Source organism: Pieris napi, chromosome 8, assembly GCF_905475465.1.
Source record: "Pieris napi chromosome 8, ilPieNapi1.2, whole genome shotgun sequence".
Taxonomy (NCBI): Eukaryota; Metazoa; Arthropoda; class Insecta; order Lepidoptera; family Pieridae; genus Pieris; species Pieris napi.
Window position 1 is genome coordinate 3,123,387 of NC_062241.1, and position 261,245 is coordinate 3,384,631.

The following is a 261,245-nucleotide window of genomic DNA, read 5'->3' on the forward strand; positions in this document are numbered from 1 at the left end:
TTAGTAGCTCAGCCACTGTATTCCTAAATCCTAAGCAATTCGATAAGACTATCTTTAATATCCTTTCTAGCTTCTTAAGTAGCAAAACAGACTTAGCTTGCTTATTATATTAGTATCAATGTTTCCAGGAGTTTTATCAGTTTCATCTCGTGCAAATGTTCTTGCTCGTTCGATCAACTCGATTAAAAAAGCAATGTCATACCTCATTAGAGCTTGAAACTGCGACAAATCCGTTGGAATTGAGACGTCTGCAGTGCTACAGTGACGGCCGCTAATCCGCAACACGAGGCGACACGTGGCGCCACTGTCGCCCGACACACGGCCGCTGACTGCGCCCGACAGTTCCTCGTTAATTATTGAATGAGTTGATGTTTTTTGATTTTGGATTTTCCAAAGCGAAAAGAATGTATGACAAATTGCTGAGACACCGGTGTGAGTGATGACTATCTGCTTTCACTGTTAAAGACCATAGTGAAAGCCTTTGATTATAACCAACATAGTTTTATGTTGATTATAATCATCAGCTTGAAGTTCATTTTTGTTACTTAATAAACAAATACCTAAGTTAGCTTTCCTTCTTCTATATTTAACCGACTTCAGAAAACTCGATAGAGACGAAAAAATATTATTTTACCTTTTTATATATTTTTTTTAGTCTTAATGCATTTCGAGATTATATTTTGTCAATCTTTAACTAATGTATAAAACTCGCGTAAAATAATTGTACGGCTTTTATGGTGATATTACAGAAATATAAATGTTATTATGTTATTTATATTATGTTGTCGGAGGTATTAAGTGATTTATTTGCATTTATATATTATCATTTGTAACTAAATGGTATGATTAAGTAGGTATTACTTATTTCTGTTAACAAGTTTTTTTATTATATTTATAGATTTTTTTAAAGTGTCTCTTACGCTTTTGTTCAATATTATTTCTTTGAAGTTTGTCTCTGTTATGTTCATTCACTCAGTCACTCAGGACATGTAATACCGTCTTCATTCATTTTGCTTAACTCTGAGAACATAAGATGAGAATTCACCGTGACACTTCAACACTTGTGTGATCAGTCCCGTTTATTTTATTTCTTTATCTATTGAATACTAACTACATTAAAAACAAGCATACCTAAAGTGTGCATCCTTTTTTATAGCAAACTATTTAAATTGAAACGTAAACTATATGGAGTTAAAAAAGCAATTGTAGTGGAACAGGCGATTACGCCGTCATATCGTACGCATGGCCAGAGACGCAAATTGTTTGCTAACCTGATTACAAACTACTCCACATTGTCTTTACCCCACTCCAATATACGAACAGAAATTGAGTTTTTAAAGTGGGTACCGCTTTGGTTATATATATGTTACATTGTCCATATATCTCGTTAATAAATGCAACTAAGCTGGGTAAATGATGCTCGATTAATTAATTAATTTAAAGCAATATATTTAATTTTCCTGCAATATAAACCTTTAGGTTCAAGATGGACAGTTAGTGTTACGTAAAGTTAAATGTTGTCTCGTTTTATTAACTATTATAGAACAAGCTGGAAGAGGCCTATGAGTCACAAACACGCTGATTACCAAAAATGGGTGATGATGTATTAGATTAAGTTAGGTTATGTAACTTCAATAAGTGCTAATATATTAAACTGGGTGTCAACTAAGGCTTAGTATTTATATAATTGTTCTATTATTATAATTAATGATAATAACAGAACAATTACTATAGATAATAGCTCCCTAGATATCAATATAAATAAGGATTTAATTACAACACACAGTCTTAATTATTTTAGACTGAATTAATCTTAATTAATTTTGACTTAGATTTCTTTTTTAATTTTATCTAATTTCGTTTGATAGAACATATTATGCGAGTACTACTAATTTTAACAGTACATACCTAGACCATTTCCTTCAAGGAAATAAATTATATAGATTATAATAAATTTATTGCCACCTAAATAAATGCAATATTCAATAAAGATTATAATTATGAGGGAGTTCCCTCTCCACAAGGGACGCAATTCTCTCTAATTTGATTTAGTTTTGATCTCGTTTGTCTGTTCGTTTGTTCCCACTTTATTTACTAGGGAGACATAGGAAATTCTGTAACGTTTAGTTGCTAAATAATGTTTGAATTGTATATGTGTAAATTTACTATGATTATTATAGAAGCTAGTTCAATATTGTTGCATTGAAGTTAAAATTTTAAACTTACTCGAAACCTTTAATGGTACTAGTTTTTTTTTCAATACACTACATTCATAGCACTTAAGACTAACGTGCACTGACACTAATTCACTAATTCAAATCGTTTTGTCCTTTTCCACCTTCTCACTAGGCCTGTGGTGTCAATATGAATAACTGTTTTATAGAAATAAAGGGGAAAGAATTCTATTTTTGTACGTTTGTAGCTAATTAACTTAAAAATTGCTGGACCGATTACAATTAAAATTCTACATTATCCTTCAGTAAGGTAGGCTATATTTATTTTTATAAAATATTTTAAATAAAGACAAGTGAAGAGACCGGCCATAATGTTGAAATAAATAATCATACAAGGCAAAGTGGCAGGTAGAAGGAGACCTGGCCGCAGACGCACGTCCTGGTTGAAAAACTTGAGACAATAGTTTGGTCAAAGCACCAAGTCATTGTTTAGAAGCGCGGCATCCAAAATTAAAATAGCCATGATGATCGCCAACCTTCGCAAGGAGATGGCACTATAAGAAGAAGTGTACATAATATAACGTCTATGATGCAGAGATGTGAAGACCATGAGTAAAAAATACGTAATATTATAATATAAATTGTTTTTATTATTATATTGATTCATACAACTGGTTACGTTCCAGTTTTATGAATCAATTCTTTTGTAATTACTACAAGTAGTTGTTTTAATAGTACAAAACAAGAACCAGACTACAAGTTTTTACCAATATCATCAGTGAAGTTCAAAATGTATTGCAATTTAAAATATAAAAGGTTTAAGATATTACTTCTCCGTCTATCAGCATGAAATCGAATTCAAGAATCAATTTGTCTACGGCTCTACAGAACAAACATTCAGGTAGAACGTCATAGAATATTCTATTCGCGGAAAATATTTGGTTTTCCTTATATTTTCTAGACTAACTTTTAATAGTTTAGTTTAGTAGTTCTTTAATGTGGTCCCTAAAGGATTTGATTCTAGTTATCTCATTATATTGTATCATATATATCAAAATTCGATAGATGTGAGTAAAGTTTTTATTACTCAAAAAAATGTATTAGTGATATGATGGGCGTTGGACCTCTTATAAGCTGTAGACCAATTTTTCACGAACTCGGTAGTCTGACAGTACCAAGTTTGTATATCTTTGACGCAGTTATGACAGTAAAGAATCCAAAATTATTTAAAAAATATAAAGAAACTTGCTTGTATATACCGAGGGATCAACAAGGTGCTTTTATAGCGTGAGCGAGTATTTAGACCATAAGTTTAACAATTATAAATGACTTAACTTCTTATTATGACATTGCAAATAATTTCTATGGCATTTGCATGCTATTTATTTATAAATGGCTGATTGTGCGGACTTTTCTTGTTGATCGATCTAATTGTACCACTATCTTGGCAAATAAACGATATATATTTTTTTTTATTATTATATTTTTTCTGTTCGAAAGGTGACCTGAAGTAATCGTAAGTAAGGTAATCAGGCCAGTAACCTACTGGATTTAAGAAAGCAATGAAACATATAACCTAACGAAAAACATATATTTGCATAGTAAATATGTACAGTACAATAAAATCTTTTGATATGGTAATGCACGAACAAGTATGGGTGTGTCTCCGAAACTTTTCTGTGACAAGCGACGTCTGCAGCCAACGTGAAATCAGTTGAAGCCTAGGTTTAGTAAATTTGCTAAATTTAAGTCGCCGCCGGTTTCTTGGGGAGTTATGCAAATTGTATTCCATGCGTACTGACTCTATGAAAAACGCAAAATTACTTTACATTTTTAAGCTAAAATGAAGAGGTAATTATTTAGGATTATTGCTAATACCATAAACAACACAGTTATACAACTGTTTTTTTTTTAATTTTAATTCCATATTTAAATATTGATTCAAAACTTTTAATTATTATAAACACTTGACAACATCACAAAACAGGAAAAAGTAATAAAGGCTGTATGGGCAAGTCTGCCCATAGGTGCTGCCAATCACGATGAGCTTCTCTGGGTTTTCGTCACACCTTCGCATTGTGTGACCAAAGTACGTAATAATCTAAAAAACAAAAAAGTGTGTGTACTTATGTACACGCGTTAGAAGTTATACGTTGGCGTTACAAGATAAAAAATATCTCTTCAAAAATTTTATTCTACGTTTGTAGAAAGAACGACACTAACAATAGCAAAAACTAAAATGTTGACTCTAGCTAACTTGAGGGTGTCGGTTTTTTGTGACAAAAATTTACTCTCATAATTTTTCCCTAACGCGCCAAAAGTAGTATAACTTCAATAAAAAACTGTACTTCAGGATCCATTTCTGTTAATAATTTCTATTTATATTGATGGTTAACAGTAACCACTAGTAAACCTGGAAGACGCCACGGTTTATTGCACAGTGGGTAATTGCGAGCAAAGTTGAATAATCTGGCAGGCAAGGGTTGTGACATGGCCGTGGCAGATTGTTTGCACGCGAGGGTTTTTTGGTGCCGAGGGAAAATCTCTTGAGTTTGTTTCGATCAGATGCTCGCTGAATAGATTATCAGATTTGAATAGAATAAATTCTGTATTGTTTGGAAATCCATACGAAATAAACTATGTTTTATTTCACGTTTTCGAAATGAATACTAGATCCTGTGTGGAAAGAGAACTAGCGTGACAGTTATGCGAACATATAAAATCCTATACTGCATAAAAAAATGTTACTGTGTAAAGAAACTGTCACTTTTTTTAAATGTAACAGGCGGTAAACGGGCAGGAGGCTCATCTGATGTTAAGTGTTACCTCCGCCAAAGACACTCACATAGCCAGAGGGCTCGCAAGTGCGTTGCCGGCCTTTTAAGAATTGGTACGCTCTTTTCTTAAACTCCCACGACAGTTCTCTTTGCGCGAAGGTCTATACTAGATGTTTTTATAAATCGCCTGATTTTGCGTAAACGTTGCTTTGAAATGGTAAAACGATTTGTAAAAGTAATGACATAATATTTGACATCATAGCCATATTATTGTACATATTATTAAACACATACTAATAGTAACACAAGTAAATTTATATGTGGAAAAAATCATTATAAAAATATACTACGTTTGGCAGAAAATGTGCCGTTGACACATGTGTGACTGTGTTTATTTTAGCTTTTTCCCAAAAAAGTATTCGCAAATTACATGTCTGATAGGAATTTTGTCAACCTATAGCAAATTCAATACGATTATCATACAGATAATAAACGCATTGTCCGCGGCGATATCAAAGCTATATTAAAAGGTTTTATTTATTAGCTTTTAAGTGTTCTCCAAGAGCTTGATGGTTTATTTGAATGTTAAAATGTCAATTAGAATGTCATTGAATATTAACGATATTTTGATTGATTTAATTTACCTGTCAAGATATTGAGGGTTATCATCAGCATCCCAATTTAAAGTCTTGATTGAAAACGGATTGCTTTGTGGTGCTGTTTTGGCATTTCAATCAACTTTCCCTGATTACTGGCCTGATTTTTGGATCAGCCTTTGTGTCGTGTTTTGATCATGATTGTAGAAATTATAGTAATCATGATGGGTAATAGTACTTGTAATTACTTAGAAAATAATTCTGAGGATGTGTAACAAACCCTTTTGTGAAAATGCTTCTTTTTCACCCCCATATAGTTCAAGTTTTTAAGGTCTAAGCTACCTTATCCTATACTATATAAATTACGGACATAAGCTTTTATATTGATTAATTTTTTCACCCTAAATATAATTCCATAACGCGTACAATTTAGGTTCCATAATTTCATATTCAGTCGCAATCACACCGAATGTCGATTGCGTAAATACACAGCCCGATATTATTTCCACAACGCATTTAAATTGGCAATTGTTGAACACGTAACAATGAAGGGCACGGCTTTATTCCGTGAATTAAAAACGCGATTCGCATTGAAATTGTCGCGGATTCCGCTCGAGTGCTCGACCAAAATGGAAACTTAACAACCGCAGTAAATAACCACAAATCACTGGCTCCTAACGCCCAGGGCGAGATTTAAATTTACGCGCGAATGTAGCCATTAGTTGCGGTTGAGTTTCCATTGTATTCATATTTGAATTTCTTTCGAGGGAGCTTGGCCAAGGAAATAAAAGAATTTGAGAGCCAGAGCTACAAATCCATAGTTGATATCTCATATCTAAACCAATAGCTTTGACATTTTAATATCAGTGATAGAAATGCAGACAAATTTGATGTATTATTCAAGACTACTTGAAAGGTGACCTCGGCAGAACAAACTATTGACTAGATGAACTGACGTCAAGACATCGTCAAGGAGGTGCTGGAGGAACATGGAGGAGGCCTACGTCCAGATATAGACAAAACAAGAAGCTGACTATAATGACTGCTACAAAAAGCGTTATCTTTGTATTATCTTACTTACACATGAAGCCCGTACATTTGCCGTGTCAAAATGGACACAATACAAAATGCTCACGCGTCAAAATCAACATAAGATACGCTACAACGAATCAAAAAGACAGGGAGAGTGATGACGTATTATTATTTTAAAATTCATACAACGTATTACAATAGACCTTATATTATTGGTATTAGGATATAAAATCCTGATATAAGCGATTACGTCAACGTGTGGAAGAAAACGCGGTCGGTGCGTGTCGAATTAGCGGTTTTTACAATTTGAATTACGGATCGTATTATCGAGAAGTGCGAATAGCTGTTACAAAGGAACGTCAAAGAGCCATGAACAATTCGTCAATAATGAAACTGAACATTCCGATATTTTGTGCCTAATTGGCATCATCATTTATTGCATTTATCAAAAACTCGAAATTAATGTTTATAATATTTTGGGATTTGATTTCGTCATGCTTATTTAGTCTTATTTAAAAAAAAACTATTATCAATCTTTTAGGTTCGGGCCTCAGATTTCTGTCTCGTGATTAACTTTTGTCTAGGCAAACACGCCGTCGACTTTGTGGGTATAAGGTACTCCGATTTCCTCATGATAAGACCTTCACGGTACGTTCAAGTGTTAAATGCGTTCATAGCAAGTCGATTGGTGCCCAGCCAGGGTTTGAACGACGATCTCAGGAATGAGAGCACGCTGGAGCCACTAGGACAACACTGCAGTCTTAACAATTATAAATATTTCAGTTCAGACTGTTCAGACTGGAATATATCAATTATATTGTAATTAAATACAATATACCGTTTATAGTCATAAAACCAACGCAGAAATTGTTGCGTTATTATAGCGAGGGATTTGAGGTAGACGCATATAATCCCTTATAAGCTTTGCGTTCGCGGCTTCTGCGCCATTTCTCACAGGAAGTGATGTCACAGACAATGGATGGTGCACGTATCCGGCGCCTGCGCAGCTAACTAATGTTGCGAGTACATCCGAATGCAATTTACGCAACCTACAGACTGCGGTTAATGATAAACTTAATGACTCTTTAGTGGTATTTAAGTGTTATTTAAATGGGGATTACACAATGAGGGAGGAGTATTTTTTACTTATTATCTGGTAGAGTAAGTGAAGTTATGTCTCACAAACTTGTTCCTTGGTTTTATCCTAAGACTTGATACTGAAACTTCTTATAATCAGATCGAGTTTATTGGACAATTAATAGTTATGTAGAAAAAATTTAACACAAAAACAAGGTGTCGCCTCGCCATCGCCATCGCATTAATAGAGACTGTAAATAGTGGGTTTGAATACTTTCTTATGTTAAATATCAAGTTATGGTTAGCTTGTAATTTCCGCATATGATTGGATATCCAAGTGAAGAAACAAATTAGACATCGCGTATGTAGACAGTAGAGCAGTGTTGGCCTAGTGGCTTCAGCGTGCGACTCTCATACCTGAGGTCGTAGGTTCAATCCCCGGCCGTGCACCAGTGGACTTTCTTTCTATGTGCGCATTTAACATTTGCTCGAACGGTGAAGGAAAACATCATGCCTTAGACCGGCTTGTGTCAGGCACTGGAGGCTGATCACCTACTTGCCTATTAGATTGACAAATAATTATGTAACAAATCTGAGGCCCAGACCTAAAAAGGTTGAAGCATCACTAATTTATTTTTATTATTTAAACGGGATTAAATATGCTACACAGTTTGTATAATTGGATAAACATGTCAACAAATAGTCAGAACGTAATCTTGTCGAAGTTCATTAACTAACAGTTTTAGATGTTAAATAAACATTGAAATATTTATTGAATAACTGGATGGTATTATGCAATACTAAATCATAGGGGCCGAAAGTGGCTTCAGCAAGATAAAACTTCGAAATAAAGAAGGAATAATAAGTATATAGAAAGAAAGAAAAATCTTTATTATACAAAGAAAAAATGATGTTTACTTAAAAGAGCAAGTGCACTAGCCCACACTAGGATTCCCTGTGTGGTGGGCCGCTAGTCCATTTGACATATTTATGATTTTAGATACTTGACGTAATAAATAGCCATAACACTTACACAAACACAAACTGTCCGTTACATAATAGGACAGGTTAAACAGAGCTAATTTAAAGATCTTAAGGAACTTAAGGACATCCTTACACTTAATTTGTCTTTCACTATCTTCAAAATCTACCTATTAATTTAACTAAAAATTTATTTTAACTGTTAAAAGTTGCATAAAACTAACCCAGGACCCCCATAGATTAAGAACGCTAATCACCAAGGGTGAAAACTACCCCTCGCGACACAAGTGTTAAAAACACAATAAGAAACATAATTCGTTACAAAATAACATCGAAACACAATCTATCTATACATTTAACCTTATAACAACGTCATAAAGTCTACTATTTAAAAAATATATGCATTGGATGTTTGTATGTATGATTCGTAACGCCTATAAAGTGTCATATCATTGAAATATAAATACATATTTTTCAATTGCATCATTCAAAATAAAAAAGGGTGAACAGTTTCATTATACCATGATAGCATTTTGAGATGAGTGTTATGAATTTTTAGTGGGAATATTTAAATGTTTATTTTATTTGAATTTAAAGTATTGAAAAGTATAATTAGTATGAGATTCCCCTGAGACTAGACTTAGGGTCTGTACTCTGTATTAATTCTTTGTATACAGATAGATTATTATTATTCCTCAATGCAGACTAGATGTCTGATTGCACCGTTATAAACATATTCTATAAAACTGTCTCGATACTTTAAATGATGAAGATTACAAAAAAGATACTTTCAGTAACCATGCTTCCTGCAAAGTACTCCTGGACATTTTTGAATTTAAATATTTGAGTTAATTAAATTTAGGTTATAATAGATTTGATTATTTATGTAATATCATTGATGTGATTGGTAAGACAAGTATAAAGTAATCTTATAAATAACAAAATAATTTCATTTTTCTTTTGTAATGTATATTAAAATATTGCGGTAATAAAGCTAACTTAACTTAAATTATATTTTTCGCATATTTATTTTATAGACACATTACTATAAAATATTGAACGTTCCGACGTATATTATACAAAAATCTGATTATATTTTTAAACAGTTTTGTCTATGGTCTTTCAAAACGAAACATATCTATTAATGAGTACACAAACATTTCCTTTGTACATTCGTATACATATGTACAATATACGTATAAACATACGTACTCAACGAATATTCTTAGCTTAGTGCCTTAAGCGGACTACTCTCACTGTTTGAGCCAAGGCTGTAGATTTTGCTCACACAAGATTTCTTAGTTTTATAAGCGGGGATTCAGTAAATCGTGGGAGTTACGCCCCGAGAGTAAAGCCAGATTCAGGTTCTCTCTTCAACAGTTACATTGCAGTCATTCGATTCATAGCAATTAACGTTTCATTATTTCACTTATATTTCGCTATTGTACGCGAGTGGGTAATACAGACTAAACAAAAATCTTCTGTTATTTAAAGCAGCTTCGTGAGGAACACGATTTAGAAATTGATGGCAAATGTCAAAGATACAAGGTTGATCGTATACCTGCCGAAGAAAATTAATGAAACAGGCTACTGTGTGTATAATTTAGAATATGTTTAATAATACCCCTTTACCCGTGAAGGGGTTCCGATCGACGGTACTGAAGGAAGCTAGGATATAGGTGGCAAGCAAAAGTTTTTTTTTAAATAAAAATGTAAAATAAGCCAAGCTGTGTATGATTTGTTTTTGTCATTATTTGAAATAAAACGGCCTTTATTATTACTATAAATATCCTAAACCCGACAACTAACTTTAAAGTCACACAAATGCAAAATATTCTGAGCAAAAAGTAATTTAACAGGGGTCGGGTAAAGTAATATTTTAAAGACACGTGCCGGAAGCGGACATAACGGACGTCATCTATTACACGCTGTTATCTCGATTCAGCCTCTGATATTGTATAACGTATTTCTTTAATGATCCGGTATGCATATTTAAAATCTTATTGTGGATTTTTTTTTTAATATGGTACTCTTTTAACAAATGTCCTTTTTCCATCAACTGCTGATTACGCAGCGATTAAAATAGATACTTTAGTTAACGATGTAATGATGCATGTATGCATTTTTATGCATAAAATCGAATAGGCAATTATAGGAGGAAAACGGGCAGGAGACTCATCTGATGTTAAGTGATGCCGCCGCCCATGGACACTTACATAGCCAGGAGGCTCGCAAGTGCGTTGCCGGCCGATTTTTTGTATTTAATATACAAAAATTTTGGCCCGAATTTGAAGATATTATCTAACTTATTTCTTTTATTTATCTTGATGTTTTCTTTCACCGTTCGAGCGAATTTTAAATGCGCTCATAGGAAAAAAGTCTATTACTACAGCTGGGGATCAAACCTACGACCTCAGGCATGAGAGTCACACGCTGAGGCCACTAGGCTAATACTGCTCATTTAAAACCTTTTTTTTTAAACCTACGACTACTATTAATAAATGACAATCCTCGAATAGAAATTAATTCAAAATGAATGCATACAAAGCTCTGGTTAAACAATCCAGTCTTTTATGATTGAATTACTCACCGCTTGCTCAATGAAATATGAAGAAAAATAATTAATCGAAGGGAAGCCTGCGCCATAAATTGCATGTTACATATCTAACGAAGTGTTAACGGTAATCGCATCACAGTATTGCACATCTGTTCTCTGGCTTACGAACTTAATACATAGATTTTGTAATCCTGTATAGTGTTTGAACTACAGCTACAGCTTTGTTTGTTTATCTATCTGGTTATGAGATACTCCATACACTATACTCCAAACTGTTATACTGTATTTTAACAACAGCTACTTGTTAGCTTTTTGAAGTTCGAATATCGAAAATTCGAATTTGAATATTGTAATCGGTTTATTTTTTTAAACAATTACTCGTGAACCCGACAGACAATGTCCGGTACACATATCTTAAATTAAAATATTTCAAACTGAAAATCATATATTTGTAAATCTCGAATCCATTTGAACACACACAAAAAAAGTCATCAAGTTGGTCCACCCATTTGGTAGGTTACATTGCAAATAAACACGAAATATATACATACAGATTAAATTATATAAGTAGTAAAACTATACTGTTGAGAAATAATATATATGGTTCAAACGTTGTTTTTACATATTTAAACTATAATGTAGTCTCATCCTGGAGGTGGTAGGTTCGATCCCCGGCTGTGTATCTATGGAATTTCTGTCTGTGTGCGCAATTAACATTCGCTCGAACGGTGAAGGAAAATATCGTGAGGAAAACGGCTTGTCATAGACCCAAAATGTAGACGGCGTGTGTCAGGCAGACTACGCTGATCACCTACTTGCCTATTAGATTGACTATGATCATGAAACAGATACAAAAATCCCAGATCTAAAAAGATTGTATCGCCACTGGTTTTTTTGTTTTTTTAGTTTGGTACATTAATTACTTTTACGGCATGCGATCAGCCAGTATTAACTAAACCGAAACAAATATTTGTCGGCAATCGATGCCAAGCTAGAGTCAGGTTTCATTAGCAGACGTACAATAATAAAATATTAAATAAACTCGTATTTACAGTTTGCAAAATATTCATCTTCAATATATAAATATTGTCATAAAACCTAATTGGGTTCATGGATACGCAATTGTACTCGTTATCAAAATATATAATGATGAGATATCTCCATCACTTGTTTTGATCTGGTAAAACTCAATAATAATCAGATCCAAAAACATGCCACTTACACAACTGGACTTTACACAAAATACTAATTACAAAAAGCAAAAGTTTCATATAAATTATTATGAATTAATTACTTGTGTTAAGTTCAATAAGTAACAAGATACCAGACTTCAAATTGAAATATCAAAAACCCCACATTTCATGATGAGCACTCATAATATAGCCATTTTAATAACAATGCGCCATAGTACAATACCGCGGCGTGTCTCGCTCCACTGGTTTTCAATCCATTCGCATTTTTACTCCATTCTGTTTCCACTCGCCGTGCATTATTATAGGAAATGAAAAGATCTGTATTTTTTCCTTGGGATTAGTCCGAGATAATGTTTTTGCTTTTATTTTTGACAGACTGATGAGTAGTTCAGTGAACTTTGGGAACGGTGTTCGACCTGGTTTTTTGCGTAAGTTACAAGAACAGATACTAAATATAAACAAGTGTAGGTTAATTGTCCACTTTTTTTTTGTAGAACTTTCGTATGGGTCGGTATGATGTAGGCGTTTTAGACTTTAGTTAGACTTGAGAGAGGAAGCGTTTCAAAGGAACAATATTTTGATGTTTTGGGGTTTTATAACTGGTAGTAAACGTAAATTTAAAATTAATTTAACTTCTTTCTGACAATTCAAAAGTGTACTTATTTACCTACATGAATAAAGATATTTTGAGTTTGAGATTATGATAATAATTGAATTATATTAATACCAACATAATAATATTATTTTTATAAAGTGGGTGTTTTTGTTTTTTTTTCAGCACTTCCAAGTATACAAACAGCCTTTTGTTTCAGAAACTATAAGACTTCCGAAGTCAAAGCCACATTAAGAGCCAAATGTTATATCTTAAAAGTTCATCTCACTTTGTAGCCAAAGTCGATAAAATCCGTATAAAAAGCTAATATTAAAAGTTATATAGAAATATTCCAACTCCAGCCCGCCAGCTGCCATTAACCTAAAACCTTTCGAGAATTTTCTATACGCCAAATCCTTGGGAAAACTTTTAGCATTCCTATCCAGGAGGATCTGCATCGCAATCTTAGTAATGCATTTCCAAATGGGCGTGGTCTATAACAGCCAATGTGCACTCAGGCGATATGTAGTACATCCATTTTTCTAGACCCCTCCCTGCCCCCTCAACACTATAGGAAATAGATACACCCGGTATAACAACGCGAATTTTCTAGGCTCAACTTATAATGGCTAGTCTCGAGGCTCCGCCCATCGGCACGCTTCGCTGAACTCGCCGTGCGTTGGACTGAGATGGACCGATGAATTAGAAAGAGATAAAACTGAATTTTCTTAAAGATAGTTTGTCAGACAATGTTAGTATATAAGAACGGTTGACAATGTGTTGGTATGTAAATGAGATGGTTATTTACGATTGGATGGCCCGAGTTCTCTGTAAATTGGTGTCACGACTGAAATATGTGAAAACTTAGCTGGCTTAAGAATATTGCTGGAATCTTTTTAATTGAACAATACGTTTACCAGACTACCATGCACTAGACGTTAATAATTGGGCTTAAGTATACAATCATTAACTGAAAATTCGATCAGTCTTCCGAATCGTAAAGCTTTAAAGCTTTGCAGTGTGTTATCAGTCTTGATATACGCAGATAGTAATTTAATAGGTAATTAGATACGACGGCTCATTGGTCTAGTGGTCAGTACCCCTGACTGCGAATCCATGGGTCCCAGGTTCGATCCCCGGCTGAGACAAACATTGATGTGATGAGCATTTGGTGTTGTGCTGAGGTCTTGGGTGTTTAAATATGTATTTATGTGTTTATCTATACATATATAATATGTATGTATATCCGTTGCCTAGTACCCATAACACAAGCTTCACCAACTTAGCATGGGACTAGGTCAATTGGTGTGAATTGTCCAATCAAAAAAAAAATAGAATTTTTTATAAATAAGATAATTGACCTAATAAGTATGAATAACATTTTATTTATATTTTCAAGTCTCTAAGTACGTTACGATGTATAATTGACAACCAAAACATATGTAAATAATGTTTTTTCGAACCCAGTAATCTCGGGCCTTATCAACTACGCCAAAGGGGCTGTGTAAATAAAATATTCAAACCGACAACCTCTTAGTGTATAACACAATGTTTTTATTAAGTATGTCTTAATAATAGGCCTTCCGTACCTTGAGAAATTAATTCGTCGGCTACTGAGTACACAGACTTAAAATTTATCTACTAATTTACAAGTGCAATCAACACGTATGCATATAAAATATACAAGAAAATATGATTTCAAAAGTTCCACACATACAACAATTATATTAGAACATAAAAATTTAAAACTAACAAGCAAAAGATTGTGAGCACAAAATTATGGTAAGTAAAAAGATTGTAAATAAACATTTTTTTACTTTTTGTACAATATTTATCTTATTGACACAAACAATTAATTACAGAGTTATAAAACCAAATCGGGGTAGTTGAAGTACGATTCCTTTTAAGCCCTGTATTATTAGCGATGCAGGAGTTCAAGGTACAATAAAATGTATTAATATCTTCATTTCCATCGGTTGAAACGAGAATCAATCGACGTTACTTATTTCTTCTATACAAAATAAACAGGCGCTACAACCTTTTTAGGTCTGGGCCTCAGATTTCTGTATCTATTGATGATAATTTATCAATCTAATAGGCAAGTAGGCCACCTTTGGCTGACACACGCCGTCGACTTTTTGAGTCTAAGACAAGCCGGTTTCCTCCCGATGTTTTCCTTCACCGTTCGAGCGAATGTTAAATGTGCACATAGACAGAAATTCCACAGCCGGGGATCGAACCTACGACCTCAGGGATGAGAGTCGCACGCTGAAGCCACTAGGCCCTACTCTTATTACCTCTATACACTTGCTAGTATCGCGTTCTGAAATTAAAAATTGTTACACATGCAAAGATCTACTAATGATGCATATTCAATTTGAAAATATAGCGATCTAAGCTGTTACGAACTCAAACGAAGTATAGTTCGATAAAAAAACAGGAAACTTTAAAGTCATATAAATCTTAGAGCGCAGTTAAGAAAGTCTTATTATAATACTTTTGCGGCACAATGTTTCTTAGTTTTTACGACGTGGGTAAAATATTGTTATGGCTGTAGTTACCCCACGGTTGGGGTTTGGGGCGCACTCCCGACCCTCTTAAATTGTAATATTTTGGCTGTAAAATGTTTAAGAGAAATCGAAGTTTGAAACGAGCTTAAAACACTATTAACATATAAGTATATATGTACTGGGCATATGAGATATAGCATAAATATCCTTCCATAAATCATAACAGTTTAACACATTTTTTTATCAAATGTGCATTCAACACATTTACATGAAATTTTATAATGATAATAAATAAATGGAAAGTTTTTAATTTTACAAAAACTTATATTATTGTATTAACATACACAAATACTAAGTAAAACTATCATAAAGTTTATGCAATACACTTTTAGTTAATAATAAACTAGCATATTCCCACGCGACTTCAAAACAATGGAAAAATTGTTTTAATATCGGTTCAATACATTACTTTATATGTACAAACAAAGTATACTAATAAACCCATTTAGATAGTCCAATATGTAGGAGAATCTGTTCTAAACTAGTGCTTTACTAAACTGTACTAAATTTCTCAAAGTACCACACACATACAACACGTATTGTTAGATGAACAAATATCTATGTATTTGATTATTAACTAAATACTAACAACCTTTTAAAACACATATAGAATTGCCTATTTTCAAGCCATTCTCTGTTATTAATATAATATTCAACATAATTTCGTTATAACATGGCACTTGTCGCCTTAATAATAGATCTTTTAATAAAATCAACAAAACAACGTGACACACTTGGTCGGTGTATGATATACATCTCTTAATTTATCCACCATTATATATCATAGAAATTAATGACGCTAATGCGTTCATGGAATTCAAAGCATTATGGAGCTGCATACGAGCGAAAGTGCACTCAATGGGCAGGTACTATTCTTTGCATATAAGTGCATGTAATGGTATATGGATAAACCGCACTAAATCTGTCGGCGCGGCATCGGCCATTACTGCTAATGACTTCGGTACGGTACCTGCGTCCTTAGGGCTGTGCGATCTATTCTAAATTTTGAATTTGGAATTAAAAATAAGATAAGATATGGGATATCACGTGCTTGATTTGTTTTATCACGAAACACTCTGCAGGTGACGTAAATATAATCAAACATCACTTATGGTACAATCAACTGTATAGATTATCAAGAATTACCTTCAAGTCACATCAAGTTTTCATATAATGTTTATTTATTTATTTATTTGCTCAACGGTATTCCTACAGCTACTTACTAAACAATATTCAAACAATTACACTGTACACAAAAGCCAAAAACGGAATTCACATTTAAACATACACAAAGCACATTTTCACCTATACAAATACAAAAAATATACAAAGAATATATGTATTTATAATAAATTCTAAGTTCGAAGATTCATTGTTCATTATAATATAAATTTAATACAAAGGAAAAAAAATTAAATTATTTAAGATTTTTTTAAACATTTTTAGTTACATGAAATATATCTATTTGCTGGTAATTTGTGTTATAATCTGAAGGTATACGATACATGACTGAGTTGCATAAATAGTTTGTATTAGACCGAGGAATTTTAAAAAGTTGGGTTTGAGTTGTATTATAAGAAGAAGGGAAGATGTTAACCGTATATTTAACCCAGAGGTATTCGATTAGTATTCTACCGAAACAACGATACGAGTATAAATGTAGCCTTTTTTATTAGAATCATCAAATATTTCATCTAGTTAAATATATCTTCAAATAAATTATTTGTTGTAAATATTATAAGTATTCACAACCCTATCCAGCACTAGTTCGATGCATCAATGCATCCAGCATATTGCGAGCACATACAGCATAGTATCGCTACTGCCTCTTGCCTCTGATTGGATTTGTGCTGACGTTGATTTCAGCCGTATTCATTTTATAATTGATTAATACCAAGAAGCAAGTGTTATTTAAATTAAATGAATGTTTATTAGTACTTGATACTTTGCATGGAGAATTTCTGTATTATTTAATGAGAAAAATGAATAAAAATGCGCTAATTACAACGCAACTATGAAGCTACGCCCGTAGCACGGCATAGCGGCGAAGCTTGGCTAACGTAGCATTGATTATTAGGATAATTAGTTTCATAATCATAACTTTTCATAATGCTACACCGCGTAGCATATTGTAGACCATTCCGTAGCACAGCATCTACAAATCGTAGCGATGAGCATCATTATGAAACTTATGAAATGTTTTATGATGTTATTAATAAACATAATTATTAAGTAAGTCGGTTCATAATGTAATTTACAAGTTTAATCGTCACTTGAAGAGTAGTAGTAATTGAAGTACACTATCCTATTTTCCTAATTCAGTAAAACTCTCTTAAATGGTTATTTTTATATAAAGTAATAATAATTGTAGTAATAATATAGTGATTTATAATTAACAATAAAATGTAAAAATACATTTCATACCTAAGTCGAAACAAAAACGATTTTTAAATTTGGAATATTGACGTAAAAACAAAGTGAACATTTTCAAAAATGGAAATTCAAAGTGAAACAAAAATATTTCCGCGGTACCAATTAATTATAACGAGTAAGACACCTGAGTGACTAAAGAACCTTTATTTTTTTATTAAAGTCAACGCCCCTACAAAGGGTGTGAACAGGATAGGCCTAACAGGCGTAAAGTGTAAAATTCTAAAGCTGAGTGGTCACGGCCTGTGTGTACCTAGCGTGTAATGTGGCCAATGTGTGGAAATTATTATCAGGAAAACGGTTTATTTTCTCTTCTTGTGTACTATTATTGATGTCATGTAAACATTGAGTGACTATTACTACTTTAGTTCAAGGTAATAAAATTGTACTATGCCATACTTTAAATCCTATTTTATTGAGTAAACTGATCCTACCAATATATATTTTTTAGTAATACTGGCAGAATACTGGTGAAGCAAAACATCGTAATACTTTGGACTACAATTAGCTTTGTACTTAAATAAAAATGCGCTTAAATGTTTTGATGTTAGAAATTTCAATGCTAATTAAAAAAAATCTGAAAATATTCTACCGTCCGACGACTCCAAGTAGTTTATTCAAGAGAAATATTCTCAAAAACGCCTATACTTGTAAATGCTCACTAAAGTATGACTTCTACACTAATCTAATTTAGATATAAATTAAAATGTAGTCAGATAAATGTTTCTTCATGTGATTTATTTTATATATACTCTGTTCATTTGTTTTAATTATTTGTATATTATTACTATGTAGGTAAAGAAAAATTATAATTACTGTACATTTGATTTTTATATTAAATCCTTCATTTGTGTTAATAATCATAATAAATATTACATGCACGTTTAGGACATCAAATTATCATCAAATTACACCTGGTTTCAGAGAACACATTGCTAATAAAGCCTTCTTTGCCAATGCATAACCATCGGTGCGTACAGACATGCATAACACAACATACTTAATACACTATTTTTGTATACAAGCAAAAAACGCCTATATTATCCATTTCTAAGGTGTAAATTCCCGTGTAAGGAAACATGTAGTTATGCCCATTGTTCGTGGTGATATTTTATTACTGCTCTTGACAATAATGCATGGCTGAGCTAATGTTTGCTTTGTATCAAGCTGCACTAGCTAGTGACCACGGTATGCTCGAGGCGTGAATGAATAATTTCACATTTCGCTACAGAATGACCAATTAAGTGGTCTCATCTATTATGTATGAGGTAAAGGTATCTTGCTTTATGATTTTGGTCAGAATCGATTAATTGGCAATGAACTAGTATATTGGCGAGTTTATTAGGCCGAAATATTCATTGTATTATAAGCCAGGTTTATTAATATAAAATATAATACTGTGTTAAACAATAAGCTATAGAGGCAAAAACAATTTGTATAGCAAAGATTTTTCATTGGTAAATGCACTTTATATGGAATCATTTTCGTCTCGAAGCCTAATAAAGCCGTAATATAGCTTTTATCACGAACTTACCATTGGAAAAATATATTATTTATTGATAACTGACAAATCTAATGGAGTTTTCAAAGTTCTGTGATAATGTATATTGTCTGCAAGATTGTACTTTTTTATCTAATTAATAAATTAAACAACACTTTATTAATAATTTTAATTTATATGTTCAGAATACGGTTATGAAGTAAAGAGCAATATTAGCATACGAGTTTCCCATTAACATCACGCGCAGATGTCTGCTTCACAATGTCTGCCCTTGTGAGCGCAGAACAGCATTAAATACGTGTCCTGCGGTCAACAGATTGGTTGTAGACATACCAAGATTTAGACCGAAATTTTGGCTTGACTTGTCCTATCCTTCCAAGATTTATTGTTAAAAAATTTGTGTCTTTATTAGATTATATCTAATAGTTAATGAACCTGTTATAAGTGACAAAAGAAGATCGTACTTTAACGCCCAATAACTCATGACATGAAGAAGTATCGGACAACACAAGTGGAAAGTTTTTCGTTTAACTAGATAATGAGTTTTATTGGGTGTTGTTACGTTTCAAAAAAGGTTATCATCTTAATATGATACCCAATTTACCTCTTCCAATTAGTAGTGTCATTATCGCCAATGTGAGTTACTATCACTCAAAATTAGGTTTAAAGGTTCTCAAAAAGGCAAAAAAAATCACTTACATGAGAATAAAACTTTAGATTAACGTTGTAGTTGTTCTTAAAATAATCACAATAAAAAGATAGCCGTACATGCAACAAAAGTAAAAGTAACCAAAGAAATATGAATTAAAAGTAATTATAAGAAATGAATTTAAAAGTAATTTTGTCATTTAAAATTAAAGACATAATCAATATCAAAATTACGTAAGCCGTAAGTTAGGTTCATGCGAGATAAGATCTTGATGAACGCACGAAACGAATCACAAAATACTTCTAAACCTGCTTTAGTCTATATTTAGGAGTTGATTCATTCGACAGCCACTGCACGTTGCACTGCGGACAGACGTCAAACCCTCGTGTAAACCGAATTGAAATCGAGCCGTATATAGAACTGCTGTGGAATTAGTACTTAATACTGTGCACGAAATCTGAGAGCCTTTACGTTAAAACATAGAATCTAGAACGTTCTAGAACCACCTATAACTTTTGTGTGAATATTTGTAATTATATGGTACCAGTATTTTATTTTCTCTTATATATGTCACCGTAAAACTGTAAACACCGTTAGATTGTAATCTATCTCGCGAGATTGTAATCTGTCGAATAATTGTGAACTCAACGTACTACTACTACAAGTAAATTTAGGATCCAAATTTAATTACTAACAAAACTAATAATTGTAAGTAAACTTACTTAATCTAATCCAACTTAAGGATTTTATATTTTTATTTATATACAAAATTGTAGGTAAATCGTACAATATACCGTTTGAGGTGTCGCTTTTTTCACTAAGCGTAAAGAAATACTTCTAACTATTGCGAGCATTAAAAACCACCCAGTAGGTGAAAGTAAAATAGTTTCTTTAAAAAGAACATATTTTACGGACATTTTGGTTAAAATAATCGCGTTTACAAGACTTATTAATAATTATCTATTTTTTCGTCTTCTCCAATTTCGTTTTATAGAACAAACATACTTAACCAAAACAGGAACTTGAAAACTATTCATATATATATGTATGTGTATCTATATGGAATAGTGGAAGCACGTAACGCGAACATGATTTTCACGCTATGCACTCAGGCTGGGGTAGAATTTTATACGATTTTTCCCTTCCTACGTGAATATTTTAAGTGTTGAGTGATTTTTGTACTAGTAGGTTATTTAGAGATTTTGAGCGTATATTTTAATACTAGTAAGCTTTGTATCGTGAAGTTCTCGGAGGATAAAAAAAACAAAATTTTGAAACTACAATTTTAATTTATTATGAGAGTAACATAACTTGCTTTAATTCTTTTATACCCTACCGCAGAAGACGGCAACTAACTACAGATCCTACCTTCATCATCCGTCGGCGTCTATTTACCTCCGTGAACTTTTTACACATAAAACACTTTTGTTCTGTGTTTAAAAAAATACATAAAATAAGAAATAGCTTCTATAAACAAACCCAACATTGCATTGCTATAACATAGGTACATACGTGTTACATTCAAATAAACATAACTGATATTAACGCCATGTATCGTGTAAACACGGATAGTGATGAGAGCAAATTATTACTCGTGTCTTTGATCAAACTTGCCAAATTGGCGGTTTTGGGTGACTGCGGTTTCGGCATCACGTATGGTACGTTCAAACGTATCAGTTTTACATATATCATAATCTATACTAATGTTATTAGTAATTTGACTATATATCTAACATTTATCATTGCAGGAGTTTAGTTCGCATTGGTAAAACAAAGAAACGCGAACGAACAGCCGGTATATGCTAAACTTATATAGTTTTATAAAGCTTTATGTTATTTTAAATGCTGTAATAAAATAAAACTATACTAATAATATAAAGAGCAATGTCTTAAGAGAGCAGTGTTGGCCTAGTTAAGCATGCGACTCCCATCTCTGAGGTCGTAGGTTCAATCCCCGGCACCAATGGACTTTCTTTCTATGTGCGCATTTTACATTCGCTCGAGCGGTGAAGGAAAAGATCGTGAGGATTCCGACGTCTTAGACATAAAAGGTCGACGTTGTGTCAGGCACAGGAGAGTGATCACCTACTGGCCTATTAGATTGAAAAATTATCATAAAATAGATTCAGATAATTGAGGCCCAGACCTAAAAGAGTCTTAAGGATGTAACGTTTACAGTAGAAAACTACTAGTCCTATTTAAAAATTTATCAAGTCCTAATCATTTTAAAACAGCCCATTACAAAAATATATAAAGCGTTTATAATGGACTTTACATACAATTCTACATATAATTAGGCTAATCTGAATGCGAAATTAACATCTTGATAGATCAACCATAGTGTTTAATTCATAATTGAGAAAATTAATCATGTTTAAAGAAACCAAAATAGTTTTATAGAATTTCCATTTGTGGTATGGTACAGATCAAAGAGTCAAAAGTGTTTTTCGGATTCTAACTTGCTCTTGCCTTGACGCCATTTTAAATATATACACAGATCATAGCATTGCTAGTATCAAATAATAGCAGTACTAGTGTGTAGTGTGATTTGTCTACACAGAGTAATATATTTAAAAAAAAACCAGTGGCGCTACAACCCATAAATTCTGAACCTGAGATTACTGTATCTGTTTCGAGATCATTTGTTTTATCTAATACTCCATACCTGGTGATCAGCCTTCTGTGCCTGACACACTCCGTCGGTTTCCTCATGATATTCCTTCAACGTATGAGCGAGTGTTAAATGCACACATAGGCGGAAAGTCTCTTAACTCGGCAAAATATATTGGCATTTTTCTAAAAACCATTTTTAACGTAAAAAACTAACAAGTTTGTTAGCAAATTGTAGTTTTGCCATCTGACATGATAGGTTCGCTTTTGACGCGATATCCGAGTTATAACCGAATTTATACATGAGTAAATTTGTTTTTTACGATATAAATTCATTCTAATAAAAATGATATAACTAAGGCTGGTGTCTGCCGCCGGTAACTTCCAATAGGACGATGCCAGTTTTACGTTTTTGTAGGTAATTTCGATACAGTTCTCCCAAGATTCGTAGCGCAGCCTTGCGAAAACCACTGTGAGAGTTCGAAAAGTGAGCTACAGAATCGCATGGCCGATGTGACCTTGGTAGGCACAAAAACTCGACTTTAAGGACATATGTACTTTAAAATCAATTTTCTTATAGTATTATAAATTGTAAATATTTTTATTAGTTCCATAGCAAATTATCGATTCGATCGATCGATAGCAAACACGAAAAAAATATCCTATTATAAACTTATAATTTTACATAATTTTAAATTTTTCCCGGCGTTTCGCGTGCTTTACTGCGTGCGTGGTCACGGTGACTAATTTAGTTTATAATAATACATAGCTTCAATCCGTTAAAAAAGTGTTTTATTTAAATGTGTACAATTCTAAACTTCTTGATTAGACGTAACAGTAAGACAAAATTAACTTCTGTTTTCAGAACAAATTAATTTTCAGACAAAATAAGTTTTCTGGTGTAATACCTATGATTAAATACAGTGAATTTATATTATTTAGAAGTGAGACAAATGTGACTCCGATTGTATTATTATCTAGCGAAATAGTATAAAAAATAGTTTTAAATCAATTTACATTACACTGAAAAACCTATATATTTAATGAAAAGACGATTATATACAAAAGTATTTTATGTACCATTTTAACATAGTAAATTAGCGTTGTCGGGTCCGTCCGTTGCAATCAATAGCCGATTAATCAGTAGCGCCCGCGCAGCCGCGCATGAAATCTTACAAAAAATCCTCGCAGGCTCACGCACTACTGGACTTGATTTAGGATTAGACTACGGAGGGCGTGGAGTAGTTACGCAATGTACTTTAACAAAACGATGTTTTTTATAGCAATAACTAGATTATTAGAAAAGTCTCAATACATCAAAATTAAAATATAATTTAGTCTTGAGGTTATTTAATAATTAAGGCTAATAAACGACGGACAGGAAACGGACAGGAAAACAATAAATAATCCCTCACTCTTTTATAAAATGTGCAACTATAGTTATAAGAAATAATAGTTTAAATCTGTCATTATAATAGTTTACTGTTTACCCATTTACAGTTGGTACTGCCATATTCCTTCAATGATAGATGGTTGTATTGAATTTGTAATTATTAATAGATAAAAAATCATAGGTGTTTTGTTTAAGTGGTGTGTTTATTTCTTCAACTGTATTTTGGTGATGCTGAACAAAAATCGTTAATTTAGTAAATTCTTTTGTTTTTAAACAACATTATTGTTAGCGCAACCAACCTATACTCTGTGGCTGATAATTCTATAGTAAAGAATTTAAAGTGATTGTCACCATCCAGAGTAATAAATAAATATTTTTCTATTATTTTTATCAAATGTATCCATAAATTTTTGATGAAAAGGATACATCATCTGAATCTCATATAATATGACCTTTGTTCTATTTTAATTTCGGATCATTTATGAGAAATAAAGTAGTTTAAAAAAAAACTTTCGAAATTTTTTGTCACAGACCTGTGTAATCATTGTTCAACAACATGGTTCTGTCTGGTCACAATAGGTTAGTTCGAAAAACTGTGAGATAATCTTTATAAGTTTAGATTAGGCCAAATATTAACAGATATAAAGAAATCGTACTAGACAGCTCCATAGATTTGTAGCATGTCGAGAAGGGTAGGCTGCGGGATGTCGATAACAGAGGTACATAAATCATTGCCTCGCAAATGTCTTGTCGTTGCCTGCACTCGATTTGCCTGCCCCGCCTATAATCCTACGCACAAATTGATAATTGTGACGATGCGTTTTCTGTACGCTATGGACCGTGGAGGTTTTGCATGTGTAGCCTTTTTGCGGCTCTTTGGTTAAAGACAAGTAATTATTGTATAGAATCCATGAATTTCTCTGTTCTAGTCCATAAGTAATTGTACATTAACAAACGTGGTCCAAATCAGAGACTCTAATAGGAACTAGATCTAAAAATAGTTTTCATATACAAATGATTACCAAATATTGATAAATGTCAAAATCATTTTCTTCGAAAATTACACATGATAATTGGCAATTGATTGTTTTTTATTTGAAATATTCAAAACACAGTTCTTTATTAAAACAACAGTCTGTTATTTATTATAAAACAAAAAATACTTTTTAAGATAACCGCTTTAATATGTTTTTTTTTAATTTCAACCAGCCGGCCATTAAAAAGTTATCATGACGTCATCGAAGACAATATCTGCATGTAAATATTTTACATTATTTTCTCTTTAAAATTATTAACACAGATTTTGATTTCTGATATATGTAATGCGTGTGTAACAGTAATTATAATCAGTATTACAGAAAATAACATAACACGTCTAACAAATGTGATGTTATCGCTGTAATTCAATTTTTGGAACACTAAGAAACTACCTCCAATATTACGAAATCAATTAAAGCGACTTCTTAAGGCGGTATGTGCCTTGGAAGCCCTAAATAATTTAATATGTTACAAGCGTGTGACGTCACGCGTGTCGGCATGTCTGTTACAGCGGGAATACACGCCCCGTTGGGCCGTTTAATTAATTCTCAAATAGCTGAATATATTCGCTACGAATTTTATTTTACCTGACTTATTGTCTATATATTAAAAGCTTGAAGAAAAATTTAATTATTGAGCTTTATATAAGTGTATGTATGAATTATAATTGAATGGGACTAGACACGTTTTTGTATCGATCATGATTGACAAGGTATTTTCGTTGTATACCAAATAATTTATTTTATCGGAATCTAAGTTATATAAAGTATTGCATTCAATTTTACCTTTGGTATTATTTTTTATTTAATTAAACATATAGCCAAAACGGATAACACCATATACGTTGCAAGCATTTTTGCGAGATCTCTAAAATCCATTCGTTGGAATCTCCTTCGAAAACGCAGGTATGAAGATAATATGGAATAAGTCGACGGTCGCATACACCTCAGTATGACTAGCCCTATGGTTGGGTAAATTTAAGTTAAATATTTTAGTCGGGTCAGTCAATATAGTTGTTCCTTAAATCATGCAGAAACATTCTCTGCTCTTTTATTTAATATATAATGAAATGAAGGAGGCATTATTATATTTCAAAAATGTCATGTTATTTTTACTTACTCAATAGGTCGTTCAATGTGCCATATAAATAGGTATGAAGTTTGTGTAGTTATGTTTAAAAAAAATTGAAATAACAAAAACAATTTACATTACTATGAATAAAACAATAAACCGAGGTTATTTTGAAGTTAATATCATATATTCTAACAATGTCTCACAATCTAAATTTTTTACTGTTTATAAATTTCTTTTTGATTCATAGACTTTGTTAATATAAAATTTTACACTCCAACGATAGTGTTTTTCGCATTTCCTATTTCACAGACAAATCGAATCTAGTCATGTGTCAACCTCATAACATAGGTACATTTGCAGTATTTCAGAATATAATTCTATCATATAATAAATCTGTATTACTCCAGCCTTGCGATTCTGTAACTTTTTAACTTAAAAAAAAAAAAAAAAAAAACTCACTTTTCGAACTCACACAGCGGTTTTTGCATCGGCGGTCGCTCTCAAATCAGTCGTGAAGCAGTCATTTTATGATTTGGCATTCTGATAAACAATAAACTACAAGCTCCCACCTTTTCAGAATGCCAAATCATAAAATGACAGCTTCACGACTGATTTCAGAGCGACCGCCGATGCAAAAACCGTTGTGTGAGTTCGAAAAGTGAGTTACAGAATCGCAGGGCTGTACTTGTAGACGCGGACTAAAAGCTCCACAAATTAAGGGTCAATCAATTTGCGTTTGGGAGCAAATTGTCTTATGGGTCGATTCAATTATTTCAAATTAATTTGTAAGAGTCGATTTACGGTTCATTTGTCTAGTTGGTCTAGTGGCTTAATCGTGTGCCTCTTAAACCTGAGTGCGTGCATTCTTACGAACGCATCCTTTACTAAGAGAGATAGATATATGATTGACTTCAAGAGAAAAGTTATAGAGAGAGATAATCTTTACAGTCAAGTGACGTGTTTATTGTTCGTTGTATTATATAAATTATATATAAATAAGTCCTCTAGCGCGTCTATTGCGATAAACTCAAAAACTACTGCATCTGCATTTTCACCAATATGTAGGTGCTTCATGAGGAAGGTTTAGATATATATTTTGCAAGGTTTACGAAGCCATGCGGATCCGGGCGAGTCGCTAGTAATTTTATGAGCTGTTTGAATTTTGTGATAAGCAGTGTTGCCCTAGTGGCTTCAGCGTGCGACTCTCATACTTGAGGTCGTAGGTCCGATCCCCGGCTGTGCACCAATGGACTTTCTTTCTAAGTAAAGGAAAACATCGCGAGGAAATCAGCTTGCCTTAGAACCAAAAAGTCAGTGTGTGTCAAGAACAGGATGCTGATCACCTACTTGCCTATTAGATTGACAAATGATCATGAAATAGATTCAGTAATCTGAGGCCCCAATCTAAAAAGGTTGTAGCGCCACTGATTTTTTTTGTTTTAATTTTCTATCCAACGAGGAAATACATCTGCTAAAAATCTACAGTTATTTTAATTAACTATGGCACGAGAATAAAGAGTTATACTTAAGATTGTCTTCATAAAAACCTTTGTTTTATAAATATTACAAGTTTTAATTATTTTCTTGAATGAAGTTCATTAAGAAGTCTTATTTAGGGCAAATGTAAATAAAAATATTTTAAAACTCGGAATGTTTCTTGTCTCTAGTTATTTTCAGTCATTACTATAGTGGTTTCACATTTTTTGCCTTTTTCCGGTGAAAGAGATAAAAAATGAAGATGAAATGGCGAGGTACGAGTAAATATGGGGCTAATAGTGACGTACCTAATTATTGTCGGTATATTAATGGATTTAATATCCTCACGAATGTTTCGTTTTTAAAAGTTTAAGAAAATCCTTGTTTGAAAATCGCTCAAATACTTATTAGTTCAAGTACAAATGTATTTACTATAATTTTCAGATATTATATTTTCCTGACATTTTAGGCAATCAAAATATATGAACATTTCATTTATCTTTTTTTTTTATTCGTGCTTATATTTTGGGTTATAAGTAAAATACCTGCTTGCTAGACTAAATTCCTTGAAAAATTTACTCTAGATTCTTCTGAATATTGAAATACACCTTCCGTAGTGCTGATTATCACTAATTTTTTAATTCAATTTACACTAACGTGCAATACCGACCGCCCACATACCCTTCAGTACAAGGACCTACGCGAGCTCCAAGTGGCCGATTGGAATGCGGCCTACACGGCGTTTTCTAGCTTTACTAGGCTCACTGGGTCACTGCGCTCCTCTGGCGCAGGAATATACTACAAAAATATAATACAAGGTTATATAATTTTTCGAATAAATTAAACGTCGTTAATAATAGATTTATTTTTATATCGAAAGATCGATATACTCTTGCCATCCCTATCACCGGCCGCAGACCGCACGGGCCGATAAGCACGAAAAGTCGTTCCCAGCAAATATATTAGAATATACATTACCCTACGTGACTTTAGTAAAATGAATAGCGTAGTCCTGCCATTTGATATACCATACACATAGTATATAATGAAAACCTGTCCTATTTACGAAATCGTGAAGTATCATGTATTGAAAGAGTTTTTGAATGGTTTAAGTTGGATTTTATACAATTATTATTGTAATTGACATCCGTATTTTTTTTAATTAGTTGATATTTGTATGAAAAGGATTGACAAAATTGTTTGCTAAATAAACAATTCGTAGATTTGGTTTTGTGTGAGAAGAATGAAGATGTACTTTGGTTCTAGTATTTTTTCTTACCTACTATTCCTGTCTTTACTCGCCTGATGTTAAGTGATACCGCCGCCCATGGACACTCACATCGCCAGGAGGCTCGCAAGTGTGTTGCCGGCCTATTAAGAAATGGTTCGGTCTTTTCTTGTAGGACTCTAATTCGAATTGGTTCGGAAATACTTCAGTGGACAGCCGGTTCCATATAGTAGTGGATTATGCTGTGATTATCAAAGTCTAACGTTTTAAAAACAATATTTGATAGATGTAGCCAACCAATGAATGTTTGCGCCAATTTTAAATATTAATAATCAACTACTTCACAGATCAAAAAAAAAAATACTAAAACAAATCAAAAACGTTTTTTTTTTATGATAACTATATAATTTTACATATCCCTAAATAACATATTTTAAACAGAATTATAACACTTTAAAATATATCGTTAAATATTCATACTAAATATATCTATTAATTTAAAAATATACAATTCTCACCTGAAAAGACAATCCATAAATCTCAGAAATTTCCCAAAGATGAACTTGTAATTGATTATTGTTAAATTATATTATAGACAATTATAGTATACACAAATTATTAAGGGTTTCAAATTTTAAGAAAAAAATATATAAAACAAAAATTGATATTTTTGTTACATTAATCAAGTGATACGGGCTAAATTAATTTTCCAATTCTTTAATACCAAAATTCATCGAACTTTTGGACTTTTCGAACACTATAAAACCACCAAAACCCAAATCAAGACTGATAGACATTTTCTTCGGGAAAGCCTTATATTGGGATCGTACCAGTCAGGCTGAAACTTGCACTCATCCGAATAAATTTTTCTTTACTTGCAAAGGTAATATATGGTTCTAAAGATTTCATTTCATTTTCATTCTAGATTTTTCTTTAGCATACAGCCTATTCTCTAAATAATATCTGCGTTTCCTTTCACCCAAAATATCTCTCTATCCGCAAGAGTATCAGTCTTTTTAAAAATTGTCCCTTTGAACTAAAAATCTACGATTTATAAAATATCTTCTTCTTATATTTCTATCTCCTTTCGAAGGTTGGCGATCATCATGGCTACTTTAATTTTGGATACCGCGCTTCTGAACAATGACTTGGGGCTTTCATCAAACCGTTGTCTAAGATTATTCAACCATGACAATGCGCCCTCTAAATTGTAAAAGTAGGCGCATCATTTTCTGAATGAAATATGTATATGCAAAACAAATGCAATTGTAAAAAATCTGAGACGAGCAGGCTAAAGAAATCGATTACATCTATGTTGAATAGAAAAATTATACGCCGTCGGAACGGAAAAACGTAGTTCGAAATATCTCGCTATCTCATTACAAATCTTTACAATCTCGTAAGAAGTAAGAACTAAGAACTGTATAGGTGATGTATAATTGATTTTTTAGATTTGTAATCGATTTACATCTTCCTTTCATCAAAATGCTTTTAGAGGCAAAACGAACATAAGTGCGTAATATTTTTTATAATGGCTCACCTGATGATATGATTTCGCCGGCCATTGACGTCATAGTAGGTACCAATTCTCAAAAGCCTCGTAAGTACGTTGCCGACCTTTTAAGAATTTGTATAAAGTGGTGAAGTACCCTAAGTAATTACGGAAATACTTCAGTGGATGGTTCCAAACAATGGTGGTAAAAACGGCCTTAAAAAACACTCAGTTGGAATGACGTCTTCTCTGAACACTGCGTAGTAAATGCGGTAGAAGATGCCCACATACCTACGCAACGCCAACGGATCAAGTTGCAAAGTGACTGGTCGTTGATGATTCACTCTACGTGGAAAAACCAAAAGGCTGTATTATGGTTTTATTCTAATTCTATTTACCATCTAAAATGTGACCAACGTATACTTCCCCATTTTTAAAATCAGTTGTCAGAATCGATAATTATTAAAAAATGTATATTCTTCTAACGTATAATAAAATACGCTGAACTTAAACAAAAAAGCTCAGATAAGAGACGATTACAAGCCTCGAATGTTTAGTACGACGAAACTTTAAACCTCTCCAGACAAACTAGATACTGCCAAATTGTATTAATAGTTGGCCAAGACAAGGGTGTTTTGAGCGTAAGTTACTTTGGAGAGTGTAGAGCTTTTGAATAAATAAATTAACACAAGGTATTTCTAGTGAGATGTTGCCTAACTTGCCTAAGCTGAACTAACAAGAAGCTATATATGAAAAGCATGGTTTTGACAAAAACTATCATATAATGAATAGTAGCTAAGAACGGATTAGATAATCATTTGTAAGCAAAACAGTAATAACATGGAAAGCGAAAGTTTAAAAAACTGGTTATTTCTGGTATCCTATAAAGCCTCCGTCATCATTAGAAAGCATTCATCACCTACTTGCCTGAATAAAAAAATGTACAGTAACAAATGTTCTTTATTTGATATAATGGATCTTTCGTGTTTATCCATGGCCTATTCTTATTCACAAATTAAATTTTCACCTTCAGCTAACTGAAAAAATCCATTATTTCCGCCAGATGTCACCAAAATCAAATGTCGTTAGAACAATGAAACCGAAGAGGCTTTTTCCGTCCCTCCTAAAAAATGTTTTATATATTGTTTGATACTTATTTATATTAGATGATAAATTAAAATTGTATAAAGCTTATTTAAGTCTATCTAATAAATATAGTCAAGCGCTATAAAACAGCGAGATATTAAAAAAAAACGTATGTATACTTATGTACACGCATTAGAAGTTATACTTCTTTGGCGTAACAAGATAAAAATCTTTTCAAAAATTTTATTCTATGTATCTTTTTCCACAAAAAAAAAACTAAAATGTTGCCTATAGCTGTTTGTTTAGTCGTAGTAGTTTAGTTGTTTTTGTGACGGTGTACGCACGCATCGTAAAAATTTACTCACATAATTTTTCCCTAACGCGCCAAAAGAAGTATAACTTCAAAAATATATTAGTTTTAATCTATATTTAATATTTTAGTTAAACAAACCTTTTTTGCAAAATTATGTTTGTATACTTATTACCCACTGCCTCATAAAATAATAGAATAACTACTCTAGCGCACTTTGTGTTCGTAAGCCGTATCAGAAACAGAAGTTTTTTTAATCTGTCCATACTGACATTAATCAACGTCGATCAACATCAGACTTCTCCGGAAAATTTAAATTTGTTCTTTAGTTTTTCTATATACGTGAAATATACAATAAAAGACCAATTAAAGTAAATAAAAATACAGTATTTCTCGTGTTTACAAAGGTAGAAAGAAATAATGAAAATTGTGTGCAGCGAGTATAATTTTTTGATTGATACATGCAACAATACATTGTAATATTTTATTTCGATTGTTCCGTTTTTATAATAGCTATTCAAAATACGGTCTTACTATATGGGTTTTGGTAATGATTTTTATTATAAAAATTGCGTTAATATTTTTAATGAAAGGTATATCTCATTTTATTTTCCTTATATCTTACAATAACCGCTGCAATAAAAGTGGAGCACATAACCTCGATTTAGAAAAATTTACGCAAAGTATTTAAACTTCATAGTTTACAGAAGATTTGTACATATGCCCTAAAATAGAAGTGGCAATGGGCGCGGCATATAGCAAGATACACAGATAAAAGGTGCTCGTTAAAGATAACTGTATGGAAAGGACCAAGGGGAAGAAAGAGAAGAAGGTGCCCCAAAAAAAGGTGGACAGAAGAAATAGAAGCAGCAGCAGGAAGCGAATGGAGAAAGAAAGCCATAGACGTTTTTGCCGCGCACCACCACTATGTGGAACCAGCTGCCCACAGAAGTATTTCCGAACCAACTCGACTTAGGGTCCTTCAAGAAAAGAGAGTACCAATTCTTGAAAGGCCGGCAACGCACTTGCGAGCCTTCTGGCATTGTGAGTGTCCATGGGTGGCGGTATCACTTAACATCAGGTGAGCCTCCTGCCCGTTTGCCTCCTATTACATAAAAAAAAAAAAAAAAAAAGTTTGAAAAAGGTGGAGGAGGCCTTTACCCGTGAAGGGGTTCTGATCGACGGTACTGAAGATAGCTAGAATATAGGATAACAAAATTAAAATAATGTATAAAATGTAAAAGAACTACGTAATAATTTTTTGTCATGATTTGGAAATTAATCGGGCTTTATTAGTTTACAGAAAAACCTACTATTTATCTTATATTGTGTCATTCACTTATCATTCTTTGATGTGTGATCAAGCCTTACAATTATTATTCCGCTGAAAACGATCCAGAAATACAATTACTGAATAATGACCAAGCTGCATTAATTTCCGAACAAAAAGTTTATAGTTGTAATCGCTTTAAATTTTCTAAGTGTTCAAGATTTCTTAATATTTTACATTTGGTAGCGATAAGTCTTTAGTATAAACAAATATTTTACAATACTAAAATCTTATTCTTTACTTAATAAATGCTTTTATAAAAACGTCTCCGTAAAATATTTGTATAGTGACAGACTAATCTCCTTTTAAAATTAATGTAGTCTTTCTTCCAATTTTGTTCCCTTTGGAGTAGACTTGGGCCGTGGGGTTCAAGTGCACAGGCGCTAATTAATTTAAGTTAGCGCCTGGTACCGGTGACCTCAGACCAGACCAGACCCCGGGACCAAAGCTTTCAAATTTGTTTTTATTTTATATTTATCCATTTTTAATTATCGTTATTACTATGTAGGTTAAGAATATTGTTAATACTGTACATTTGTGTGTTGGAAATACATCGATTTCACATTGTACCACCTTTTTATTAACCCTTGCATCAGAAAATAATTAAAAAATAATTGCAATATTTCAACTAAATTACTCCTTTATCAATTTCCATCATCATTTTACAAAAAGAAAAGTACTATTTGTACTTAAGTTAAAATGTAATTAGACTGCTATAGTCTTTATGTATAGGTTATATTTCTCACATATTGTCTCAAAAAAACAAAGAACCTCAATTCATAATATCAAAAGACGCGGGCGTATATAATATAAAACATCCCTTTATTTCACCCTAGTTTAAGCCATGTGGTGTATGTAGATTATAGAAGATATACAAAATAAATGAAATGGCGCGCGTGCTCCGTCAGACGGCGGAAGTCGACACGTCCGCGCCGTGCGCTTTGCCGATTTGATTTCAGATTATATCACTCAGAGCTGACACAACTTGTTATTCAAATTATCTTTATGTTCAATTAATCTTAAGGCCGATTTACATTATCTTAGTGTTTAGGAGAGTGCTTTAGGATAGTACTTTAGTTGAAACATGTAAACGCTACTTGCTTTAGTAAACGCTACGCTAAAGAACTTGCCTTTCAAGTTGTACTAAAGCACTCTCCTAAACACTAAGATAATGTAAATCGGCCTTTAGAGTTAATTATTCGCGTAATTGATTGGAATTGCACAATACAATTTCAAAGTAGCTGTAAATTCTTTGAACACTCCGACCATACACCCAAACTCATTAATTTCTCCATCAACTATCCTATTTATAATTTTATTATCCCTATGAGATGTTTCAAGACGTACGATTTGCAAGACCCGTTGTAGATTGGTTCGCATTGCTTATTAGTGAAAAAATATGTTTGTTTCTCTTCAGACATATGTCGCTCTGAAAGTTAAATGGTTAGTATTGAGGCAGGACGTGACTAGTGAGGACTGACAATCTAGCTAACCCATATAAAAAACAGTATCAGCTCTTACAGATATTTAATAAAATTCCAAGTACGTGCAAAGTTTCAAGTGCGTGTCAGTCGGGATCAGTTCTTAACTCCTTTACACGCCCATGCACATCGCGTTGGCGGTTACCTCCCGATGAATACTTTATATGTACCACGTCGTATTTACACTGCCTTATCCGCACCTACCTCTTAAATTGTAGATCTTGTCTGCAAAACTACTATTTATAAACATACTATTTTCGTAACAGATTATTGAAGTCAATGTATCGAGTAGTTGCAATATTGAAGAAAACCGTATGAGTACCGCGCAAGTCAAGTTGGGGCAGTCTGCTGCGGCCATATGTTTAAGATGGTTTTAGAAGCAGGGTTGTTCAAGTACTATCAAGTAATATCTTCACTGCGTACGCGCACTGAAGCGTGAACTCCAAGTCGCGATTATTCAACCGGGACATTCCAAATACGCAGGGTCTTTGCTAAGCGATTCACATTTTGAAGATTCCTTAGTGAATATATATTCCTAGTATTATTATCATTAAGATATATTATCTAAAGTAAACCTACTGCTTTATTTACCTAGCATTTACTTACTATACTTACGTATACAAGCTTTTAATGAATAAATTAATATTCCACTACGAGGAACCTGCCAATAAAGTGTTTCCGATTAGACGAAAATAGCGTACCAATTCTTAAAAAACCGGCTACGCACTTGCGAGCCTACTGATGTCCATGGGCGGCAGTATCACATAACAGAAGGTGAGGCTCTTGCCTGTTTGAAAGTTCTATACAAAAAGCTATTATTTTCTAAAAAGTTAAACTAAACGTGATAAAAACATATTTTTGTAATTATAGTTGGTGGAATATTTAATATAATAAACCTTTAGTAAAACATGTGTAAATGTTCCGCTACAATGATTTAGTTGCGAGTAATTTCTTAACAGACTGCATATTAGATACATCATACATGTAAAGTACACTTTTAAATTCTTAAAGAATCTACTTAAAGAAATATTAGTTTTTCCTTAAATTTTATATGAAACTACCTTGATAAATTCCTACGCCTCGAAGACCCTAACTCGACTTAAAACAATAAAACCCTACTTCTTAGCTTCAGTTTATGGTTCGAAGGATCGACTCAAATCGTATTTTGTACGGTATAGCGAATTTCTAATTATTAATAACGAAATATGCAAAGTTTGTTGTCTCTTTATTTTGATTAAATCGGGACGCTCCCGAATTCAGTTTTAAATCTACATCTGGTATAATTAGAATTTTAGATTGAGATGCCATATTCGTTAACGCGCCAAATGTAATTCTTATGGTAATTTTATTTAACAAAATTAATGCTAAGATCGAAATACCAAAGACAATGGAATTATCTATAAGTGTATAAGATAATGAATGCTTTCGTTAATTAATGGACTGTATTTTTTAGCAGATGATAAGAACATGACATCGTTATATAGACATTTGTAAGTCCACCACTAGGTGGCGCTATATACTTGATAAATCGCGCTATCAAAGTGTTTTTCTTGGATCATATAGCCATTATGTATTTTTGTTTCAGTATCGCTTCTCGGCCTTTTGGCTAAGATCAAAGTGTAGTATCTGTTCTTTTCAGCTTAATATCTGAAAGTTCCCGCATAGCGGGACCAGTATATTAAACTGATTTTTGGAAATTGACGGGATGTTCGGGGCTCGCTCCACTCCTGTCACGGGTCGGCCCGGCATTGCAGTGCCGCCGGGATCGGCCCACATAATTAATAAGACATCAATCATGGTTAAACAATTCACAATGATTTTCCCTTATTACCGACTGACCATTATTTTGACTCTTGTCAAAACTCCTGTTCTTACCCTCTTTTAAATATAGGTATATCTAAATTTGATAGCTAATATAAATTCTATATGTAGTTATAGACATTTATATGAAATTGTCGATTTAGTGAAAGCAGTGAGCGTTAAGAAGCTTCAGCCCCCGATTGTCGATAGCGTAAAGATTTTAGATCACGGTTTTGTATTCAGTCGAGTCGCTAGACCTCGCGTATACATTGACTTGTAAATTCTAGATGATAATGAATTTTTTGCTTTCTTATATTTTTTGTCCAAAAAACCTAAGAATATATGGTTGTCTATGTTTATAGTATTTCATACGTACAATATACATGAGGTGTGTTAAATATTTGTAGTAAATATCCACTATTAATTTATATTACTACGGCATTTTAGCGAAGCAGAAAGATATCACGCATCCTCTTGCTACGGTCATGACATACCTTTCATGACATTCACCATGCATGCTCATCGGTTATTGGTACTTTTAACTTGTCCCTTCGCTAATACCCAACTCGATTTCACCATCCACGGTTGCCTTGTATATCCTACTTGCTAATCGCTTCTTAATCATATTTTTTCAAATTCGTGTGTATGAATTACACATAAACATGAATAATTTGCAAATGCAACAAAACACGGGTGTTTTTTATATTACATTTTTGAATTATTAGTTAATACTTACGATTCAAATTGATTATTCATATTTTAAAAACTCCAATTCCTAATAATTTCTAAAATTATTTTATCATAACTTACCTTTAAAAGCTATACTGCTATAGACATTACATATTATAGCTAAATATAATATATATAGTTTAGAATTTGATTTTGATTTAATTTTATGTGGGCCGATCCCGGCGGCACTGCAATGCCGGGCCGACCCGTGACAGGAGTGGAGCGAGCCCCGAACATCCCGTCAGTTTCCAAAAATCAGATTAATATACTGGTCCCGCTATGCGGGAACTTTCAGATATTAAGCTGAAAAGAACAGATACTACACTTTGATCTTAGCCAAAAGGCCGAGAAGCGATACTGAATTCCGTTCTTTGCTTTTGTTACACACTCCCTCTAGAGGGGTGTGTTTAAGCCCGTTCGGGGCTATGCCCCCTTCGGGTGGTGTGACTTCTCGCGCCCTGCTAATACAGGGCGGTACGGGGTCGAGGTTTCTCCTCTTGGTGGGGGCTGCAGCGCGCAAGGAGACGTTGGCCTCAACTCGCTGCGCGCAGCCGATGGGGTCTATTCCGGGGTGTCAATCCGGTGGTTTGGGGCCAAGGAGTATTCTCGACTTGGCCCTGGTGTCTCAATGGTTGGTATCGGGCAGCTACGCGGCTCGCGGTCAAGCTCCGCCGGGTGAGACCCCCGGTGGCCCCGGGGGAGGCCCAGCGAGGCGACCAGCGGTCGTAGCCGCGGTTGCTGCCCTGGTGTCACGTCCGGTGGTTGAGGTATCCGCGGAGAATAGCTCACGCGGATACCTGTATTTGTCTGGTGGCCTGGAGTGCCACGGCGCGATGTCCTTGAGGTGGGGATGTTGAGAGGCGTCCGCTCGATCAAACATCCCCTTGGCGAGCCGTGCGACGAACTCGTCGATTGACTCCATCCTCAAGTCCCGCGCTATGGTGGTGTTCCTAACGTAGCGGGGGGCCCCCACTGCGCGTCGTAGGTTGATGTTTTGTACGGCGCGCAGTCTCTGGCGGTGGGTCTCCTTTGTGTAGGAGTACCACGCCGGTGCCGCGTACGTTAGGTGTGGGCGCACGTACAGTTTGTAGAGCGCGAGCTTGATTCGGAGGGGTAAGTTGCCGTAGAGTAGGGGGTAGAGCGCGTACGTCGCACCCTTGGCTCTCCCTACTGCCCTGTTGACATGGTGCCGCATTGTGAGTCGCCGGTCTATGGTGACCCCTAAATATGTGACCGGCGTCTTCCACGGCACGTCCTGATCCAGGAATCTCAGGGGCGGCGGCAACTTACTCTGGCCAAAGGCAATCGCCTGTGTCTTGTTAGGGTTGGCGGCTAATCTCCACTTTTCTAGCCACTCTGGCAGGAGGTCCAGAGCGCGTTGGAGCTTAACCGCAGCGTGCTTTATTTTTAGGGATGTGGCCACGTACGCCGTATCGTCTGCGTAGAGGGCCAAGGTGCACCCTTCTGGGCACGGGACGTCGTCAGTATACGTGGCATACAAGATTGGAGACAGCACGCTGCCTTGTGGTACACCCGCCGTGATAGGTCGCGGTCTCGACGCAGCCTCTCCCGTCGCTACGAAAAACGTGCGATCAGTGAGAAAGGCGCGGAGCACGGCGACTATGCGGCGGGGCAGTGGAGACTCGGCGAGCTTCAACACGAGGCCATCGTGCCAGACACGGTCGAAGGCCTTTTCCATGTCCAGCATGACGGCTGCGGCCGCGTTCTTCTTGTTCAGGGCCGTGGCTGCAGTGAAGAGCACCTTCGTCAGCTGCAACGTCGTGCTGTGCTCGCCGCGGAAGCCAAACTGTTCGGGCCTTGGCTGCAGGTAAAGTTGGATCCTCTGCAGCAGCAGCCTCTCGAACAGCTTCGACTGCGTCGAGAGCAGAGTGATGGGCCGGTAGCTCTCAGGTCGGGTAGAGTCCTTCCCGGGCTTCGGTATTAGGATCACCTTGCCCTCTTTCCAGGTCTTCGGGAAGTGGAGGGTCCGGAGGATTCCCGTGAAAAGGCGCGCCAGCGCGACAATCCACCTCATCGGTAGATGGCGCAGCGCCTGGTGGGTGATGCCATCCGGTCCTGGGGCCTTCTTCAGCGGCAGTCTTCGGATCGTCTTCCGCACTTGCGATGGCGAGAAGAAGATCCCGGCTTCGTCAGGTGGGATCGGGCTCGACAACCGGGCCTCGACAGCGCTCTCTACCTCAGCCACACGCGCAGGGGATGTCGCGGTGTTCGGCGAGAATTGGCGCTGGAGGTGTTCGGCGAAGATTTCGGCCCGATCGGTGTCATTGTAGGTGATGACGCCGTTGCTGTCATACAGTGGACGCTTCGGCTCTGGAGTCCGGTAGAGACGGCGGCATAATTGGAAGAGGCGAGTAGGCTCTGTAGTGGCCTCTCCCAGAGAGTGCTCCCACGTGCGCCGCGCGTGTGTCGCCAGTTCGGCCTTGACACGCTCGGCGAGGCGGTTCAGCTGCGTCTTCAGCACTGGGCAGCGATTGCGCTGCCACTGCCTCCTGAGTGCGCGCTTCTGTTTTATCAGTCTTTGCACGTGGGGAGCGAGGTCTGGGCGTATGACCTCCGGCGGACGCGTCGTGGTAGCTTCCGCCAGAGCCGCCTGGAGTTGCCGCGTCATGGACTCCGCCGTGTCGTCAACGGCGCCTGGTGTCATGTCCGGTGGGCCGGGTGCAGGGGTGTCTCCAATGATGGACTCGAAGGCGTTCCAGTCGGTGACCCTGCAGGTGCGCGCAGGCGGGGATGGTGCCCCCGCGACGATGCACAGCACTGGCTGGTGGTCCGACTGGAATTCGTCCATCAGTACCTCCTGCGCCAGGTGGAGGCCAGGCCGGTTGTGTACCACCAAGTCTATGATGTCCGGCCTGTGGGTGTCTATCCTTGGGTAGTGTGTCGCGTCTTCTGGCCCGCACACGGTGTAACCTCGGGTCTCGGCGTATTGTAGAAGTCGAATCCCCCGCGGGCTGTTGGAGTGCGAGTGCCAGCTGATGTGCTTGGCATTCCAGTCGCCCGCGAGGATTGTTGGCCTCTGTTTGAGCGTGGCCTCCAATTCGGCCGGGATGAAGTTAGAGCCAGGGGGAGCGTAGATGGCCAACACTTCTGTGGGCTGGCCACCCAGTTCCAGCTCTACCCCTAGCGTCAGGATGCCAGTGTGATTTGTGGCCTGGATGGCACGATGAGGAATCCTCCTTCTAATCAGTACCGCCAGGCCACGTATGGGCGCCCCGGTGATCGCCTGGTGCTCTTCGCGGTAGACGAAGTAGCCCGCAGCACTCAGGCGGTCGGTGGAGCGCAAGTGTGTTTCGGAGATGAGCGCCACATCCACGTCTTGGGTACGCAAGATGTGACGCAGGTGGTGGCCTTTTCCCCGAAGGCCTGCGGCGTTCCAGTGCAGGAGGCGTAAGTTCATCTTCTTTGTTTTCTTACGCCTCTACTGCGCCCTCGGCGTCCTGCACGATGATCGGACGGGGGCGGGTATAGGGCGCCCATCAATTCGTTGACCGCCCTGTCAACCGCTTCAACGATCGCCGCCTCAATGGAAGGCGTCAGGCCCCCCAATGGGCCCCCACTGTGGGGGCGTGCGGCTCGCTGTCCGGCGGCTCTGGTGGCTCCATCGGCTGGAGCGGAGTCGGCGGCGGCCCTACTGGGGCCAGCCTCGGCTTGCGCAGAAAACTCCGCGCGCGGGGGGGCGGGGGGTTGCAACCCCCCCCGACCTCTCCTACCTCTGGGGCGCCTGCGCTGACCTCGCAGGGGCTCCGTAGGGTAGGAGATGATGTCTACATCTCGATGGTACGAAACGTGCTGCCCATGGGCGCGCGGCTCAGCCTGCGCATGTGTGCGCGGCTCGTCTCCATGCTTTGCGGGTGCACGGGCAGAAGCGCCAGGTGCGCCATGCGCGCCATGTGCGTCACGCGCGCTCTGCGCGCCATGCGCACCACGCGCGCCCCGCGCGCCACTTGCGCCAGGTGCGCCAGGCGCGCCAGGCGCGCCATGTGCGCCACGCGCCTTCGAGGCGCCCATGCCCCGTGTGGTGTGTGCCACTGTGCCTGCGCGCTTATTGCGCGCCTCCTCCTTTAGCACAGGGCACGTGCTATGGTTCGCCGGGTGCGCCCCCTTGCAGTTGACGCACTTCGGCGTTGCCCCCTTTGGCAGGGGGCAGTCTGTGGCGTGGTGTCCCTCCCCGCACCTCACACAGGCTAAGGCCCGGTGGCATTGGTGCGAAGAGTGTCTAAATCCTTGGCACCGGTGACATTGGGCGGGGCCCCTTTTGCCCCGCCAGGACTCGATCGTGACCCCCGGTATACACAGCAACTCCTTGATGTCATATATAGCGGGGGTGAGGTCGGGGGTGCGGCGCAGAATAACTAGGAAGATACACCCCGGTCTACCCTTCCTGGCGCGTATGGGCTGAGCGTGTTCCGGCTCAAACCCGAGGTCGCGCAGCTCTGTCATGATGGCCTCGGGCTCCGTGTCCGCCGGAACGCCCCGCACTGCCACCTTCAGCTGCCTGTCAGCTGGTAGGGAGTAGGAGAAGTAAACGACGTTGACGCCGCTACTCTCCAACTCCCCAAGGTACCGTTGTACCACACGGTACTCCTCTTCGTCTTCGGGGATGATTTTCAACCCCTGCCCAAAAGCGCGCGCGTTGACCGTGCGCCCGAGCCTTTTTTTCATCTCCCTGACATGTACCGTCCAGTCAGGGAGGGACTCGATCACAAACGGCGGATATTTCGGCTTCGATGCGGCGGGGGGCAGGGGTGCGAGGGGGGGCCGGCGGGCTACTGCCGGCGATGCAGTCGTCGCGGCGTACGAATTCGCCGCGTCTTGAGGCGCTGATTGAGCCGTCGCTTGTGGGGGTGCGGGAGGCACCGTGGTGGGCGTCGTGCCCATGGGCGGGGCGGTCGTCGATAAATCCGTGTCCGCCGTGACCTGCGGCTCCGTTTGAGCCGCCACTTGATGGGGTGCGGGGGGCGCCATGGTGGGCGTCATGCCCATGGGCGCATCCGCCAGGCGACGACGGCGCGGGTCTCTCTGAGACAACGGCGCCTGCGGTTGCGGCGGCATCCGATGGCGGCATATGGCGGGAGATGGCGGCGTCGTCTGTGCGCACATGCGCTTGGGCGCCGTCCCGGCGGCGTCCTCGTAAAAGTCCTGCGGCGGCGGGCGGCGTAAGGAGAAATTATGCGCTCGCCTCGCTTCGGCGAGCGCATTGTGTTCGTCGCTTGATAGCGGCGATGTCATGACACCCTGCTCCAGTAGGCGCCTGCGGGTCTGTGAGAGGTACTCGCACATGGCACGTGCGAGCCCGTCCGTTGCGTACCGGCCTATGATTGTCTGCGCAACAAAAAACGCATCCAACTCATATCCGGCCCGCGCGGATACGGGCTGCAAAGGCCGCAGGTCGCCCTCTAGGTACGCGATCAGCTCTTCAGGATCGCGCCCATGGGCAGGGTTGTCGCCTTGATAAGATAGGTCTGATAAATCTTTACTTACAGGATTTATTATTTGATGAGGTTGAGGTCGGTGCGGGGTGGCGACAAGGGCGCTCTCGTCGTCCGTATACCGCGACGAGAGCTGCGGCCTAAAATCGCCACCGTGGGCACTTACACTTTCACTTTCACTTAAGTTTATATTTAAATTTGCATTTAAATTTACATCCGAGGTCGTACGCGATATTCCGCGTTGGTCACTAATTTCCTCCGCGGGGGAGGGGTTGTGGGGGGCCGCTGCGTCGGGGTATACGCCAGCCGTATACCGCGACGAGAGCTGTTCGTAGGAAATGTTTTTATTTACACTGTCTTCGGCTCCCGGTCCCAGGGCTCGATCGCTACGCGAGCGAGAGTCAAACCTGGGCCGGTCTGCCATACGCGACGCGGGTGTAATTGTGGTTGACGACGGCGGCGGCGGCGCGGCTCCACCGCGCGAGCGGGAGCGTTCTTTGGCGCGCGGGCCAGACTCGTCGCGACGGGATCTTCGCTCCATAACGGGAGCTGGAGTCTGCCAGGCACAGCCTGGACACCTTAGTTTGGTCCGCGCATGCGCATCCCCCGGTGAGACCCGCTGGTGGGAAGCCGGGATAGGCGCAGCACTTTCCTTACCTTGGTGCCGGCGTAGTATTTAGTGCAGGCGGCTCCCTCGTTCGGTGTTTGTTATTATCTTTACTTAATAAAGATTTTAAACAAAACGCGATAGAAGAAAAGGCTCGTGTGCTCAACAGGGTGGCAGACAGCTGTACGATACTGAATTAAAAATACATAATGGCTATATGATCCAAGAAAAACACTTCGATAGCGCGATTTATCAAGCATATAGCGCCATCTAGCGGTGGATTATAAACACAGCTACAGTATTTCTTCATACGCCTGAAATAAACTAAATCAATATGTAAAATGTCAATAGGTTATAAAGATAAGTTATGATTAAATAGTTATAGAAATTAGTAGGTGTTGTGCTGTTTTGGCCACCTATAGATAATCAATTTGTATTGTAAATAACAATTTAAAAATATAATTTTCTTTGCTTTTTACCCGCAAAAACACCAGTGTTTTCCTGTATGCGCAATTTTAATATGGCTTTTCCACACAAATTAAAAACAAATATTATTCAGGAATTGAGTGTCAGAATTCAACAGGTAATTGTCAAATTGTGATTCGTTTCACCCCCATGCACCAAGTAATCTGTCCAATATTCCAACTTCAAATTGCAGAATATATTTATTACATATATAAATAGAAATTTATCCCGTCCTAACGTAAATTAGCCGCTTAAAACAAGGACAAAATGGTAAGGATTCGGCATGAAAGCAGTTTTGTCCTGCTACAACTAAGTTCGGAAACACCACGATGTCACGCAAAATGAGGCATTTTATTACAAAATATCCAGACCACATAGTTCTGTGTCCCGCTGAAAGAATGTGTACGTGTGGTTGTCACGCGGCTTCGGTCACGTTAGGCTCTATTATATACGCCCAAATAATAAGCCTCTATATAATGTGACTTCGTCTTTTGTTCGCTAACAATAGAAGATTATATTTTTATTAAGATTCGGAATCCATTTTTCTATTGAAAGCAAGCATATTGTTACGTGATTCGGTTTCGGTAATATTTATACGAAAGGTATGTATATACTTGATCTCTTTTTTCTAATGTTTTTACAAATAATTTAAAAATTTATTATATATACATTTACCATTAAGGCTTAATTCAAACTACGGAAATGCCCCAAAAGATTTTTGTATATATTCACACTGACTATACGAAATGATAAAGGAAAACCTTGTGAGGTAACTGTTTTAAAAGCAAGATTTTAATCAGTGTTTCAGACAATATGACAAAGTCTGAGGCCAAATACATTTGAAAGGAATTAGGCGCTACTGAATGTATGTCTGGATACATTAATTGTGAAGAATCAAATTTTCTATTCCTATTTAACATCGCAAGCAAAGGAAACATAAAACTAAATGAGTTAAGTCCCGCGATTGAGCCTTTCAACCAAGTTTCGTTCCAAAACCAAAGATTTAAAAATAGAACGAAAAATTTAAATTGTAAAGCAATGCACGTGAAATACGCGACGTAATTAGTTGCTAATTAAGTACTTGACGTTCGCAGCTCGCGTCAAGTAACCGGTGTTTGTGAGATCGCAATATACAGTAATTACGTTTCATTAGTTTGTAATTGAGAATTAAATTAATTTATATAGGATTGGCATAGTAGCCATTTGAATTTAGCGTTTTGTCATAAGAAAATGCTTAAAAACGCTCCTGTTTCCTTAATGAAATTTTCTTTTATTAATGTAGAATAAAACTTCTACCTTATCCTACAAAGTTCGCGTTCAATTATTAACGAAATAAAGTTCATTACAATACAGTTTCAGTAACAAAAATACATAATTAGTTCAAAAAAACATGGCAGAATTAATTCATTATGTTTTAAACAGGCTCAGTAGCTAAGAGATATTGCAGATCGAACCTTGATTCTAATAATAGCAAAACAGAGGACTTCTCACCTTCATTTAAATAAATGATAAGTGAACTAATAATTATACATTACTAACTAATAAGTGATATAATATGTATGTAGGGAACACAAATATAGTAGTTTTGTGAATATATATACCTACATGCTGACCCGTCAAACGTTGCTTTGCCATGTATATTATTTCTAGAAAACATTTTTATAGTTCAATAAAAATAACTATCTGTAATAATAAAAATAGTGGTTGATCGTAGAGGGGTGAAAATTAGGGGTTGTATGTATTTTTGTATGCTGTTACATAAGAAAGATTTTTTGTTTTAAACAAAAAAAAATTCTAAAAAATAAAAAATATTTTTTAAACTTTCACACCCTTATTACTGGGGTTTGAAAGATAGATAGTAGCCGATTCGGAGGAGTATGGGAACGAACATTGTGTCACGAGAATTTAATATAATAAACTAGCAGACCGGCCAAGCGTTGCTGTGGCTAAGGTTTTAGTTATATTACATAGTAGTAAACTATTCAAGAGAAACGGTAGGAGAACACCAGTCATGTGGACCACCTTGCTTTCTTGGTGGTAATGCCATTAAATTGTAGCTTATTTGAAACGTTGATACTTTCAACACAGCGCCATCTGTTAGAATTGTGACTGGCATTGATATACAAAAAACAGTGGGTTTTTTGTATATCAATGTATTGCGGGTATAAATTGAGATGTAAGCTATCCTATCTTTTAAGTTAGATCAAACAGCACACGGTGTGCAAATTTGATTGAAATCGGTTAAGTTGTTTAGGAGTCCATAGCGGACAAACAACGTGACACGTAATTTATATATATTAAGATTTTATATTAATTGTATCTGTAAAGAAAACACCATTTTCAAATTTAAAACGAATAGCAATCTAATATTTAATGTCGCTAAAATCGAGGAATCGATTCTCGCCCGAACGATCATTCGATGTCCAATATGAGTAGCTCGTGGTGCGGCAAATTGTTCATCAGTCGCTAACAGCTGATGGGAATCGATATCCGATTTTAGTTATCGTATCGATATTAATATTGATATTTTAATGGGTATTTCTCGATACACCTACTGTATTGTTTGAACATGGAACTTTTGATACATTTTATATGTAACAAAATTTTACTCAATCACAAAATATGTAATCAAAAAAGCTATGAATTCAACGTAGAAATGTGTTCGAAATATAAAATGGGTTCTTAGAATAATACCTTAATTAATTATGTGGTGTCAGAGTGACGGGGTGTGTCGATACCACGCCTCATTACACACAACCTAAGGCGAGCGAACCGGTTAATCTAAAACATCGTTTTTTACTTTACCTACATAATATAAAGGAGTATTTTCGAATTCCATATCAATTTTTTAAAGGTTTTTAAACTTGCGAACTTTGGTTCCCGTATGTCAAAATGCAATGTTTCTGGCTGATTCTGAGAATTACACGTTCGCTTTTGGTTAATCGTTGTTGAACATGGCGCTAAGCACGAAGATAATATAGAATAGTTTAGGGTAACTCAGAGAGACAGCGCTAACTATCAGTCCCGTATACGTAGTTGGTCCCAAAGTTCTCACTGGCACATTATTTTTAAATTTCGAACATGATTTTATCCCTTATTAATAATTATATATAAAAAAATGGTCTTCGTTTGAGGCTCCTTCACGCCTAAAGATCATATCGACATGAAACTATTGCTGCCATTCGATGCGAAAATTTTCCTAGATGGTTTATGGCTATTTATTTTTTAAATTCCAACGTTCCTTCATTTTTTTATTGCTGTTTTACTTTTATGAAAATTTATGCATACGGACTTCACCGCGGAAACATTCGGGGAGGCTTCCTAGAACCTCAAAACGTCAACATCTGTTAAAAACTCGATTTCCGAAAATTTTCAATTTTCTTAGCGGGAAGTTAAAAAGAATAATAATAATACTGAAACAAAATTTTATTTATTTCCTATTTGAATAAATTGATATAACACTCATTACAAAACTGATCAGAACTTTTGTTTTTATCATTATTTCCATTTATGACAGAACTTTGAGACCGACGACGTATACCATTAGGTACTAGACTGCGTGTCGACACTTCGACGAACAAAAGACAATCGCGAAATGCTAAACTCTTTGAGTCTATTTACCTAGCAATAAACTAACTAAAGCTTATCTCGTACTTAATTTTAAACGACTAATCGCCCGTAATAGGGCGAGATTAATAAATGATGCTTAAAATCAACCTTTTTTCGGCTAAGCTAATGGGGCACGAGTAAATAGCCGTTTTTATAGCAGACTGTTTGAGATTTATTACCGTATTTGTTTGTGAATGTTTTGAATAAAATTAAAATTTCTATTTGAACAAAGAATTACCGCAATTTCTAAATCTTTACATACACAATCTTTACCGGGAATATATATATATATACCATACTTTATACCTACGGCTTATCTTCATCATCGAGGCCCTGGTCGAGCAATCTTCAACCGGTATTTTCTTCTGTGCTTTTGCTTCCAGTTCGAGGTACCCGTGGTATGAAGGTCCTGCTTAATGGTCTGGACATTTATGGCTTGTACATTAATAATTAAATTATTTCTTTAGTATAATCTATTGGAGTTGTAAAACAAATTTCCATATGTTAACGAAAAATAAAGCAGTGTTGGCCTAGTGGCTGCAGAGTGCGATTATCCCTGAGGTCGTAGGTTCGATCACCGGCTGTGCACCTATGGACTTTCTTCTTATGTGCGCATTTAACATTCGCTCGGACGGGGAAGGAGAATATCGTGTGGAAACCGGCTTGCGTTAGACCTAAAAAGTCTACGGCGTGTGTCAGGCACAAGAGGCTTATAACCAACCTTATTGCCTATAAGAGTGACAAATGACCATGAAACAGATACAGAAATCTGAGGTCCAGAACATAAAAGGTGGTAGCGCCACTGGTGTTTTTACGAAACATACTATCGTTCGTTAAACGGCCTTTCTGTTGAATCTCTATATTATCTCATAATTACTCGAACAACATCCACTAGATTGTTGCCTATATAACCAGTTCAACTATAATATAGTATGTAAATTAACAAACAACACAAACACAAAATATTGTGCAGAATAATTCAAATCGTAGTTTAAAACGGACTTAAATTTTGCTATCGATAATTTAATCATGAAAGTCAAAAACTTATTTAATTGTCTTTATTTTATTATGAATATGCTCAGTCGAAATTCATCCACGAATGCCTTGATGTGCTAAAAAGTAAATTGTTCTACCATCGCAATAACTTACCGTTTGCCCAATAGATGTCGCCACTTGTATGGTTAAGCATATAAAACTTTCAAATACGTTGAGCGCGTTTAAGAGCTGTTATGATTGGTTTATTTAAAATAAATCTATATATTATCACTTAAATCGCACGGCCCTTTCATCTTTAAACACTTTCTATCTAAATTTTTACACTCGATTCAAAACATTTACTTTCGCTAAGCAACATCTTCTAAACCCGTCTTATGCTCAAACAGAAAGTAATCTTCTTGTGCAACAGTATTTTAAATATAAAATTGTAAGTGTTATGTAGAATTTACTACGTCAAGTATCTAAAATCATTAATGTGTCAAATGGAAGGGACTAGCTAGACAACACTATTGCAGGGTACTTTCTCGTTTTACTGTACATCTTTTATGTAATGATGTATTTGTTATTAATATACACAAGTTAATTCGAGCAGAATTCGTTAATTTATTATAGAAACCGTGTCAAACAATAACGCTTTTAAAATGTTCGTTTTCCACACCATTTGATTACTTCAATTATAGAATATAAATTAGGTACATATAGTAGACGAGAGTTACATTAGTAAAATCGTAGTTTGTTTCTTTACGACGTATTATATATATTTAAGTTCCAGTCAATAGGCTATCTCGCTCTTACAACTTGATTACTAAGATTGATGAAAATATTGATATATGTCACAAGTCTTTCAACTTACCGTAACTTTGTTTATTATGCTCTTAATGAGGTTTAAGTTTTCTTATAGTATATATTATTATTTTATTTTTCTGTTTTTATTTCTTTTTTGGTTATAATTTTATTTTCTGGTTGCTTTTTTAATTTTTTCCCTTGTTGATATGTTCTATGAGCCTGCTTATGTTCTAATATAATTGATGTGTATGTGTGTAAAATTTGTGATGTCATATTTTCTTGTATAATTTTATGCATGGTTGCTTTAGAACTTATAAATAAATAAATAAGTATTGTTTATGACGTATTTTCCTAACAATTCTTCAAACGAAGACTGCTCATCTGCAAATAATTAGAGAACATGTCATCATTTTGCTTTAATGTGGTGAAATATGTATGAAATAATCCCTTTGTAATTATATCACGTAGCAATGTATGAATCCAATATTTTTTTTCTTTTGTTTTTTCACTTCTTACTCGAGACATACACAAGCACTGCAATTTGTTCAACGTCCATTTTAAAGCGCGCTGTATGTGCACCAGTGCTAATGCGCTATTGCCCCTAATACGTATATTTCAAACAATAAATTAAATATGAAACATTTGCCTCGATATAATATTAGTCTAAATTGTTAAAACGTTTTCTCAATTGGGGAATTTTGTTTGGATTGTATTTGTGTGTTACTTCGATTATTCCTTTCCTTCCCAGTCTCAGATTAAGACTTTTTTTTAAATATTTGTAGAAATGCGATATTAGGGAATATATTCCAGTTATATTATAAAGATGTCGTAGTGGCAGGATTCCGTTGGATCAGGTGTATCTAAAACGAATAAATACCCAAATATACTTTGAATATTTTATTGAATTCAAATTTATGATTAATATGTATTTACATTGGTATTTTGATATCTACGTTCATATATATTTAAACTCTATAAATAAATGATAGGATAGATGTTGCATATATTTTATTTATACTTAGGTACTTGAAAGCGAGTTTTCGAAGATTTAAAGCAATTAAGCAAGAAATATGAATAAATTATACATAATTATACATATAAACATACAAAAGCTTTTCGTTTTGTCGGCAGTGACATTTCTCGAATAAAATTACAATAAAGAACTTGAATCTACTTCATATACAGTATATCTATATATCTTTGGTATACATCAGATTTAAAAATATATTATACTACTGTTAAACTACAATCATAAGTTTTGCGCTTGGTGATTCAATTCGTGCAACTTTAACACACCGCTATAAACCTTAAAAATTGTAAAGATATTAAAACGCATCAAAAAACTTATTCAAATATTGAGAAATTTTAAGTCACCGATGACTGGTTGTGTCACTTGTGACAGACGGATTGACACATCGTGAGCATTTGTATGGGGTTTCAAAAGAGCATAAAATTATTGCATTTTTGGCACACTCTGTTATCACTAAAACTACTTTAAATGTCTACTATTCTCTACATATTTCAACATCAATAATACATTTCATAAATTTTATTATAGTGATAATCAACATTTTATAAGCTGTGCTACATATATTCCAAGCATATAAAGCAGGCTAAACAATTTTAATAAAAAACACAATGTTTTTAAATATTTTTACTTTATATCACATTACATGAACGTCGAAATCTTAAGACATTATTTGTTTTGAATGTACTCCTAACATGTTTTTACCATAGGTTTTGGTTTGAAAAACTTAACAATAAAATGGTTATGGCGTAAGATATATAGGCTTACGTTTGAGAGTTGTATATTTCAAATAATAAGTGAGCACGAAAAGATCGGAAATGTCGAATACTGCATTAAGATGTATGCCTTAGTAACGCTGCAGTAAACTGAATAGATAGATAGACATACTGTTACGTAACGAAACGTATATCTCTATCTATCTATAACGGTACCAATTGACATTTCCAATAAGTGTACCAGTATACTTGTTTCACAATAAACATTTTTTTACATCGAATAGCACATCATATAAGTAAAGAACATCCAATATCCGTTACTATGGTAACGCCTCATTATTAAAATAGGAAATACGACTATGTCAATGTTGAGCAATTTCAATGAAACGGAACAATTTTTGTCGTTTTAACTATTGTATAATTTATATTGCGTACTGAACTTTATTCTCAATACTTCCAATAAATCTTTGTATATATCGCTATTCGTATAACTGCGAAAGCAAAACCAAAAATTCGATTCCTATTTTATCATAAATCAACATTGATTTGATATGTTTGATTTCACTAAACGAGTATCATAAGATGATCAACAAATTCTATACTTATGTTACATTGAATTGGTAACAATATGCTTTGAGATTATTAGGCCTAAACTTTAATATGAAGCCATAATTACATCTAACATTACATCTAAGCACTGTTTCAATTATAACTAAAGAAACAAAAATATACAGTCAAAAGTATTATAAATATAACAGCCTATAACTTTACTATTCAATAGTAAAATAACCACGATTGATATACTGTTAACATTCGTTTTAAAACGAAGCCTCTTGTTGGGGCTTAAAATGTGTGAGGTGATCCGCCTCAGGCAAATGAAAACTTAAATAATTTCCGTTTACAACCTTATACTAAGACACCGAATTATAAAACAGTTTATTGATACATGCACAATATCATTATTCGAGTTAATTTAGGCTAATAAACGTTTATTAATTGCGTCCAAATCAGAGTATACATAACGACGTAAACACAAGAGAAATGAGCACTTTAATAAGATTTAGGGTTTATTAATAAAACATAATTTGTTCTTTAAAAACACCTATAAATGATACTTGAATGAAATACAATTTATAACTGAATTAAAATTTTTTTCGTTAGTTAAAAGTGAGAGGGATTGAACCGCTGATTGTATTTTATTCAAATATGCCCATGTGGCCCTTTGGAACATAGACGGAACATATAGGCCTTCGTGCGAGATCCTGTATAGAAATATATACCCTCATATGTGTTTTTTAATATATGCTAGATGATTGCGAACTGCCTAACTCAATCAACAATAGATGGACCCTATGGGTTCAGCAACCTTTTAATTATTACAATAATTAATAAATGAACATATGTACTACCACTTGTTTCTTGTAAATATAGAATACTACCAGTATAGATAAAAAATAAAAAGTGGTTTTTAAGGAATTGGGTTTCTTCTAATGAGATATTCATACAATATATCAATAAAAGTTATATTTTTTGAATTTGTTTAATTTTATTGGTAATACTTCAACCCTATATGGTCATAGACAAGTAGATCAGCCTTCTGTCTGACACATGTCGTCGATTTGATTTGAGATCTTACGAGCGAGTGTTCGTAGACAGTCCATTAGTGCACTGCCGGGGATTGAACCTACGACCTCAGGGATGAAAGTCGGACGCTAAAACCACTCGGCCAATATTGCTTTTTAATTGTTAATTTATTGTATTTAGTATATATTCCTTATATCATAGGTCAAAAACCGAACAATTCACGCTAATTCGCGATAACTAAGATGCGACCCAAACCTCACACAAAAACTAAAATTGGTATAGTCTGACGGGTTAGTACTTTCACAATTCTTCGGTAGACGCTATGGGCGCTTTCAGTAGCGGAGTCCTAGGGCTCTTTGATCCATCCTTCTGGAAGTCTTCGTTAGATAGTGAAGCAGCAATAGGTGCGATTTTCAGTTGATGACCATTCAACTTTATCTCTGTTATGGAATGTGATCTGCCATGATATGGCTTTTCTTTTACCTCATGCTGTGGTGTTTTAGTTATTGATTGGGTGACTTTACTCTTGATTGCTTGTTCTCGAAGGGCCATTTGGTAGGCAACTTCAAATGCTTCACCGAGAGTTAAGATAACTTCAGTCGCTTGATCCTGGAATATATTAAACAATTTCAGAAATTTATTACTTATTATTAGAGAACTGATAGGGAAGTGAAGTAAGCGATTCCTTAGTCATTTGAACCCTGGCTGTGTTAGGGAGCGTGCATTACGTCACGCAATTTTTAGAGATTATTGACCCCCCCCCATGTAACTCGCCGTTACGTTTTCTGTACCCAAGTGTAGTAAAACGTTTCGTGACCACCTAGTGACTCTTTATACCTAAAAGTTACCATTATGTGGAGTAAAGTACTGGAAAGTCGAAAATAATATTAACAATAACGCGTAATTCAATCCCCGCCCCGCATCGTAACGTTTTACAGAAGGACCCCCCCAAAATTCGTTACGTAATACTTGAACGCTCACTATAGGATATTGGCATGTCTTAGGGCAAGATTTACAATAACCTATAACAGAAATGTGTAATAAAGTATTTCTTTCCGTCTTCAGAGTCGAGTTTGAGCGCTAAGTATGACTCCTATGTGTAGTGGCGTAACAAACGGGTGACAGGGCGGGCAAAATGCCACGGGCCCCCGACCCAAGAGGGCTCCTGTCCAAGAGATATTATGTTCTATGGATGAATGTGAAGTCTCCAATACGCATAGCGCTAGCGTGGGGACTACAGACCATTCCCTCTCTCCTAAGAGAGGAGGCCTATTGATGGTATAGTTACGCCACTACCAATGTAAAAGAAAAGGTTTTGTGTTTTGGACAAATATTTCGCGCTTAGTTTCGACTCTGAATCATAATCAAAGATCCTAAACTCGTCATGATATATAGATAATTGATGAAACTTAACATACTAGTCTAGAGTTTAAAGAAACAAAATTTAAAGATAAGGAAAGAAAATAACTTGTCTAAAGTGCGTAGTAGTGTGTTGGATATTTATTGGTTAAATAAGCCTAAAATTTGAACGACTGTGTGCCCATCTTATATAACATTTTTAGATATGCAAACACGAAAGAGTTGCTAACATTTGCTTTATAATTCAGCTAGGCGTTACTAAAGACATTATATTTAAAATAAATATTTTTTTCGCACTTACCATAGTAGCAACTCTAAAGACATGACAATAGTGGCTCTTGGTGGTGTGGTCTTTAGTGATGTAAGCAAAATGCGTCAGATCATCGGCGTCTTGACAGGCGCAGTGAATGTTTCGGATTTCGTGTTCACACACCAACTCCTGAACAGAAAGGTTAAGTGTTAAAATGTTGCATGTAGCAAAACAAACAAACTATTACATACAACACTTTATTCTAAATCATTAAATTAATGTGACACAATAAAATAAAAAGAAACACGTCAGTTGGAGAATGATATGTATTGGTATTTGTATAAAATTATTGCATAAAATAGAAAAATAATATAAAATAGATTTTTTGGTCCTGTTTGCGACGACGGTGTTTGGCGTATTCGCTACAATGAAGAACTTTATAACATCCTTGACGACGTCCAATTCATAAAATTCAACAGGCTCAAGTTGTTGGGAGATATGCACCGAATGGCGGGTGACAGAACCCCAACTACCCCACTAAATAGAATTGTCAAAGTCCTCGAAACAATAGGTATTAAAAATTGGACGCAAGTAACACGCAATAGAATATGATGGCGAAATATGAGGAGGCCCACGAGGGGCTGTATTGATGATGATGAATATAAAATAGATATATCGTCATAGAAAGTCTTTGTCAAAATAACTGTTTCAAGATACCCCTGTAACATTTTGTAGAAATAAACAACAAAAAAATCAATTAACCCATGTAACTAAGCGTGAACATCAAAAACAAAATAAAAACAATCCTTTTTCTGAGAAACAAAGGCAAGATTAGAGCTTCGATGAAGTGAAAAGTTATCCATAATTAAAAATCAAGCGAGCAAAGTCAGGTCCTTTGTTTAGTTGACCCTTCGAAGCAACTTAGGGATATTTACCCTTCCAACGCTTCGTTGGGTAACATTATTTAAGAAAATTTAAATAACGATCTAGTTGGCAGGATGACCGAGGGAAATCTCTAATCGATACTATATTTATTCTTGTATCTCGTGTACCAAATATATGTAATATTTAAACAGTGTTTAGCAAATTATAATTATTTATATTGTAGAAAACATATTACTAGTTGACCTCACCTCGTACCACCTAACAATAAATGAATCAGCAGATTTTAAAATTAATTCGAAATTATTAAGTTTAAATTATAATTTTTAAGTTTAATAAATAAATATAAATTTTAAATTATTTTAATGACGCGAACAAGACATTGCATTATTGAAGGTGTATTGTGGTGCTGTTTTATGAATATCATATTTTTTAGTAGATAATTATCATATTCCGGACGAAGACAAAACCAAACACGAAATTTGATCCTGAATTTCTTGTGTTATAAATTAGTTGAACTTAATGTATGATTTTATGAAAGTAATACAACATTTTGTTTGTCAAATATGTATGCGTGTGTTGTGCAGACGCATATTGTCTTAATTTCTTAATAAAGTAGTCATTTTTTTATTTATTGTATTACTTTAAGAAAATCATAAATCAGCTAGTCTTTATATAAAACAAAGACGTGTTAGATACACAATTCAGAACCAAATTTTGTGTTTGGATTTGTCTTCGTCCCGATTAGCAGAATAACTATTAGCAACATTGGAAAATTTCAGGAAAAAAATACCATACAAAGTTTTGGGTTTCGTAACCGTCATATATTTAATGTTTATCCCATCGAAACGGTAATCTCTTCCCTCAAATTAAGGCGAGTATTGAATCGAGGTAAAGAAAAAACTAAATTTGAATATAATCGATTTATAAGCAACAAAAAGTTAAAGGATGATTTATAAAGACAGTTCTAAGCACAATCTAGGTCATATCTTTAGTATCTCTTTTTAATATCATATTAACTTACCCTAGTTATAGTGTTTAGGAACTTGACACCTCGATAACTGATAGACAGAATGATATCGGGCGAATCCCGCGGCTCTTTGGTAGTTTTCTTCAGTTTTTGTATTGATTTCTTTGTCGATTCCGTCCCTCGTAATTCTTTCACAACCGTCGATCCTAAGTACTGTACAATAATATTACATTAAAATCGTAGACATTAAATACAAATAAAACACAAAGAAAGTTAAAAAAATATGAAGTCATAAATATAAGCTGTTTTATAAAAAAAGCCGTAAACATGATAGACAAGAAAATACTTTTCCTCAAAAAACTGTTCTCAACACGTAGCACTGACTAATTGTTATCCATCACTGAATAATTAGTTACCCACAATATAGGGACTCCCTACTAGCGATATATGAATTTTGTCACAACCTATTTGCCATGAATAAATTTTTTGTATTAAAATTTATCCCCAAATCTGGGGAATGATTGCAGTCCACGAAACTTCGTTCCAGTTGAAACAGGTAGACATAAATAATAAATCCCAATAAAATAATAAGTAAAAGAAAAAAATTGCTTTCTATTGGACATTTTTTTGTTTTTTTTAAATTATTAATTTTGTGTACCACTTACATTAGCTACATATGTAACAGCACCAGTCACAAGTACGAATGGCTGATGTTTCCACTGCGTCTTCAATGCCCCCGGTACTCCGACTAGCAGTTCCGAAGGCGCCCTGATCTCCAGATCAGAGGGTCTAGGAGGTTGAGGAGCAGGTCTGTTCTTTTTACTACGTTTTAAAGTCTCGCCTCCAGGTGGCGCTAGCGTGGGAACGACAGGCGGTGGTACAGGCTTCAAATTTTCCGAAGGCGGCAATTTTTCTTTGATTTCGTCTTTTAGCTGTTGAATATTGTTTTTCTAAAACAAATGTATGGTAACGAAAATTCAACTAATTTCGACGACTCATTGGTCTAGTGGTTAGTACTTCTGACTGCGAATCCATGGGTCCCGGGTTCGATCCCCGGCTGAGACGAACATCGATGTGATGAGCATTTGGTGTTGTGCTTAGGTCTTGGGTGTTTAAATATGTATTTATATGTATGTATATTGTATATCCGTTGCCTAGTACCCATAACACAAGCTTCACCAGCTTAGCATGGGACTTGGTCAATTGGTGTGAATTGTCTTTAAAAAAAAAACTATTGGTCTATTTAAAATGCTGTTCATTTTTAATGCACCAGGAGGCAAACGGGCAGGAGACTCACCAGATGTTAAGTGATACCGCCCCCTATGGACACTCAAAATTGCAGGAGAAGGCTCGCAAGTGCGTTGCCGGCCTTTTAAGAATTGGTACGCTCTTTTCTTGAGGGAACCTAAGTTGAATTGGTCCGGAAATACTTTATTTGTGTAAACAAAAAGATAAATCTTAATTCGTGAGTCCCATTGGATATGTAGATAGATCTTACATAATGAAAACGCAATATTTTACGCCCTAAGCTGTAATATAATTAGAACCCAGCTCGAACAACATCCCATTCACCGATATCAATGAATAAAACATACGCTAATTAATGAAAACGACAAAGGAACAAATACAAAAATGCCACTCAAAACAGTTCACACTTCAGAGGTGTAAAACAAAAGTAATGCAATGCAAAAATGAAATGTACATGAATACACGAGCGTGAAATTTTAATTAAGCCTCTAAGGTGAGGCACAAAGAGGCATCTAACTTCACGAGTGTCATTTTGTAGGCAATAAAAATGATGGGGTAAGTGAATTGGAGTTCTTTGAATGGGAATGAATGCGGAGAGATAGTGTTGTGCGAGTCTATATTTGTCAGATAACAAGTGACGATCTGGGGAGTAGGAACGAATGGTTTCGTTTGTGATTGGTCAAATGGATGCGTATCTGTGATGATACTAGATAAGTTTAATGACAATTTAAAATGATTGCTTTACTACTAAAATCAAAGTATTTATTTTTATTAATTTATAAGAAAATAAAATTCTGCTTAAAATATACAAGAAAATATAGCTTCACAAATTTTACATACATACTCATCTCATATTAGAACACAAAAATGTCAAACTAGCAAGGACAAAATAAAACACAAGCAGTCAGCAAAAAAAACTAAACAGAAAGTTAACCCTCATTAAGAGCGTGATACACAAAATTAGGATAAACGTAAATTTAAATTTTTCTGCAACACGCTATGTTTTTCTAAATTCAGCACTTTTTAGGCAACGTTGCAATTCTAATCCTAACTCTACAGAGATCGAGGTTAAGAAATCTAACGACTATCTATCTATCCTAAAATAGAAAATCTAACTATCTATTCAACTGTAGTTTCTACTCTGTATTAAAAAAATATTTTGGCGTATTTTAAAAGTAAATAATTCAGAACAATCGATTTGTTCAATGATTTTAGGTTTTATTCTAAATCCTACCTTTTCAATTCCACATATCCAATAGGTTTTCCTCTTGGCATTTCTGTATATCACAGCCCGTGAATGAATAGCCGGGTTGAATAGAACGCGAATTGAACACTAATTAACCATACCGACCCAACGATGTGTGAAATTAAAAAAAAGAGCTGTACAAACCAACTACTAACATATACCTATAGCACTATTGGACAGCCATCGTTATTTATGTGGTCAAAGAAATATATAACTTTTTACTTAAGATACTTATGAACTTGGAAATCATAAACACTGCTACTAATTTCCATCTATATATCTCCGGTAACTTAATTTTTCTTCCTGTATTTGTTCAGTTTAGATGTACTAAATAGCAATAACCATTTCATATTTTTCCCTACGTAGTTGTGCTTACTAACCAAGAATGGATCTTTTAGTCGTTAATAAATGATTTTTTTTCATAATTATTTGAATTTTAAAAAGGTTAGAGTTAACTCTCACGTGAATTATGTTTTTTTTTAATATAATAAACTACTAACTAAATAGGCAAACGAGCCTGCAGGAATGCCCAAAAATGCCCATCGCAGCACTTAGACACCCATTTTAGTGGGTGCGTTGCCGGCCTTTGAGAGAGGAGTATACTCGAATTTTGAACATTCAGGGAAGACCCACCGGGAGTTGATTCCACAGTTCGCTAGTTCGCAAAAGAAAATGCCTTGTGAAACATACTGTGGAAGACATCCAGCCATGTTTTGTGGTAAATGGAACCTGGACTTCTCTCACTTGTGCGTTACTCCAGCAATTAATAAAAAATACCACTTAATAGAAATGTCTGTTATTTAAATCGAAAGTTCTTTGATAAAAATGTGAACCCTTCTTGGCTTAATATGCCCGTCACTTTAGATATTATGGCACCTGGGAGGGGGTTGCCAAGATACACCCCGACGTGTGTAATTACCAGCGAGATGAGCAATTTAATGAGGATTAGCCCTTTTAACCGATGTGGTGATTGGCTTTTAATATATTTTGAACTATCGGGGTGTTGCCAGGTGATTAAAAATTATTTAAGTGGGGTAACTTTAATCTGCTGGATGGGGATGTGCTGTGAGGTAAATATTGCTCAAAAACACAGATTAATTTAAGAATATAAGTATAGATGATTTTTGTTAAGGTCAGGCATAAATATTATCTATATTCATTGGTTAGATTTTGAAGTTGTTTGATACCTACCATCGCTATGTATAAAACAAACATTCTATGTCATATTAATTAAAAACGGGGTCTTTTTGTTTATAGGGCACTTGTTGATGAATGGTAAGGCTAAGGTAAGTCACGCCTTAAAGACTTATATTTATCGAAAATGTTCATCATCATCAAATCTTTATAATTTTTAAGACACATTTTCAATCAAAAGTTAAAAAATCATGTTCAACTTTTAAACAGTCTTAGTTTTTGCAAGAAATCAATTTTTCACCGATTCATGAAATTTAATAAAACAACCGGACCTGCATCAACAATCATTATTTGAAGTATAATAGATGCATGGTCACTTCATTTATATGCAGTATCGCAGTGATGAATATTAATCAAATCAATAAAATTATATTACTGATTGTCTGGGAGGATGTCCTCATATTGTTTGTATATTATATAGGTATGTATAGTCATGTAATTAAATTTATTTTATTTATTGTATACATAATTAAAAACGAACTTTCCAATAGTGTGGTGGAAACTGATGTTGTTAATGTCTTCATATTATTTAATTTAAACAATATATTAATTTTGTTGTTGAATTGAATAATGAGAAGTTATGTTTTAATAAAAAATTTGCCATATCTATCCCATATATCTATTATATCCCCATTTTGCTTTATTGTAATCAACATTCCATTTCATATGAAACCCTTTATCGTAAGTTATTACGTATCTCAATTAAATGACATTATCCATTGACAAGAAAATTTACTAAAAATGATCAGGCAAAGTAATTAAAAAACCAATTCTCTTTAAATAATCTATAACGATCAGACATAAGTATTCAAGTGACGTTACTATTGTCTGTAACGGCTATACCATGAGTAGAATATTGGACGTAGTTCGTTACGTCAATCGGTTAAGGAAAATTTGCTTAATAATTCTTTGAAATTGGTGACGAAATTTTTCGTTTACGATACCTGATACTATTATCTGTTTACTACGAATTCAAAACGAGTACATCATTTTAATTCGAATTTAAAATGAAAAATAAGGAATAAACTTGTATTGAGTATGTAACCCTTAGTGACACCATTTAGGAAAACGTATCTTTAGCTGTTTATCTTAAGGAAAAAATCTTGGATATCATCAACATAAACATGGAAATTTATATATGTACAGATACGACATTAATATCATTGTCATTGTTATTAATAACATAATTGGTTGGTGTCATTATAATTAATCGCATAAGATTGCACGTCCATATATTGTAAGTCATAATTTGTCTCATCACACTTTCAGTTCATCATAGCGTAAGCACAATTCAGCAGAAAGGCACACATTTAGTAGAAACCATGAATTATTGTTATAAATAAGTTCAAGTTAGTAGCAAGCTTTCTTTATAATTGTTATTTTTAATACATTATAACCAAATTATAACTTACCAAATTATTGAGATCAGCATTAATATCCTCGATGTTATTCGCCGGACCATTATGCTCTCCTGACACAGAACAGAGGATTCGTTTCCTGTGCCCCGGCTTGTTTATCTCCAATACCGCAGTCAGTTCCACTTCCCATATTCTCCTAACTCGATCCATATCTACATACAAATGCTTTCTAAAAGTCTCACTATATTGTTCTAAGTTAATGTTCCGTAACCATTCGTCCACGGAGCCATATTGATTTTTTATTACGTTATTGTTATGATTATTGCTTATTTCTGTAATCTTAAGAGGTAACTGTTTCGATGATTCTAGAATTTTTTGTCTATCGTTCTCTTCTATTCCCATTTCTCGTAGGTCGTTCTCGTCCAGGATTCCGTTCTGGAAATTATATCGTGTTAGTACGCTGTAAATAGTGATAAAATTAATGTTTATTTATTGGTATGATATAAAGATGAAAATAATATGATATTAAACTGATCTCGTAGCTGACGCTTCTTTACAACCAGGAGTAGCTTAGCTACCAGAAATAATGTTTTTTCGGGAACACTAATCAACAATCTGCTTCAAATTATTGTTGTAAGAGACACAGAAAGCTGGCTATATAATTTCCTGTATACAAATTCGACGACTCATTGGTCTAGTGGTTAGTACCCCTGACTGCGTATCCATGGGTCCCGGGTTCGATCCCCGGCTGAGGCGAACATCGATGTGATGAGCATTTGGTGTTGTTCTTAGGTCTTGGGTGTTTAAATATGTATTTATATGTATATCTATCTATTATATGTATGTATATCCGTTGCCTAGTACCCATAACACAAGCTTCACCAGCTTAGCATGGGACTAGGTCAATTAGTGTGAATTGTCTTAAAAAAAAAAAATACAAATCTCTTTCCTTTGGGTATGCAAATAAAAAGACTGTCTTTAGGTACAATACTTACGACAAACTCAATATCATCATATCCGCTATCTATGAATAAGGGTTCATAGTCATGTAGACCCAAACCAGACAGCCAAAGACCCAGGCTGGACGCCACCGACGGACTAAGACTGGACTCGGAACAACTGAGGCCGAGGCGGTTCGTAAACTCCTGTTCAAGTTCTGAGACGAAGACGGATTCGCGAACAAGCTTGCTCCCAAATGAGGCCATTATCTCGGAGATTTTCGCCCATTCCTCCTGCGGGAATATAAAAAAATAAATAAAAACAAGTAAAGGCATGGAGTAGTTAACGCCAAGAGTGACGCACGGTCGGTATTTTTATTGTACGCTTTTTCTTGTTCTCGTTTCGTTTTTTGTATTAATTGTATTTGTTTGAACTCTTTAGTTTATAAGGAATTTAAAATTTGTACCGTGTCTATATTTTGTCTTTTTAGTTAGACGTGGATTTTACACTGTAATTGTTGCTCAACTTGGGTAACTTGCAGGTAAATTATATTTATCTTTTCATCTGTTATTGAATATATTATGTTCATAATGATTATATGAATTCACAGGCACTACAGTAAGCGTAAGGATTATCATGCAAAAAGTAATGACAAGCTTGCACCTGCAGACACCACCTGACAGTTTATAAACACCTGCCTACCTGCACGCAAAGGGGAATGAACTATTACTATTTAAAAATCCATCTTTGTATTTTGCAACACTCCGGTAGACACAATTAAAAGTATTTCAAACGTTTTTAAAATAAATTAGTTTTAGCAAACACATCACTAAACCACAGTAGTACGTAGAGTTTAAACACAACATTTCACCCCAAAACAACGGTGCAAATTAAGTATGTATTAAATACACTTTAGAAGTATGTCAGGGTAGCATTATCTATACCCTTGAATTTTCAGTTTTACACGACTATATTATCACATATAGGTCAATGCGCCATTATTTGATGTAATGTAAGTACGTAAAATTCCAATCTCATTAATATTAATATATATTATTTAACGAGATTTTTAATAAAATAAATTAAATAGCATTAAATAATATAATACGACGTTATTTAAAGTTTTTTTTTCTCTTTCAGTCATTCCACATAAAGCAAATTTTTAAAAACTTTTATAAAATAGTTGTTTATAAACTTTGGATTATTTATATATAAAAACTAATAATAACTTTAATTTAAGTTTTAATTCTACTTAACTTTGCTTATTAATATGAGAGGTTTGGACTAGATTTGGTTTTTTATTTATTAATGAACCAAATTAGGGGCCTCATAGCCTAGCGGTCTTATTAAGTGGCAGCTAGGTGAGGGGTACCGGGTTCGATTCCCGGTTCGAGGGCAAGTTTTAATTTAATTTAAATTTGTTCTCGGCCTTTGGGAGGGTTGTGCGGTACCGGGCGAGTGCCTAAACCGTACATGGAGGACATGGTCGAATTTATAAGGTAAAAAGCACGAATTATAAAAATCTCATACTTGACGCTGGCTAATGCACAAACCGTGCCAGAGCCATAAAAAAAAATTAACCAAATTTAAAATTAAATATAAAGGGTTACATTTTAAATTTGTCCCTGAAGATATCTTAATATATATATTTCTTGTGTGCGTGTGTATGTGACTGAACTCCTCCTAAACGACTGGACCAATTTTGATGAAATTTTTTGTGTGTCTTCAAGGGGATCTGGGAATGGTTTAGATTCACAAATCAGCCCGTCAGATGTTAAGGGTAGTCCACCCCTAAATTTTTATTTTTATACTTTAGACAAAATTTTTAATTTCAATTTTTTTATGGTACATTATTAAAAAATACATACATCCCCTAACTTTCACCCCTCTACGATCAACCCCTATTTTTTTATTATAAATGATATACATGGCGAAACGACGTTTGCCGGATCAGCTAGTATAATATACTATATATCCCCACAGATACAGTCTTTAATACAATGTGTCATCATGGAATAAATATATAAACTAAATAGCTAATTTCAGTCTGTTCGGTACAGTGGCATTTAAGATTGTGCATGCATAGCTTGTTAAGCCAAATAATGAAATAGACTCCGCCCCATTATGCATATATCTTTAAAACCGCAGGTGTTCAGACCGTTGAGCACTAATTCCAGCATTTCCGCTCTTTGTCATTTCATGGTATGAACATAAATTGCATTAGTATTCAACTGTGAAGACCTCCTCTTTAATAACGTTAGACACAGCTCAAGGCCATGCGAAATTACTTAAACACATTTAGTAAACGTGACAATCGCCATTCTGCAGTAACGTTATAAAATGTTAAACTATTTTTTTTAGTTTATTTTTACGAAATGATAATAGATATGTCAAAATGTAATAAATTTTGGATATAAGGGAATCATAACTAAGTCTCTAACTGAGTGGCCAGTGGCCTCAAGACATGTGGCCTGACGATGTTTAGCTTCATCGTAGAAAGTTTTAATTGCGTATAGAAATACACAGGGCATATAGCAAGATACACAGATGGTGGACCTTAAAGACAACTGTATGGAAAGGACCAAGAGGAAGAAGAAGAAGAGGTCGCCCAAAAAAAGGAGGAAAGAAGAAATAGAAGCGGTAGCGGGAAACGAATGGAGAAAGAGAGCCATAGACAGAGTCAGTTGGAAAAAGCTGGAGGAGGCCTTTACCCGTGAAGGGGTTGTGATCGAAGGTACTGAAGGAAGCTAGGATAAAGCAAAATAATCTAAGCTGTTTATTAAAATTTGTTTTTGTCATGATTGGAAATAAAACGGGCTTTATTATTAACTAAGTCTTGATTCTGAATTTTACCTCAAGACATGTGGTCTGACGATGTTTACCTTCATCATAGAAAGTTTTAATTGCGTATAGAACAAAATATAAAAATCAATTGGCGCACAAGTGACGTACTGTCTTCAGGAATAACATATGCTCGTGAGTGAAGTTGGATTTGAACCAAGCTGTGTTCAAGTGCAAAGACTACAAAACCTAAATATTCCCAACCCTACTGAAAGTTGTTCCTAATTTGAAAATCTGATCTCACCTGCTCATCAAATGGGCTGAGTATTGAGAGAGATTTGTCGCCACTATGACTCGAGCTTGTCGTATTACTCCTTCTTCTGACTTCATCCTCCGTACCATTGAAGCTTCTGTCCACCTGAATAATAGATAACTGTTATTACAAGTTTATAAGGTTTAAAAAGTTGGTAGATTTTTTTAATTTTGAACGTGGTACCGTCAACATACAAATTCCTAACTATGAGTTACAATTAACATAATAAAATTGCTGTGTGCTAGATCTGTGAGAGATGTGAATAAACTTGTTGAGTCCGACCACAATTGCTCTAAAGAATTCGTACGTATAAATAATACAAGAAAATATGACATTACAAGTTTTACACATATACACATACACATCAATTATATTAGAACATAAGCAAGCTAGTAAAGGAAAAAATTCAACAAGCAACCACAAAATAATAACCAAAGTTAAAAAAAAACAACTAAAACTAAATTAAAATTTAATCCTCATTAAGAGCTTGATAAACAAAGTTACGGTAAGTTGAAAGACTGTTGTCATCATATTTTCATCAAAGTTGTAAGAGCGAGATAGCCTATTAACTGGACCATTAAAAGTAGAGACCAAATAAGCGAGCTGTAGGTACGTAAAGAAGACTTTTAGTTCTAGTAACTCTAGGGTAACAAAGAAAGGAAAATGTTGATACCTTATATATCATTTACGGAACTTTAATTTAGTCGCGTTAACCAAAAACATTGAAAAATTTCTATACCATAGACAAAAGTCTTCAAGTAACTTGTGCACAGACTATAGTAATAGTTACCTGTCCATTGCTGCTGTTGGTGTTGACATTAGTAGGCTCTGTGGGTGACGCGTCGTACACTGACTTGAGTTTCCGTAATGTCTTCGGCCGTTCCGCGGGCATCGGTCGTAGGCCTATTCCGTCGAGGGTGGTGGTGGAGCCTTTGAAGAGGCCTGTGGATATTGGTTCATATAAGTCACATAGCATTGGAAGGGATTTATATAAAAATACTTATAAATGTTACCACTTAGTTGAGATAAGTTATACCAAATTCGCTAAACCGAAAGCGCCTGTAATAATATAACGAACAACAATAAACAGCAAAAAATTAGTTAGTTTCTGTAAGAAATACATATTATAAAGCAATATTTTCTTTATATTTCTTACATTTTTTTTTTTAATATTTTTTTATATTTTTGCCTATTAATGTGCTTACTTTTGTTTTCAGTTTCATATACGTATTGTTTATCTATGTAATGTGTTTGTCTTTTTGTAAATATTTCAATCTTTTGCTGTTAAGTGTTGGGTTGATTTTTTCTATGTGTATGTATTGTTTTGTTTTTGATGAATATGTAAATAGTTCCGCAGTAACAAATAAATGATTACAACTCATCGAAACCGTAATCTAATCAATTATAAAAACATACAACATTTGAATGTAAATTAAAACTATCTAAGTACAAACCAAAGCCAATAAATGAATTCTCTAAAGTCAGATAAGTTTTCAGATTTTTAGACACTGTAGGTTAATCACATTGATTTGCAAGGTTATGTTTTTATGACCAATTAGACAAAAAATAGAAATCGCTTTAAGGTCGTAACTAACTTTCACAACAATAATATAATATTTATTTTATTAATGTGAATAAATTATTTATTTTATAACCGATAAAAACTCCAGGAAAAATAAACGTGGGAAGACCACAAAAGCGATGGGCTGGACATCTTAAAGGGGAGAAATGGATGGAGGAAACAAAGAACAGATCCAAATGGAATGTTCAAGAGGAGGCCTTCAACCAAAAGGGATCCATACTGCAGAACACAAAGAAACGGAAATAACAATAACTAACGTAAAGTGTATAATAACAAAATGAACACCCATCTAATTTGTATTTTTAAAGTATGGAATTAAGTGGGTTTATTATTATCATTATAAATCACTAATTAGAGAAGTTGGCGCAAGCGCAGTGTTGGCCTAGTGGCTTCAGCGTGTGACTATCATCCCTTAGGTCGTAAGTTCAATCCCTGGCTGTGCACCAAAAGACTTTCTTCATATGTGCGCATTTAACATTCGCTCGAACGGTAAAGGAAAACATCGTAAAAAAAGCGGCATGCTTTAGACCCAAAAAGTCAACGGCGTGTGTCAGGCAGGCTGATCGCCTACTAGATATACAAATGATCATGAAACATATACAGAAATCTGAGGCCCAGACCTAAAAAGGTTGTACCGCCATTGATTTATTGTCTTTAATTAGAGAAGTTATGATAATATGCAGTACACAATTGTTTAGTATTTTTGTTTAAGTTACAAAATATTCACGATAGTAAGGTAACATATGATTCTTTAGACCAAATATTCTCACAGTCAGTTGATATCAACAAGTTCCTTTGTTCAACACTCAGCCGGATACAGATACAATTTGAATCAATTTGAGCTTAATAAACATTGACTCCCTGTCTTCTATGGTGATTAATATCCTATACATATGACCTCAAATCACTGTTTCCCAGCCTTTTTGATGTCCCCACCGTAGCCTATCTAAAATTCTTAAAAGAGTACCGAGAGTTTTTTATGCCGGCTTTTTCTCTCGGCCTACACCCTCTGTCTTCTTTGCCGATGAGTAGGGATGCCTACAAATTCAAATTTAATGACCTGGAATAAGTGATACATGTATCTTATGTTCCATAATAAACATATTTTATTTTTTATGCAGATATGTACATACATATATATTTTTTTAGTATGTAACAGATATTGCATGACCAGCACTCGCATTCTACCAGCCCTAAAAGACGTAGTTGGAGACGGTCAAATCATCTATCCCCTGACCTTCTAAGACGACATCTTTTATTATTTCGTTGTAAGCATTGTCATAAGCATCTTTTTTATGTGACCATGTAAAGTGTTAACCGCATACCATGGGCACCTGCAAGCGCCGGGAGCTAGTGGAGGTATTTCCGATTCTTTAGTAAATGCAACGCTTTTTTCTTGATAATGCTGGACTATTTGAAAGAAAGCTCATATAGACAATGGGAATATAAATATCATAACAGTATGTTATAGTTAACAATGTACCATTGTGTTACACAATCGTTGAACTACTGAATTTACACACTATGTTACAAGCACACGTATTGAGTAGGTGATGAGGTGGATGATATAGTACAGTATGAAACAATAGAGCAGTGTTTGCTTCAGCGACTCTCATCCCTGAGGTCGTAGGTTTGGTCCCCGGTTGTGCACCAATGGACTTTCTATGTGCGCGATTAACAGTCACGCGTCAGGTGTAAGAAAACGTTGTGAGTAAGAGTAGGCACAGAAGGCTACTGGCCTATTAGAAAAACAAATGATCACGAAAGATACAGATAGCTAAGGCCCACCCCTAACAATTAAAGCACCACTGGTTTTATTTTAAACAGAATAGATGCTTTAATATATAAAATATCATTCATAAAAATTGAGAAATTTACAATATTAACATATTACCAAAAAAGTTGAGATACTTTGCGGCTTTTGTAAGACTGACATATTCAAAAATTGTGATTACAGTAAATCAACTGAAAAAAATGTCAAAAAACCCCTTAAATTTGTCAAGATTAAATAAAATCGGTATCAAATACAAATAAGATAAACCTATCGATAGATAACTAAGCCAATGTCACTATCATATATTTTTATACATTATAAATATTTAACGATGTCTAAGTAGGTTGAGTGAGTCATTATTATGCTTCAAGTAAACGTGAAATTGATTATAATATGATGTCATAAATTTGCCTCTTTTAAAAGACCAAAGGAGCACCAAACAAAACAGCTTAAATTTAAAAAAAATGCGATTTTACTTCCGAAAAAATATTTTTCACTTTCTATAGCTTTGTTGAGATATAGTTAATATAAGTTCCCTTTGATTTTTTAATAAGTTACACCATATTAACTAAACAAGCTGTTCTATATTAACGTATGTATTTATAATACTATATATATAAATAATAAACAGTCAAAAACCGTTTACGACGACATCCTTTAGAACAACATACCGGTTATATTGACAAAAATCAATGAACCTGGTGAATTCTATTGTATTAGGTACTTAATAACAACGTCATCGGCTATTACGACTATCGGTTTTTACGACCAAATATGAGCAGTCCCTTCGATGTCATTAGAACAGATTTTGACTGAATATATGTGATAGTATTGCATTGTAAATTGTAATTCATGAACCGAAATAAAAGCTTTTATATTTTATTTTATTTTATTTTTGATTGAGTACTTTTATAATTTAATTAGATTTTTTCCTTTCAGGGGTTGCGTAAAAAAGATCTCTTGTTAGCGGTAGCCGTCCATGCATCCTATCCCATCCCAAATAATTTATGTTACTTGTTTTCATTTGCAACTTTTAATAAATAATCGAACGGTAATTTGAACTCTACAGAAATGTTGAATCAACTGAGGTTAATGTAAATCATATATATATTAAACAATCTACAAATACCGAAATTTTAATAAAAGTACTCGTGTTGATGAATATTACTCACAATTTCCCATCGGTATAATCATTAAGAGCTCCTGAATTGTTTAAAGCCATCGTTTTTTGAACTTCACGTCACTCATCACAACGCCCATAACACATGACACAATAGACATATGAGTTTATAAGTTCTAGAATTTAAGACGCTCGCCCGATTAGAGGCGCGCAAAGCAACTGGGCAATACGAACCGCAAGTGTTTGTTTGATAAAACACATCAGGGCTTGTAGATTGCGAAAATGAAATTGCAGGCAGCGAAAAGCAGTAGATTTGAAACAAACTGTAGATATAAAAAGTATTAACCTCTTTTATATTTCTAGTATAGAATTTAACGGATTTAAAATTTTACTCTGTAATATCACATTTCTATAGTTTTTTTTTTTTAATTTTTAGTTTTTTTTTAAATGAAAAATACGTATAACTAACGTAATAACAATTTCTAAAATTTTACATGACAGATTTCTAGTACTGAAGATATGTATACTTAAATTGATTTAAAATTTTATTCTGTGATTTCCAGTTTACACATTTTAATATTTTTTTTAACAAGTATATTTTTATATTATAATAATACAGTAAGTCTACTACAATCACAGTACATCGCACACTACAAGTTTAATCAGCATCAATTTATTCAAATTTAACAAGACGATTGACCTGTGTGAACGACAGTCGCGAACTAATTTCTTTTGAAAACAAAGTAAAGATAAGAAACCTTTTAAAAGGCTCTTAGTTTAAAGGAAACTACTTATTTTTGTCTTGAGCTTTTAACAATCAACAAACAAATTAGTAAAAAAGATAGTTCAGTATTCAAATTGAGAAGGGTTTCATAATAGTTGTTTTGCTATAGATATACCATAACGATACTTAAGGCTGAATTTAGTCTCACGCTCACCGTCAGCGCTCATAGATCAGCGCGTAGTTCGTCAGCGCTGACGCTCAGCGTGGTTCGTTTTAGTATGTACTGACCGCCTTACTCGACCTGTATCCACTTCGCGATTTGCCATGTCTGTACACGCTGACGACGTCCGTTCGACACTACAACGCTCACTGAAAGCAGAGGCGCTCTAGCGATCGTCAGCGCTGACAGCTACGCTGCGCCGACGCGCGACGCGTACGGCCGCGCAGCCATCGGCGCTGACCACCGTGCGCGCTGATAGCTACGCGTGATTCAAAAACGCTTCCTAGAAGTTCATATATCTCTACCATCAGCGCTCACTGTGCGCGTGCGGTCGGCGTGACACTAAATTCAGCCATAATTCAGCCTAAAGTAGGTATGACTCCTGTCAAAGTACAATGTTTTTCACTAATAGGAGTTAGACTTAGCGCTAAGCCCCGTTTCTAAAAGGTATAAACCGGTTTTGCATTTTATATTTATATTAGTAATAATAGGTCTTACACTCCGAAAAGATTCCAAGTATGTGCCAAGCAGACGCTTGATGGGACCGTATAATTTCAAATGATGCAAAGAGAACCGGAAAGACTTTAAACGGGGTGAAATACGACGATCAAGACCGAACGCGATGGAGACTCATTCTGCCTCATCTACGGGTTATAGGCATTGAGTCAAAGTAACATTTGTTACCAAAATATTTATAGAATGCCTAAAGAAGTATCAAAAATCCAATCCATAAAAGCTTTATTTTGTTAAATTACACCACATCCTATATAATTTTAATAGTATAAGTCTATCTATCATATCTTTAGACAATTACGGTGAACATAAATTTAGGAAAAAAAATATTTCGCTTCCAATTTCAGTTCTTACTAGTAATTTTATTCATCATCATCGGACGTCGAGGCAGAATACGAAATCCCACCCGTATTACAGACACGTCCTCCGTTCTTTAAGCGCTTTTAAAGCAGTTTTTGCCGCGCACCACCACTATGTGGAAGCAGCTGCCCACCGGTGTATTTTCGAACCAATTCTACTTAAGGTCCTTCAAGGAAAGAGCGTACCAATTCTTAAAAGGCCGGCAACGAACTTGCGAGCCCTCTGGCAATGTGCCTGGCAATGTTTATCAAATGTCTATCACTTAACATCACGTGCCTCATAATTAGGTGCCCATTTGCCCCCTGTTCTATGAAAAAAATCCTTATTTTCTTTACAATGCCGATTAGGTATCAGAGAGGCTGTATCTTTTATCTGTAGTATCAATACTGGATTATAAAGACATCGTTCTACGCGTGTAAGTTCAATATAAAATATTTTAAACAGTTTCTTGTGTGCCATTCATCACCTCTACGTAATGGCGTGAGAACTAAAAGAAAACCATGATTAACGAGGCATAATTCTAACTACATTAACGTATGTAAATTTTGTACTAGATAATGTTGTATCGTATTTTAAGCTCTATCTACATAGAAATAAGGCTTTCGCTAAAGGCTAACACCTGTCGGTTTGAAAAGCGATTTTCTCGCGTTTGCTTCAAGATTAATGAGCAGATTTGTCTAACTTTAAATATTTCAACTTTTCCAAGTATATATATACATACTGTGTATAATTATTAATTATATATCAGCATTTGTGCCTCCGTGGATAAAATACATGAAGTTTAGTCCTAGGTTGGATTTCGAATGAAATACTAATTGGTTTGCCTTAAAAATGCCCAACGGACTTGCCATAAAGACAAGCAATGTTAAGATGTTTTATTGTTTAAGTTTCATGTTCTTATTTTTATCTAAACAACTGCGGTTCACATTTGTATGCGATACAGAAGCATATGGTGGCGATTATCTACCAGCTATTTAAGGATTTAATCCACTAGAAAATATATAGAAACTCATGGAGTGCATTTAAAGGAGAACGAATCTTAAATGACAATAAGTTGGTACTTTGTAATACATGTTTAATCACTACTAGTATTTAAAATAGTAAACACAACATTGACTGTCATTTGTCAAGTTTGACGTTGATATTTGACAGATGTCACTCGTTGCTATCTAGTATAAGCTCTTTACGTGCAGTATTTATACATGATAGATATAATTTTATAAAATCAATGCCGTGTGAAATAGTAAATCGTAGGATCATACATTGAAATATATAAAAAATATCATATAAATGGCATAGCTTTTAGTAATAAGCAGTCTTTAATCGAAGCATGTGTCTCGCTGCCAAGGCCAGTGTTATTCGGTATTTGAGAGATAAGATCCTTCCTCGAATACACTTCAACCCTTTAACTATACAAGCTTACTTAATAGATTTGTGGATCAAGTATTTTTTAACTACCCCCGAACTTTAAATGATTTTTTAACTACCCTATATTATCAATAAACTTTAGAGCTTATTTAAGATCTATCTCTAGCAAAATTTATTTGTATAACTTCAATTATACTTTGTCTTCAAAATTTTTATACAAAACTTCAATGGAAATTAATATTATACCAAGGTTAAAGAAAATATGTACTTAAATTGATATCGTAAAAAGTAAAAAACGCATAAAAACAAGATAACGCAACCCCAAACGTAACCCTATACGACAAAGTTTTTTTAACACCAAACTTTGTTACAGATAAAGTTCAACCAACAAACAATAAGGCATCTTAAGTCGCGTGCATAAAGCTCAAAGCTCCATAATTTTATAAGGAAATTAAGCTATCAGAACGGAATGAAACCTAATAGTTCCCGTGTGGTTTTAAATACTTTTATTTGGGTAAAAACTGTAACATGTGGCTTGGATGTTATTTTTGTTATAGACTTTAATTATTCTGTATTAATGAAAAGGGCGTACAGGCTATACAGACTTCTTGATACAACAGGAATAAGACGCATAAGAGAACTAAACCTTTTAAGTAAATAACCATAGTGTAATGAATATAAGTGCAAGTGCGGTATCTCGGGCACACGAACATAGTGTCAAAACATTATAGAACACTAAGACTGTTAATGAACATTACCTTAGTTTAAGCACTTCACTAGTATTGTAGAAAATGAGGTCAACATAATAATAATAATTAGCCATAATTGGCTTGATTGTAGTTCAGTCGCACTCTCTTATGTGTACCTACTTTATTGTAGGAGAAAAATGAAAAGGGAGCTAAAGAATACAATTACTTCAAAAGAACTTCTTTTTCTATCTTATCTCAGATAGAAAAAGAAGCACGGTGTCTCCTCATTACTCTGGTGCTCATCTGTCTCTTTTCAACTCAGTGTAAACACTTTTGGATAGAAAGAAGCGAAACAGTACTTTAGTTGAAATACTGAATTAGTGTTAATGAATCAGTGGGTTAAAATTTAAATAATAGTACACGAAACAAATCTTGAGCTTAGGAAACAAACCAAAAGCAGGAAATTTTTAAAAATGTACAAGATTCAGATAAGATTATTGTGTACTTCTTTTGCTGCTACTTTTTCCACTTCTGCTCTCTACATCTATGTAACATTACACTGTATGATAAACTCCTTGGAAAATCTATCAAATCTTTGGTCATACACAAATACAGTCCAAATATCGCCTTCATAATATAGTTTGTCAACACTTGTTTTATATTTAATATTTTTTCTTTGAATATTTGTGGTAGGTAGCGTAGCCATACAATATATACAGACTGAGTACATTGCGGAAGTGAACCCGAGGGCTTCTTTAATACGGTCGTATTGGTAGTTTTAGTGAATACCTAAGTCAGTTCTTTGAGTAGCAAAGTGCCTGGAGTGAGTCGAGTACCGCCTGTTGCTTTTATTGCGCATGCGTAAACCTTTGTTAAAAAAGTGTTATAATTAGATGAAAAAAAATAATAAGACGGGTTTAGTGTTTATGATGATAAGACAAAGTGAATTGTTACAATGGTCGGAACAATGACAAGGAAAAATTTCCCGTCGTGATGATTAATACGAAATTGCAACACAGCCTTGATAACGGTGCAATGTTATTGATATTTTTTTTTATATCTCGAAATAACTTTATGTACGGAATGATGTAGCATTCTTATTATAAAAGAGGTTGAAATCAACGCAGTAAGAGGAAATATTTGTGATTATTAAAAAATTATGAATGAAATAGTTGTTGTTTTTTCCAAGGATGAGTAATCTATGACACATAGTATACGTCATTCACAGGTAAATAATATACAGCATTACTGCTGTATATATAGCCAAGTACATTGAGGGTGCGACTCTCCTCCATGAGGTCGTAAGTTCGATCCCCGGCTGTGCACCAATTGACTTTTCTTGTGCGTATAGACTCGCTCGTACGTTGAAGGAAACTTAGTCGCAAATAGTCGACGGCGTGTGTCGGGCACAGTAGAGGCGATCACCTACTTTATATACAGAAAGTTTAGTAAATATAAAACTATGTACTCAAAAAATTGATAAAAATCTTTCTCCATTAGAATGTTTCCTTATATATATACATATGTATTTCCAACATAAAAAAGAAAATATGCGAAGGCAGTAGAGAATAGTAGAAAATTGTTATTTTTTGACATGTACCAGGAAACGTTTATTTACATTAATGTAATAAATAAATAAATACCAATGGCGCTACAAACTTTAAATATGCCTCATCTGATCTCTTATCTCTGTATTTGTTCTTTGAACATTTCTAATAGGCAAGTAGGTGATCAGCCTTCTTTGCCTGTTACACACCGTCGACTTTTTGGGTCTAAGAAATGCTATTTATATTAATATGGTATTAATTTTAATAATAATTTTATTTTAATACATATAATCGATTTCTACTAAACCACTCCTAGCGTTCATACTAATGTCGTATGCAAAGAAAAGTTCGAGTTTGTGGTTATGTCAAAAACAAGAGCAACCTCAACCTGTCTAAACATTTTAATGTGAACAAATTCATCTGTTAACCGCGTAATTAATACTTAAGGAGTGGTCGTGATTATAACGTGATTACTATGGACATATATACACAAATATGTACTGGCGGAGTTTCTTTCCTGTCCGTTCTACGACCTTGATTTGGGAACTGAAAGTTAGAATTTTAATTAAATTTTTTATTTGAATATTGACCCTATTTCATTTTAAAAAATCTTTTGGGGTTGGTCCTCCGACTAGGTGACTGGCACTTAGACATACCGGTTTCCTCACAATGTTTACCTTCACCGTATGAGTCTTAAATGCGCACATAGAAAATTGATTGGTGTAGAGTTGGTGATCGAACCTACTACCTCAAGGATGAGAGTAACTCGCCGACACCACTAGGTCGACAATAACGTTCATAACTGTACCAATATGAATAAATGAATTTTGATCTGATTTGACATTATATACAGTTAGTTTTGATATTTAATTTTGTGTCATTACTTAATACATTTTTGTTTTTAAATCTACTCTTTCAATTGAAATCTTTTGCTTTGTAATATAATTATTTTCATTATTTTGTCACTATTGTGTAATAATTGGACATTTTTAAGTATTTTAATTTTTATTATTTATATAGACAATGGTAGTCTAAGAAAAAATTATATTCGAGACTTATGCTCAGAGCTCAGTATGACGATGTCAAAAACTAATTGGACTTGACAATTGGAAGTCATACTTAGCGATAAAGTGTTAGTGCCCAAGTACTGTCAACCCCGAGGTCGCCTGTTTGAACCCGGCTGTGAATTTTTCAATGAAATTAAATATGCAAAAGCACATCGTAAATAGTATTTTTATTATTTACGCATAATACGAAAATGTGTATTTGTTACTACGTTTGTTTATAATATCGATTTAAGGCTGGACTTAAATTATAGTTGCCATAAATGGTGTACAAAGAAGGTTCGATGACATAGGCTTACGTTTCCGTTGTTGTCCGATACGTGATTTCGATACGATTTGACACAAATGTACCATTGATTTGGATATTCATTCAGGTCTCCATTAGCTAAATATAATAAGGAGACACTGCCTCTTCGGCACCAACTTCTCTGGTATGGCTTATTCGTAATATGAAGAAGACACAGATAAAGAACTTCGTAATTCAATCAATAATACAGTTATAGAAAGATTTTTACATATATAGATAAAAATACAAAAGCGAACGGAATAGAAAAGCAATATTTCATATATCTGAATACAAAATAAAATACGATACGATACGATAGAAATCGTATTAAACAACAATGGAAACACTCAATAAAGTCGTTGCACCAGGCCTGCGCCTGCGCCACCTGCTAACCTTGCACCGACGTCTTCGGCCCCGCTTTCCATATACGGCAGCTTTTAAATGATATAATCTATTTATATGTCTTTTACGTCAACCGGTGTCTAAGGAAAAAATCTGACACTGGCGGACACGGGAAATAGTAGTATGGGACGGATGTCCGATACAACGTATAGAGCTCGAACAGCATCGGTACTACGTAACTTCCAGTGATAATAGCAACGGTATGGAATTTCTATGTTCTCTTAACTTCCGAAATGATGTCACTGAACGTTGATGTCGGGATCGCAATCGCTATCGCTTTTGGGTGTCTCACCGGAGCAGGACCTCTACGAAAAATCGCATAAAATTTTCAAAAAATTTATAACAAATTTTGATTAAATTTGGTTTTGTGGTACCTACTGCCCAAAGTAACTATACTGCATGAGTGAAGTCACAACGAAAAGGGGTTTTTCAAAAACTTTTTGTCAATACGACTCATGGGAGCTTTGCAACAGAGCTAATAAATACATTGTTTTTTGGCTCTTTATAACAAAATTGCCGACCACTGCGCTAGAAGCCAACAACGCACTTAAGCCCTCTGGCAATGTGAGTGTCTATGGGCGGGTTCACTTAACATCAGATGGGCCTCGTGCCCGATTTCCTCCTGTTACATAAAAGTTAGTATAGTTCTATCTAAACGCCAATTATTCAAGAAAAGCCGTCAATAAGTCTACTTATCCAATCATTTTTTATTGAAAATATTTAAATAAACATATTATAATTTTTACATAGCAAAAGAATATTAAAAACAAAATTACCGTGAGAATTCATCCAGTCGTGATCACTGAATGTCGTGTAAAGGCACAGCTATCTTTCATCTATTGTTAAATACTGAACATAACAATCACCTAAGTGCCTTTCATTTCTATAATTAGATTATATATTATAAAGTATATAACTAATATACCAACATATTTGTAAGGAGATTATATATATGTGACATTTGTTATTCAGAGATCCGATATATATATATATTTTAATAGAACAGCAGGCAAACGGGCAGGAGGCTAACCTGATGTTAAGTCATACCGCCGCCAATGGATACTCTTAATGCCACGCTCGCGAGTGCGATGCCGGCATTTTAAGAATTGTTACGCTCTTTTCTTTTAGGACCCTAAGTCGAATTGGTTCCGAAATCCTTAAGTGGGCAGCTGGTTCCAGGTAGTGGTAGTGCGCAACAAAAAACTGCCTTAAAATCACATAGATGTGGAACGACGGACGTCGAGGCGATACGGGTGGAATTTATCTGCCTCAATGTCGGATGATAAAACTCAGCTGCAAGTATTAAACTGTACAAATCCTCTAAACTCTATGGTAAATGCGGTAGATGCAGAGTGACCCCACATCTCTTATTGACTGAGGACATTGTTATAACGGGTGAAGCGCGAAAGCCTATCTTTACTTTAAAGTTCACATCATACAATGTCTTTTCTTTTCTAACTAAAAATAACTTATAACATACCTTTATATTTAAGGTACTCTTTTACACACCTTTACTATCTCTTACCCGACCAACTACAATTCAAACTCTAATCATACACAGATACACTTTCTTTTTTAAATAAGGAAGGTCTGGCCGTCGTGGGCTCTTTTGGGCTACTAGAACAATGTCTAGAGCAGTGTTTCCCAACGTGGATCCCACGCCCCACAGCAATCGAAATCAGCTGTAGGTATATAATACAACTTGGAGACTTGACTGAAGCTACCCAATTGGAACCTAAATAAAATCTCCGTGCAACAAGCATCAAGCAAATCTTTATTAAAATTATTTGCATTTCAGTTTTTCATTATGTTTTGAAAATTTACTTATTGTTTCGTTAACAATTTCCTAGTGATATCTTAAGTTAACAATTCAATTTTTTATATATAAATTGGGGCATAAAAAAATTAGTTTGCTAAGGTGAGGCATAGCACGAAAAAGGTTGGGAAACACTGGTCTAGAGTGTATTATTAAATGTTGACTAATATATATATATGTATATGGGTGATTCTCTTATAAGAGGTAACTATGGTGGCAATCTATTTAAAAGTGGTTTTTTAATCTATATGTTGCTATTTTGTGCAATGAATCACTTCTCTTAAATGTCCTTTATTAAATAACATTATAATTAAATGTCTCATTAAAGCATATTTTTGTAAAACTCGTTATATAGTCTAAAAAAGTCTCTACCCTGGCCTGTCCCCTTACCGGTTTCAGCTTAACTAGCATACAATACATACAATATTTGTATTATTTGCTAAAACAAACTATGTTTACCACAAACGTAATTAAATATACTTTAATATTATTAAAGAAAAATTGAAAAATATTAGCTTATTTTCAATAATTTTTAAAACTTGATTGTTGTCCCGCTTTTTTTGTGTATCTACCCTGGCAATATTCGCACGCTGCTACAATATAAAATATAAGACGGCCACATTACCGAACTCGCTCATTGACAATTAACAACGTGAAGTTCGCAATACTAAGCACAGAAGCGGTTAGATCGACGCAATTTGCCAGTTTTTGTGTCACGTCCGTGCGATGTAACGGTTTCGCAAGGTCATTGTGTCTCTCCACTGGTAAGTAATAAAAGTTATAATAATCATTTTATTTATTTGCAATTCCTGTCGTAATTTAGTAATACTGTAATAGTCAAAGCTTGCTTTATTATTCATTGAAAACTTTCTTGGATAAACCAAAATAATGTATTATGTTATGAAAACGTCTTTCCCCTGGCGTCTTTCCCCTGGTAAGATTACTATCAGGGGAGATACTTACTGACCAGGGGAGATATGTATCATAGTAATTGTGCCACCTATTTAATGTCTGTGTGTTGCACACGCCAATGTGGATCTGATTCTTACGGCACTATTCCAAGCCAAAGTTACATCAATATCAAACCATCAAAATCTTCAAATTTGTTGCAATAGGTGTAACGAACAGTGTCTATCGCGAGATTGCATTGTAAAAATAATTATCTACGTGTTTTGATTATACAGTTAGAAGACAACTTGGAGTATTTTCTTCACCATGAACTGAATATAGTCCACCAACATTCTGCTTTTAAAATTAATAAGACAAATTTGACAGTAAGAGAAGCTGTGATTCACGTGAACCTTAGTGACTTTAAACAAAATACGCAGAAGAAATTCCATTTTGGAGGTGCACGTCAACAGATAAGTCTGTACACAGTTGTAACTTACACGAAAGAAGAGGCATCAGGTGAAGTAAAGACAACATGCTATTGTTCGATGTCACAGATTTTGTTACATACGCCTCCAGCTATATGGGCACACTTACAGCCAATTTTGAACAGCTTGCCACCAGAAGTAGAGATCCTCCATTTTTGGAGCGATGGACACAATATCGCACTCATTTAATAGAAGTTTACCCAGCTCTTACAGACTTTACCTGGAATTACCATGAAGCTGGACACGGTAAGGGAGCTTCAGATGGTGTTGATGCTGTTTGCAAAAGATCAGCCGACCTATTGGTAGCTAGTGGCAAAGATATAGCATGTCTGAGCGATTTGTCAGATGCTATTCAGAAAAACTGTCCTGGCATTAATGTTTTCGTTATGACAAAGATATTTTAGACAAAGACGCTTTGCTTGCTAGTGCTAAAACACTCATAAAGACTTTTGCTGGTACTTTGCGCGTCCATCAGGTGTCATGGAACATTGAAGATCCGACAACATTGAAAATGAAGTCTTTAAGCTGCTTTTGCAATGAAGATATACTTGCGATCATTCTAAGCTTAGTGTCATGACATACTCGTCTAATAAAAAATCTCGTCTCCGAGTCAAAGATGTTTACGTCCCTGATTCAGAGTCCGAAAACGAGACTCCTTTTGACATTGAACAAATAATAACTTCAAAAGATCGCAAGCACCAAATAAAAAATATTCAACAACCGTTGACATCCAAAGGAACGCTTAAAAACGGCGCATTTAGTCTGATTAATAATAAATATGATAAAAAAATGTTGCCTGATTATAAATTTCAAGAACAATCTTTGATAAAAGTTGATTATTTCAATTGTATTCTTTGTTTTATTGCTTCTAATTATCTCCCCTGGTCAAATACGTATCTACCCTTATCTTCATGTCTCTACCCTGCCCGATGTATTTACCCTGGCCCTCTAAAAAGTGACAAAATATGTTTTAAGTAACTTGCCCTTACATGAGTAGATACACAAACGAGCCAAAAATCATAATATATATGTATAATGGATAAACTCCAACTTTTCTCCTTGGCCGTCTCCTCCATACACGAAAAACCTCTTATATAAGAACTACCCATATAATAATATAGAAAAGGCCTTAATTAAACGCGATATAAACTTATTTCCTTTCAAATAAATGGGTTATTCGTTTCTTCCATGAATTCAACGTTATGACATCACTGACCGTCACAACAATTAGTGAATCGCTAACGCGTTGACCACGCCTTAGTTAACATTGGTTTTAAATAATGGTATATACTGTAGCTTTGGAAATAATTCTCTTAGTACTGAGTCTTTATATAAGTATATAATAATTATAACCGTGACCATGCTATAGGTACATATTCGATTTAATACTTGGAAAATTCAGATAGGTACTTACATGAAACTTAGCGCGATAAAAGTTAGTTTACTTTACTACAAGTTCATTTAGCTGATTATTACATTTAGTTCTTAACAAACTGCTTTCGTATTAGTATAATTATAGATTTCCTCTCGTATTAATCTAGTTGTTCTAAGTATATTCATTTTTTTATTAATATGATAATTTTTCGACCATTATACAGCTGTTATTATTAATCGGTCATATTACCTATTTAAATTCAAATTAATTCGAATGTAAAAACCGGAAAAGGTGCGATAGTAATCATTCACTTCCGCTGCACCCATAGAGTACTTTATATACTAAGGGCCGTATACGTGAAACAATATCAAATTCAATTATATTTATTACTGTAAATAATTAGTTACTAAAAGCAATTATGGAAAATTTCATAAAATTCTTTAATTACCGCTATCACAGATTTGATAAAAGTTTGTTACATCACTTTTAATAATTAACCCAATCAGACCCCAATACTAGCAGTATCTAATAAATAAATTAAATAATTATGTAATTTTAAAAATAGGCAACAACCAAGTTTTTTTTTATTTTAGTAGGAAAACACTACCTCAAACCCTGACCTATTAGTGTTTTCTACCGCAATATATAATATGCAATTGTTCAACATTTAATATGTACTTCAATTCGCGAGGAAGAGAGGACATTTAGTACTGCTTTCACATATAATTTAAGCTAGAAGCTTAAATTTAAATAAACAAATCGCGGAAGGCACATATGCCATAAACATTGACACAGTTTGAAGCCTTTATGACGTTGAACAATACACTGGAGACCTCAAAACCATAAAGTAAAAGGTACAAGTCCAAAGTGAATAATATGGCATTGTAAAAACTTCCCAAGATGGCGTTAATCTTGTATATCTGGTCCTGCAGTGTCATTGTTCGTGAACTTACAAATTATTTACGCCAGAGGACAATAAAGCTAAAAATTTAAAATTAATTGAGTAATTTAAAGTCTTTATTATATACTTGTCACATAAACTCCAAATAATATGTTGAGAAAATTTAGCTTGAATTTTTTGTACAAGTCAATCAATAAACAAGGGTTATTTACGCGATTAAATCCTTTACATATTTTGCTAAAAATACTTGCGAAAATAAACGATAATTTAAATAAGCGTATTTGATAATTGGGTTTCAAATAATAGTTATATACTAATTAAATTAGTATCTTAGGGAGCGTTCAAGTATTACGTAACGAATTGGGGGGGGGGGGTCTTTTTGTAAAACGTTACGATACGGGGTAGGGATTGAAATAAGCCGTTATTGTTAATATTATTTTCGACTTTCCAGTACTTTACACGTCACTAGAGAGTCACTAGGTGGTCACGAACCGTTTTACTTTACTTGGGTAAAGAAAAACGTTACGGCGCGTTACATGGGGGGGGGGTCAATAATCTCCAAGAATTGCGTGACGTAATACTTGAATGCTCCCTTAGCCGTAAAAGCGTGACATAGTGTCCTATTTAATATAGCCAAATTATTACAACTACACAAATCGCTTTATTAAACTAACAGCATTGTTAACCAATTCACTCAACTGATTACAATGAAGTTTTGTTGCGACAAAAATAATGTACCTACCTTCAAAAGAATGTAATTATCATTGAAGTGTCACTTTATAAGGCAATATTTATACTTAACTTGAAAAGGTACTTGAAAGTGAGAAACACATGAATTTAATAGTTTTACGAAATAACGCGCTTTGGACTTTCAACAGCATTATATAGCTATTTATTTTACAAAAATTCGGTTGAAATTAAACGCGACAATGTCATGTTATAACACACAACTCGTTATAAAATATGGACAGTATCGTGTTGTTACCATGGTAACAATATTGACAAAACATTGTAACCATGGCAACAATTATACTTTATAAGAAGGTCGTATAGAACTGTTCAGTGCCTAGTATTGGTACATTCTACAGTGTACACCTAGTATGCCTTTCGAATTTAATTATGTATTGATAAGATACCGTAATAACTTCAGTGTATAATAAATCAGTAAAATACTTTTGATATTTTCTATTCAGATTTATAATTTGTTTCAGTATACTAGCTGGCTTATTCGTTATTATTCTTTTACAAATACAGCTTATAAAAGAATTTTTATTATATTTAATTTGTATTTCTTAATACACAAAAAATGTTGGCGCCATTTCGCGTATGATATATATAAGTAACAATATAAAGACGGTAGTGCTTGGCCGCGTGTCTGAATCTTTTTTTTTTAAATAAACAGGCAGGAGGCTCACCTGAAGTTAAGTAATACCGCCGCCCACGGACACTCAATGCCAGAGGGCTTGCGAGTGCGTTGCCGGCCTTTTTTTCCTTCAAGAAAAGAGCGTACCAATTCTTACCTTACATATATTTACATCCTAAATATAAGGGATATTTGGTATTTTCAAAACAATGCATACCCATTTGCCCCTCCTTACTCTCGTAGTCTGGAATGTTTAAGCCGGATTACAACACTATTTTTCACTAACAATCACTAGTCATCACTTATCACTTGCTTTCGTTTCCAATCATTATCACTTTGCTAGAAAAAATATTAAAATTAAAAAATATGAAAAATATGGGTTTGTTCCAAGTTTGAGGTGTAAGAAAAATACAAACTATTTTATCAATGTCAACATTATACGCGTTAATTTTGTTTTGACTTGTGTTCTTCTAATCAGATAAAGTCGGTTCCTATGCTTTACTATAAGGCCTTACATAGTAAAGCAAAACCAATAAAAAGCTATCGACCGCGGGTTCACCGCTCGAGAATAGAACTCGTTCTAAATTTAAACACGATGTTCGTTAGTGATGTGCCGCGCGGGAAACTGAAATCGAATTTATTTTTAAATTTCGAATACACACGTTCAAGGTCGGATTTGTCAACAACCTATGTTTTTTACTTGTAGACGTCACAGTTGACAATTGACATTTACAACATCTGTGGCAGGAAGTATTTATATCAACTAAATGTCTATAGGACGTGTTTTTGAGGGGAGGTGTATTTAGGTCAGATCGAGGTAAAAAAAAGTCAACATTCAACATCGTTACTGTAATTTAATGTTTTATTTATGGCAAAAGAAACATCTGGCTTTTAATTCATTGTAACGATTTGTTGATAATAAACCCAAAATGGATCCATTGTGTCGTTACAATGCCAGAAAAGGCCATTCTATTTAATTTGTAGACATCAGCAACGATCTGTTTTCAGGTAGTAAAATGTTTTTATTAAAAGATTTTATCGTAAATCTAACGTTTTTTAGGACTTTAAAATTTCTTAATTTTTTGTAATATAATAATTGACTTGTACGAAATATTGTGAATAAATTGAGGATTTCAAAATTGGAACACATTTCCGCAGTGATGTTGATCAAGTTTATCGCGAATTCTTATCTTACATATTTTAAACGATAAAAGCTCAATATCCTATACATCTTAATTTCAGACATTCCAATAATTTCTGCGCAAGAATATGAATTTGTACCATATGTTACAAGCATTAAGGTCCAGTATTCATAATCTTGATACCGAGTTTAATATAGTTGACGTAATATTGATGGGCAATAGAACAAATATGATTGAACTGTTTCATTTTCAGTAACAAATACTTAATGGACATAATATTCAACTTAAAATTTGCATCCTTTCTCAGCTTGTCCTGTAATAAAGACTAAACCAGTGTAATTGAGCAGTGTTGGCCTAGTGGCTTCAGCGTGCGACTCTCATACCGTTGGTTCGACTTTCTCTCTATGTGCGCATTTAACATTTGCTCGATTGGTGAAGGAAAACATCGTGTGGAAGCCGACATGTCTTAGACCCAAAAATTCGACGGGGTGTGTCAGGCACTGGAGGCTGATCACCTACTTGACTATTAGATTTAAAAATGACCATGAAACAGCTTCAGAAATCTGAGGCCAAGACTAAAGAGGTTGTAGCACCACTGTTTTTTTTAAACCAGTGTAATTACAAAACTAATTTGTCTTTTTTCGTCACAGCATACAAATTCAAAAACAAAAACAAATGAGGACGGTAATTACTGTAAGTGTGATTTTTATTATTAAGAGGAAATATCAACAAATAGTTGTGCGCGTCATTATACGCAAAATCTGTCATAAAGTAGAGATTATGATAATGTTAAAATACGATAACATAGAGTATAAAAAAATTAATATAAACTTGTGGGAAGTTGACTTAGCGAGTTGAGGTAAAATCTTGTTGACGGATAGACAAATTACTTTCTTACGCACAGACGCAACCAATTGAACTTGATCTACAATATCAGCTGTTCCTTACAATAATAGGGGTCTCATAAACTGGTCGTGTTAACTCGGGGACATAAATTATAGAACGACAGTTATCTATGCCCCTAAACTATTCTGTGCCTATTTTTAAACTAACTTACTATGTGAAACGTGCTATAGGTACATTTCTTGAGTTTTAGAAATAGTTTTTCACCCACGGAATGTTATTTAATGCTATGTGTGACAATTGATTTTACGAAAATAAATTTTTCGTGTATTTGTGGGATCCACGACAATGTAAGTGCATGCTCCTTTTTCACGATGCCCCCTGCTGATAGAGGACAAATCTTTGTTTTTAATTTATTTTATTATTATTAATTACTTAAGATGTCATGTGGTAAATAGTGTAATGCAGCTCCTTACACACGTTGTGTAAAACAAAAAACTTGGCGATTAAAAAGAGTGGCGGAGAGTTTATTGCCAGTTCTTCTTTTCCGTTCTACGCCCTTGATTAGAGAACTGGCAGTAACTGTAAAATTAGAAGCATTTACTGTATATTTCTTAAATAAATATACACATTACTATATCAATAAATGATTTTCATTGATTGATTGATTTATGCGATTTCGGCTAACATTTATTTTTGGTTTATTCGGGTGTCAGGAACCAGCTAAAGAATGCGATATTTAAATAAACGATCTATTAACAAACCAATAAGCTGATTTTCTCAATGAGTATATATGAAACATGTAACAACTATGTATGATGAATATCTACATAACTGTAAATCTTAATCTAATTGCGCCGTTTTCACACCGCGTAAAGCGTAAACCGAGAACAGAGTATGTTTGTCCGGGAAATTCTGTCGTAACGCAATATTTTAAAGAAAGGTAAGTCGTAAGTCGATTTCTTAACACGTTTGTTTATTAGCAAAGTGACATATCACTCTCATGTCACTTAGAGCAAAACATTCTATACCAAAGTATACCAGTCGACCACCTTTTACGATCTCAGATGTCTATGGTCAGTCAGTCAGTCGGGATTGCCCATCCGATTACAGGAAGCGAAATCTGTTATCATTTTCATACGTTAATTTGCTATATTTTGTAATCTTTTATTGTAATTCTTTCGTAAAAATTGTGGCCGCAACACGACGGCTGCTCCAGGCCACACATAAGTTCTATTTGGTATAATTTGTTTTTCACTTATGTGTTGCAATAAATAAATCAGCCTTCTTTGCCTGACACACGCTGACTTTCTGGTTCTAAGTGCCGGTTTCCTCACGATATTCCTTCACCGTACGAGTGTTACATCAGTGATTAATTCAAGATTGACATACATGAAAATCCACTTAAAACGTTAATACATGACAAACTATATTTGAGTAGTACAATGTCGTGCCTAAATACCGTTGCTTATGGGACGTCGTCCGAAACGTGACATAAACAAATAAAACGGCGTGTCGGGGACACGTGCTCTTGACCTTTATTCAATAAATCAACTTTCAAAACCTATCTATTGACAATATGACCTTTAATCACTGATGAAAGACAACATTTTTTATTGTATCGATTTATAAAATCAAAATATTTTGATACTTGATTATTGTATTGTCTTTTATTGACATAACTTTCACACATTTGATAATAAAACAATTTTTTACCGGATTAAAGTTATGTATTTACAATTATTTTTCATATTTTAAATTAAACCGACGTTTCGCGTGCTTTACAGCGTGCGTGGTCACGGTGACTGAAGACAAAAGGTGTTGGATGTCAAAAAGTATCACAGCGGTAGAAAAAGTTGTATTATCTGTATTTGTTTCCCCGGAGTTGGTATCGACTAAAAGATGGAGGGTTTTGGCAGAAATGGCTCACGGTGTCCTCTATTGTCGACCCTCCATCTTTTAGTCGTACAAAAACAGTAATACATAAAATAGTAAATGTTTTTTGTTTACGAAAATGATAAGGATAGAACAATGTAAGCCATTTGAATATTTAATTATTCATAAAAACTTTTTAAGCAAACCTCTCTCGAATATAGAAATCGTTCATAGAGTCGATCATTGTTAGATAAATATTTACTCTGGTAACAGTACTTAAGTGCCACTTAAGAAGACATCTGCTCTACTATTACAGTTTGAGAAAACAACGCCGAAATTGGTCAAACATTTCACAAATACTTCCTACTTCCGTTAAACACTTTCGGATTTTTTATGGAAATAACTACGAAAATTACATAATTTATCAGTTAATATGTCATACAATGGTAAGGCGCAGACGCATTTAATCTCCTATGTGATATTAAGCCACTAGCTCTAACAAAAACAATTACTCTTTTGTCTATTATATAACTTACTATGGTGCCATGTTACCAACAAAGCCACGAAACAAAAAAATATTAAAATTCATTTGCAGTTTCAGTTTCATATGACGTTTTATATGTATTTAAAACATTAATACAAACAATCTCACGACAATAAAATGAAGTTAATTGTTAAATCTCTAACAGCTTAACCATATATAATTGCTACTGGATTTTATCTTTTAAATGTTATTTGAAGAATCGACTATTATCTGTACTGGTTATTTAATTATACGCAACACAAGAAACAAAACACTGTATGATTGCCAAAGCTTATAGCATAACAAAACTAGGTAAATGTTAGGAAGGAAACTAACAAATGATATTGGTCAAAGAGTTGTGCCTATGGATACACCATTATATATTAAGCGAAAAACATAGTCGTAAATCAGCGTTCACACGGACGGTGTCCCAATTCACCACGCGTACACAACGTACAAAGCAAAAAGACCACGTGCAGGCGCCGAGTCGGGCGCCACTTGTTCTTTTATTTCATGTGATGACTCTTTGTTCATATAAAGATAGCATAGACAGGAACTGAAAGCTCAACGCAATTCGATGAAAGGTAAAATTTAAATTAAATTATTTTACACATGTTGCTACTGTCTGAATTCTATTGAAGATTTTTTTTAATGACTATTAATTGTCTCCTACGGTGACTGCTATTTTAAAAGAGTACCGAGAGTTTTTTACGCCGGCTTTTTCTCTCGGCCTACACCATCTGTCTTCTTTGCCGATGAGTAGGGATGCCTACAAATTCAAATTTAATGACGTGGAATAAGTGATACATGTATCTTATGTTCCATAATAAACATATTTTATTTTATTTTTATTTTATTCTACTACTCAATTTACTTCCTACCAAGAAATCGAAATGAGAGAGCCTGGAAGGAGTCGAGTTTAACATTACTGGAAATCCACGAATACATTACCGCTTCGGCAAGATTAAATAACAAATCAATTCATTTAATTTATATATAAGTTAAGTTAAGTGAAGAACATAAAAATATTAAATTATGTTATAAAAAAAAATCAGTGGCGCTACAACCTCTTTAGGTCTGGGCCTCAGATATCTGAATCTGTTTCATGATCATTTGTCAATCTAATAGGCAAGTCACGCCGTCGACTTTTTGGTTCTAAGACATGTCGGTTTCCTCACGATGTTTTTCTTCACCGTTCGAGCGAATGTTAAATGCGCACATAGAAAGAAAGTCCATTGGTGCACAGCCGGGGAACGAACCTACGACCTCAGGGATGAGAGTCGCAGGCTGAAGCCACTAGGCTAATACTGCGGCAAATATTCTGTTACATATTCGAATATATCCATCGAATTTTTTGACGACGATATTAATACAAATATTAAAATACCAAAAGGAAAACAAAAAGTTTTAACAGCTGTATTTTAAAGAGATACTCTTAACATAATTGAGCGAGTAATTAAAATATTTTAAAAGTTTGTTGAACGTAGAGTTTGACCTTTTTAACTAAATAATTTTGACTTCAAACGGGCTTAATATCTATTTTTTCAATCGAGCATTACGCGAACCCAAAAGGGCAGTTATCGCAGCCCATTTTACCCATTTTAGTGGGTGTGATGCCGGCCTTTGATGGAGGAGTATTATTTTTTTTAAATTGGAGGTCGTATCCAGGGATGACACCCGGAGTCGATTCCACAGTTCGTTAGTTTGCAAAAGATAGTGTCTTTAGGTAGACCGGCGGACCGTGGACGACTTCCAGCCATCAAGGTGATGCTGATGAAATATAAAATAATACGGCTCGTGCGGTGTTCAAACGAGGCAAGAGGATACAACACAAACAACTCTTCACTCTCCAGAGTACACTTTGAAGAATACGCAAAGAGACGCATAATTTATATATAGCAAAGTTTTATCAGTCAGGTCTAACTGTATGAATGAAAAAGCTTTTGTGTATTGCAAGCACAACAGTATGATTTCAGTGATAGTATATTTTGCCACTCTGAGGTTCTGTGTTAAAATTTAAAAATAAAATATATCATCATTTGAAAAGTGAGTGTGTATATGAGTAAGAAACTCGTAAGAGTTCTTCAAACTTGTAAATGATTTTTTGAATAACGGGTCAATCGGGCAGCTGATCTGATGTTAAGTGACACCGACACTAACATTGCAAACTCGCAAGTGCGTCGCCGGCCTTTATTAAATAAGACTATGAACGAATTGGTAAAATCCAGAGTAAACGGCGTGTTGGTAGGAGGAAGAAATCATGGCTTCGCAACGTTAGGGAGTGGAGGGATATTGCAACTGCGGAAGAGTTGCTGCATCTAGCACAGGACAAGACACGCTTTAAGAGAGTGGAGGCCAACCTCCAGTAATGAAGAGGCACTAGAACAACCTCCAGTAAGGAAGAAGAAGATGACCGAATAAAGTCAGGCGGACACACAGATGTGACTGAACTTATATGCTGTAATAGACGTCCTATTCACAAATTTATTTTATTTTTAGATCTAAAGATATATTGGAGTGTTTCTTGGCTGCCGAGGCGAAATTCCACCGTAATTAGCAGTAGCACGTGATACCGACTCACACGTTAATGAGCGTGAGTGTACTTCCTGTTCACTTTTTAGTATCATGGCATAATCTTCACGACTGTACGTGCAAACTGCATTGTCTTTTATATTCTACATCAGTGTTTCCCAACGGCACAAGCCCCAATTGTAGCAATTTGATTGTTTTAGCTGTTCGAATTTATTTTTTGTTTTTGGAATTTGAATTTCAGTTTTGATCGTTTAATTACTGTGTTTCGTTAACAATTTCCCAGTAATTTCTTCCTAAAACCTATCATAATTTTCTTAAATTACCATTTCAATTTTTTAATATTAAAAATTATGTATATAACATAGGGGTGGCATAAGAATTTGTGAAAGGCTAATGTGGGACATGGCACAAAAAACGTTGGGAAACACTGTTCTAGATATTTATAGCTAGTACTTGTTATATTTATTTTGAAGCTCTAGTTTTATTAACCGAAAGCATTGGTTGTGAGATATGCGAAAATTATAAGGATTAATTCATACAAAATTATTGACAGTATAACTTAATTTAATTTACAAGTGCTATGTATGTTTTGTTCGTTCATAAGTGTTGATTAAAAAAAGGAGGCTTAATTGTCATTCCCATTAATCCCTTACATACATTACTCAGTTACAACTTCTACTATTTGTTTAATAGCCGGAAATGGAACAATTTTAAAAATAGAACATAGATGAGGAAAATTATAAAGAAAACAAATGAATACTTTAATGAACGATTAGCATTTGTATTTCGATTTTTGGTAAGGTTATATCATATCAAATTAATAGATAATTCACGTCCTCGCGATCGCTTATCAACACACAAGGTGCATTCAAATAGAGACCCGATTACGTGTCTATACGGAAGGTAGGGGCTGATTCATCGCTTGCACTCATTTCTGTTCTTGTGAACTATTAAATTACGTTAACATATTATTTGGCACATTTATTTCCGACCCAAAAATATACATTTACAATATCCTTAACCTACATAGTAATAATAGTAATAAAAAAATGTTAAATAGAAAATTAAAACAAAAGTGGCAGTGTACCTTTAATGCTGACAGCATTTCCTATCTATCTACCAGGTGCCAACTCAAATCTTTATATAATAGCCGTGCATTTGAACCCCTCGGCCCAAGAGACGAGTCTTCAAAGGGAATAATATCAAAGTAAGGAATTTTTCAAATTAGTTCAGAACATCAAAAAAATTTAATTGAAAATGTATACTAATAAAACGCAGCTTTTAATCATATTATCCAATATACTATCCATTGTATCCAAGTAAAGACCAAAACAGTTTTTAAAGATTATAAAGCATCTTGGTCAGTGGCCGCAATGATGATTTTTAATCGATATAATCAACGAATGCATTGAATAATTTCCAATAATTGAATTGCATTGACCGATTCGAATCCATTTCATTTTATTGCCTTAATGTATTCCACATTATAAATTGTGCAAGGAATTTTAATTGTCTTGCAAAAATACTTTCAATTTAAGAAACATTTTATTGTAAAACTTTCAATAAATTTATATTAAGAGACATAATAGTCAAATAAAATGCATATTTGTTTGAATTTATTGGGTTATTATATTCACAGGAGCAATGTTTAAGTACGATGTGTAGTTATATAATATAGAATAGGTAAATAAAATCACTGCGAGAGGTTTCAATCTACTCAAAGCTTTGTTTGGGTGAATTACTGGTGGTGAATTCTTGGAATTGCTTTAATGATTGGAAATATATGAGGGTTATAGTATTGTGTTAAAAACGTAGATTAAGGTATTCCATTATATTTGTACCAAGTAAAAATGCTACTAAAATGTGGTAACCATGGCAACGAACATTCTATTGTATCCATATATGTTTTAACTAAAGTACAAAGCAGTTACACGCCTATTGTAGGAAGTCTAACAAATTCCTCTCAATTGCCATTAATTGTTGTAATCAAGCAATTGTTACCATTATGTGGCTGAAATTGAACTTAATAGAAGTATATTATTTAACGTAAAACACACCCTATTTCCTCACAATAGGATATTGTTTTCAATGACTTTATAATATGGAAAAAAAGTCGACGTTTTGAGTCAGCAAAATGCATTTATTTATATGACGATGAAAAATTTATGTCTAAACCCAAATAGTTTATAGTTTATATTAATTTACCTCGCACTAAGATTTAGTCAGTCAGTTAGTTAGTAATTTTTAAGGTTAGTTATTGTTTTTTGGTATTTTTTAAAGTTTAATAAAATATATGTGTTTGTATATTTAAATATATCAAACTAATATTGGTATTTTATAATTCATTATTTTTATTATTTTTTATACTTTCGTGTTTCTTATGTGCTAGCCACATTTAATATTGTATTTTATTTTTCTTAAGTACCTACCAATGAATCTGTGTGCCGAGCGTTGGCAAGCATTTGTAAGTTAATAAATAATGGGGTTAAATATAATGATCACCATAAAATGCTTTGATACCCTTAGTTCTTTTACCAAAAATATATACTTAACACCAGATAAATAACGTCTAAAATTACAATAGTACTAGCTATTTTAGTCACGACTGCACTTCAAATTGTATTCGAACACCAAATGTAGTAAATGATCACCAAATCTTAGCGAGCAAATTAATGCGCTATTTCTGCCTAAATAAACCACTATGATTGACATAAAATGTAGGCTTATTACCAAATGAAGCATTATGATGCCATATTAAGTTATGTCTGCGGCTTACGATCCTCTCCCACCACACTGGGACATCTCGTTGGATTGGCGATTCGGCTTAAGCACGTCCAGCCACCTTCAGAGGCCAGAGCTATTCCGATTGGCATGAAGCGCAAAAGAGGACGACCAGCCAAAGCTAAGAAAGCATTAATTGTGCAGTGAATTAATACAGAAGACTGATTCTTCTTAAGATTTTTTAAATGCTTATTATTAGTTTAGTTTTAAGATCTTTGAACTGTTTATTATTAGTTTTAAGAGGACTATCTTTTTAATGATTGTTTCAATAATTAAAAAAGGGATTATTGAAATTGTAAGAGTTTTATTTTTTATTTTAGGTATAGCATTTGGTTGTAAACGAAACGCTCAAGATAATTTTTTTTTGTAGTGGTTAATCAATTTGGAGACAAAAAGGTTAGGAGTAAATTTACTTTACTGTGTTTGGCAAAATATTTTTTTTGCCGAGGGTAATTTACTTTAATCGGATAACGAGATTTTATTTTTTTGCATTTCATTTTAAATTAAAATATGGTTAATAATTTGGTTTTCATTAACTATTTTTGGGCTAACAATGAGTTTTTTGGAGCCAGTTTGCTTAAATAGGATAGCGAGATGTTAAAACTTAGGTTGTAATTTTACATTAAAATGCGGGTTTAATTTTGGTAATCATTTACTATTTTTGTCTGTTATATGTTACTATACCTGGTGGTAAGTTAAACATAAGCCATAAATAATTTTATCGACAGTTTCTTGTTAGCTCCGTTTTGTGTTTATATTTTGATAATTACAGAAACTACGCTATTATTTTTTTTCTAGAACCATGTGTTTTACATTTTGTTTTGGAAACGAAACTGACGAGTTCATACTTTTTCAAAAATATTTCCATGTCTCAATTATGTCTATACACTGTACAGTGTATGCCAACGTCACAGACTTGAATTTAAATAATGTCAAATGATACAACTGTGTAAATAAAACCATTAAGGTCATAAAAAATGCTTAAAAAGCAGTGGATACTAAGATTTTCTCTCAACACTGATTTGGTGATAACTCTCCCCATAAAACTGATCAATAAAAATTAATCAACGCCAATGAAATCACAATGGCACGTGTCGAATACAATTTCACGGCCCTAATACACGAATACATTAACGATTACAATTACGAAGTGTACGACCTAGATTCGTAATATTACAAAGAAATTAATCAAACATTAATTTATCTTTTTCATTAAAATTCAGTTGAAACTCTAAATAAATTAATATATTACTATCTATTCTTTAACAGCAGTTTTGACCTAGTGGCTTCAGCGTGCGACTATCATCAATGAGGTCGTAGATTCGATCCCCGGCTGTGCACCAATGGACTTTCTTTCTATGAGCGCATTACTTTCGCTCGCACGGTGAAGGAAAACATCGTGAGGATGAGGAAAAGTCAACGGCGTGTGGCACAGGAAGCTGATCACCTACTTGCCTATTAGATTAACAAATGATAATGAAACAGATACAGATCTGAGGCCCAGACCTAAAAAGGTTGTAACGCCACTGACTTATTTTTATTTATCTATTCTTTAATCTATTTAATTTATTATCTATGGGATATTTATGGACTGTGTTACCATGTGAAAACATTCTGACAAATAGATGAATGCAATAAAGCGTTTAAAAGAGTTTGAATTAAGTAAAAAAATAACCTAATAATTGCGATATCTTTGTATGCATAGGTCCGTATACTACATATTTCCTTTCACCTCATCAAGACGGATGTTTGCTACCAGGTAGTGTGATAAGGCTTGCCTCATCCTAGACATTGTAAATATGGTGCAACGCCTTTATCAATCTGGTTGGGAAACTAGAGGCATTCGCGATATGTTGTTACGAAACTATTTCCATTCATATGGTAATACTATTTTAAATAACATATGAGAAGTATTTATAAAGATTTTGTTCGCCGTTTTCATGTGTCTATCGTCATCTGTCAATGTCAACTGCCAGCAGTCAAAGTATGGCAGCTATGGTCGTATGAGATAATCAGTTATCGCAGTTGTCTGTGGTACCTTTTGAGTTATCTGTACTGTTTTATTAATAAAACTTTTCGTATACGCAAAATTTATAAAAAAACAATTTAATTTTTATTGTATAACCGTTTTCAAATATGACTTGAAACTCTACAGTCAAGTTTTAGGGGAAATATCTTAAATCTTATTATCAAAAAATAGTCATAAAAGTGTTTATTATTTAGTTTATTTATCTATATACATTTATATATATAAATCTTCTGGGCCAGTGCTTGTAATTAAACTCTTACTGGACCCGATTAATAAATTAATAATTAATCGGCTGGCCCTATTTTAATGAAATTTTTTGTGTCCAAATGGATTCGAGAATGGTTTAGATTTACAATTTTTTTTTTATTTAAGACGTGTGTACAGGATAATGTCTGTCGGGTTCGCCAGTATTATATATTAAAGTATTATTGAGTTTTGGTATTTTTTGTAACATATTTTATTGAGCTCTACGTAAAAATACATACATTCATATCCATATTTTGTTACAAACGGTATCATGTTTTATATTGATATAAAATAACCAACCTATATTATTTAAATTTTACGTTCTAATTAAAACAAAGCATTGACAATGAAAACAATTGATAACACTGCACAGTAGTACACTCATAGATAATACAATAATAATGCGCCATCACCTTTGATAAGAGATTCATATTTTTGTTTTGAAATGTTTGTCTGTCTGTTTCAGGCATCAAGTTTATATATTTAAAAAATGGCTATTTAATTGTATATAAGCCCCTTCCTTTATAATAAAATTTCCCAATCTATGAATTCATACAAACTCACAAATCACATATAAATTACGCAAACCGAATTGGATTTCGAATCTACAGAGGTCTACGTATCTTGGCATGAGTCTGAGGTTTAAAAAATTAACACTGACACAGCGTACGCTTATAACAAAACTCAGCGATTTCAGAGTGTAAATACACGCGCACACACACCCATTCACACACTCACACATTCACGCTGAATTTCTTACAACATTTAAACTACTTTTTCTCAAAAATCTGTTTTAAACATGTACCACGGAATAATTGTTATCTAATTACACACAGCACAGGGACTAGTGATAGATGATTTGTCACTACCTATTTGTCCTGAATAAAGTATTGATTATGATTATTTATTTATTTATTTGATCAACTGTTAACTATTATATTTAAGCACCAGCCCTGGTGACAGTACGTGTATAATAAAGAAGAAATAGACACATTTCTGTGTCTGTCCCACGCTCTACTAAAACATAACCAGTGATCCTAGACAGGAAAGAGCTAACAAAACTTAATTATACAGACAAGCCTACATAAAAACTTTCACAATCAAAATATTTAAATGTAAATTTTGAATACAATCATAGGCCTATTCTCTGTGATTTATGTACCCAAAACAATACTTCGTAAATGACATTCAAAAACCGAGTTCAAAAATAAAATTCAACTGTTACTGAACGCATGAGTGGAAGCCTCCATAGTTTATAGAAATAACAGTTGTGAAGAAGGATATAACGTTCTAGACTTTTGACACTGTGTAAAGTGTATATGTGTGTGTTTACGGTTTTAAAAATATGAAGTTCGATGTATTTAGCAAAGAACAGAGATACATGGAAAGTTCAGGAGGAGGTCTTTACCCAAAAGGGATCCATACAACACGCAGTAATGGAAATAACAAAAACAAAGTTGACTAAGTATAAAAAAACTAACATCCATTTGATTTTTAATTTTTATTGTATGGAATTCATGTTGCCATATTATTATTTTTAATATTTTTAGATATTAATATATTTAACTTAATCTTTGGGCTTAGAGTCTAGACTATCGGGCAGCAATATGTATGCATTCGTAACGTCAGAAATATTAGCTCATGTGAACCCCTTTTTCTAAAGTTCCTTGATACATTAGAGGCACAAACTAGATTTAAATATGGAAACGCACAGAAACAAAAACTGATCATGACTTCAAAGACAAGAAGAAAGAAAAAGGCCAATACAAACAATTTTCAGTTCACCACTGTAACTATTCAATAGGCTATATAATACGTCATAAAGCGACGGACAGACGCCCGAGAGGATGCTAATAAGGCGTTGACAAAGAGAGACCACATGGGTGGATCTTTTGTTTAGTGTGGTATTACTTGGGACAATGACAGTCCTTTTTTATTCTGCTTCATCGACATAGAATTAATATGAAAAAATGTGCCAGTCTTATTTTATTTAAAATCGACTTTTAACAGCAAATTAAGCTTTTAGTGTTACCAGAAATATTTATTGTATTTGTGAACACACACACATCGATGCATATGCATTGCCTTTTTAACAGCCATAATGTAAATGTATTTTTAAATACATTTTTAGGAACATTATTTTGATAATACATATGTTAGCAGTGTTGGCCTAGTGGATTCAGCGTGCGACCTGCATTTCTAAGGTCGTGGTTAGATCCCCGGCTGTGCACCAAATTTTACTTTCTGTCTATGTGCGCAACACTCGCTCAAACGGTGAAATAAAAAAAGGGAAACATCGTGAGGAAACCGGCATAAACCTAAAAAGTCAAAGAACTTACCTATTAGCAAAAAAAAATCATAAAACTCTGAGGCCCAGACGGTTGTATCGTCACTGTTGTTGTTATACGTATGTGATAAATAGTAATATATTATAAAAAATAAATGACGACTCATTGGTCTAGTGGTTAGTACCCCTGACTGAGAATCCATGGGTCCCGGGTTCGATCCCCGGCTGAGACGAACATCGATGTGACGAGCATTTGGTGTTGTGCTTAGGTCTTGGGTGTTTAAATATGTATTTATATGTCTATCTATCTATAATATGTATGTATATCCGTTGCCTAGTACCCATAACACAAGCTTCACCAGCTTAGCATGGGACTAGGTCAATTGGTGTGAATTGTCTTAAAAAAAAAAAGAATATAAATGCAATTAGATAAAAATCCATAATTGTAAAAAGAAATTATGTGCAATGCACTAAAATATCAGTGTCTGAATATTTAATAAGTTACAAATCAAATAATCTTGCGACTGTCTTCACTCGCCATATCGGTAAAGATAATGAATTATAGTACAATCAATAATATTATATAAGTTATTAACTTGTCAAGATTATCAACATGTCATGTTGCCCAATAATGAAACTTATAAAGCTTTCGTGTCAATCGAACACACGATGACCGATATTAATATGATTAAAGGATTAATCATGAATTATTTAATTAAATAATAGTCGTAATGAAAGTGGTTATGTACAAACAGTTCAATTTCTCCAGGCTATGTAAAAGTTTATTACATTAGCTACAGGAGCTCGGCCAGTTAATTATTGAAGTTATACTTCTTTAGGCGCGTTATAAAAAATTGATGAGAGTGAAATTTTACGATGCGCGCGCACCGTGACACAAAATTATCAGAATGAAGTTGCCCACGGAAGATGCTACGGCATTGGACATAATTTAAAAACAACATTCGAATAATTATAGAATTTTTTACGCTTAATGTAAGAAAATAATAATTTAAAAAAAAAATTACTTAATTTTTCAAATGTAAACTGAACTTTATTGACTATAATGACTCCTTTACCTTGATTATTTAATTGTAATTAATTATTTGCAAGCAATCAAAAACTATTTTTAATAATGCCAAAGAAGTATAACTTATTTGCCTTACTTAACTATACGCGCGTACATAAGTACACGCACCCTTTTTTTTAAATTAATCTTTCTATTATTATTTTTAAAAAACACTGAATAAATTTTAGTTCATATTTATGCCTGAGATGAAAGCACTGTCTTGAAATTGTATTGTGATATATTTATTATCTATTTTTTTAGGTGTTCGTCAAAACCCGTGAAATAGGCGACCATAAAAAAAATATATTTAAAGTGAAATATGTGATATTTACAGTTACTAAATTTCATTATTGTTTGAGGTGATTTGATTGAGGTGCATTTATAAAGACAGTCTAGGTACATAGGTATTAGGGAATAAATAAGATTATTTGTATGCTCAATTCGCATTGCAGCAAGGTATATAAACAAAGCGAATAAAATATACAGAAAACACAATACGCTGATTTAACGACTTCTCGGTCTTGCAATATTTGATTGTTTATTATGTACATACATCGTAAAGGTAGAGGGAAAGTAGTTGACTGCTTGCACGTTAGGTCTTAGGTCGTTTGCGGACGTTACCTCACGATTTAACGATAGATTACTTAAATAGCTGAAAACAGCAGTAGACAAAACATCAAAGTGCTATAAATACACGAGTACGAACCGTTGACTAATTTTTTAGTGTCTACGATGTTATCAATCTGGATTTAGTAATTGTAATACGTAATAATTAAAGAAAACATACACATTTAATCTACCAAAAGAAACAATTTATAACTCAAAAGCCTCCAATACATGGCTATCCCGTGTCTATCTTTCGCTTCCCTCAATCTATTAGAAATAATACATGGACATTATGAGAGTTTTGTTTAGATCAAAAAGTCTCAAAAATATTATCTACATCCAAAACTTACCGATGTTTAGTAGAAATTTAAAGAGCAAAAACTAAGGAACTACGAAAAATTATATCTCGTGAGAGCGATTTGAACGGTATATTTTTTGCCAGCGGAACTGGGGTGGTTCTAATTAATCGTTACCATCCGGCGAGGTGAACTCAAGTACCGGATACCACTCGAAACTGAAGACGCAGTAGGAAATTTATGGATTGAAAACATCGCGAAATCACGTACGCATTAGTATGTTCTATTTAAGAAATTATAAACAGTGTTAAAATTGCTTCACTAACGCCGTGCGTAGAATCACAATTAGACAAATATAGTAATAGATTCACTATAATGTATACTGCGGGGGTTTGGTTGGATTATATAAAAGAAGTAATCGATGCCAATGCATTATATAAAACAATGGCTATAACGTTAGGTCTGGGCCTCAGATTTCTGTACCTGTTTCATGATCATTTGTCAATCTAATCAAGTAGGTGATCCCTCCTGCGCTTGAAACACGCTGTTGATTTTTTGGTGTCTTAGGCAAATCAGTCTCCTCACGATGTTTTCCGTCACTGTTCTAACGAAAGTTAAAAGTGCAAATAAAAAGAAAGTCCAGGGATGAGAGTTGTACGCTGAAGCCACTAGACCAATGCATTATATACGCTGGCAAAATGTATGAAAGGCCGATTACAAAAAAGTATTTAAGGGACTCCAAGTTTGACAGTCACAAACTACAGTCAAGTTACATAATACTACGAATTGGAGTGATGTCTCACAGACATAGTGCATAGACATATGCACAAAAATTTTCGGTAGTATGTCAGTTTTACTTTGTCTTTGTAACCTTCTAGGTAGTTCACAAAACGTTTAAATTATTGTAATTAAAACTAATTTAGAACTGGTATATTAAACGCGTCTGAAGTAGAGCCAAAAAACTTAACCAGATTCCGGATTTCACGGTTAACTTAATATGTCTTTGTGTACTCTACACAGATATAATTCATTTCTAAAACGTATTTATACTTATTAAGATTTAAGGCTTTTAATCACATTTTTTCGTAGAATTTAAAGATATATTTGCGTCACACTAATAATAAGTAGCATTAAATTTACGAGAATGTAAGTGCGTGCTCTTATTTCACCAAGCCTGCTGATAGACTGCTACTTTCTTTGTTTTTTATTTTTATTATAAATTAACTATTAATTACTTAAAGATGTCATGTCGAACATGGTGTAATGGTTGCAGCTCTTTACAAACGTTATGTAAAACAAAAAACTTGGCGTTTAAAAAGAGTGGCGGAGAGTTTATTGCCAGTTCTTCTCTACCGTTTTACTTCCTTGACTTGGTAGTAAATGTAAAATTAGAACCATTTCATATATATTTATTTTTTGACGTTCATAAGTGTAAATTTTATTATATGAACAAATGATTTTCGAATTCTATATAAATTAAATCAATAAGTAAAATTACGAGAAATTGGTACAGAAACTTAATATTTTGGTCACGAAGAGCCACAACTGTGTATCTGGTAAATATTTGTTGAAAAACAAACGTCAGACGTTGCCTTAAATCAACAGTGATTCATTGACGTTGCTCCAGTGAGCATCAATACATTAGCAAATACATCGAATGGCCAAAACTAGAATAATGATTTAATTTATTGAGTATTAGTTACTCATGGCATTTTAGCCTAGTCGCTTCAGCGTGTGACTATCATCCCTGAGGTCGTAGGTTCGATCCCCTGCTGTTCACCAATTGACTTTCTTACTAGGAGCGCATTTAACATTCGCTCGAACGATGGAATGAGGAAATCGGCTTGCCTTAGACCCAAAAAGTCGACGGCGTGTGTCAGGCACAGAAGGCTGATCACCTACTTGCCTAGTAGATTGAGACATAATCATGAAACAAATACAGAAATCTGAGGCTCAGACCTAAACAGATTTTTTTATTTAACTGAATGAAAGAAAAACAATTATTATACACAATAACAGGATAATTAAGTACTTTCGTAGACTTTTTGACATGTTAACTATTCTTACCTAATAACTTTAACAAGATTATTTTTCCGACCCAAATATCGGCCAATAGAATTGCACCTTTCGACGTCACGTGGTACAACCTACATGGTATTATACTGATAATTTTTTGTGAAAATTTTCTCTGGTCGTTGCTTCAAGAAAAGTATTAAGTAGTTGTTTTATTCATTATGAAATTCTTATTTGTTAACTGTACATTTCGTCTCATGGTGCAATTCTATTGGCCGACATTTGGGTCGGAAAAATAATCCCCCGAATACCACACGAGCTTCAAAATTATCGGGCATTTCCCGATAATTTTGAAGCTCTTGTGGTATTATAACTGAATATTTTCTGTATCAGTAAAGGATAGTTTGACAAGATGTTGTTTGATATTTTTAGTGAATGTATGTTATATGAGTTTTGAAATGTTAGTGAAAATTTTGTTTTTAAGAAAGTGGTTAATGATGAAAGGGCCTCGGAAGATGAAAAAGCGTTGGGCGAAGAAAGTGCCAACTAATGCCATGGTACTATTATTTAAAGTACAAATTTTGAGCTTATAATTACAAAAAGGACTTGAGTCAGAAGAAGTAGAGTACGATGCAATTGTACAGATGAGAATGACAATTAAAATAGGTTTAATATATGCAACAACACATTTTATTTAATAGCTATGAATTTGGGAGAGTTCGATATAAAATTGCAAGTATTGAAAATGCGGCTGCGTTTATTTATTTGTTATTCTACAAGAACACTTAATCAATGTTGATTATCGTGTCTCGTAAAAATAGTTAGAATTTTAATGTCAATGACGAAAAAATAAATTTAAGATCAAACCTGTAATTTTAAACAGGCAAGATTATAATAATCCAACGAAGTAACATCAATACGTTAACAGATTATCACGATATAAGTTGACTCATTATCAAATATTAATTACATAAGTAAACACTATCTCAAACTTGATAAACAAACCACAATCAACAACTGATAACCTAATACACTGTGCATTCACCTAAATCACAATTCAAATTTCGAAGCACAAAACTATTAACGCGTTAACATCGATCGATGCGCGAGAGCAACTGACACGGCGAATCATCGGAACGTGCGCCTGCGCATGTTTTATCCGGACAAATGAAACGAACCTAATTTGTATGGGTTTTGCTTCGTGGAACTACATTTTAATTCTGCCGGATTTTAGTATTTATACAACGTGTATTTTTAATAAATACAGGTAGGTTTAGGGCCAAGGGCTTCAATTGTAAGCAGGGCTTTAGAATTTGGGTAATAAATAGGTCGGTAGGTAAACCCCATTTAAGATTTTTATTGAAACGATTTGAGTAGTTCGGAGAAGTCTTCTTTTATAGAAATGCGTCAATAATAATGCGTCATAAACGTTTTGACGGGTTATTCAAGTAATATTTGACGTACACTTTTTATTTTGATGTTGTATAGATTAATCAATACGTTTTTTTAAAGAAACAAACACTATTCCTTACAACATTATTAAACCTTATATTTAAATTTATCTACGAAACAAGTCTACGATATGAAAATTCATATTTAAAAAATGTCTTTGTATAATGTTAGTACTTCTGGAATGCACTTGAACAATCAGACATCCTCAATTATAATCAAATCATCTCGAATTAGGTTAACGATTAATGACAGTTGCAACAACCGCTAGCTAAGCATTAATGCGTTAAAATACACGTTTTAAATATGATTTTACTCTGAACTAACAAATTTTGCAGTTGAAAATCTCAATATAAAAACATCAATTTATTTAGTTACAATACTCAATTATGAAACATAATATATTCCTCTATGCCAGTAAACGAATTAATATAAATGGCATTTAATTTAATATTCAAATACCTCACCTTGAATGGCATTTAATTAATTTCAAATCATTTAAATGCACAACATTTGAAAACTTGATGTTACGAAACTTTTAAGCTTCTTTATTGAAACTAAAGTATTACAAATATTTAAAAATGCAAATAAAACTGAATTTTAATAGCAGATTAAATATCTATTCAGTATAACAAAAAAATAGTAGGTATACATGTTAATGGTACCTATATTTAATAGCCTTAACCCTGCCGTAATTAAGTTGTGATGTTAGTTTTTCTTGATAAATTCACAAACGAACAGAACAATAATTTTTCATTTCAAACCTGTTGTTTCCGAGATTAACGCGCTCAATTGAACAGACATACTTTATAATATGAAGTCTTATTTCTTCATTAAGTTATCTTAATTAAGTATTAATATTTTTTGTGAACAATTAACACGTGCTAGTACGGTGTAAAAAAAACATCGTGAAACGACCAAAAACAATCATAGCCTAAAGATATATTATCTATAAATACAGTTGTCTATGGGGCTCATTCTGAGGTTACAGAATACTATTATCTGTTTATAATCTATGTTCACATATATCCTTTTACAATTAAATAGTCAAATATTCCAAATTTAAATGTTAAACATTTATTGAAAAATAAATTTACCGCCCACATTTTCATACCAAAATAGCGTTATTAAAAATGTGGTCCGGATTAACATTCGCTCTAAATACGTCAATTGTTCTAAATCTGGATCGATTTGGATCAATAACACGGAACAGCTTGGGCGGAATTAAGGCCAGTTGTATGGAAACAGTTTCGATTTTTTTATAACATCCTTTATCTGTATGTCAATTTCTTTCCACCTAACATTACGTAAGCATTCCGTTTCATTTATTCAGTACATACATCAATTGCGAGTCGTGAGTGTCTAGCTTCCTTCTTTAATCTTTAATGTTATCCTTGCATTATTTCACCGTATAAGTTTGCAACTTTTAATTCCTAGGTCTCCCGTTTATTTCCCAGCTGATCACCTATGGATTTTTCTATGTACATAGGTGGATGAAAATATAGCGAGGTCATTACATGTATGATGCAAAAATCGGTGTGTGTCAGGCACAGAAGGCTAATCTATAACGTCAAACGATCTATCTTTTTAGACACATTATGACCATGTGTCGAAATTCCGCAGACAGCTCAGGTGGCTACCTATTCGACTCAATTCTTTTCAATCCCAAAACTCCCTCTAATCTTAAAAATTCAAATTCTCGGGTCCTTATAACTATATATTACGCTGCTCTAATAGATGCTTTTAGGAAATTCCATCTCACAGCTCATCCTTTTTAGGCAATTCGTTTAGGACCTCCGCCATTACGTTGTGGAATAGGCTGCCGGATTCCATACGATTGGCTTCATCCCTCGCATCTTTCTACATAAACATTTCTTAACCATATCCTATCCTGCTCAATCGTGACTTTTGTACTTCTTGTATTTCTTATTCTTTTGTATTGCATCTCAATTCATGAATCCGTGAGATTTGCTTTTTAGTTTTTAGTTTATATTATTATGTATTATTTTAGGTTAAGGTTGGTTTTTATAAGATTTGGTCTTGCACTTTATCCATCATATTTCTAGGATACAAATTTCTCAGGCTAAGACCGAGGCTAACAGTGCCATAGGTTTTTACAAACTAGAAATTAACATAGTTTTAGTCCCACCTACACAGCACCTTAAATTGTTAATGACCTATTTAACAAAGTATGGATTAATGATATGAAACTACTTACTATTATTATTTTCGGAAATAATTTCTGTTATGATACAACTTATGCATTGCTTTTTAATAACGAACACAGCGTGTGGTTTTTTCAATAAATTAAGGGTTATGTAAACGCTTTTTGTCTCAATAATTACTCAACATAATGATTAATTACTTTAATTAATTTGCTCACGACAATAAGGAACTTTAAGTTATGTAATATTAAAAACATTGACAATATTTATTATCATAGTGAAGGTGAATCCGAAAATGTAATTTCATTTGCAATTGTGGAACGTCGAAGTGATATGGTTTTTTTTTTTTAGCAATTTATAAAGGTGTTCTGAAGAGTTTCCCGGAACTTTTACGAAGTTGAAGAAACTGTGCACTGGAATTAGGTTTGTATAAAGTAATTAAATGTATTCATCCATATACATGATACACCGAAAAAGGCATCAATACATGACCAATTAGCACCGTTGGAAGTCAGGCGGACTAATGATTATTTCTCAATAACTCACTAATTATTTACAATCAATTAAAATCACAAATTAAGTGTCAATTAAAAAGTGCACGGCGAGTCAATAAATAAATTTTATGGTAAAAGCTTTTGTGTATTCGCTTTATCAAGTGAACAAAATCGTAATAAAATTTCGATTTCACTTATGATTATGGAATTGCAAACTAAAATTAATTTTATTGATTTCAAGTGGAGGCTTTTAGGCATTATCTTTAATGATATTAAACAATCGTTATTGTACGTAAAAGTTAAATACTTAAATAAGTATTCGTCCATTTTATTTTTATATATGGCAGATTTTTTAATAGCTCTACTTTCAAGGTGGTCCCATCATGAAGTATTTGATGATGAATAAATAATAAAAGGAATTCTTTTAATTTTTGATGAGTGACATTCGGTTTCAGAAAACACAATTACGCAAAATCGTACTGATTATGAAAATTAATAATACATATTTCTCCTTCGAAACGGATCGACCGATTCTTATGAATTTTTTAATGCATATTCAGTAAGTCTGAGAATCAGCTAGTATTTTTTTTGATACAAATTTTTTTATGATACAGCATACAAAAATTCATACAACCCTTAATTTTCACCCCTGTACATTCAACCCCAATTTTTTATTATAGTAGATAGTTATTTTTATTGAACTAAAAAAATGTACATGGCAAAACAAAGTTTGCCGGGTCAGCTAGTATTTTATAAGAAGATTAAATATTCCTATAAATTCAGTCTTTTTTGAAGTAAGTTAAATGACGTGTCCTTCCTGCCATGTCTAGAAGCATGAGGCGTGGCGCCAGTATCACTAATTACGCGTGTCGTAAGCTAACTTGCGATCATGACCTAACTTAACTTCGACGTCTGCCGCCTAAAGGGCAACTTGAATTCAACACGAAGGTTTCAGAAACTTATTTTTGCCTTTCTTGTAATACAATGTCCGTGTTCGTGTGCTTAATAGGGAGAAATTCTTGTACGTAAACGTAATAGTAGTAATGATATAAATAACTAAAGAAACTGCTTGAAAACGATGGTTTTATATATTATTTTAATATATTAATAATTGTTTGCTTCCTGCGAGCAACTAGGAACAAAAAAACAGGAACGCGTAATTTACGTTTGGCCTAAATTCGGTCGGAACATAGGTAATATGATAAATTTTACTCCTGTTCATAAAGGAGAATTCTCTGCACATCATAAATACGCGCATTATTTTGTTGCGGAGATATTTTAAACCTATGGTATATATAAAAGTTTTATTAAATCCAAAGACTTTCATAGTTCAAAATTTAATACTAATAAGTATTGTTTAAGTTGTTTTAACTTCGAAAATAATTATTTATCACAACAAATTTACGAAAAGCAACTTGTAATGATGATACATGTTATAGCGGACATTTCTTTAAAACTTTTAAAAAGGATCAAGGGGAGTTTTCTGTAAAACATATATTTAAAAATAAAGGAATATTTTGCAACATTTTTCATTCGTTTCCCGATAAACAGTTCCTACGATTGCAATGTTAATCCTAACAAAAAAACTCTATTTATAATACTAGTATATGGCGCAATAAAAACTATTAAATTATAATTTTCACGCACAGGTATTGCCAACAAAAATACAAATAGTTGTAAATTACATGAATGTTGAAAGATAAGCATTCCGTTAGAATTGCATTTGTAACCACAACTCTAATGGAACTCTCTCACGCAATACCACAAAATACAGGTAGGTACACGAATTAAATAAAGATGCCGCTAGAAAACATGACTATGGCCTATTAATTACGCAAATTAAGTTGAAAATGGCAAGGCGTGCCCTTGTGACTTGTAAATGTTGGGTTATTCGTAATACTATGATTGAAATAACCAACAAACAGGCTAAGAAGGGAACAGTATAACCAAGATAAAAACAATATTTCATACAAAACATTGGTGACTGTTCAATACCAATGTTACCAGTATATTTAAATTTATCACGGCTAAGTCATTGCGGGACAATAAAATAAAAAGTGTCAAGTGCCGGCGCCATGATATTATTTGCTTTTCTTTGAACACGTCTAGCCATAGAAAAAAATGATCTACTAGTTAAATAAGGTAATGGCGGCAAAACTAGAAACGCTGTACGTTCAAGTATTTAACAATAATATGCAGTTATTAAAAAAAGCACAGAGAAATGTACAAAGCCGATAATAATATATGAACGTTATAATTTCTCACGTCGACCCCAAACCGCAAACTTCCTCATAACTTTAATATGCTCACCTTAACTTTGGGTCACCGCACCCGTTAGATCCTCTCATTACACTGGTATAATGTAAGATATTTTATACCGTAATTAAGGAAATGATAGTACATTATTTTTAGAATTGCTTACATAATTTTCCAATTTTAAACACTAATAATCTTATAAGTGTTAAAATATTGTTTGAACTCAGTCAAGCCATTGCAGCAAGCTCATTGATCACCAAGGACTCACAGGACTGGCATAGGAATTACTAAGGCGCAAATCTTTGGTCTTCAACGTGATATCTCTGACCTAACAAACAATTTTCACCAAACTAGCCATGTGAGCCATCGAATTGTAATTCCCAGAAGAGGTGTTACAATTAATTTTATGGTCCTTGGTACTTATTAATACCCTAGTAATATTATTTAGTAAAAAATCTCACTTTTATTAATTGTTTATAATATAAAAAGTAGTTATTAAAGATTTCCCTTTTCTCTGAGGCAGTAATGATATAATTATAATGTTTCCATCAATCATTATCAAGATGGCGTTGAGTTAACCTATAATCATATTAATTAATCAAAATGTTATTAAGGTATAAATTAACTGCGTTGAATCTTCGATAATCTATATATATTGTATAGTAGTTTATTATTATGTATTTGCGTGTTGTTCCCACAAGAATGTAAGTGCGTGTTCCTATTTCACCATGCCTCCTGCTGATGAAAGGCCAATGTTTTTAATTTATTTTATTTTTATTAATTACTTAAGATGTGATGTGGAACATGGTGTAATGGTTGCAGTTTCTTACAAACATTGTGTAAAACAAAAAACTTGGCGATTAAAAAGAGTGGCGGAGAGTTTATTGCCAGTTCTTCTCTTCCGTTCTACGCCCTTGATTTGAGAACTGGCAGTAAATGTAAAATTAGAAGAATTTCATATATATATTTATTTTTTGACGTTCGTTAGTGTACATTTTGGTGCCGATATGAATAAATTATTTTTGAATTGAATTGATTTACTTTCTTATAAGATAATATGAGTTTTGATCAAGTTATAATAGATAGCAGGGTAATTTGTTTAATATAATAATTGCAGTAACTATGGATTTATCTATGTGTGCATGTACAGTGAAATTACAGTTGTAAAACAGCATCGTAGACCTAAAAAAATGCTGATAGAGATTGCATTATGCATACAAATAAATAATGTAATGAAGTACTGTTAGTGAATACTTAAGCCCTCCAGATGCCACGAGGCTAGTATGCCGGCCCATGTCCCGTTGGATAAGATGGAGGACCTAAGCTCTTACTCTGTAACTTCCAATAGCAATACCGACAGCCATCGCGATCCCAATCACGACTTTTTTACCGTGTGATACCAAGGTTGAGATATCAGCCGGTATCGAGTATCGGTATTTTGAAGGCCAAGGCACATTTTGGGTCGCAGAACCAGCGGAGTGTAATGTATATGTTAGATATATATTTAGGTCATTAACCACGCATCGAATTTTATCACATACAAATATTTCACGCGTGAAACCGCGCGAACCGAAATCAGATGAGTCTACAATATTGACTGAATATTTTCGAGGCCCACTGTTTGCAGTCTGGCAGCCAGTTGACGTGATGTTTGCTAACGTCGTATCGAAAAATTTCAATTCGATGGACTGAAATTCATTGTATCAAAAGTCTGTCAACAAGATGTGTTTGGGGAATTTTAACTGAAATTTAAGGATATAATTGTAAAGTTATTATTTAGTACTGTACATTTCTATGTGAATTAAAGAGATTTGTTTATTCAAAATATAATAATTTATTTTACAGCACTGGATCTCCGACACGAAAAGAGGGGTACTAAAAGTTTGTTGTATCTGTGTGTCTGTGTCTCTGTGGCATCTGCCTTTAAACAATTAGACCAATAATAAGACTGCTTCTTAACAATCAAGTTATGAAGGTCTGTCCTGGCGCTTTAAAACGTATAGCGGGTAGGTATTTACTTTATTAACATATGGGACATCCATGTATTCTGCTAACCCTAAGCCGTTCAGTTGCTGAAGCGTGAAGTTGTCTGGACTTATTTGTATTATGTATCTATGCTGAGCAAACACAGAACTTAGAATGCAGGTCGGTCTTCATTTTCCAATGTTTTTTTTTTTTTTTTTTATATAATAGGGGGGCAAACGAGCTTGCGGGACGACCAAAAAGGGCAGTCTGCGCAGCCCATAGACACCCATGTTTAAAAGTTAAATGTTCAAGTTTCAAAGTTTTGTGGACTACTTTCAGGGTAATAACACGGTCGGTAATAACACGAAACACATTGGTTCCAAATACAATATAAGCTACGTTTAATATATTATTCTTACGCAGTACGTATGTATCGCAGAACAACTAAAAAGCACTTCAACCATTCTTCCGATTTGCTTTTACCGTTAGTAAAACAATACCCATCGAAAGCCTTAAAACAAAACTTACCTGCAAACGGTACATCGCAGACGTATTCTTCAACACAATTGTCCGTATTACCACTCCTATCAGTAGCGCCACTAGCCACGGAGACCGCTGAAGCTGCTCTCAGCAGACTGATGTCGGTCTCTGTCTGACTGTCTCGTAACGTTGATCTTCTCTTGTATTCCTGGTAAATAATGTTTCATTACTCTCCTATACACGGGGTAACGAGATATTTTTTATGTCTTAGTTTAATTGTTTACACAAAAATTCAGGTTATTCAGAGACTACGTCAGTCAATAGGTCAATCTTTCTGCTGCATTAATTGCATTTTTAAATTCTAACAATGATGTAACATATATTAACGTCACTTGATTGAAACAAATTTGTATATTTGTAAAGCTTTCTACAAATTTGACGAATATCTAAATAATAAATCGCCAGTACAAATAATTTGTATGACTCAAAACTTGGCGATTGAAAAGAGTGGCGGAGAGTTTCTTGCCAGTTCTTCTTGCCCGCTCTACGGCCTTGACTTGCAAACTGGTAGTAAATGTAAATTTATAATCAAATTAAGATCTTTTCTGTAGACGTTCATAAGAGTACTTGTTCACCTATAGGAATAAAGTTATTTTGACTTTAAATTTGTAGTTTTCCAATTTCATTAGAAATTAGAATGTCTTTATTGAGAAAATATGGTATAGAAATTTTTAATAATATCCACGGTGATAAAATATTTAGTTATAATGACGAAGATCATAGCGGATGTAATTGGCATTACTTCGGATGTTACGTTTCCTAAATTTTAATTAAAATAGCAATCAATCAAACATGGGAAATTTTATTTTTAAGGTCAAGGTGGAAAATCAATATCATCATGGATTATGTTAAATTAGAGACATAAAACTATTTTAAAACTAACTATTTATAAAAAGTGTAGTTTTAAGTTTTTACATCTGCGTTATATGGAAGAAATTGCAACAGTAAGATACTTTTATTTTGACCTGTTCTGTGATATTATTTGTGATGTAAATAAGGTGCTTATTTATTATAAGATATACCCAATAAGTTACGCTATGTACCTAGGAATGTTTTAGACAATACTGGATTTATTACGGATATTTTTCTTACAAAGAAAACTTAGGATGAGTACATATTTTACATAATTAATATTGAAATGTTTTAACACCGTTATGAACTCCTTATCAATCCTATCCTATCCTTAGCTATTAACCTTTGATAAAAACGAATCTGTTAAAAATCTCCTACCAGAATATTTATAGCAATACCTATAGTTACACGTACTCACCTCCGTCTAAGCGGGATAACATTCATTCTAAGTTGCTCATTTCACTCGACTAACACACTCAGAGATATTTATTAAGAGTTAACGGTTACTTCAACCAAGGCAAGGATACAACAACACATTATAATTAAATGTTTAAAATATAATTAAAATATTTAATCATCGATGTTTATGTACGGCTATGATTCATAATTTTAACTAGATTGTTTCCTGTTTCTTCCTTGAACCAGCCAAATCATGCCCCAAGCAAAAATTGAAAAAGATACTTGTGAGCGTTTGATGGATGATTACGGCAGATGTCTTTATTCAGCAACTGCAAACCACGATGGAAAAGCTAGCTACTAACCAACCAAGACTGGTCAATCGCTCTAGGCCACTGCTGCTTCACGACATCGCTGGACCGAACACTGCACAGCAGCACAACAGACTGCTACCAAATTATAGGAGCTTCAATTAGAATGTCTAAGACATCCACCTTACTCCCAGGACCTTGCTCCAACAGATAACCATTTTTTTTCGAAATTTGGATAACTTCTTGCAAGGTAAAAATTCAACTTTGATGAGGCAGTCATAATCAAAGATTTCTTCGATTCCTTTCAGATTGAATTTTTAGTAACGGGATCAATGAACTACCTATAAGAAGGCAAAAGCGCGTAGATAGCAATGGCACATACCGTAATTATGAAATTTATTCTATTTAAAAAAATCGTTCTTTCTATTCTTTTAATTCCTTCCATAGAAAAGGCCAATTTCCTCTATAAGGAATTAATATTTTAACCATTGGTGAGTTTAAAAAGCAACATCAACACTTTTGAGAAAATCAAAAAAATTATTACGACACTCCTATAGTATATCAACAACTCTTTATTATATGTATGTACGCATCTTCATCGCCCAAGGTATACATATTCATACTTGCTTGGTTTGTCTATAACAAGCGATTTGAAAAACATTGTCTCCACTTATATTTTATTTTACTTACCAAAAACATCTTGAAGACATTTGAGAAGGCATGATTGCTTTAAAATAATTGCAGGCGCCTTATTTAAAACAAAATACAAATACGGTGAGTGCATAAAAACAAAGAAAACAAAATTAAGAAATAATAAAAATTTATTCACGTAAAATATGTAAATAATCGGAAATAATACATGAATGCCTTAAATAGGTAACAGAAAGAAACTTAAAACTTAACATAAATATAAAGTTGCATACGCCTTACATCTACTTATCATCACTTCTATAATACTAATTGTCAGTTCCTAAATTGATTTAACGGATCGTTTTTATTTTAAACAGAAATCATATAAAATGCATATAACATTTTGTAAAATAATTTGGAGCAACACTTTCTTTTACTTTAAACGTGTATATTTTATAAAAAAACAAAATAAATGCTATAAGAAAATGTATGTTTTTGATTTAATTACTAAATAGCACCTTAAGGAATACTTGTAAAATATAAAATCTATTTACAATACTTTTTTATCTCAGCACCTATTACACACAATATTTGAAGATGGATACAGTGTAAACATAATTTAATTGGTTTCAAAAGAATTTGGCAAACCTTTGATCCCATTCAAATACCAAAAACTACTAAAAAATAGCGAATAATATTTTTTTAACGGCCTGATATTAAAATATATCTCTAACTCTGCTTTGACAGCAAGAGGAACAGAAATCTTTTTTTTTTTAATGGAATCTCGCAGTTGGCCTTAAGGGCCTTTACAGCTCAGCTGGGGCTGTTTTGGCGTTAAAATTAGTTTAAATTGTAATATTAATATATCCGGCCTTGGTTTTATCAATTTTACTTCATCGTAGTGTAAATTCATTGCGCACATATAATGATACATAGCTGAGGTGTTAGACACGACATGAAATCGAGAATCGCACGCTAGTTCATATATATATGGTATAAAAATACATAGCGATATCTCCGATATTTAGCTGACGACTGGCCAACTATTTGCCTGTAACTATGTTTACACTGTAAATAAATGCACAAATGGCGAATTTTACCACTTAAACTAAATATCACGGTATCGTAACATCGCCTTGCGATTTCTTTCTAATTCTTATTTCTTCTACAACCTCCATTATAAGCTGAAATATTTTAAATAATTAATTTGTGCTGTGGTCACATGCAAGTGCGAGAAAAGACATGATTATGTAAGCCCAAATATCGTTCAAGACTAGAATCAAATTATAGCCATTAACGCAACAAATATTACTTAATAGTTTATATTTTTACTATCGATTTAAATACACTTTTAACAAATTGAAGGCTTTTGAATATAACCATATCTAATTATAAGATTATTGTTTAGACAAAGTTTTATGTTGGAAATATGGTAAAATATGATTAGTTCAAACTGATAAAAGTTTACTTAAACTAATTGTGAATGAATAGTCAAACGCATGCAAAATAATATAAAGCTTCCAAAATAATAAGAACTAAAAGTGCCCTGCTATAGTTTTTAATCAAAAAAGATAATAGGCGTACATTATTTACATAAATGTATATCCAAATACGTTTTGACGTGTTCCATCTGTACTACCCACATCCAAAACTTATAAAATTAAATGTTTCTTAATGATCGACAAATAACAGGATTTTACGCTAGTGTTAAAATTTACAAGACCCGATTAATAGGAACTTGATTAATATCATAATCTGTCATACGTGCTATGCAACATTTAAAGTTATTAAACTCCTAGAACAAGCTTTAATCGGATAAAAGTCTTTAGCTTTGATAAGTCAAGTATTTCAAAGCTTAATGACCTATTTATTAAGACATCATGCATCAACAAGCATGCATCCGTATTAACTGCATAAATTTACGACTACCCACACTAACAACAATCTAGCCAGTCAAGAAATCATTAACCAACAAGTCCTGTATTCCAGAACTTGAAACTGGTTTCAAGTTCTGGAATACAGGACTTAATAATGACACTGGTGGACACTGGTGTCATTATCCCTTTCTACCTTTATATTTTTGATAGCAGCGAAACAAGAACGTTTTAAATAGGAAAAAGAAATAGAAATATATACATATATAATTAGAATATTACATCATATCGAAGGAGATAAATGTCTACCCACACAAACTTATAAAAGAAAGCAGAATCAGCTTAAGAAAACCTTCTAGAACTGACCTGACTTAAAGGTCGTATCCTTTCATGAATGCTTCTCTCCGCTTGCTTGGCCGATGGTGGCGGATGGTCAGGCGTAGGTGGCTGTTCATAATGGCTTGGAGACAAAGGAATATCAATCTTCGGCCCATCACAATACCGCTCACAATCACTTGGACTGTTCATTGACTGATCGTCCAACAAACTCTCTAGGGAAGACCTTTCTTGGTTCGAATACTTTTTGACCCTCTCGATCGTATCCTCGCTTTGGGGTCCAAAATTGTTTCTTCTCAATTTCCGTCTTGGATTCTGCTCTTTTATCACCACGTTTTCGTACATTGCAGTGATTGCGACCGGCTGCGTGCGAGTTTTGAGGCTGGGTCGTGGGTTTGGGACCGGAATCGCCCGAGGCGAATTGTGATTCTCCTCATAGTCCATGTAGGAAAGTTTACCGTCAACGTATTGATCGACTGATCGACCGTGCTTGAGGTAGTGCTTTGAACCCTGGAACAAAGAAAGTATAGTATAGCATTATTCAAAGCTAAACCAACATAAATATAATATACAGGTGATATTCATCATAGTACGCCATATTTTATATGTTTTTGACATACGGGAGTCATACTTAGCGCTAAGTTTAGACCAGTGTTTCCCAACCTTTTTTGTGCCATACCCACCTTTATAAAATTCCCCCCTCTCCCCATATAACATACATAATTTTTAATGTTAAGAAATTAAATTGTTCACATAAGACTTAAGTTAATTTTCGAATAGCCCCTCATAACAACCAAATTGCCACATGTGGGGCGTGGGCTCCACGATGGAAAACACTGGTCTATCATCTTTCATGAGCTGTTTTCTGTATGTTAATTCTGTAGAAAATCTGCAGCTCAAGACTTCAGTTACGAATTAGAATACCTCCATCTCACCTTAATGTTTACTAACTACTATAACTCAACTACAAATATATCTTACAATTTGCAATCATTGGCACTACATTTGTAAACAGTTGAAACATTTCTTGCTAATAAGAACACAAGAGGAAAATTTTATTTACAAACAAAGGAACTAATTCAAAGCCAAACCTAGTGCAACTAAATCTAAATCACAACATACTCGTATGTAGTACTCAGAGTCGACTATTAAATAACTTACTAAGAATCACAATGCCTGCGCAAGTACTCTAACTACCAATACCGATAACGACTTTACGAACTTCAAGATAGTTTAATTAAATTTAAAAATTTACTTATTTTAGACTTTGTATCGGTATTGAGAGTTCCAGAGTACGGACGCTGTTGTGGTTGCTGATTGCTTTCTGAAAATGACTTTAATGAACAACTCTGAGTGTGGCTATACTACGTGAGTAGGTTATATATGTAACGTCTCCACTCCTTGCTAAATTCTACCGTTAATAACGACGCGTACTTACTACTAGATGTTAGGTTACTTAAACCGTAACCACAGAACAATATATATAATAAATAAATACAGACTACATGGTTAGGGGAGCCCAAGAGGGGATTTCGGGATTTACTCAAGCGCGGCAGATATAGGGGGATACCTTGTACCCGGTTAAGTACCTCCACAAAATATGAGGCCCATATATAAAGCCGCACGTGAAGGAGACAGAATCAGTTTAGTAAAAAAAAATTGACCATCAGAAATTCCCGAGCGCGTCAGATTAAGGTAGGGTGAGTTAATTACATCCTAAAAAGTGTATATTCCACTAATCTGACAATTTGAGAGTGACGGAAAAAAAGGGGAGGGCAACAAAGTTGTAAAAAAAAAACGTCATCTCGACATTCTCGAGCGTAGCTAATTTTTTTTTTATTTTGAAGGAAATAATTCAAGAATAATGAAAAATATATAATCTGACGATTTCCGCAAGCCGAAATAACAAAAATTCGTCGATAAAGTTAAATGCGTGCAGCTGCGTGATGCCTACATTTCCTTAAACCGATCGGAATCTACTAAACGGCGTTCTAAACATTTCCCTCAAAATTACATTTCCTGTGAATTTGAACCGATTCGGACCGATAGATTTTGAGAAATTTTGAAAAATCTTAAAAAAATAAGAAATATTTTTTTTTAAAGTGGTTTCTTTATCGATCAACTTCAAAAACTAATCCGCCTTTGAGCTTGAAAAACCACGTCGATCGCCACCAAGCTGGTCAAAAGCGGTTGATTCGTTCGAGAGATATCGTACACGAAAGAAACCCGAAAAAGTGTTTTTTCGGGATTACTCCGAAATTTGTGGTTCGATCAATTAAAATTGCAAAATTATTTATGAGGATGATAAAACTGCGTCGAATGCCGCCAACCGCGTGAAAATTGCTTGATCCATTCAAAAGTTATTGCGGTTTGAAAATTCCAAAAATAGTGTTCTATGAAACTTCTATCAGACTTTCGAGCTCAAATGCATAGAAATGTTATTTCTTTGAACTCAGCGAGCTCAAAATATCAATATTAAGCGCCCAGAAATGGAATTAGCGGGAAGTTGCAGGGATGGCCCTTTAGGTGAACCGTTTTTCTATTTTTTTTTTGTCAGATCAGGCGAATCCCTCTAGATAATCGTCAGATTATGAGACAGTACGTTTAGAACATAAAGATGAACCACATATATCTTAATCTGACGCGCTTGAGTATTTCAAAATTGCGATTTTTTTTTGCAAATTAAGAAAATGGCTGTGGGTTTGCGTCCCATCGAAATCGTCAGATTAGTGAATGAGAGCTTTTTTTTGGTGCACTTAACACTGCCTTAGAAAATCTGACGCGCTCGATAATTTTTTTTTTTTAAATTTTCAACCCTTAAATACAACCACCCGCATCATGCAAACGATCAGATTAACATACGTACATTATTAAAAATACGTAGGGCATAGATGCTATCAATATCTGACGCGCTCGAGGATGTCCATGCAACAGTTTTTTTTTACATATTTAACAATCTATAGCCGCTTCCCCCACCGATGAAAAGGAATTTATCATATAACATTTTTTTCTTCTTTTTATCTAAGCTTTGCATCCCAATAGGTCTCTACGACGCTCGAGTAAATCCCCATTTAGCATCGTGGGCTCCCCTACCATAAAATATGATTCTCGCATCCAGGTTTCATGGTGCTAAGTAAACTACGGTGATTCAGAAGTCCCCAACATGACGACTCACCTGTATTTCGTCCAAGTCATCTTGACTTCTGGCATGAGATCTTAGCTCATAGCTGTAGCCAGATGACGGAGAGTTGGCATGGGTGGGGGAGACTGATAAATTCCTCCGGGGAGGCTTCTTGGGAGGGGTAGGCTGTTGAAATAGATCTATCTTAGGTACTATTCTTGGGGTGTTTAGGACATATTATAGCGCTTAAATAAGTACATGCTAAAGTAGATAATTATAATTGTGTCTTATACCATGACCCGCTAAAATAGATATATAATATAGAGAAAAAAATGCCGCCAGTTGCCCGACTTTTAATTTAATTATGTCAATTGTATTATAATTATGTATGCGACGAAGTGTTAATAAATAAATAAAATAGTTTTATCACTATTTATTCTAGAAATGTTATTATTCGTTCACAAAAACATATTTTTAAGTCAACGGGAATGAACAACTGCCGAAGTAGACGAAAAATAATATTATTATAATAATGTTTATTTGAGTGAAACATAATAATTAATATTAATTTTGACAATGTACTAATATATTTTAATATTTTAGTGATAAAATAACATAATAATTGACTATGATGATATGATTGATAATGTGATATTTAACTACTATGTAAAATTCTACCTTTTAATTATGTAAGACAAATTTGCACGCAAGTGGCATAATATGTTTGTATTACATTCCCAAATAAATAAATAATAATAAAAGCATATAAAAGTACTATATTTCTTTGTTATAGATATAGTCAATCAAGCCTACACATCTCCAGTTACAGGAAAACTCGCTACATTAAAGTAATAGTGAAATCGTTGGCAATTTACGAGAATGTCATCGTCTATATGGGCACTGTCTTCGCATGCAGATAAGTGGATACAATTGCGTAATTGTGAATGATCATGGACCGTCCGATTGTGGCTTAAAGTGAGCAAATTATTTCCTACCCTTATGGCCTATTACAGGAGCAAAGAAATTACTGCACCTAGTATGCATTTTTAAATAATTATTTATTTCATACAAAAAGTTATAGTATCATCAGTCCATGTTTAAGAATAAAGCCGTCATAGGCACTATTTCTTATATTCTTTATGGTTGCGATGTTGCCAAGAAGGCTAAACACCTAAACGTTTCTTAAGGCAGTTTTTGCAGCGCACAAACCCTATGTGGAACTGCCCTGCCCACTATAGTATTGCGAACCAATTTGACTTAGGGTCCTTGAAGAAAAGAGCGTGCCAATTCTTAAAAGGCCAGCAACGCCTTCTAGCGATGTGAGTGTCCATGGGCGGTGGTATCACTTAACATCAGGTGAGCCTCCTGCCCGTTAGCCGCCTTTTATATAAAAAAAACAGCTTTCATACATTCTTTTCTACATTTGACTCTTAAAAGGTACAAAATATTTTACGTTTAAAATATATAAGAAATGATCCATTGTCTCGAAACATATAATATTGATAGCATATAGTAGCAGAGTTAATATACGTTTATAAATGTTGTATCGATAAACCTATTAGATTTTTTCTGGGTTGATCTGGTGATTTTATGTTTTAGTTGTCTGGAAGCTGCTTTTATTAGAAACACCTCCAATTCACATCCTGTATTTTTTTTAATTTTAACCTGTTGTGTTATGATATAAATAGTGTTATTATATTTATAACCTAAGCTGAAATAATAGGTACAATTCACAGTCAATCCAGAACGAGAACGATCATTTTCCGAGAATTAAAGCGCTTAAACTCCTAACTTAACCCAATCTATCAAGCGACAAGCGGGGCGAGTAATTCGATCTCAAGCCGCGGATGAGGTCTAAATTGGCAGCAGGCGGACGTTGAATGGACAATTTTCTCCATAAAAGCCTATTAGACATAGATATCCTTTCACGATAATGCTTATTGCGTGTAATTGTGCGGCTGATTTGAGTATTATGTTAATTTTCGCAATTACAAGGCATTTTCTTCCACTGCGCGTTTAGTAACAATTTCTTAAATTGTTTCTATCTAAGTTCATGTTTATTAGGTACATATGATCACTAAGCATAAAGATTAATAAAAAGAAAAATCGGTTCCGGAATTGTTCAGACAACGAACTCAAACATCAAACGCGTAGCGCTTTTTATTTTTGTTATATTAATGGTCCAAGATCCCAGGGCCGCCAGACGTCACGTATTTTCTGACGGATGAAATGTGGACGATTGGGTAGTGTTAGTATGTACTATGATCGTATGCCTACCTGCTAGCTTGGTCAAACGGCCAATTTCCAGGTATCAGTAAGTAATTTTCATGGCTTTAACAGCGCAGTCGGTCTCACTCAGTCTCATGCGCGTAGATAATGCTCTCCCACTCATAGAGATATTAAAATTTAGTTTAGGGGATGATTGGCCCCTTGGATCGGTCTGTCTTCTTGTCAAAGCTTTTAAAATAGTTGTCGGATGAACATATATAAAAATGGAGCGTCAGAATTTACGTGAAGTTGACTAATTATTTTGAGACCCTTAAAGCGTCTGTTAAGCAATATGGCCGACGGAAAGTGTCTGGGAGTATTGACAATTTATTTCTAACTATACACTTGAAAACATATATAAAAATCAGCCATGAGAATTTACGTGAAGTAAGTAATGTTTTTGTGTTCCTTGATTACCTGATACCTGGAAATTGGCCGTTTGACCAAGCTAGCAGGTAGGCATACGATCATAGTACATACTAACACTACCCAATCGTCCACATTTCATCCGTCAGAAAATACGTGACGTCTGGCGGCCCTGGGATCTTGCTCTATAATAATTATTTCTTAAAACGCCCGATTTGTCTAAAGATTTTTTTAAGCTTTGAATAAGGAATATTTTTAATTAAGATAATATGTTCGAAATAGACAATTTTGTTAGGGGTGACCCATAATTTTTTGACACAGATTTAGTTTAGATTCTCGTTAGCTGTCAATAATATATTGTTTGGTGAGAGTTTGTTCGTATTGTAAACTATTTGTGGCAATTTTATTTGAAGGCAAAGCTATCTGTCTAACCTATCTCATTGTTCCTATACTAATTATTTCCTTCCTACGACAACTGTGTGCCTTTGTTTGTTGTTAAGTTCGAGTCAAGGATATCGAGGTATGTGCTCAGTGATTTCTATTTATTGTTAAAAGACTAACAACAGCCACCGAGCCGCTCTTTGTGGTACAGAATAAATATATATATGTGTTCTTTACGGAGGAATTGTGGTTAATTATAGCAGAAAAAGCTTATATTCTATACAACAAGACGAGCATAAAAGCGGCACGATTTTTCTCGAATCAGTTTAGGCCATTTCCGATCCCATATAACTTCGTTGTGGATAAAATTATAAGCCTGAATTGCCAAGTCAATCTATATCCATGAGATTTGTAATATTGATATGGTCCCTATAAGATGTTGTTAGGTTAGCTAATTACGTGATAAGTGAAGACATAAGGTCCCTTTAGTAGGAATTTAATAAATTAACCGACTTGGTATTACATGGATCTCACAACTTTTTACGGTAGAACTGCGCTGCGAAACTTGTTTTTTTTTACATGATGTTTTTTTGATGGCATTGGATTAATATATAAACTTATTACATATTGTTAATAAATTCAGTCTTTGGAGACGTGTTAATCACATTACTGAACACTTGCCTAAGCTATACCGTAAATTATTTTTAAGTACTCGGAATAAATCTAAACAAGCAACACCATTGGCGCCGTATTAATGCGCTCATCAGTAGCGTGACGGCGCGTGCGCACCCAATTTATATTGAGTCCTTTGATGTACTTTGTATATTCAGTTATTTTCCCGGAACAAGAGCGCACTTATGAATATTTAGTTCATGTGAAATACTACTTTCCTTTTTTAATAATAGATGCATTTATATATTGGTAATTAGAAAATTCTACGAATTATAAAGTTCTCTTGAGAAAGACTCGATTCGTAACATTTACGCCCCGAATTTTGAATACACCGGACATACATTATGTTAAGTTTAATTTATGTAGTTACTTTTACAAAACAATTTTTTATCACATAGAAGTTTTATGTTTGTTTATGGACACTGGACAGCTATGCTTTCTAGTGGATAAGGCACAATGCGTATAATTTATAGAGGCTTTAAATCTAGGTATACTGTACAAAAAAGTTTTTGGGGAAGTACCAGTTGCTTTTAATGAGTTTATAAATACCTAAACTTCTGTATATTATAGTCTAAAAGTGCGACGCGCGCGACGCTTATCCCAGAGGTCGTAGTTTCGATCCCCGGCTGTGCACCGATGGACTTTCTGTCAATGCGCATTTAACTCTCCCTCGAACGGTGAACGAATACATCGTGTGGAAACCGGCTTGACTTACACCCAAAAAGTCGACGGTGTGTCAGGCACAGGAGGCTGATCACCTGTCTTTTAGATTGACAAATGATCATGAAACAGATACAGAAATATGTGACTTAAAAAGGTAGCGCCACTGACTTTTATATTTTTTTAATATTATAGTCGATTTCCTATAAAAACTCTTTGTTATAACAACACCTATTGTATACGCATAACAAAACAATAACGTCCGTTACGACCGCATCGCCACATGTCGGTGATGCAATACCCTATCAATTTATAATTAATTCACGATGCTACAGATTTAGAACTGTTAAAACAAGTACTCCCGCCTCGTGAATCTTAACAAGATTACAAAGTAAAAATCAACTCCTTAGAGTTTCAATCAACTCCGCGAGATTCAGAGTCGAGACCTCGCTTGTATGTCAAAAAGTTGATTTTAAAGTTCAGGAGGTATTACTTGCGCTATTCCTGTGATTCAGAGACGTCACTGTAAGATGATCGAAGGCCGGGCGAGTCTCCATAAGTATTCACATTATTCTTGTGTTCACTAAATATATTTTTATTACAGATACAAATTTTACTAATCTGTAAATCAATATAAAAACATGATAATATCATCTGATATTGCAAGAAACATCAATTTAAGTAATAGAAGTGTAAGGTGAAAATAATTTCGAGAAAATAATAACAGCTTTGAATTCTCGTTACTCAATTTTTATTAGATACATAGAACAGGCAAACGGGCACCTGATGTTAAGTGATATTATCACACTCTTAATGCCATGCGCGTGCGTTGCCGGCCTTTGAAGACTTGGTCCTTTCTTTTCTTGAAGGAGCCTAAGTATGAACGTGAGTGGTGGCTTTGACATACGGGAGTAATAATTCTAAGTTTCTGAGTCGATGAACGAATGAACCAAAGACAATATTACTTATAGGTCGTTACGGTCGAAACTGGGTCAGTTTCTTTATTGACGTCGAATTAAGTAGTAATTAGAACAATGCCGTATTACCGAAGTAATCTCATTGTCTTGTTATTGGTATGCATTCCACTAAGTCTTATTCGTATAATATTAGGTTTAAAGACATTTATTCTCATAAGACAATAGTCACTTACATGAGAATTTATATACTAAAGATACAATTTATCACGTCATGGGTCATTGAAGAGCTTCTTTCGAGACATTATATATATTAATGTAAAATCAGTGGCGCTACAACCCCTTTTAGGTCTGGGCCTCAGATTTTTGAATCTGTTTCATGATCATTTTTCAATCTAATAGGCAAGTAATCATCTTCCAGTGCCTGACACACGCCGTCGACTTTTTGGTTCTAAGACATGTCGGTTTCCTCACGATGTTTTCATTCACCGTTCAAGCGAATGTTAAATGCGCACATACAAAGTCCATTGGTGCTCAACCGGGGATCGAACCTACGATTCAGGGATGAGAGTCGCACGCTGAAGCCACTAGGCCAACACTGCTCTTTATAATCGTACTCACTGATTTAATAAACGCTCAAACACATAAAAATACAATAGTTTCAATTTAATTGAAATTATATATCCCGTAACTTAGGGTTAAAAATCATTCTCGACGTACAACCGTCATGTACCGGTTTCGGCCCTGTATAATGGATTATTTTACAATTAACGGTTGCTTCTTCTACGGTGAAAGAAAGAGAAATTATAGTGCCACCGGTTTGATAATAACCTTTATGTTTCTTCGTCTATTTCATTAGTGATTTAAAAAAATTCGCCAGTAACGAGACGCCACGACTCGGGAAACCATTAAGAACAATATTTTAAACGCAAATACATATGATTTCGTAAAATTACGTAATTATTGTGTACACACTTTCTGGCGTTACTCCAAAATTCATGAAATCCTATTTCCGTTTCAACATTCGACATTTTCCACGATCAACAGATGCCACGTTTTCTCAGTATTTAAATTATATAAGTTTTTCTATATTCCGCGTTCAATATAAGTCAAGTTTGAGTTAACTGGGCTGAGACATTACGTCATGTATAAAATATATATTTTATGTTGTTTTCTAGCATATTCTATGTATTACATGTGTATATTAATACACAGAGATATGGCATATGAAAGTATACAAATCTTAATTGATTCTCTGAATTTTATCTTATAAAATTCTCGTGTCACAATGGCAATTTTTATATGCATATTCAGTAGGTCTGAGAATCGGCTACTATCTATTTTTCATACCCCTAAGTGATAAGGTGGGTGGGGGGGGTGGACACCCCCAAAATATTTAATTTTTATTTTTTGGAAAAAAAAATTGTTTTTATCTTTGTATGATACAGCATACAAAAATACATACAACCCCTAATTTTCTAGAAATAATATACATGGCAAAACGACGTTTGCCAGGTCAGCCAGTTAATATATAATTTTCGTCGTTAATTTAGAGTTAATAATAACAAATTTAATATAAAATAATCCAATAGGAAACTAGTGTTTCACCGGCACAAAAGAAAACCAGGGGCCTCCTAATCTTTATTGTATTAGTCTAATTTATTATTGTAGTTTTTTAATTACAAATAATGGTATCATATAAAATCTTGCTATTTTAAATTTGTCAATGTATACGAAATGAAAAATGTTTACGATTAATAAAATTAGGTTATGGAAACCTTGGCACATTCCCGATATACTCGCGAATCGCGTTGCTTATTTGTTCACTATACAGTATACATACTATAAATTAGCTTTAAAAAAAAACTTAAAAGAACATACAAATAATAACAAGATATTTTCTACTATAACTTCAAATTTTTTTTTATGAAAATTAAAGTAAGAAATTACTTACTAAAGTTGATCTAGATCAAACTTCATACACACACAAACATTTTTCACACAACACAACACAACGAATTGAACGCACAACTCGTACGCATACCGCGAGCGACTGATCCACGCTCGCGGCTCCTATCACGTGGGTAATCTTGTTAAATTTGTTATGTTTTTACATCGGTGTAATACTAAAAAGGTATATTCTTATTGTACGAAAATATAGTAACAGTCAATTCTGAACTAATAATATTTTCAAAATTATTCAAGCCTTTTTTTAGATACAATATACATACAGTCAAAATCTGTTATAACGACATCGAAGGAACAACTCATATATGGTCGTAAAAACCGATAGTCGTAACAGCCGATGACGTTGTTTTTAAGTACCTAATACAATATAATTCAGCCGGGACCTTTGATTTTGGTCAATATAGCCTGTATGTTGTTTTAAACGATGTCGTCGTAAACGGTTTTGACTGTATATATTTTTGTAAATTTCTCATGTAACTAAAAAACCTTCAATATGAATTAAAAGACTTAAGCGATTATAAACCTATTGTGAAGTACATAATAAGTAGGCGCGTATGCACAATTTGACGAATTAGTGACAACAATCACACAATTCATGCATTCATATTACGACATCCTGTCGAATGATAGGCCATGTGTGCCGCCTGAGCATTTCTCACGACGTCTTTAATCATTCCCTATTAGTGGCATGTTTCCATCCAATTCAACGCCTTAATCAACATTTACATTCGTTTCGTGTCTGCGGACATTAATCCAATTACGTATCGCGTGACAATCGCGGGCGGGTCATGGTATTGTAGGAAATGTTGCTCAATTTATATAGTATAATTAAATTAGGAAAATTAAGGTATCAAGGTCATTTGGTAATTGGGGCAATGCTAATAAAAACCGATGTCACTAAAGAGCGTGAAGCGCCAATCGAGATACTGTTCTCATTTAACGCGTCACGCTCTCCCTATCACCTGAAATAGTAAGACCATAAAAGTTTCAACTCACCGAGACTTTACTGTGTTCGTAGTGATGTGCGAGGTGCATTGGTGCGCAGCTGGATGCAGCGCTGGACACGCTTAACGCATCACCTTCGCTTGTTCCCTCAGCCTCGTCCCAGCGCCGGCGAGACCCACTGTGAACACCCACCAACCCCGAACCATGCTCAAGCGAAGCAAGCGACCCAGACCCCGGAACACCACTATCCCCGCAATCGGATGAAGAATCAGAATCGATCAAAACCCCACTCTCTGACTTGGAGGATGACGTATCCAGTTTACTGGACTCTTCCTCGATCACATCGATAGCCTCATCGCTCCTTTTGACCAGAGCATTACCAAACCTAAACGAGTTACTATGCTTCCACGGCCTTTTGGTCGTGCTCACGTCAGACTTTATTGTCTCTGCATCAGAACTTTCTTCATCCGATTGCAAAGTACCATCGGAACCATCGTCCGATGATGATTCGTCCAAGCATGTTTTGTATGATGCATCCGACTTAATTGTGATATTTGAATTACATGATTGCAATGACCAATGACCAGAGTGTTCCGAGGTTGATTTTGTTAGCGGTAAACGGTCTGAAGCAGACAGAGATTTAGAATCGATAGATGATCTAGTAGATTTTAAAGAAATTACATCAGATATGTCTTTGATGGAATATGGTCTATCAGTGGAAGAGAGGGATGTATGCGGTGACATTTCAACATAAGTGAAACTTTCACGTGTTTTTGATTTATTTCTATCTATAATATCTTGTAAAGTGACTACAGCATAGGGTTCTTCTAAATTCATTGGTACTGATTTGTTTTTTGTTAAACCACCTGATTGTCGTGTCAAAGAAAGAGTACCTAGCGTGATATCTGGTGTTGATAAACTTCTTTTGATAGCAGAAAACTTAACGATTAAATCAATGGGCGATTCACGTTTACTTGCATGTAAAGAGCACTGTTCCGAATCGCAGAAACATCTAAATGAAGAATTCACAATCTCAATTTTATCTTTTAATGCAGCCGTGTCAATTGTAACTATATCCTCGCTTTTTGGTGAAATATCTAATAAATCTTCTGCACTGCTGTGAAACTTGGGAGGTTTAGGCCTACAAAAGCATATTGCTGTTTCAAAATAACTATCCCTTTTCTTATTCGAACCAGTAGAAACTGTGCCAGTCTCTAAAGTGTCTTTATTAAAAATCGAAATAAATTCTTGAACAGTAGGTGCGTTGTAAATGCAGTGTCCCGTTCCCCTAATATGGTAGTGAGCTAATGTTTCTTTTAGGAATTCATTGGACCATTTTGGTAGATCTTTGACGTTTACTGAATTTCTATCCACTTCAATATTTGTGAAGGTCTTATGTCTAAATAAAACCTTTTTCTTAATAGTTTTATCTGTTTTCTTTGAGGGTAATGTACCAGTCATGGATAAATATAATGCTCTGTCATCTGCATCACCACTACAATCGACATTTTCAATGGCACTTGCCTCAGTGATGTCGGAATAATCTGAAGCATTTGATTGAGTTCTATTAATACTAGACCTTGATTCTTTACGGATTAAAACTTTCTGACCATGACGAAAAGATTTAGATTTTTCTGAAAGTAAAATATCTTCCAAATTTGTTTCATCTATCATAGAATCAGATGATGATGACAGTGTGGACGACCTACTAACACTGGGTGATGATTCAGTGGATTTCTGGGGAAAATATGTTCTTTTTGGGGGTTCGGGGGCTTTTCTAACTGGAATGATTATGTTTTCGTACAAAGTGGGTTTATTAGAAGAAACATGAAATTCTTTATTCGGGATATGAGTCCTTTGTGCAGGTTTTGGCGGAAGAGTGTTATTTTTTTCTAAATAAACATTTTCATAAATAGTTTCAGTGGTGACCGTTTCAGAGACATTTCTCGGCGGGGGTTTGGGTTTTGATAATGAATTTATTTGTTTTGTTTCTTTTGATTCAACAACGGCAGAATGGGTAGAAAATTCGTAGGACTCATAACATTCGTTTACTAAATGAGCCGACTCTACAGACGTGTTTGAAATCACTGACTTTCTATTACTTTGAGGTCGAGGTTCAAAAATATCTTGTTTAGCAACCGGATTTACAGCTTCTACCACTTTTACTTTATCGGAACTATTATCCGCAGCAACTTTGACCTCGGGAATGGATTCTCTTGAATCGCTTAGTTCATTATTTTCCGATATATTTGGTAAAGAGGTTTTAAATCCTGGACAACTTCTATTACTTCGATTTACAGTTGAATCTCTATTTAAAATACCAACTCTATCTAAGGATATAGTGTCAAATTCGTCGTTGCAATTTATTTCACCAGACTCCTCTTTCTTTGACAATTTCTTAAAAAACTTGCTATTGCCAATATGCAAAGCATTCGATGATTTTACTTCAGACTTTTTAATATCTACATTCGATTCAGAGATGTTAGTGATATTAGGCGCAGAGTTAAACTTTGCTTTAAAGCTTAAGCATTTAGAAGCAAGCTTTTTGACGAAACTCTGGGATGGATTACGGGTTACAAGTGATGAAGATGAAGTTGTTAAGCTAGTATTTATATCTTTCTGGGTCTCTGGGGCTGTCCTGTAAAACATAAAAGCAACAAAAAAATAAATTTGGGATAAAACAACACTAAAAAAAATAAAACTAAATATCTACCGCCACCACGGTATAAATAATTAATATACAATTATATTAACAATAATTGTCCGAATTGAGATTTGACGAAACATTTTAATTTCCTCTAACTTTCTAAAGCCTTTGTTAGATCAGAAATTCTTTTAATGGTATCATTTTCAAAGTAAAAGTGTACGTTTCGTTTATATTAATTTTGTTTGAATGTACTATCTCAGTCGGTCCTTTGCCCGCCATCAAAGGACGGCACTCTTTATCTGGTGTACAAACTCGTACCTGACCGTTTTCTAGGCAAAATCAAAGGGATGGAAGATTTTAATGAGACGCGCATTGAGTTTTTGTTTTGCATCCTTTTAAGAAGTGCTATATACAATTTTAACGATTGTTCGCTCGTTTTTAACAAATATGAATAGCGAACAATGTGTATTTTGTTATTTAAAATAATGATACAGTTGAATAATGAAGTTCCAGAAGCTATTAAAATGTGGGTCATGATTTTGAATCCGTCGTTAAAAACACATCCCTAAGACAGCAATCAGAGGTTCAAAGGTGACACGTAGTATGTTATAATTGAGACGCCTCACTCCAATTAAAACTGAATATTTAGACTCTAAAGAGCTTCAAGTAATTAGAGGGAAGGATTCCTTTGCCGTTGATAAAACGCATTTAATTTAAACGGATAACTTTATATGTCAAATGTTATACATGTAATGTTAGTGGGTTAACAAGCAAAACAAAAATATATTTTACAGCCGCCCCAAGATGCTTAAGAGGTATTTTAACGAGAAATTAAATTTCATACAAAAATCTTTCTTTCAAAAGATAATTCTTATATAACATAAATATATTTCCGATGTAGTTTTGTATATTAAGATATTTAGGGTAATAATATATTCTATTTCTTTGTATCTTTCTACATACTTAAGTAAAATGTTCGGCTGTTAACAAAATACTTTCTAATATACACCTTAATAACAATTTGGTTAGAAAATTTTTAACTATCATGTATTGTCTAATTACAAAATTATTAATACTTACATGACGAGGTGCTGGGGATAGCTTGTGGGACTATTGTCTTGCACCGGAAATGGTGGAAAATCATCTTCACTCTCGTAGTTATTTCGAGCCATACTCTCGTATTCTACAAATAATATTGATTAAGTACATCAAAGGAATTAACTAGCAGGTATAATGTGACAATAATTTCAAAGAACCTCTATACCAAATTTATTCACTTAGACCTGCAAAACCTATTTTACAAATTAGGTAATAATAATAAAGTGTTGGCTTAGTAGCTTGAGCGTGCGACTCTCATATTTGAGGGCGTAGCTTCGATCCCCAGCTGTGCACCAATGGACTTTCTTTCTATTCATTTAACATTCGCTCAAACTCAGGAAAACATCGTGAGGAAACTGGCTTGCCTTAGACTCAAAAAGTCGACAGCGTCTGTCAGGCACAGGAGGCTTATCAACTACTTGCCTATTAGATTGAAAGATCATGAAACAAATACAGAAATTTTAGGTTAAGACCTAAAAGGTTGTAGCACACGAGTGATTATAACAAAATACACTTCAGATACGTACTTAATCAGTTGAAAAATTGTAAGAAACACCTTGTACCTCGTATAACCCTTCTGACTCTTCTCGTGGCTTCCTCCGAATAGTCCGCCAGAAGATCTTCTACTGTCTTCCCTCGGCCGTCTAACGCTCTGAGATCAGCGCCCTTGGCTAACAGTATTCTTACTACAGATGCCTTCCCGAAACAGGCAGCGTCATGGAGCGGTGTACCAGAGTTTGTGCGTATGTTCGGGTCTATGCCCGCTGCCAGCAAGACTTGGACTACCTCCCTGGAGAAAAATGATAAGTCAGACATAACAGCTTAGTAACTAACTTTAACTAAGTCCCATAACATCCTAAAGGGGCAGGAATCTCCCTGGATAATCAGATTTCCTTAATATCCTGTTCCTGTAGTCCTGACATATATCGCCGAATGTTAGGTCTAAGGATCAGATTCTGAGTCAAGGCTAAGCGCTAATGTTATCCCGTATATCAGGACGCTTACCCTAAGACATGCCGATTTCCATACAAAATACGGATTTTCTTCAACGTAAAAAAAAATTAATGCGCACGCTCAATCATATAGACGTTAGTATGAATTGTTATAACACAAGCTGGCTTCGCTCATCATTTCGTTCAACGTAACGAAGCTGAAAAAAGAAAAAATGCGTAATTATCTCCGCGTGGTAATTGTTTTTGAGCATGTAAATGACACCAGAATTGGCACCCTTACTTATGCCTTTTATCTCGTGCTTTTAATTAAGATATGTGAAGATAAACACTTCTTAAATATATACACACAATATTACAAATATAAAATAGTTGAGTACAATATCAGAATGTACTACAAATATTAATTACCAGAATTTAATAAATTAACCAACAAAACACATAAAAACTTTGAATAAACAATTCCAACATTGACAATTGACATATCGATGACAATGCATATTTATGAACTCTGCTAACGAATTCATGTCATTGTAAATTTTAAAACGCCTGTTGGAAAACAGTTCTATATCGTGATGTGGATATAGAGATAGATATGATGAAGATCATTTATCGTTATTAAATGCCTTGATTTTACGCAAATTGCGTTTTTAATAAAGATCAATGATTCAATTATTTCGCTTCAGCCAGGCCGCTTAAAGGTCGGAAACGCACTCGTGAGCCCACTGGCAATGAGTGCCCATAGGCGGCGGTATCACATAACATCGGGTGAGCCTCTTGCTCTATAATAAAAAGGCAAATAAACCTAATTAATAAGTAATTTCTCGACTTGCTTTGACAACCTGTTAGTAATTAATTGGTCGTTGCCATAACGAAATTTTAAACCCAAACTTTTTAAACGACATGAAATTATAAAACTTTTACTTATCATTTCATTATTCCCAGCGGAAAACAGCTATTAAAGCCACCCAAAAAAGAATATTTCGATTGTTTTATATCCAGTGATAATATTTATACCCCAAATTCATACAAAAAAAATCATTCCAATTATCTTTTGAATATATCTTTCATCTCTTTCTATCCAATTGCGTTTACACTATGATGAAAAGAGTTAGGCACTTTAGTTAATCTGTGCAAATAGTAGATTTATTTGTTATATTTAATTAGTTAACGGTACTGTATTTAATGTATTAAATAGTGTGCGATAAGATAAAAAAACATAATATTTGCTAACTATAATGTATATACAGGGTGGTTAAAAAGTCGTGGATCAAACATAGCTAGGGGATAGATGAGGTCATCAGCTGCAAAAAATTGTTCTACGGGAGGTCCCTAAGCTCAAACACTGCAGAGTTATAATTTATTTTTCGTTTTTATAAGAAAATTTACTTTCTTACTAATTCTTATTAAAATTCGAAAAAATCTACATCCTGTATCTTTTTCATTATATCCTCTAGATTGGTACTGATGAGTGCTTGTGTTAGACATACTATTTATAGTTGTTTATTGAGTGTATTGAAGATATAATGAAGATATTAAGTTATATGATATAATTTTTTTTGAACTAACTTAAAAGATAGGATAGCTTACATCTTAATTTATACCAGCAATATTATTTTATTGCAAATTATTTGTTTACTATTTGACAGTCACAATTCTAATTGATGTCGCGAAAGTACTAACGTTTCACATAAGCTACAATTTAATGGAATTACCACCAAAAAAGCATGGTGGTCCCCATGACTAGTGTTCTACTGTTTCCCTTGAATAGTTTACTACTATGTAATACAACAAAAACCTTAGCCACTGCAACGCTTGGCCGAGCCTGCTAGTATACTATAAATATCTAGTATATTTATACTGTATATTATATGTAATTATGTGTTAGGCCGAGGTAATCTCTTAGGCGTCTACTACGTCCCTTTATTGGTCGACAATGTGGAAAATTGACAGCCAACGATGTACGAAATGGCCAATATTGCTGGTGTATGACCCGACACCTTAAAATTCGACCAGGTTCTTTATAGACCATTACAATTATTATTACGTGTTAATTAAGCTGCGGGTCATATCAATAGCTATGTTTTCACCATATTTCATTATAAAATATCAACCTTGTTCGTAAGCTCTCACATAATTATTAAATATTATTTTACTGATTTCATAACTATTCATTTGTTTCTATTAAACACAAGCGAAACAATAGACAATAGGATTTTAAAAACCATTTCAGATTATTTATTAGTGACTGAAGAACCAAACAAAACAAATTGTTATATAAAATGTTGTTAAGAATTTTAATACGAAATTCTTTTTCAATTATTTTACGTGTGTTGATTCTTAAATTAGACATATATTATATTTAGATAAAAAATAGTCTCCGGCGAAATTAAACTCCAAGACAGTATTAAGCTTAGCTAGGTTGAGAAATTATTTACAAGCATGCTACGTCATCGTCAATTCAAGTAATCCGTGAACGTCACGTGACTGATAAAAATAAATTGAATATTTTGATAAATTAATAAATATTTTAAAGTTATTTTAAAGCTTAATAAAGTCATGTACAGATACCTCACAATAACTTTTTTACTATTTAAGTTTAAACACTTTCAACAAAGATTAACATTCAAAGTCATTTAGGTAACACAATGTACACTTATTTAACGTCAAAAAAGGAATATACATTAAATGCTTCTTATTTTACATTTACTGCCAGTTCTTATATTAAGGGCGTAAAACGTAAGAAAAGAACTGGTAATTAACTCTCAGCCACTCTTTTTATCACTCATTACATCGACGAACAATATATAACAAATATATTTCCTATAACTTCTCCTACATTCAATGACAAAACAAATGCAACAAAAATCTATGTACACGACAGGGGTACGGACACGTCCTTATGTATTTGGAGATTTGAACAACGATGCCGCATCCAAATTTCATCTACCGTTCGAACCAAATTCGTAGAGAAACCGATTGGAGCGCGATAACGAACGAATGAATATGAATATGCGACACTGTGTACCCGACTTTACATTAGCATGCATTAATATTCAACTGTAAATAGACGCTCAAATTTACAGCCACAATAGTGTCGTTTACGAAACTGAATTCATTGTAATCTTTAAAGAACTATTTGTATTGTTAAATGTATTTATATAATCTCATTCCGTAATATTGTAATTATGAAATGAAATGGTTCCGAGCCAATAGATCAATAACACACTTTTTCCTTTGGCGCTATTTCGTACATACGAATTTGAGTAATACATATTTTGTTGGATAAAACTTTAGTAGCAAAAGTGTCAAGCAACACCGACGATAGCGATGAAAATTTAACTCGACGAATAGTCTTTTGCCAGAAAAATCAAGAAAAGCGTACGACAAATGTTTCCAAGACTTTATGACCTATAGCCATGAGATTAAATAAAGTAGTGTATGCAACTGCATATAATTAGGTATTAAAAACACTCGTGTAATCTTATTTTGAAACTACACTCATGTTTTAATACCCTTAATATATACGCCGTCCTAATTTTAGTCAACTAGGCTCATTTTGATATGTATCTTTCTGCTCTTTCTGATCTTGCTCCATCTAAATTAAGTACGTGAATATTTTTTTACAAAATACTTACTTGTGTCCATTCTTGCTAGCTCTGTGCAAGGGTGTGGAAGAAAAGGACCTGACCTTCCAATTCGGGTACTTGTAAGGTTGAACCAGCATAGGCTGGACTCGCAACAGGTGCTGGACGGTTTCCAACCTGTTACACAATCCACACATTTAACATTTATTTTTGTGTGTAATTATTTTCAGTACTCTCTAGGTCTTGCGTAGTAAAGGACGATAATCAAAAACGCAGTTCTAACCAGCAACCATCCGAAATGTGAAAAACCTATCTTGATTATTAGATTGGAATAATGCCATCAAAAACATAAACAATAAATCAGTGGCGCTACAACTTCTTTAGGTTTGGGCTTCAGATTTCTGAATCTGTTTCATCATTATTTTTTTCTGTGTCTAACGTTTCACTATGTTTTCCTTCACCGTTCGAGCGAATGTTAAATGCGCACATAGAAAGAAAGTCCATTTGTGCACAGCCGGGGATCGAACCTACGACCTCAGGGATGACAGTCGCACGCTAAAGCCACTAGGCCAACACTGCTCAATCATCAAAAACATAACTTGTAAAAAACAAGTCTCGCAGTTCTACCGCAAAAAGTTGTGAGATCCACATACGAAGTCGATAAATTTATTCAGTTCCTAATTACGACGTTATCTTAAGTTATTACGTAATCAGCTAACCTAACAACATTTTATACTGACCATTTTAATATTAAAAATCTCTTATGTTATATAAATACATTTGACTTGGGGCATGCTTTTAATTTTATCCACAACAAAGTTATAGAATGGATAGACTTGGCTGTCGTGCCCCTAGCATATAGACATACATATTTTTAAACTATCCAACACAAAACAATCAATTAAACCAGAAGTTTCTTAAATTAGTGGTTTTTTAGTTCTAGTTTTATTAAAAAAATAAGTGAATTAAAACATGTAGAAAACAATTTTTACCTTTAATATAAATAACAATTAAAACTTACGGCAGCCAATTGAAGACTTCTATTTATTATTTAGAGATTTTATCACGCGACGCGAACGTAACGAAACATGAAAACACACTGACGCAATAACCATTGAAGATAAAACAAATCTAGGTATATGTTTGCATAATTTAAAATTAGATACTGTTGCCAGCGATAAGTATGACTGACATTGTCCTATTCATTCTTATAGAAATACTAGCTGTCCCAGCGAACTTCGTTTCTCCTTAATGTAATTTTACTTAGCTTCCCTTTTTAGTACATACCAACATGGAACATTTTGCTATGCTACCTCAGAGATTTTTTTAGGTTTTTCTGTGAATTTTGCTCTATATAAACCTCAGAATTCAAGTCATTTTTTTTAAATTAACGAATAAATAATAGGGATTGATCGTAGATGGGTGAAAATTAAGGGTTGTATGTATTTTTGTATGCTTTATCATAAAAAATAAAAACATTTTTTTTTTCTAAACAAAAAAATTTAACCCTTAACATTTAGGGGAATGAAAAATAGATGATGTCGGATTCGCAGACCTAACCAATATGCACATAAAATTTCACAAATAGACATTTCGGAGGAGTTTTATTACAAACTCCGTGACACGAGAATTTTATATATTAGATAAACTATTTTTTTACTATTTCATTATTATAGTGTTTAGTGGGTTGAGTGAGCGACTGTGATGGCTGAGGCTCGAACCCCGGATTTGTAACAAATTTTTCTATGTCCACTCGCTCGTACGGTGAAGGATAACATCGTGAGAAAACCATGACTAACAGCGTGGGTTATTAAAAAACTATCATAAAACGTAAGTAGTCTATCAAAACATTTTTTTTAACTTTTACTATTTGACACTTTTCCTAGACATTTCTAAGCTTATATTTGTACGTTTAATAACTATTTCAAACAAAGTAGGTAATTCAAGCAACCATAAGTTACACACAAACTCACTCCTATATCAAAGCCGAGAATCTCATTACCCAACGCTGAAAGGTATAAACTTATAACCGCATCTCAAACTAATTTCTAAGGTAAAATATTTGATAGTTAAAACACTGTAAGCTCCAATGAATATGAATACCTAATTTAGAGGAGTTTTAGATGAAATTTGCGTTTAATAATTACGATCCATTCAAACCAAATTTTAAGATACCCAGAACGTCGAAAGTTAAATCTTGTTTCAAGAGCTACTATAGTATATACTTATAAGTGAATAGTAGGAAAGATTAGACAATCACTTGAGATACGAATGATATAGGCCCATGTTCCAGGGCGTAAACAAACTTATGTACACTTTCGCCTGCGTAGCCGAGTTTTTCCTTAATTAATGCAAATAAAACTCTTGAAAGGGCTTGAAAATAAAACTCTTAAAAGGGCTTGAAAATAATATTGATCACTTTATCACTAAAAATTATGAATAGTGAACGACGTATATTAATATTATGTAGTTTCTTTGTTTGGTTAAACTACTGGTTAAACATAATTCAATACACAAGAACATTAAATTTACTGTTGAACAAGAAAACAACAACTGTCTGCCCTTTTTAGACATTTTAATTATACGCAAAGCAGATGGCACACTAGGTCACACAATACACAGGAAGGCAACCCACACAGATAGGTACCTCAATGGTGAATCCCACCACCACCCTTCACAACTGCTTTCTGTCGGTAAATGTTTGTTTCAGAGAGCCCAGCGTCTTTGTGATGATGCCCACCTCGAGGAGGAACTACAGCATGTCAAACAGGTGCTACACCGAAACAAGCTGCGCATCCCCCGGCTACATCACAAAAACAAAAACAAGACACAAACAGTTCCCCGCCAGCCAGCCTACTTGCCATATGTAAAGGGAGTTACAGATAGAATTAGCCGGATCCTAAAACGAGCTTCTATTCATACAATTTTCAAGCCGCACAAGAAGATTCAGCAATTCCTAAGACCAATCAAAAGTAACACCCCATTGCAAGATGCAGGTATATACAAACTGGATTGCGACTGTGGCCTGTCTTACATAGGGCAAACTAAACGCAATATGTCCAGCAGACTCAAAGAACACATTGCAGACATAAGACATAGACGACACACAAAATCAGCAGTCTGTGAACACATACTAGATAGGCCTAATCACTACATACGCTTTGACCAACCGAAAGTACTTGCGAAAGAGAAAAGATTCTTCCCAAGATTGGTACGCGAAGCCATTGAAATCAAAAAACACCCCAATTTCAATAGAGAAGACGGCCTAAAATTGTCAAACACCTGGGATCCAATAATATCCAAATTAAAATCTCAAAAAGAAAAACAATCCGCGAAAATAGAGGACACCGTGAGCCATTTTTGCCAAAACCCTCCATCTTTTAGTCGATACCAACTCCGGGGAAACAAATACAGATAAGGCAACTTTCTCTGCAGCTGTGATACCTTTTGACATTCAACATCTTTTGTCTTCAGTCACCGTGACCACGCACGCTGTAAAGCACGCGAAACGTCGGATAAATTTAAAATTATGTCAAATAGTTGTAAATTTATAATAATAATACATAACTTTAATCCGGTAAAAAGCGTTTTTCTTTAAATGTGTAAAGGTTATGTAAATCAAAGACAATACTAAACATAACGCTTACAATCTAAAAACAAATATACTATAGTTTTATACTATATTCTAGCTTAAACTGCCAAGAACGTCTTTAGTCCAATCTTAGGGGATAAAATTATGCCATACCGTCCATACTGCGCTGCCAAGTCCAAGGCACTCTCTTGCTTGATATTCCGAATGTTGACGTCAGCTCCATGAGCTATGAGCTGAGCCACTACGTTCACGAAACCGAATTGTGCTGCCATCAACAGCGCCGTCTCTTGGTCCAGGGTCTAGGGAAGAGAACTCACCTTAAGAAATTATCCTTGAATACCCGACAAATTTAACAGCTATGCAGACCGTCACTATTTATTATGTATTATTGTATTCAATATCTTTTAGAGTTTTAACTACACAGTCGAGAGCTTCAGTAGAGTCTCAAATTAATACTGAATCTGACGCATACTATTATCAGTATATCACTAAGCTGTGTAAAAAAATATGTGTTAACAGCGATTAAAAGGTCAAATCATTTTTTCTACGAATGACAAATTGTTACTTCAGTTTTAATAAAATAGAATACAAAGCAAAAATGAAGTGTTCAAGCGTGAACTAAGAAAATTTTAATTAATAAAAAGATTCAGCAGATTGCGTGTCTTGAAGATGTCCTACTTTTAAATGTAACCTATCTAGCCTAGGTTCTTACTAGAACCTTACTTACGTACTTTACCTAGGTTCAAAGTGATCGTGATACAGAAAGACACACATATTTTACAAATTATGTATACATTCTGAACATTGATAGACTGAACCTGTAGACATCTTGGATGATTAACAAGTACGACAAAACAGAACTAAATATCAATTACATACAATTTCGTACATTGTTAAATACTGTGGAATCTCGATAACTCGAACCTCGTTAACTCGAACCTCGAATGCCTCAGTAAGTCGAAAAAAATTGACATTCCCTTCCGCTGAACCCTACATACGCGATATCTCGAATTTGTTAGACAACTCTAACTCGAACAAAATGTTATTTCCCTACGAAGTATTGATTATACATATTTATACTCTATACCTCGAATTTCATCTGTGTCGTAGTAAAGTATAAACAAATATACTCACCACGTGATTGACATTGACAGGTGGATTGTTGTGGTTGAGGAGCATGGCTACAATATCGACATCTCCCTTCCACGCTGCCAAATGAAGGGGCGTAGCACCCTTCTTGTCCACGACGCATGGTGACGCATCCACTGATAGTAGCAACCGTACTATCTCTCTGAACAAATATTGTATGTAAATAATTTCTGATATAGAATACGAAAATAAAATGCTGTCAGATCAATTTTTGAATCAAACATTTTATTTAATCTATATTTCATGTATAGGCAACCAATTTTTTTTCAGTTTGCACACACAAATTTTTTCGTCCACAGACAGTGAGGTATGGTACACGCATCTTTAAGACTTAATGCTATAATTAACAAAAACTAATGCATTGATAAAACGTTCAGAAATTCATAAAGTATACTTAATTTGATAATTAATAGAGGTTAGTTCGTTGACAATAATTTCAGCAAATCAGCGCCCGGAAAAATGACGCCATCAAGCCAGATTAGACTATAAATTTGTTATACTACTCTATAATCTCTTATTATCACTTATAAATAATTGTAACAGCATACAAACATTTATATCATAGGGACTTATCATTTATAAAATTATATAGCACTATCATTTAAATTTACGACTATTTTAATATAACATCCAAGTAACACTTAAATGTTAGCTTTATTATCATAAAAAATAGTGTTTAAGAAATTTCCATAGTTACTTACTTGTGGCCACGTAAACAGGCATGATGGAGGGGAGTATATCCATTATCGTCTTGAACATTTACACCGGCGCCTCGCCTTAAACTGTAAACAAAAAAAATATCAAAAGAAATTCGCAGTCGGTAGGATTCGAACCTACGCTCCCAGAGGGAATCTGATTTCTAGTCAGACGCCTTAACCGCTCGGCCACGACTGCTGTTACAAATTGAGAGTAAATAAGAGAACGCTTTCAAATGAATCGATTAAACAAGTTTGAAGTGTAAACCAGGTCACGACTGATAAACGAAATTAGCTGAAGATTTATTTATATCTCATTTCCTTCGTACGATATTTCCTGTATTATGGAATACTCATTCATACTACTTGTTGCCAAAAAAGTGTTGATTCTGAATTCAAAAATTTGCATTCAAGGTTTAAAACACCTGCCTTCTTGCTTGAGTGCGCAAAGTTCATTTAAATTTAACTGTTACTTTTGTCACTATTTTAAGCGCACTTTTTAAGAAAATAATTGTTTCTTTTTGATTAGTCTTAGTATTAATTATGTAGATGTTGAAGGTTCTATGAGGCTACTTTGTGGATGGTCCGGCCTCATGTTAATTAAACATACACGAAATAATTCGTCGAATTGTAATCGTCTTGCAAGTAAAGTTAGATGAAGATTTTCTAAGTATGTAATGGGTCCCAAAGCCAGCGAAATCAATGAGTATAAGTATTAGACTCCATCGTTAGATTTAATCGATAATTCTACCATACAATCGGCACACGTTAAATATTTTTTAAAACCTCTACATTTTTAGTAGTAAACAATTATTAACAATTATGATTACTTTGGTAATGAAAACGGGCGATTTGATAGTTTAAATGACACACATTGTAGTACCGTTACGACACACATAGAGCTAAAGACAGAGAACTCTCAGCCGGCCTTGACACCACGAACAATTCATTACGGCAGGTCATAGACCCAAGACCCGATTCAGACAATGGTCAACCCGCATTAGTTCCTTTCTTAACCGTTAGTACTTAGAACTAAAAACACTTGAATATTTTGATGAAGATTACGTAAAGTTAGTGATGCACAAATTTAGGAATCACCTGCCCAAGGACACTCAAAAAATTGCACCCACAGTGGTCTTTGGGTAGATTTATAGCTTGTTATATCCTTGGTTTATTGATTTATTAAAAGGCAAACTGATAAGCAGCCTACTGTGTGATGTGTCCTTCCAATGATAACGTTATTGTTTGATATAACAAAGAAACTCCAGGATAATGCTAAACAAACCATTCTTTCTACGAGTCAAATATCCTTGAAGACAACCAATTGTATTTCACACAAACACTACACCATCACCACGATTAGCAATATTGTTTTATTACTATAATTTTTTGTAAATAATTGCGTCTTTACCTTGTGATAAGATATAGTTTACAATGCATAAAGTCTTGCTTTTACGATCGTGGTACTGTAGCTAATTATGAAGCGATATTGAAAAAGTTCATGGATTTTTATTCTTTAATAACTATTAATGTTTGTAATTTGAGTTACTAAAACCCGTCTTTTAATTAGTAATTGATACTCTATTCCTTTGAATAATTTTGTCTATTGAATCAATTATGAATCACTGCAGGAAGCCTCCCAGACAAAAAGACAAGTGTATCATGGCATAGGTAATATTTTAATATGTAAAACATAAACAATAAGGTAGAATGTAGAGCAAATTTATGATTACTAAGATTTATTAACCAATAGTAGGAACTGACAATATTTACAAGAAACCATTCTATATACAGCTTGCGACCAAATATTTATATAATTTTTTAAACATAAAAATTCTCATTTCAATTGGAAACTATATAAAAACTTTATTTGTAACGACTCTACCATTCTGATATATCTTCACAAATAACCCACTAATTAACTCACCTATCAAAATCGAAAAGTTTCGAGCGTAACTTCTTTTTAGCTTTCACACATTTCCTATACAAATGGCACTTCGCATCACACACATTAGCACATATATCTAGCGAGCCAAAACACTGCACTTTTTTGTCATCCATCTCTTGAGTCACCTCCGAATGTATGTATCCATATTTCTATACTGACTCATAGGAATTCACTGGCCCAAAACAGGTTAGACCGACCAGGGAGGGACAAGGCGTTTGACTAAATTAATATCGTCTAGATAACTCCGATAAGATAAATATGTAGTCCAAGGAATTACCATATTGCGAATGTATTATCTAATTATAATCGCCAAAACAAAAATACTTAATTGATAATTTCTTAATTTCACAATTAATGTTTAATTATGGAATACTTAGTGTTAATCGATTGGGTTAAATACAATAATTAAATAACACATAACTACAGTCAAAATCTGTTATAACGACATCGAAAGGTCTACTCATAGTCAAAAACCGATAGTCGTAACTTTACGACGACATCGTTTAGAATCAACGATGTCGTCGTAAACAGTTTTCACTGTATTTCTAATTTTATTTTTTACCACATCAATATTACTTCCGTTCATCGAAAGAACTTTTCCGTTCACCGCTTCATCCGAAAGAAAACAAAGATACGCTTTGATATGAATTCCGGTTTCTACATATTTAACAGATAAAATTATTTATCAAGAATTACCTAAGTCTAAGAACAATGTTTATTAACTAAACAACAAAACACCTACAGAAGTAGGCATAGACAAAGCTAGTATCTATAGGCAGCAGGAGGTCAAGCCAGTTCCCCACAGGCATTAGTCATAAAGTAGGCGAAAGGTATTTTCCTTATGACTTACTATATCATATGCAAATTCGATGGTTTTTCCGAATAGTTATTACGATGATGGTTTCGAAATACAAACACACGACATTACACTTAAATGACAGACTCAGAATCAAGACTTAGCTCGATATGAGACTCTTATTATTCAGGACATAATTAAGTCTATTGCACGTATTATAGTATCCGACTATATCTTTTATTTATATTACCTAAGAGACCCCAAAAATGGGCTACGATCTCTTTATCAAAGCATGTCCTAAAATCTAAAGGTATTGTATGAAAACCTGTCATAGATACAAATTGCTTGATACATATAAAGATTAAAGATATATAGATCTCTTTCTCTAAGCAACGTATTAATAGAGAAAGACGATTATAGGCAGTTATCCTTGAACTAATTTATATATTATTTTAATTGTGTTATATAAAGAGATCATATAATATATAATTACGGTAGGCCTGCGTTGTGCTGTGGGTAATTCAGATTTGCATCTGCGCTTGGGCATTAATTTGACCGGTTTCAAGGCTAGCAACTGGACTGGAACGGCGAAGCAAAATAAAGTGAGGATTAATGTTGGAAATTTTACTTTTTCAACTGGATTTGGTTTTTAGCAATTGTATGAAAATATCATGTATTTATTAAAGCTTTAGAACAATCGAATACTTTCAATTAATTTTAGAGTTATAAAAGAGTATTCATTATAGAAGAGAAAAGACATACTTATTAGCTTTTAGCCAGTATTCCCTGTTATTATTTAACAAACAGGAAAGAAAGTTACAAAAGTCTTAACAATACTTAAAAAATCAAGGTATTAATTTCACTTTAATATTTGATCCTGAATACACAATCTCCTAATAGGAATTATCGTAGATAAAAGAGAAAGATTGGTTGTTTATATATAGATAATATTTCATTAAATTTAAATCTAAAGTAGCAAATGGAGGTTGGGAAAGCAGTTAAAAGACGAAGTCCTTCAACATAAAAACTATTTATCAGTCTAAAATATCTAAGTTCGATTAACCCTATAAAACCTACCTGAACCTTCTCCGCAATATCCGAAACATATCCTTTCTACTGAAAAACGGTATCCAAAACTTCATTTTAACACTTCACTGAGAGTAGTTAGAGGCCGTTAAAAATCGATTACACGCCATTTCTTATCTAAACGCTCTATAATAATATTGATTTTAAATATTTAAAGAGCACCATATCGTGAAGACCGCCGTAAGTGACTGACCATCACACCGTAGCGTGAATCATCGGCCGGGCAACAGGTTGCTTCAGTTAGACCTTTTTATTGCGGTAGTTTTGCGGTGTAACTGTTGTTTTGGAGCTCGGGCTCTAATTATTTGAGTTGGCTGTTTGCTTAACTCTTAGCATAAACCCATTTCTTATAATCATGCATACAATCTTAGAAATTCTAGCAAGAAATGGCGTCAATATGATTTTTTTCTAATAAGCATGTATTTTGAGAAAACCGAAACCTGGATAGATTTCATTACACGATTAGAATACTACATTATCTCTGAGTAGGTTCATATATATTTATAAAAGCCGGGACAGATCGCTAGTGTTCAATATAATTATTGCAAAATACCAAATCATCAATACACGTAGTTAGCAAAAATTTTCTAAATGTCATAGAAAACCTGTTTCATCGTTTAATTTAATGGTTTCCTCTTCTATTGCGAAAACCAAGTACATGTACAATAATCTCTAACGTAGTATCTATGCTTTTTATGCAAAAGTATCAATTAGGTACTTTAATCTTAGCTTACAAACATTCTGGGACGCGATTTAAAGTATCATATATCCTCTGATATTTATTGTTAACTTGGCTTAAAACCTCACCAGAGAAGCTACACGAGTAAGTCCTGAAGTCCATAAATTTATACAGTTATAACAGAATTACAAAATATCCCTTAAAAATGTGTTATAACTATCTTTATATATATATACATATAATTCTTCTGTGAGTGTGTATGTCACTGAACTTCTCTCAAACGACTGGACCGATTTTGATGAAATTTTTTGTGTGTGTTCAAGGGGATCTGGGAATGGTTTAGATTCACAAATCAGCCCGCCAGATGGCGCTGCAGTCGGTACTTTCATACTTTGCTTAACTAATTGCTTGAAATATCATGCAGGACAACGTCTGTCGGGTCCACTAGTCATATATAAATTTTAACTTAACCATTTCTAGGACGTTTTAACTATCAATTTACGCATGTAATTTAATTAGTTGAACAATACGTGTTGAGTTGCATTTGTTTTAATATCCACGTGATCAACTCGTCACGTTGATCAGATTTATTTCTTGGTATATATAGTACTTACTAGACGTGTTCTCCTTCGCGTTTACTCACTAAGGTCACATAGTTACATACATAAGAGAATTTTCACATAATTTCAAGAAATATCTGTGTAATAAATTAAGACAATAGCTGATGAAACTAACAAGTAACAGCTTCTGTAGGAAAATGGACTTTGAAATTTAGTTTAATGGACTTTAAGGAAACTTTCATGCAAGTGAAATTTATAGTTTATTAATTTCAATATGTATATCCTTATATTCCCAACAGCAGATATTCCCTTCAGGCAAATCATTATAAATGTACAACAGTACATCAATATTATACCGTTTCTCATTGTCTAAACTACACTTTATCTAGGTTCCTGGGATTAGATAACTGCTATAGATAAGATAACTACTACTTTAACCAAAATAGGAAGGAAGCACGAAATTTTAAGAAATGCCATCTTGCTTGTTTTTATTAATAAAATATCAGTGTGCCACGTGTTGGCCAGCTTTTATTAATAATACCATTCTTAAATGTTTGTTTGTACTGATAAAAAATCAATACATAGACATGTTTTCATATTATTAATCACCTACTACACAATTCTGGAACATTAAATATGTATAGAAATATCATTTGCAACTATGTAAAAAATTGTCTCAAAGCCTCTTGGGCTTTGGCCTACATACGCAGAAACCTCATTTTATTTGTTGCTTAGTTTACCAAGCCTTTTAGAATATATACTCAACAATCATGCCATCAGAGATAAATCATAAATTTAAAATCCCACATCCATATCTGATATAAAGATGTTACAATAACACAACTTTTGTAGTAAAGATTCTCAGTTAATCAGGCGACAGGCTTGGTAATGATAAGGTTATAGGTATTAGGCCTCAGATTATACTCTCCATATTTACGTGTATGTGTTTCTGATTCTGTTTAAATAAATTATAAAATATTTTAAACAAACTGCATTTTTCTTTAAGAAACATATTCAAATAATCGGACAAGGAATTATTCTCATTCTTAGTGATTAGAAAACTTATACAAATGCATTTACTTTATTCAGTGGGTTATAGCAAATGTTTCAACATCTATTTTACAAATCATTTTCATGTAGGCAATCAGCCTTTATGAATTCATACACACCTATTGTCTTATACCTAGAAATGTTATTTAAACAACATTCAATAAATAACTGAAGGAGTCTGAAGTTAAGCTAAACATACCAATATTATTAATCAGATAATCCAAATATAAAATTATGGAAAGAAATTTAGAGAGGCCATAAAATTCATGAAACCATCTTGCATACATAAATATGTAGGTGAATGGGATGTGATGGGTAAGTTCAATGTACCACCTTAACAGTCTGGCACAGAGCCAAACACTTAAACAGTATTAGCTACTTACTTCCTTAAATAGATAATGTTTTACCACCTCACTAACTTTTATTGATCATTTTTCTATTGTATTTTTTATTAGTGCGTAATTAAAGATATCATTGTCTATGAAAAATACATCAATTAGTAACAATGACATTATATAAGTCTTCAATAGTGGGAAAACTTCCAAGTGAAGTTGCTACCTAGCAGTATTTGTACCTATTAAGAAGACCAAAGGCTTAGACCATAAGTAAAATAGTGTATGTTTAATATTTTTTAAAGTTTTATAATGCTTTACTTCCAAAATCATGCTGTAGTTCTATAATTTAAGGCTCCTAACATGATGTTTGCTATCAAGTTTATAGATCTCTCACAGTACATTTTAACTTGTTTTATTTATTTTGTATTATAAAACAATTTTAGCTGTCAATTATTTTAGTAATATAGAGTTATCCTCTATAATTCAATTATAAACATTAACTTAACGTATTTATATTCTTCATATTTATGTAAAATAATATACAAAAGTTTATCACCTATCCTACTACTACTACTGTCCTAGGTACCTTCACTTAAAGTACTAATATTTCATTTTTAGAATAATGCATCTAAATTAGACTGTGGCCTAATATTTTCTATGATTCTACAATTCCAAGGCAAAATAAATCAAGAAATTCAGTGACCAGCCTTGTGTCAGTTTTCCTAATTGGTAATAGGTCTATATTAAAAAGAACTTCTTAAATATTGGACAATGGTCCTAATTATATGAAACCGCATTCTTATTCACATGCACAAGATTAATTTATTCTATTCTTGGAAGAACAGAGTCGTAAACATTGAAAAACCCTCACGTACAATACAATGTTTTGGTTTTGACCAGATTTTCGCGGAACTAAGACTTAGTTTTAACAACTGGCCATGTGGAATAATTAGTTCTTGGACTTATGGATTTTAATTTATATGTGACATATATGTAGCGAGAAACATGAATTTACCTTGTAAAAGGACCACTCCTTTTAGTTATTTGTGCTAATATTTTCTCAACACTCCGCTCATCACCTTTGCGCGCCGCATCTAACAAATCCTGGCCTCTTCCCATGGCCCATTTATTTCTTAAATCAGAGTACGATCACAATGTATCACCATTTCAATTTTTACACTAGAATAAAGAATTCACTACACACTACAACAAGTACAACTTCATTGATCGAGCCGCCATGTTTAAATTAGACGTGAGTGCGCTCTAGCGGCCACGGTGGGAATCGATATTGCGATTGAATGACCGACAAAGTACAGAATGAATGGACATGACATTACATAAAAATATTTTTTTTTAACGGATTAAGAATCTTTACTATTTTATTATTATGTATGCCTTATAATACTTGATTCATATATTTTCAACAAAGCCGTTACTTTTAAAAAATATAGGAAAGCCCTTTGTGGTTTAAGTATTGTATTTAATTAACTTCAAGTAGGTACCTACTTACTGGTCATAATTTTAAAAATCTTAAATTTAAAATCCAGCTACCTAAAATATTCTTAGAATATACATAATAGGTTTGCACATAGTTTTGTAAATATGTAGGATATAAATTGGTAAGTACATTTGTGGAATATAAATTGTTTGAAAATAATTAATGTAAAATAAAATAATTACATCAAGGAATTATTAGGTATTTTTGGTGTAATTAGACTTTACTTGTCTTATTGACTCATTCACTTTTATTCACAAAACTTAAAGAATCTTACAATGTATTTCAGAAAGAAGAAATGTAATATTATAAATTAACCCTGCTGAACTGTGAATGAGGTGTTACGTTCTATTTTACATTGGTAAATAAAATTTGTTTTACCTTAGGTCTTCACAGTTCACAGATCTTTTGACAATTGACAATGATAGTTGAGTCACACATGACAGTTTACAACACAATAACAAAAGTTGAGAAAAAAGTGAGACACGCAAAGTTTTCACTAAATGAACTCGGTTTAAAATGATATAATGTTGTGATTTATAAGAAGTTCAGTGATCCTAAATATCGATTAAACTTTCTAATTATGCTATTGCTTTATTAATTCAATTTAATAATTGCTACGTCGGCTGTTCTATAATGTCAACATCAACAGCTGATTGCCGACAAATTTAATTAAGATTACAGAATTAATAGTTTTACTCTGGCTAGAAAGAAATTTTGTGTTAGTGAGTAAAATGTCTTCAAAAAGTGTGGTGAAGTGTGGTATTTGTCTCCTTACGTTAATGTTAATAAATAATGTATGTGCTCAAAGTAAGTAAATAACGATAAAACCCAATTCAAAACGAACTAGTACCACCCCCTAAAATAAATCAATTAATACTACTTCAAAATAATCAATTAATTATCCTACAAACTTTGTACTACTTCTATATTAGTGAACACTTGCTTATTAAATTGTTTAAAACATTATTATTTTCTAATATAATTAAATAATCAAGCTATAATATACATGTCATTATAATTTAGTTGTCAATAAAGGAAAACACAACTATTTATCAAAGTTTACAAATACAGTAAAATTATGATATACATATACACATATATAGAATTTTATGTGAAGCTGTGCCTATTTGTTAAGTATTGTTATTCTAAAAAAATATCTCTAATTTCCATCTCAACGGTTTGCAATCGCTATCACTACTGTGTATTTTTTTCTTGCAGATTTAACACTCATACTAAACAACACACTATCATGGGGAAATAAAGAGTTATATGGTGGTTTTATAAATATAAAGGCAAATTCCACTCTCCAAGTTGACTGTATCAATGAAAACAAGAATGTATCTTATATAATATTTCAAGTCCATAGTCATTTATATAATATAACATTGTATAATACTACAAATGTTCTTGGATCATCTTTATATGGTACCAATTTAGGATTATATAGTAATGTTTTACCTACTATTGATACATTTTTTATAATAAACCAAAATATGGTTAGTCTGTTGCTTTATGTATCTGTTCATGGATATAGTCTTGATGGTATGTATTTTAATTGTTTTTACTGCCTACTTTTATAACCTTGCATATAGCTTCTCTAGAACAATTAATTCTGAACCTAGTTGTCTAAGGTTCAGAATATATTCTGACTTTTAAAGCAAAACAAAAATTAATTATGATTTCTTCTGACATAATATTATGTATGCTCATATTTTTTCCATTGATTATTTTGCTTAATATAGGCTATAACTAGCCAGTATCACAATTTGTTTAGTATTTGTTATTGGCCCTATCAGTAGTGTCACATATTATCTGTGACTCATTTATATTGCTGTTTAGTAAATCATATTAATAGATTTTCATTTAATTTTACAATATGTATGATTAAGAAACTTTTTGCAATGCAATAAACAAAGCAACTTAAGTATTGTTGTTTCATATCATCAAAGGGAAGAAAATAAACAAGGAAGAGTAATCTATTGCATTTTCTCTATTATTTTTGGGAAATCTATGCTATTTTGTGTGCCTACACTAATAAAATTTAAAAAATGTGTAATATTCATTAAATTCCCTAACAAATTCCGCTTTCAGACCCAATACCTGGTGGATGCAACATGGAGTTTCCCGTGCCCATATCCCCATATCTACAAACTAAATATAATAATGAATATATTCTGGTTGATGCACCACCACCTAAAGATCAATTAGATGATAAATGCAACACTATTGGTAATGTAGTGTTGCTATTTTATAAAATGTACTTGCCTGAACGAAACTTCGAGGCTGATGTTTATTTTGAAGGTATTCAGAAAATGTTGACAGTTGACAATATTGAAGAAAATGGGGAGTTTGTAAGTGTGATTTTATTAAATTGAATCTGAATTTAAAAAAAATAAGTTTGACAGTAAAAGGTGTATTTTTGTTTGTCTTCTTTCACCCTGTTTAAGCAATGCAGCAAAATTGTCTCATAATTATAAATTTTGGTTGTATTCAGGGTCATATGTGTTTTCTTTATCAATACAATATCCCTTTTTCTACCCAAGACATACTTCCTACTTGGTTTCTGAATTATGTTTATTTGCTGATTATAATACTATAGGTCCCAGATAATGGTCTCCACAATCGACGCATGCTCAGTGCGTACCAAGGTGTAGGATCTATCTACGTGGCAGTAGCAATTAGTGTAGAGAACGCAAGCGCGTATTCAGTGTACGTGCCAACGTATACGTACGCATGCGCGCCTTTAGTCGAAGGAGATTGTGATATTTTTGGTACGTATATTCATAAATCTAGAATATTTATTACGATTATTGTATAATCATAACAAATAAAGTGTTTCAAATTTCGTTTGTTTGTTGTTTTTGTTTCAGATGATGTATTATCACAATTATTACTCGCGTCCATATTGTTTATTGGTTTGTTTGTGTGTTACTACGGACACAGGTTCTTTAAGACTGAGATGTTTTTAATAGGATTGATAAGTGGCGGCATTGTTACCTATATACTTATTTCTTTGATGGCTGATTTGGATAGACCTGGTAATTTATGTTTTTTTTGTATTAACGCAAAAGGCATTTTATGTATGTTGGTTTGATTTTTTTTCTTATTAAATTTTTTTTTAATTGCGTAAATACATAAAAACAAGAATCAAGAAAAAATTTATATGTATGAAGCCAAAAATTAAATAACATTTTGGAAAACTATAATTTGTTTTTTATTACAGCACTTCTTGGTGCGTCTATACTTTCTGGAATATGTTTTGGGGCAATATGGTTACTGTTCTGGTGGTTTTACGGTATACCTGTTCTCGCTGTGTTTCTAGCGACACTAGATGTGGGGTTTCTATTCTCAGCTATAATTTACTACGGCCTACCAGGTAATATTTACATATTAATAATAAGCAGTTTTTATCGAATTATAAGGATTTTTTAAGATTAGATTTTATCGCGGGCTTTAAGCGCGGCGACCGAATCAAGAAATTCCGTAACGAAAATAAAACCTAACACACGATGACGTAATATAGGTGCGGCAAATACCCGTTAGAGTGGGACAGAACGCATACTGCGTATTCACATCTCTGTAACGAGATCGTTGACGTAGCGTAAGCGCGGCCGGTGCAGCCGGTACGCGTTAGAGTGAGACAGACTATATAGGCGTGTTAGTCTGAGTCTAGAGTGGTAGATTGAATTAATATCAAATAAAAAAATACTGCATAAATAAATAAATAATTATAATTGCCTAAGTAAATAAAAAATTATATGCAATAGCTTTACCGCGGCAGTCCCCGAGTGCAACATGTTTTTTTAATTTAAATATTAATTTATCTACAAATACTAAAAATTATATTAATATCACCTAGTTCTGTGTGTTCCAAGTATAATTTTTATTGACATTGATTTGATAATATCACTATTATGGCCCTAACTTAATAATTAATTTTAATATTAGGTCCTTACATATGAAATTGGCGTTTTGTATGGGAGGAACAAAAAGTCGAATATTTTTAAATATAATATATTTAATTAATCAAAGTATGAACCATTGTTTTCTATGCACTTTTGCCATCTCATAGGTAGTGCATTGATCCCTTTACTAAAAAAAACAGTCGGACGGGAATCAATAAAATCTGTGAAGGCGATTTGGACTGCCCCATCAGAGTTAAATTTTTTCCCTTGCAAGAAGTTGTCCAAATTTCGAAAAAAATGGTAATCTGTTGGAGCAAGGTCCGGGGAGTACGGAGGATGTCTTAGACATTCCAATTGAAGCTCGTCTAATTTGGTAGCCGTCTGTTGTGCAGTGTGTGGTCTAGCGTTGTCGTGAAGTAGCAGTGGCGTGGAGCGATTGACCAGAATAGGTTGTTTAGCCGCTAGCTTTTCCATCATGGTTTGCAATTGCTGACAATAGACATCAGCCGTAATAGTCTGGCCAGATTTGAGAAACTGCAATGAACAATACCGGCACTAGTCCACCAAACTTACAAGTAATTTTTTTGGGGTTAATTTTCGCTTGGGGCAGGATTTGGCTGGCTGGCCAGGATCCAACCATTGCGCTGAGCGCTTCCGATTATCGTAAAGAATCCATTTTTCATCACAGGTAATGATTCGGTTTAAAATACCTTCATTATTGTGCCGGTTCAGTAATGTAACGCAGCAGTCGACGCGCGTTTGCCGGTTTGCTTCAGTCAATTCGTGAGGTACCCATCTTTCAAGCTTTTTAATCTTTCCAACTAGCTTCAAGTTAATTAAAACAGTTTTATCACTAACACCGCAGCCTGCAGCTAACTCGGACGTGGTTTGCGATGGATCCGCTTCCTCAATAGCTAGACCAGTGCAGATAGCCCTTAAAATAAATAAAAAGTGAAAAAAATTACAGTAGGATGAAACCCATTAGAAAAGCAGGGGAATATGATCAAAATGATAGGAAAAATAAATTACGGTCGATCTGAGGTCGGGAAGGGGTAGGGGGGAGAGTTTTAAGGGTAAAAAACGGTTTATCTCGATTTCCGGCAAAACTACAAGTCCTATCGAAGAAAGTTAAATGGTAAAATTGGAGGTAATAAAAAGATCTAAAACTTTTGTATTCACACATTTTTCACATAACCTCAAAATTTATGTGAAAAATTCAAAAAACCAAGTTTTTGGTTTTTTATTTTTATCTTTAACAAAAATATTTTTTTTTTTAACGAAATTCGGTGAAAACTTACCTTTCTACGTCCCAAATACACTGTAATTTATTTGATTAAAAATATTTATTTGTTCACCTTATTTTGAATTAATATCGAAAAAACACCCTAATTTTCAATCGAAAATTCTGACGTCAAAATTTCAGCTTTTTTCAAAAAGTTGGTGTGCTTTCAGTTTGTTGAAATCTCTACTTTCTTATGGTAAAAAAATATATATATTACCATAGTAAATCTTCTCAGAAAACGTAAAAAATCGTATGCAGTAACGCCCAGACCTGTCATCCCCTTCCCTACTTCTCTATGAATCTTCTTTAAATTATAATCAGATGTCTATTTATTACTATTTTAAGATAACTTATATATACCTGAGTGACCTAAAAAAAAATTTAGCCTTTAGATGGGCTAAAATTTTCGTATTTCATAGAGAAGTAAGGAAGGGGATGACAGGTCTGGTCGTTACTGCATACGATTTTTTGCGTTTTCTGAGAAGATTTACTATGGTAATATATATATATTTTTTTACCATAAGAAAGTAGAGATTTCAACAAACTGAAAGCACACCAACTTTTTGAAAAAAGCTGAAATTTTGACGTCAGAATTTTCTATTGAAAATTAGGGTGTTTTTTCGATATTAATTCAAAATAAGGTGAACAAATAAATATTTTTAATCAAATAAATTACAGTGTATTTGGGACATAGAAAGGTAAGTTTTCACCGAATTTCGTTAAAAAAAAAATATTTTTGTTAAAGATAAAAATAAAAAACCAAAAACTTGGTTTTTTGAATTTTTCACATAAATTTTGAGGTTATGTGAAAAATGTGTGAATACAAAAGTTTTAGATCTTTTTATTACCTCCAACTTTGCCATTTAACTTTCTTCGATAGGACTTGTAGTTTTGCCGGAAATCGAGATAAACCGTTTTTTACCCTTAAAACTCCCCCCCCTACCCCTTCCCGACCTCAGATCGACCGTAATTTATTTTTCCTTTCATTTTGATCATATTCCCCTGCTTTTCTAATGGGTTTCATCCTACTGTAATTTTTTTAGGTTTCAAAAATTATCGGCACTGGTCTAAGCCTTCAATACTTCATTATCAACTTGGGTCTTAGGCCGTCCACGGGGCTTGTTCTGCAGGTCGAAATTTCCAGAACGAAAACGTTGGAACCAAAAACGAACTGTGTTTTCTTTTGCAACATGACCGCCATACACATCATTCACCCTTCGAGTCGTTTCCGCAGCACTAGTGCCACGGCGGAACTCGTACTCGTAAATAATGCGATACTTTAAGTTTTCCATTTTGTAAAATGAGTGACGCAAACAGAAAAAAACAGAAGAAAAAAACAAATGAATGACGGACATCGAAGCACAAATACATGTGTAAATAGCTGCACAAATTTTAATTTGGAATTCTTAACCAAAGAGGAGATATTTGAGGTCAAAGTGGCCAAAACGTAAAACGCCAATTTCATATGTAAGGACCTAATATAATTTAAAATTTTTCCTTTTTAGGTGGTTTGACAGCTCTACAATTCGACGTAAACTTCTGGACTTTATTCATATTTATAATGCTCACAACTTCCTTGCTTCTGGTGTCTATGACGCTTATGTCAAATATACTTTGTTGCGCGATACTCGGCGCGTACGCAGTAGTATACTCTATGGACTATTATTTGGGCTCTAGTATGAAATATATTATCATAAATACAGTGAGACGGGCAACCGTACCGAAGTTTAATAAAGCTGTCTTAGATCCACCATTCGAATGGGGAGGTAAAATTTATTTTTATATTTTTATACATATGTATTGTTGTTTATCTCTCTCATTTACATAATTTTTCTACCACTAAGACGAAAGTCACTTGACAAACCACACAATTAAACTAAATAATTTGTCTAATTTATATACTAAATAATATAAAGTGATAGTATAATTACTCAGTTATACACAATGTAAGGCAAAATATTTCGTCATCAAACTACTAAAACATGCTTTTTGAAGTTATACTTCTTTAGGCGCGTTCTGAAAAATTTATGAGAATGAAATTTTACGATGCGCGCGCACCGTGACACAAAATTAACAGAATGAAGTTGCCCACGGAAGATGCTACGGCATTAGACAAAATTTAAAAACAACATTCGAATAAAAATAGAATTTATGTTACACTTAATGTAAGAGAATAATAATAAATATTTATTTATAATTATTATAATTTTTCAAATGTAAACTGAACTTTATTGCCTATAATGACTCCTTTTCCAGTCTTTGATTATTTAATTGTAATTTATTATTAGCATGCAATCAAAAACTATTTTTAATAATGCCAAAGAGGTATAGGTAACTTCTTACGCGCGTACATAAGTACACGCACCCTTTTTTTTATTAACGAAAAAAATAATTTCAGATTCTCTCTTGTGTCTCTTGTGGGTTGGTTTGGCGATGTCTGGATTCCTCTTCCAACACTTTCATAACTACGGTCGTCCGCCATTTCCCCCACCACCTAGGAGCGTTCGACCTGTAGTCCCGAGATCCTTGTATGGGGCAACACCTCTTGGACCCAGCCGGTACGTATATGCCTATTAAAATACAGAACAAGACTGTTGAGCCACTGTTTTTTATTTGTCTATGCATTTATTGGCGCCCCACGAATTTGTATGGTCACGTGGCCATGAGCTCATGTAATTTTCATATAAATGTGTTTCACGGCTGTCGCAAAGAGCTATCCGTCTATTACTGTCATGTATTATAGTTAGTTGGTTGACATATTAATTTAAGCGAAGGTTCGAAAACTATTTTAAAAGTTATTAAGAGATAACCGACTTCAAGTACTGGACCCCAAAATAGCCAAAAAAGCGTGAAATTTCATAAAAATTGTTGTTCTGATATGATATTAAATTATCGGGAAAATGGGAACATAACACCCACATATATTTAAGAAATTTAGCTAGCTAACAAATATTATACAATTCCTAAAATATCAGATACGTCAGCTCAAACTGATGGACGATCTCTGATAATCCATTAAAACTGAAATTAATCAAAAGTACTTACTTACCCTTAGAGAGAAATATCCCCAGATTATTAAACATTTGAATCGACAAGTGAACATTATTACGGATTTAAATGCGTTTAAAAAGTTACTTTAAATATATATATATATATTATTAGTAAACACAAAAGATTAGAACGTGTAGGTACTTTAGACTTTTAAAATCTACCGAGGTTAGGTTAGTAACAAGTCCGTTCCGCACGAAGTCTCGAAATAAAAGTGAGTCAACGCCGGTGTTGCCACGCTTTATATAGGTTTCTGCTACAAGATGGCGTTAGTCCGCTAACAATATATATACGTATTCCTTTTACTCTTTCAGTTATCCTCGTGTCATCTCAAGAAATCAGCGCAGCACTGTAACCAGTGAAAGATCTCCACTATTGGCTTAAGTATGAATATTCACGTTCCTTAAAATGTATATTCGAACAATATTTAAAATAATTACGGATTAAAGTATAACCAGTTCGTCCTAGATTTCTATATCAAAAACTCATCTATGTTAAATTAGTTAACATTCTCGCGCCATTTTTACATTCCCTAATCAAAGCGATCTCACAAATTCACCAAAAATACTTAATCAAACATCCCATGATATAGACTGACTCTTTCATTTAATATACTACAAAGAGAGATAGCAATGGTCGTTTCCTATTTGATGCATATGCGTACGCGCAATTAATTTTAATATAGGTTTTGTTTATAACATATATTATCTGTGGTAATTTACACGGTAAAGGCTAAACATATTTATATCTTTAAGTTGTTTATTGTTTAATATTTAGATTTTTTTAGTTTCCTATACTAAGTATAACTGTTCTATTTTATTATGGAATAATCATTTAAAATATATTAATTTGTACAGCGCCTCTAGTGGTAAAATGCAAAAGAAATTGCCTATTGAAAATTGTATCGTTACTATAGCAACAAACACTATTTTAGACCTTATATTATATGTCAGTAATTAAATATCACAAAACATAATATTGTATCTTTATAACCGTTTAATAAAAATTATTTGTTATTTAAATAAAGGAATTCACAATAGCTCTCTACATGACACAAAGTGGTATTTTTATTAACTCAAACCGCACATGTTTAGGAACAAAAGATGCGTTCGAAATTCAATTCCCCTCATGAGGGGCATAGATAATCTAAACCAATTATAAGCGTTGATAATCTGTGCAATTGTTTATTTCAATACTGACATGTGTTTGATTGTTCCGCAATTTTTTGTTTTATCTAGTTTTAGTACAATGTATTGTCTTTTTAAATAAAGCACGTATTTTAAATGATCTTTTACTCATATATAGGTATATATATATCTTATATCAAAACCTTTCAAGAATTTGTTCTTCATAGAAGCTAAAATTCGTCGCTTTTAATTTTATACCATATTGTCAATAACGATAAAATCCTTCGGAATGGGTCTAATAATAATTGAATTGTACAACATTGGGTGCATTAAGTAGTTTACCATTAAGAAAAAGCCATACGCCCGAATAACTTGAGATCTAATGCCGACAATACAAAACATTTAATCCCATCCCATTGTGCGACCCTTCCCAATCTAAATAGGGGAATGTATGGCTCCCTATATAAAACTATTCGGATTATAAAGCGCCAACACGCAAAATTAATACGTACCGCCCAAATATAGTTAACAGTATAATTTTAGTACTAAAATGGCTCCGTAGATGGCAACACTATTTTAGCGGAATAAGGTTTTGTTTCGAATGTTCTGACGTCATCTGCGTAGCTTCTCAATGTCAGTAATAAACTATTGTTAAATTCGATACACTTCAAAATTGAATTGGGGAGCGAATTGTAAAGAAAACAAAACAAATGGTTAATGCCGTATTTATTAATAAATTTCACTGTAATCTCCTCAATCTATATGCACTTAATCGAGTAATAATTTATTTTACACTTAAAAATTAAGTACAGATCTTATCGTCTATAAGACTATAACACATCCGTATTGCATTTATTTTAATGAAAAATATATTAACCATTTACATTTCCTTAAATTAAAATGAGACTTGTGCTGTACCATTACTATTACGATGATTTCTTAACACACCGATTTTGACATGCTCCCGAACTATTTCAATTGAATTAAAAATAATCTAACTAGACACCTACGTAATAATTATAATCACAGCAATATTGATCTTCTTAATGATAATAAATAAATTAATTCGTTTCGAAATGTGCTATTTTAATTGTGACTCAACACATTACAACATCTATTAATGTAACTATTATACAATAATACAAACATGCCTCGAATGTCAATTTGTAGTCAGAGGGTTGAAACAAATCGCTGTAACGAAGCTTATTGCCACGTTTTTCTCTATAGCATTAATATTTCGCACCCCTGCCGCATACATCAAAGGAAGAAGGGTTGTGCAAGCAAAGGGCGCGTAACACTCAATTATTACAAATGTTGGCACAAATCATTTACATTTCTTAAACTTTGAACACAATACCGCCGCGTCGCTAACGAAACCTCTACCCAACAATAGATGGCAGCTATATACACTTAGATGCGAAGGTATAGTCTATGGAGAATTAACATAATTCATCGATTAGTCAGCTTATGAGCTAAGTTTGAACATCATCAGTTTAACGCACGTGTAGCACTTACGACGCGGAATTGTTCTCCTGTATGTCGGCGGGCATGACGTCATGGCCGGCTGTCATGTTGAGAGCGTTCATAGACAAATGAGCGTCCGCGTAGTTGTGCGCCAGTTCGCCGCTAGATGGCGACTCGGGCACGCTCGGGTTCTCGGGCATCGAGAGCAATCGATGCGGGAACCCGAATAGCTGAGATCACTGAAGTCTTCCCCAGTAATTGGACGCGAGGTCCGGCCCCTGCGATGGAATTTGCACCGGGACGCTGACGCCCGCCGATATCACACCTACAAATAAAAGATTCAAGATTAAAATGCAGTCTATTAGAAAAAAGGGAGACCTTTTCGGTTCCAATTTGACTTAGATCGGTACGATAACATATCAGCTTGTATTATAGTAGATAATTATTGCTCAATAAATAGTTTTAATATTATTTAATATGTTGCCGAAATATCGACGAATTTATTTCATATGAGTGAAAAAATAACCTCAAAATTAAACAGTTAATTAGCTAGCTATCAGAGTTTTAATACCGGTACTTTTGTTATACAATTAGTAAACCCAGAAAATAAAAAAACAACAAAAGTTTTTCTAATTTCACCAACTGGACTGTTAGTAGATGGTATATATTAATGCACCAACTGGCTACTAAAATAAACCTAACACGTATTATATTATGTAGTCTACCCTTTTATTGTTTTCAATACGTAAAGCCTTAGACGCTTCCATGAATATTCCCTACATATCGTTATATACCCGTATCTCCCGTAGAAATAGGCATCCAATCAAAGGGTGGTTTACACGAGACGGCTGGCTTTATGACTGGTCTGCCAATCGCCATATCCGAGATAACACGATTGTGTGTAATGGAATGCAATTGGAATCCTATTAGACATATGCCGATACTGATGCATGATGTTAATAGGTTTCGTATTAGATTATGTATGGCATGTGTATGGAATTTGACGTCTAATCTCGGGCATAATAATAATGTTATATAATTTGACCTAATCTTGTATGTACCTACAATTTATATATATTAAACAGTATTGTAAGTATTAACCGAAATTTAATTATCGTGTCAATAATTAATTTAAATATTGTATTTATAAAAACTATCGCAAAGACATATTTAAGTAGTTTAAAATATTTAAAGTCAAGCCAAAATCAAATATGAAATGAAACGTTTTTGCTCAGATAGTGGTACAATAAGATGGATTAATTATAAAAATCAGCCATATATGCATGCATGCAAATGTCATATTAATAAGTTAAGTTATTTATAATTTTGTCAAACATTGGGTCTAAATAAGTATATAATATTTATATTATATATATATATATATATATATATATATATATATATATAATAAATATAATAGAAAATTTTATTGTTTTAAGTCATTCAATAAAAATATTGCCAATTATATTTTGAAGATTTGAACTCATAAACAGTTTACGACTTATATTGACGTATAATACTCAGACGCGTGTGGCGTGGTGATAAGGAAAGGGGTGTGTTCACGATTATCACCAGTTAACAGCTCCTTTGAGACTCGTTTGCTCAATGGTCTGGTTCCATGTCACTTTATGAAGATAGATTGTTATTGTATGAAGAATATATGAACGGGTTCTTACCCGGAACTTATTATATCCAGTACTATTATAATGAAAGTTTATATTGTTGTATTAAAAAAAAATATTGGTTGTTTTTAAGTAGGTTTACGATCGAGATGTTTACGTGATAACGTCTTATTGGTGATATAAGTTTTTGGGAAGTAAGGAATTAATGAAGATAAAAAATTTGTCAAATTTTAAATTACATCTATCGTTTTATTCACACTTTTGATGATAAATTTCGGGTGTAAAATGACAAGTTTACTTATTCGACTATGATATACATTTTTCTTCATACATTCACGGAATGACTGGCAGCGCTCGAGATGAGACGGGAGATCGGTCCGTCTCTCTCTCGTTATACCTGCGATCGCGCTCGTGAGGTTTTGGTGTGACACAAGTTTCTGAACATGTCACCCGACTAAAACGATTTTAAAGACGTTATCACGTCAATAGAAAAATACCTTAAGATAATACAGATCAAGTGATTCATACATAACGTATCGAATCCACGTACATTCGACGCGGGCATTCCATTAGCAATAATCAATATCAAGTGAACTGATACCCAAAAACGATTTCATTATTAAATAAAACTGGAAATGGTTCGGTGGAAGGAGTGCAAAGAGTAAATGAAACGAAACTGTGCATTTTGAATTGTGAAAAACTCCTTTGTTCGCGGTTGACGTTGAAAACTCTGCAATGGAACAATGAAACGCGCCAACAACAATAATTCATACCGTTTTCCGCCACCTACCGGTAAAAATGTCCGTTGCGTGATATATAACATCGAATGGCAAAGTTATGGCTTTTTAAAACAATGGTGATGCCAAAAGAAACTTCGTTATTACAAATATCTACAACATTTCGCGAAAATGAAATATTTTCTTATACATTGCTTATGTAATGCGTTTTGCGAGATTTCACCTTTTTTCCTAATTATAGACGATATAAAATCCTGATATAATAAGATCTATTAATACATTCCAATAGTGTAATTCATACCTCTTGAAAAGGTAGTTTTTTTGTAATTATAAAAAAAGTATCATATTCGCATTTGGCCGAAATTTGTCAGCATATAAAGTATGATTAAGAGCAGTGATGGCATAGTGGCTTCAGCTAGCCACTCTCATCCCTGAGGTCGTAGGTTCGAACCCCGGCTGTGTACTAATGGACTTTCTTTCTATGTGCGCACTTTCGCTCGAACGGTGAAGAAAAACATCGTGAGTCCCAAACAGTCGACGGCGGGTATCAGGCGCAGAAAGCCTCACCTACTTGTCTATTAGATTGACGAATGATCGCAGCAGATACAGAAATCTGAGACCTAGACCTAAAAAGATAGTAGCGCCAATGATTTTTATGAAGAATTATTGTATCTAAAGCAGTGGTGCAATTCGCAAATTTGTTACTTTTTAAACAGTTATTTGTAATTTAATTTTTTCATTATTTGTTTTAAAATCTACTTACTGTGTTTCGTTAACAATTTCTAAGTAATTTCTTCCTAAAACTATCTTTTATGTTAGTCAAGTGTTATGTGAGCAATTCAATTTTAGGTATTAAATATTATGTATGTCACATATTGCATAAGAATTTTAGTAATGCTAATGGCATAAAAGCGTTGGAAAGCACATATCTAAATCGCCGATTAAAAAGAGCGGCGGAGAGTTTATTGCCAGTTCTTCTCTTCCGTTCTACGCCCTTGATTTGAGAACTGGCAGTAAATGTAAAATTAGAAGCATTTAATGTATATTTCTTTTTTGACGTTCATAAGTGTACATTGTGTACCTATATGAATAAATATTTTTTGACTTAGCATAATTTTGAAGAACAATTCTTTTCTAGGTGTCAAATATTTCATCTGATCTAGAACCTTCGCGATAGTAATAGGCGTTTATCATAATAAACTAAAACCTTACGTTACAATCGAATACTGTTTTGAAAAGCGCTCAATATTCAAAATCAATTTAAAAGCCATTTGTAAGGAACAGACAACGGCAAATCCAATTGGGGCTCGAACTTCCATTTTTTCTTTTTCCTTTATTTTTTGTTTCCCCGTCATGTCGCGGTCTTGTGCGCCCCCGGCTCTTGACTCAGCGTTTTTTACATTTTATTACGAAGTTGGTAAATATTTTTCAAGACCTGATTTTGCCGATTTTGTTACAGACGCGAAAATTTCCGATTGCAGAGTGAGATTTTCCAACCAGTTTTCGAAAATCATCTTTGCTTAAGCCTCATATTATGTTTATGTTACGATGAAATAATAACCAGTGGCGCTACAACCTTGTTAGGTCTGGACCTCAGATTTTTGTATCTGTTTCATGATGTTAATCTAATAGGCAAGTAGTATAGGTGATCAGCCTCACCATCGAATTTTTGTGTCTAAGGCTAGTTGGTTTCCTCACGATGTTTTCCTTCAGCGTTAGAATGTTAAATGCACATATAGAAAGAGTCCATTGGTGCAAAGTTCGAACCTACGACCTCAGGGATGAGAGTCGCACGCTGAAGTCACTAGGCCATCGCTGCTCATTACGATGAAATTAGTTCTTAAGTTTGATTAACCATTGTAACGGGTCTTTATATGTGATAACTAACCATAAATAAGATCAATTGGTTTATGGTTTAACCCATGACATTTTATTCATCTTGCGCCAGACTTGCCCGTTCTTTATAATCGCGAAAACGAAAAAAAATCCCTTACTAAAAACCATTGAGTTTACTTTAGCACTAATCTATCTATTGGGTAAACCCTTTGACAAATAGAAGCGTTTATAAATACATACCGGTACTGGCAGCCGCTTGAGGTTGGGAATACGCCGGGTGCTGCTGATGAGCAGCCGGTGCTCTTGAGTATCCTCCACTACCGAGGACATCACCAAACATGTAGGGGTAGCCGCTGTCCCGTTGCTGCAGACACGACGAGGAGAGACCGCCCGACATCGAACTATCGGAAAGCGCACTGTCAATATATGGATTCGATGACGTTAGTCCTAATTAAAATACTTTATTATTAGAAGAATATTCTTTTTTTGTTGTATATTGATGCCATGTTCTATAATTATAAAGGATCCCTCTGAAACAACATCTTCGCATTTCAAACGCACTAGCGTGTTCGATATTTAAATGGCTATGAACAAGAAACGCGTTAGTAAAATGCAAGAAATGTCAGATTGGTAATCAGAATTATGCATCTAAAGACAGCGTCAAACAAAAAAGCGATTCAATTTATTCCGTAGACTGAGCCAAAGTGGGAACTTCGTCTAAGTTAATTTGCTCCGACAAACGCTAAACCCGTAGGTTCACTATTAAAAATCAATTCGAGTGGAAAGTCGGGCGACCTTCGGCGGTAAACTTCGGATCGTCTCGGTGCATTGGCGGGAAAAGCAAGGAGCCGCGACCTTTGCCGCCCGATTTCTCACCTTATCACTTTAGTTTAGCTATTCGATGTTAGATGGCGCTGGTTGCTTCACGTCTTATAATTTTACATTGTTAATATTGTTTGCGGTCAATCGGATTTAAGGTTTATCTAGTGGCCGTCCACATTACTGAATTAGTTATTTTCATTTATAACTTACACGATATATAGATTACATAATATATATAATTTATCGCATTATTTGTTCCACTCACCTATAGGTATCGCCCATCGTGGCAATAGGTTGTGGTATGGGACTATACATAGAGTTAAAACCTCCATTGAGAGGAAGCCTCGCTGGGGGTGCGGGGGGAGACGCGGGGGCATCTCGTCTTTGACTTCTCAGCTTCTCTTCGCGACGCCATTTCGCGCGCCGATTAGAGAACCACACCTGTGGAAGGAAGATATTTAAAAATGGAATCCTTGACTTATGCTATAGTCTATAATTAAACACATATTGACGTAACGTTTCTATTGAAGGTAAGATAAATATATTAGTAGATTATTATTTTGTATATTATATTGTTATATATTAACGAAAAAAACGAACACAACAACGACAGCGTTACAAGCTAAATGCAACTATGTAGGGGTGAAATACTTGCACAATGGACACAGTAACGTTTATGAATTGGATTTTATTTTATTTTGATTTTATATAACGATATACATAACAATACATATGCAACATAAATATTCACGTATTTTCTATTTTATAGTATGATATGGTGATATTCTACCTAACGACCTACTATAATAAAGAAATGAATGAAAATGAAGAGATTGTTTTTAAATCCTTATGTATTAATATTAAAACCATTTTCCATTTACTCATTCACTCTTTTGATTAGTGGAGTTCTGATTTATAACTAAGCAATTAATCTTACAATTTAATAAAGTATAAGCGAAATTCTAAGTTCAGTTGCCACAATATTATGACATTCAACTGCGTGAAACGGAACGCGCCTCCGGAAGCGTTGCTCACGTGCGCTTCACTTCCGACAGTCATGGCGTAACAATATGGCGCCCGGCATTCCCGCGCTTTTGTTATATTACAAAGCTTACTGAATATTCTCAAATATTCTGGTTTTACTCTAAAATTTATTATGAATTTAAGCAAAGATGTTATTTGAATTACTAATTATAATAGAGAGCGAGAAAAGTTTTAAAACGATCCAAGATTTGCAAGTATGAAGTTAAAAGTCTATTGTTTTATTGTTTCGTTTTTCTTTATAATAGTAACAATATCTATGTCAATGTCCCCAATTCTAAATAAACCTCTACTATTTGGTATACCAAAAATAATTTCGGGTTTTACCCAGAATTCTGTGAAATAATTTTCTTTTTCCATCGGTAAAATAAAAGGGAAAATTTATACGCTTACAAAGAAGGTCGGTGGGGGCTAGGAGGTAATATGTCATAATATTATTGCCCAAGCCTCGACGAAATCGCGAGTGGCCGACTATATTTTATTTCGTCCCTCGGAAAAGTTCGCAAGGGTCTGAGGGTTCAGCAGAATGGAAAAAGGGCGTGCACACACATTTAGTTTTTTGTTATTAGTGTGGTTTTATGTAAAGGTTTAGACCCTTTTAGCATCAGATATTGCATTAGCTAATCAAACGATACAAAACATGCATTACAAAATAAAGTGATTCGTTCATATCTTACGCAAATATTTTTCTTGGACTAACCCGAACATTACTCAAATAATTAAAAATATCTATCAATTGAACTTTCCTTATGTATTTAAAGACTAAACAACATTTTAATATGTTAAAAATAGTTATTAGAATTAAATCTCGACGACTCCCATTCCTGAGGTCGTAGGTTCGATATCCGGCTGTGCACCAATGGTCTTTCTTTCTATGAAAATTCAACACTCGCTCGTACGGTGAAGCAAAACATCGTGAGGAAATCGGCTTGCCTTAGACCCCAAAAATCTACGGCGTGTGTCAGGCACAGCAGGCTGATCACCTACTTTCCTATTAGATTAACAAAAGATCATGATACAGATACAGAAATCTGAGGGCCAGATCTAAAATGGTTGTAGCACCACAGATTTATTTAAAAGAATTAAATATTATACATATGTCTCGGGTTTACGAAAACTACTTACAAGATTGTTAAGATGATGAAATATTATGACAGTTTCTTTTTATCCAGACATTCAAGTGACAGCGATGACAGCTCGTTTCCCGCCTATGTCGTTCCGTTTTATAAATTGTTACCCTCATAGTTGGGACGAAATAATGTTAGCTCTACTAAATGAGATTTGCCATAATTCTGTTATACTCCCGCCAAGCCACAATTCAATGTTATATTATTGTTTTAACAATTCCTGCAGTATTTTTTATCTGTGTTTAGATGCTCCACAGATAATATAATCACTCCACAGATAAAACAGATAATATAAGTACTAACACCCCGTTAGAAAGTTCTGTTTTAATTTAAAGTATAAATAGGTACCAATGATGAGTATTCCCTTAATAATTTGCAGTTGTAATAATGATATTTAAGTAACATGACCAGAATCGCCAATCCAATATAAAATCCATTTACCGAGCTATACAGAACAGAGGCAAAAATCTATCAAGCCTGAGGTTTTTAAATCAAATACCAACCATATAGAGGTGGCATAAGGTTACATTTTGAATGTTTTCATGTAAAGGCTGTGTGGGTGCCAATTTTTCAAAACACTCCCCTCTTTACAGGAACTTACCACCCCGCGTTTCCTATAGGTTGCGGGATCAATACAACCCCACGTAGGGTGAATATTATTTTGAACATTCCGTAGAATATTTGAATTTATAAACTGCCTTTGAAGGAAATATTTTGTAGGGACAGATCACATTAGGTACTTCGTGTAGGCGCTAAATTGCTTTACCTACAAATAATGAACGGGTTTCTGTCTCTCTGATGTAATTTAATATTTTTCCGAAAATTATGGCACTTCTTGTAGAATATAACGAGTTTCTCACTGATCACAACTCCTGTTAAACAAAAGCGTCGAGTAATGGAAATAATGTAGTTCACGTTTACCGTTGTGGAGGTTTTATTAAGTTCCCTAAAGTAAAAGCAATAATTAATATTAAAATAGTATTGTATTAAGTAATTCCGTTATATATTTCTAATTATACAACAAATATCCCCGGGGCAACACGTGGTGTCCAAATAAAACACTCCTGAAAAGCCTTAGCTGTGAAATATGGACTGTAAAGCGTTATATTAAAGTTTAATTTCGCCTAAATTTCAAGACCTCTAAGAAACAATTTTCATTCAGGGCTGTTGATAAAAATGGAAAAGTTGAAGACAAGGATTCTTTCGTATCGATTTATGTCAATGCGTCTTAGTCAGGCAAAATACTCAAAGCCTGTATATACAAAACTGATCAACTGAGTTACGATTTAGTACCCGATTATGTTACGACTGATTTAAAAAAGCAAAATACTTTTCTTTTACAATTGTTTCTTAATAAACCTCCTATTAATTACCTCTGAGTTTTATAAGTACGCTAAACGAATCTGTATAGCTTACAAAACGTGGCTTTTAAGGTTATAAACAAATTACAACTTAATATTTAAGATCTTGAATAAAAACGGCGGTACAGATTAAAAATAATTTAAAAGCGTAAAAAAGGTTATAAATAAAAGTTTCACGGCCTACATATTTTCTTAGACTCAAGCACACGAAAAGCATTTTACATTCCATTCATAGGCTTTTCAATGCAACATTTTACATTAATAGATGGCGCCATTGAGCTTTTCATAATATGCAATGTCTTGTATTAAAGTTGTATATAAATCTAAATGAAAATTACGTAATTATTCGTATGGAATTTTTAGTTGTTCGATCTATGAATATGGGATAAATAAATATTTTACTAATATATATATAATATATATATATTTTATTTAACTGAAACAGTTCGAATCCCTATGCGTAATATATACGTGCTCATTTCGTGACAGACAACATCGTGACGAAACCAGCAAGTCTTAGAAAAAAAGCCAATCACTAGCTTGTCTTTTTTTATATAATAGGAAGCAAACGGGCAGGAGGACACTCACGTTGAAAGTAGGCTCGCAAGTGCGTAGCCGGCCTTTTAAAAATTGGTAAAAAAGTAGCTAGCTAATTCGAATTGGTTTGGAAATACTTCAGTGAGCAGCTGGTACCACATATTTAGAGGTGGTGCGCGGCAACAAAGAAACGCTCAGTTGTGGAACGACGGACGTCGATGGATTAAACAAAAAGAATATTGGTTAAGTAATATTCCATGATGACATTGAATTCATTAAACAAAAGCCTATAATTTTTAAAACCTAAATGCATTCGTTGTAATACTCTCATAATGAATACATGTATCGCTTATTAAGAAGTGGGATTTTCTAGAGCTTTCAGCCCTGAATACTCGTTGACCGTGCATAGGGAATGTTAACTAGCAGACGAGAGGTTAATGTGAGTGCTTTGCCTGGATATATGCCAGTATTTTATTCAGTGAAGACGGCCTAAGAAAGAATGACGCGCTTTAAAAGCTTGTATAATTAAGACTACAAATTTTCTCTGACACATATCATATTTGTATAGGCTTTTGCTATAATCTGTAATACATCTCTTTATATATAAAATTCTCGTGTCACACTGTTCGTTCCCATACTCCTCCGAAACGGATCGACTGATTCTTATGAAATTTTTATGCATATTCAGTAAGTCTGAGAATCGGCTACTATCTATATTTCCCCTACTTTATTTTAGTGTTCACCCCAAAAAAATATTGTTATTTTTTAGCCATTTGTATTTTATGATACAACATACAAAAATACATATAACCCCTAATTATTACCCCTCTACGATCAACCCCTATTTTTATTATTGTAGATAGTTATTTTTATTGAACTAAAAAAATGTTTCCCAGAAATAATATACATGGCAAAACAAAGTTTTCCGGGTCAGCTAGTTTTCTATATAATAAATAGTAATGCTTAGAGAGAGGAATTATAATAAAAAGGCTCTGATTTTTCTTAAAAAGCACATTTCTGTAATGAATATTTCTGCTGTTAATTTATATTTTATCCCCTAAAACTGAACCCAGAACTTTCAACTTCACTTGGATCAACTGCGCTAAAACGAAGGAATTAAAACAAATGAAAGTCGAGCGCTAATTCAATAAAATAAAATTGTTAAAAGCTTGTTGCAATATCGTATTAAGAGCGTTTTAAAACTTGGCAAGTTCAGTGATAAACGATCTTTTAAACTGTTGGCAACACTAATGCGGTGTCGGGTAATGGCACGAGTGCTTTACATGCTCGAATGGACGTACGTTAGTGACGATGACATTTTTATTTAAGTGCTAATATATTTAAAAAAATATTTATAATTAAATAAGTGCGCAGTCGACGTAAAGTGTTTTGAAATTTAATAACATTTATTAAATTTCATTGATCAACTAATATTTTGTTAAAGGCTTTGATATTAATAGCAGTCCTTGACTTTTCGGTTAAATTAAAAATACCTGAAGTATTTATACTTTATAGAGTTTGAACTTCAAACTTGAATTCGAAACTCGAGTTTGTAATCAATCAAAAGTATTTTTTTTTTTAAGACAATTCACAACAATTGACCTAGTCCTATGATAAGCTGGTGAAGCTTGTGTTATGGGTACTAGGCAACGGATATACATTCATATTATAGATAGATAGACATATAAATACATATTTAAACACCCAAGACATCGATGTTCGTCTCAGCCGGGGATCGAACCCAGGACCCATGGATTCGCAGTCAGGGGTACTAACCACTAGACCAATGAGTCGTCAATATTATTTAATATGTTGTTATATTATAATTACTTCTTTTTTATTCGTCGATACACATATATAATATATATGTGTCTAGTAGTAAGTATATACTTATTAATTATATTAATAATATTTTATAACTTAATAATTGTCATTGAAAAATTGAAAAATATAAACATGTATAAACGTAAAATTCGAACAATATTCAAAACCAAACATAAAAATCCAAACAATATGGCATAACAAATTTACAATTCCCCAATCGCTATGTTTGTTCAATCTATGTATTACATATTTACACATCGGGCTTATAATATGGCCCTTGTTTTTTTAGTCTGTTTGCTAAAGACGCATCTACATGCGGCCCGGGCCTATATAAACAGACAGTGTAAACACGGCCTTATAAACGCATCCACAGTCCGGTTTTTAATAAAGCTCCGCATTTTTTTGGGAGCTGTGAATTAACTTTGATTTTTATATTAAACAGTTTATTTACTACGACACCGGTAGAGCAATGAACCACTACTTGCGTTTTCTTATTAGATACTTATTTTGAGAATCCTTTTTGTGTTGGTTTTCCTCGACCAAACGGTTTTAATAAACCTTACTTCATCTCGCCCTCGTTGTCGAAGTATTAAGACATTCACTCGCAAAATACGTAAATTGCAAGAAATTATATGTAAGTTATTGGAACCTTTAGGGACATGCTGTAGGTTGCAAGGTGCGTAATTATGCCAGTTTTAGTATTTAACCAGCGGTAGTGTTAGAGGCATAGACAATATAGCCACCTTACCGCGGCGTAAACTGGATTTTATTTTACCTGGATACGTGCCTCAGGCAATCCAATCTTTTCGGCCAGTCGTTCCCGCGCGAAGACATCCGGGTAGTGGGTGCGCTCGAACTCTGTGGACAAGTGAAAATTTAAATTTCGAATTCCAATACGAATATTGGTATAAAGTAGGGCCTTGTTCTCATTGAATAAAGATAATAATATCCTAATTTTAGATTGTATAGATAATATTATAGAGTGCTCATTCAGATGGATGATTTCGTGAAATGAATTACGTAAATGCCGTGTGCTGCCTCTATGGCTGTAGGCATATACTCAATATACCTACAGAATTTCGTAAACACGTCCAGTTAATCAAACTTATTTATAGCTTTATATATTAAATAACCGTTTAAGAGATTGTATTTGCAAGAAAAAATAGTCGGCAAGTGAAAGACAGGTTCCCGTCCAACTTTCTTAACTTAAATTACATCGAACAAAACTCATCAGTAGAATGTCATAAGAAAAACAATACGAGAAACAAACAAAAGCGTATTAACACGGTATAATTGGGCACAATGCCATCTCCCAAGAGGAGAGCAAACACGGGAAAATATTTATTTGCTAATAACAGTTATTGCAAATAATAAATAAAGGGACATTCCCAAATAGGTTTATGAAGTCCCGGGGGCCTAGTGAGTGTTTGATGTCCTTAACTCGGCTTTACAAGTGGTAATTATTAGTTTGCGGGGGTGGTATTGATGTTTTTATTGCTTACCACAAGATTCAATGCAATGTCTAATCTATGTTGACCGATAAGAGTTAGTCTGTCTTAGACTTTGATTTTTAGTTATGGTATTTTTTGCACGCTAATTAAAGTTTAATTACAGATCCTGGAGGCTCTACTGTCTGAGTGGACCTTACAAACTGTCATCCGCAGTCACCAATTCCGCATATGATTTTGCTACTTAATTCTGCACCTGATCTGGATTAGCGCTAGGTTGGGAAGACTTAGAGAATAAAATTTGTAAGAACGAGTTAAAGGTCTTACTCGACTTTAGTCGACTTAAACATTTTTCTGCTGTAAATGAATTTAATCTGGATAATTTTCCCAGGTATAAATGCTATGTGTAAATTTGTATTGCTTTTATAGTGTCTACCATTTTGCATCCCATTTGCTGATAACTTAGTAATAACTTTTGGTCTTACTAGTAAACATTATTGTTTTGACGGAAGTCAAACGTTACCAACTACAGTCGACGTATGTTCGTAGCACGTAGAACAAATAGGTACGAGCTACGAAGCTACACTCGTAGGCTGGTCTATGGCTACGGAAGATATACCCTATGTCTATTTTTATTATTTAAACAAAGGTTATAATATTATTTATTCGAATTTATTACAGATCATATAACCTAGCTTTGTTGTAGCAAATTCAAAATCTGTTTTATCTCACGACTTATATGTAAACATAATGTCATATATATTGTTTATCTATGTTATCTGTATTGTCTAAGTGTTTGGTTTTATAATATGTATATTAGCTGTAAGATTACTAATAATTAATTAAATAAATAAATAATGAAGTTGTGTTGAAAGCTTTTAATGTTTATAACCAAGGTTTACTGAAAAAGTTTTCTGAGCTTACCTTTTTCCAAACTATCTATTTGATCGTTAGTGAAGGATGTTCTGTTTCTCTGGAGCTTCCGTTTTAGTCTAAGCCTCATTTGGGAGTCCTCGTCACCCGATGACGCATGCTCACTGTTCCCGTCAGAGCCTGCTTCCGACTGTAGCGTGTCTGCTAAAGAATTAAAGCCTTTGAAATAACTAAGCACTGAATAATGAAGGCATAAAGTGAATTTTAATAACGGGTAAGAATATCGTAGGAGCTATGGTAGATATGCGCAGGAGTCTTAACCCAAATATTGTGCGTTCATAGCTATGCATTAATGACAAGTTTTTTTTAACGTGCTTAATTTAATTTAAACTAATTTACGAAAAAGAACATACCTAACACCAAAAATTTATATATAAGAAAACTTAAGTTAGAAGAAGGTTACAGAAATCTAAAGCCAATTGAATAAACAAAATCTTATCACAAATCAAATCTCTTTAAACTATAGATTGTCTTTTAATTACAGTTAAAATCTAAAACGTCTTTCAGAGTCCCAAGTAACATAGTTAAAAAGAATCATTTGTCAAATTAAGTTGTTCAAAGTCTTCATCAACTATCAACACACCACTCACATCAGCCAAATGCGTCAGCGAAATTACACAATTGCCCCCCAAAGAACAAAAATACCATCAGTCTGACCCCCTTTCTCCTCAAAAGACTTCCACACAATGGGCCATCCAACCCTGGTTGTTTCCCCTAGAGGGGTGATACACAAAATTAAACGTTACTCGTAATGTCGACATGCCCTTTACTAATTGATTAATTTGCTTTATGGTTTGAGTACTTGAGTTCGATTCCCGGTACTGTAATGGCCGCACGGATAGCTGACTCCAGTGAATAGAGGGTCTGTTACACAATCTGTCACATTTTTCTGATAGCCCGCGCCTCGTTTATATTGTACGCTTACTCGAAGTAATTGTCATCAATTATATTGCAAAAATGTCTAAAACTTTTAGTTGTAAGCATTTTTAAGTATCAGAGCCGGAAAGCTTTTGTATATGCGTTTTCAGAGGTCTCATCTGATGGTAAGATAGGCCCATGGACACTCTCAATACCAGAGAGCTCACGAGCTACTGGCTTTTTAAAGAATGGTACGCTCCTTTTTGAAGGACTCTAAATTGGTTCGAAAATACTTCAGTGGGTAAGTTCCACATAGTGGTGGTACGCAGTAGAACTGCCTTAAATAACGATTAGTAGTGGAAGATGCGAACTGTACAGGTACATTTAATTAATGCAATTTTAACCTTTTACCAAAAGAGGTATGGTACTAAATTGTATGAATTTTTAAGACACGGGATCTGCTCATATATTTTCAAGGTTACAGAGTAATACTTTATTAAATTAAATTGTAACATTCGGTCTAGTAGGTACTAACATTACAACGGTCTTCATAAAGCGAAATATACATTTATTATTTTTAGTCTTAGCTTAGTTTCAAATAACTACATATTAGGATCTATTGTAAGATGTTTCTCAGAGCAGCCGTAACATACGTGGCGAGCTACGTAAGTATCTGTGGTATTTTCTACCCTAACCTACCAAATATCTAAACACGCATTTTCTTCGCTAAATTTAAAATCTTGATACAAAAGTGTGGCAACACTTGAAACCGTTTATTGGCAACATTGACGTCACAAGATTGATGCTTTCTCGGATGACAAGTTTGATTGATTGCCGCGGTGTGCGCGCCCGATGTCATTTTCAAATGAGACATGGAGGGTGACGCAAACTTAGATTCCGGTGGAAGTCGATTATTTCACAGAGTGAAAACGTTCTGTCTTTTTTAGTTTAGATTACCAACAGCATGTATAACATATAAATTACTCTTATGTTGGTAAATATTTCTGCTATTTTACATTACTCTCAAACGAAATATAAAAAAAGATTTGTTGCGCGTACGCGTAGTATTAGATGTATGTTAGCTAAAAACCAAAATTAGTAAATATATTTCTAAATAGGCCATTGAAAATATCTGTATTAAAACATATATAAAAACATCAATATCTTTTTTTTTTAAATTAAACTGGCCAAGTTCAGCTTTATCTACTGACCCAATATCAGGAATACGTGTGTAATGTTTAATATTTAATAAAAATGCTTTAAAAAGTGTTTTATATAAAAATAGATTCCGTTGACGGAATCACTCCAATAAACAGACACAACACTTGTTTTTTAAATCCTATAAAAATGTGCATAAGTTCATATTGTCTCATAGGAAGCGTTCAAGTATTACGTCACGCAATTTTTGGAGATTATTGACCCCCCCCCCATGTATCGCGCCGTAACCTAAAAGTTACTATTATATGGTGTAAAGTACTGGAAAGTCGAAAATAATATTAACAATAATGCGTAATTCAATCCCCACCCCGCATCGTAACGTTTTATAAAAGACCCCCCCCCCCAAATTCGTTACGTAATACTTGAATGCTCCCATAGTTATATATACACATATGTATGTAAATGCCTTAGTTTATATGGTAAGCTGTGGATTGTATTGTATTTTATGTAAACTTTGAATTAAATATGTAAAACACTATAGGCAAGAAAGTTTATTAAATATATAAAGGAATTCAAAATACATAACGATCTAAAAACCTACAAAGATCGAAGAACTTTCCGATAACAACTAGCGAATCACGTAATACATTGAATCGTACACTCGCGGGAGATATATACAATACATAATTTTTTGTAGTAATTTCAGTATGTATTCTTACTTATGACATAGCTGTTTAACTCTAAAAACAATTGGTACCTTTGACTTTAGTGTACTTTCTGATTAAGTTAAGTTTTAGTTGTAAATGGCGTCACACAGAAGAAAGATCACGAAGAATATGCAGGTGTCGGATATTATTGTAAATGAATTAATTTGTTTTTAGACGAACGGATAAAGGTTTATCTGATATTAAGGACACACAGCCAGAAGACTCGCAAGTGTTGCCGTTTAAGAATTGGTACTTTCTTTTCTAACCCAGGACGATTAGACACTCAATGCCAGAGGGCTCGCGAGTGTGTTGCCGGCCTTTCAAAACTGGCACGCTCTTTTCTAACCCAAGACGATTGGACACTCTCAATGCCAGAGGTCTCGCGAGTGTGTTGCCGGCCTTTAAGAACTGGCACGCTCTTTTCTAACTAAAGTCGATTGGACACTCAATGCCAGTGGGCTCGCAAGTGTGTTGCCAGCCTTTGAGAATTGGCACGCTCTTTTCTAACCCAAGACGATTGGACACTCTCAATACCAGAGGGCTCGCAAGTGTGTTGCCGGCCTTTGAGAACTGGCACGCTCTTTTCTAACTAAAGTCGATTGGACACTCTCAATGCTAGTGGGCTCGCAAGTGTGTTGCCGGCCTTTGAGAATTGGCACGGTCTTTTCTAACCCTAAGTCGATTGGACACTCTCAACGCTAGAGGGCTCGCGAGTGTGTTGCTGACCTTTAAGAAAGTCAAATTGGTTCGAAATTACGGTATGGCTTTAAAAAGTACTAAGAATCAAATATTATATACCTGTATGCCATACGTAAAAGTATATCATATTAAATAAACGTTACAGTAGATCAACGTAGAAATATTAAAATCACTACCAGAGAGTGTAATAAAAAGAAGATAAAAAAATTGTGGAAATAAGGAGACGCGATAGAATTGAAGCTATCGGAGCGTGGACGCGGTTGTCGGGGGCGATCGCTGGCGAGCGATTATGTTAGATCGATACTGTCACTCAAATCGCCTGTGCAAAGCATAAGCGGTGCTACAGTGGTCTCAAATCAAGAATATTTGCACATAGGCTTTGATATTTTATTTTAAATCTGACATATTGTAAAAGTATTGATATTTTTTTAGATTTCAACATATATTACAGTCAAAACCGTTTACGACGAAATCGTTTAGAACAACATACGACCAAATATGAGTAGTCCTTACGATGACTGTAGTTACTTTATATAACAATAGTTAACAGTATAACGGGTTATAAAATTCACTCGGGTTCTTATTAACTAACGCCACGTTTATATTAAATCGTTGGTTAATTTAATTAACATATTTCGCGTTTACACGCATTAGCTTGTCACTTACGGATGGCCTTTGTCGCGACCTTCTTCGGCCGGACAAGACGCATTTCGCCTAATTCGGCACGCTTCCGCAACTCAATATAAGGAGGACCTATTTACCGCAACATAAAATTACGTTTATGTTCTTTTAGGGAAAATCTAAATACAATATTATGTAGGCATAAGGCAATTCTCAATAAGATTATAACTCGTAACAATTCTTAAAAGAGAAAAGACGTTTAGAATATCTAAAAGTAATTCCAATTTTGAAATTACAATTCAACACTCAATTGCATATCCCATTCATCGTTCATCGTTCATAACATCAAACAGCTACTAAGCGCCTTATTTATTACAATTTAATGACATGTCATTCCCGCCCTTCACCCTTATTTATAATCAAAGATCAGCCATTTAGACAAGATCTCTCCCAACTTGAACCGTATTGCTAATTCCACACACTTTACGAGCGTCGAGGGAAAAACTAGGGTCACGGTTAGTGGTTACTTGTAATCAAGAATTCGCTTTATTTTGGGGTCATCTAAATTACTTAGTTGGGGCAGATAATGTTTAGTTTTTATTGAGTAGAGACCATTACCAGACATGGTAATAATTACTGATGGTTTTAATTTCAGGACAACACACGAGGGTTATTTACAAGGCAGCGAACATTTATTACCTTAGTATTAAATCCATATAATATAATTAACCATTTCATATTGTTTAATGGTATGCATTCGCTAGTACCATAAATTACACCTCATTTTTAAATTTAGAACAAAAACAAGATCAACAATAATAAAAGGTATCGATTTCAAATCAAACAGTGTGTGCAGCGATGCGGAAGCGGTCTGCCCATTAACTTTGCAACACGTGCTACTCCGTCGAGCACACTTTCGATTTTAAAGTCAATTGAACTACATTCACTCTTCGTTCAATTAAAACGCTATTGTTTCATTCACTCATTCATATCGTTCACGAGTGTACTTCAAATTGAACGATTGTGTAATTGATAGTTTGTCGCCTTGCTGCGTAACCCTATTGCTAATAACCAGCTGCAATTTTATTTAATAATAAAATTTTCCATGAGACATATATCCAAGAAATACGATTACTTGGCTATGAATCTATTAAACAGTGTTCTATATATGGGCTGTGTACGAGCAAGTAAAATTTACTAATTAAATAATTCGTACTAAAAGGGATCGTAAATAAACTAGACCAGTAGCTAACGTATACTTTTGGTGCGATTTGTATGAATTGTCGTTAGTTTATACATTGTACCTCCATAGAACGTTGTACGACTCGGTCATAATATTTAAAAGTACATAATGAGGCACCAAAGCGCTAGTCTACTAATAATTAATAATAATAATAAAAGCCATTTATATCAGATATTTTTACACTTAAACACATTTATATTTCTATCATCTCCTTGTTAGATCTGTCTGTCTTTTTTTGGCTAAGGCCTTCAAAAATGGCCATCTCTCTGCCGTGTACCACCTGCAGTTTTCTTAATCTGGTCTATACACCTTCTAAAATGTCTTCCTTTTAGCGTTTATTGTACCTTGGGCACCAGTATAGTATTTTCTTGCTCGACTTTTCTGTTCCCCTTGCCATGTGCCCAGTCCATTTCCACATTTTATAAAACAAAAACGAATAAAAATTTGATATATATTTATTATTTCCTACGCAACATGTTTTTATAAAACCTTTCACGAGAACATTATTGGTATTTAATCTTTTATTCAATTTATTGATAACCAGTTAGCTAAACCGCCGTGCACACTGTCATGTTTATGTTCTAAAACCATGTACACACGCAATTTGTGTAATTATTTGTAAACCGACCGCTGGTTAGCTGTTATTCTATACGTTTATTTCTCTCTTAAAATGAAAATTAATTCAGATTAAAGTTATTCGGGGACATTTGGAAGTTGCTTAACGATTTAATGTGGACCCTAAAAAGTTATTAAACGATTATAAAGATCAGTGTTGGCCTAGTGGCTTCAGGGGCCACTCTCATCCCTGAGGACGTAGGTTCGATCCTCGGCTGTGCCCCAATAGACTTTCTTTCTATGTGCTCATTTGCTCGATCGGTGAAGGAAAACATCGTGAGGAAACCGACACGTCTTAGACCCAAAAAGTCGACGGCGTGTGTCAGGTACTGGAGGTTGTTCACCTACTTGCCTATTAGATTGAAAAATGATCATGAAACAGATTCAGAAACCTGAGGCCAAGGATTTTCCAGTGTTTCTTTTTTTAATTTCTGTTCTGTGTTATTCCGTTTCTACGAACTGACTATTTTGTACGCAATAAGGAGCATGAAGTATATAATAATACTAGCTGTTCCCTGCCACGCTGTGGCCTGACAAACACCGACATTTGGTCTTAGGTATGACGTTTTCCTCACGATGTTTTCCTTCACTGTACGAGCGTGTTAAGGTACATAGAGAATGTCCATTGGGGACCTACGACCTCAGGGATGAGACACACAATAACCACGTTAAATTAAATCAATTAGCGTTTGTCCTTCATAAGAGTAAAATAAGTTTCATAATTAGATAAAGCAGGGTTAAATTTTTGGCACGGCCAACGCAAAATTGCTGTTTCTTGTCACGTGTTGACGTCTGAGTGCTAATTTAGACGGCAAAATTTAACGCTAGAAATTTTTAATACAACATAGACAACAGACAAAGCAAAAATTATAGATGTACCTGTACACGCTCTTTGGCTTAAATGGAAATGAGCAGGCTATATTTCTAGAACGCGGGATAAAAGATGGACTCGAAACAACGAAATGGACTGGACCTACTGGAAAAAGATGTATAGGACGCCAAAAGAAAAGACGGACAGATGACCTACTAGGACTAGCGGGGACAAACTAGATGATTGTTGAAAGACAAAGAGAAATGGAAATATGGAGGAGGCTTTTACCATAAAGGGGGCAATATATAATATACCACTAAAAAAAACTAACATTTATTTTATCTGCCGGGGTTACTACACTGCCACATCTTTTAAAATTTGTTTTAATTTATTTTTATTATTATATTATTACTATGCAGGTTAAGAAAATTGTAAATACTGTATATTTAATTGTTATTCTTAGGTTTTATTGCTAAACTTTCTTTTTTATTTAAATGTTTAGATCTACTAACACTACTAATACTCATATTATTTAGAAATGTGAACTAAGCAATTTTTGTTTGGGTTCATTAATAAAACTTTAATAATAATAAGAATACATAGACAAAATATTAATTTATATCGACTAAAGAGCTATATTAGTTACACACACATCGTAATGTGCGGATAGACAAAATGTTTGAAGTTAGAGCAAAAGCTATAAGCAAGTTTAAGGATGTCTAAACTGAAGTGAAATCATTAAATTGTAATCTCATTAACAATGTCTCTCACTTGAAATACCTACAAGATAATTATTTACAATTGGAGCAGCCTGAATCTCGTTATTTCACGGAAATAACAATAAGACTTCAGTTCTGATTTAGTTCAGAAAGTTATGCCTTTTATTCTTCAACTTACGAGGGAGGACGATATTATTTTCATATACTTTCCAATGTTTTTATCTATATATTAGATAAATTTGATATTAGTTTTTATTGGATTTGTTACAATGTATTACATTGTGTTATCGACTCGATCGATCGATCGAGTACATTAGAGTATCGATTACATTTAGCTAAATCGTATGTTTAACAATGTTAATGCTGAATTTAATACTTATCTATATACACGTATTTAGTTATTTACGACAAATTTGCACGGTATTTGTGTGGCAGAATATATGAAGTTTAGATTGTACCACCATGATATTTTCAGACCATATTGCAAATCAATTATTATTATTATATTGAAGTTCAGTGAAATATTATTACCGCGAAAGAGATTCCTGAATAACAAATAGCTATGCTGAAAATAAAAGGTAAAAGTGCGGACAAGATCTCGTGTCAAAGAGAAATGGAAAAACGACATCTTTGCGACGGCTGGCGACACAACGCCCCTCCAACTTCCTTATATTCCCTACGCGTATCTTTGGTTGTAAATGTGCTGTATTATGTACTATTAGACAGATAGAGGTCTGAAATAGAATAACTGATATGTCATATACTAAATGAATATATAATGATCTCAATTGAATTGCGTTCAAAAAAAATTTAATTGTTCTCTGTTTGATATTATATATTTTTGATCTGGGTTTTTTGTGCTAACTATATAAACTGTTCGTAAAAACAAAAGGCAGTGTTATATGAGAAAACTTCTTGAAGTTTAACTAGTGATTCAATTTTAAATAGATTTCAAACTAAAACACTACGTAAATTATATCGCTTAACAGTCAATGATAATGAGTTCGTGACCTTTGAGCGGTGAATGACCCCAAATTTGATACAACGATTGTCACCTGTTTTTATCAGTATAAAACAGTGTTTATGTTTTTCATAGATATCTTCTAAAGACGTTCCGCACTCAGAGACGTTCATTAAATCATCTCTAATAGTAATAGGTTTTAGTTGAATTCAACACAACATAATTTTATTTCAATTAATAGCCTGATTATTTAAACACTGATGAAGGGCAGCAAAACATTTTATATCTTATTTGTATCTTATTGACCGACTCTGAGAGGCTGTTTATCTAGAATAACATCTAATAAACCAGTATACATACCTCGTTTATGTTCTTCCGTTGGTCTATTCAACTGTGGTGGTAGTGGGGCTGGGATGGTAGGTGCAGGCGCTGTTGGAAGACCAGGGTACCACCAACCCGTCGCCGCCTGTCCATTGAACATACGTAGCTTCTCATATACACTGTCATTCTGCGCAGACGCTGCTTGCTCTTTCTGTGATGCCAGGTTTCTTAATACGCGGTTTATCGATGATACCTGTTGGATGGTTTATAAATTAATAACATCTCATGCATTATTTCTACATGAGAAGAGAAGTATGTAGGTAATTAGGTAGGTAAGTAACTAAATAAGTAGGTAGGTAGGTAAGTAGGTAGATAGGTAAGTAATTAAGTGAGTAAGTAGATAGGTAGGTTAGTAAGTAATTAGGTAGGTAGGTAAATAATTAAGTAAGTAAGAAGTCGCCACATAAAAGCCTTTCAAACAATAACAAAGGATAGGCTACCTATATACTGAAAATATACTGAATTCGTTCGTAGAAGTTGTGCTTAAGGAACCTCTTGTCAAATGTCAAGGAATTTTTATTTAAATATATTGTAGGTACTCGAATAAAAAATATACAACACTAACAAACATTCATACATATATGTAGATCTCATTCTTATTCATATCCCCTTAATCAAAGTACATCCAGTAAACAACTATTTAATGGGAAACAAATTGCGTACCGCCCTAACCTCCAAGCAGGTCTAATTTAAAATTTAATATGATTACTAAATTCCAATCGGGAGCCTCAAAGGGACACAGATTAGGGCATTCCCTCCCCCCACCCTTCACCCCTTCAGGGCCTAAAAACCCCAATATCCATCTACTTTCGGCGAAAAAGCACGCATGCGTAAAAACCTGACACACGTATTCTATTACATAGTATATGTGGCCCTCCCTAGATAATATCTATGTTTTAAGGTTGCTATTGGCAACGGTGGAATAGTTTACCGATGTCGTAAGGTAATTTGATAACGCCAGGATTTGGTGGAATCGTTTAAATTCCATTATCTAATTTTACTAATATTACTTTAAAAACCGTAAAAAGTTTTCAGAGGAAAAGTTGTGTGTGTTTCACATATCTTAGTCAATTAATTCAACCTAAAATTACGTATATAATGATTTATTAATTACAATACTCCGATACAGCTTTCAATAAAGTACAAATTAATTCGAAATGGAAATCAAAATGGCGCCCATATTGGAGCAAATGTAACACCGGTGGAACACCGGTCCGATAATCCCCTGTACCACTAATGGAACCTTTCCCAAATTGGACAATATAATAGAACAATCGCAGAAAATACCACCTCATAACGGAAATAGATTTATCTACTTAGTTTCAAAACAATTAAATTCTCTATTTTGGTACTGGGATGTTGTCTATGGGATTAGAATAATCAGTTTGCTGTCTATACCAGAACGGGCTTACGCCACAGATTTTTATATAAGTAAGCACTTTTGCGTTTATAGTCGAAAAATATCTATTTATAAAATATAATAACAAACCGTTAACTAATAAGAATTAAATATTAATTACTATTATCACTAATCCTTTAATCCTACTCAAATATTCCAACTCGATTTAAAATTGCCAATAAGAGAAGCGCAATTCAAACTTGTTCTGCGACTGACAGGCCAAAAGCCAATCAGATAGAACTGAATGCGTGTTCCAATTTGAAATTTAAATTTTTCAAACACGATAGACCGAGCTCCATTCTTACCAACATACACCTATAAAATATTTTTTTAAAGTTAGAGGCCAGTCTTATAAGTTTTGTAGAGCAAAAACTTTTTAACAAATTAAAAAGAAAGCACTTAGAACGTTTTGTAAGTAAGGCAACCGTATCAGTGGCCAGTGATGTGTACAAAAGCCCGAAAACTTCCGTCAGTCCAGGAGTACGAGGGTACAGGGGTGTTAACGGGATTTTAAAAAAGTAAAGGGCACAGAGTGTTTAAATATTTATTTTTTGTTAACGTTTTATTTCGTGGTTCTATAATTATTGTAAAGAGAGCTTTGCTATTTAGTCGCTGAATTTATGTATTTTAATTGTTAGTTTTTAGATGAGATTTTACAAAAAACACGCCGTTAATTGGTAAACCAATGTTTCGGAAACAACACATGTTTCATCTTGAAATGAATAAATATTAATTACTTAAATGTTTTAGCTAATAGTGTGATGGAGTAATGAGCTCCGAAACAAGCAAACTACCGAAATCCATCTTCTGTAACCAGACACTTTCAAACTTGTGACAGATCGGCGCGAGCCAGTCAAGCAGTATTGTATTACGATAAATAACGTTTATATTTAAATGAGCCGATGAAAGGTCTAAACAAGTATTTTAGAATTCTTTTTAAATTTAAAAATCGAACATAATATTGACGGATCGGTTCCGAACTAATACGATGAAAGCAATAAAGAATTAATTTGGCGCAGTTTTTAAATTATTATACGTCCAATTTCATTCTCGATCTTTCTTGATAAAATGTGTATGAAACAATTTAAAAATTAAAAGACTACATCAAAACCGGTTATAACGACATTGAAGGGACCGTATAGTTGCCGACGTTATATCCGATAGTCGTTATAAGCAATGTCATATATTATATATACACAAGTATAGTTAATATGAATGTACACTATCTACAAGCTATATTATCATAGTTATCTATCTAGAATAGGTAGGTATGGGTTATAATATGGTATGTTAATATTATAATATGTAAACGAGTCAAAAAAGAAACAAAAATATTTATTACGAAATAATTAGGTACAAAAGTAATCAATCATTTTGGTCTGGTTTTTTTTAGCCCAGTCTCAAATATTTTTTGCATTTTACGTTTCATACTCCTCAAGGTATGAGTATCACCAGTATAAAACTGTTCGTTAAAGGCAACAAATTTTTGCAAAATTGTTACAGCGTTAAGAGCCTCCAAAATCGTTGTTGGCTGAAACTGTTCGTTGGGACAAAGTGCGTAGGTAATAATATGCCTAAATATTCATTCAATGCCTTTAAATAAGATTTAAAATCGTTTGTATTGTTTTGTTTTGCTGAGACAAGAAGCGGTTGGTCGTTATAGCCGATGAACATCGATAAAATTTCGTCGTTGTAAGCGATATGTCGCTGTATCCGATGTTGTTATAAGCGGTTTGTTTACTGAATAGTTTACTAGGGATTCAGACGGGACCATACAATCTGGTTGTAATAACCGATAGGTCGTTGTAAACGATGTCGTTATAAACGGTTTTGACTGTAATTCCATTTTTAAAAATCGAAAGTTGGTACAAAAATTCATTCCAAGAAGGTTAATTGATCATTTCTCCCGGGCGTTCCCGCGTCATATTGACAGTTGACAGGTGTCAATTCAGGACGTGCGCGCGCACCTCATTACCCCAGACACGGGCACAGATCATAGAGATAGTGCGAGATCTGCCATTAGGTGGTCCCGTGTGACAACTTAGAACAAAAGAGCCTATCGCCTATTAGACCCTGTCTGCTTAATTAGCTATAGGCCTGTATATTAAATCGATCGTTAAATTAACAAGGACGTTAGATAATTGTTCGCATCGTTACAAAATGAGTGAATTCTTGAGACACGGGACTTAGGACTTCAGCTTTAATAGGAATCATTCTAATAGTTTCAGGAACTACCTTTTAAGTAGATATTATTATTATAAGTATTATTATTTTAAGTATTATTATTATAAGTATTATTATTTTAAGTATTATTATTATAAGTATTATTATTTTTAAGTATTATTATTATAAGTATTATTATTATAAGTATTATTATTTTAAGCATTATTATTTTAAGTATATTTGTCTAAATATTCCCTGTCCTGTGCCACCTGCCGTCAATAGCTGTCTTTTAGGTCCTCCTCTACTCTGTATATTCAGTGTTACCTAGGCCTACCTACGGGACTCCAACCACTAGGTACAGATAAACCTCCTTCACCCGTTCTTGGCCCATGCGCTCCAGGTACCCCAGCTAACGATGGGCCATGGAAGATGCTTATTTCGGAAACCAAGACACTTTTTGGGCCGCAGAACCAGCCATGTATACCAAAAGTCATTTAGATTAATTAGTGTATACCGGGAAACAGTCAGTCACACTTCGGAGTTTATGATTTTTTATTAAAAATATATTGGGTTAATATCGTAAATTTTAATAGCGATCAATCATTTTAAATGCCAGGTAATACAAGTTAAATATTAATTGAAACATGTGAATTAATTACCTTGCCTATTCAACACGTCTACAAATTACATGCGATTATTTTAATAATTACGTTTTAACAATATTTGTACCTTTCTCCGTACCTCATAATACACTTGAATGTCTTAAACGGCAGGACTACTCTATTAACCGATTCTCATTTCCAATCGTTAACTATAATTGTTTTGAATTAGTTCTGAGTTTCGTCTTTTCATGTAGTTTAAATTTACGTAGCGCTGATGTTGCACACTTAAAGTGGTGCGAAAATTTAATATTGAATTACGTGGTCTAAAGACCATACAAAATCTACAATCTAAAATCTAAATCTGATTTCCCGTCTCCATATTCAATTCTAGAGTAGATTTTTAAATATAATTGTTTAATCTAAGTAAAAATTCATAAAATGTCAAGTCCCAGGCACTTAAAATTTGTATTAATTACACGTTATAACACTAAAGAACGTATCTTCTTCGCATTGGTCAAAGCAATGTCGATTAATGGACTAAGCGTTATCTAAAGCCGCTACAATTTAGTCATAATGAACCCTGAAAACCGCATTCAAACTATCCAATCTCAGCGTCCTGAGGGAATTGCAAAAACGCACCCCAAAGGTATTTAGTGGGGGTGCAAACCCCTATGAACCGCGGGTCTCCGCGGGTTAAGCTAAAATGTTTATAGATACCAAAGCACCAGACCCCTTAGTGATGGAATTTGCCTCAATATTGTCCGGATATTGGTAAGATTTTCGGCAGAAAAGACACGCTTTCTTCTTCTGTTTTAGACTCCGTCCCTAGTCCTATAGGTGACAGTTTTTTTAACTACATCGTCTCTACGCTGAGATATGGAAATTACGATCTAGCCTAACTACAGACTAATAAGTAATTTAATTTTAACTTAATAAAACAAAAGAAAGTGTCCAATAGCACTACTTACAGTCTCTATTAAAGGGAAGACAATCTGTTCTTGTGTTATATATGAAAGAAAGAAATGAAGAAAAAATTATGTACCTACACAATATACAGGATATTTAGGTAAAGTAAAGTGCACACACACTAGAATTCCCTGTGTTGTGGGCAGCCAGTCTCTTCTTTTGACATGTTATCAGTACTTTACTTTATGATTTCTACATAACAAAAATTTATGATTAAACATTGCACAATAAGAATATTTCCTGAATCAGCATAGGACAGGTTGACAAGATATTGTTTGAGATTTTTATGTATGTAATGTGAGTTTTGAAATTAGCGATATTTTTTTTAAAGGAAGTGGTTAAAAATGAAAGGGCCTCGGAAGGAGAAAAAGCGTTGGGCGAAGAAAGTGCGTTTTTGGGGTTGCTTATACATAGGTTTGCGTTGTGTTTGATGTGGTGTGGCGGGTCTGCATATCGCTACTTTCCACAGCGGCGGTCGCGCTCAAATCAGTCGTGAAGCAGTCATTTTATAATTTGGCATTCTGATAAACAATAAACTACAAGCTATCAATATGCCAAATTATAAAATGACTGCTTCACGACTGATTTGAGCGCGACCTTAGTGTAAGTTCGAAAAGTGAGTTACAGAATCGCAAGGCAGCACTTAACGTAAAAAGCATAGGTGACAGTAGTAATTGTTTTAAAAAGTATTGATTTTATACATTGCCTTGTTTGTATAACATGTCTTAAAGTGATCTAATTACTGTGCGTGCCGAAACGGCAATGTTACACCCGAAGCCTCCGAAATGCGACTCGGTAGCGTTTGGGTGGTGTCGGGTTGCGCCCTACATCACAGCGTAATTCAGGATGTTTACCTATTCCAGGGAATTTAATATAATGAATAGTTTATGTTAAATTAAATATATTAATTATTTACTTAATTTTCAGACGTCCTAAAACTACACAATGATTTTGGAAGAAATATTTAAAAAAATTGTGATTCTTTTTGGTAGAATTTACTACAATTAAAAATATATTATGACGATTGCAGTGTAAAATAATTACCTGTCATCTCTTTCTAAGTGTTATTAACCAAACAGTAAAACCTATAGGTATCTAATAGAATCTGGATTCTGGAAAGAGCTGACTGGCTTAATTATGAAATAAATGAATCACTGGCGCTACAACCTTTTTAGGTCTGGGCCTCAGGTTTCTGTATATGTTTCATGATCTTTCAATCTAATAGGCAAGTAGGTGATCAGCCTCTTGTGCCTGACACATGACGACTTTTTGGGTCTAAGGCAAGCCGGTTTCCTCACGATGTTTTCCTTCACCGTTCGAGCGAATGTTAAATGCGCACATAGAACGTCCATCGGTGCACAGCCGGGGATCGAACCTACGTCCTCAGGGACCTCGCATTCTGAAGCCACTAGGCCAACACTGCTATTGGAGATCTGCGCTGGTTTAATTAGCCAGGACTTTACGAAAAACGGACCATAGGTAATAGAATGTTGAAACCACTGAAGTCCGGTAAAAATGTTGACTAGACTATCTTTGGGCAAGAATCATAATAACACTTAAAGAAATCCGAGGATTATTCTTCTCGCAATTTTTATATCTATAAGTCATTTCTAGAGTCTGGAGTTACCCGTCAATTGCTATGCCATAAGCACTAGACGTTAATCCCGACTGAGAGGGAATAACGGTTGCTTATGAAGAATTACTATGCGTGTGAGTGTGACGACAGATGTTCTATCCACTCACGCGTGAAACGTGGCATTATAGTGGAACGCGGGAAGAAAAATGACGTATGTTTTCACTTCAATGAGTTTAAATGCATTGAAGGTCGTGGTATTGAACGCTGAAACTTGAAAAATAAAATGTTGGACAAGATTATAACAACTCTTGATATCAGGGATGTATCTAAAGGATTGTATGTGTATATTTGTACTTAAAAACTTTTATACTTACGAAAATAATAGGAGTTTTTAATTAAATAATATCTGTGATCGATTTTTTTAGATAATAAAGTATTATCCACACTAAAACCAAATCAACAAAGTAATCCATACATACCAAACCGACATACGTCATTCTTCCACCGCGCCACAATCGATTGTTCGTTATTTTTGTACGCTCTCAGTTGGTAAGAAACATCACGCCCATTCGACCGTTATGACTACGAAACGCAACTGACAATAAACACCTATCTCTTTCTGACGTACGTGAAAATGCATCTAACTGTTCACCTATTTGCCCAGTGGTGCGGGTGCGTGCGACAGTTATAAAAATAGCCCCTTCGGCGCCGAATCTTCTTTGAGGGTGAGGGCTTCAATTTTGTCTTATAGCTATGTTATACAGAGGTGTGGTTTCGCTAATATGATGATTGTACTCAAGATTTCCTACATAGGTTCCTATATAATGCCTACGTATTACGAGTCGTAGGATTTTTATTTTTCATAGTAGATACCTACCTATAGAAAATGCTTCTAACGTTTTCTTAGAGATTTGAAAAATAAACGAAATATAAAGATTACCAATGTCATTATTAATATTAATAACAGTCATAATGTAGTACAATAATCTCATAGACAAACAGCACACATAAAAAAAACAAGTGCCGAGCGATTGTCCATCAAAAATAAACTTCGATTGTTAAAACAAAAATCGAACATCGACTTTAATTATACGATCGAAAAATATTGCGTACTCGAATAAAGTCATGCGAAGTGACACGTTGGCTAATCGAACGTGACAACGGGACATCTGCCGCGAACAAAAAATACCGTGATATAGGCACCTTGTTATATATTTTTTCTATCGAAAATTTTAAATTTGCGTCTTTGTTGATACACACGCTGCGGGGGTGTTTGAGATTTAATTTGAAAATGGAATATTTTGACATTGATTTTAATAGTTTAAATGCTGAGGTGTTCTGTGGTTGGTTCATAGATTTATAATCTATGAAATCTTATACAGACCATTTTAATGTAGAAAGAGTATTTTTGTTTCTGTTTTGCTAGTGATTTTTATTGTGTTTTAATTTGTGGTTCTATTTATGTTTGTATTGTCATATAGTATAGAAAATATAGCTCAAAACTCATTCATTCATGTAGGTAAACAAGTACATTTATGAACGTCAAAAAGAAGTTAAATTAATTGTAAATATACATTTACTACCAGTTCGCAAATCAAGGGCGTAGAGCGGGTAAAAAGAACTGGCAAGAAACTTTCCGCTACTCTTTTTAATCGCCCAGTATTGCTCGTAATGTATACCTACTGTAGATACAGCAATATGTATGATATGGGAATAAATAAATAAATGTCAGCTGATGCTACATCATTGATCATACTATTAACTACTTCAACAAAAGTCTCATAAAAACACTTAGCCTTGAGTTTATTAACTTTGCAATTTTTGTCAAATAAAACGGTTGTCATCGTAAATTTATGAACTCTCAATAATAGACAACGATTTGTATAGATGACAATAAGTTTGAGTATAGAAATTATAAGGCCGCGTATAGAATGGTCAATGTTCCGTCAAAGGCCCCGAACACAATAGGCCCGCGTTGAAATACCAAACATATGCTCGAAACCAGAAATTTTATGTCGCAAAATTGGATTAAAAGGCACATTGTTAAGAATCTGACCGGCTTATTTGAAGGGCGTCACAATGTATGCCAATTTAATTAAATTCATCGTGTTTTGACATATTTCAATTGGCCAGACTATTGACGTGTCAAGGTGAACGACATTTATCTCAAGATGTACATTTCAAAATTCGAACGGCACAAAGAGTATGTATGGTTTGAGGATTCTATTTTCAAAATAATGCAAGTAGGTGATATAGGTAGAAAGAAGCGTTTTGGCAGGTAAGATATCTTAGGTAATATAAATGTTATTAAAAGCTCTAATCATGTATTTACAACATCAGTAATAACATTTATAATCAACCATATATTTATTTCCAAACTAACAAATGGTGCTCCGGCAGATCAAAGACAAGTTTTTTTATGTACCTAATAGAAGGCAGGAGGCTCATCTGATGTTAAGTGATACCGCCGCCCATGGACACTCTCAATGCCAGAGGGCTCGCGACTGCGTTGCCGGTCTTTCAATCACAATACCCGGTGTACAATCATACCAACTTTTTCAAATATCATTAACACAAATAAAAAATAGTACTTACACTAGGAATATTGTCATTATTGCACACGTTTTCACTCAGCAAACGATCTCTGATCTCCCACGCAAAGATCGAAGGGCACTCCCGCTTGTAGTCCGCGATTTTCTGGACAACGGGGGTGGTCGCGACCCGCGGTTTTGACCCGCCGATCGCTCGGGGCTTTATTGACCCCGTCTCGTAATACCTGGGTAGAGAGAAAGTATGAACTTAGCTTAGGAACGCATGGACCGATTGACATCGAAATTTATTTTCAATTGTTTCGATGTTTTTATCGATCCACACGTTCCCAGCTCAAGCAAATTTTTCACATAGTGGTTATGTTTTAGTTAATGAATCTCAACCTGTTAACCAGTGGCTTTGAACACCCGGCTGGAGGTTGGGTAGGGCCCACGAAATACCTGATCATGAAAATTATACCCATAAGTGTGATGTTATGAACATATAAAACCTCCACCGTTAAACATATTCCATATTTAAAATACTTATTCATTTCTACACCTTGTTCTATTTTTAAAAATTGTTACCCATAGGGTGCTCATTAGTTAATACTCTGTGCTTATTATTTTCTGTGATCTTGTCTATACTTTTAAACTACATAAGATAAATTATTTAGAATGTGTTTATTGTCATCTAAAACGTTTAGGGAACATCTTTCACAGAACATCCCTTTTTAAAACCTAATTGAAATTGTATAAATGGAGCACATTTCAACTACTCAAAATCCACTCGTACGGCATTAGCGGACAATTATAGACATAATCTCAAAACTATCCCCTCACTCGAGTACCTATACAAACTCATTCGCAAATTACAAACTTATTTCTAACTAAATTTAATGTAATCACTCGAAAATGAATCCTATTTTGATAACCATAAGAGTTAAATGTCTTTGAATCTGTGTAGCTATATTCTGGTATCGGATGTACTCGAATGCCATTGTTGCTATCGACATGTGTCGATATTTAGGACGTTGAAGATACAACTGTCGATAAATATTATTCGTTATAAGGATTGTGATTTTATGAATGAATGTTGTATTGGCAAATAAAAAAAAGTTTTTTTTTTAAATCTTTTGGATTATTATTAGATTTTTTTTATTAACGACTTATATCTGTGGTTTTAAATAGCTAAGTTAGTTAATATAAATATTTTAAACACTAAGTATACCCTTTTTAATATTTCAAAGTGAGGTTAATGATAAAAAATAAATCAGTGGCACCACAACCTCTTTAGGTCTGGGCCTCAGATTTCTGAATCTGTTTCATGATCATGTTTCATTCTATTAGGCACGTAGGTGGTCAGCCTCCTGTGCCTGACACACGCCGTCGACTGTTAGGTCTAAGGCAGGCCGGTTTCCTCGCAAATGATCGTTAAATGCGCACATAGACAGATAGTCCACAGATATGCCAACACTGCTCTTGAGGTTAATAATACCCAATACAAAAAGCATGAAAAACCCCCAAAAAACAACTTAACTAATACAAAACCGTTACAAAATTGTAATCAATAGAAATGCAATGTCAACCCTCAAATAAACACTATCGAATAAAAATCATCGTGTCATCTGTCGATACGTGTTTACTTATCCATTGTGGAGGACTATTACGAGGTTATTACGGTGAAGAGCGCTAGAGAGATGCCTGTAGCGATTTGTAATCGCTTTCGCTTCGGGCGACGTTTTCGGAATAGGGTCGCGGGTGCGTTTTGTAAATAGAAGCCAAGATTGAGGTCGCTGACCTTCTAAGATAATTTTGTTAATTTAAAAAGCTTTTATTAAACATCCTTTACTGTACTTTCGTTATATGGAGTATGTAGTACCTAAACAATGAAACAGCCACAAAAATGTTACAGCATATAAAAATAAAATAAAATAATCTTGTATCTTTCCTCGCTCAACGTATAAGAATAGAAAGCAAGACAGCGAGGAAATGCTGCCGGCATTAAAGGTACACTGCCACAGGGACCAAACCTTTGATTTTTTTACTAATTTAAAGTTAGATATTAGTATATATAAGTTAGATTATAGACTATGTAGGTTGAGAATATTGTAAATAATGTATATTTGTATATATTTTTTATATGTCAAAAAAATATTAAATCGGAAATTTTGTATAAATTTTACACGTTTTTAATTTAATCCATATCAAGTATCTTCCGCTTATAAGGAATATTTGCGCAATTAAAAGCGTAAATATCCGACGCAAATGGAAAAATATCGACAAGTGGGGGGTCAGATAAGGGACGGAGATAGGGCGCCCCGGAGTGACCCCGTTTGATCCCAGCTCAAGATTGCGTTTCAAGTGGCCACCGTCTATTCAGCTACTGAAATGCGATTTTTTACCAATTTATTCGCAATAATTGTTTTGTTATAGAAACATTTTGATTCAAATATTTATAATTGGTTTTATCCTAGTAGTACTGTACTGTGTATTTGACTTAGCCTATTACTGTAACAGGCTATACAAATTTCTATAATAAGAACTTCTAAGTCTGTTATAAGGAACTTACTTTCTTTGAGTACTAGGCGTAATTTGACAGACTGTGTCACTATTAGAAAAATATGTGTAAATGAAATAACTTGTTCCCATCTTCTCGAACTGTTACCATTTAATGTTCCTGCCAGATCTCTGCGCTCGCACAGAACTTTTAACCTTCCGACTCCCAGAACCAACATTGGGTTCCGTGAGCCTCTTCACAGGATGTGTTCCACCTTGGATTCCATCACTAACATCGATCCTTTTTCGCACTCGTTTACTGCTTCATTTAAGATAAGTCTTAATATCTTAAGCTTTGTGTCTTCCTTGTTTTTTTTTGTAGCTGCTAGTTTAGTGTTAAATTTTGCTGTCATGTTTTGTTTTGTCTTACTTTGTATTGTATTTTTTATTAGTGAAACTTTTTTTGAGGATATGTCCAATGTGTCTATTTATTTTATGTTTTACATTTATTTTATTTTTCTGTATAGTGATGTATCTGTTTAGTTTCCTAAATAAATAAATAAACAGGAAAAAAAATTTGACACTTTGTTACCAACGCATCCTTAGGTTTTATGGACATTTAATACGCAGAGATAAAGGCCCTTACAGGTTAAGACATCACCCAGGTGCAGAGGCTTGATGAAGACAGGGACAGTGAAGGAAGTTGTACTGCGATACTAACACTTTCAGAAATGAACGACTGAAGTTATTGTACTATTATTTATTTATTACATATTAGTCTGTAATAATTGTTATTATTATTATTATTAAGTTAATTATTAAATGCTAAAATTTATAATTAGTATTACTACAGTTGTATTAGTAATATAGATTCATTATGAACTTTTTCTGTTATTTTTTATTATTAATGAAATATAGCTTACCTATATATGTAACAAAACATGAACTTTAGCCACAATTGTATGATGTACACAAAAATAAACTAATGTATTAGTACTCGTGGTACTAAAAAGTTTGTTTGCAATAATTGTTTGGCTTATAATTATTATTAATTAAATCTAGTTGTATGCTACAAAAATAAAGCTTTAGCCATAATTTTTGTATTAACGCATTATTGTAGTGATATATGTAAAAAATTAGTCCTAGACAGAAAAAGAAAATTCTCTTGTTTCTCTCTCTTCTTTTAATGTTGTATTACTTTAGTTTATATAAAAAAACTTTTGGTAAGTGTTCTCAAAGTAAACAAATCCTCTATATAGGATAAAATCACAGCCTACTGAGCTATAAAAATAAAATACATTTCAATGACATAAAATAACCCTTTACGCTGTCGGTTTATATGTAGTATGCGATCTTAGCGGGGTACCTCTTTAATTAGGAGTCCCGCCGTTTGCCTTTTTATAAGCCCTAAGAAACCCTTGCCGTAATTGGCACGATAAGAATACGAAGGGTGTGTGGGAAAATGCCCTTTGCAGTTGCCAACCGATTAATCGAGTTTTCATTTGGAATTACATCGATCCCATAATCGAAATGATAAGCTTTGAATAGATTCTTAAATTCGATACGAACAAGTGTTATACTTGCAAAGTTTAAATTTGGAATGTGGTTTCATTCATCAACTGTTACAACAATACATAATTGTATGTAAACTGATATGTAATATAATTACATACTTGAAACGAACCAAACAAGGAAAAAAAATAGTGTTATATATCTCTCATTATATCTTTTATTTAATTTTTTTTCTTTGATTGTTGTTATTTTGTGTGTTTAAGTGTGTGTGTTTTTGTTTGTAATAAATTATATGTCTGTCTAAAAATTTTATAGTTTTAAATGTGTACGGCAATTAGAAGTCTGTAAAAAAATTGTTTTATTCAAGGATTTCCGGGAAACAATGATAGGTAGACTCAAAAAGTTTTATTTCAAAGAAAGATATATATAATACTCAACTTTTACTAGCTTTAAGAGCTGCATCATTTCTTTATGTATTATTCCTAATACAAGACAAATCCATACAATAATATCTTGTGACAAAACGCCGAAAAGAAGCCCGTGCGCCACAAAGAATCTTGCGCCGCTATAATTAGATCAACATAATAGGATATACAAACTTAATTGGATATAACTAAGGCTACAAAAAGCTCCTTTAAACTCGTCCAACAAAATATTAGGGGCCAAAGGGCGCAAAATTCACTTTTCTAGATCTTACTGGCATCGCCGCGGGGTTACCAATTACCACAAAATAATGTTTTATTTTGATTTTTATTTAGGGGCGGTCGTGGGACAGCCCTGAAAGGCACACCCGGTATTAAAATTCTAGTTGTTTGATTGACGTCTTTATTTTATTGTTCGCGATTGACTTTTGGCGTTTTGTTTTCCTATTTTTTTTTGTATTGTCGTGTAAAGGAAATACCTTGACATTATCGAAGTGTTTATTATTCAGTACTTTATTAGAAGAGTAAAAGTTTTCGATATATCATCTACACTAATATTATAAAGAGGAAAACTTTGTTTGTTTGTTTGTTTGATTGTAATTAATAGGCTCATAAACTACTGGACCGATTTTAAAAATTCTTTCACCATTCGAAAGCTACATTATCCACGAGTAATATAGGCTATATTTAATTTTGAACAAAAATAGGGTTCCGTAAGATATTAGGGTTTTTCGGACACAAGGTGTAAAAATCAACCAAAAAAGTTACTTATTTTGCGTACCCTGCTTAAACTATTAAAGATAGAACCATAAAATGTTTTAAGTAATTGTAGATCTTATAAATATCTACAAAAAAGTCCGCGACACACTATACCTATCTATGTCGAGAGAGGCACAATAACCATAAATGATATAATGACATGGCAAAACGGCGTTTGCCGGATCAGCTAGTATGTTATAAAGCCACAAATTTCCGTTAATTCGGCACCTTTAGAAAGAATTCTAAATTTGAATTTTTAGCACGGTAGTTTCAATAATTAAGCTCTCAAATTGGATTTAACAAAATCGAGGGTTGAGGGCAAATACTTAACGACAGCGATAAAATCGCAATCAAGCAACTCCGTTGAAATTAGGCACCCCACGCGGCACCCAGAATATTCCCACCTAGCACGCTGGGCACACGTCCATTCATACAAAAACAATACTATGGGAATGTAGTTCCTGTATTGATTAAGTCGAGAAATCTCGAACGCGATTGTTCCGGCATTGTATGCTACCTCAGCAGGCATTATGGGAATTCTGTCAATTTGGCGTGTCTCGAGAATTTGACCTCATCTTAGACAATCGATTCAAGGTATTGTTAATAACAATGGGTTTTGTTAATTCATTTATTCGGTGTTTAATTGTGATACGAATTTCATATTTGTAATAGGATTTTATCGGATTACAATTTTTGACTATTGTGATTACTTTAAGATGTAAGCTATGTGTTAGGGAATAATAAACTATAATTCTTTAATGTATCGAATTTTTAAAGTGAAACTTCTTTAGGCGCATGAGGGTAAATTTTTTACGGAACGTCACGAAGATGTGCAGCGTTTTTGTCGAAGAAAAGGGAGGGAGCTATTGAGACCGATTGAGAGAGAGAGTGAGAAAGGCAAAATACCTTACCTATAGAAATTCTATTTTTTAAATTAAAATTTCGTAAAGAAAATTTATGAAATATTAGTAGGTATTTTATAATTTATTGAAATCTCAAATGATGAATTGTAAATTAAAATGCTACGTGTTTTTATTATCGTAGAAATAAATTGAAAAAAATATTAATAATTTGTATTAATTTTCGACACTTTTAATATTTTAATGACAATTAAATTCATTAAATTCCTAACATATCTTCCTTTTTCCCTCCCCCTAAGTCTCGGAATTCTAAAGTTTTACATGTGTATAAATATGAACAAGACTTAAAAATTAGTTTGCCAAAGAAGTTTCAATTCTGACATGTGTACCTACTTTGTACGCACGCACTTTTTTATTATTATCCACCACGAATGGAATTCACGTCTAAACTAAAATCCGTGAAACAGTTTAATATGGCCCTATTTAAGATATTATTAGTAAACGAAGAGGAAAATGTGAGAGTCGAGTCCCCTTCTAGACGCATTCCTTTGCGTCTAAACCTTCTTAAACTTTATACGCACCTCCCAAGTATTTTAGAGACACAGCCGTTGGAGACCTGCAGTATCCGGCTGATGTCGCAGGGCCTCGCACCTGAGTGCGCCAACTCCACGATCTTCTGCCGCGTGGAGTCAGGAAGCGGTCTACCATTAACGTAGACCCCTCCAAGCTGGTTGATGCCGCTGTGTCCGGCTGAAGAACAGCCGAATAGCCCACCACCACCCATAGCTGCGCTATGCATCAGCTCATCTGTAAAAACAATGGAGGTATAGTCTCATCATTACATACCATGTATGGTACAAAGCAACAGTATATTTTAGATTTAATATGGAATATTTTATCATATCTTTATTTACTTATTTATTTACACTTCCTTACCATAATATACAAAATCATAGATACATATAAAAGACAAAAATCAGGTTAGGTACATAAGTTATTAAGCAACGGGCGGCCTTATCGCTAACAAGCGATTTCTTGCAGGCAACCCTAATATGGAACAATAAATAAGAAACATACACAGCTTGCTTCAATATTGTTTTGCAGGTAAAATGGTATGAAATAATGTATTAACATCAAATCGTAATTGAAACCCTGTTTTTTTTTCTCTCAAACATCACACATGCTACAATGAGGACAAGACTAGATACTTATTAAAATATGTTATAGAGAAGATACATGTATGAAAATGACATTTGAAGGCGCAGCGCTAACCAGATCCATGCAACTTCCTCACAATCGAGTAGCCCGCAATATCGCAGCACACAACTCACGAGGAAACTCTTTGTATTGAAGTCGCATGGGTCCGCCAAGCATCCGCGAATATACATTGCAAATACATAATTATGTAAGAATAAAGAAAAATTTTAACACAGCAAGGTATCTAAAACAACTCTGCAAAAGTTGATAAAAATGTCCGCCGAGTCATTTTTCATCACAGTTTTATTATGAATTGTTTAAAGTATAGAGGTAAAATATAACCTAACCTATGCTCCTTATCATTACTTTAGATTACAGATAACGATTATAGTAAATTAAATCAATAAACGTGATTGTAAAGCCCGTACCATGATGACGTTGTTAATTTTTAAAAGTATAGCTTATTTATATATTACATATTTAAAATGAAATACATAGTTTATATATTTCATTTTAATAGTCGTTACGTAATATGTGTACTTATTTGCCTTTTATAAACGTTTTAAAAAAATGATACCAAATTTGGTCCTTTAATAAATTGCAGGTGCCGAGTTTATTGTTACCAAACAATATCACTTCAAATCACACATTCTTAGCGTTTTTCAATTCAATTATTATTATTGGCGAATGCAATTTTCTCAAGTGGCTCGATCGAAAAGTTTGAGTAGGTGTAAAAAATCACCATTATACCTGTGCATCCCGAGGGCTATTTAAAAAAATTTAACCCGTTGAAAAAAATAATCCGCTTTGCAAATCTAAAAAAGACTCTTAAGGAACCGCAAATTATTATCTAATCTTGCTTCTATTGTATCTATAACCGTTTCGAATTGAAAAGGAATTTTATATATTTTTTAAGGTTTTTATTGTTGGCGAAAATATCCATAGAACGCCAAAATTAAAAAAGGTTTTGGCATATAGATTCCATATTGAAATAGATTTATATTATTTTTATATTTGGATCTTTATAATCTTGAGATATATTGGTAATACAGCTTAAGGACCGATCTGGTCGCAAAACTCCAAAAAAGTACATTGTTTCTTTCCATTTTTCGTCATCGTTTCTTGAAGTAGGGCGAATCGAAAAGATATACGGTGGGGTTGAGTAGTTTATGTATCCATTTTGAAAAATCGATACACGATTTAAATAACTTCGCTTGATATAAAAAAACGAACATAGCCAATTTTTGACATTTTGAATTCATTTTATGACGAAAATGTATATAGAACATGATTTTGAAATTTACCTACGCGATATATTTTATCGCAAGCCAAGTAGACACAAGTAATCCATTTCAGAAAAAAAATGATAAAATTACATTAATTTAATGTTTTACATAACTAATTGTTATTACGGGCCGGCGCGCCACAGTGCTCCAGCTCTCCACTGCGCCCTGCAGTCCACCCGAGACACTGACACAGCAATTCGTGCTGGGATAGGGCCTTAAATAGAAATCTGTAAAACTTTATACAAAGATTCTAAATAGTCAACCAGTCACGATAAGAAACTAGGATCAGAAAGCTTAAAGAAACGCTTTAAAAGGGCATCAATTAAGCTCCTAAATAGCCATTACATATTATAACTTAAATTGCATATAAAATTTCAGCACAATGTCGGCAAAAAGCTAATTTCAGTTTTCAAACATGTGGTTGGCAGTTGCGGTCCAAATTGCAGACGTGAGCGTGTTTTCACACCAATACTCTTGAATAGAATTACCGATCAAACGTCTAACAGATAATTCCTTTTACCCCTTATGCCTGGCGGTAAAAAGTGAACAATTGAATGCAATTTGTGGGCGAATTTGGGGCTGGGACTTGATTAAGTCATGGGTGGGAGTTAGTGAAAGGGCCAAAACAATTGGGTTCTGTGGTTCTGTTCATTTGTTTCTTTGAATTCGGCTTGATGTAGTTTTTCTAGTTTCAATCGTATATCGTATCGTATCGTATATCGTGTCTTGTGAATATTTATGGTATGTAATAAGATTAATTTGCAATCATAAAAGCAGTGTCGGCCTACTGGCTTCAGTATGCGACTCTCATCCCTGAGTCATAGGTTCGTACCACGACTGTGCACCAATGGACTTTCTATGTGGGCATTTAACATTCACTCGAACTGTAAAGGAAAACATCGTGAGGAAACCGGCTTGCCTTAGACCCAAAAATTCGTGTGTCAGGCACATGAGGCTCATCACCTATTTGCCTATGGTGACACAGGATCATGAAACAAATACAGAAATCTGAGACCCAGACCTAAAAAGGTTGTAGCGCCACTTATTAATTTTTATTTGAATAATAAAGAATCAGGATGTCATATCAATAACTCATACTTGTAATAGATTATATTATACATATCAAATAATAGGCCTCAATAATATCTCAATACAACACGTGTTACAACTATAATTACGATTAACTAATTCTCAGTACAATACCCCCTCAATATTAAATATAGCTTTCGCCAATTAAAAGTGATTTTCGCGCCGAAACTCGTTAGAAATAACACCTCTTGGCGTACCTTTCGTCAAACGTCAACGACTGTGCACGCACTAACAAGCAACGACTGTTAAAAGAACAATGGACAATCGCAGGGGTAACGAATAACTACTGGTTATGTAATGGGCGTCGGCGTTAATTAATGTTAATATCAGGGTTCTAAACTACTGCAAAAAGAATTGCATTTTAAATATCCGATACAAACTATCCAATTTATAAATAAATAAATCAGTAGCGCTACCTATTTAAGTCTTAGATTTCTGTATAAGTTTCAATCTTTTGTCAATCTAATAGGATAGTGGGTAGCTTCCTGACACACGCCGTCAACTTTTTGGGTCTAAGGCAAGTCGGTTTCCTCACAATGTTTCTCTTCACCATTCGAGCGAATAAACTCGCACATAGAAAGAAAATCCATTAGTGCACAGCCGGGGTTCGAACTTACGACCTCAGGGATGAAAGTCGCACACTGAAACCACTAGGTCATTACTGAAATGGTTGAAACTTTTGTTTATTAATTTACTTTCAATTAAATGTTGTACATTGGTAAGTAACGCAATTACACCCATACATTTGTATACAAGGAAATCACGTTGAATCTTTCAAGAAACTTAATTAATATAAAGATGTAGGTTGTGTTCTTTTAATGTATTTAATCGTTTCTTTTAAATGTCGTATCAGTTAACAAGACAATATAATTACAAGTGATTGGGAACAAAGACTTGTTAAATATCAATTAAAACTTAAAGGTCATCGCTTAATCCTTTAGCGTATTAACGATTTTTATCTGTAGACAGGCAAATATGAATAAAAATTTTTTTTTAAGATTTTATTTATTATCTTAGAGTATAATTATTTAAATGATTTTTAAACATTGTCCCCACTTTAATACATATTTAAATATGTAGAAAATATATAAATAAATATATGCAATGCTGAATAATACATAATATATAAATACTGACATAAACGTAGTAGACCAGTGCCGATAATTTTTGAAACCTAAAAAAATTACAGTAGGATGAAACCCATTAGAAAAGCTGGGGAATATGATCAAAATGAAAGGAAAAATAAATTACGGTCGATCTGAGGTCGGGAAGGGGTAGGGGGGGAGTTTTAAGGGTAAAAAACGGTTTATCTCGATTTCCGGCAAAACTACAAGTCCTATCCAAGAAAGTTAAATGGCAAAGTTGGAGGTAATAAAAAGATCTAAAACTTTTGTATTCACACATTTTTCACATAACCTCAAAATTTATGTGAAAATTTCAAAAAACCAAGTTTTTGGTTTTTTATTTTTATCTTTAACAAAAATTATTTTTTTTTAACGAAATTTGGTGAAAACTTACCTTTCTATGTCCCAAATACACTGTAATTTATTTGATTAAAAATATTTATTTGTTCACCTTATTTTCAATTAATATCGAAAAAACACCCTAATTTTCAATCGAAAATTCTGACGTCAAAATTTCAGCTTTTTTCAAAAAGTTGGTGTGCTTTCAGTTCGTTGAAATCTCTACTTTCCTATGGTAAAAAAATATATATATATTACCATAGTAAATCTTCTCAGAAAACGCAAAAAATCGTATACAGTAACGCCCAGACCTGTCATCTCCTTCCTTACTTCTCTATGAAATACGAAAATTTTAGCCCATCTAAAGGCTAAATTTTTTTTTAAGTCACTCAGGTATATATAAATTATCTTAAAATAGTAATAAATAGGCATCTGATTATAATTTAAAGAAGATTCATAGAGAAGTAGGGAAGGGGATGACAGGTCTGGGCGTTACTGCATACGATTTTTTGCGTTTTCTGAGAAGATTTACTATGGTAATATATATATATTTTTTTACCATAGGAAAGTAGAGATTTCAACGAACTGAAAGCACACCAACTTTTTGAAAAAAGCTGAAATTTTGACGTCAGAATTTTCGATTGAAAATTAGGGTGTTTTTTCGATATTAATTCAAAATAAGGTGAACAAATAAATATTTTTAATCAAATAAATTACAGTGTATTTGGGACATAGAAAGGTAAGTTTTCACCAAATTTCGTTAAAAAAAAATAATTTTTGTTAAAGATAAAAATAAAAAACCAAAAACTTGTTTTTTTTAAATTTTCACATAAATTTTGAGGTTATGTGAAAAATGTGTGAATACAAAAGTTTTAGATCTTTTTATTACCTCCAACTTTGCCATTTAACTTTCTTGGATAGGACTTGTAGTTTTGCCGGAAATCGAGATAAACCGTTTTTTACCCTTAAAACTCCCCCCCTACCCCTTCCCGACCTCAGATCGACCGTAATTTATTTTTCCTTTCATTTTGATCATATTCCCCTGCTTTTCTAATGGGTTTCATCCTACTGTAATTTTTTTCACTTTTTATTTATTTTAAAGGCTATCTGCACTGGTCTATAGGGTTCAATCAATATTTACACAAATCATTTATTTCAACGAATAGCCATTTGTCATTTATGTGAAACATATAATGAAAATTTTGCTATTTAATTCTCAAAACCTAACCTAGCTTTGACAGATTACGAGTTGAAATCGCTACTAAACCCGCTCGCGCTCAACACGTGCACCAAATAGCCACGAGTGTCGCGAATGCGCGTGTCGTGAGGGAACATTTTAATTTCAGAGGTGCAATTTATTCGAGCGATTTATTTTTAATCCCCGTTTTTATGGCCGCGACTATAAATTTATGTGTAGTTGTAGTTGATTTTTTATATTAAGCTCACAATGGCCTCTGCGCTCTGAAATTTGTGGAGTCGATGTTTCGCTGAAAGTAGTATATCATCCAAATATATGTAGGATAAATTGAGAAAACTATGTAATTTGAGTTCTATTTTATAGTAATTTTTTGTTGTGTCGATGCATCTTCTAGTTCTGATGTACTCTTAATTAAAATATGCTTATTTAGAGTCTGGCTTATGCGCTGATTTTCCTCTTGAATTTATTTCCACTTCATCTCTTCCGTTCTACGCCCTCGATTTGAGAACTGGTAGTAAATGTAAAATTAGAAGCATTTCATATATATTTCTTTTTTGACGTTCATAAGTGTACATTGTGTTACCTATATGAATAAATGATTTTGAATTTGAATTGTATAATACTTACAAATTAAAAATTTACGAAAATTACTAGACTCGTAAAATGTTAGACTAATCACCATCCAATTCACATAAAAGTAATTATAAATAATATTTTTATGGTCAAAAAATTCAATTAAACTATACTTTTTAGAGTTACAAATATTACCGATTCAAACTAATCCACTAACAAATAGGCTTATATACTAACATTAATCAAATACATAGTAAATACATAAGGGTCGTCCCTGTGTTTGACATCACACCAGGTGTCAGAGGCAGACAACCCCCACTTGAAACCCTTATTATTATTATTTTGTATCTGTTTTTGAATTATCTATGGGGGAATTAATTGTAAGGATAAACGCCATTTTGAATGCAACCATCCTTTTTGAATCGCTTTAATGCTTTATTTAGATTCATAAATCTGTTGCATATTTACTCATTTATTATTTGTTAAGTAAGTGCTAATACAGATAATATATATATATGTATGTATAATTTATAAGTCTAGTAGTAGACTCGGCCAAGCGTTGCTGTGGCTAAGATTTTTGTTATATTACATAGTAGTAAACTATTCAAGAGAAACGGCAGGAGAACACCAATCCACCATGCTTTTTTGGTGGTTATGCCATTAAATTGTAGCTTATGTGAAACGTTGGTATTTATTTTGATAAGGATCAATACCTAGGTACGAATAAAGAGCCTTATCTAGCGGTGGTATTTTAATAAAAAAAATTAATAAAAGGACGCTTATTGTGGACGTAACTATAAAAGATAGAGACATGCTGTCGCGACATTTTTTTTAAATACATCATTTTGTTCAATCATTAATAGTTTTCGCAGCGCACGCGATTGAAGGAAGTTTTTGTGTTTATTTTTTTACACCTTGGGTTAGATTATTCAAGTTTTAGTAAGCATCCCTAATTTTTTTGAAAATGAAACACTCGGGAATAGTGTAGCTTGCCAACGGTGAAAGAATTTTCGAAATCGGTCCAGTAGTTTTGGAGCCTATTCATTTCAAACAAACAAAAAATCAAATCTTTCCTCTTTATAATATTAGTATAGATAACTGTTAAATTTGATTTGATATTCAAAAATTTATACTAACAACTTTCAAGTTATTAAAATATTGAAGCCGTAATACTTGTACGAAAAGATTAAACAAAATAATATTTGTCAACTTTATTTATAGACTGTAGTAAGATGCAAAATGTTAGCTTACAAAAAACATACCCCATAACATACCCCGTGTATAAGAGTATTTTCATAATTGTATCTACGAATGAAAAAAAATCGCATTGTGAATTTATAATGTCGTTTGTAACGACATAAATCTAACTTCGCGACCACGCCCCACAAAAACTGTGACAAATGTTGAATACACAGTTTAAGTTGACATTTTTGTCTAAAAGCTTTGTGATATATGACTTTGTGACAATGTTTTATCATATTGAACACTCGAGTTTGTGTATGTGTTGGATTTGAATTTGACGACAAAAAATATAACATCGCTATAACATCGATTTGCTAGTTATATTTAAGTTTAAAGAAATCCAACATAATTAATTATTATTATGGTTTATCGAGTTGGGACTCCTTTAAATAATATATTTTTGTTATTATGTTTTAAGGTTAGTTATTGTATTTTGTTATATTACTTATTGATATCATCTCCCCTTTTTCTGAAGACGTAGGCAGAGATCACGGTTCTCCACTTGCTACAGTCCCTACCTCTCTCGCTTCATCCACCATGCATGCTCGTCGGTTGTAGGTACTTTAACTTATCCTTCTACCTCCTGGATTTGGTCCAGGTATGTACGAAGGCCTACCCGACTTCACCATACACAGTTGTATATCCTACTTATTATCTCCGAAAATAAACAAGGTATAATTCTATACTAAAAATCTATTAAAAATGTACTAGTTAATTGTAATTCTATTGTGTCTTAAACAATTGTTAAGTCTAACTGTATCTACAGATTATCTCTAAGTACATTTATCATTTAAAAAAATTATTTGCTAATACCTTTTAGAACAACAAACTTTAGGATTTAAGCTTTGTATGGAGTAAAGATTTTCTATTGTCTTTTGTTTAATATAAGTTCAGCAAAATGTTTTTTACTAACTGAAGGATTTTATTTTTAATGTATATGTTATATCGCTATTATATATTTATCAACAATGTAAGTCTTTTAATATTACCAAATTGGATATATTAATTACAAATTAAAACAAAAGAATACTCGACGCAATGATACTAAATTGCAAAAAAAAAAAAATTTTCTTAGGCTTTTTATCGATATTTTAAACTAATAATGAAAGTTTATATTATTATTAACACACAAATATACAATATTTACAATATTCTTGACCTACATACATGGTGCTTTCCTCGCTCAACGAATAAGTATCGCAATACAGCGAGGAAATATAGGTACCTACGGGGACCAAACTTTGTATTAATTTTGTACTTATCAATACTATTATACTTAATAATAATATAAATATATAAATATAATAATTATTATTATACCTATATACAATATTAAACTATTATTAAAATTAAAAGAAATCTATCCGATATCTTAAAATCCACACACGAACAATGAAATAGCTTAAAAGTCTGTACGCCTAGACTAAGTCCTTAATCATTAAAATCACTTCAGCGCAACAAGAAAATGCTGTTTATCTCCCTCTTACGAGTAATTTTCCGCTCTATTTGTCTCTATCTAGAGATAATGTGACGCGAACACTGCATGCTCCGTTTGGCTGGCTCCTGAATAATCGTGTTATTTTGTTTTGAGGAATAGTCAAAACGGGGACTATAAAATTGATAGTTATGATCTGTCTTAATGACCCAAATAAATCTTATGAAATATAGTTTGACTTTTGAGTGTTGGCCTAGTGGCTTCAGCGTGCGACTTACATCTCTGCGGTCGTAGGTTCGATTCCCGGCTGTGAACCAAAGGCTTTCTACGTGCGCATTTAACATTCGCTCGAACGGTGATGGCAAACATCGTAAGGAAACCGACTTGCCTTAGACCCAAAAAGTCGACGGCGTGTGGCACTGGAGGCTGATCACCTACTTACCTATTAGATTGACAAATGATTACGAAATAGATACAGAAATTTGAGGTCCAGACTTAAAAGGGTTGTAGCTACACTAATTTATTTAAAATTTTGATTTGACAAATGGCGTATTAAACGAGACATAGAAATAAATAAAGATGTCATATTATTATTAACTAAGTTTTTACCAGAAAAACTTATAAAAATACTTCAACAAAGTCTTCCATAGCCTTTCATCCTCATTGCGATGTTGTATTGAAATGCCTTTTTTATTTAATTTCCTTCCGTAAAATTATAAAAGTGGTATATGTACGTACCTACTATTATTGAGTAATTTGAAAATAACAATTATTTGATATTCGAAAACCAAATCAGTTTTATTAAAACCGGAATACTACAGATAATTCCAGTTCAAACAATTTGTTTGACTAAAAACTTGGCGATTAAAAAGAGTGGCGTAAAGTTTTTTGGCAGTTCTTATTGCCCGCTCTACGCCCTTGACTTGCGAACTGGTATAGTTTCTTTTGACGTTCATAAGTGTTCTTGTTTCAGTATCAGTGAAGCTACAACCGTTTTAAGTCTGGGCCTCAGATTTCTGTATATTTTTCATGATATCTAAGGCAAGTAGGTGATCAGCCTCCTATGCCTGACACACGCCGTCGACGTTTTGTGTCTAATATGAAAAAAGTTATTTTATTCATCAACATTTATCTATGTATCAATATCAATTGTAACTTCATATAAAGACGCTTTTAATCAAAGGTGTATAGGAAACTATAATTCCGAAACCCTTGAACGAGACCAAATAGTCAAGTCGTAAACCGTTAAAGTTAGTAACAAGAGGACAAGTTAGCTTCTAACTTAACAATAGTTAACAAGTTAGCGCACAACTAGCAAGACCTATTACTACATAGTTTAGTGGTCACTTTACGGCCTTTTATTAGTTTCCGTCTTATGTCTGGCTATAATTTAATTTCCTACCGAACTCCTATTGTTCCTATATATAAAATCGTCTTAAAAATACAATAAAATACATAGCGTATACATTTTATTTTTAATTACCCCTCGGATTTCGGAAGCTTTAGTTGGTATCATATTGGAATTTTATTGTGTCCATTTACCATGGGAAACTATACACTACTAACATATACACATAGATAATACGACGTAAAGCACAGTTCAGCAGCACAGTCTAGCCTCCTTGCAGGTTGCAGTTGCAGGTGCCCATGGGTAGTGGTTGGATCGTACTGTCTGCAGAGCGGATATGTTATGATTTAAATAAATAAAAAAATTACCTTTATGTGGCATTTTCCAGAAGGCTTCAGCCGCCGTGGTGGGTTCCCGCGGCGGCGCCACCAGCCCGCCCACCAGCGTGGTGGCCGCGTGCGCGGGCGCCGGCGCCGCCCGCCCCCAGCCCCCGTGCAGCGCCACGCCGCCGGCCCACGAAAAAAAGTCCCCCACGCCTCTATCGCACACCCCTATTTTGCCCTACAACCTTAACCCCGCTAAACTTTACTCGATTTTTACTGCTAATTACAAGCAGTTGACAGCGTTTGCACACGTTTTGCACAATTTGAACTAAGATCACTTTTTAAATTGAAAATGACTAGAATTTAAAGAATCCGAAGTGTTGTCGAATTCGCTCCGCACCGTGACCTGAAAAGAGAGATTACATTATTGACCCCCAAGACAATCGCATCATCAATTACAATCAAGGCTTTTGATATTGGCAGCTTTCCGTCTCACTCTGACTGTTGGTGGGTGAAAGAGAGGCACGGCTAATTGGTAGATGATACGCTGAATTGTGTAGAACGCCATCTATTGTTGCATAGTAGGAATAGTTTTGGCGTTCGTGTACTGATAATGATCGTAACGAAGTTAGATATTTGTACCACCCAGAGAGTAGCAACTGAACGGTAGTCATGCTGTATATCAATCTGTCTGTTTGAGTTTTTTATTTGAGTAATGTGTGGGTCATTCCGGTCATTAACGTGTCAGTACCGTTGTTCAGTACTATCGGGACGACACGAAAGTTTTGCATCATCATCGATACGATTTGTTGCTTATAATTATGATCAAACTCAAGGCATGAGACGGGCTTGATAGAAGGAAGTAGTGGTTGCGGAATGTACGGGAATCGTACGGAATCACATCCGCCGAGGAATTTTTGGAGTGAAACTTCTTTAGGCGTACTATGAGGGTAAAATTTTTACGGATAAAACGCAATAATAATATTAGCGTCACGAAGATGTGCAGCGTTTATGTTGAAGAAAAGGGAGACACCGGTTGAGAGAGAGTAAGAAGGACAAATTACCTTATAGAAATTCTATTTTTAAAATTAAAATCGTAAAGAGAATTTATGAAATATTAGTATTTCATATTTTATGCAAAATAATTTATTGAAATCTCAAATGACGAATTGTAAATTAAAATGCCACGTGTTTCTAAATCGAAGAAATAAATTAAATTTATAATTTGTATTAATTTTTGACACTTTTAATATTTTAATGACAATTAAATTCAGACTTAAATATTAGTTTGCCAAAGAAGTTTCACCTCCACATGTGTACTTTGTACGCACGTACTTTATTTGACTAGCGCAAGTCACCCAATTCCAGTTGTTTGCAACCTTTAGCAACAAAATGGCGGAACAAAAGTTACAGAATATATTACGCGAGATAAAAATTACATCTATGAACTATGACTCTACCAACTTATCCCATAGTAAAACCCAGTAGTAACTCTAATTAACTATTCACAAATTGGATATATACGACAAGCACCTATTAAACGCAGGTACCTTTCGAAATCCTTATACAACTTTTCACTACACTTCTCCCTAACCTTTGGGCTTTGACATCAAACCCCGCACTGAATTAAGTTATATCAAAAGTAACAGGTACTCAAATATAACGTTTTGATCTTTTCAAGTTGCCAATCGAACGACTTTGAGCTGAATTCAATTCAAAACTCACAATGGACCAAGAGGGACTCTTTGAACCTAGTCAAAGTAAAACTAATAGGATAAGGTTGACCACTTTTTATTAATTAATGCATTGATGATATCGCATGTTTACGTAAACTATAGACAACGAGTTTGAATAGGCATAGATTAATTTAAAACATTATCGATTGGCTTTTGACATATTTAAGTGTTGGTATTAGGTACATTTTATATAGGAATTCAAGTTACCCAAATGAATAATTCTAGATTTTTAAATCTTTACTAAGTTTTATTAGTTTATTATAACTAACTTACTAGGTTTTTAAGTGTTATTAGTTTAGTTTGTTTTTTGTTCCTGTTTAGTTTCCTTTTTTCTTAATGTAATATGTATTTTTGCACTTCTTGCCTACCTTATCTAATTTAATACATATCGCCTGGAAGAGATCGCTCGAAAGCGATAAGGCCGCCAGTTGCTCTCCTTTACATTTAATTATGTTAAATTCTTATATTGTAATGCAACGAAGTGTAAATAAATAAATAAAATAAGTTTTTTTTTTTTTATATTTAAATAATTTAATAACTTTTGTCTAGCTTGTTCGTACCAATACAATCAAGTCACAAAATCGTGTATAATTGGGGTTACAGAATTTAATTAATAAGTCACAGGCTATATATACAGTTCTCAATACTTCAGAGACAGAGAAAAAGAAGAAAGAAAGAAAATCATGTGCCCAATACTGTTTAAGTTACTTTCTTTAGCAACACTGATTTTCTTCGGACCCATATATATAAAGTTGTTAATAAATTATAATATAATAACTTTCTATGTGTACCTACTTTGACTGAATCGACAAAGCTAGTAATAATTATATTTTATTGCTCTCAAACATAAATGAGGACAATCAGATACTTACGAAATATGTTATAGAAAGTATCACGTGAAAATGACATGAGAACTTTAGAAGGCGCGGCCAACCAGATCCATGCAACTTCCTCACAATCAAGTAACCCACACGCAGCACACAACTCACGAGGGAACTCTTTGTATTGAAGTCGCATAGGTCCGCCAAGCATCCGCGAATATATATTATAAATACATAATTATGTACAAATAATTATAGCAAATAATTAACACAGCAAGGCTTCTTAAATAACTCGGTAAAAGTTGCAGAAAATATCCGCCGAGTCATTTTTCATCACAGTTTTATTACGAAATTTTATAAGCAATATCCTGTAAATCGTAGCCTACGGGCTGTTTGCTTCAACTCTGGTACACTTCGCTCACACAACATCTCAAATATGATGCATCACTGTAGTATCAGCCGCGATCGCCGGCCTCTTTGTATCTTATCTCTACAGATCCAGTTACCGGACCAAACCCGTTTCTAATTAATATAATTAGTCGCCTATAGAGCTACGAATGTTTAGACCGCGTGTAGAACAACAAAAGTAACAGTCTATATAAAAAAAATCGATATCTAGATTGAGCATTCTGGTAAACGAGATAGGTCTGTATATAGTTGCTACCCTTACACTTTGAAGTAAATTTTCCTTTTGACTTTCTAATCGAGGTATTTCTTTTCATCTTTGTGTTTGTAATTTTTGTCTATAAGTGCTTGTCACGTTAAATCTTGTTTTTTATTTTTCATGTATACCAATGTATTAGTGTGTCTAGCGTTGGTAAGCTTTTGTAAATAAATAAAAGGACATGGGGCAGACTCATATCTTCCTCTACTCCATAGGAAATTAGACTTTCGTGAACGACAGCCTAAAAACTTAATAAGGTTGTAATGTTAAAAACCTCCATTTGTATAAAAAAAATTACTATACAGAATTGGACAGACGATTGGCCACAATCTCCCCTGATGATATGTGAGATGTGTCTTTTGAGGGGCATGCCTATCCAGGAGATGCCACCGCTTAAATTAACCCATATTGTACTGTCTAGGGATGATGGAACAAGGAGCAAGGAGTTCCACTCATTTGCTGTTTTTAAAAGAAACGACGAACCTTATCGTGCAGTGCGACACCTGGGGATGCCACAACAAAGAGTTGAAACTCCAGCGTGCTTCTAGATGAGCGTTTGATAGGGGATGACGGAATCAGATTGTGTATCTTTAGAAATGATTATTTTTATTTCAAAGTTATACACTATTTTACGTATTTATTCTTAGACTTTCATAAATTAATTTCTGTGTGTGCAATTGTTTGTGGTTGCCCTTTACAAATTCGAAATATAAATTGGTTCGAGTGAAAAGTTAAAACACTCAACTCACGGGATATGGCGTACAAGTTATTGGGAAACTGTTTTTCAAACATTTACGTACTTCAGTTGACTTTTTGTTTGCGTGTTTGTAGTTTTCCGAGCCGTTTATTGAAACTAGTTTTTTTCATGTGAAATAAGAACTGTGTAAGCGATTTTATTATGGCTCGTACGCCAATTTTTACAGGCTATTCATATCAACACACATATCAAAGCGACATTGTTTATTTTATTGTCGATAACTGCATATTTGTAGTACTAAGTTTTTGTTTTTTTATTGTACTTCGGAAGAGTCTGGTCACACAACACAGGAATGCCCTATTAACCAATGCAACTAATAAATTTTATTATTATTATAAAAAATAAACAGTAATTTCGAAAAATGTCCACAATTTTTGTAATTTTTAAGGGAGGAAAAATAAAGCCTTCGTAATGAATATAACCAACATTTTCTATAAACCAAGGTCTAGATATTTTACATCTATGGTTAGTTTAATAAATATACAACATTACATTAAGTAACTATAGGTACTCGAGCCAAAATTTCTGAATTATATTTGTACATTTAACACGCTTTTATACGTTTCTAATTCACGTATTTTTTTATATGACAACGGCCGAAGGCTCACCTGATGTTAAATGATACCGCCGCCCATGGACACTGGCCAGAAGGCTCGCAGGTGCGTTGATCGAGGCAAGTAGGTGATCAGCCTCCTGTGCCTGACACTCGCCGTCAACCTGACAATGTTTTCTCCACCGTTCGAGCGAATATTAAATGCTCACACTGAAACTCCATTGATGCACACCCGGGGATTGAATCTAAGACTTCTCGGATGAGAGTCACAAGCTGAAGCCACTAGGCCAACACTGCTCAAAAATCGAATTAGCTTAATCAAAAAGGAATTGAAAAATGAACTTTAAAATCGCATTTAAAATTCGTTTTGCGTAGAAGAACACATACCTAAGATCAAAAACAAAACGTACAAGATCGTAGCGTATTTCACGAAGTCTTGCCGTGTTCCGCTTGGCACACCTCATTAGCTTCCACTTTGATTCGCTCTCCGGCCGCAGGTGGCGCTAATGTCTCTTTAGTCAAACGGATAGATGTAATCGAATCCCTGAATAGTTTATCTTTTAAATCTCAACTCGTTTTTAACTCGATCCTTGTTTTTGCTATTTAGTCGCAAATGTATTTTTATATAGCTTTTCTTACTACTTCTTCTTTACTTAATAGAGTCAATGTTTATATAAATATGTGCGCTATTTGTATGACATATTTTGGGTATTCAAGTGGATATGAGAATGGTTTAGATTTATAATTATATGTATACGACACTGTCGGGTCCGCTAGTTGTTATTTCATTACTAATTTTATTAAAATTTGTGGTTGAATTAGCAGGAATGTATACAGAATTATTTGTAATGCCAAGGGAGTTTCATTATAATAATATATTTGTTTATTTACAAGAATACAATTGATTTGTGGTACAAATATTTTTGCGATTCGGTTATTAAAAATATATATTACCGTTGGTCTGACAAAATTAAGACAATGATAGGTCTATTGCCCTGAGACAAGCTGAGGATAGAGTGGTAGCAAAGTCGACGTATCAGTTAGGACTTTTCAAGACAGGCACCTTCAGTAGGTAATAAAGATAAAATAAATGTGTGTCCAAATCCAAAAGCGACTAACATTGTCTATAAGTAAATACTATCTAAACTACTAAAAATGGAACTTAAGGATATGGAAATAAAAAAGGCTTTATTATTATTAATTAGGAAAACTCCAATAGTCCCTTTGTGTAACTATTTTCGTAATATTCAAAAAGCCATCAAAGCACGCGACACGTGCGTTACAAAACATGTACCTAAGTGAAGTACCCTCGCCTAAGTTGCAATCGTCAAAGCGTCTTCCTTTTCACTGGGTTTTTTAAAAAATATAAAACAGAAAAAGGGCTTTCACATACAAGTCTATACATAATTAACAGTGATGTGGCTGCGTCAGAGGCTCCGCTTACGTTCTTTGAATTGTCAAGTGTCATAATGTTCGTTTGATGTTTTTACCTTTATGTACGAAATCGTTTTATGTTTCTGTCTGTGTACTTTGTTAGAATTAACTTGATTATGTACGTGCTGTTGTTTGTCATCATAAAGGTTGCTTTGACTAATTGTCGTAACTGTGCATTCAAGGTACAAGCGGAACAACGTTATGCCGTTATTACGGTTTTAGCGGCGAATTTTGCCATAATTTTTAGGGTTGCCACTGTTAAAATTATAATTCTGTTTGCAGAATTTTATAAAGTGAAAGTTTTTCTTTCTTCTATAGACTATATTCAAAACTATTTTTAAAAAGGATTTAAAATAATTCTACAAGATTTATAGAGTTTTTGAATGATGTTGATATATTTTATAAATATATCTAAAATATGCTAGGTATAGTCGGCCTCTCTGTATACAAAAACAGCACCTGATTTCTTATCTCGAACGAACAGATAGCAAAAAAAGGTATATGAATTAACATAAATTTTTCTTTATCTGTTTTTAAGTCGTATATATAACGATTCTTGTTTTTATAAAAATATTCTAAATATGAATATGTACTAAAAATTTAAAATTGGAATAATATGTTTATAGTGTGTTTAATCTCGTAAGCTTCAAGCGTCTGTTCATTTACATCAAAATTGTGGCTAAATATATTGGTAGATAATTACGATTCTTACAAAATATTCCAAATATGAATGTGAGAGTGCGCTAAAAATTTGAAATTGGAATTAGTATTTTCACTAATGCTTTGCGTAGGTATATATAACCTACTTTGAATTCACCTTCATAGTCTCGTAAGCACCAAACTTCCGTGTTTTGTGTCTAAAATTATTTTTAAATATTTCAAGAATATAAAACTGTTTGCAGAAGTTTAAAACATTAATTAACGTTATTCTTAATTAATGTTTTAAACTTCTGCTATCTCTACAATATTTTGAGATTCTTTAGAGAAATCAACCAGTCTTTGTGATCAGTTCAATGCAGATCCGAGTGTACCGAGCATAAAAACTAATAATAACGTCTAATGATACTATAGATACATTTTTTAGTTTTTTATCTGCACTAATGACCGTGCACAGTAGCTTCGAGGGGTCAAAGAATTTGAAACTTCAACTGAACACATTTTTTGTGCAATATTGTGAAATACTTTATCTAGTGTTATACTTTTATGATGAATGCCGAAATCCCAAATGGGGCAAAGGAATATACTTTGGCCTGCTTTCGTCGTCGTGTCGGACATTCGTGCGTAGTATGAGTTATGGAATAGAGACAGAACTTGTCTTGTGCACAGATAAATAAGTCCACTTGCAACATTTAAACATACTCATCTATCTCTCTTCATCACGGCATTAAATAATTCGACAGAAGGAGACGAAAGAATTAGTACAACTAGATTGATTGATAAATAGAAAATTAAAACAAATTTAAAACGTTAGATCCCTGTGGCAGTGTACCTTTAACGCTGGCAGCATTACCTCGCTCTATTTCGATACTTATTCGTTGAGCGAGGAAAGCACCAGCTCTGGGGTCACCGGTACCATCTACCAGGCGCCAACTTAAATCTTTAATTAGCGCCTGTGCACGCCACGGTCCAAGGGTCTCTACTCCAAAGGGAACAAAATCAAGGTTGGAGGAAAGACTCTTATATTTGAGCCGTTCATTTTCCACTGATTGATTGATTCAGTTTTGATGAATTTGGTGGTTTTACAATAACTCAGTCTCAATAGAGATAAGCCGCTGTACACCACTGATCCACTGTGCGTAAATAAATGTTTTAATTTCTCATATATCATAATCGTCTTAAGTATATTATCGCCTCCAGTGTTACGAAACCAACTCGATAAAAACCTAATCCCTGATGGACAAATAACACCTTTGGATATCCTGATGAAGGGTTACGGATTAAGATAGGGAAGCTTAAAAAGCTTTCGATGTACTTCGAGCTTTTTCTTTTTGTCGGCGATTTGGTAAACGGCTTTTTATGTGTCAATTTAATAAGCACTTTTACTGGATTACTATATTAAAAGTTTCGACCCGGGCTGGGGTTATTTTTTTAACATACATTTTAGATATTTCGACATATGATATGGTTTATCGAATCGAATTGTTCTATACAATATTATTTGAATAATAGAAATCATAATAAATATTAAGGGTAATTATTAAATGAAATAAGATTATATTATTTATTTTGAAGGACTAAATATTTATTATTAAGTTCTTTGGTTGCATATATAAGACTATAGTTTTTGCTTTATATATATTTTTATAGTTTTTGTTGCTTGAAGTAGCGTAGCATAACTAATGATTTTTTTGTAAATTACATTTTTATTTTAAAATTTTTTTAGTTCACTCCAAAATTGTATATCTAAGTTGTGCCCTCGGATACAACGACTTACCAACTTAGAAAACAAAGGATTTCCATTTTTATTTATGAGATGTTATTTGTAGACAAATACAGTATTTAATGTTATTATTTTTTACAATAATTAAGTGATTACACGTAACTTATATAGGTAACAATATTAAATGTTGTTAAACTGATTTTTATTTTTATTTTATAGCTTTTTACGAAAAAATTCGCCTTAAGTATTTTACTTTAAAAAAATACACAAAAATTTTGACATTTCAAATTTATAACAATACTAACCACTCATGACATTTTCTGTTACAAATCGATTTGTGACATTTTACCCCAGTTACCGTGTAATGACAAAATGTGAGAATTTGTATCAATGGTTACATGTCTATTGTGAACATAAAAAAAATCACACCGGGACACATTTAATGTTCTGTCAACACGCTTTTGAAGTGTAAATAATCTGTCGGTACTTCTTTACGCGGCGACATCAATTGGCGGAATTTATTGATTTTCATTTATGTCAAATGTCAAGTATTGGACATTTTACATAATACAACAAGTGATTATTTTAATTTATTTATATTATAAAGAGTTTTGTTGATCTGTTACTAGTTCGAATTTATAAAATCTTTATCGAGAAATAATCACATCACTACAATATCGAGTACCTACTGATAGTACAATATTTGTTTGTTTAGTGGCATTTTATTTATTGGATATAAACGCGTTTACAGTTTTGAAAAAGCTACTAAACGTACCCAAATAATCGATGAACAATTAAAACTATGGATTATAAACTATGATTTATATCTACTCAGTATGAAGAACAAAAACTGTTTAAAAAGACGTTAAATTATAAACTACCTTGTAACTTAAACTTAGCTAGTGTTTAATTTAATCTCCAATAGCAAAATCTATAGAATATGTTAGGAAATATAGAATAAATCCATCTGGTTAATATAATTGAGCTACTTCACCTATTGTGTCCCAAGTATCGTTTACCGCAAAATTACTGACAATGCAACGCTGGATCTCTATTAATAGCAATATAACTTTACAAATTCACAATAGAACCTACGCTACACATTTCGGTAACATCAAAGTAGTTATTTGAAAATGGAACATTTAGTAACATGTATGTCATCTTCCGAATTGAGACCTCGTTTTGAGATTTTTTATTACGTAGTAACTTTTATATAAAATAAAAAAAATATTACAGTCAAATTATTTTGAGTTTTTAATAATTTATAATATCACTATTATATTTATAGGAGAATTATTATTCTTATGTTTACTTAATTATAATTAGGGGCCTATCACAGCACTGAAAACTTCCAGAAATTTTTGATTTGTAAAAAAAACTATACCCTTTCCTTTTTTCATATTAAATATGAAAATTTGTATGTATAATATATTTTGAAATAATATACCATAAATAGATAGCCGACAGTTTTTAAAACGAGGTAACAATAGGCCTATCATGTATCAGATTCGCAAAAACCCATCGCAAATGTTTACAATTACAAATTATTCCACAAAGGAAATTTAATAGACTTTGGCTAAGTTAAATGGAGAACTGAAAAATATCATATTACAATGAGTCAATTACTACAACAGGTAGATATTTGTCGAAAAAATTAAGAAGCATATTTATTATGCGATAGGATTTATATAATAAATGTTTCGTAGTTTCCATGTATCTGTTGTACTGATATAAGTCAAATTTATTTTAAGCTTTTTAAAATATTGTGATATTATTTATAACGCTTAATTGTATTTTTACTATAAATACTGTCATTTATAAATTTTATAGGTACAGTAAATAAGTGTTGATTGAGTGCGTACCCAAGAAAGGTATTGAATGATATTTAAGCCATGATATCGGTTAAGTTGAAGCCACCAATACTTAGTAATATGTCAGAGTTATTTGTGGAAAATGGTAAATAAAACAATGACCTACCTAAAACGCAGCGACGGTAACACAAACACTTAAGCACAAACAAGCACAGTCCGAAATCAATGCAACTAATCAAGCGTGTCCTTATTCTTTAATTCGAGTTTCTAAACCGTTGGCCAGTGTAGCGAGAATTATCGAATACTCAATATTGAGGAAGGGTGCGTTCGGAGGCTGCGAACCGTTCCCGATGTCACGGCTCGCTTACGACTGGCCGAGCCATCTGATTCCAACTCAGCCGTGTGAGCATCGCAGGGGCGGGGCCTAGGGGCCGTGTCGGTACACTCACCCTAGGGTGGGTGCCGCACACACTCGCAGAGACACCCACAGATACATCGGTTGCGAGCATGCTGAGATTTTGTTCGAATTTTGATTTCAAGTTTTCGAATATCGAAGTTCATTTGTAGGTGATGTTTGGCGAGCCCTTTTGCTTTAGCACGTAATATTTTCGCGCCAAATTATTTGAGGTGTTTTGTTCGAGTGTCTACGGTTCCTCTTTAAATTAAAAGAATACAATATTTAAATTTCGAACATTTTTGTGTGAATTATCTGTGTAGGAAATTGGTAAATATACTAGGGATAGTACAAACCTGCGTAATGCTCGTAAAATGCGGTTAGCAACTTTATAGTTCCGCCCTAAACTTGACGACTTGGGCGGAATGGCTAACGTTAAACATTCGCTCGCTAAGCAAAAAAGGTCTTAAAACTTTATAACAACTAGTATTTTACGTAAGACTCGCTTTTTTGACATTACTTCTTACGAGTGGTGAAATGTGAAAAAGTTTAATTGGGTAATAAACTTCCGTTCCATTACGTCACCAACTCCTAATATGTGGAAAGTTAGGCTTTTAAAAACATTAATGGTATGAAATAAATGCAGCTCATAGAAGATATCCTACATTACTTTTTTAACTTCTTCCTATTATTTAAATGAGGGCAACATTGTTACAAACGGAGTTTAAGCCTAATTGTGAAATTGCACTATCGGTAAACTATTAATTATTAAAAACTACTAGTAATAATAATAATAAAAGGTATTTAATAACTGTATTTTAAAGTTAGTATTTAATAAATTATTAGAATAATAAAAGCCTTTTATTTCAGATGAAAATAAAATAAACCAGTGGCGCAACAATTTTAGGTCTAGGCCTCAGATTTATGTATGTTTCATGATCAATTGTCAATCTAATACGCAAGTAAGTGCCTATCTGCCTCCTGTGCCAGACACACACAGTCGAATTTTAGAGTCAATGTTTTCCTTCATGTTAAATGGGCACAGAGAGAAATAACACTGGTGCACAGCCGGGATCGAACCTACGACCTCAGGGATGAGAGAGATTTCAGATACTTTACATTTAATTCTATACATTTTTATCATATTTTTCAGTGGTATCTGTGTGCCCTTTTTTGGCAAAGGCCTCCAAATCTCACCATTTCTATCTTCACTATGGAACTCTCTCCTTTCTGCTGTTTCCTTAATCTGGTCTATCTTTCTTCTAAATTGTCTTCCTCTTTTGCGCACCTTGGGCACCATTTTAATACTTTCTTGATCCACTTCTCTTTTCCTCTTGCGCCCATTTATACTCAAGTGTATTTATGACTAGTAAATCACCTTAATTAAAACAAGTTATCTTTGCTGATCCAATACTTTCTTCGTCGTAGTCGCATTTTTTTAATGTAGATAACTTTAAAGATGTTTTTTTCTTCAGGCACAGAGTGTAATTATGTGAAATGTGTGTCTTTTATTATAATAAACTATATTATAAACTATTGCGTAGTTACGACATACAGTTACCCTTCATATAATTCCTTTCATGGGAAACTGTATCATACGCAAATGTCTCAATTAACCAGGCCTGACGAATCGTTATGTTGGTAGCGATTTCTCACAATGCGTAAGAGCGAGCGTGAAATGAGATCTGTGGGGCCGCGTGCGCACTTTTTGTTGATTTTAACAAATCTGTGTCAGGCGTTAAATTAATTGTGTTACGAATTTTGATGTTGTTATCGTTCAGGCATTCGTGAACATGTTTTATTTTAGTGCGTTTTTGTCATTTGTTTTTTTTTTTGGTAATCGACACACTACTGTGTTACAAATACCTTTTAAAGAAGGAAAAATATATAAAAAATAGTTTTTTCTCTTTCTCTCCCTTTTCTTTCTTAATTTGGTATTATAAGTGACGTTTTTAATAATCTAATGAAATCTATATGAATTCTTAAAATAACACAAAAGCGAATCATTACACATTTTTTTAAATTTTAAATTGTGATTACAAGCTTTTTATGAAGTAAGTACCAAAATATTACCTTTTTGTCAAACCCTATTCCTCTATACCACAAACAAGGAACAACCAAGGAACCAGCGGGGTCAAAACGCTTTTACGTAACAAACAAAATATTTTACAACAATAAAAAAACCGACTTAAATTAATTCACTCGAACGATTTTCACCAATATACAGGGGTAACTTAAAGTTCGTTGTAAGTCTTTATTCTTAACGTATTACTTATTGACTGCTAAAATACTTTAGTTAATTATCATAGATAGGGTATGTAATCTGGATTAATTTAAAAAAATACAGAAATTTATTGGTGGAACACAATTTCTTCTTCCACCGAAGTGTCGACTTTTATTTCAGATACTTCTACACTTAAATACATGTATATATTTTATCTGTGTGCCCTATTTAGGACTCCTCCAAATCCCACCATTCTTGACTGCGCTGTGCCACTCTCCCCCATGTACCTGCTGTTTCCTTAATCTGATCTATCCACCTTCTAAATTGTCTTCTTTTGCTTTTATTTGACCTTTGGCACTTTCTTTCTCCACTTTTTTGTTCCTCTTGTGCCCATTTCCACTTAAGTTTTATTTTTATTGTAACATCTGCTACAGTAGTTGTTGATTATGTATTATTTATTTCATCAATTCTTTTCTTCTCTAGTAAAGGAATATATTAAATCACAGACGTAAAACCATAAAAAAACTTCTAAGTTTAATTAGCTCCTCAATAAGTGCTTGCTAAGTATTTGCTCAAAAATGTCAGTGCAAAACTTAAAGTTTATTTCCCAATATATCATTCTATAATACCAGTAGTTAGGTTTACCACATTTACACACCCTGTATACTGTTTGTGTAAGAACAATAGTGAACACCGCAGCGGGGTACGTATTTTCTATGTTTTTTTGTTTGCACTCACCTCGGCTGAATAACGTCTAATTTACGCATCACTTGATATATTCTTTTTGTAAGAAATTGTTCTTGTTACATACGCTATTGTAGGCTTCGATATCAATGTAATATACGGCATTATTTACCCCTAAACACTGCCTAAACTGTTAAGATCTTTAGGTATATATTATGCTTTAAAATGCCTTTGTTTAGTAAAAAATATAAAATAGTTCACGACATTTATATAAAATAAACACGCCGTCGACTTTTTGGGTCTAAAGCATGTCAGTTTCCTCACGATGTTTTCCTTCACTGTTCGAGGGAATGATAAATGCGCACATAGAAAGAAATTCCATTGGTGCACAGCCGGGAATCGAACCTACAACCTCAAGGATGAGAGCCGCACGCTGAAGCCACTAGGCCAACACTGCTCACGACATATATATATATAGTACTACTTAAAAAAAACCTTAAAACTATCAATAAATCAGTTATTACATGGCTTTTTTATTAATCAAACATGTCAAGTGACCATAACTTTTCATTAGTGTCCGTCTCACGGGCGTCGTATCTATTAACTAATTTGCGAACGCTGCTAAAGGAGACTAAATACTCGACTATAAAGTTGCATGTTTATTAGAGAAATGCAGATTATTCAATAAAAAACTGCAAAAGGTTAAAACAATACATAGACAAAGAGTAGATAACGTAGAAACGGCCCGGCAGCTGCAGCGTCTTACACGCATCAGTGCGGACTCACAACATCGCGGCACTAAGTAACGAATGCTTTGTGCATGCCGAATGCCGATAGATTACACGCGATACAAGTTATAGGCGACCAGCGATCAATATTATTTATTATTTTAAATATAGAATATAATGCTATAAAAGGCTGACTCTAGTGAAACTCTTCGACATCCTGGATGGATATAAGCGTACAAGACACTCTCCTTAAACCCACACCCAGTATCGGAATACTGGGCCTTGACATATAGAACGACGATCAGTTTCGCGGTCATTTGGAAGGCTAAGTTAGCCTCTAAGAAGCTTGATGTGCTCAGCAAGACGAGACGGTACTTCACACACATGGAGTACTGTTCTCACCTCTTGGCGGGAGCTACCCAGTACCAGCTCCTTCCACTAGACCGTATACAAGGAATAGTGATACGAATCGTCGACGAATAATCTCTTTCCGAGCGGCTTGATCCCTTAGCGTTGCGTAGAGATGTGGGATCTCTCTGCATCTTCAACCGCATTTATCATGAAGAGTGTTCAGAGTTGTTCGTACCTGCAGCTGAGTTTCATTATCGCCGTCGAGTCAGAATACAATGGTTCCACAACTAAGCGTTATTTAAGGCAGTTTTGCAGCAACGCCACTGTGTGGAATCAGCTACCTACAACTCAAATGCAGTTAAAAATGTCATATTATTCTTTTAATATCAACGTTTATTAAAATGTCCTGAAAAATTTATGATCGCTATAGCTATTGGAACTTAAAGAGGTGATTTTCTACACTTTTAAGATAATTAAAAAGGAGCCCACGTCCTTGATTACGCTATACGTTTATAGCTTGGACCATACAATTGTATTAAAAAAGGAGGCATCCTTTTCACCGATAGGTTACAGATTAGATCGCGTTGTGGCCAATTTGACGTGTGGTGTCTTCCGCAAGCTTTTTGTACTTCATCGATTTACAAAGGGGGATTTCATACCTTCTTTATATACGAGGTCTGTGGTTATATTTTCTTTAAAGATATCTGTACTATCTTACGATAACGAAAATAATATATATATAGTATCTGTGAAATCACATATCTGTGGTTATATAATAAATGATCTTGCTTATGATATGGTAAAACTGGCTTTAATCGAAATAACATACATTTTATTTTATAATGAATTCTGTTTTGTACTTCGCTAATTTAAATCTTAATTTTACTTTTACTTTACTTTAAAACCATAGATCTTATTTTAATTCTCTTGGTAAAAAAGGTTTTAATCGAAATATCATTATCATCAATATCATATCGACTTTATTTGATTATTTATTCTGTTCTGTACTTACATAGAGCGCATCTATCTCTAGCATAGAACCGTAATGGCTAAACTAACAAGTTTGGAGAGTATTTTCTTGAAAACATACAAAATATTTGAATTAAAAAAAAGTAGTATGAGGCTTTTTTGACCTAAATAGAAAGACTAGTCTGTCCATTGCCCCATATAGCAATGGTAGGTATAGATTTCGGCTTTGAACTTATGGTAGCTAGCGCCATCTATGGACATTTACTGTAAAATTTTTAAACATGACATTTATAAATTACAAAAAAAAACTATTGCTTACATATGGCCTTCTTTCTTAACGTATAAAGAATTTGAGCTTTGAGGCACGCATTATAGCATTTTAAAAATGTTTCAAAATTATAAATATTTTACCGCGATGGGACTAATATATACATATTATTATATTATATCTACATAAGTTTTTTTCCATCAAAAATGCAGACAAATATGTAGATATATTTTAATCCGTAGTTTAAACGTAAACACTTTTTTATAATTTTAATTATAAAATCAAGGTCCTACCTATTTAGTTAGGTGAGGTTAACTGACTCTAACTGAATAATAATATATCACCCTTTAAGCGTTCCTTTCTTATAAAAACAATGGTAATTATTAATGCAAACATTATGTACCCTTCAGGTCGCGCCAATGAATAGTAAACAAAGAATTTTGAATTTATAATTGGGATACATTTGTAATCATTTTGGTAGAATGTGAATAAATTTAACCCCATTCAATTTATATATACCGAACATAAGTAAAAAAATCTTGTTAATTATACATATTATTATACTCTTAAAATATCTATATGATTTACCTAAGACCATGAGAGAAACGTGGTAGCTACGTACAGATTTAAAAAACCATTACATTTCAAGTTGTTTGAAATGGCAACACTGCTTTAAAATAATTTGAAAAATGCGGAAAACATTTCATTTTTGAAACTCGCACCGAAGTGGCTCTACGCTTTCCCCTTCAGTGGAAAACACGCACACTAACGCAGCTTCTTACACTGCCTTACATGTATCAATATCCCAATGCTTCTATTTTCAAATTCATTTGACATTTGGCGCGTATAAAAACTTAAATCAGACTTGTATTATTTTTAGTTTGTTTCTCAAATCCAATTTCCAAAATCGAACGGCGGCGACAAATATTATTTCACGAAACGTGACAAACAAATAAAATCCATAAACTAAAGACTTATGCAATTCATCCCAACTTCTTACTTATCCAGAAAAAAGCAATAGTAACCGATATTAAAACAACACGATGCATCATAACATTTCCCCCGCTAAACACACGCATGTGTTCCGTCCTCTTCTCCCACGTTGTTTTCCCCTATCGCGCTGTCTCTTTCTGGCTGGGGCGTGTTCTACTACGCCATTGGTGGAGGGGTTAATGGCGAACGCGGCGCCCGTCGGAAGGTTTCCGACGGCATTTTCCCGTCGGTAGGTTGAATTTATAGAAACCCTTCAGTTACACTTTCACTCTTTATCGAAAAATCAGTTTGCGTAATTATAAATGGCGGCCGCAATTGTTATTTGATGACTGATAATGTGCCTTGTCACATGTTTATTGTGGTTAAAATTTTTGCGATTACGTTAAGTGGTTTTTTGTAAATGAATCGTGAATAATTAAGTGAGTCTGATGTTTTATTTGTGCTTTATTGTATATTTACAAGAGTGCTTATTTGTCAAAATTTAGCGAATATATTAATACATTATATAGGTACCTACTTGTGTGTAGATAATAACGTAAATATTACAAAAATTGTGAAGTGTTAGAACGCAAACGTAAACAAAATATTCCAATTAGAATTTTGTTCGACTTTAAATTAGTAAGCATAAGTAGTCAGGTAATTTAATATTACAATAATATTAAAATGCTTTTATTTCAGTCACTTTGACATTTAAACACATTTCTATCATCTCATTCTTTTTAGATCTGTGTTCCCTATTTAGGACTACTCCAAATTCCTATCAGCACTCTCCTCTCTGCCATGTACCATCTGATCCTTAATCTGGTCTATCCACCTTCTAAATTGTCTCCTTTTTTGCGGCATCAATTGCCATTCCAATTTTAAAGTCTTTATTAAAACCTAATAAATTTCAATCTGTGAAATAGTTTGAACTCTAATATAAAAGTATTTGTACAATAGCGGTATTATTTACACGTGCTATTGCCTATTCCTAAAGTCGTGTGTTTGAACCTTGACTTTTCGTCAATATATTTTCTGTGTAAGTCTATAAACACTTGCGGTAAACATTGCGATACTGTCTTAAACCTAAAAATAGTTGAAGTGTCACAAAAGATTCTAAACTCCAAGGCCAATAAAGGGTGGTCGCACTACTGGTGTCCTACCCAGAATAATATTGCACAGGAAATGTATGCATACATACCAAAAATATGTACACACATACATATTCTGACACAATTTGAAAATTCTTTTACAAAAAAATACTCTAACTACTAACGAAGCAGCTTTCGTGATTTTTTTAAGGATTTGTTTGCGATTTTTCTCATACATAAAAGAACAATTAATTCATATTAAATAATAGTTTTCACGTTAGTAGTTACGTTAAGCGCTTGGGCGAATCTGCCCATGCACCTTTATCGGAACCGCCACGGAAACCGCTGAACCACTACTGTTTAATAATTGGCGGTGGTTCATTCGGACCATTAAAACTGTGAAACTACATTAGGAGACGTTACGTTACGTTACGTTTAAGAGACGTAAATGTTTCTTATAAGTAAGTCTCCTGTGCGAATATTTATTGTATGACTGAATTTAACCCATTAAAAAGTGCGTGACTGATCCATGAAGCCAGTTAATGTCACAAGATCTATGACTAGATCGTGTCACGGATACTTGAGCTTGTGTGTAAGGGCACACACGCACAATTACACGAATGGACGGACACTGCGTAGACGCAATCAACCAAGGTAAATATTTTGTATCGTAGGTAGTTGAATATGAAAATAAAATCAATAAAGGCGAATTTATGTTTGTATTACTATAAAAATGCAAAAATGTTATTAACTTAAGATTTTATGTGTATTTTGAGTTCGTATGAATCTGTTTGGTGTATGCGAGTAGGTAGGTACTAGAAAACTAGGTAATTAAATCTTTTTTGACAAATATAAAGAAAGCATTGTTAAGTGCCTATCTCATGCCTATTTTTTTTTTGCTTAACAATAAACAAACAATACTAGTATTTTCATTTTTTTAATCTAATTTTTATTGTATTTTATGCATGAAATTATCATATATTTTAGAAAAGATAGCTTAGTAACATATATACCTACTATAAATATAGTAGTATGTATGATGTGATAAACTTCAATAAATAAAAAAATAAAATATAATATAAACGCGAATAAATAAATATTTACAATATTTTTATAACCCCTTGACCACGCAATATAAAGTCAAAAATAATATTCGAATAATGAATGAATTGCCTTTTAGAATATATAGAAAAAACAGAAGATATACAGACAACAACAGATATACAACTCTAACGAAAACATAATTTGATTTTCAATACCATCTTAAGAAACAGAAATCACACCTCGCTAAGAGCATTACGCTGAATGTTTATAATCGGCTAAATATCGAATTGTTCTATCTATTGTTTGGAGGGTTTAAACCTCCCGAACCCTTGAGAATTGGTTTTGAGAGTTTTAAGCCTACTGCCTTCGGAAAAACCGGGGAAAACTGGTGAAAATTCAACCTTAACTTACACGATATTAAGCCCAAATTGTATCGAGTGTAGAGTCTAAAGTAATTCCTGAAAAGTGAAAGGTATTTAGGTTTAAACTCCTATTGAAAGAGGTGAAAGTTTTGGGGTACTCATCTGACATTGGAAAATGCACTCTGGGTTCTTGAGAGAGGGTAGATTTTTGCTTAAGATGTTGTAGTATTTCGGAGGAGTGTTGAGAAGATTGTGCAGTAACGAGCCTACACACAGGGTGTAATTGTATCGGGGATCAGGATCGAAACCTGGGATAAGTGAGGGGATATATCGATATAAAAAGTTCAACGGCCAGGCGAATTTCAATTTTATACATTCGATAAAACACCCTTAAAATTATTGCTTTGCATACAATATAAAAATGGAAATCGAATTCTTCAAAGAGCAAGTTAATGAAAAACCTATGTACTTTAGTTCATAATTCCGATAACATTAACGATAAATATACAGTAGGTATAGTTAAATATTCAATTCAATTCCACAACTATATGGAACCAACTGCTCACTGAAGTATTACCGAACAAATTCGACTCAGGGTATCAAGAAAAGAGGGTAATGCTTGAGGAGCCTCCAGCCCGTTTGCCCCTGTTAAATAAAAAAAAATCATATAATATTTAACCTTCACAATGCATATTGTTAAAAACACCTTTATTACTGTAAATACCAAAACTTACCTTACCGTTACCACATGTTTAGTTGAATAGTACAAAAGGCAAATTACGCTGATGTATCACCATACAATCCTATAAGTATAAGTCCAAAATGGCTCTGCCAGCAGTTAACCCGCAATTGACAAAGCGACTTCTAAGCTTAAATAGAACTAATCTCAAAACAATGATAGGGACAATTACGGGCCAGTGTCTCCTTAATAAACATCTTTTTGTCCTAGGCGCGACAGACAACCCCATGTGCAGAGGCTGTTTCAGTGCAGAGGAATCAGTCACCCACGTAGTCCTGGTATGCGAGCCTGTGGCTGAACATCGTGCAGAAATCACGTGAAGCCTGTGAAGGGCCCAGGAGACTTCTGTGCTTCTGGTAGGAGATAGGCTGGCTTAATTAACCAGAACTTTACGCACAACAGACCAATTATGATTCTAAGTGCGGAATCTCAGTCCACCACACCATTCCATATATTATAAATATATGATTTAAGGTAAAACATGTTGAGGTAAAACAGACTGGGACTGCGTGGGCCAAATAACCACACACGTGGAAGCGGTCGCAATTGCTGGCAGTGCCTCGGGCGGATTTACTCAGAGAAGCACCATTTACACGTGTCTTGCGCACCCTAAGCACTATTGCTTGTGAGACGGATATATATTTATTTGCACACTAGCTGAATGCACAGCAATTGCATTATTTATAATTAGTTTTAGGTTTTATGTTTTTACTTGTTATGTTTATATTATGATTTAAGTATAGTTACTTACTGTATTAGTATTAAGTTACGGTAAAAAATAGAAAATAAGGAAAATAAATGTTTTATTCATTAAATGTGACACCAAGAAATGCACAGAAGATTCTACGTAGTATCTTTGGGTACAAAATCCTTTATCTCATATTTATCGATGGTAGCCTATAGCTCATCGTCGTAGCGTCACAGCCCTATTAAACCGAGGGGTCCAACAGACCCAGGGGTGGATATTTATTATTGTATTCGTTTTATTTTTATTTGTTTGGTCTTTTGTTATAATGGGTGCTTAATGATCGTTCTGTTAGTTTACTATACGTTACGGACAAGTTAACTTACCTACTTCCGATTGAGTCCAATAACGTAAGGTCCTTTGCGATTGTTTTTGTTTAATAAAATTTTGAGAGATCAAAAGACATTGATACTATCAGATATTCATTTGTTTAATAAAACATTGTTGAATATTAATTTTAAAGACTAAGTTTTTTTAAAGAAATAAAGATATTTTTTTTTTATTATATAATTAAAGAAATTAAAGTTGTATTTATTAAATCACGTTATCAAAACCCAATAAATGAGTATATTATGAGTATATGAGCTTAAGATTGTACAAGAATAGTGGCTATCGTAAACAATCTTTGCAAGGGTGGCTGCAGTACTTACTTCAAGAAAAGAGAAAACCCTGAACATTATTGACGACACTCAGAGTTAAAATACAAGGAAGCAGGAATAAATTGAAGTCCGTGATTATTATTTTGATATAGTTCTTGGAATACAGTAGAATAGTTTAAGATAGGCGGCGATAGTCAATTTCTTATTGTTTTGCTCGGGAATAGTTTAAAGTATAATAACAATTGAATTAATTTTAATAAAACGTTTTTATGTCATGCCTATGTTTATTATAAATTACTGTCACACACAGCTTTAATAATGACTACACATATTAGAAAATGGCAAGTTTTTCAAGACCAGTAGGGAAAATATGAAAGAGATAATTGGGAAAATAAAATTAGCTGAATCATATTATTTTAAACTTCAAACGTTACTAGTAGAGACATCTACTGATTGTTAAAATAAACTGAGGGATAACTAAAATTTAGAGGAAGCCAAAGAGGGTTGAGGTCGGAGGGAGCTTGATGCTGATATTTATGCATCCTCCCGCAAGATGGCAGCTTCAAGGTTCAGATTCTCGGCATGCTGACGATTATTTCATAAGAGACAAGTTGACCTGATAAAACTCTTTAAAATATTGACATAATTAAATTAAATTATTGACATTCTTATACTTCAAAACCTTATGAAATACGACCTCCAATTGTTTCAAAAAATAACATACTTCTCCCTCAAAGGACGACCAACTGAAATAGATAACCATGGGCTCCTATAAAAATAGGCTGCCACAACAACGACTATTTTTAAAGTTAATGCAACACTGAAAATCAGAATTCAAGCATTTACAACAAACTATGAGTTAATAAGTAATTAGGTTTGAAAATTGAGATCCATCATCATCATCATTAAAAAATTACATATAAGGGTTATGGTTATGAATTTATTTTGAAAGTTCATTTACCGATAGAAAGCCACGTTATTTGTGAGTATCATTGGTATGGGTATCATAGTATCATATACTCGTATAAGCCTTAAGTTTAGACTTTATTATGATAGTCGGATTTGCAAAGTCGAAAGCAAAATGGTCGAACGTGAATAAATGAACTGAATGCTAGAGGAAAGTCGTAGAGCTTGATAAAGCCTACAAAATAGTGATCCAACATTATATTATACATAAAAACAATTCCTCGGCCGCGTCTGTATCTGTTCGCGGTAAACTCAAAATTTTACACACCATTTTTTGTGTCTTAGGTACGTACTGAATTCTTAATTATTAAAAACAGTTGAAATAATACATACAATCTTTCTAAATCTATATTTATTTTTATTTCCAACACACAAATATACAGTATTCACAATATTCTTAACCTACATAGTAATAATAATAATAATTAGAAACAAATAAAACAAATTTAAAAGTTTGGTCCCTGTGGCAGTGTAACCTTTAAATGCTGGCAGCATTTCCTCGCAGTATTACGATACTTATTCGTTGAGCGAGAAAATCACTAGCTCTATGGTCACCGGTACTATCTACCTGTGCACTTGAATACCACGACCCAAGAGTCTACTCCAATGGAAACAAAATCAAAGTTAGCGTAAAGACTCTTATATGTATTTGAGCCGTTTATTATTTTCCGCCTGCTCTGCAAAGTTTCTTAGTTCAATAATTCACACATAAAACTAGGTATTTGGATAGCAAACATCCGTAATATTAAAAATCAGGTGCGCTAAGGTAAACCTTTTTTAATAATTTTCATTTATTTTTTTTAAATCGGCTCCTTTGTCGGCGTCTTTGCCGCGATTATAGTTGCGTAACAATACCGATCGGGTTTGGTAAACGCAACATTGTAATGGAACAAGTGAATGTTTTGATACCTTGCTTGTTCTTTGTTGTTTTTTAATCTGCTTCCCATAGCCTATTATAAATTCTGTGTTAAATATATATTCCACAGAATAAATAATCCAAGTTAAGTCACCTATTACTAATAGGTATATTTCGTTTCATGAGATATATAAATAGAGTTTTAGACTTTTATTCTTGGTATTATAATTGTTAGGTTATATGTTCCATATATATACTATCTTTTAGACTTTGTATTTTGTGTCAGTGATAAGTTATCCTCTTAGAATCATAATACTATCCGCATCACCTCGACGTCTGTCGTTCCCCAAGTGAGCATTTCTTAAGGCAGTTTTTGACGCCACAAGACAAACAAAGTTGGATACATTACTGGGTACACTCCATACAACCTCATGCAAATTTATCTCGTAAATTTATTTTGAATACGCTCCACCATTAGAGAATATTTTATTCCCAAATCATAGAGTTACATTCCAAGTGGCTAACAAGTGCATTATACAATGCCATTACCGCATATTTTATATTTGAAAACCTTTGGCCATACGCAAAATACTTGCACTTGTACTTTATGAGTCAAAACGTAACAATTTCCTGTAAAAGTAACTAGAACTCATTAAGGAGAAAATCTGAAGACTGGATTGGGTTTTTATTTTCAATTTTTGTGTTATTAATAAATTATTTTTTACTTTTATTAGTTCGCTCCACTTTAATATGAAGCTTACTAGACACATCACAGGAGTTTTAATTATAGTTATCAGGATATACTGATAATCTTGATAATCCTATCTTAGTGTGGGGTTAGAAAAGAAATCCTATTTTTCATAGTTCACTTCACCAACCGACGTAATTTGGTTAACACGCATCGGTGCATCGGGCTCCTGGATTTGATTACGATTTATTATTTTGATACTTTGTTATACGTAAGGATTTGTACCAATTATTTAAATCTAATTAATTATCCTAGAATAGTTTCAACGTTAAACAAAACAAAATAAACAACATTACGTGAGCTGTTGAACGCAACTGGCGTTTTGTCGTGTTTTTAATGATGTTTATTTTATTTATACGTATCATATTTTAGTACTATTAAATAGGATACTTTTCCGTACAAAGACAAAGACAAATTCAACAACAAAATCACAATGATTAGAACAGGCGTTATTGTTAAGTTATAAATGTTTTAAGTAACTAATGACTTTGCTTTTTACATAGATTATTTGCAATAATCCAAAAATTTGTTATAAAACAATTTATCAGATAGTAAATAAATTGCACTGTCTCAATTAAATCTATCCATTTCTCAATTCTGCTCAAGGCAAAGTGCCAAAGATTTCTTCAAGCCCTTGACTATCGTGTGAGCCTGCCCAAAAAAGCTTTGAGGTAATTCCACCACCTCTGTTTCCAAGGACTCCATCTGTTACCTTAGATCTCTTGGTGCAGACATCCCTTACTTATTTTTATATTCACTATTTATGTGTTAAGGTACGTTTATAGAGCTTAGGGAACCGTATGGTTGTTAGACTCACATATATTTAGTTATATAGTGCAACTTGCATAATCTACTACAGACACTCCTCATATAAATTTAAAAACACATGTCTAAGTCCTTTTACTTATTACACGAATTAAATATGAACAATGAATATATAAATTAATCTTATGAAAAGTATCAAAATTATCTGCTACACATTACGTAAGATGTTTACAAAGTTATTCCATATTTTCAATGTGAATAGACGGGGTGAGTGTGGGAAGGCTGTATTCCTTTCGGCGCATAGGTTTTAACATTATGAAACCTCTATCAATACCTTAAAAACTAATTTTATTTGACTTGAGCTTTTGCCTTCAATAAATAAAAATAAAAAATAAGAAAAAATCATTTATTTGCCAAGAAGTGGCACAATTAGATCGATCAACTACAAAAATCCGCACAATCAGCCATATATAAATAGGCATGCAGATATAAACTGAACAAGGTTTTCTTAATAGCTCTATGTGAACGTAACAGCACAAAAAGTAAGCAATATCTATTTAAGATTTTCTATTTATTTACAAAAAACACAATCTTAATAGGTGAAATTCATCAAGAATGCAAATCTAATAAAAAATTCACACAGGAAATAAAACAAACAATTTATTAAACCGGACACATCGGAAGAGCTAAAGACAATCGGTGGAGTAAACGATTCCTACATTGGCATCCACGCGACGGGAGGAAAATGTAGGCCGACGACCTGGTGCAGCTGGCCAGTATTACATGGATTCGGCAAACCCAAGCAAGGGAACTTTGGAAGGGGTTGGAGGCTTGACCCTACCGTTGTCATGCCTCTGCTGTAACCGCGTCAATAGAGCGATTGTTAGTGGCGACTTGGGAGTTTTAATGTGCACAATAGCAAATTCACAATACAGAAACTCAGTTCGAAAAGTGAGTTACAGAATCGCAAGGCTACACTAAACAGTCTTCGGAAGGGAATGCGCAATGCATTTCGCGAAGTAAAAGAAAAAAGGCCTATGCCCTCATGAGTTTCTAAAATAGTTGAATTATAATTATTTAATTGTAACATTTATGTAAAAACTTACCATTAAAGTTATCTTTGGACGCCGTAATGACAGTTTGAAGAGTTTTGATGCTAGATGGCAAAAAGTGGAACTAAATTTAGGCTAGGCAAGTAATGAAACGTTATCGATCCCAGTCATTTGCCTAGCCGTTTAATCAACTGGCTGAACATCTTTCAGGCCGTTAGTTAAACGGCTAGGCAGTTAATTGAACGGCTGATTAAGCTAGTTGGCTGCGACATATATAAACTAATAATATTATTAACACGAACATAATAACGTTGGCTATGTAATCTATACAATACAATACATTCAATACAATTACTAGTAATGAATAAATAAACTGGGAAATGTACTAATTTTCCATTGCCTGACGTGAAATCGATCTTCCCAAGGTCCTTTGTTGTCTAAGTGGTTAGGCGTGTGCGGCCGAGCGTAACTTGTCAAAAATCCATCCATCTGTAAATTATCTATTTGATAATATAATTCGCCTCATCCGTTTATTTTGTCATTCTATTCGTTTAAAATATGATGTCCTTTTCGTCCATTAGACATCGTTCGACCGAAAAATCGCTAATAACCAATACAACCATTATAGGTTGTTGATTAATAATGTACTACTAAGAATTGTGGTTAAAATTTTTCTTTGTAGAACAGGGGGCAAACGGGCAGGAGGCTTACCTGATGTTAAGCGATATCCCCGCCCATAGACACTCACATTGCCAGAGGGCTCGCAAGTGAAATGCCGGCCTTTTAAAAAAAGAACTCTTTTCGTGAAAGACTCTATGTCGAATTGGAAATATTTAGTGGGCAGCAGGTTCAACATAGTGGTGGTGCGGGGCAAAAATTCCTTAAACAACGCTAAGTTGTGGAACGACAGACGTCGAGGTGATTCGAGGAATTTCGTTTCATCCGATATTGAAACTCATCCAAACAACTTCTCTGAACAATCTCCTTGGTAAAAAATTTTTATAAAAAAAAAAAATTTCAAACTAATACCTCGTAATAAGATGATACCTATATATAACCAAACCTCTGCATTGCTATTAATTAAAGTAGTTGTCGTACTCAGAGTACATAACGTTGTCTCTTATTCCACGACTTATGGATATACATATAGTTAAAGAAAGGAAACTCATCTTGGAACTAAGGATGGTCTATGACAGTAGCCGAGATGCTTGAAACGGAATGACGATTAGTACGGCTATAAGATTTATTCTTAAAAGTAACTGAATTGAATATTTAATTTATAAATATATAGTAATTACCTATAGCAAATAGTGGGTACAAATCTTAAAGATAAAAACTAGAAATCCTTTTCCTTATTCCATAATAATATTTCTGAAGATACATCATACCCAACGTTCACCAAGGCTACTGGTGACCAACATGATTAAAATTATTGTTCAAAAATTAGCAGCAAAACGGTCAATTATGGAGAAAGACAGATGATATACCCGCTTCCACGAAGCTGGGAGCAATGCACGAGCACCACAGACTGCATACCGGGCGCCCGCGCGGAAACTGTCACAATTTGACGTTTCACTTGACGTGACGCCTCAAACAGCCCGCGTTTTATTTCTTTCTTATCACGATCTCAATCTAACCGGCCAGTGTTTCAAATCAATTCTAACTTTAAACCAAAAAGGTTCTAAATTGAACGAACTTAAAAGAACATGAATATGATCTTTAATCTGGGTAACCTGTTGTGAGGGATTTCGTTACATGCGTCAGACGTGATCAATGCATAATTAGGTGGAAGAATTTTTGGCTAAAATTCTATGTTTTTGTCTTTTTGCCTCTCAAATGTCCACATCACTTTTAGCCCCAAGATGTTTTTCCAGTAATCTAACAATTAACAGTGTTTTCCTTAAAGCTTATATTAATGTAAAAAAATTAAGTTAAGAACAGATTCTACTTAAATTTTGAGAGCAGTGTTGCCGATCACAACGTCTAAGAAGTATTGAATATGGAATTATGCAAATCTAATAAGTATATAAAATTCTCGTGTCACAATGTTTTTCCCACGACCCCCCCGTCCTCCGAAACGGCTCGACCGATCCTTATGAAATTTTTTATGCATATCCAGTAAGTCTGAGAATCAGCTACTATCTATCTTTCAAACCCCTAAGTGATAAGGGGTGTCCAAAAATTTTTTTTATTTTTTTATGATACACTATACAAAAATATATACAACTCCTAATTTTCACTCCTCTATGGTCAACCCCTATTTTCCTTTTTTCCTAGAATAATATACTAATATACATGGCAAAACAACGTTTGCCGGGTCAGCTAGTATTTATTAATTAACTATTTTAATAACAGTTGTTTTTATTAAAATCAATGCACTTTTGGCCTTTAAAAAATGATCCTTTTAATACAGAATTAATAAAACGGTTATCATCTATCAATATTTGAAATAAACAATAATGACTACATTAAGGAACCAAATTCGAGCGTTCGAAATTCAAAAATATTTAATATTTTTTCCAAGATCTCATTGACATTCATGTCATCGCGATCTCCAATGAGGTAACGTCAACGTTAGCGATCATTTGAACTTAAAAAAAAGAATATTTTTTACTCGCAACCCGACTCCGAAATTCACTTGCTACCAAGTTTATTATTTGATACTTTGGATGGATTAAAACTTTTTCAGCTCTCAGCTTCGTCCCTTGTGATAGAGTAAAATAATTGTTGTAGTTAAGATAATATAGGAAAGGTTTGAAACTGTTTTACCTTAAATATAAATGTAATAACATTTTGATGACGCGTATGAAATATATTTAAACTTATTGGTTGTCTGTGTACTTGCCATTATCATAAACAGCAGAGCAGAGTATCTAATATCGCTCGCATAATTGAAGATTATAATTTGTTTCTTAGGTGGTACACCATTGGTATATACTCGTACAGGTCATTTTTTTTTTTTTTAATCTGATGCTCAATGTCCTCTCGATATCGGGGTGTCATACATACCTACTAATGATGAGCGGTAGATAGATAAGTTAGTTTCTTTCTCTCTTTTTTTGATAACGAAAAAGTTTTGATGTCTAATTCAACAATATTGTCAAAATGGTTGTGACAACTACATTACAAAACAAAGACTCAAAAAGTTATTTACGAAGAAAGGTGATTGTTTACAAAGACTATAGTTCTTTATCCAGAAATGTTGCCACGGGCCGGTAGGCCGTTTCGTGCCAGTACTGAAGAAATAATCGCAATCGCTGAGTACTAACTAGTACTTGAAGATGGCCGCGTTGAATCAAATGATGCTCAAATCATGAGCAGAATCCGTCCAAGAATTCTCCATCCGGGAATTCTCACCGCGCATGTAGTGCTGTAATAAAAAATATATAGTAGGGGAGGCCGGGGTTCAAAGTGCCGGGGGTAGGTTGTTCCGATCCGAATAACTCCGCCAAGAAAAGAGATAGCAATAAGTGTGAAGTGCGTCGCGAAACGTCATACCATCACGCTATTGCATCAGCCATTTTAGTAACGTTCTGTCGGCGTGTGAGAGCGGTAACCGATTAGTGACACATAAACGTCACGTAAGTAAATATTTTCATTCTTAAAGTTTTTGGTCTATATCAATCATTTTTCTAGTTATTTGTGAGTAGTTTGCAATTATCGGTTGGGCGAACTATAGTGAATATCTTTTACATGTTATTGTAGGCTTTTTATAACCTCTTCAATAATTATTGGAGGTCACTTTGAAAATGGAATTTGGGGTTCAAAGTTCCTCTAGTGTGGGGCTAGTTGTTCCGGGGAACAACGTGCCCCGTAATGAAACGCGTAAATAATAAAACTAAAATTTTTTTATTATGAGAAACTATAAACGGAAAAAGAAAACGGGGCAAGGTTTCGATAGACTTTTGCAGCGGGGAGCTGATGCTGTTATTAAATCTGGTCGTAAGCTTAAAACGGTAGCTCGGGAACTAGAAATATGTCATATGACATTATAAGTTGAAAGCCGGTTTAACACCAACTGTGGGTTACTATTCTAGACAGGTTTTCAATCACGACCAGGAGAAGACATTGGCAGATTATTTGTTAAAATATGCATCAATTTACTTTGGTCTCTTGCCAGAAGAAGTGAGGAAGTTAGCATATAGTTGTGCTGTTAAATTTGACATGCCTAACATTCCAGTCTCTTGGCATAGAAATAAGGAAGCTGGAGCTGATTGGTACACGGGTTTTCTGAAAAGAAATCCGAAGAAAAGAAGAAGCTGTTAAACCCTTACCTAAAGCACCACCGAGATCATCTACAACAAATATGCGACGAATAAGAAAATCAGCAATACTGACAGATACGCCTGAAAAGAACGCTTTGGCTGAAGAAAAAGCAAGAAGAGGAAAGAGCAATAGGAAAATAAAGGGGAAGGAAATTCAAAAAAGAGTCGGAAAGAAAAAGGCAACCGGTGAAAACAAGCGCAATTCTATAGTGACACGTTAATCCGTAAATGGTAAAGAAAATGCGACTCGGAAAGTCCTGCAGGAAGATGATCATGGAAGTGATAGTGAAGAAGACAGCCTGGAATGGTATTGTTTAATATGTTGCGACTCATATTCTAATTCACAACCAGGTGAACAATGGATTGAATGCGTCATGTGTAAGATTTGGTCTCATTTAAAATGCCTAAAATCTAAAGATGTTTATTACTATGTTTGTCCGAATTGTAATTCTGACGACGAAATCTTTAAATAATTAATTTTTTTTTTTAACTATAATTTAAGTAAACCTTTAATTAGATTATTGATCTCAGTAAAGAAAATGCTATGAGACTGAATATAGAAACTTTTGTTGGAAATGTTAAAATTTGTTGATTTTTCTTTTTGTTTTAATTAAAATAAATGGTTTGGTTTTTTGACAAATTGACGTTTGTCAAAGTTGATTAATATTATAGATGTTTATTAGACAAAAGCCCTAATTAATAGGTCGTATTACATTATTAGTATTAATACTTGCTACTATTTTGTTTATAGTTTTGTTTTCATTAAAGCCTGTTAGTTGAAAATAAGTCGTAATCATTAAAATTTTGTACTTTATTCATATTATAAATGAAGCTTTCATAAATATTTAGAAAATTATTTATTTTATACATACTTTTCCAAGTAATATAACTAATATTACCTCATTAATGATTGGAGTTGACAGCGGAACAACTTACCTCAACTAAGGAACAACCAGCCCCTTTGTGGGGCGAGTTGTTCCGTGTCGACTTGCTACAAAAAAAATATCCTGTGCCAAAATATATTATTACTTCAATGAATTTGACTTTACAATTTGAAACAAGGATAATTTCTGATTATATTTATGCAGGTATGTTGATTTTAATCTATTCTATAACATTCATATTACGTCTTACTCAAAAATCGGAACGTCGAACCCCAGCCTCCCCTACAATCAATTTTTTTGTACAATTACTTTAAGCTCTTTTAAAGTTGTACTATGTGTCGGCGTCGCTTTGATGTTCGACCTAAGATACGATCTACCTAAGGTGTTGTCCGATGATATGAAGGGATATTTTTTTGATAAGTTAAATTGCAGTAAACACAATAATTATAACAGGAACTTTTAAACTTACCTTTTACACGCTTTAGAGTTTCAATATTTTAAAAAGTCACATTGAAAATTCCTTTAGTTCTTTTGAAGTCAACCAACGATTACAGGCAGTTTAAGACAGACCAATATTTTTTTTATTAATCTATTTATTTATAGGCTGGAGAGTATATGCACTATTCCAAACGGCAAAAACTGTTCACATTGCTGGATCTTAGTAATGTTAAGTTATATTTAAGCGATTAGCACGCATTTTGTACAACATTTTCTTAATTATATATTTAATGTAACATTAATTGTGCGACAATTGAATTCAATTTGTTTCGCAAGATTTATAAATCATACCATATCATTGTAAAATTGTATAAGTAACTCCTGTTAATCGAATTAATGTTGTAAATATTTAAAAACAAATTAAAAACAACTTTTCAGGAACCAATATTATTTCTTATACCACAGTTGTTAATGATATGAATCTTAACGGAAATGTCTTAATACCAAACCTGTAACAAATAAAATACTTCTCACTAATTGTAACTAACAATACTTATCACTTTATCTCCATCTGGTGGTCTTCGCTGTCACTTTCTTTAACTAGAATGTCCGATCGTGACATTTAAACAAAAAGCCAATAAAATACCAACCCTTGTCCTTTGACTTAAGAACTATTTTGGCATATACCGCTTGGAGATGAAAAGATAGGGTTAGGTATAAAATATAATATTTTAAAACATTTAAATAACACTTCAGGTCATATTATACCGGATGTTATGTTATTTCTGTTTAAACTCGGACGAGGATGTAGAGCAGTCCATCGTAAACGTGAGAATGTTAAACGAAAGACAATATGCTTATGTTCCGTTTTGCGTAAAGCGTTTTCTTTCTTACTTCTTTTGGCGCGTTATGAAAAATTGATGAGAGTGAAATTTTACGATGCGCGCGCACCGTGACACAAAATTAACAGAATGAAGTTGCCTTTATATATATAATAGAATTTATGTTATACTTAAAGTAAGAGAATAATAACGAATATTTATTTATTTAATTTTTCAAATGTAAACTGAACTTTATTGACTATAATGACTCCTTTTCCAGTCTTTGATTTTTTAATTGTAATTAATTATTTGCATGCAATCAAAAACTATTTTTAATAATGCCAAAGAAATATTAGGTCCTTACATATGAAATTGGCGTTTTACGTTTTGGCCACTTTGACCTCAAATATCTCATCTTTGGTTAAGAATTCCAAATTGAAATTTGTACAGCTATTTACTCATGTATTTGTGCTTCGATGACCGTCATTCATTTGTTTTTTTTTCTTCTGTTTTTTTCTGTTTGCGTCACTCATTTTACAAAATGGAAAACTTAAAGTATCGCATTACTTACGAGTACGAGTTCCGCCGTGGCACTAGTGCTGCGGAAACGACTCGAAAGGTGAATGATGTGTATGGCGGTCATGTTGCAAAAGAAAACACAGTTCGTTTTTGGTTCCAACGTTTTCGTTCTGGAAATTTCGACCTGCAGAACAAGCCCCGTGGACGGCCTGAGACCCAAGTTGATAATGAAGTATTGAAGGCTATTGTGGAAGCGGATCCATCGCAAACCACGTCCGAGTTAGCTGCAGGCTGCGGTGTTAGTGATAAAACTGTTTTAATTCACTTGAAGCAAATTGGGAAGATTAAAAAGCTTGAAAAATGGGTACCTCACGAATTGACTGAAGCAAACCGGCAAACGCGCGTCGACTGCTGCGTTACATTACTGAACCGGCACAATAATGAAGGTATTTTAAACCGAATCATTACCTGTGATGAAAAATGGATTCTTTACGATAATCGGAAGCGCTCAGCGCAATGGTTGGATCCTGGCCAGCCAGCCAAATCCTGCCCCAAGCGAAAATTAACCCCAAAAAGTTACTTGTAAGCGTTTGGTGGACTAGTGCCGGTATTGTTCATTGCAGTTTTCTCAAATATGGCCAGACTATTACGGCTGATGTCTATTGTCAGCAATTGCAAACCATGATGGAAAAGCTAGCGGCTAAACAACCTAGGCTGGTCAATCGCTCAATGCCACTGCTACTTTACGACAACGCTAGACCACACACTGCACAACAGACGGCTACCAAATTAGAAGAGCTTCAATTGGAATGTCTAAGACATCCTCCCTACTCCCCGGACCTTGCTCCAACAGATTACCATTTTTTTCGAAATTTGGACAACTTCTTGCAAGGGAAAAAATTTAACTCTGATGGGGCAGTCCAAATCGCCTTCACAGATTTTATTGATTCCCGTCCGACTGGTTTTTTTAGTAAAGGGATCAATGAACTACATATGAGATGGCAAAAGTGCATAGAAAACAATGGTTCATACTTTGATTAATTAAATATATTATATTTAAAAATATTCGACTTTTTGTTCCTCCCATACAAAACGCCAATTTCATATGTAAGGACCTAATATAACTTCTTACGCGCGTACATAAGTACACGCACCCTTTTTTTAATTTCGTTTTCGGTCTACCAAAACGCGAGACGCGACATTATGTTCTATTAGATCCGTTTGTCTATTTACAAGCGAACGCATCGTCTTGTCTTTGTTCACAATCTGACCACACTGCATTTGATATTCACACTTCCGATAGCCGTCGAAAATTGAACCTAATTATAAGAAGGAATAATTAGACTAGAACATGGTACACGGTAATGGTAATGGTTGGTGAACGCAGTTTCACACTCAGACTCTCATTAGGTCCGTTGTGCGTAAAGTCCTGGCTAACTAAGCCAGCCTAGCTCCTTATAGAAGCACAAAAGTCTGCTGGGCACGCAGGCTTTACGGAGCGACCTCACTGCTCCGAGGATTTCTGAACGTTGGTTAGCTACAGCAACTCATTCCAGGACTACATGGGACAACTAGGACATACCACGCGCCTTGATTTCTTCACCTAATAATTTTTTACCACAGCACTACAAAATTAAGAGTAGTATTCGATGCTAGTTTTAAGTCTTTATCAAGAGAATCCCTTAATGATATTTAGTATTCGGTGATTAGGCAACAACGCTCAGTTTTGAAGCGACAGCTGCCGTGCGATTCTGTAACTCACTTTTCAAACTCACACAGCGGCGGTCGCGCTCAAATCAGGCGTGAAGCAGTCATTTTATGATTTGGCATTCTAATAAGGAGGGAGCTCGTTATTTATAGTTTATCCGTAGTGAAAACCTCTGTGTGAGTTTGAAAAGTGAGTTACAGAATCGCAAGGCTGATGATGAAACTGAGCGGCAGGTAATCGAAAGACTCTCCAAGGTAAACGGTAGATGATTATATATAGTAACTAAAATGTTGAATAAACATAATATGTTTTAGGTACCCTTTACCATAAAGATTCCGCGTGATATTGTTAGGGTAAATATGGCTGCGATCAATCTCCGCTCGAGTGAGGTCAGACTAATTATTCGGAATAATCGTCGTGTATCGATCTATCGATAATTAGCGGTGACGATGTCGCGCGACCGCCCACTGACCATGAGATTCTCAAACTTCATTATCATCTAAAGAATTCTTAATTTTTAGTATACAATGCATATCTTTTTTTATAGAACAGGGGGCAAAGCTGGAGGCTCATCTGATGTTTAGTGCAAATGCGTTGCCGGCGTTTTAAGACTTGGTACGTTCTTTTCTTGAAGGACCCTCGAATATAATATTCGATATAAAATAGTGTAAACAGGTCCTTCCCCACTCTGTCCATGCAGCGGTACCTAGGACGACTGTCCAACCACTAGATAATACTCCTTCACCACCCGATCTTTGCCCATGCGCTCCACGTACCCCAGCCAACGCAGTCGATGGGACTTGTATTCGCCTACAATGTCAACACACTCTTTGATCCGCAGAGCCAGCGGACTGCGTGAGTATTGTAAGCAAGTAGATATAATTAACTATTCAAAATTAAAAAAAAAACTATAATAAACCTAGAGATTAATAAATATAGAATCCATTTTATAGAACGGACAACACAGAACAGTCACAGGAACAGTGAGCAGAAGAAACAGTCGCACACGTAGAAATATATATTTATAATAGAAGATAAATACTCAATCTTTAATTTTATTGACAATTTAACTCGCGTTTTTATACATTTTGTATTTAGAGTTTACCCGCCTTTGAGCATCACTCTCTATTCGTGAAAATGATGGATCGATCTTACAATGAGGTGTCGGAGCGGGACGCGGCCGATTCTTTAATCGAATAATAGTCGTTATCGATTCATAATCGATTTTTTTAAATTAATGAATGACCGCGACACAAACGTGTGTTAACAGCACTGTTACAAGATATTGCCAATTAGTTGTGCGAATATTTTAAATGTCTTTTATCTTCGCCTTTATTGATTAATCGAATATTCTTTATGATTGATCATGTAGAAGCGGCATTGAGGAGTTTTAAAACAATTTATTATGACTTGAGGCTTTTTATAAATTTGAGGAATACTTAAATGATCCTTATCCTTGGGATTGATGTGCTCCAGTTCAAACAAGTTGTATGACAATACTTGGCGATTAAAAAGAGTGGCGGAAAGTTTCTTGCCAGTTCTTCTTACCCGCTCTACGCCCTTGACTTGCGAACTGGTAGTAAATGTATATTTACAACTAATTTAACTTCTTTCTGACAATTCATAAGTGTACTTGTTTACCTACATGAATTTGAGTTTGAGTTTCAGTATGGTGTATGTAATTTGAATTATACTTAACTTGGTAAAAGTTCATAAAAAAACCAGTGGCGGTACAAAATTTTTGGTTTGCCCTCCGATTTCTGTAACTGTTTCATGACCATCATTTGCCAAACTAACGGGCAAGTAGCTGATCTACCTCCTGTGCCTGACACACGCCATTGACTTTTTAGGTCTAAGGCAAGTAAGTTTCCTCACGATTTTTTCCTTCACCGTTCGAACGAATGTTAAATGCGCATATAGACCGAAAGTCCATTGGTGGACCGGACATCGAACCTACGACCTCAGGGAGAGAACACACGCTGAAGCCATAGGCCAACACTGCAACAGCAACATTAGTTACACTAATACAATAATTTCAGTCATCAATTATTCTGCTAACGGTATGCGCACACGCATGAGAACGGGAGCTTGGCGTGCGCAGCGTATCTACTGCTCCTTAAAAATATGTGTTTAGTAAGTATTATGTATAAAACAGATTTATTATCTATAGACTATCCATATAACGCTTGGTTTGATACCAATAAAAAGTCTAAAGTCAACGTTAACTTAAACTTAGCCTGTTTCAATGGCAATAAAAATGTTCTAAGTGAGAATATAAAATGTTTTAGAACAATAGCGATCACTGGTCGTATAAAGACATTGTCACATCGCTGCGCGGGCGCCGGTCGCGCCAATGATGCCAACCTAGATGTGCAGTCACATGGCAGCACGGCATTTGTAAGATTTCGTGTGATAAACTGAGTAACACAGTATCAGTGAGGCATTTTCTCGGGCACATATATTTCTATAAAATGTCTATGAAACAGACAAGTTTCTGAACGAATTTTAAAATAGTTGACGACGATGTGACAGTTTTTTTATTTCTAAAAAACAAAAGACATCAGATGTTTTGACAACGAATTAGATTGGAAAATTAAATTATTTATGCTTTTATTTCTTTTTTATTATATGTTTCACATGTTTGTCATCGTTTATTTTTCCCTGAACTTACACAAATATTTCAATGCCAATATTAGCCTAATCGGTCCAGCCATTCTCAAGTTTCAACGATACAAACGAATAATTCATTTTTAATAAAAACAATAGAATTATTCACTAATGTATTTATTTACACTTTGTTGCCCTATAATAAAAAAAAATTAACATAATTACATGTAAAGGAAAGGCAACTGGCGGCCTTATCGCTTTGGAGCGATCTCTTCCAGGCAACCACTGTGAGAAAAGAAAAAAAAATATTGAATTACATAAGGTAGGCAAGTATTATTGTATGTATTTATTATATGTTATTACAATGATATTCGTAATTAATAGCTGTTTTTCAAATTCAAATAAAATTAAAGTCTTGTCAATAAACAAATATTTTCATCCATATTTTTTGCTTTGGACCGCCCAGTAGCATTACCATACCTTATTACCATCTTTGTCCGAAATCATTGGGCGAAAGTCATACTTTCCGTTTCGAGTCTTTTGTGTGATATTTGAGAGAGCTACTTAAATTATTAAGAGTAGATGCTTATTAATAAAAAGATTTTTATTTCCTTGAAACACAACAGTTGTGAATTTACACTAATTTAGGTTAAAATATAACTCAGTTCAAATCTATAATCTAAAATCTATCTAGCTAAAGAAAAGTCTTTTTATACGAGTCTACCTATAATAAAGCCCTAATGCCCTCAGACAACCTGAGGATAGATTTGTGTGGAGGCAGCATGTCGACGTGTCGGTGAGCGCTTTTCAAGATAGACCTTCAGTAATTAAGACTACGAACAAGAAGTGGTAGGTACTGTGATGAACTAAGTACTGTATACAGTAATATGAGGTTTTGGATCTCTCTTTCTTATTATTTGCAATTACATGCCATTGCAACACCGTTGAATTACTATTGCACTCTCTTTCGACGTTACTGGTTAATTCCACTTCTAAAAAATTCCACCCTCGTCACCTCGAACCGTCGTTCCACAACTGAGCGTTTTATGGCAGTTTTTGCCGCGCACAACTATGTGGAACCAGCCACTGAATTATTTTCGAACCAATTCAACTTAGGTTCCTTCTAGAGTGTACCAACTCCTAAAACGGTCTCCCAGATCCTTCAGAATTGATAGCCAAGAAATAATAATAATAATAATAATATAGAAGAATATGATAAGGTAAATGTTTCGTTGTACATTTTACTGTCTAATTAAAAGTTACTAATCTATGTAAAAACACTACAAAGAAACATTCTATTTACAATAAAAAAAAATTCTAATTTCTCCGAAAAAAATCACAAAAAGCTAAGATAACAAACAGTTAAAAAATGTCAAGTGTGCTTAAACGGTACACAGGTGCTATTGTTATAACATAAAAGAAACAAAGAAATGTGATTATGTCCTATTTAAAACCCATCATAATTGACTTGGCTGTTTGTTGATTTCGGATTACATTTTCTAAGAAAGCCCATAGGTAAAGCCTTCTAAAAATTCATTAATTAAGTGCTTTTTAAGTAGGTAAAAATATAAAAAAGGCTGTGTTTAGAAATCAGTTACAATTTTATTTTTATTAGTTTTATTAAGTTAATTAGTGAAATTTTAATGTATTTTTATTTATATATGTGTTTTTTTAATATTTTAAATTAAAAAGTCTCCTCTCGTGTTTAGAACACTGGATTTAAGTTTGCAATAGTCGTAGAGTCAGGAGGCTCATGTTACATGACACCGCCGTTCATTGGCACTCAATGCCAGAAGACTCGCGAGTGCGATGCCGGCCTTTTAAGAATTGGTACGCTCTTTTGTTGAAGTACCCCAAGTCAAATTGGTTACTAGTTTGCTTGTAAAAATCCTACACAAATTTATAAGTCTTATTTATAATCATTTCGCTATTCATTTTGCTATTCGGAAGGTGTACTCTAAAAAAATATTCGTTGGAATTAATCAATAAAAGTAAACAAGTGTATTAAAAATCAAAGGTCACTCTGAAAACTATTTATCTTAAATATCATAATACGGAGTTCTGAGTGATTTATCCACTATCGACACCTATCGTCTTGAGCTGTTGTTTTACTGCGCCCGGTATCTTTGATACTTGTATTAATACCTACCTACCTAAGTTTCTCCAACATTTCATAAGTACACTAAAATCATTGTCGCTACCACCCTTTTAAGGTCTGGGTCTCAGTTTCCTGTATCTGTTTCTTGATCATTTGTCAATCTAATAAGCAAGTAGGTAGTTAGCCCCCTGCGCCTGTGTCACAGGCTTTCGACTTTTTAGGTCTAAGGCAAGCTCGTCACGATATTTTCAATAATAATTTATAGACTATTTCGCTAAAAAAACAATGTGTGCTGCTTTATTATTATGAATAACAATGACAACAGATGTTGATGGACAGGAATGTGTAAAAGATGTATGTATTACAATACCATCTTTAGATCTATAATTAATATAAATATAACTGCAGAACAACAATTTAGAGACATACAATAATTATAAAATAAGCAAGGGTTTTTAGATAACAATCTCTAGTCGGGATTTAAAAAACATCTACTAAGAATGTTAATAAAAAACTTTATTGTTAAAGTATCAAGATTTTAAATCCCCGCAGACATCTGACCACACAAAATTAAGTCTCATCAGTTCTAGCGATCTCCCGCAGTTCGGTAGTAAAGGTCAAATTGTAATTTAATTAATTTTACAAGTTTTCACGTTATGTATATCTATTTCTTGGAAATTCAGAACATTTATGGTGGAATTTAGATATTTATTTCATATTATATACACGCTCTAAATATATCAGTTCTCTAAAAAAAAGTTGAATTTTGGGAATAAAAGTTTTAAAGTATTGATCATACACATTTTACTTTATGATCTAATTTTCTATTAAAATATTAAATGACATATGTTATAACGTATTATTTGGAAACTTTCATACAAAAAAGTCTAACAAAACGTAACTTTTTTAGAATCGCTTATTCGCGTATTAAACATGGTATGTTTCGAACGAGATCTATCTATATATAATTTTTTTATTTTTTTCTGCTGTTATTTGCAATCAGCCCTAAGGCTATGAGTGATTTTTTTCTGTGGTGCTGTCATGTGGAGTGACTTCCCATTGGAAGCATATACTCATCTTCTGTCTAGAGCTACTGCCTATATAGGTATATAACCGTGGAAACATAATCTGGTTTATTCGTCGTCATGGTATGAATAAGCGGTGCATTTCAGTTGTAGGCTGTCATTAGGCTCACAATAAGAGCTCATGGTGCCCCATGGGGTCTTTTAAAAGTATGAAAGAACGCCTAAACATTTATTCGCTACGTTATCCAAAACCAAACATAGTTAAACAGTAAAGCCGTGAATTCAAAACACACATTTTTAATATGAAATGAATTCTCCAAAACATTTTTTGTCCGACATAGTTTCATACCTCTAAGTTTAATTTAGTGGAAGTCATTTATCATAGAAACGGTAGCAACAATATTGTAATTAACCGATCGACCCGAAGATAATCGAAAAGTTTATTGAAAAGAATAATTATATAGTGTTCGAATAAATAAACCGTTTATAAATGATGGTCCGGTATTAGAGTAGTGGATGTCCGATTCTCAATCTAGATGTCGTGGGTACAAACTGCAGCAATATAAGTATTAAGTAGAGCAAACATCGTGAGAAAAACGGCATTAATATGCGTGTGTCAAGCCGATAAACCACTTTCTTATAAAGTATAAAACATTATTAAATAGATATAGTAGTCTCACTGATACGGTTATGCTTTATCTACTGTATATGTTAAAAGCTGCCTATCATATACTATACATGACAATAATGGTAAACATAAATGTTTCAAAGATTAAAATATGTAGGGAGGTAGGTACCTACAACAATAAAAATTCACTTACAATTTTAGATGTTACTTAATAGTAATTTACTTAGGCAGTTTTTTGAAGTGAAACTTCTTTATCGACATATGGGAGAAATTTTGTAGCAAATCGTCACGATTTTCGATTACGTGCCATGTTGCTTTTTGAAGTCAAACTTCTTTATCGGCGTTTTCTTTTCCCTACCACGGTTGATCCGAAGAGATTCGAAGCCATTAATAACAAAAATATATAATAACGATAACAATGATAGTAATAATTCTATTACAATTAATGAAATTCTGTAATAATCTTAGTAATAATAAGGTAAAATGAAATAATTGTATTTGTATTCATGTCTATGATAATAAAAGCCTTTTGTTAAACTTAACTAATTTAACTTTATTTAACCAATTTCTGTAAAGTTGCATATTATAGTAAATCATTTTTCGAAAAATAAGGTCATAAAAAAGTTTCACTTCTTACGTGTGTACACCTAGTACACGCACACATTTTTTTTTTAAATTTATCAGCCCACTCCCGAATATATCAAAATCTGGATAAGTAGTGTTTATTATGTTGTATTTGCGAAGGATTCGAATGAGATGCTGAAGTCTTAGGTTGGTTTCTGCAGACGGAATTTGAAAAATTCAGCTGATTTTGAACCTTGGGAATGAGTTAAGGACGAGAATGTTAATGTTCTGTATTTGACTATTTATTATTTAATTACTTTATTGTATTATCGACTATTATATTCTGTGGCGTCTATTTCGCAACCATGGGTTCAAAGACTAAGCATTGGATCACTACTGCTATTGGAAATTACAGAGAACCGCAGGAAGGTATGGTACCTACTACAAATTTAACAGATCGACCCGGCCGACAGAAACCCGATTTTAGTTTGACATTTTATACTAAAACTATATCGATTATTTAACATAAACTTTTTTAGTTCAACGGCAATGTTGCTTCACAACAAAGCACCAACATTGTTTATGAAAGTGTCTGCTGAAAAAAGCTTTCGAATTGAAAGTTTTCATTTGTGACAAATAAGTCAAGCGAGGTGGTCAAGATTTAAATCGTGTCGGCTTTTAAGCAAACAAACATTTATGCTCTAGTGCATATCCATTACACGCAACAAATGAATATCTAAATCCCGCCTAATACTCCTGTACAAACAACTTCAATGCCGAAAGCAAAAAATCGGCGCCGAATAGAATTGGCGCGCTTTTACAAAGATGGCGGCTTACATGAAAAGCTGTGTAAAATGGAACACAGAACACTAAAAATTATAAAATAAAATGTCAAATAAAAACTGCTTTTTAGGCTGTTCAAGAACAGTCAAAAAACTAAGAACTCTTTTCCGATTATATATTTTGTGAGAATTGTGTCGAATCTTAAAAAACGTATAAAGTATTAATAGTAAGAAGTATTTCCGAACCAATTCGACTTAGGGTCTTTCAAGAAAAGAGCGTACCAATTCTTGAAAGGCCGGCAACGCACTTGCGAGCCTTCTGGCATTGTGAGTGTCCATGGGCGGCGGTATCACTTAACATCAGGTGAGCCTCCTGTCCGTTTGCCTCCGATTACATAAAAAAAAATCCGGCCCCGTACTGTATGCCGAACCTTCTGGTAGATTCAATGCCCATGGGCGGCGATGTCACTTGACATGAGTAAGTCTCATTTCAAAGCTGCTTATCGCTGCCTTTACTGTATCTAAGTTCACAGATTAATATTATACCACATTATGTTAATCTGTAAACTTAGCAGGCGAAACTAATTTCGCCAGTAATCGAACCTGAAGCTTCTTGATCGCGTTATATGTTAAAGCCAGGAAGTTCAAGGACCAGTGCTTTTTAGTTATACTTAAACGGCATTTACATATTACTTTACGTTTATTTATAGATTTATTATCTGGGTGTGCCTGCTAATTACATTATCGTGTTTAAAGGTTAAAGGGGTGTGGTTAGCACGTTATCACCCAATCGTTGTAAGGTTTTTTTAACACTAAACCACAATATAAGGCTTCGTTTTATAATGGCCGATTTTGTTTAACCACCCTCAGTTAAGTATATCTACGTAATGAATTTGTATTTATATTTTTCCCAGACTAAGCATATTACTCCTATCATTTAGCTATAAGTAAAAACTAACTTAAGGATATGGAAATAAAAAAGGCTTTATTATAATGAATATTATATATTATTAATTTTTATCCAGCCTTTAGTATTAATAAATTCTGTAAAAGTACGACTTGTCAAAAAAACTTTAACTAATTTATGTTAATATTTAGTTGTTTTTTAAATTGCTAAAACCAAACTGTTTCACGCACGTAGGTACATCATTTTTCATGTATTGAATATATAAACATAACTTTATTGCATAATATGTATCACATATTAAATAAATAATTATGATAGTCTCACGGCCCTATTACAAATCGTGGTAGAGTTTCTACAGTATTTGTTACTATACTTTCTATTGATACAGGAATAACATCATAACCAAGAGGACAAACACAGTACTAACATGTTTTATAATTAAGCCGTCACTATGACTAGACAACTGTTTAACATGTACAAAAATCTTTACCAATATAAAAGCTACCTAAAGGCAATAGACAACATTCATTATTGACTATACACAGATAACAATATATACCTTTTTAAATTTGGAATAAAGTTCGGCATTCCATTTTTGAAAGCTTCCATTTTCAAATTCGCTAGCCACTCGTCTTGGGAGGTTTCGTCTTTGTAGGATAATCCCTGTTCAGGATACTTTGAGGTAACCGCACTATCACTTGCGCACAAAATGTCCTTACGGCGGCATCTCGACTTACAAAACAAGCATTTATGTTCTACCTGATTAAATAAAAATAAACAAGTTTGGGTAAGTACTTACTAGGCGTTGGTCACTCAAATACATGAATTACGGTAGACATTGTTCTGCTATTGAGAAAGTAAGAAATTTAAGTTTTTTTAATTAGATTTAAAGTAGGAACCGTGTCGATTTTTATATAGTGCATTATTATTTATAATAGCATTGTAGGCTGTTGCCGGAGTTCATAATAATACTTCGGTGGTCCTATAGTCGAATTTTTAATTAGACGAAGTCAACTGACGTTTACGGTGTTGTCAGTTTTTAATGAAATAAAAATAGTGTTGTGTCACCGCGCCGCGCTTTGTAATAAGACGTCAAAAACTGATCGTAGTTACATAGTACTAGTACCTAACTTATATCAGAGCACTTTTATACAATTTTGAAATAGAAATAATGTTCTTTTATTGATTGAAATGATTAACTATTCACACTCATTGTTCATTCATCTGATTGAACAAGAACTGAACGCATCACTATTACTTTAAATATGGCAACATTATTTTACAAAGTGACATTAGCTACTGTCAGTTGGCTTCGTCTAATTAAAAATACGACTATAGCTATTCCGTTGTCAAGATTCTATAGTTTTAATCCCATGATTTCTGATAGTATACCGGATGCCTATAACATAAAAATATCTATGTAATACTCGTAATAATTTAACTAAAAATACTCATCAGGAATATTATCAATCTACTTACAGATTAGTCCATTAATAAAGCTTTCGGAGGCAGTATAGGCATACTATGAAAAACATTTATTGAAATCAAAATATAGCTATTACAAAATCCTCACACTGGTAAGATGTGGTGGACTGGACTACCGTTCTTCCGTGGTATATGGTAGAAAATCGATAATATTTAAACTATTTATTAAGTTATTAAGTTCTTTAGAAACTTAAACAAACACAGCCATCAACCACATACAGAATAATGTAAACTCAAACTGAATTCGCCACAGCAATACTTGATTTAAAAAGTATGTTCTCTAATTATCAATTGAATATCTTGTAATGAGAGCTGGTCAGTAACCAACAAAGCGGTGCTTCAAAGGTGCCGGTGCATTTGATGTTGCGGCATCTGCTGACCGCCTTAGTATCAATGGTTGATTTATACCAAAGAAAGTATAAAAAGCTGTACTTTATGCCAAAGAAAAAGCTATGAACGTATGGAGTGTATTTTAAAAACTGCTATAAACATCTTGCAATTTGCGTACTCACTGTGTAGTGTGTAATGTCTGCACAATAGTACCCATAGTGTAAATACATTTTCCTCTGTTTCATTGATATTTTTTTTATAGATACGTTGTTCTCTATAGTGAAATCTCTTCGACTTTTAGGTCTAAGATCTAAGAATAAGAACTAGTAAAACTTATATATTAAAGATGCTACAATAGGTCTGGGCCTCAGATTTCTGTATCGGTTCCGTCTTCATTTCTAATAGTAGCAAGTAAATGATCAAGCTTTTGTGCCTGACACACACCGTTGACTGTTTTGGGTCTAAGGCACTCGGTTCCCTTCACCATATGAGCGAGTGTAATAAGGGCACATAGACAGGAAATGCATTGGTGAACAGCCGGGGCTCGAACTTACAACACCAGGGATGAGAGCTGCACGCTGAAGCTACTAGGCCAATACTGCTCTATACTAAAGTAAGTGATCATTGCGTGTTGTTTATTAAATCGAAAGAAAAATCCATTACTGAACATTACATTACATTACTGAATATTACATTTCAAAAGAAACGTTTAACATTATAAACTACTTACACAGAAACAAATTATAGATATAAAAAACACATATATACATTATATGAATACGCAGGAAATGTGTTACAAATTCCAATCGTATCACCTCGACGTCCGTCGTTCCACAACTGAGCGTTTTTAAGGCAGTTTTAACCAGTGGAACCAGCTGCCCACCGAACTATTTCCGAGCTTCCGACTTCGTGTCCTTAATAGAATGTACCAATTCGTAAATGGCCGGCAACGCACTCGCGAGCCCTCTGACACTGTGTCTAAGGTATTTCTTAACAGGTGAGCCTTCTATATTATTTTATATATAAAGGGCATATGTATAAAATAATACAAAGCGGAATTATTCAATATCCTTCTACCCGTTCATAAAGTGCTTATAGACACATCTAAATGGCCATTACCTTACATACAACGTAACAATAAAGAGACTTTAACTTCGTACGTACGTAATTAAATTGTGTTACTGATGATTTATTTTCGTTACATTCTTGAGATTCGTCGAGAGCGTAGATTGGAGTCGCTCCTGACAGCGGGAGTTGAACCCTGGACCTCACTGTCACTGCACGTCTGTTAGTACTAACAGCAAAACAACACTTGCGTATGTTTATAATTTAAGAATAAATGCTTACCTTTAGGCACACAGGTTGAAATTATCAATGTGAATATATATCGCTCTAAGCAAAGCAGCCAGAGCCCTACAGCGTTAGAAATAATAACTTCTGTATTAAATTCGTAACTCTGCGTCTGTACTGATGGCGTTAGAAAACAAGACGCAACATACAATATATAATGTAAGAATAATTTATTAAAATAATTATAACTAGATAATTATTTTAATAAATTATTCTTCTTACATTATTATTTATTTAATTGAATATGAAGTTAATTGCTATTTTTATAGACTCAATTTATTCAATATTCAATAGTGTACAGTGTAGACTCCATTTACAAAACGGATTACCTTATCATTCAGTTTTGAACAATTATCATTAATAACCGAATTTATTGGAACCAAAGTCCATTTTTTTTCAATTACGTCTGACAATTCCATTGGAAATCGGTTTAAGCAATAGGTATTGTTATTTTCCTTGTCATGACAACTGAACTCTGAAAGAAAAAACGTTAAAATAAAAAATCAGTGGCGCTACAACCTTTTTAGGTCTGGACCTCAGTCTTCTATACCTGTTTTATGTTAATTTGTCAATCTAATAGGCAAAACGATCAGCCTACTGTGCCTGACACACGCCGTCGACTAAAAATTCTCGAGATCACCGTTCATTGGTGCACGGCCGGGCCCAAACCTCAGTGATGGGAGTCGCACGCTTAAGCCACTAGGCCTACAACGCTCAACAGCAACATTAGTTATAATAATTTCAGTCATCAATTGTTCTGCTATCGGTATGCGCACACGCATGAGAACGGGAGCTTGGCGTGCGCAGCGTGACGCCAATCTGTTGGATCATCTCGCTGTCTGACAGCCTACACTATACACAAACGTCCTTGCACGTTGCTTCGTAAAGATATGTCGGGATTCGAATCTACTACTGGAATTATATTTTCACGGAATCTATGCAATCAACATTAATTTAACAGGTGGTAATTTTATTTCCTGTTTACAAATTATTTATAGTCCGGGATCCATCGCCCATTTTTGCACTTGATTACTATCAAGCTAATTTTCGGTGAGTAGCTTTATTTTGATGAGACGCCCAATAATTTCCTGTACGAAACTCTCGATTGTGGTAGCTAACAGAAGTAGCAGGGATAAAATATGTTGATTTGATGATTCTCAAATATTTATTACTAACTGATTTTTTTTTTGTTAAATCTCAAAACAATTATCTAAATTATTCGAAAAAATATTTGTCCTACAAAATCTATGGTTTGATCAAAGAGTCCCCTCCTTGCGACATGTATCGATAACGAGGTCATCATAAATGATTACTAACCAGGTGATTTTTTATTTTTTACTTAGTTAATATTTATGTAATTTAACAGACATATTATCCTACAAATTGCGCGGTACGTTATCCCGGTCCTACGCTCAGAAATTGTTAATACCACAAGACCATTTTTCTCATTACTAACTGTAGGACAAAAATATCATATAATAGGTTAGTGTGTTCTCTGCCCAAATGAAACAACGTCCTACAATAAAACAGGTATGTATCACTAGTCCGACAAGAATTGTAATTTTTTCGTTTTCCTATTTGTAAAATAAGATACAGTGAAAAACACTTTTTTAAAATTTAAATAACTTTATTTTTTAGTAATCTAGGTATAAAAATTTGTACGTGGGATACCTAATTCGCAGTAAGCAATGCTCTGCGCATGCGTACCGCCGTACCGGTGTGACTCAGCTGTAGTAGCAAAATACAGAAACCCACGACATATTTTATCATTGCCACCTCTGTTAGCTACCATAATTGAGAATTTTCGCATAGGAAATTGTTGGGCGACTCATCGAAACGAAGTTATTCACGAAGATTCAGCTTGATAGTAATTATTTTTACATCAAGGATCTGTACTACTACTTTTGAGCGTAGGACCAGGATAACGTACCACGCAATTTGTAGGACAATATGTCTGTTAAATAACATAAATATTAACTAAGTAAAAAATAAAAAATCACCTGGTTAGTAATCATTTATGATGACCTCGTTATCAATACATGTCGGAAGGAGGGGACTCTTTGATCAAACCATAGATTTTGCCTACTATTTCTTTTTCTATTACTTTGCCTTGACCTATTATATGATATTTTTGTCCTACAGTTAGTAATGAGAAAAATGGTCTTGTGGTATTAACAATTTCTGAGCGTAGGACCAGGATAACGTACCACGCAATTTGTAGGACAATATGTCTGTTAAATAACATAAATATTAACTAAGTAAAAAATAAAAAATCACCTGGTTAGTAATCATTTATGATGACCTCGTTATCAATACATGTCGGAAGGAGGGGACTCTTTGATCAAACCATAGATTTTGCCTACTATTTCTTTTTCTATTACTTTGCCTTGACCTATTATATGATATTTTTGTCCTACAGTTAGTAATGAGAAAAATGGTCTTGTGGTATTAACAATTTCTGAGCGTAGGACCAGGATAACGTACCACGCAATTTGTAGGACAATATGTCTGTTAAATAACATAAATATTAACTAAGTAAAAAATAAAAAATCACCTGGTTAGTAATCATTTATGATGACCTCGTTATTAATACATGTCGGAAGGAGGGGACTCTTTGATCAAACCATAGATTTTGTAGGACAAATATTTTTTCGAATAATTTAGATAATTGTCTTGAGATTTAACAAAAAAAAAATCAGTTAGTAATAAATATTTGAGAATCATCAAATCAACATATTTTATCCTTGCTACTTCTGTTAGCTACCACAATCGAGAGTTTCGTACAGGAAATTATTGGGCGTCTCATCAAAATAAAGCTACTCACCGAAAATTAGCTTGATAGTAATCAAGTGCAAAAATGGGCGATGGATCCCGGACTATTATGTATCAAAATGAATAAAATAACAGTTTTTAATGTTGTTTAAAAAAGATGTAATTGCTTTATTTTTTTTATAGGTAAATCTTCTGTTTCTTGCCTGCTGTTGTATTTTTTTACTATTGTTATATACAATTGATTAACAAGCGTAAATAGTATTAGTATATTTTCTCATGTAAGTGAATGTTGTTATATTCTTAATGATAAATACAAAAATAAATTAAACCGTATTTAGCGAAGTCAAATTAACAAGTCAACGTAAGAGGTAAGCAGTTAGTAAACTGTAAAAAATTCGGTACTAAGAGATAAAACGCTGAAAATGTTAATAGGTTTTCTATGTACATATATGATAATTAAACGATAGCTAATATAAGTAAATCTCTAAGATATGTATAATAATTAATCTGAATCTACGGTCGTTAAGAGGAATACACATTACTGTAGATAAAGGACACCATAGTTTAAAAGGTGAACACAAGCTTTTATTTTGAAGATAAACTTACAATTAATAAAAATAATACGATTAGAATTACTTAAATATGGCTTGGTATAAATTTCAATATAAGAAATATCGACACAGCCTCAGAACGTTTCTCCACTGCTCCGGTCCGGCAAACGTTGATTACCGATCCGATTTAGAAACTCACAACAGTACTGTATACGTACTTCTCCACTACTCCGGCATCCGGTTTGTAACGATCCGATAACTTGCTAGATCGGAACGCGGTGTTTTATCGGTCCAAGTATCCAAGAGGTTATAAATTATTATTCACAGGTTTATTTATAGTTTCTTTAATTTGAAAGAATTAGAAAAAGAAGTAGATAATAATATTTTAAGATAGACAATTTAAAAAAAGTAATAAACTTGTCAGGGCAATAAAATATTCAGAATTTAGAACGTTTTATTAATAAAATAAAGTATATGGGTTTTAGTTAATATAAGTGTTGCATGATAAATATAAAAGTATCGATTATTGTCGGATCGGATATAGTGGAGAAGCGCAATCCGGCTTTCCGATATTTTTCTCATGACTCATTCCGGTATCCGACGCCGGACCGGAGCAGTGGAGAAAGGGCCTCAGGCTTCATGGCTTCCGGCAAAGAGGCCCATGGCTAACCTAAATGCTTATGAAGAGAAATTACAATGAAATAACTGTCTGATTACGGATAGGGATAGGTACTCTTCCTACTGTTTAAAAAAAACCAAACTATTTTTTAAAATTTATTCATGAAACAAGAAAGAAATCAAACACCAAGTCGATCAGCGAAAACGGAAAAGAACTTTCAAATATTTTATATGCATGATAAAATCTATTTCTCTTCCTTTTTCTTTATCTCTCCTTCTTTCAACTTCTGTTTCAGCTTCTCCAACTGTTCTTTCTGTTTATTGTAGAAAAAGAATTCTTCTTGCGCAGCGCCGTACTCCCCCAGCCCCCCTCCGGATTCCCTGACCGATCCACCCGCACCGCCTCCTTTTCCTGCCCCTCTGCCCAGTCCCGAAGGAGAAACAGAACGAACCAGGGAAGTTCTGAAGCTACGTACCATATAACCAGGACATTTCCTAATCCTTGGTAATTTGCATTGAGATAACATAGTTTGGTTTATGGATAATCAAAGTTGAAATATATTGCAATACAATTTTTTTCTGTATTTTATGATTACTTTGAGTGACGTTGTCTTTTATTTATATGGAACAAAAAGGTATTATACCAAACTCAAATTCATACAAAAAAGAAAATGCGTTTTATTTAATGAATCACAATTGAATATTAAGTTTGAAAGTGTTTGGTGTAGCAAAATATGATATTCGGTTTAATGAGCCAGTATATTGATATAGCATAATTTTTGTATGAAAATACAACGACATCGTAAAAACATTCTGGGAAGGGTACGATGGGTTGGACATGTGAATATTTACACTGTGATAGTGCTACAAAGATCGGAGATCTTGATGGCTGGCTGGAAGCTACGACAGGCTAAACTTACGCCCTACGATGTCTGTATGATGATAAAAATTTGATTTGTGTGTAATGGTGAATGTGGTTAATCACAGAACAGTTTTTTTTTTACTTATGTAACTTTAATGACGTTGTGGTTTATGACATTTTCCTTTGAATAATTGTAATGTAGAGGGAGGGTGAAACTTGCTGAGTTTCTTGCCCGTTCTTCTCAGTTAGTCCTCCTGTTAGTTTTGCGAACGGATGGCGTAGTCTTGCTCTTTCGCTAATTTTGTAAACGTTTTTGACATTCATAAGCATGCCCTAAGACGCATCTAATTTGAATAAACGTATTTTGATTTGAATGATCTCTTTCCAGTAGGATCATTAAAAGCAAAAAGAGTAGCTCTGAGGGGTCAAGTCCAAATTCACTAGCTATGGATCACGTTGATCGAAGTTATATTGCTATATTATGCGTAAATCAGTAGGTAATTTGTCAACTTAAGTTAGATGGAAATTAAAATAACACTAACTTTTAAACATAATGTGCGTATCCTCATTACGGTAGAAATAATATTTTATGACCTATTTACGACGAGAAATACACGCTAATTTGTATAACTTAATTATGTTTTTTTCGCTAATTATATTTTCAATATAAATTATTGTGTTAGAATGTATGAACTTATGGATTGCATTCCATCCGCCGATGCGGTCGACGGAACATGGATCTCATAAAAGTAAGTACATATTCTAAATATTACTTATATTAACATTGTAATAGGGTCACCGTTGGAAAAGTAAACCGCTTTCAAATACCTGTGTATATCTCAATTTACGTACCTATGTAAGGGTCCCCGCACATGGGCCACCGGCCACAACCACAAAACGCCGCCACTGGCATATTTCCTGTAATTTTCATACATTTTATGGACTCGCCGCACACGGTTGGCGCCGGTGGCGGCTACACGCTACAAATCGTCGCAGCTTGCTTCTTGTGGCTCGCACCGGCCACTAAACGCCGACACAAAAAGCCGCCACACGCCACTCGCGCGATTCCGCGCCCCTCTCTCCCTTACCTCAGTTAACCTGAAGTCGACGGTAACGCACGCACGTAGTCTGTGTTTCATATAGGTAGATAAATATGGATATAGAATTATTTATATCAGAGATACAATCCCGTCCTGCGATTTGGGATTCAAAAAGTGATAGTTTTAGTAATATAGGAGAAAAAGTGAAGGCCTGGGAAGAAATCTCGTGTTACTGGCCAGCCTGTATTTTGTATATTTTCGAGTCCCACTATTTTCAAAGTGTGACGAAAATTGAAACCATCCCTTTTGTGAATAAAGTTGTGCAAAATTCAACAAGATTTCACAATTTCTTCTGAGAAATGAACAGAAGTGTTTAATAGGCGATGTTATATTCTCCATTTGTTTGCTAGTACGCTAAAGGTACACTCAATGCAACGTCTGGCACGGCTTAACCTATAATTGAAAACTTTTTTGTCTGAGTCCAAATATTTTCCAGAATATGGCCTCATCATATTTTCACTGAGGCCAAATGCTTCATCATGTATAGTTCAATGGTTGTCGATTACCGACCTGTCGTGGTGAGGGGATATTTAATGTCTTTCTGTGTATCCAATAACTATGGTTTCGCCTTCTACGACGACGTCTTTATATCAAAAGTAGCGCAATTAAACCTTCTTCGTCAGAGTCCATTATGATACTGCAGGCAAGGGTTAAAAAAAGTAGCAGCCACCGACCGCAAGTGTCGACCACCGACCACAAGTGGCTGTCGCGCGCTTCAGCTACCTTTGTAGCCGCTTCTAGCTTCTCGTGGCGGCGTTTGTGGCTGTGGCGTGTGGCCCGTGTGCGGCGACAGTAATAGGAGGCAAACGAGCAGGAGGCTCACCTGCTGTTAAGTGATACCGTCGCCCATGGACACTCACAGTGCCAGAAGGCTCGCAAGTGCGTTGCCGGCCTTTCAAGAAATGGTACGCTCTTTTCTTGAAGGACCCTAAGGAGGATAAGTTGAATTGGTTCGGAAATACTTGTCTCTGAATATGCCATTAATTGAAAACATCTCGATATTACTTCTTGTTTCCGAGAAATTTGTGGATTAACAGATTACAAAATTAAGCACCCTTGCTTAGACATCTTATGATGTACTAATTGTCAATCTGATGCTTTGAAATTGGATACTAAATAGGCGATTTGTGTTAGCTAACCTAAACCACTAGGCTACAATGAGCAAGTGTAAATACATATATGAAATTTATAGGGGAATTATTTTATTGATTTAGACAGGCATTTTAGGATACGATCAAAATAAGGGCTGTGAAAGCTTCAAGTTTATTCCTATATAAATAATTTTGACAAATATGTATTGCTTTCAGATAACGCTTTTCTTAGCATGGGTTGCTTTATCGCAATGTACCCAGTAAGTTTTTTTTTACCATTACATTCAAAAAACATCTTACACAGATATATTTAAGAACCGAATATTACTAACTGAAATATGTTTTTCCAGGCAAATTTTTTTGTCCCATAATAAACCGAAAAAGGATTGTTTCTGCCTACCACCAAGTCCGGTACATGCGTCCAAGATAACTGATTTGCTTCATCCAACTCCAGGTTCCGAAGAACTTAGGAAGGTTGTCTACGTATTTAAAAATTCTGTCACAGGTAAACATAAAATCTACATTCCCAATTCAGCGAAGCAACATGTCTTCCCCAATATTGCATACGACGCAAATGAAATTTTCAGATCCATTGATAATACGCTAATATTTAATGATGATTCTTGGGTAACTGTAAAAAAGTCACCAAAACAAAAGCCTATCCATTATTTACCAGAAGAACTGATAAACCAAGATAATTCAAAAATCCTCATAAATGAGTTAAACAAAGACAATAAGGATCATTTCGGCTACTTAGACAGATCAAGAGAAATTAAGATACTTCGCACTTTACCTGGAAAAACTTCGCAAGATGAATTTCCCAAAAAAGAGTTGTATCCCAGTAGTAACAAACATGTTAAGACAGAAATAAATAAGTTTTATCCTACTTGGT

At 34.1% G+C, this 261,245-nt stretch overlaps 3 protein-coding genes and 3 non-coding genes across 18 annotated transcripts; 2 read left to right on the top strand and 4 right to left on the bottom strand.

Annotated features, from left to right (window-relative positions):
• Positions 1-36,233: 36,233 nt before the first annotated feature.
• On the top strand, positions 36,234-36,426 carry LOC125052098. Its single transcript, XR_007117408.1, has one exon. It is a non-coding gene; the product is annotated as a U2 spliceosomal RNA (small nuclear RNA).
• Positions 36,427-37,339: 913 nt separating this feature from the next.
• On the bottom strand, positions 37,340-37,532 carry LOC125052099. The gene has a single exon (XR_007117409.1). It is a non-coding gene; the product is annotated as a U2 spliceosomal RNA (small nuclear RNA).
• A 14,766-nt stretch (positions 37,533-52,298) lies between these two features.
• On the bottom strand, positions 52,299-147,617 carry LOC125051860 (ankyrin repeat and sterile alpha motif domain-containing protein 1B-like). 9 transcript variants are annotated; one of them, XM_047652457.1, is made up of 19 exons: positions 147,426-147,617; positions 139,963-140,043; positions 139,247-139,403; positions 138,266-138,411; positions 134,572-134,697; positions 130,547-130,773; positions 129,966-130,068; positions 126,290-128,876; positions 118,119-118,250; positions 114,974-115,453; positions 110,533-110,692; positions 65,747-65,898; positions 64,948-65,061; positions 61,919-62,155; positions 60,978-61,358; positions 56,543-56,827; positions 55,932-56,090; positions 54,077-54,214; positions 52,299-53,025 (listed from the first exon to the last, which is right to left on the bottom strand). In XM_047652457.1, the coding sequence occupies exons 1-19, from the start codon at positions 147,527-147,529 to the stop codon at positions 52,717-52,719; spliced, it is 6,078 nt and encodes a 2,025-aa protein (XP_047508413.1). In that variant the 5' UTR covers positions 147,530-147,617; the 3' UTR covers positions 52,299-52,716. The 9 variants fall into 9 exon arrangements, with proteins under 9 accessions (XP_047508413.1, XP_047508414.1, XP_047508420.1 ...); XM_047652458.1 differs by lacking the exon at positions 147,426-147,617 and adding an exon at positions 143,778-143,973; XM_047652464.1 differs by lacking the exon at positions 147,426-147,617 and adding an exon at positions 141,884-142,032 and having other exon boundaries at positions 126,290-126,416.
• Trnas-aga lies at positions 140,074-140,155 on the bottom strand. Its single transcript has one exon. It is a non-coding gene; the product is annotated as a tRNA-Ser (tRNA).
• Positions 147,618-148,349: 732 nt separating the features above from the next.
• On the top strand, positions 148,350-157,427 carry LOC125051709 (transmembrane 7 superfamily member 3-like). Of its 2 annotated transcripts, none has more exons than XM_047652230.1 (9): positions 148,350-148,715; positions 149,127-149,450; positions 150,000-150,259; positions 150,508-150,679; positions 150,779-150,946; positions 151,132-151,284; positions 154,601-154,861; positions 155,494-155,653; positions 156,458-157,427. In XM_047652230.1, exons 1-9 carry the CDS (start codon positions 148,640-148,642, stop codon positions 156,525-156,527), a joined length of 1,644 nt encoding a protein of 547 aa, XP_047508186.1. In that variant the 5' UTR covers positions 148,350-148,639; the 3' UTR covers positions 156,528-157,427. The 2 variants fall into 2 exon arrangements, with proteins under 2 accessions (XP_047508186.1, XP_047508187.1); XM_047652231.1 differs by having other exon boundaries at positions 148,350-148,702.
• Positions 157,428-157,979: 552 nt separating this feature from the next.
• LOC125051899 (paired box protein Pax-6) lies at positions 157,980-207,377 on the bottom strand. 4 transcript variants are annotated; one of them, XM_047652520.1, is made up of 10 exons: positions 207,281-207,377; positions 196,663-196,888; positions 190,435-190,491; positions 190,097-190,277; positions 180,775-180,988; positions 172,014-172,163; positions 170,417-170,499; positions 164,017-164,192; positions 163,170-163,330; positions 157,980-159,059 (listed from the first exon to the last, which is right to left on the bottom strand). In XM_047652520.1, the coding sequence occupies exons 1-10, from the start codon at positions 207,291-207,293 to the stop codon at positions 158,971-158,973; spliced, it is 1,350 nt and encodes a 449-aa protein (XP_047508476.1). In that variant the 5' UTR covers positions 207,294-207,377; the 3' UTR covers positions 157,980-158,970. The 4 variants fall into 4 exon arrangements, with proteins under 4 accessions (XP_047508476.1, XP_047508477.1, XP_047508475.1 ...); XM_047652521.1 differs by having other exon boundaries at positions 170,429-170,499; positions 172,014-172,166; XM_047652519.1 differs by having other exon boundaries at positions 172,014-172,166.
• Positions 207,378-261,245: the final 53,868 nt, after the last annotated feature.

Bases quoted from the DNA above. Each gene is read 5' to 3' on its own strand.
- LOC125051899 (XM_047652519.1), bottom strand. The intron at 172,167-180,774 runs GTATGTATACTG...TTAATTCTTTAG, and splicing joins AACGGAAGAACATAAACGAG to CAGACACGCTACAGTCGGAA. The intron at 159,060-163,169 runs GTATGTATTTAT...TTTTATTTGTAG, and splicing joins TCAAGCGGCTGCCAGTACCG to GTGTGATATCGGCGGGCGTC.
- LOC125051860 (XM_047652455.1), bottom strand. From the start codon at position 142,017: ATGGATGACAAAAAAGTGCAGTGTTTTGGCTCGCTAGATATATGTGCT. The intron at 134,698-138,265 runs GTATGGCATAAT...ATTGTGTAACAG, and splicing joins TTGGCAGCGCAGTATGGACG to GTTGGAAACCGTCCAGCACC. The intron at 54,215-55,931 runs GTAAGTTAATAT...CTTTCTGTTCAG, and splicing joins TCCTAAACACTATAACTAGG to GAGTTGGTGTGTGAACACGA.
- LOC125051709 (XM_047652230.1), top strand. From the start codon at position 148,640: ATGTCTTCAAAAAGTGTGGTGAAGTGTGGTATTTGTCTCCTTACGTTA. The intron at 154,862-155,493 runs GTAAAATTTATT...AAATAATTTCAG, and splicing joins TCCACCATTCGAATGGGGAG to ATTCTCTCTTGTGTCTCTTG. The intron at 155,654-156,457 runs GTACGTATATGC...TTACTCTTTCAG, and splicing joins ACACCTCTTGGACCCAGCCG to TTATCCTCGTGTCATCTCAA.